Source organism: Rhinolophus hipposideros, assembly GCF_964194185.1.
Source record: "Rhinolophus hipposideros genome assembly, chromosome: 4".
In the NCBI taxonomy this organism is placed as follows: domain Eukaryota; kingdom Metazoa; phylum Chordata; class Mammalia; order Chiroptera; family Rhinolophidae; genus Rhinolophus; species Rhinolophus hipposideros.
The window spans coordinates 4,207,390-4,477,865 of record NC_138050.1 but is presented as its reverse complement, the minus strand read 5'-3'; the positions used below and the strand labels follow the sequence as shown (position 1 = coordinate 4,477,865).

The window sequence follows — 270,476 nt, the reverse complement described above, 5'->3', positions numbered from 1 at the left end:
CTTGCAGCAGTCAGCCTATGGCTGAGTGTCACCCTCTGTCTGGCGGGACACAAAAAAGCATCCTCCTTACAGAGTTGCAGAACAGGTCAGTGACTGCCACTCTAGAGCTAGAAATTCTCCTGTAAGCACAGTGTTGGGATGCATTATTTGACGGATTATTCTCTAAGCACTGCATTAAATTGAGTTATTGTCCCCAGTTCTTCATCTCTCCCTGTAGCCCCTTGGCTGTGTAACTTTGTAGTCCCTCCTACTAAATGTGGAATGTATTTCCCGTCTTTGACTGTGATTGGACATGTGACTTGCTTTAGCCAATGGGGTGTTAGCAGACCTGGCCGGGCTACCCACTGACCCAGAAGGAGAAGGAGACATGTGAGGGACAGCTACTGTGATAATCCAAATGTTCGTGTCCCCTACAATTCACATGTTGACAGCCTCATCCCTGAAGTGATGGTATTAAAAGATGGGGCCTTTGGGAGGTGATTAGGACATGAGAGTGGAGCCCTCATGATTGGAGTTAGTGCCCTTATAAAACAGCCCCCCGCCCCAGAGCTCCCTGATCCCCTCCATCATGTAAGGACACAGAGAAAAATCTATTACCTAGGAAGCTCTCACCAGATATAGACGGAATTTACTGGTGCCATGATCTTGGAATTTCCAGCCTCCAGAACTGTAAGAAATGAATACATGTTGTTTGTAAAATACCCAGTTTATGAAATTTTGTTGTAACAGCCCAAACAAACTAATACAGCTACACCCAGCTGACCTGCTCTAGTGACACAAAAACTGTGATAAATAAATGCTTTCTGTTTCATGCCATTGAGATTAATGTGGCAACAGGTAAGTGACAGAGAGGCACAGTATTTATTTACACGAGACACCTCTGGAAACCTCAAAATAAAGGCTTGGAAAAAGATAAGTCCTTTTACCCATAAAAACCTTTGGGGGAAGGATCATTGACAACCACCAGGGAAGCTGGGAACCTCATAACTCACCTGAACACATCAGAATTACAACTTATTGTAGAGAAGCCATCACTGTGAACCACTTGAAGACTAGCTGGACAGAAATCCTATAAGAACATAAAGAAGACGCTATGTGGAGACAGGCTGATACCATCATGTATTGTTGGGTAGCCTTCACAGGTCTCATATTACTTTGGACAGATGCTTTAGTGTCTCGTGAGTGAGTGGAGTGGTGGGTCAGCCTGTCACACTACTGCCCGTACTCCACAGCTAGAAAACTCACCACCATGTGCTGGGTCCACGGGACATGTCCTTGGTCCCTAAGCTCAAATCAACTCATCGGGACTGATGGACACTGTGTCACCTTTCAGAGGAACATGAGCTCAATGAACGCATTTCTAAAGGGAATGTGTCTTTAACCATAAAGAATGCAGCCCACTCCAATAGTGGCATGTATTGTTGCCATGGGAAGTGCTCAGGGTGGTTTAATGATTTGAAAGTCAACATATTGCTGGAGATAAAGCCAACTCCACCTGTGGTCACCAGTGTTCCAACATCACATCAAGTCTCTACCTCTGCTCCTACAATGCCAGCTCTCACCCTGAACCTCAAGACAGATACTACTTCATCTTCTCCAATGCAGACAGCAGAAACCCAGCCTATCATACCACAGGAAACAATTACAATCAGCTTACCACTGAATCCTTGCCTAACAAATGGGAATGGCATTGTGGCACAGCCCTCAGAAGGCATTTGAGAATACAATGAAACTCACATGTGTCTGGAACAAAAGCTGTGAATAATCTCGAGTGAGGCACTCTACATTAGACTCTCCATTCCCACTGAGCTATTGCTTACTATTTTGCTGCCATTATTACCATAAAATACTTATGCACGAGAAGAAAGGTGTTGCAAATAAGCAAGGTTTCATTGAATGACCCTAAAAATGGAACTTTGGAAAATCTTGCTGCCATGCGCAACCAAGCAGATGAGAATATCTACATTGAGAACAAACTTTACAACATGCATTCAGACACAGTGGCCCACTAAAGCAGAAGACAATGACCATATATCACCATGTCACTGTCCTTTTAAGCTCCAGGATAATTTTTCTGTCAAATTTCCCACAGCATTTCAATATGGCAATGATGTTGAGTAGAATGTCTCTAGCTTATCTGTGTATAGTCTTATTGGTAATATACTCCTAATTTTTAATACTAAAAAAAAAAACCCACAATAATAAGTTCTCCCTCTCAAAGGTTTTAAGTCTGATCACCACCTACAAATATGTAGTGTTTAAAAAGTGGCTAAAGACTCCACCAGAAAGCTATTAGAAACCATAAATGACCACAGTAAAGTTGCCAGCTACAAAATCAATGTACAAAAATCCATTGCATTCCTATATACTAACAATGAAATCTCAGGAAAATAAATCAAAAAAAAATTCCTTTTGTAATTGCAACAAAAAGAATAAAATACCTAGGAATAAACTTAACCAAGGATGTGAAAGACCTATACACTGAAAACTATAAGACATTTTTAAAAGAAATTGAAGAAGACACAAAGAAATGGAAAGACATTCCATGTTCATGAATTGGAAGAATCAACATAGTTAAAATGGCCATATTACCCAAAGCAATAAACAGATTTAATGCAATCCCCATCAAAATCCCAATGACATTTTTTAAAGAAAAAGAACAAAAACATCAGATTTGTTTGGAACCACAAAAGACCCCAAATAGCCAAAGGAATCTTTTAAAAAAAAAGAACAATGCTGGAGGTATCACACTCCCTCACTTTAGCTTGTACTACAGGGCTACAATAATCAAAACAGCATGGTATTGGCAGAAAAACAGACACATAGACCAATGGAATAGAATTGAGAACCCAGAAATAAAACCACATAAATATGGACAGATAATTTTTGACAAAGAAGCAAAAAACATACAATGGAGGAAAGACAGCCTCTTCAATAAATGGTGCTGGGAGAATTGGATAGCCATGTGCAAAAGAATGAAACTGGACTGCTCTCTGTCACCAGGTACCAAAATTAATTCAAAATGGATCAAAGACTTAAGGCCAAGACCAGATACAATAAACTGCATAGAAGGAAACATAGGTACTAAGCTTATGGACCTTGGGTTCAAAGAGGATTTTATGAATTTGACTCTAAAGACAAGGGAAGTAAAAGCTAAAATAAATGAATGGGACTATATCAAACTTAAAAGCTTCTGCACAGCAAAAGAAACCATCAACAAAATAAAGAGGCAAACAACTGAATGGGAGAAGATTTTTACAAACAATGCCTCGGATAAGGGGCTAATATCCAAAATATACAAGGAATTCATACAATTCAACAACAAAAAATCAAACAATCCAATTAAAAAGTGGGCAGTGGACCTGAAGAGACATTTCTCCAAAGAGGTCACACAAATGGCCAATAGACATATGAAAAGATGCTCAACATCACTAATCATCAGAGAAATGTAAATAAAAGAAATGCAAATAATGAGACATCACCTCACACCAGTTAGGTTGGCTATCAACTAGACAAATAGTAACAAGTGCTGGAGAGGCTGTGGAGAAAAAGCAACCCTCATACACTGTTGGTGGGAACGCAGATTTGTGCAGCCACAATGGAAGGTAGTGTGGAGGTTCCTCAAAAAATTAAGAATGGAATTACCATATGACCCAGCAATCCCTCTCCTGAGTATTTACCCAAAAAAATCTGAAAGAATTTATCCGTAAAGATATATGCACTATGATGTTCATTGCATCTTTGTTTACGGTGGCCAAGACATGGAAACAACCAAAGTGTCCTTCAGTAGATGATTGGGTGAAGAAGTTGTGGTATATATACACAATGGAATACTATTCTACTGTAAAAAAAGATGAAATAGTGCCATTTGCGACAACATGGATGGATCCTGAGATTATTCTGCTAAGTGAAATAAGTCAGACAGAAAAAGTCGAGAACCATATGATTTCACTGATATGTGGGATATAAAACTGAAAACAGCAAAGGAATAAGACAAACAAATAAAGAAACAAAAACTCATAGACACAGACAATAGTTTAGTGGTTACCAGAGAGGTGTAGGGGAGAGGGGTGATAGATGAGGGTAAAAGGGATGAAATATATGGTGATGGAAGGAGAACTGACTCTGGGTGGTGAACATTCAATGTGATTCATAGATGATGTAATACAGAATTGTACACCTGAAACCTATGTAACCTTTCTAACCATTGTCACCCCAGTAAACTTTAATTTAAAAAAGTATTCCAATTAAAAAAACATATTTGCATAATAACAATATGTGCCAATATGCTCTATTAAAATTAATCTACTTATGTGATTAGGCTTTTGCAACATGAGACTTAGCTTAGTTTTGCCTTGAGAAAAAGTGCTAATCTCAAATGAACATTATCTTCTTTGCAAAATAAATATTGCCAAAGCTATAAAAAATAAAAAGTGGCTATCCTTTAAATGGCGGAGTGTGGTTGTGGTTCTGTTATATTTTAAAACCTGCCAAATGGTGAAGGCAGCTTAGACTCTGAACTCCTGAGATGTTCTCACGAGGCCAGTAGCCACCCCTGATTTCATTGTGCCAAAGGATGTGAATGACAGCTGCAATATGGTTCCTTCTCAGAGCAGACCACCAAGATCAAATCAATCAATGTGGCATGAGTTAATTATGTAGTGCTAGGGCCTCTATTATTATCATTCAGAGAGCAGCGTTTCAACACAGACAGTGATTCTGAAGTTTTCTCTTGTGGTATCCCCGATGGAGCTTTTCTTACCCTTTCTTCGCTCCTGCAAAACCCACCCTGGCACACAAACCCAACCAAAAAAGTACATCTGGCAGATTTCTATGCTCTTCAGAAACACCTGTCCTATGTATCTAACCTCTTGAAGAAGCTTATATAAATATGCTTAAATTTGTTCTGTTTTGTAAACATGCAATGTGATATATAGATGATGTAATACAGAATTGTACAACTGAAACCTATGTAACTTTACTAACAACTGTCACCCTAGTAAACTTTAATTTAAAAAAATACACAATATCAAGAAAAATTGTTGCTCTATTTTGTTTTTAAAAAATACTTTCATGAATGGGAGAGTAGAACATAGCATCACTTTAAACAGAAGATGGCAATAATTTGTAACAAATAAATAAACCACAATGGATCATATACAGTTGATCCTTGAACAACATGGGATGGTTGGGGATGTTGGGGCCCCAACAACCCACTCAGTTGAAAATCGCATATAACTTAAGTCAGCCCTCCCAACATGTGGATTCCCGAACATGGGTTGACCCTGACCAACGTGGGTTTGAACTGTGAGGATCAATTGAAAACTTCCGTGTATAAGTGGACACAGGCAGTCCAAACCTGGGTTGTTCAAGGGTCAACTGAGTCAGAGCAATGCTTCTCAGCCTTGGTTGCACAATAGAAGGGCCTGGAGAGATTTTAAAATCCTGATGCCTAACCCACTCGCTGGACCAATGATATCAGACATTGTGGAGATGGAACCCAGCAGCAGTCTGTTGTAAAGTTCCATGGCAAATTCCAACGTACAGCAAAGAGGAAGCCCCACTGACCTAGAGGAATGATATAATTAGTAAATTGCACCTGCTAAGGAAGGGTTAAGTTGATGGTTGAGTCACGGTGTAGGCAGCAGACAGAATCCACCCCACTTTTTTCACATGATGGGACATAAGTGAAGCGACTACTTCTGAGGGTGAGGCTTGCAGAGAGCAGCAACAAAAAGGAGTCAGTACCGTGTCCAAGCCTGAATGAACACTGTGACTGGAACCCAGTGAGACCCTGACGTGTGGAGGAGCCACTGCCCCCTGGGAGCTGTAGTCATGTAGGAAAGATTCAGAGACATGAAACAGAGCACGGAAGGATCCCACTCTCGCTTTCTCCCTCTAATACAACCTGACCTCCTGCAATGGCTGTCATTGAACAAACCCAATGGAAGAAAGCCCACCAGAAATCATCAAGGGAGACGCAGCCCAAAGGGTCAGCCTTCAGCGACACAGAGCTGTCCAGAGAAGGGTGGTAAAGGGGATTTGGAGGCCAGAAAATATAACCAACACAGCTGGTTCGGCTTTCCGAACCAAAACCAAAAGCAGAGCGTGTGGCCAACTGCTGAATATGGTTTCTGAACATAATTTTATAAAACGTTTTACAAACTATAAAGTGAAATTATTTATTCATTTAAAGAATCATCTTAATAAGAAATATTCACATTTCATGAGATTTGGATTGTTTTGGAAAATCTAAGGTGTATTATTATGACAATTGAAACTTTATCCTTCATTCAACATTCATTTTAAAATACTTTTTAAAAGTCTTTTGTGGGGGCAGCCGGTTAGCTCAGTTGGTTAGAGCACGGTGCTCTTAAACCTGTTTCCCCAAGCCACAGGTTTGCCAGTTCGATCCCCACATGGGCCACTGTGAGCTGTGCCCTCCACGACTAGATTGAAACAACTACTAGACTTGGAGCTGATGGGTCCTGGAAAAACACACTTAAATAAATAAAAGTTTAAAAAGAAAAAAAAAAGTCTTTTGTGCCAGACACTGTACTGTACTATGTTCAGAAATCAAAGACACAGCATCTATCCTTAAAGACTTAAGAGTGTAGTGGAAAATAAAGGCAAGTTAGCAAATGTGGTATTTTATCAGTCCAGAGCTATGTACCTCATTTTGGGGCATTTCTCACCCCTAACTCCAACCACATGGCTCTGATGTCAATGGGAATGTCACTGTGCCCTCCTCTCTGACCACAGTCGGGGTTCGGGTTTTCCTTAGTGGGAATGCGGGCAGAGTTGTCTTTCCTCTGTGGTTATGAGGCTGTAAGAAGACACGTCCAGAGCGGCCTGCGGTCTCTCTCCCGGCCTCCTGGGAATAACCAACCCAAGAGAATGGAGACTGGAAAGAGGATGCAAGAAAGAGAGGGAGAATGCTGATGGGACTGGAGTGCATCCTTGAGGCCAGCTCCACCCCGCCACACGTACCAATTCATTTCTCCATTTGACTTAAGCTGATTGAGCTGAATTTCTGCCACTGGAAATCAACAGCATTCTAACTAAAACAGAAAGCAATGTCAAGAAGCTCTGAAGAGAGGTCTGCTAGAGCCAGGCGTGGGGTGCTGTGGGATTTCTGAGCAGCCTGCCTAACCCAGCCTAAAGGGTCAGGCCAGGTTACTGGGACAGTGCAGGACCTGGGTCTTTATTGGAGTTAATGGCACTATTTTTATGCTAGAGTCTCAAACTTAAATGACTACAGGAACCTGGCAGGTAAACTGAATGAGGGAAGGGGGTCAGGTGTGAGACCCTAGGGAGTGGTGAGCACCACAGAGAACTGGACAGTGCCTGCCATGTCTAAAGGGGCTGCTGAGGTTCTGTCAGACTATATCAGTTATGCAGCATTTTAGGAAAATATAGGATTTTTAAAAAATTGTATACAATAAAATTCACTCTTTTTGGTAAACAAAGAAATGCATAGAGTACTATTTCCAATGCCACAGTCATGATATAGAAAAGTAACAACCCTGGTTTTCATCACTATGGTTTTGCCTTTTCTCGAATGTCCTATAAAAGGATCATACGATATGTAACCTGTGTCTGGCTTCTCTCATTTACCAAAATGAATTTGAGATTTTTTGTTGTTGTTGTGTAATCTATAATAATTTGTTCCTATGTATTGCTGAGCATGGTTGTACGCTACTTGGAGGACATCTGGATTGTCTCCAGTTTGGGGCGACTTTGAATAAAACCGCCATCCATTCTTCCTTCACCTGCAGTAGGCTCATTTCTAGACTGGAGATTCCGCGGGAAACGAGATAAATTTACATCAGTGCAGCTTATGTTCTGAAAGGAGAAAACTGATAACAAACTAGTAAATAAATAAATGATATAATGATAGTTACAGAAATATAAAGAGAAACACATACCTATAATGCAAATGCATATCTCATATATAATAAACCATGGAAATATATAATCCAATGTTGAATTCAAGAGTAAGAAGAAAAGTACAGGTAAGTGAGGCATGACGGTGGCTCTTTTAGGCAGGTGGTCAGGAGGCCTCTGTCATACGGCACTGAGCTCATTCCTGACAGAAGTGAGGGAGCTGGGGAGATTTGTGAGGGTACTAGGAGCACAAGCCTTCCAGACGGAGGTGACAAGGACAGAGGCCTGTATGCTCCAAGAGAAGGTCTCCGTGGTCCCAGGGAAGCGAGGGGAGATGGATGGGAGGAGGTGAGGTCAGACGGGTAGAAGGCAGGTCGCAGGAGCCATGGTTTGACTTGGAATGAGATGAGAAGCATGGCCGGGTTTTGAATGGGGATTGACATTATCCAACTTCTGTTTTTAAAAGATCACTCTCTCCATAGAATAGATTATAGGGAAGAGGCAGAATGACAACGCGGAGACCAATCGGCAAGCTACTGCCCAAGTCCAGGTGAGAGACGTGGTGGTTCAGACTAGGTGTTGGTGGGAAAGTGAGAGTAGTTGGCTTCTGGGGCTACTTCAAGGGTAGAACTGACAGGAGTTGTTGGGAGACTGAATGTGTGTTTCGGAGAGAAGAAGAAGAGGGAGATGACTCCAAGGGTTTTCCCCAAGCAACTGGAAAAAGGGAGCTGCTATCTGAGATGGGGAAGGTGGAGGAGTGGCGTTAGGGTAATCAGGGTTCAGTCTGAGGTGGTGAATAGCACCCAGATGTGATTATTATTGTTAACTGCACCCTGGCAGGGCGAGATGAGAAGACAGCACTGTTGATCCCAGTTATTCTCCTCTTTGCTCACTGCCAGTCGTCTCCTCTCCACCCTGCCCCCCACTTCGGGTTAGCAGTTGTTACTTTCACAAAAGAGGGGGTTAGAGCCTAGAAGCTGAGAGAGAAGGAGCTCACCAGCATTCCAGTCACAAACCCAGGTCCAACAGAGCTCATCACACTGGCTGCTCCCAGCAAGGAAGCAGCAAGGTTTCTTCCTGTGACAACTCTCTAATCATTAGTAAACGTCCTTGGGGTACAAGGGGACCCCATTCCAATCAGTAAAGGAGCACCCGGTTGGCTGATGGTTTTGCCTGAGACCATGAATCTGAGAGGAAGAAACGCAGATTCTGCTTTGGGAAGGTTAGAAACATCTCACATTAATGGACAAGAAAAAGTTATCTTTATTCCTTGCTTTTTAAAAACATCTTATAGCGTTGTCTAAAATTCTGCTTGGAGTACAGGCTGAGAGCTGTTCACTGTACAAGTGAGTGTTATAGGTAACTGTGGGTGCTGTCAGGGAAGCAGCTTTTGCCCCTCGGGGGAAGGCACAGGGAGGCATGTCCCATTTGCCGCGGGCATGACCACACACTCCCCGCGGCCTGGAGGGGCATCCGCGTGCGGCCGGCCATGGGGCCCATGTGCGTGCCTAGCTGGGGATGCAATGTTGTCCCTGTAATCACAGCCTCTGCCTTAGTAACGTCATTGCACTTAAAAAAAAAAAACCTTGAATTTGAATAAATCCTGAGAATATCACAAGGGCTTTTGATTAATGTAAAATTAAGTCTCTTTCAGAAAGATTCATTGAATAAAAAGAACCCTATTCAAAGAGCTAGCTTTAAGGACGCCCCAAACCATTTAGAGATACAGACTGCAGTCAGTTCCTTAAAATTTGGCTAATTATGGTACTAAGTGTCAGCAAACATTTCGACTTCAGAGTACTTTATTTGCATTTAAGTTTCTATATAATTTTCTTGTTGTCCTGACTATCTAGTTTTTCTTCTCACATTGTCCTATCACGAATCTTTTCTTTTCCATGTTAGCAAGGAAAAAAGCCCTAGGATAATTCCAAGTCAGTCTTTCAACCCATCCTTCTTAGTGGCCAAGTGTTGATGACACGTCACAATTAAAACTGATCCATTTCTTCTGAGATGGCCAATGTAAGACATGCTTTAGCTTGGCAGAAGAATTTGGTGTTTGGCTGTTAAAAGAAATAAACTGTAAGCATAATATTAAATTAGTATTAAGATTGATAGACAAGGCACTTAAAAGATTATGTAATTGCTACTCCCCCAAGTAAGGTGAAAGAAACCGTTAGGTTATGGGCTGAGCGTGACATCTAGGACCTCAGCATGGCTGTGAGTCACCATGCTTTTGTCTTGTGAAATCAGACAGGTACCAGTTAGATGCTTTGCACTATACAGGTCATAAAAAACCCACCACACCTAAACATTAAAAAATTCATCACTTTACATCATAAATTGGTTGGTAGGAAGTTCTCCAAAGTTGGTTAATTCAACAGCTCAAAGGTGTAATTTAAAACAAACATTCTATCTTTGTTGTTTGGGCTTTGGGCCTCTCATTTGTCCTGATTGCAATGTGTTTCAACTCCTCCTTCCAGAGGCCACCTCTGAGGCGGAAGAGGATCTTGGTTTTCTCTTTTTCTTCAGTTTTCAAAAGCATGGAAACCTTTCCCAAAAGCCACCCAATGGACTTACCCTCATGTGTGTCACATGTTCATGACTAAACCCAAACCGGAAGGGAGAACGGGTCACTGTGGTTGTCTTCAACGTGGTTGTCTTCGACCCCACAAGTCACCCCCTGAGACCAGGGAGGAGCCCTACCTCTCATGAAGGGCACGGCCCCCAACACCTGCACAAAGGTAGAGTTCTGTCAGCAAGGGAAGGGTGTGGGGAGATGGCTGCGGGGTAGAAATGCATGGGCATCACCAGTGTTTTCCATGGCACCTGCTCTGGCTTCCTTCCTGTCTTTCTAGTTGCTCCACTGCAGTACCTGGCTCACTCCTCTTCCCCAGTCTGGACCCTAAATATGGGGACCCCTCAGCACTTAGCTGGAGCCCTCTTCTCTTCTCTGTCTGTGGTCTCTGCTCAGTCTTGGAGTTTAAATGCCACCTACATGCTGGCAACCCTCCAAACCAGTATCTTCATCCCAGACCTCTCCTCTAAGCTCCACATCAGGACATCTAACTGCCAAATTGACCATTCTTCTTTCATGTCTCAGAAGTACCGCAAACATGATCTGCCCCAAACGGAACTTTTTATTTCCCCCCAAACCAGCCCCTCCCCAGGCTTTCCCATTTTAGTAAATGGCACTTCCACCTGCCAGGGTTTCAAAACAAATACCGGGAGTCAGTCTTGAGTCACCTTCCCCAACTGACCACGACCACTGTCTTTTATTTAACATGACATAAAGTGTGCCACTTCAAGGGCCAGCCCACAACAAGTGTTCAATAAATACGTGTTGAAAATGATTAAACGTGCTTGTGTGGCAGATACCTTGATTGGAGAGTAGAAACATGGAGGTTTACAAAGAGCTGGAGGGTAATAGTGTGTGGCATTCTGATAAAGGTGTTCATCCTGGGATAAACCGAAGGAAACGATGACAGTGCTTCCTGAGAGGTCTCATGCCACTCCTCTGCCGCAGCCTGAACAGAATCCCAGCACTCTTGACAGGACTTCCAAGAGCACTGGGGGTGGGTAAAGATGGAATCTTACAGTTTTCTTGGAGCTTCTATCAGGTGCACTGGCCTCCCCTTAAGGTTCCTGGTAGCAATATTCGATGGCACCATGAGGGCCCAACATGAATTGAAATTGTCATGTGTGATATGGATTTTCTTTCAATAAGGCTTGTGATGAGAGACCACTGAAATGGAGAGCTGAGGGATGGTGCCCTTTTCTTTTGCATCATCAATGACACTGATTGCTGTGATGTTGAAAAGATGGGGGATTGTAACAGTCAGCGACTGCAGTGTGACAAGCACCTACAAAACCTTGGTGGCAATGAGCATTTCTTTTCCATGCCTCTGCAGTTTGGCTGAAGGGGCTCCTTTAGGCTGGATATTGCTGTTGGTCAGCTGGACGTTTGATGGGCAGGCTTGATGGGCATGATTCTGCTCTATATTCTGGGTCCCACCTGAAGGGGCAGCAGCTACCCAAGGGAAGTTCCTCTCACAGTAATGACACAAAGCCAGTGGCAACATTTGAAGCCTCCTCAAGCCTCAGCTCCGAACTGGCACTTTGGCTGGTGCCAGTTCAAAGCAGCTGCAAGATCAAGCCCCAAACCAAGGGCCGTACATGATGCCTTTTGTGTGAGGATCGACAGAATGAAGGGCAAGGAGCATGGACACCGGGAGGGGTGATGAACTGGGGCAATACTTCAATCTACCCAAGTGCCTACTACACACCGAGGAAGCAGAAGGGAAAGCTTGGGCTCGGCTTGAACTGATCAAGTCCAACGTGGGGCTGCATCTCCCTCTGTTTCTGTCTGCTTCTCACTGTAATTCAAATTGCACTTAATGGTCCCTTAGGAATAGATTCCCCAGGATAAGGTCCATCCCTCCCCAATCCGTCCCATTTGTTATCTGTTCAGTTTTACCCATCCCGGGCTGGTGCCCTAGATGTGGGTTCCTCTAGTATGGTTGTTATGGGAAACATTTCATTTCACATCTGCTGACACAATTTGCTGTCTAAAATTTTTTTTTTTAAAAAGGGGGTTGGGGGGAGAAAGTGAGACTCATACTCTTGATGGTTGTAAAAGATAATGAGTAATTTATTCAGAGCTATGTACAAATCAGGCTATCGTCTTGCAGACAGAATCAATAATATAATTTTAAGCCCACACACATTTACAAATGCTAACACTCCAGCACAGCTGGGTTGCCATGGGCAACCAGGGCGTGCAGCTCATGATCTGAAACCAGCCTGGTGAGCCTTTCTGCAGACAGACTCCAAGGGAGCAGAGGATGGAAGTGTTAGCTCTGATCTGACCGCCACACAAATGCACCCCTGTGAAGGTTTGGATTAGTTCTTGTCGAAACTGTTCAGCTTTTTAAAACCCCTATTTGCACAGGACTTCTTCACTATCCCTTCTGGGTCTCTCTAAGCAGGTTGGGGCCAGAGTGGTGAGGTGTGGGAAGGAGCTGTGTGGAGTACAGTAGGTGACAGGAACCCCAGCCATATCTGCTGATGGTCAGAGACGTGAGGGCCACACTCGGGTCAGAGGCAGGGGGCAGGAGGGCTGGTAAATGGGAAGAGTGGGCCTAAGAGGTCTTCCCGAAAAGAGGACCTGATCAGATGTTGGCAGCTGATGGTTGTTGGTTGGGAAAACAAGAGCAAGAAATAGGAAGGTGTGAAAGAGAAGGAGCCTGTGGTCTAAGCAAATCCACTGGGAGTGGGGTGAGGAGCCGGCAGATCCCATTAAAATGGCTGGGGTGTGGGGGGTGGAGGACAGAGAGTACATGGGAATGAGCCATGATGATTCCATTTAAATGTGTCAATACAAACCTAAGTCATTGTCAAAGGACTCTTGCCTCAGTCAGCTCTGACTGCCGTCCCCACATGTCATAGACTGGGGGCTTAAACAACCAACATTTGTTTCCCACAGTTCTGCAGTCTGGAAAGCCAAGTATCAGGTGCCAGCATGGCGGGCTTCTCGCTGAGGGCTCTCACTCTCGTTAACAGGAAGCCAGTGTCTCTTTGTTGTGTCGCATTATGGAAAGAGAGATCATCTTTTTCGTGTCTCCTCTTATAAGGGCACTAATTCCATTTGCAAAGGCTCCACCCACGTGACCTATTACCTCCCAAAGGTCCCATCTCCAAATACCCATCACGTTGGTAATCGGGGCTTCCACTTACAAATCTGAGGAAGGGACACACATGATGAATTATGGGATGTTCCTGGTGACAGAGCCATGATATTCACAAGAACCATGAAAGCATGAAGTGAGGAAGGAGGTGATGTCTGATGATACTATAATATGACCTGTCTGTCCTCGCTGGCCCCTTTCTTGGACAGATACAGAGAAGAGAAGGCTGTTAGAGAGACCCTGGCGGTACCCCACACCTGGCACTGAGCAGCACATGCCTCGACTTGTGACTGAGGCTTCTACCTCAGTCTACGCACCTGCTGCTACGGGAGGTGACTTGGGTGGGAATGACATGAGCAGAAGGTCTTAGGCGAGACTAGCGCTGTGTGTTCCTAGGTGACAAGGAGACCTGGAAGCCAGAGGGTTTGTGTGAGTTGGGATAGGGAGCCATCAGGAGAGTCTTTTTTCCCCTTCCTTTATGTGTGTGTGTGTGTGTGTGCAAGGGGTGTGAGAACATTTAAGGAGCACTCTCTTAACAAATTTCAATTATACATTTCAATGTTATCAACTATAGTCACCATGTTATAGATTAGATCCCCAGACCTTATTCACCCTGAAAGGTTGGAACCTTTTATCAAGCTCTCCCTACAACCCCCTCCCAACCCCTGGCAACCACCACTCTACTTTCTGTTTCTATGAGTTTGACCTTTTTTTTTAGATTCCATATGTAAGTGACACCATGCAGTATTTGTCTTTCTCTGTCTGGCTTATTTCACTGAGCATAAGGCCTTCAAGTTCCATCTATGTTGCTGCAAATGGCAGGATTTCCTTTTTTAGGCTGAATAACATTCCATTACATATATACATATATATGTGTATATATATATATATATATGTGTATATATATATATATATATATATATATATATATATATATCTCCCACATTTTGTTTATTCATTCATCTGTCCACAGACACAGTTACTTCCATGTCTTAGCTATTGTGAATAATGCTGCTATTAACAGGTAGGGGCTGCACAGATGTCTCTTTGAGATAATGGGTTTGTTTCCTTTGGATAAATCCCCAGAAGTGGGACTGCTGGGTTGCATGGTAGTGCTTTGTAATTCTTTGAGTAATCTCCATACTGTTGTCCATAGTGGCTGCACCAATTTACATTCCCACCAACAGTGTGTGAAGGTTCCCTTTTCTCCACATCCTCGCCAGCACTGGTTGTCTCTCGTCTTTTTGATGACAGCCATCTGACAAGTGTGAGGTGAGGAGAGTGCCACAGAGCAATCCCACAAAGCACCTGGGCAATCACCTAACCACCGCATTTCATAGACAAGAAAATTAAGATCACAGAAGTTAAATGGGTCTCCCAAGGTCAGACAACCAGAGAGTGTCAGGTGTGCACAGACCAGGGGGCAGTGCAAAGTCCCCGGGTGCCAAGTAGAGGTAGCAGGAGGAAAGGAGGCTTCAGAAGAGGTCTTGGGCCCCCCAGGTTGGGGTCACGAGGCCAGAAGACACCAGAAGAAGGCTTGAATTACCTGGCGACTGAGCAGATAAAGGGGATGCAGGGTGAGGAGGAATAAAATAATGATTAAGCTTCAGAGTTTGGGCAGCTGGTCAAACGGTGGTCCTGTTTCCAGGAAAGTGGAGAGTAGAAAGAATCAAAAAGGACTCAGGCTCTGAGGCTGGGTGGCTGGTTCAACTGCGGGGTTACTCCCAGGGAGGTGAGGCTGGAGACTTCTGGCCTGCTGGGACCCAAGGGCCAGCAAGACAGCCATGAGGGGAGATCATGCAGCCAGGGAAGGCTGCCCTGGAGCTTTGGGAACAGTGTGACCCCTACCTCCCCCTCCCAAACCCCATACAAGGGCAAGCATCCATGTTTCGGGCTCCAGAGCGTGCGTTTCGCTCTTAGCTCCCTAGTACTTCAATCCTCTAGCTTCATGTTTCCCAACATCTGCCCCCAGCTCTGATGCTTTTTGATTCACCTGTGTGCACAATCTCCTCTGAATTACTAACCTTGACCGTCACTCCCTGTGCATGTGGTCCTCAGTGACACTGACATTTCTGAGTGAGAACAAGACACTCTCCACACCGCCTTCCCTGAGTCACCTCACTCTACAGTTTCTTTTTACAATGTCTTGCCGAGGTGCTCTCAATTTTCTTAAGAATGAAATCCAAACTCTTAAATATGACATACACATTCCTTCAAGATCCGACCCCCACTCATTTCCTGGCCTTCCTCCTTTCATCTTCCCAGTGCTTACCCACTTGCAGCTCCGTGGTGACACCCAGTATTCAGTCCATCCTTGCCTCTGACTGTTCTATATGCTCTGCCTTTTCCTGAAAGGCACCTCCCTCTAGTCCGCCTAGAAAACTAATACTTCTTTTTCCCTTGTCTTCTCCTTCAGGATGCGCCTCTGCTTGGCAACCTTTCCAGCCTGAGTTAAGAACCTCCTCCCTGTGTGATTACAGACAGCCAAAGGACACCCTTCGAAGTGGCACTTTTCGTGGTGTTAAAATTATAATTATTGGCTCACTTCTCTATTCTCTGCTTTGTCTTCACAGTCCCAGCATCTAGCCCAATGTCCGGTATAAGTCAGATGATTAATAAACGCTGATCAAAGGAAGAGAATGAATGAAAAAATGAAGCAATCATTTCACAGAGCTCTGCCTCCATGCACACCCCCATTCTGAAAGGTCACTGCTTCCAGAACACTGAGTCTGACTCAAGAAAAGACCAGCCTCCTTGGACTAGTGGTAGGTTTGGGGTTACAGATTCTGCTAAGATGGATAATAAGTGAGATAACAACAGTGTTTAGAATCCAAATGGAACCTAGAGAGTCCTTAGTCCACGTTCTCATTTTAAGGACAATGACACATGACTGGATAACGAGAACGCCACTGAACACAAGTCATTAGAGTTCATTGGTCTTTCCCACACAAACTTTCTGCTTGCTAAAAATGGGTAGGCCCATTCTTTTGTTTATAAAGCATGTTTTCACTATAAAACAAGTATTCATTATAGAGTAGTATAAGCTAATAGTATAGGCTCATTGTAAAAAATATAGGATAGAGAGAAAAACAAAGAAAATAGGAGCCATATTTGGATTCTCTATCAGAGACAATTCATTCTTTCAAGTTTTTTGGAGGAACACAAGTCCCCTCAAGGTAGCACAAGCCAAGGATCTTTGTGGTGGGGACCCATGTGGAATAACAACAGAGTTTCACCGAAATCTTGGGACAGGAGCTGTCTCTGAGCTGGGCCTTAATGAGGCTGGACTGGGGACTGGCTGTGGATTCGAAGGATAGCTGGGATCCAATAGCTCAGAATCTCTACTCTAGGGCCTCACTGTTCACATAACTCAGCTCACTCCACTTCGGCTTCTGTCTGTCTTGTCATCATTCCCTGAACACTTTTCAAAAGTCCTAGTTTAAACACTGAAAGAGAGACTCACACTGGCCCAGCTCATGTCTTCAATTGTTCTAGGGTTGATGGATATCTCTTGCACTTCACCCAACCCGCTGTGGGCAAGAGGGTCAAGGGCACTTATCAGCCTCTTATAGGATAGGAGGGTGCAGGGCTGGCCTTAATACAGATGACAGCCACAACAATAACAACAGTGATAACAATAGCTAACATGCATGGATCACCTACTGCGTGCCCCGCACTGTTGTAAAGACTTGACACACATTTTAACATTTGCTTGACTTTTTCCCCTATGATGTAGCCGCTATGATTCCAACCATGCCATAGTTGGGGAGAGGAAATGTGATAAGCCACGTAGCTGCATCTCTGTACTCTACCACCATAGAAAAAAGGCTGTGCGTCTGCAATGCCTCCGTAAATGATGCTCCTCTCCCCCCTTCAGCCCTCTTCCCGCAGAGGCCCAGTGCTCTCATTTTAGCTGCCCAAAGTGCTTCATTTAAACGCCCATGCTCCCAAGTCATTCCTACTCCTCCCCTCCCTCACACATCCAAATCCCGCTTCACTCAGTTCACCTCCAGCTCCCCTCCTCTCCCTTCATCTTAACCCCAGAAAAGCCTAGTATGGCTGTTTGTTGTGTAGGGACTGCCATTATTACAGGGGACGTTCCTCCAGGACAGAGTCTGTTCTTTCGGTCACATGAAGTAAAATTTCAGGGCACCAAGAGTAAGAGACTCTTCAGTTTCTCAGGCTCCCTAGACTCAGTTCCTAAACGCAGCATCCAAGCAGTATCCAGGATGCCCTGAAGGGGGCGCTCTGAATCACCCGACGATCCTGACCCCACTGAGGCCCCACCCCTGGCCGTGTAATCCACCGGGAGTTTGAGTGGGATAACTGGTCTACCTTTGCTTCCTTCTCCCAGAGCCCAGATTATGGGCCCAATAAAATAAAATGAGATTGCAAACTTCTTTTGTTTTATTTGGCAAAGAGATGAGTTTCTCCCTAATCTCTGTATTTCAAAAAGATCCAATAAGTAAGATCTTTTAAACCAAGGAAGTTTCATTCAGCAAGGGACGAGCAAGTGTTACTCTGAGCAGAGATACAAAAGGGCATGGTACTATGAGAAAAGTCTAAAATCTGTTAATGCCTCTGTTTCCTTAACATGGAAACACTTACATAGAAAGCCCAACAATGTCAGACACCTTTAGGGATTTTCCTGAGCAGCCTCCATAACACTGTTGTAAAATTAATGGTAATTAGGATTATTGCTTAAACAACTTGTCACTTATATCTAATTTCCATGCACTAAAAAATGATCACGATAGATTCGCTTTATGGCAGGCTTTATTTAATTACAATCCTTAACTTCCATGGATTTTTGTACTGACAGTTTACTGCTTACTTGTTATATTGTCTGTTCAGAGCTAAAAATATTTAAGAAACTTGTAGTTCTGGGGCAGTATTCAGGTCTCTTTTATCTTCTTTTTTTTAAGCAGAGTGGAAAGGGCTCCACTTGATGTCTTCTAGGGCTCAGCTTGGTCAATTAAGGCAGAGATCCTGCCTCCACACCCCTAAAAGTCTTTTCCTACCCCCACAGGTCCTTTTCTCTTCTTGGAGCCACCCGTGAGAGGGTGGCTGCTGAGGCTCTGCAAAAGGAAATTGCAGGTGGGGTCGTGGAGAGTGGGTGTGACCCAATCTCCTTACCCAGAGCCTAACCGGACTGCATCTAGAGTTGGGGTCTGGGCAGCAGCCTCATGCAGCCGCCATCTTGGGGGAGCTGGTAATGCACTGAACTCAAATTTGCTGCACTGGACCTCGGCCTCCAGGCGATCAGGGGCTGCAGAGAGCGGACTCCACCCCAGGCCTGCCTGCTGTGGGCCTGCCTCACCCGGAAAGGATGCGAGGCCACTCGGTGGGAAAAGAGGACCTGGCCCAGAGGAGGGTACCACCCCACCACGCCCACCTGGCTTGGAGCCTAAGTGCCGAAAAGGTAAGGCGTAGCCAGCTCACTGCACCTGCGTAGACCCTGGGTCTCTCAGGCAGGGTTCTGAGACTGGGCTGGAGTTCTCTGGGGCTCGTGGCCAGGAGGTCAGCCTTCCTGAGCTGGGGCTTGAGTGGGGACTGGCTTAATGTGACCCAGCTTAATGCCAGGGTCCATACTAGGTGGGTTGTGTCCTCCGCCCAGGCAAGGTACTGTCCACGTTTGTGGCTCCTTAACCACCCCTCCCCATTCCCCAGAGCACCACCCCCACCCCACCCTGACTCTGTCTGGTCTCTCTTCTTTCCCTATCAACATTTTCCTTGCTGAGGTCCAACTCCCTTCCAGTCTCATTCTTTGCTTTCCGAGATCACGGTTGTGCCCTGGGATGGATGAGTCAGATTCATGCTTAACACGTCAAGGCTATGAATAAATTCCAGTTTATCCATTTCATTTGATTTCAATTCTACAAACTTTTCTGGAGGCGTGTCATGCGTTGAGTCCTAGAGAAAACTCAAACTTAAATAAAATACAGCCCCTGGAGACTACAACAGCTAGCACAGTTTTTCCTCAAAGGAAATGTTTTAGGTGTCACCATGATGAGATTTAAAAATTGTCAATAATAGTATATTTAGGTTAATGTGCACTAGAAATCTAACAAGTGCATGGTTTCATGATTACTGTTGTTTAGAATAAGCTAAAGAAAGTATAAAGTTGGTGCAAAAGTAATTGCGGTTTAAAAGGTTAAAAATAATTGCAAAAACCGCAATTACTTTTGCACCAACCTAATAGTACATAAAATAAGTCTAATTAAATAGAAATATTAAGTAAATAACGTAAAAATGGCAAAAATTGGTGCAAATGATGGACTCATGGCAAATTTTTAGGAAACAGAAGCTCAGCAAGAGAAGAAGACCTGAATCCAAAAGACACATGCTTCTAGTAGAGAGACAGGGAGAGGAAAATCACTTCCAGTTTGGGGAACAAGGAAGGCTTCATGGAGGAAGTGGCATATGGGCTGGGCATTCAAGGATGGCTGAGTTTTTCCAAGGTTGTGGAAGTAGAGGCCATCTCATATGGGGAAAACAGCACAAGGCAGAACACACAAATAATTGAAGTAAATAGGGCTCGAAGGACAGAAATGAGACAAATGCTGGAAGTAAAGTTGGAAAGGATCATGAGGACTTAAGAATCCAGTTTTCTTCTTTTTGCCAGTCACCGTTGCTGATAATCTATGCAAAGGGGCTTTCTCGGGGCAAAGATCTTCCTTCTGTGGGTGAGATCAATTCATGGGTCAGGAAGTTGATTCACTGGCATATGACTAACATCTAAAAAGATGACAGACAATAGTTAATATTCCATAATAAGCACGAGTTGTGTAGTGTGAAATGTTTGTGTTCTAAGAGTGCATTGATCTCGACATTAAATGGCTACAGTCCAAAATGTCTAGAACCAGTTGCCCCTGTGATGAGACTTCTGGCCACGGGGCAACCTTACAGTCCATCTGTCTTCACCTCTCAAGTCAGCACATCCAGAGTTCACTGTGTGGGTTCTTCTCCAACCTTCGTTTTGCCCATCGAACCCTTTTCAGCCTTCTGGGATTAAGGAGGAAGTTCAGGTCATTGTCAAAGGATGGCACAGGTGCATGGGGCGTTTCCGGGTTGAGAGTGAGCTGTTCACTGGTTGTGGCCAGCCTGGGTTTTGACCTGCTCACTGAGTTAACTGTTTTGGAAACCACATTTGCCCAAACTGTGTTGTTGTGACTGGGCTGTTTGACAGGACACCTCTGAGGCCCGAGACGCCTGGTGGCCCTCTCAGGGCAGTGACAGGAGCTGAGATTCCTGGCGTGAAGTGTATGTGTGTGTGGTGGGGGGGGGAGGGGGCAGTGCAGAATCAAGGCTGTGCAGAAGGACATGGAGTGACACCACATCCAAGTGAAAAGGCTGCCTAGGTGGCACATATTTAAATTAGCTGTGGGAAAACAGGCACCCGGCAGCTAGTGTTAATTTGTGTTAGAAACTACAAGACTCAGGGTTGCTCACAGAGTAGACTACTGACCTGGATATAGAAGCCAAAGGCTTTCTCAGCTCTACTACTCAGTTATTTGCTGAAAGCCATGGGAAAGAGACCAGACAGAGCATAGGCAGCAGGACCAGCGGCCATGAATTGGTTCAAGTTTATCATCATTTGCTCCAGACTGGGGTCATCTTTGTGGGCTCCAGCCTTTTTCCCGCACCACTCTAAGTCAGCTCCTTCATATAACACTCTTTCCTCCCTCTCTCACAGCCTGATCTCAGGAAAAGATCTAGAAGTTTCTTTCTCAGTAGGATGTAAAAGACTGATAATAGATTAAATTTACCTTTGAGGAAAAAGAAGTGCTTCAGCAAGCCTGAGTTCCTTGATGCACAGGAGAAAGCCTTAGCCAGTGAATGCAGCCATCCTCTGTCTTTTGGGGCTGGAGCCTTCTTGACAGGACTGCAGCTCAGAGAGCAGAGAGCTGCTCGTCCCACCTCTGCAAGCTATCAGGTGAAGACATTACAAGTGGTAAGCGAGGCGGTGCCCCCAGGAAAGAGACCAGAAGGGGGTGCAAGACGTGAGTGTAAGGCCCCGGGCTCCTCCTGGTGAGGCAGGACGGGGTGGAGGGCACTTAGGAGAAAGGTTGGGAGGGAATCACTGGAGGTCCTTGATGATAACTGTGCTTTCAACCAACTTGTTCCAGTTCCAATGAGTCCCATTTCTAACGTAGAATGAAGCCAGGCTTCCAGTCTTGACACTAGTTAGCTATGTGACCTTAGGTAAGTTACTTATTTTCTTTGGGCCTCAGTGTCCCCACTGACCCGGAAGGGGGGTGACTATAGGGGTTCTAAGATCACTTGCAGCTCAGCCCTCTTCCATCTCCTTCCCCACTGCCTTGCTCGTGGCACAGATATGTTGATCACGTTCTCACTCCCTGCTCCCAGGCTTGTGGCAGACAGAGCAAATCCATCCTGGCCAGAGTAGCCGTGGCCTCAGAAATCCTTCTCAGCATAATGCTTGGCCACTACAGCTGATCAGTGACACAGCAAGGTCAGCTTCGCTATTTTTATCTGGTGAGGCTGGAGGAAGCATGTCTGTCTATTTCACCCAACTAGGGCTATCCGAGCAGCTGGAAAAGAAGCAATGGATTCATTTTAGATTAATTTTCAGAAGCAAGCTGGGAAATGCTTGGGCTGCTCCTTGCTACAATTTTGGATCCTCTTAAAGGGTTACATAAGCTGTAAAATATCCCAATGGTGAGAATTCTTTCACAGTAACTGAGGAAAGGGAGAGGATTTGACTCATCAAGTGTCACCATTACTTTTAACCAATAAAAAGAAATAACAGAGTAATATACCTCCAAGTATAGGGGAATATGAGGTTGGAACAATTCACTCTGATTTTTAGACTTGGTGGAGAAGAGACATTAGAGATTTTAAAGTCCACACCTCTCCTCAGTCTCCTCAGCTGTCTGTGTTCCCTTAGGAGCAGGCGCTGTCCGGAGACCCCAAGGCAGAAACTGGTCCGCAGAAAATACAGTTGGGCGGTGAGTGACCTGGTCAGAAGCACCGACCGCCTGCCTGCGTGGGGATCCTGGTTCGAGCACTTATGAGTTGTAGGTAGCTGGGCACGTTAATCGCCCTCTCTGTGCCTCAGTTTCCTGATCTGTAAAATGAGGACCATAATAGTATCTCTCTTACAGAGTTGTTACAGACATTAATGCAAACACGCAGCAGACATTAATGCAAACACGCAGCGGCCGGCTCATAAGAAGCTCAATAAAGATTAGCTTGAGTGGCAGTGCTGCCTAAGGTTGCATTCATTGTTTTAAAATTGAAGCCACTTTTTTTTTTCCCAATCCTTCTGCTTCTAACATCCTAACATGGCTAAAAAGACAATCTTTTTTAAATCTTCCGCTTATTGCAGGTTTGAAAGTTCCAGGCAGAATCCCCAGGTATTTTTTTCCTCATCTTCCCTCGGTTGTGCCATAATCTTTTCACACAGGTGTTTTCACAATCTAAGTTCATTAGAGAACTCCCTACAGCACCCCCTTTTCCTCTTTCAGGACAATCTGCCCTGGAATCCCCTAAATTTTAATCCGTGGAACTCCCCAAACCTTTTGGAGCTCCTCTCTTTAAGATCTTAAGACCACAGGGTCATATCTGTCTATTTTCTGAAGCTATAGGGACAGCCGTAGACACTTGAGGAACATTTTCTAAAGGATACTTTATTCAATTAATTAGTCAATTCCCTTGTCGTAGACATGAAATTGCCCCTAAGCCATCCTGACTGAGGAGACTCTGACAGTGAGAAGCAAAGACATGTTGGGTTATAACAATAGGAGAGCTCATTTGCAATGCAAATGAGCAACCAGCAGACAAATGAACCTTTATGGGAAAACCACTCCAATCATAAAAGCTACTTGCTTTGGGGAGACTGCCATGTAGGGACAAGCAGAATCACAGCTCCATGAATTCCCTCACATATAGGATATTAGAGAACTATCCAGGTAGTTTTGTATGAAATTGCATTTGAATAAAGCCAAATGCATTGCTGGGCAGTAGATAATATCTTTAAAAATTGACTCCATGACTTCGTTATGAACTGAATTATTTATGGTTGTCACTATAGCTATGATAGTTTGGAAATGAAATAGTTAGGCTTCTCTCTCTGCTTTTTATTTGTAGAAAAACAAGTCATTCAAGCTTCTTAGTAATACAATGTGACTTGCCGTTGATGGTAGTTACGAATTCTCTAGTCCTGCCAAGTGCACGAGTACCCATAAGGGACATATGTTTTCTCTGTTTTGTGTTCCAAATTTGCCTTAAAAATATGCAATTATGTGAAGGCCTGACTTATATTTTCAAGGAAAAGCACAATAATGGCTCTGTTTTGTAGCTGTGTTTCTCCAAAACAAATTCATAAGGCTGCTTTTTGAGAAGAAGTTGGCTAATGATCACTGGATTTTTCACTTTCCGTCATGACATATGAAAATTTGATGAGGTCTGTGAGATTTAAGAACCGATTTCTTGAGTGCAATGGAAATTTAGTTAACATAGTTTGTACTGCAAGCCTGAAAAATCTTCTCTAGTTAACTTTCACCTATTTCCTTATTTTTGTGGATGATGGGAGGAGGGGAGGCAGGAAGCAAGTGTGTTTGTAGCCAGGAGGCAAAAGTGGAGTAGATGACCAGGATCACTAAGAGCGAACTTTAGAAGGTTCTGGAGGCTGTGGATGTGTCACGAGTATAAGTAGGAAGCAGGGTGGGGTAAGATACTTGTTGGGGATGGCTATGGGGAAAAGAAGCTGTGAAGGGAAGCTCTTTGGTTCCATTTTATGCTTGAATGAAAATGACTGTACAGCCCTTTATACAATCACACTGGCTTTAGATTTCAGCCCTTCAATGATTTCAGCCCTTAATGATGGCTTTCAGTCTACTCAGCAGCATTTTTAGAACATTTATAGAAAGAAGGTGAGTTAGTCTCTTTCTGGATTGGGGAGCCCCCTCCTGTAAGTAGGGCAATATTTTTGTTATTTGTTCCTTTTCAGTAATGGAGGTAGAGAAAGGTGAACGGTCAATTTCACATACTAATAAGATAGTTAGTAGGCAAATAATTATCACAGTATAAAATTTCAGGAAAATTTGAAGCCAGGAGAAAAAGATATTCATGGGTGGTAGGAAGATAGAAGTTTGCAGATAGGATAACATCTGTGTATTAGGTTCTGATTGCTTTGTACAAATCTCAAGTCACTTTGTGAGTTTAGGAATATAAATGTCTTATGTAACATATAAACTCAAAGCATTCATATTGTATATTTAGAATTGTAAAGGCTCAGAAAAATACAATGTGAAAAATGGAAATAATACTTGTCTTGCCCATAATTTTTCAATCTTTTTTTTTCACCCCTTCTTCTGCCTCCCCCCCACCCCACTCGGGTTCCAGCCTTTGTTTCTCAGTCTAGTTGTGAAGGACACAGCTCCCTGGCCCACGCTGGTATTATGAGCCTTGAGTTCCCCCTGACTGAGGCAGTCAGTCGCCAGTCGTCGGTCGGCAGCTCACAGCAGCTCTCGCCAGCTGCCAGCCACTCACTCTGGCCACTGGCCACTCCTGGCAGCACACAGCAGCCCACGGCACCTCACGCCCACGTCTGGCTGCTCATGGCCCCCCAGCTCCAGGGCGAGCTGTTGTTCACAATCTTAGCTGTAGAGGGCGCAGCTCACTGCCCATTTGGGAATCGAATCGGCCACATCAGTGCTCCAACCCCTGAGCCACCAGGCCAGCCCTAATTTTTCAATCTTAAGAGTAGTAATTTTCGGGGCCGGCCCGGTGGCCAGGCGGTTGGAGCTCCGTGCTCCTAACTCTGAAGGCTGCGGGTTCGATTCCCACATGGGCCAGTGGGCTCTCAACCAAAAAAAAAAATAGTAGTAATTTTCAAATCCTTAAAAATTGTTGCACCGTCTGGAATTGGCATCTAGGGTGTAAGATGTCACGTGCTCTTAGAGCCACCATCAGATGCAAGTACTGTTTCTCATATGTGTCGTATGTGAGTCTGATAGGAGCCTACTCTCCTCTCACCTGCTTCTTTGGGTGTTGGCGAAGGTTCAGTCTGAGCAAATGTTGAATTCGTTTCCTTGGTAATGTCTTTGGTCAAGTAATGGGAAAGACCCCTCGGTTTGATGGAATCATCTCTCACACCTGTTTGAATACTATTGCGATCTTTTCCCCAATCAGCTTTTTTAATATCACTGCTTTCCCATTCTAGAGCTAGGTCTTCATCTTGTTCCTTGGTGAAAGCAAGTTAAAAAGTAATTATGGGATCACTCAAGACGCAACTTGAAAAGTGCTTCAGTTTCACAAATTGGTGGACCTTGGTGTCAGTCGGAGTTTTATGGTTAAGGCTACCACCTTGGAGGCTGGCACACAAACATTTCAGAAAGTGATTCTATTGGGGAAATAGCCAATTTGCTTCTTCGCAGTCTTCCTCGGGCCTCCTGAGGGGGTACAAGAACATGGTTCTACCCACTGGAGACAGTTCATTCATTCATTCAGAGGTTAGGGATTTTCATTTCTAAAAGCCAAATTGCTGAGATAATAGCTAAGAGCCTGGAGGTGAGAAGGAGGTGTCCTCTGGTGATCTGTTTATTGAGCTGAGGACAGATGACTAAAAGATAACCAGTTTCCCTAACACCAAGAGTTCCAAGGGCCTCTGGCCATAGCTTCAGAAAATTTACCCCAGAAAAAACGCTGGAAGATTAGTTCTCCCAAGGCGTCCTCCTGGCTCAGCCTGGGGGAAATGGAAACAGGGAGCAGAGAATGTGGCACGAGGCAGTTCTCCTACACAGTACCCCTGACAGGGGAGAGAGTCTTTAGAATACGATGTGACAAATATTTTCAGTCTCCCTTACTCATTTCAATCCAGTTCCTCATTTTTCCTCTCCCAAGGCTACGCTATGGTCTCCTCTCCTCGCACTACCTCGCCACCTCTTCCTTCCAGCCCAGGAGAGCACACTGTACCCCAGAATTTGGGACTGAGGAGTCATCTGAATTAGAGTAGAGACGAGGAAAAAGAAGGGTGGTCATAGTAAGTATTACCTGGAGACTCAGCTGGCTCATTGACCTCATAAAGAATGAAATCAATGGGTTTCCAGAAATTGTACTTTATGGGCATTACTACTAGCATTATATGTTTTTTATTTGTTTTCTTTTTTGTTTTGATGAGATCGAACATCAGGTGACCCATCAGCTTCAGAATGTAAATGCCTTCTTTCAAGTAGGAAGCAACCAGATGAGCTTTCTAAATATCCATCTGGGTAAATTGATTCTATTTTTGATGGTTGATTTGTCAGTGAAAAGAGGAATCCTTTTAATTCCTATAAAATGAAGAATAAATTCTCTTTAATTGTCTCTTCTTAATGGAAGTAAGAAGAAATTGTGACTGCATCAGAAAAATGAATAAAAAGGGATAATGGGTTAGAAGTTGACAGAGTTTAGGTGACAGTCAGGTCTCTGGGCTCTTGCTCCTAAGTGAAACAAAATGCCTAAGTGCCTAACAAAATGCCACTGTGTCCGGAGCTAATTCTTCTTGTCCACCCCTCCCCCCAAGAGTATGGGAAGAGCGGAAGACAGCTGCTGCAGATGGAAACCTACAAATGCATAATGAAGCAGAGTATGGAGTCACATAAAGTAAATGGGTTCGTAAATGTGGGATCATTGAAACCACAGTCACAACTTTAACCATAGGAACCAAATCAGCTTGCTGATATATCTAGAAGGTCACTGTCAGCTCCAAACTGATTTCTGTTAAGAGTCATCTGATTTACTGAACAGTCTACTTGGCACACCATGCCAACAAGGTATTTAGAGACTTTTTTTTGAAGAGAAGAAAAGGGCTCTTATTAGATCAGGGATTGAAATAATATATGAGTTGTTTCCAAAAAGCATGAGTGCTTCTCCCACCCCCACGCTATGGGAATTAAATATTGTAAACATTCTGTCTATTGTCTTGGTAAGCCCAGTTGTTAGCCCAGGATGTGAAATCTTCATGTATGTCTAGTCCATCCAAGCTGCTGTAACAGAATAACATAAACCAGGGGTTTATACACAACAACCACTTATTCCTCACAGTTCTAGAGGCTGGAAACCTGAGGTCAGGGTGCCAGCGTGGTCGGGTGACGGCCCTCTGCCAGGCTGCAGACTTCTCGCTGTGTCCTCACATACGTAGCAGGAATGGGCAAGGAAGCTCTGTGGGGCCTCTTTTATAACAGCACAAATGCCATTCCTGGGGACCCCACCGTCATGACCTAAGCGCCTCCTCAAACCATCACAATGGGCCATAGAATGTCAGCATATGGACTCTGAAGCGACACAAACATCCAGACCACAGCAACCAACAAGGTTGGTTCAGAAGGTACATATTATAAATTATATATTATTTATTATGCATATTATCAAAGGAGAGGCTGTTTAAGCTCCACTTACAAGGTTTCAGTGTTACATCTTCAATTATAAAAAAAGAAAGGTTCAAGGTGGAGCTCTAGGATCTTCGCCCTAGAGTTTGAACAAAAACTCACTGGGGTCAAACTGTAGGCTGATGAGGCTCCCGAATGCCCCTTCTAAGTTACAAAATCCTCAGTGTCAATGGCCATGGGAGGAATTTAGGTGTGGCTAGTTTCATCTGCCATGGAAGAAGTGATCGTGAAATAGCACCTGTTTTGAAAAAGCCTCCCCTCGATCTGTGTAATACTAAACAAAGTGGTCCTGTTGGGAAGAGAGAGGACTGTTTTAAATGGATATATTATTAGGTGTTTTATCAGTATCCCAGACCTTCTTAACCAGAGCATTCTAATTACCTATGATTTTAGAATACCTGTCTGCCTCTTCATCTACGCATTTCCTTGTCCTCTCATTCATTTATTCACTCATTCGATAAATATTTACTGGGGCAGTGTTTATTATAAAGTAAATATTTACCAAGGCTTTATTTTAGTCTTAGTGGCACACAGTTGGTCAGCACATGGTCTCTGCCCTTGGGGAGGTCAGAGCCACCCTAGACTTCAGCCTGGGTGCTATGGAAGCCTGTAAACCAGACCGGGGTGTCAGGGAGGTCTCCTGGAGGAGATGAACCTTGGGCTGAGTTTTGAGGGATGAAGGTATCATGCCATAAAGGAAGCACAGCGAGGCGAGGCGTTCCATATAGAGGGAACAAGTGCAGAAGCACAGAGGCGGGAGCCAGAGTGATGCCTGGTACACTCGAGGAACATGCGTGAAGGAGAGGGGGACGAGAAGAGGGGCATGAGAAGAGACATCCAATTATTTGGGGAAGTTTGCACTAAGCTAAATGGTATCTAGCACATCATGAGGAGGCATGAAACCATTTCTTCCTTCATTATCTATCAAACATATTCTTTTTTGACTATGTGCCCAGACTACCTTAGAATCTCTATATATTTTATTTCCTCAGTCTCCAGATGATCAGAATAGTTCTATTCAGATGGCATTCTTACTCCTGATTCATAGTTGAGAAGACAGAGGGTTAGAGAACCTGAGTAACTTGTCTCCAGTGCCTCAGCTACGAAGGAACAGATTTGGGATTCAAGCTCTGGTCTGGCATGAATGCTCAACACAGCAGTTAGGATTGGGTTCATGTGCCGGGTGACAGAAAACTCTAGACCACCAGACTGAATCGAGATAGAAGCTTTTTTCTCCTTCATGTGAAATGTCAGGGGTCCAGGGGCTTCATGCAATCATCGGAACCAGACTCCTACTTAGCTGCTCTCTCACGCTTGGCATGTGGATTTTTCCTCGTGGTTCAGGTGGCTGCTCAGACTCCAGCTAGTGTGTCCTCATTCCAAGCAGCAGGAAGGGAGAAGTAGCAAGGAAAGATTTAGTCCTTCCCCTGAAGGATAATTCCCAGAAACTGCCCATGACATTTTTAACTTTTTGGTCAGAAATGAATCACATGTCATGTCTAGCTGCAAAGGAGGCAGGTAAATGTAGGTCTTTGTTCTGAGGAAGCATGTGTCCACTTATAAGCTGTGTCCTATTAGTAAGGAAGAATGGCTAAGAGGAACGTCTAAACCCACATGTCCTTTCCATATTCCTAGGATTTCATATGTTGGTACCTGCACATAACCAGAAAGTACCTCCTTTGCTCTTTCTCAGAAATGTTGCCTTAGTCAAAATTCAATTCCCAAAAGGGGACAGAGTGCTAAGATGCAGAAAGAGCACAGCGTACAGGGTATTTCAGACATAGGTGGCATCTAGAGGAACGGGAGCTCAGTTCCCAAGCACACCAAGCCCTGCAGTTTCCTTGGGGAGTAGAGAAGGTGAGGCCCTATTTCCACAACTTTCCATGTGCTATTCCCTTCACCTAGAATGCCCTCCTCCCATTTTTTGCCTGAGTAATGACTTGTTCTGGAGCCTGATTTTTCTTTGCAGTCCCAGAATTTAGCACCCTGCCTGAGCCATACAGATGCCCAATAAGTGTTTGTTGAAGGAATGAATGACTTCAAGGCAGTGCAGCCATCACTGACTCGAAGGAGTCTGTCCCAATGTTCCTAGAAAAGAATTAGATGCTCCTCCTTTCAATCTGATGGTGGTCTGCAGTTCCCTGTAGGGTAGCATTTATCATTTTGCATTACATTGTTGGTTTGCTCATCTGTGACCCTACTGACAGTGAATGCTAGGAGGGCAAGTAAGTCACACGCCCTTCATCTCTGAAGCATCTGCACACGGCTTAGCATACCATTGAGGCTCAATCTGTTTTGCTTCAACGAGTGACTCCGTGTGTGGAGGAAGTAGCTCAGTGTCCCCAATGTCGCACACACTCATGCTGAGAAGGCAGTGCTCCCCCTCAGCTCTGGGCCGGAGGGAGGAAGCTGAGTCTCTCTGGGCAGAGAGACAGTGCAGCAAGTGACAGGGCCCATCTGATGTACCCCAGGGCCTCCAGCCACCATGGCTCACAATGCTGCGTGGCCTTTGTCTGATGCCACCTTGCCCACAGGAGCAAGGTGCACAGGTGTGCCCACAGCTCTCCTAGGCTCTCCTGCAGGAGGACAGGGCAGGGCTGGTTGAGCAGCTTGAGTCCAGGCAGTGGTTGCTCTCATCCTGAGCTCTTCTGTTTCCTGTTCCAACTCCGGTCGCAGGCTCTTCCTGAGGCCAGTGCCCTGGATGTTTTGGTTTATGTGGACATTCATTCCAAAAATATTTGTTACATATTTGTGTGCCTGGTATTGTCTAGTTGCCATGCTGAAGTCTGCGCTGTTAGCCACAGCCGAGAGTGTCAGGGCTCTGCATCTGAGCGTGGCTGACAGGGACCTGGGCTGCGCTTAGCTCCATAGCCAGAGTCTTTCCTACGCTGGCAGTAGGCATGGACTCACCCAGGGGCAATGCTCAGTACATAACTCCTTCAGTGCTCACATTCTCTTCTCTGCTAAGCCATGAGCCAGCATGCTGGAATACCTTCAACAAAAGGGAACTCATTACATTATAAGGTCGCCCATTTCAAGACTGGAGAGCTCTGATCTTAGAAATTTGTTTCCCTTTATGTGTTGAAATTGGCCTTTCTTGACATTCTACCCATCAGCCCAATTTCTATTCTTTTGAGCTACTGTATTTGTTATTCGTTGTACCATAGCAAATTACTACAATCTTAAACTTAAAAACTTAAAATCTTAAAAATGTAGTTTAAAACAATACACATTTATTATCTCACAGTTTTTGCAAGTTAGGAATCCAGCCATGACTGAGCTGGATTCTTTGCTTCAAGGTGTCTTCTGAAGCTGCTTCAAGGTGGTGACGATGGCTGGTCTGTCATCTGAAAGCGTGACTGGAAAAGGACCCTTGTGTAAGCACATGCCACAATTCAGGTCCTTGCTGGCTGCTGGCCAGAGGCCACCCTCAGTTCCTTGTCATGTGGGCCTCTCTGTAGGGCAGCTTACAACCTGGCAGCTGGCTTATCAAAGCCTGCAAAGGAGACAGCCTGCTAGGAAGACAGAAGCTATGATCCCACATCGTCTAATCAGAGAAATGACATGCCCTCAACATTCAATTATTCTATTGGTTATAAGCAACCTACTCAAGGGGAGGGGATTACACAAGCCATGACGACTAAGAGGCAGGAATCATTGGGCCCATATTATAGTCTGCCTGCTACAGCAACACAGAAGAAATTTGCTCTCTCCCCCACGGAATAACCCTTCCAACATGAAAAGAATTTTCATGACTTGCACCTCATTTTGTCACCCAAGTGAGTGTTCTCAGCATCTCAGCCATTGTCTTCAGAACTTGCTTTACTGTTTCTCTCAAGGCGGGACCCCTAAACACAGTCCAGTCTTTTGGGTGGAGCTGACTGAGGTGGAGAAGGACCTGCTGGGAGCGCAAGCACTGGGCACACAACTCCTCCTACTAGTCAGGGCTTCATTTCCAAATAGAAGTTCTAGGCGCCCCCGTCTCCACTGGGGAAGAGTTTTGGTGTCAGTGTGCTGAATTTCAATTAATAGTCTTATTAATGATCGGGACTACACATTCCAGAGATCTCTGAGTATTATGCATTTTTGGTATGAAATGCATAAACTGGAAACATGAAGATTTTCCCTCCTTTTGTACCTCATGCCCCAATAATCTAGTGACTAGTATATTCTTGTGAAATCTATAAGCAAATTTATCTTTTTCTTCTCTACAGTGTTGAACAAACAGAGCAACTTTTCATGAAAATAGACTATGAAGCAGTGGGCAAAATCCATTGGGTAAGTTGGCTTATTCTGTGAATCAAATCTGAGCTTAGTAAGAAACATGTATAAAATGTTTGGCTCTGAGCCTTTTCCTTTCTGGTGTACCCTTTGCCTGGCGGAAACTTTGCAACTTGAGGTTGAACCAAAGGGACGTACATGTTCACAGTTTTCAAATTCTTGTAATGTCACGTGATACTTGGAATAGTTTAACTAAGGATTTCAGTAGCTAAGACAAGTTCTAAGAAATGTATCCTAAAACCAGGAAAGGAAGGTTAATATATCGACCTCCTCATCCAAAAACAAAAGTGAAACACCAGTGAGCAAGAAATCAGTTAATATGTGTAAAGTGTTTAGAACAGAAGCAGTCACAGGGTAAATTCTCAACAAATATTATCATCATCATTATTATTAATATTACCCAGTTTGGGTTGCATAATAATGAAGGGCCAACACATCTACTTTTAACGTTTTCTGCCATTATGTCTGTCAGTGCCCTATTGTTCTAAGGTGAATTAAGTTCTAAAATGACAAATTGAGCCATAGACACCTCTATTCAGTCTTTGGGCCAGTCGCCCAACCAAATCAAATACAAGTTTTTTCATTGTCATCCGATTTGAAAAGGAACAGTCAAGTCTCCATGGAAGATACTAGTGAAATGGTTTCTTGGAGGGAGTGAAGAGACAAAAGAGATGTTCCCAGGCCCTTCCCTCTAACCACAGAGTCCTTTTCCTGAAGCATGATGCTGAGACTCCACATGAGGTGTGTATCCTGGTGGGTAGGGACGGTGCCGTCAGATCAATAGGGACTCAAGTCTCTGGCCAGCCAATTACTATTATAGTTGTTTAATCTTAGGCAAGTTATTTAACCTTTCTAAGCTTGAGTTTCCCAATTTGTAAAATAAGAAGAGTGGTACCTGTCTCATAAAATTAGTGTGAGAATTGAGATGAAGGTGGATCATGTTATGCCCTCCCTCACCACCATTATCACCATCACCATTATCATCACCATTATCTCCATCGTAACTATCATCACCATCACCACCACCATCATCATCACCATCACCATCACCACCACCATTATCACCATCACCATCACCACCACCATCATCACCATCACCATCACCACCATCATCATCACCACCACCATCACCACCACCATCATCATCACCACCACCATCATCACCACCATCATCATCACCACCACCATCACCACCACCATCATCATCACCACCACCATCATCACCATCACCACCACCATCATCATCACCATCACCATCACCACCACCATCATCACCATCACCACCACCACCACCATCATCACCATCACCACCACCATCATCATCACCACCACCATCACCACCACCATCATCATCACCACCACCATCATCACCATCACCACCACCACCATCATCACCATCACCACCACCACCATCATCACCACCACCATCACCACCACCATCATCATCACCATCACCATCATCACCATCACCACCACCATCATCATCACCACCACCATCACCGCCACCATCATCATCACCACCACCATCACCGCCACCATCATCATCACCACCACCATCATCACCATCACCACCACCATCATCATCACCACCACCATCACCACCACCATCATCACCATCACCACACCACCACCATCATCATCACCATCACCATCACCACCACCATCATCACCATCACCATCACGACCACCATCATCACCATCACCACCACCATCATCATCACCGTCACCACCAGCATCACCATCACCACCACCACCACCATCATCTTCATTATTTCATCTTTAGGGAGAGAGATTGGGAGTAGAGATCCCAGCTTCTGGGTAACAAACTCCCATCCCCAAATGAACAGGCATACCCCAGTTATTAGCCCCGGGATTTTGGCAGCCAAGTTCATGCTTATGAATGAGTTCGTGCTAGTAATTATGACCAAGAAAGATCTTACCCATGCATTGGGTAAAGAAAACTTTTGAAAGCCTGAAAGACCATAGCTGTTTAATAAATTTCCTGCTATTCCCCAGGATGGCTTCTGTATGTGTCTGCACCTCGAGTATTTAGAGCAAGCTGATACTTTGTCCCAACAGAATGAGGTTTTCTTCCAGCTGCCTGCTGTGCTGCAGGGACCATCATATAGAGGCCCCATGCTGCATGTTCTCTCTATGCCCGCAGACACCGTAATCACCATCAGAGAAAATAGAGCAATTTATTTCTGGTCCCTGCAGCTGAAGCTGAACAGAAGAAAGTGGGTTTTGTTTGTGATTTTCATTTGATAAGGATGCTGAGTGCTCCAGTTTGCTTTTATTTGCTATTTTAAACTGCTCCTCAAGTGACACAATTACAGAAATTGAATATATTCATGTTGGATTTTGCTAGTCTATGGAATGCAAATAAAATATGATCTCTATATGTAGTATAAGATAATGATTCATTTTACTTCTGAAATCAGATGGAGTGATGAATTACATGTGATTCTACCGTGTAACTTATCATATGTCTTAGTGAATGACAAATGGAAAAGAATTTTCCATTTCTTTCCAGTTAATGGTTATTTCAGTTTAGGTAGCATGCTAGGGTTTCTCTTGAGAGAACTTACTGAATCACAGAATCAGAAATTCAGAAGGCAGAAAAGCATTTGGGAAGTGCACTTAAGATGGGAATAACAATGCCTGATTCAGTCCAGAATATATTCTGTCTTCATAGTCAGTCTTTTATTATCTCATTCAAAAAATAGTTGAGCCCCTGACAGCACAGGCTCTCTGCTGGGGGCTGCAGACACAGAACCCATCTCTGCCCTCCAGAAATCTACCATCCACTAGAAGTTGCAGCTATCCCAAATCCCCAAGGCTCTCGAATAAGCCCACCCTAGAGAGTGGGAATAAAGTTGGCTATTCAGACCTCTGCAGAAAGTTCTTTATCCATGAAGGAGAAGGTCGACGAAAGAAAACTCTGTAATGTTAAGCATGTCTATTATGAACAAGAATGACTTAAGACAACTGCACTTTTCTTATTATTAAAAAGGCATGTTTTTGTTCATTTCTATCCTTTGACCCTTTAAGACAAGTCCATCAGTCAGGAGCCTAGTGGGTGATGGATGTCATCAGCATGCCACAGTAGAACAAACTGATCATAGGGACCAAGTGAGTGCCTGCCACCTGGAAGTGGACAGTCGTGTTATGAAATTGATTTCCATGTGTGAGTATGGACACACACACATTGGTGGTATAAGAATAGTCATGAAGCCCTTTACAAAAATATGTGCCTGTGAAAGCAACTCTACAAAGTTGTCGTTTTGTTGGGCCTCTTGCAGTGATGCCGTCACTACCTCCAACACAGGTGGAGGCCCTCTCTTGGGATACCACCAGAGTGAAGGTTTGGGCCTGGTGAGGAAAAAAACTCGGTCTTGTGGACTTTTAGCACACTTTATTTCAGATTTACAGTAATATTCCTATTTTATTATCCATCAACATTCAGTCCAAAGTGCTTTGGACTGATTTAAAGAATAAAATCCACAGTAAAAAGATGACCACACTCTTTGCTGAAGAGCCTCAGAAGGATGGGTCTCAGGCTGGGAAGGAAGACCCTGGAGATTTCCATCCATGGCAACCCAGCAGGCACAGTGCGTCAAACTCAGCAATGGGCCAGGGCAAAGCGAGTGTGGCTTGGTGGGAAGGAAATTTGGAAAATTTCAAATCAAGGTTGAGGCAAAAGCAAGTTCACCACTGGGGGAGGGTGAACTGATCCAGGGCATCCAGGCTGAGGGGGTAGGCTGCTCAGCGCTGGGCTCTGGGGGCGTGGCTAAGGGAAGGGGCGGAGCTTCAAGGCGTTCCCACAGTCCTGCCTACTGGGACTCCCCTTTTGTATTTTTTAGATTTGTTTTTATTTAAATATAGTTAATATACAACATTTATTAGTTATATTAGTTCCATGTGTGCAATACAATAATTGGACATTTTTATACCTTACAATGTGATCACCTCACTAATTCTAGTAACACCTCACAATATTATTGATATATCCCCCTCCCCCTTTTACCCATCCTCCCCACCCCTTCCCTTTGGTAACCATCACTTTGGTCTCTGTTTCTAAGAGTCTGTTTTTGTTTTGTTTGTTTGTTTTTGTTTATTTTTTAGATTCCACATAAAACCATATAGTGTCCTTCTCTGTCTGACTTATTTCACTTAGCATAATACCCTCTAGCTCCATACACGTTGTTGTAAATGGCAAGATTTTATTCTTTTTTATTGCTGTGTAAGATTCCATGGTGTGTGTGTGTGTGTGTATATATATATATATATATATATATATATATATATATATATACTACCTCTTGTTTATCCAATTGTCTATTGAAGGACGCCTAGATTTTTCCATATCTTGGCCTTGTAAATAATGCTGCAATGAACATAGGGGTGCATATAACTTTTTGAATTAGTGTTTTCATTTTCATTGGATAAATATCCAGAAGTGCAACTGCAGGGTCGTATGATATATCTAGTTTTCATTTTTTGAGAAACCTCCATACTGTTTTCCATAGTGGCTGCACCAATGTACATTCCCACCAACAGTGCATGAGTGTTCCCTTTTCTCCACATCTTCGCCAGCCCTCCTTATCTCTTGTCTTTGATAATAGCCATTCTGACAGGTGTGAGGTGGTATCTCATTGTGGTTTCAATTTACATTTCTCTGATGATCAGTGATATTGAGCATCTTTCCACATGGCTGGTGGCCATCTCTGTGTATCTGCTTTGGAAAAATGTCTTTTCATTTCCTCTGTGGAGCTCCCCCTGGACTTCTCCCCAGCCCAGATCTAAGGGTTTGCTCCTCTTCCTCTGGTCACCAGCAGCCCCGGTTCCCTAATCTTCAACCACTTTAATGAACAACAAATGGTTAAACCAACCTCAAATCACCCAGGCTACTAAACACAATTAAAGTTACTGTGAAGTTTAATAATTAAAATATATTTATTTATATATATGTTAATTTAATATAATTAATACTAACTATTAAAAAGCAACAAATTAGGATTTACAAATCCAGTCCGGTTTGATTTTACAAAGTATGCTCAGTAACTTTAATTATCATGTCTTTTACACATAGAAGTTCAGAATTGAACAGCACCTTAGAGACACTCTACGTCAGGGGTGTCCAAACTTTTTTCAATGTTTTTTACCAAGGGCCATATGCGGTAAAATACACAAACAGCCGGGCCACTCACTCCAGGTGAAGTACGTATTGTCTCACCTGGTTTATTTAAGTAAACTAAATATATTTTTGGAATTTGCTGCGGGCCAATTCACAATGGATTGTGGGCCGCAGTTGGCCCGCGGGCCGCAGTTTGGACACCCCTGCTCCAAGGTGATAAATCAATAGATGAGGCAAGGCATATGACACCTGGAGGCAGGCACCCAACCACTTGAGCCACATGGCAGGTGGAAAGGAGGGGGAGACATTAACTCCCAGGGAAAGGCAGGGCTTTGGAACTCAGAGAGGGACGCCTGTGTGTTCCACGAGAACAGGACAGGTCAAAGCATGAAGTTGTTTTTCCTACACCCACAAGCTTGTCCTCTCAGTCAGCTCCGAGGCAGATAAACTAACCTGGGAGGAAAGGGGTCAAGGGTCCAGGTTAGCAAGGGGGAAATTAGGGGAACACTGAGTTAACCCCTTAGTGACAAAAGGAGGCTTCACGCTCCCCTTTGCAGATCTAATCATCTTTATTGTCAGCGACACACGACAACTGACATTTTGAGCACTTAGCAAGTTCCAGGTGCTGGACTAATCACTTTCTCACACATCCCCTCATTGAATCCTCGTAACTCTCCTATAACATGGGAGCTGACATGATCCCATCTGACAAATGTGGGAACGGAGTGGGGAGCTGGGACATGACACCCCAAACACCGGCATCGATGCTGTGAAAAACAGTGCCAGCCTCCTGCTGGAGAAAGATGGGCCCACGGTCAATGTAGAACCAGGCAGAAACGTCCCCAAATGGAGAAAATGGAGAGGGACACGTCAAGCTCAGCGAAAGGCGGTGCTCACTAGGGCAGGCGTTTCACTGTTCAGGTGTCCATAGAATAGAAAAGTTCTGCAGAAGTCAAGTGGAGCGGTGAATGTTTACTCCAGTGTGCCTGATTTTTGAACAGAAACTGTGAAAGCCAGCTGTACGAACTGTCCAACTTGGAGTCTGTCCTATTATCTGTCTTATTAACTGTCCTATTATCAGGTTGGTGGCCTGGAAACTGTCCCTCTGAAACTCACTGGTAAGAGCCCCTGCAGGCCTGGGCCTCGGGTGGGCACGTCCCCCCTGGGTACCACTCTCCCCTCTCTTCTCCTTGGGCAGTTTGTTCAACTATCCAATCAGTAAGTGTCGGGACTTCCAGGCAGCCTGTCATGACAATGTCACACGTCACAGTAGTGTCCAGAAAGGGGGGGACCCTCCTGAACCCAGCAAGGAAAGGGAAGCCGTGAGAGGCACAGTGATTTTTCATCACGCCATTACAAATGAATCTGTGTTGTGAATGTGGCTGGATTAACTTGCCTGAAACTCAACTCTGACCATGTTACTCTGCTTTTTAATGGTTGCCGAGGCCCTCTGCAGTGACACCCGCACCCTCAAATGGCATCCAAGCCTCCTCCCTCCTTTCCCAGCCTTTGTCCCCACCTGGGGTACCAACTTAAGCCCAGATCCTGGGTTGGGGCCAGGCACTGTGACCTCACGCTGCTCCCGGCACTGTTCTGTTCCCCGATAAATCCAATTTTATTTTGGCTTTTCCTTCCCCTCTTCTTTTTCCTCCTCCTCTTTATGAGATAGAAGTCTTTTTAGCTACTCAACAGTAAAATATACTTTTCATTCAATTCTCTTCTACCAATTATTTTGTATATTGAGAAATTAGAGAAAAGTTGATGGGTTTAGAAGGAAGAGATTGAAAAGCAAGCTTGTCATCATGTGGGTTCTCATAGAACAGAGTGAGCAAAGATAAGCAGTGCCCTCTGGGGCCTGCCAGCCTTGCCTGGACTGCTCTTCCCACCCCTCCCCAGAGGGTAGGGGATGGCTCTGGAGACTTTCCCTGCTTTTAGGGGGTCCAGGTACCCAGCCAGGCCTGGCAAGGGCAGCATGTTATTGAGTTGTGGGGGGGGGGGAGGGTATTGATTGCCTTGTACCCAACATATCTCAGACAGTTTCCTGAAAATGATAGATTTCAAAAAAGGCTACTTTGATAAGAAAAGAAGACACCCCTGGGAGAACTCACGTCTGCTCAGCAAAGCAAGTGCCCTTTGGCCCGTGGTGCTAGCTTCTTACCGCCCCCTGACCCCTACCCCTGATCAGCAGCTGGGGAGCTGGGGTCTTCCTGGGACAGGTCGGGGACCCTGGGGAAGACAGGGCAGACTGGTGGACTTAGATCCCAACCCCTTTCCTCATCTCTGGGGACCTGTCTTCATTCTCAACCTCAGGAGTGTCATCTGGAAAACAGAGCTAATACTGGCCTCCTGGGACTATGGTGAAGATGAAAAGCCATGCCATAGACAGGGGCCAACATAGCAGGGGCTCGGCATACCGAACCCCTTCTCCTTCTAAACCCACCTGTGTGCATGCGTGAACAAGGTTTGACAGCCCGGAGGGCTGTCCCCTCACCATGGCCTCAAAACCCTTCAGACCCCCTCCCACTCCTCTCTCTCCCTGGCTTTCCGGGACCAGCCTCTCTGGCCTCATTCAGCTCCTTACATTTGTCCGACATGTTTCCGTTTCAGGGCCTTTACACATGCTGTTCCCTCTGCCTGAAACACCACCCCCACCTCTACCCCCACCTGTGGTTTCAGGTCTAGTTTAAATCTCACCTCCTCTGACAGTCCTCTCCTAACGGCCTCATCTAACTGTATCACCACTGACCTCGTTCCTCTTCTTTATTGCACATATCACAGGCTATGATTACATGGATTCTTTGTCTATTAACTGTCACCAGACTGGGAGGGCAGGGCCACATCTGTTTTGTCACCCACAGTAAGCCTAGCTCCTGTCACAGGGCATGACACATAATAACTATTCAATACTTTGGGAGAGGGGAAACGGATAAACAAAAAAAACTTAGCCTCTGAAGTCAAATCTCACTAGCATTCCTGGCAAGTTGCCTGAAGTCTTTGTACCTCAGTTTCCTTGCCTGTAAATTGGTAAATAATAGTAGTGTCCACCTCACTGGGTTGTTGAGTGTGTGTTTCATGAGATAATACTTGTCTGGCACACAGAAAGGGCTCTATAAATGACGGCTTCCATTATTATCATGATTAGATGAACTCTTTACAGGCAGGGGGATAAATGGAGAGTACCCCAAGTTAATAAATGTTCTAGGGACACTGTGGCCCCAGGAAGTCAGAAGGACCTTGTTCTGCCATGCCACCCCTGGGCTTGGAGCTGTGTGGGTGAGGGGGTCCTTTATTACGGGCAGGGAATCAGGGGTTGAGCACACAGGACACCTAGCCTCAGGGGGCTCCACCTGGTGAATGTAAATGTGTTAATCTGCTCAGGCACCATCACAAATACCACAGACAGGGGAGTTAAACAACACAGCTTAATTTCCTCGCAGTTCTTGAGACTGAGAAGTCTAAGATCAAGGTGCCAGCCCATTTTATTTCTGGTGAGGTCTGTCTTCCTGGCTTGCAGACAGCCACCTTCTCACTGTGTCCTCACAAGGCCTTTCCTTGGCGCGTGTCCACGGAAAGAGAGCAAGCTCTCTGGTGTCTCTTATAAGGACATTAATTCTGTCCTGAGAGCCTCACCCAATGACCTCATCTAACCCAATCACCTCCCAAGGGACTCATCTCCAAATACCATCCCACTGGGGCTTAGGGGTTCAGTACATGAATTTAGGGGAAACATTTAGTCCACAGCAGTGAGTATTTACTGACTTAGGGGGTGCTCTCTAACCATGTCACCCCTCCCTTGCTGAGGGGTTCCTCTGGGATGGAGCCAATGGTATTGGCCACAAATCAACCAATGCAACTGTTTGTTGATGATAGCATTCTGTGAGGCCCCCTCTTCTGCTGGAGGGCTGTCGCAAGAGAGTAGGAGTGAGGTTCGGGACGCTTTTCTGCTCCTGTGACATGGAAACTGGTTTCTGCTTTCATTCATTCACTCTCTGATGTTTAGCTTCCAGATCTACCCAACAGAAACCCACTTTGAAACAGCACTCATGACCCATTAGAACCCAACAGACTGAGCATATGTGGGGAAGGGGGGGGTGAGGCGGGGATGTCCCCATGTCACCCTAAATCCTCCCTTAATGATTGCTGGCTTGGGTCTTGGCTGAGCAGAGTCTGAACTTCACATTTTCTCTCCATTTCGTCTCAGGCCCTCTCACACTGAGACCTAATCACTTAGAGCAATCTGAGCACCCACATGGCATTTGTCACAATATCCTGGGAGGTGAGCGTTCTGGTAGGTACAAAGGTGGCTAGTCACAGGGACCAAATGCTCCGGGAGTACTTGTCATGGGGGCCGAGTGCATTGTGGGAGCACATTGTAAACTAATTACGATGTTCCGAGCTCACTGTGTCATTACCTGAAAGGTACAATTTCACGTACAGTACAATTTTCGCACGACTGCACACACACTCTGAGGGAGGCCTCAGCCTTAAAAATTTTAAATGTGAAAATAATAGGAAAGCAAGAGAAATATTTTTTATGAAGGATGAATGTGCCTGCCTAAATCAGCCCTTGGATCGTAGAAGACATTCAATAGCCATGTTCTTACTAAGCAAAGAAATACATGAAAAATCAGTGTTTTTTATCCCAGTCTGAGCTAATGCTAATTTGCCTGCTAGCCTAGGTAAGACATTGTCCTCTTTAAATGTAAAATAAACTAACAACATAGAAAACAATTTTTTTTTTAACCAGGGTCTATGATATCAACCTACCCCAGTGGATTTCTTGGAAGAAAAGCTGGAAGTTTTAGAGCCTTCTGTTAAAACACTATGTCAGTAAGCAACCAAATAGAGATCGGCTTTACTTCCTAAACTAGAGACTTTCCTGTTCTGTTATGTGTAAAAATAATGTTTGTGTTTTGTATACCACTTATCCATGAGATAACCTCTAAAATATAGATTCAAATAAAACTACTTTCCCATGATGTTTGCACCCCAGTGGGGGAGGTAGACAAGCCAACCAAACTTTACAACACGAGAAATAAGTACTAGACAGAGATGTGCACTGGATGGGAAGGGAGCCAGGTAGGGGACCCAGGAGGGGCAGAGAGCTGACAGAAAGCCTTCCCAGAAGAGTGACCTTTCAGCTGGAGGACAAGTAGGTGGTGGCACGCCCAAGACAAGGAAGGACATTGCAGTTCCTGAAAGCAAGATGAGCACAGATGGGGAGAAGGAGGAATGGAAGTTACTGAATTCTTTGGAGAAACCTCTGTACTTTGGACTGAAGGATGTCTTTGAGTGAAAGAGAAAAAAAGAGGATCAGGAAAGAAAGAGATTTGCTAATGAGGTGTCATCGATGCCCTGCTGAAGACTTTGTCGTGCATCTTGATTCGATATGGATTTCATTGTAATATCTGACGCCTATTCTGTCTTAGAAAAAGAAATCGAGCATTCCCTTGTCTACTGTACCTGTCATAATAACTAGAAAGAAGAGGATGGCAAAGGGCCCCACTTCAGCTCTAGCTTAGCTGGGCACCTCCTCAGCTCTTGTGTCTGCCTGCCTGTTAGACTTTCCTCTCAGGACCGTTCTTAAGCACCCGCGCCCTCAGTTCCTTTGCTAAGCTCCTTGTGTGCACCAGGCCTTGCCGTAGTAACAGGACGGGTAAGGGAGGGAGGTTAAAGGAAGCGGAGGTGGGATGTGAGACGAAGACAAACTTGAGGTCTTGCCTAGGCCCCCTGCCCCCATCAAAACAGGATGAATTTAACTGGTTCTAGGGCCCTAGATTTGCAGGTCCCCTACCATCAGGGTGGTCCTGCTTCCCCCTGCGTTGCAGCTATAGCCACAGCCCAGGGGGATTGTGCCTGTGCTACACTGTCAGATGACATGGAAATTACGCCTAGCCCAAGTAGGGCCCAGGCACCCTGCAGGTTCAAGGAGTGACCATGGATTTCTCACGGAGGACATGCTCATCCCTCCAATTTTATGAGCAGCTTCCAACTGGAACTAGGTGCATAAAACAGAATCCCTCCACAGCGACTTCCTGAGGAGTGGGGTGTAACCTGAAAGGAGAAACGAGAGAGTTTAAAGTGACCCAGAGAGGAGAGGACAGGAGGGCGACAGGCACGAATCACAAAGAGGAGGGCCAGTTGGCCTAGCTATTCAAAATGGTCTGAAAAGTAGGACAGAATATAAAATATGCACGATTTAAAGTGAGGGAATGGTCTTAAGGAAGCTAGACATTTCAGAAAGAAAGCAAGGTGCTTCGAATGAGAAAACAATTGGATTTCATTCCTGCACTTTGGCCTGTTGGAGGGAAAAGCGTGTGTTAAGAGTAGGCCAGGAAGGAGACTGTCCAAGCATGAGCTGTCAAAATTCAGATTAACATCTCGATCTGCACAAAGGAGGGATGTGTATGTAAAGCTAAGGAAATTGGGCTTTTCGGGAAAACAAGCTGGCAAAAAAAATCTTGCCCCATGGGATTTTAGATGTCCTCTCTAAATCTCATTGATTTGTTTGGGGCCAAATCCAACCTTTTGTTTTCGAACAATACTCTATTCTCAAATTCCTCTGAGGAGAGAAAGAGGAAAAAAGAAAGGAAATGAAGGATAGAGATGGAAGCACAGCTGGAGAAAAACACAGGAGCACATACAGAGCTTACTTTAAATTCATGGTCACAAAGCTAGGGGGCCCTTGAGACCCCAGGCAAGTACGCTCACTCCCGCATCAGTCTGTACAGGCATTCTTCCTCCTCTTTCCTCAAATCCCTAACACCCCACCCCCATCCTCACCTCAGCTATTGGCCTTGTTTGTTACCCTACTGCGAAAATGAAGCTCAGGAAAGGAGGTCCACTGACTTCCATCCCATCACGCCCCCTGCCAGCATCTGGACCATGGCCCCTGCCTTCTCACTTGCCACACAGGTGAGCTAGCAAGGGCTATCTAAAGCAATCTCTCCACTTAGGTACCAGATCTTACCCCTTCTCACCTACTCGAGGATATTCTTCCTACAACTCTCCCTTCCTTGTCCATCAACCTATTATTCTGCATCGGATCCTTCCCATTAGCCAATAAAAACGTCATTTCCCTCTACTAAACAAACAAAATCCTTCTCTATAGCCCACTGGTACTGCTAGCTCATGTCCTGTTTCTTTGCAGCAAAACTTCTTAAAAGAATCAGCCTCCCCTGAGCAGGCTTCTTCCTCTCTCCCAGCCCCGCCAGGCTGTTCCTGAGGTTCCCAGCACCACCCACACTGAGCAGCCTTCTGTCAGCTCACCCTTTAAGCTCCTCGGACGTGATCCATGCCATTTGATCTAGTCAATCCATGTTATACTCTCTTTACTTGCCTTTCTGGACACCACACTTTTGATTTTCTTTCATTTTTTATTTTCTTTTCCATCTCTTTTGCTGGTTCCTCACCTTCTCTCTGACCTTTTGCCTTTGGAGCCTCCCTGGTTTCCAGGCTTGGTCCTCTTCTCTATCTACACTCCTCCCCTTTGGTGATCTCCTCCAGTCTCTCGGCTTTAAATACCACCGGTGTGCTGATGCCTCCCACATTTATATCTCTAGAGTAGAACTATCTCTTGAATTCCAGACGCTTATGTCCAACTACCTAGTCATGTGTCCACCTTGGAATCTGGTAGACATCTGCAAACGCCAGAGCATATGACTTTGGATGTCCCTTGATGACCTGCACTCTACCCCCCCACACCCCCCTCTTTCACATCATGGCCCAGTCTGTTGGGTGGCTTGCTCTTCCCTGCATGTGTGAAGCTGTTTCCTACCCAGGAGTCCATCACAGTCCTTTCCACCCGGACACCCAATCAGCAGTCACTTCTAACAGCAAAAACCCGTTAGTCCCCAAGATGCAACGCAGACATCCCTCCTCACAGAGCTCCTGCCAGTCCTCTGAGCCAGGGTTACTTCCTCCTTTCGGGGCACCCACAGAGCTTTCTTTATGTTTCCATCCTAGACATCAGCACCCTCTGTCTTGTAGGACAGTCAGCGTGTTCACTCACCCCACAAGAACTATAGGCCGACCACTGTGGGCCAGACACTGTTCTGAGTACAAGGGATCCTTCCATGTACAAAATAAATAAGACTTTCTGCCCTCAGGGTCTAGTCATTCGAGTTGGGGGAGATTGGCAATAAATAAGAAATATTATGAATATACAAGTGGTATAGTACATTAGGAGGTATACGTGCTGTAGACAAAAAGAGAAAGTAATACCAAGGGGGTGTGTGTGTGTGTGTTGGTGGGAATGGGGGAAGCGCTGCCCATCGCAGTACTAAGTGAGGTGTTTAGGGTTGGCCTCACTGAGAAGGTGACATTTGACATAAGACATGAAAGAAGCAAGGGAGTGAGCCAAAGAAACCAGAGGGCACCTGGGAGCAAGCAGCCCAGACAGAGGAGCAGCTGGACCAGGCCTGCGGGCTCATGCCCCACACACCCAGGGACTCAGCATCTTGTCCCTCATCCTCTGCCATCTGCCCATGACACCATCACTGCCAGGCTTCCGACCTCACTACCTCTCTCTGGACTTAATGCCATGACCCCCTCAGAGGCAAATCCTTTTCCTCTTCTGAGCTCTGTGACCTGTACCATTGGTCTTGCCTTGACTCTTTCAGTAGCGCCCCCCCCCCCGCCCCCGCTTCTATTCTAACAGCTCCTCCTTCTCCCTTCTTCCTCCTGTCCCATCACGTGCTTCCTTCGGCCCTTCTTGTGCCATGTTCTCTCCTTAACTATTGTCTTCCTTTCTATGGCTCTAGCCAGGACTTCAAATCTACTTCTTGACCCTTGCCCTCTACATACTCAGGTCCCCTTCATGTGGATATCCTACAGGCCTTTCGAGCTTGAAGTGTCAAAATACAACTGCAGTCCCCCCAATTCTGCAGTTTCCTGTGTTTTATTTCTTGATGACAACCTCCATTTCATCATTCAGATGGAAGCCTTGGCCTTTCTCTGGTCAATTCTTCCCCTTCTTGCCTCCTACTTCCAATCACTGACCAGTTCTTGTCCCTTTCTTCCTCGTGTCTGTCATCACTGTGCCAGTGTGAGTCCCACAATTTCTTCCAGGTTTTAGTTGATTGGCTCACTGCCTGCAGTCTCTCCTCTTTGCAACTGGGCCCACAAACTCTAGGCAGAGTTGATTATGCTTGGCTGACAATCTTGAACAAATCTCAATGCTATTTTGACCCAGTGGGTCAAAGCCTTTTTGAACAATGAGGCTTGTCACATGATCTGCACGCACTCCCAGCTTTCTTGAGGCACAAAAGTGATCCACATCACCATTGTTTTCTGGTTTTCATCCCAGTGACATTAGGACATTGGCTGGCTCTCGCAGGAGATGGTTCATCCCACAACGGCAATCCCCGTGATGCCTCCGGTGAGCCTTCTCACATAAGGGACAGAATCCCAGCTTCCCTCCAATGCCTTAGCACAGTTGGTCTCGTTCTGGTCCAGCATGTTCCGAGGGAACCTGATCTTTCCTTAGCTGGGTTATGAGCTGGGAGCTTTGGTGAGCCATTTACTTTATTTCTGGAAAGCTGATGTCTAGAGGAAAAGAATCTAACATCAATAACTAGAGACACATCCAGGGTGATCTATTATCTGACTGGTCTTTCTCTTGTCACCTAAAAGAAAGCACTGATTGGCCCCTTTTGGGCAGTTGTCATCGGTCTGTCTCCCCATCACCTTTCCTAAGTGGGAGTCCATGGTTTTCTTCACTTTGAAGATGGAAAACAAAGAGATTTGTTCTATGCTTTATCCTCCCGCATTTCAGAGAGAGAAAAAAACTGTGGTGATGGTGAAATCACTGGGATTTAGGATACCAAGACTCGTCAGCCATTGACTCACTCATCATAATGCTTTGCAATTTAGAAAAGTTCAAAGGAACAAAATCTGGAGCCAATCTGAACATGGCTGCATAGGTCCAATTTCCTGCCCTCCTGCTCCTTCCAGGGGCATTTGCTGAGTCTGCCCTGGGTCTGGGCACTATATGCTAGCTATATCCTAGCTAACTATATCCTAGCACTGTATGAAAGCGCCAGGTTATGGGATGTGACAAAATCCTCGCATGAGTTTCTCAGCCAAAGCTCGTTGGATAAAACTGCTCTTAGTTACCCTGAACTCCTGAATGAGATGAAAGCCTGGCTCCCTTTGACATTAAAATACAAAGATTAGCTAGAGCAATTTCTGAAGGAGGAAGGAAATTATAGGACCTAATAGGGCCTCTTTGCATTTTAAAAAGAAATCAAAGATCACCTGTTTGAAAAGCTCCATCTTTCTAGATTGTTCTTGCCCCTGTCTATTTCCCAACATTACCGCGGCATGAGGAAATGTCTTAGAGGCTGCAAGTCCCAAGAATCTGGTCTCCTGCCAGAGCTGCAGGGTGACTGAATAATTTCTGGGCTCTGACACTCAGGATCCATGTGTGTATGGGTTTGATTGTTTGTTTGCCAGAAATACCACTGGAGTCTGTGTCTCGTAGAGAAGTCAGTGATGTCACACTCCGAGGCCCCTTTCAGAGTAAGCACAGCAGAGCAGACCTCTCCACTCAAGGCAACTTTACCCATTGTTTGTTGTAAGAAAGATACCCCAATATCCAGGGGCAAACCTAAGCCTGAGACACAACCACAGCTTCTTGCCCTTCTTGTAATGCACTTAGAATAATGGAGCCAGTGAGTCTCTCAGGTCGTAACTTTGCAGGTTAATTCTCCTTCAAGTCTCTCCCCGCCGCCCTCTGCTGGAAGGAGAGTTAGGAGACGTCACTTACCTCAGCTTCCAAGACTGGAGTTCAGTCACTTCAGGGCTCCCCATGACATTGTGCCAGTGTGCGGGGCCCCTTGTGGGAAGCCGGCGCCCAGGGCCTTTCAGGCCCAGCAGCTGTCTCCTACACAAGACTTTGCACAAGGCGCTGGGGCACCGTCTGCCTGGAGCGCCACACGGCCACTTCTGTCACGGCTTCTGGGGACCCAGGGCCCCCTGGCAGTCTTTCTGGGAAGCTGGCTGCGCACCCACTGCTGGGACCCTCAGCCTCTCTTCCTCCCCTCCCTGTGGTTCTCCTCCTCTCCCTGCTCTTTCCCCAGCCTCAGAAGGTTCTGGGGGAAATCCACCTCATCACTTTCTAGCCCTCTATGCCACTCTCTCCGTCTCTCCCTTCGTCACTCAGCTCCGGGCCGCTGGGCTCCTTGCTGTTCTTTGAAGACCCCATACACACCAGCACGTCAGGGCCTTCACACTCACCATGGTCCCCTCCCGGACGGAGTGTCCTTTCTTTCTGAGACCACGTGCCTCATTCCAGTGTCGTCCACTCGGAGAGGCCCGTCTGATGACCCTGCATGAAACTACACTCACCCCACATCACCCCACCCCAGCCTCAGGATTCCTGGCGTGCTTACTCTGCCGTATTTATCTCATATACATACAATACAGTTATTCGGTTATTTACTACCCACATTCCTATTAGAATAGAAGAACCATGCTGGCAAGAACATCATCACCTCCCATCGGCCCAGACAGTGCAGGGACGGGGTTTGTACTCAGTAAGTATCCGAAGAACGGAGGAGTGGATGGGTGGGGACGTGCCTACTCTGTGACAGGCACAGAGCTAAACTCCAGCATTCACTTAACTGGAGACAGAGCCACGGGTGGGCGAGGCGGCTGCCCTGAGTGAGGCTGGGTGGTGGCTGAGGTTCAGGATTCCAGGGGGCCACAGCAGTGGGGAGTAGAAAGTGGGAGCCCTGGGACCGAGAGGGGGGCCCTGTGGCCTCCAAGATGTTGGCTGAGGCTGGTCATGCGTGAGGCTTGGTGGCCGAGCAGCCAAGGGTGGGTGAAGGCAATGGTGAGGGCCTGGTACAGTGTGCAGGCCAGTGTGCCCAGCTAGTGCCGCGGTGTCTTCTGGGCCACGCTCACGAGCGTGCAGCACTGTCCTGTAAATGGATCACAGAGAACGTTGCAATGGGGAATTCCTAAGCAAGTCCCTCCCGCAGTTATTTGGGTGCTAAGAGCATGGCAGTAAAACAAAACAGATGAAAACTACATCCTCAGGGGACTTTCATTCTACTGGAAGGAGCCTGGGCAATATGCAAAATCAGTAGGTTGTGTGTTAGGGAGAAAGGGAGGAGGGGAACAAACACAGCACAGAAGGGACAAGAAAGCATGGGGAAGGGAGGGGGACAGGGCACTGCCGGCCAGGCACTGGGGGAGGGACTTGAAGGGAGAGCCACATGAGCCGCAAAGCTTCCAGGCCAGGCCAGAGGTCAACAACAAGGATCAATGTCACTTATTATGGGCTCGACACTGTTCTGGGCCCTGGGGATAAGTGAATAAAACAGGCAAGGACCGCTGCCCTAGGGGAGACTGGCTTGTGGATGATCAAGTAACGTGTGATTCTGTAGGAAGTAGGAGGTGCTGGGAGGGAAGGAAGAGCAGCTAAGGGCATCGGCAATTTCAGGTGCTCTGTGTGTGTGTTGGGGGAGCCGGTGGCATCAGCATTGGCTCATGAGGCTAATGGACGTGCTCACCGTTAGCACACGTGGGTGTAGCAGGGGTGAGTCCTGGGTACCCAAACCCAGGGACCAGTGTCAAGTGTGGCCGCCAGAGAGACAAGGACCCAGCATTTCCACTGGCTTTAGCTGCATGGAGGTCACTGCAGTTTTGTGCACAGAGGGGTGAAAGCCTGATGGGGATACTTTTAAGTGGGAATAGGAAGAGAGAAATGGAGACGGCAGGATGAACCTCACTCAAGGAACTTTTCTGAAAAGGGAAAGAGAAAATGGGGTACTAGTTGAGTGGGGTAAAGGGATCAAGACAAGTGTTTTGTATTTTCCCCAAAGGGAGAACTAAGAGCATGTGTGTGGGCTCATGGGAGTGCTGTGCAATATTGATGGAGGAGGAGAGACCGGAGAATGGAGAAAGATCGCCCTGGGTAGTCCGAGGGGATGGCATCCGGCTGACAGTGAGGGCTGACCTTAGCGGGGAGCCTGGGTAGTGCGTCAGAGGTCCCAAGGGAAGGCCGAGTGGGTGGCACTGGGTGCAGATGTCAGTGTGCATGCGATGGGATCTGGGGGAGGGTTGGTTCCAAGGGCTTCTGATTTCTTGTGACTTAGGAGCAAGGTCTTGATCTGAGAATGGGAATTGTGAGTGAGTATCAGAGATTTTCAGAGAAAGAGGGAAGTGTGAAATGGTCCCAGAGAGTGGGAGGTGAGGGACGGCTGCCAGAAAGCACTAAGAGCTTTTTTGTGGTTTGTGGTCATGAATTTGAAGTCAGACCACTCAGCACAGTGTGTGGTTTGTGTCCAGCCATTGTCCTGTGGATGCAGGGTGGGGTGGGTGGGCAATCAGATTGAACCAGGGGTGTGCTTTTACCAACAAAGAACAACAATTACAAAAGAGAGAGCTAGAATGTGCATGAGGAAGTGGTTGTAATTGACTGGAATTTAAGCCAGGTAAGAAGGTAACAGGCATGAAAGGGTCAAGGTCAGTGACAATGTATTAGGATCAATGGATTGAAAGTCCAGTGTTAGAGCAGGAGTACACAGCAAATGACCTGGAAAGACTGGAGTTAGAATGTTCGAAATTGAGATTCTGGAGGTGTTCCAGTTATTCCTAACGACAAAATTAAGGGTGTGATCATGGCAGTGAGTGGCTGAAGCCTAGTAGAAGACAAGACCATTGGAAAGTAGGAGGTCAATGAAATGAGAAACCAGTAGACTGGACGGGTTATTTATGATTGATATTCAAATTACCAAGAATTATGAAAAGAGTAGCATTGGGGAGAATGATAGTGTGCATTCTTTTTTAATCTTCTATAAAAATATGAGTTACTGAGAAATATTTATTAGTCCAAATAGGTCTTTTTGATAGCTTAACAGAGAGCTCTTCATTGAGCTCTTCATTGTCTGGAGGGACATGTATGATTTTTTTTTTTTTTGTAATTTACCCAACTGGTCAACCATTCTTAGCCAATATTTCCAACATTGTTCATGGGCTGAATTGCTCTTGCTGGGAAAAGCATGTCAAATCTTTGCAGGTGACATAACAGGAGTGTCTTGGTCATGGGAACTGGAGTGTTTACTATCCCTCTCACTTCCTCTCTGTCTAAGGAAAAAAATGGTAGATAATTGAATATTCTGAGAAATAAACTTAACAAGAAATGTGTGAGGTATATTTGGAGAGAGAACAAATAAACCTTTGTAAAAATGTAAAAGAAAGCAAATAAATGGGAAGCCACTATGTTCCCTGATGGGAAAACTCAATAATGTGAAGATGTCACCTCTCCCAAAACTAAAGATCAAACTCAATGGAATGTCCATCAAAATCTTTATGAGATTGTTTGGGAGTGCAACACGTTGATTCTAAAGTTTATGTGGAAAAGTAAATATGTGAAAATGGCCAAGAAAATGCTGGGAAAGAATAATGAGGAAAAACTTAAGCTATCAGATATCAAAGCATGCTATTAAGCTACAGTAAATGAAAGTGATATGGCCTAGGTGCGCAGATGTGACAAATACCGTGTTTCCCCGAAAATAAGACTCAGCTGGACCATCAGCTCTAAGGCATCTTTTGGAGCAAAGATTAATATAAGACCCAGTCTTTATATTATATTATATTATATTATATTATATTATATTATATTATATTATATTATATTACATTATACCCAGTCTTATATTATAGTAAAATAAGACCAGGTCTTATATTAACTTTTGCTCCAAAAGATGCATTAGAGCTGATGGTCCAGCTAGATCTTATTTTCTGGGAAACACAGACTGATGACAGATCTATGAGGTTTAACAATTAAGTTCTCAAACTTGTTGCAATGATGTTGCTCACCTTTTTCGATATCAGAAGGATTATTCATTGTGAATTTGTACCAACTGGATAAACAGTTAACCAAGTTTACTACTGGGAAGTGCTGAAAATGCTGTGTGAAAAAGTTAGACAAAAATCACATGAACTTGTCACGAACACTTCATGTCTCTTACATCAGGACAATGCACCAGCTCACACGGCACTGTCTGTGAGGGAGTTTGTAGCCAGTAAACAAACAACTGTATTGGAACACCCTCCCTACTCACCTGGTCTGGCCCCCAATGACTTCTTTCTTTACCCGAAGATAAAAGAAATATTGAAAGGAAGACATTTGGATGACATTCAGGACATCAAGGGTAATTTGACGATAGTTCTGATGGCCATTCCAGAAAAAGAGTTCCAAAATTTCTTTGAAGGGTGGACTAGGCGCTGGCATCAGTGCGTAGCTTCCCAAGGGGAGTACTTCGGAGATGACCGTAGTGATATTCAGCAATGAGGTATATAGCACTTTCTCTAGGATGAATTCATGAATTTAATTGTCTGACCTCATATGGAAAGTAATATTTGATAAAAACAAGTGTTTCAAATGAGTTTTTTCAAATAGTGTTATTTCCATATTTAGGGAAAAAAATGAAGTCCTTGTATCACAATGTACTTAAAAATAAATTCCAGATGAAGATCTAAATATCTTTAAGTAGATTCTAGAAGAAAATGTAAGAGAAAATCTTAATGATCGTGATGGGGGTGAAAAAAGTCTTTTGCAAAAGTAGAACTCTAAAGACAGAAGTCAGGGAAAGATTCCACACCAGATTTGACAACAAAACTTGAGTACTCCGTCTGTGCAGTAAAAGATTAAAGTGTGAGAACTTCCAGAATAGGTAAAAATATATTTATTTGTGTTTTTGTTTATTAGTAACCATAGAGGATTTGGGGATGTTGACAGCAATGAATAAAAAAGATAATATACACACAAAAGTATATATGGGAAGATAAAGTCAATAAATAAAATATATTCCATAATACCCTAAACAATTGGTAGAAATGATCAACGTATTTCTCTTTGCGCTTCCTAGAGGCCAGAAAAAAAAAAAGAGAAAACAATATCCATTGGCAGTTTCATGTCGTCTATAAAATGATAACGAAGGTGTTTACGAGACATACAGATTTCTGATAGTGACACAAGCAAGAATGTCTCTAGTAGGTCCTTTCTGTCTTTGGGAATAAAAAAGCAATAAATAAATCCTATTCAAGTTGATGAATTATTTGCCCAGTTTACTGTGGCCACCTCATGTCAAACACGCCTTGTAGTTGTAATGTTAATACTATTTCCCATATATTGGCCAGGCCTCCACCTCTTGCATCCACTCAGCCCTTTCACCGGTTTTGACAAGAAATCCAGCTGCCCCCAGCACTTTGTGATTTTGGTGGACATTACTGACGATTTGAGGAACCACGGGGAATGGTCACTTCTGGGTCTTGTCATTTCCTCCTCCTACCATTTCTGGCTTCTCAGTCCCCTGCCTCTTGTACCACTCCTGCCCACCCACGCATGCCCCTGACTCCCTCCCTCCCGCTGGTTTCCCTCCCTCTGCTCCTGGAACCAGCCAGCAGGCTCCCAGACCCTTGGAGCCAGCCATCTACCCTAAGCATTTATTTCCCCACAGATACTGGGCCTCTCTCTAAGAGGCACATCCTCCCTCTCCATGTCATATACACAGGATTGGGGAGCCAATCGTCCCTTCCCCACCCAGAGAGACCCAGGTCCATGTCAGGGACTGCCCTGTCCCTCCTTCCCCTGGGGCGTGGTTTGAAGTCTACTCCACAGAGGGTACATCAGCGAAGCATATCCTTACAGGCCTCTCTCGGCACCCACACTGGCTTTACAAATAAGTTTCTTATTTTAATTACGAACCTGCATAGTGGAAATAGACGATTAGATGCAGAGAATCTGGAATCACTTCTGATCTGAGCAAAGTAAACAAGTGCCCTTTTCCAGACCGTTCTACAAATAGAACATGGGCAAGACGTGAAGGGCACTGTTCTTGATGCCTGAAGTTTGGGTTTTGTTTTTTACATCCTTTGCTTTAGTTATGAGGATGCTGACAGGTGCCTGTTTCTCTGCAGTGATGATCAGGTAGGTGTAGAAGGTGGAAGGAGAGCAGTAGGCACAGACTCGGGGGGGCAGAAGACCATCTGCCATCCTTTCAGGGAGAAGCGAGGGGAGGGGAGTGGGTGGGAGCATCTGTGTCTCGAGGCTGAAACGAAATGAAAAGGAAAACAGAAGAGGAAATACAGCATTGTGTCCAATAAATAAAATACTAACAGGTAACACGTGTGGAGTGCTGTCTCACCAGCCTGGGGCTGTGCTCAGCACTCTCCATTCAACCCTCCCAACACCATCAGGAGGTGACGTTATTAGTGCCATTTGTGAGGATGGGGAAACTGAGGCACAGAGTCGTCACACAGCTTCCCCGAGGTCACACCTGCTGCTAGGTGACAGAGCTGGGATGTGAACCCACGTAGTTTGATCTGAGTCTGCACTGAACCACTATGCTTTATTGAATTTCCAGTAAAACAAAAGGGACGTTCCCCGGGAAATGGGTGAAGAAACAGGGCTAGAAGTGAGGGGTCTGCGTTTGTCTGGCAATTAAAAATACGGTTCAAAAGCAAAGTCCCGTGGGAGAGGACACAGAGTGACGCAATCACAACGAAAGTTGAATGGTTCGGTATGCTAGAATCTTCCTGAAGAGCAGTTTGAACAGGGCACAGACAGAACTCCAGAAGGGCGCCAGATTCTTGAATCCAGGAGTGAGACAGAGGAAGAATGAATTGAGACACTGAGATGCACTGATCCCAATTCCTAGTTTTGTTCAGGGGTAGCCTTTCTCTCTGCTTTCCTTACAGCCTTTTAAAGCAGAGGATTTTAAAAATGAGGCCCAGAGGAGAGAGCCCCCGGGCCCTTCTGCGGAGACCTGCATCCCAGAGCCCCCACGTGGGGGGAGTCGGAACTGGTCTGCGCACTGCCCGACTCTAGAGGGCGCCCGTCACACAGACGACGACAGGATTGGTGTCCCTGGATTTACGCTGTGCAGCTTCCAGGCCTGGAATTCCGCCCAAATGGACGCAGGAACGGGCATGGGATGAAGGAGGGACCCCCACCTCCCACAGTCAATCGGTGCCCCTCAGGTCACCAGTCCCAAACAGCCGGAAAGTGGGGCCTCTGGCTCTGCCTCTCCATCTTGCTGTAGTCCTGGGGGCCGTCAGCCTGATGACTGTGGCAGCCGTCCAGCAGAAGCCAGGGAAGCAAAGCCAGGGCCTATCAGAATGACACTGCCTTGTTCATTATCATTCAAGTTCATTGGTTGAAAAAAAAAATGCAAATGGTTCATTTCACTTCATCCTCTGACAGACTGCTGGTTGCAGTAACGGGCTTCTCCCTGCACCTGTCATCGCTGCGGCAGCTCTGCTCACTTTGTGCAGAAGGCCTGCCACCCTTCAGGTGTGTGTTTGTAGCAACCTGCATTGACGCGGGCCTGCTGGAAACTCGGTCATTCACTGCTCCCTAGTGGACTAGATGCGAACGAGCCAGTAGGCTGTCTTCCTTTGATTCCAAGGTTCCAAGCAAATCAGAGTCGCATTTTATTTCAGGAATAGTTTGCGTTGTGGGCTGCTCTAATCGTTGTCGCTAGTAGCTGTGGTTCTTAATTAGCAGCACTTAATAAGATAAAATGTCAATCATGGGTGACTCTTTGTGGAACTATCGTTGAATGTTAAAAAGTCATGACATTTTCAGACAATATTTGAGCCCTCATTTGGCGCTCATTTTAAATATCAAATTATCTTTAGGCTAGAAAAAGACTGAAAGTGAATGGAGCATTAAACATCTAGTGCTATCTTCTAGCAAAGCCATGTGGTGTGCCTGAAAGAGAAGCAAGTTCATTTATTTATAAGGCACAAGGCAAGCTCTGCTTGTCTTGTCACCTAATGTCACCTAATCTTCTTTGGTGGCTTTCAAAGTCTTCACAATTTGCATACTTCTTTTTTAAATATATTTTTTTTATTTTTCAATTACAGTTTATACACAATATTATATTAGTTGCAGGTGTACAGCATAGTAATTAGACATTATATATTGTACGAAGTGATTACCCCGATAAATGTAGTACCTATCTGACACCATATGTAGTTATTACAATATTATTGACTATGTTCCTTATGCTATATTTTATATCCCCATGACGACTGTGTAACAACCAATTGATACTTTTTAATCCTTTCCCCTTCTTCACCCCCTCCCAGCCCCTAACCCCTCTTACATCTGGCAGCCATCAAAATGTTCTCTGTATCTATGAGTTTGTTTCTGTTTTGTTATTCATTTATTTTGTTTTTCAGGTTCCATATATAAGTGAACTCATATGGTATTTGTCTTTCTCTGATTTATTTCACTCAGTATAATACCCTCTAGGTCCATCCACATTGTCACAGATGGCAAGATTTCCTTCTTTTTTATGGCTGAGTAATATTCCATTGTACATACTTCTTAATGGTCTCATCTCCCTGGGGTCAGAGACCCAGTCACACTCAGCACAAGGGAGCTACGTTGGCCACATGCTGACACAGGCGAGGAGTCTAGGTTCTTCATCGTCATAGCAAAGCCTGTCTTAACGAGTGACTGTCTTTGGGCTTCCTTACAGTGTTCCTTCTGACCCAACATCGTCCGCTTAAAGATCAGTTGATGATATTCATCAACGTTATGGTCGGCTAAGAAACCTGCTTCTTCAGAAAGTTAATAATCTACTTTTATACCCTTCCTGAGCCACTTCCTCATTGCAAGGACTTGAACAGATTTGTAACTATCTCAGAGTTCAGTGACTTTATGGCTCTGGCCTTTGGCATAGCTATAAGTAGAATAGTCTAGATACTAGAATAACTCCCTTTCTGTCACCTGGGCTCTTGCTATGAAGACCTCCCTAGATGACGTGTAGGCCGACCACGCCCGCGGGCAGCCCTGGGCTATGGATTTGCCTCTCACCTGTGTATCTAGAACAGGGGAGAATTGGAAAAAAACAGTCTCTCATCATTTTCTGTGCTTGGTGATACAGATGAAGAAACTGGGCTCAAATGGTCAGTGACACCTAGGTGAGGCTGGCAAGGGGATAATGCTACACTCCCCTTTAGGACAGCCCTGTTCCTTTCATTCCTTTGTCTCAGGCTGACTGTAGTGTAGATATACCTAGTGCTGTTGACAGGAAACTTCCAAGCGAAAACAATGTTGGTGCGAAAGTTTTGGTGCATGGCACAGAGCAAGACTCAAATTTTTCCACCCTGTGTAGCTCAGAAACCACAGTCGGTGAAGTACTTCGAAGTTCTTCCTAAGCCAACTGTAGTTTTCCCCCAGAAGGTCACAGGAAGTGCTGCTGGTGAGTCAGCAAGTTAAAGTTTTCCTCCTGAGTCAGAAATAAACGGAAACTGCCGTCCTGTGTGGTTCTAAGGGCAGGGCAAGCAGGCTTATTTACTAATTGTTCAGAACATTTCAGCCATGACACTCAGATAGCTGCCGAAGAACACGGTGAGCCCCCCCCCCCCCCGGGGAAACTTTCAACCCAATAATAACAAACAGGCCTGGGGTATAACTTACCAGAGAGAAATAGGTCAGTAGAGCTACAGTTCTGCAGGTCCCCATTCCAGCCCAGTGAGATCCTATGGCTGCCTATTTCATTAAAGTTGGGCAAGATGCCCAATGAGTGATTCCATTTTACCTGACGTGGCTTAAATCATTCAGTCGACATGAGTCACAGACCCAGAGGCCCCAGAACCAAGTGGTCATCTGGTCTACCCACTGGTTGTGTCTTCAAGCTGTCACCTCTAAAGACATACTCAAGCCAGGACTGAATTAAGTGCTAGAGGCAGTGAGAAGAGAAGGCCAAGTGGGGTCATGGGGAAACGCTTAAGAATATTTTTCCATCTGCCTTGGGAATTGTACAGCCTAACAAATTCAAGGCAAAACACACGTGAGATGATTTAGAAGTGCACATAAAGAAAACACATAGGGTACAATAGATATTTCTGCGCTGTAACCTCGCACTGGGGCCTCTTCTTATTAAGCTCACCCATGTCTGTGCACCTGGCAGGTGGGTGAAGGGAGGCAGTAGGCAGCGGGCACAGAGGAGCCCTGTTCCGAGCTGGCCATCATTCCGCTGAGAGGCTGGCCTTCCCTGAGGCTCCACACACGCCATGCTGCTTCCTCTGCAGCTGATGTCTGGCCAGCCTGCCGCGCTGGCAATACTGAGCATGTTTCGTGTCAGGGCCTCGGAGCTGCTGCTGCAGTGGCTATAACCTGCCTTTCGTGTCTCCGTCTAGACAGAACATGATTGAATACAGGACTCGTCCAAGCCCTGTGTCACATTGGCCATCTGGAAAGTAGCCAACCACTCATTTAGCAAATTGCTCTGTTTAAATGCAGCTGCTGTGTCTCAGTGTTTGTGCCACTAAGACGGGTCTCCGGTTGCCTTTGCCTCCATTTATCTAAGCCGTTCCTCTCAGCCCACCCGGGAACTTAAAAAGGCTGTTAATGTATGACAAGGCACTTGACCCACGTGCTTCAAAGTGGAGGGGGAGCATCCATCTTGTACTTTCCGCACAAGCAAGGGCACTGCATGTGCTCCCTGTCCTAATGAAAGCTGCTTTTATTAAGAATCCCATTAAGCGTCAAGTGCCCAGCTACCAGCACTGTAAATATTACCCTTTACAAATGCTCCAGGAGCCCCCAGTGCAGGCAGCTGGCCTGGTCCAAGCGCTGGCGTGACAGTCAGGAGGTGCCCCCGCGCCTCCCATCTCTTGGTTGACAGCTTGGTTTCCCTCTCCATTTGGAAAGATGGATCACAGTCGTTATCAGATACTGTCAACAAAGCCCCTGAGATGATTTGAATAAGTGTTGAAGCAAAATGATTTCAGACTAGCAGTGGGCTCTCAGGTGTTTTACCTTGGTTTTCTTTTTTCCAAAGGAAATGGGAAAAAAGGAGACCACCAAGGTTAAGCAGTTTATGGTCAGAATGTCATTGGTCCCTTTGGCCTGGCACTTATTACAATAGTTCCCCATTTATCCATGGTTTCGCTTTCCTGCTGTCAATGGCAATCTGAAAATATTAAGGGGAAAATTCCAGCAATTAACAATCCATGAGTTTTAAATCGCACGCGGTTCTGAGTAGTGTGATGACATGTCGCACTGTCCTGCTCCATTTCAGCCAGGAGATGAACCGTGCCTTGGCCCCGAGTCTCTGCACGGTAGACGTAGACGCTCTTTACTGTAGCCTGTAGCCACTTAGCAGCGTCTCCGGTATCAGATAGTGACATTGCAGTGTTTGTGATCAAGTCACCCTTATTTTACTTAACAATGGCCCCAAAGTGGAGGAGTAGTGATGCTGCAATTCAGATAGGCCAAAAAGACCCGTGAAGTGCTTCCTTTAAGTGAAAAGGTGAGTACAGTACAATAAGATATTTTAAGAGAGAGACCACTTTCACATAACTTTTATTGCAGAATATTATTATAATTGTTCTATTTTATTATTAGCTATTGTTAATCTCTTATTAGGCCTAATTTATACATTAAACTTTATCATAGATATGTATATATAGGAAAAAACATGGTATATAAAGGATTTGGTAGTGTCCATGGTTTCAGGCATCCACTGGGGCTCTTGGAATGTGTTCCCCATGGATAAGGGGGACACTGTATTAGCTGTTATTAATTAGGCAAATAATCCTGTGTGGCCACTGGTTTCATCAACTGTTTAATTTAATCGGGGTTGCGGGATCATTCACTCGGGAAGCCAGAAGCCAAAATAAGTGAGTGTTTACTAAATATCATGAGCTCAGGCCTTAGCTAGGCCCATTGGAAAAGAAACAAAATAGTACAATAAATGATCTTTGCCATTAAATGCTTTGGGTGACAAAACGAAACAAATACAGGGCAGTTGTGAGTGCCGATGCCATTTCATCGGCAAAACTGGATTGACATCTAGCTCTTGGAGTTACTATGTTTCCCCGAAAATAAGACTGGGTCTTATATTAAGGTTTGCTCCAAAAGACGCATCAGGGCTTATGTTCAGGGGATGTCCTCCTGAAAAATCATGCGAGGGTTTATTTTCCGGTTAGGTCTTATTTGCGGGGAAACACGGTGTTTTTAGGAGAGATTGACTCAAAGCTTATACACTGTAAGAACTCAACGAACTCTACTAATGGTAGTGAAGGGACGCACAATCTTGATGATAAATACTAGAGGACGTCCAAGGAAGTAAAGAATATTTTGGACTGGGGAAAGCAAGTCTGTATGGATCAGCTAGATCCTGAAGGAAACGTAAACTCTGGGCTGGAGGAGGGTGTCTGATGAGAGGAGCCACATGAGCGAGACACAGAGATGGGGGCTGAGCAGGAGGAGGGCAGCCCGGTGGGCCTCAGGGATTAGCTCCCCTCGCCGGGCCTGGGCTGTGCGTAGAGTGAACCAGGGGTCCCGCTGATGAGGAGCTTGACAGTCGAGCTAAAGAGTTTTAACCTAATCTAATTGGTAACAGGGAAGATTTGTGATTGTTTCACAGCAAAGTGGAGGAATGAGAGCCATGGGTTAAAAAGTTAACTGGAGAAAGTCGAGCCTGGGAGGCAGGTGCAGGCCCGAAGGATGAGTGGTTAGGTGTGGGGGCGGGGGCGAGGCAGGATGGAAGGCATGGGATGAGGCTGGTGTTTCCTTCCCCAGTAAAGAGACCCAATGCTGAGTAAACACTGGGTGGCGGGTGAAGGAGGGCGAGGAAGCTGGTTTTCTGTGCCAGGCTTGCTCAAACATTCCTATTTTATCGAGTTCCAAGCAGAGGTCCCTAGCAGGCCCTGGACACTAACGAAGCCACTGAGAGCTGTGTTCTGGCCGGACGGGCTCGTAGGTTTAGTGTTATGTGTATTGTGAGTGACTTTAGAACATTCTCCCAAGTGCAGGGGTCCTGCGGGAAGCTGCAAGTCCCAACTTGGGATTCTGGGTTGAGAAGTAGACATGAGGACGTTGGCTTAAGGAAGATGGCTCAGCTGTCCTACTCAAGGAACATTCGAGAGACAAAGAAAAGAGCAGAGGGCTGAGACTCCAAGCTTAGAGGCACACGGGAGGAGCTGAGACGGGCAGGGAACCAGCAGAAGCCAAGGGCGGTGGGACGCCCAGGGAGAAAGAGCAAATGAGTCGTTGAACATCCAGCAAGCTCGAGGAAGATAAGAGACAGAAAATTCCGTTTGGTTTATTGGAAATGGAACCAGTGGTGAGAAAAATGTCAATGGAGGACCAAGGAGACAAGCCTGCTGGCAGGGCTCTAGGAGGGGGTGTGCATTGGGACAGTGACACGTTCGTTAGGAGGACAGACGCAGGGAAAGGGGAACAGTGCACTGTGACTTCTGGAAATAAAATGAGTTTCTAAACAGTACTGTAATCACATGGAGAAGTGACAGAACCCAATGACACTGATGTAATTGTCATTAATAGATTATGCACTGGGAAAATCTTACATAAGACACATGACACAGAATTTTTGGTGTGTCATATTAAGGTTAAGGAAGAAAGAGAGAGAGAGAGAGAGAGAGAGAGAGAGAGAGAGAGAGAGAAAAGAAAGAAAGAAAGAAGAAACAGCACCCTGAGATTCCTTTTGTATCCAGACTGAGCAAGAAAATCAATGACCTTACCTCCTATGAACCCCACCCGCTGTGAACTCAGCTAAGACCACAGCTCATTCCATTGCTCAGCCACCTCAGCTCAGAAACCCAAGAAATTTTGCAAGGCCGGGCTCTTAGGCCACTTATGACTTCTGACACCTTGGGCACGTCACTCAACCTGTTCCTGTCTCAGTTTCCCCATCAGTAAAATGGAAATAATAAAATTTCCGACCATAGGATTAGGGTGAGGACTTGATGAGAGAATGCATGCAAAGCAGTCAGTGCAGAGCTAGAATTTACTCAAGGAGATAGTCTTCAGTCACGCAGAGACCCAAAACTAGTCCCATCGCCAAACAAGCAGCAGTTATCAAATAGGAGAGACAGCAATTGTGCTGTTATACACGCCTGCTATTATGTCACGGTTTTCTTCCGTGTGCCGTGCTGCTCTGAGGGCAGGTCACTGTGAGGAATGTCCCAGAGTGACCCGGGCCCTCCAAGCACAGTCACACGCGATGGGGAGCCTGCCCACAACCTCGGTCTGGACATCTGGACAATGCCACCCAGCTGCGTTCCAGTCTTGCACAAGGTTACCGGAGCTCCACTTGCTGAAAATGCAAACCTACCTGTGTGGGGAGAAGCACAGGAGCCTGGAGAACTAGCCTGTCCCTTTCAAAGGGAAAAAGATGGCGTGTTGTTTCTGCCGGAAAGCACAAGATTTTTGTGTGTGGAAAATAAGTGGAACGTGTTGGCTTTTTAATTCTGACGAGAATTTATTTTTCTTTTCTTTTTAAAACTGTGTTGCAGGGATGTGTGAACATCCTGCACCTGGCTTCTGTAGGTGAACTGTTTATGAGGGTAAATATTGAAGTTTAAACAATTTCAGAGGAAGGGGAATGCTGCCATAAACAACCCTCGAATTCAGTGGCTTGTCACAATAGGTCGTGAGTTCCAGCCCACGTAACATGCATGCATTTTGTAGGTAGCCTGGCTGGGAGATTTGGGGATCTGGACTCCCCTAGGACCTTGGGTCCAGGCAGCATATTAAGGAAGAGATGGAGCAAGGGGTCGTGCGGGAGGACTTTATGGGCCATGTGAGTCACTTCGGCCCATATTCTGGAAGTCAGTCGCGTGGCTACCCTCATTCCAACGGAAGCTGGAATGGCAAGCATGCAGAGAGGGAAATGTGTCTGGTGATAATGAGCCAGTCTTTGCCACGTAGCCTGAAAAGTACAGACACAACACACCCCATGTCTCCTGTGACATTTCTGCTGGTGGCATGAAACCCTCATCACACCAGGGAATTCTCTCTTCCCATCACCTTGCCCTTTTGCCCCTTCTCTCCATCCCTCTCTGCCACTGTCCAGCCTGCTGGACCCCCCTCCTCACAGGCTCCAGCAGTGGACCATCTCCAGAGCTTGCCTTCCTCTGCATCTCAGCTTACAAACTTCACATTTGGAATGTGTCCTCTCCATCCTGGCTTTTCACACTTCTCTCCCACCTTCAGCGCTGGGATCAAACCCGGTCTCTCCCACAGAGTCCCCCTGATCACTACACACAGCCCTAGTTCCCTAGCGCTGGCTGTCTGCCCCTCACCAGGGCCCGTCTCAGTCACCACCCGCTGCAGATGTCACACATCTGCCTCTCCAATAGAATGAACATATTACAGAGGATAGCCCTGCATCTAATCAGTGCTCAATGGCTGGAGGAAAGGAACTGAGATGATGCCGCCCGAAGCTCGGTCCCTGTCCACGTGTGCCCTGTGGCTTGGCTGCAGTCAGACACTTCCCTCTTCCTCTTTCAGAACCCGAACACAGCATGCCTGTGCCCCATCTCCCAGAGGGGTGTGAGGTTCGAATTCAGCTGTGCACACAAGGCGGACATGGAAGATTAGTCACCAGGCTCCTCTGAGTGAGAGGCGTGAACACGCAAGGGTGTCCTGAGGTGAGCTCAAGAGGTTCCGTGTGTCAGGCAATAATGAGGTGAAGGGGCAGCTACCTGTGGGGCCTCTTGGGAAAAGGAGACATTTTCTCTGAAGTGAATAGGAAGGTAAGTCAAGAGTGAACATCTCGGGCTTCTGGCTTGGAAGTTAGTGAAAGACAACATTTTCCAGGTGGAAGAAATCGCTGGCTAAAATCACTCTGTGGGGGCAACTCACAGCTCCACCTAGAATAGCTTTTCACTCCCCTAAAGACAAGTCCAGATGTGAATAAACCTGTTCACCTGCCACCTGGCCAGCTTTAGGTTTCCCTGGGACCTCTGGGTTCAGTCCCATGATGTCACTCATCCTAACGGGGGTGGCCACAGAAGGACCTGATGAGTCCCCATGCTAGCCGGGCATCTCCGGGATCCTGGGGCAGGGCGGGAACTTCTCATGCTTCATTTTCCCCTTTTGTAAACCTGGGAGCATGTGCTGCCACAGCCCAGGGTGCTGAAAGGCCTCCATTTCAAGGCTGAACACCAACGCTACTCGTTACGTGTAAAGACCATCTGGCCCAGAGTGGCCTCTTGATGAGAAGACCCAAGACTCTGAGAGGACGTGTCATTGGTGGCTCATAAGCTGGATAAAGTGAAAAAGTACCATCTCTGTAGGACATTTCATTCCTCTTACACCGAAGGAAAAATTCCTTTTTGGAGCAAAGTGGATTGAATTCAAGTGTTTCTTTATCTTTTTTATCATTTTTTTTGGAAGCTGACCTGAAAGAAGGGCACTGGACATGCTCCCTGTTCTCTCCCAGTTAGTCCTGGAGATAACAAGCTTGGGCTTTTATCGGCTGGGCCGTCCCTAGGTATGTTGGTAGGTGCCCTAGGATTGGGGGTGTGAACTGCATGGCCCATGTCCACACTCACCCTGCTCCCTCTCAGGAATGAGCTACCACCCACATCACACTGCTTCAGCAAATCACTGTTGGTGACGGGGGGCCCCCCGAGCAGGGAGCTGCCATGACCAGGTCACCGGGCCTGTCACAGTCACACTCTGGGGACAGCAGAGCTCCTCGGCCAGATGAGCAGCTGGTGGATTTTCAGAGGTTGTCACGGTGTCCTGCACTGTGACTGGACAGAGATCACAGGCACCCCCAGATACCCAGCAGGACCTTCACAGACACCCACAGAGACAACCACAGACACCAAAAGGTACCCCTAAAGTATTCCCAAACGCCGATACATGGACACTCCCCAAACGCCCTGTGGGTAACCTCACATACTCCAGAGACACCATCATTCACCCCATAAACACCCTAGTAGCAGTCCCACACCCCACATAGTCCTCTACATACCCCATTACACCCATGCACTTTGGACACCACCAAACATCATCCACAAGCACCCCAAAATATATCCTCAAAACCCTGCAAACACCCCTCCACGTCTGCCGCAAACTCCCTTGCCACGTTCACCCAAATGCAACCTGATTTCCTCCAAACCCCCAAACTCACAATCTGCCCCAAAGTACTCCACTAACCTTCTGAGACAGTCTCACACTCAAATCCTTGTGCACACGCATGGGCTCACACACAGACCCCCGTGCACACGCCCGGGCTCACACGCAGACCCCCGTGCACACACCCGGGCTCACGCGCAAACCCCCGTGCACACGCCCGGGCTCACACACACATCCCCGTGCACACGCCCGGGCTCACGCGCAGACCCCTGTGCACACGCCCGGGCTCGCGCGCAGAGCCCTGTGCACACGCCCGGGCTCGCGCGCAGACCCCTGTGCACACGCCCGGGCTCACGCGCAGACCCCCGTGCACACGCCCGGGCTCACGCGCAGACCCCCGTGCACACGCCCGGGCTCACGCGCAGACCCCTGTGCACACGCCTGGGCTCACACGCAGACCCCTGTGCACACGCCCGGGCTCACACACACATCCCCGTGCACACGCCCGGGCTCACACGCAGACCCCTGTGCACACGCCCGGGCTCACATGCACATCCCTGTGCACACGCAGAAACAGCTACAACTCAGACAGAAGCTCCTCTCCCTGCAGGGGCAGTGCCATCCACATAGGCAGACGCTCACATAGAAACGCATCACCTGCCAAGGTCTCCACCACGACCTCAGAGTAAACATCCCCCCCACACATGTGAACACAGGCAGACCTCACAGGCCTACAAGACGCCGATGGAGACACAGAGTCCATCTTCTGGCTACAATCCTCAAAATCAATCAAAGTCCCTCAAAGGTCATTTAAAAAACAACTGGGAATATGGTGCAACCGTCTCTGGTCATAGGGTGGATGGAACAAAAAAACATGCAAATGAGATCAATGGTGACTCTTGTATCCGCCTGCAGGAAGGGGAAGCCAGGAAGGGACAAGCATCTCCTCACTCTGCCTTCGGAGAATGGTGAGTGCAGCTCAGAGATGGAGCTGCACTATTTGGACACACTGGTCGCATGTCCCCAAAGGCCTTATCAGGGCACCTGGTCTGTTCTGGTCCCTTTCACACAGGAAGGGTCACCATCCTTTGAGGGAGCTTTTCCTCCCACACATCCCTGCAGCTGGTTTTCCTTACAATAGACAAGTATAAAAAAAGAAAAAAAAGAGGTAATGCTCAAAAATCCTCAAATTCTCTTAGAAAATAAATGCTTTCAAATGGTACAGTATGGTGGCTGTTAGAAGGAGGAAGGGAGAGACAGGAAGATCAAAAAGAAAACCAAGAAGACAGAAAAAGGTATGAAAATGCAGGAAACAGCCCAGACCAGCTGGTGGCCATCTGGGAGCTCTGAAGAAGGGAAGGGGAAAGTTGTCGCATTTCTAGCAGCGGATCCAGTTCATCAGAGAGGAGGGGATGGCTTGGAGGAACGGGAGAGAAGCCAGAGCCACGCCAGCCATTAACAAAGAAAAGAATCGAGTGGTTTCCCTCAGGGTTGGGTGGCAGGGAGTGTGTTTTTGTTTGAGGCAAAGCAGTTATGGACATGTCACCTTCGGGAAAGTGGGAGGCATCTGAGGGCGAAGTGAACCAGAGACCTCATCTCTTATGTCAGTATAAACAGACACTGGAGAATGGAAGGTGTTACTTAGTGGCACCTCCTACAGAGGTTGTTTTTGTTTTTGTTGTTTTTGTTTTTGTTTTTGTTTTAGCCTCAAATAAGATCATAAGGAAGGCCGACGACTACAGGATAAACAGTAAATTATTGTGATCAGTTATTTCGATTCTGGTAAAAATTTGAGGGAAATTGTATGTGTTTGCATAGGGGCAGTATATAGAGGGGGCAAGAAATAAATCGTAAAATCAGTATGCAATCCGTAATGTATAGAGAAACTGTGCATCGGCTCACTTGCCCCACAGAGAACCGAAGGGTAGCAGGTCTGAAACTAAGCTCATTCTGCTTGTCGCCCACCAAAAATCAGCACCTGTTCTCTCTCCCTTCCAGCTCTCTGGAGGGCACCACTTTTCCCTAGATGCCCAGGCCAGCCACGTGGCTCCCACATCCAAACAATTGATCACCAAGTCCTGGAAATTCTGTCTCCTTAATAACTGTAACCTGTGCCCTCTGTTCCTGCCCCATGGCCATTTACTCCACTCGACCTGTCCCCATCATCACGGCACAAACTCCTAACTGTCCCCTGGACCCAACATCAACTCCCTGCTCATCATCCTCCAAGTTTTCATTGCGTGGTTTTTGTTAAAAGGCAACTCTAATTTCCCACCATGCCACAGACATTTATTGAGTGCTGGTCTTTGCCCTGGGTGCTTGGGATACCTCAGTGAAGAAAACAAAGGTATGAAGATAAATGATACGAGATCTTGGAAGGTGATAACTGCTGTGGAAAAGAGGGTAAAATAGAGCAGGGTAGAGGGAATCAGGAGTGCTGTGTGTGTGTGTGTGTGTGTGTGTGTGTGTGTAAATAGGGTGCCATCTTCATAAGTTATGTATGTATAAACCACCCCCGACCCAGGAGCAGGAATTGTCAGCCTTACCTATATCGCTGACAGCCATACTTTCCCCTTTTTGGCAGAAAATAACAATTAAATGCCATTGTTATCTTAGGAGAGACAAGATGTAATCTATTAAATAAAAAGATGCCATTACAGAGGAAAATTCAGAGACAAAAAAGAGTACTTGGAAATTGAAATTGTGATAAAAAACTTTTTAACTCCGTAGAACAGCCTCGTGGGACAATGAAGAAAGCCCGCTGGCCTTCAGGTTATACACACCTGGAGGAGAAATAAGAGCACGTACACCAAGCACGTCCATCCAAGTCCAGTGCTGGCCTTGCCTGGAGTCCAGAGAAGGAGCGATCAGATGGTCTAGCGCGTTCAGACAGGCTCCTGTGGAGGGTTGGTTGAGCCTCTGAGAATGAGAAGAATTTAGATGAGCAAAGGAGGGGAGGGAGGCAATTCCTGAACAGGAGGACGATCGGGGAAAAGAGGAATAGGTTGTGATGAACAGGTTGTGGGAAGGACATTCGTTCCGATCCTTTTGAGATTTTTGTGTTTTTCTTCTTAGATCTTGGGATAAGTTGCCCAAAGTTGAGAAGATGCCGAACTTTAGCCCTAATCATACGATGAACTCTCCAAGTGGAAGCTATGTCCATTGGAAGGTACATGGAGACTGGGTTGCTCAGATGGAAAAGAAAAATGCTTAAATAAAAGTAAACTGGAATTTGCCAGCTTGTCCTGTCTTTCTCTAAGGATATCATCCAAGCAGTCAAAATAAATAAATAAATAAATAAATAAATAACAATAACAGTGTATGTTCTTTAATGAGTCATCACTGGTCCTGAGATAACCGTATTAACCTAGCTGAAAACAAATAAAAATAAATGTTACATGAGATACCCAGAATGGCACAAAGGAAGATAAATATCTGCTTTCTAGAAGCTAGTGAAATTAATCAATCTGAACTTCCTGGAATGCTTGTTGGGGAGTCTCCCCACTTTGGGTCTGAAGACTTATGTTCTTTCTTCTTGTGGGAGCGAGAGCCAACTCACATGACCCAAATGTCTTAGGACCAATAATGTCACTATGGACACAGGACATAGTGTCCCGTGGCTCTGAGAAGCTCAGTTTGTGTTTCCCAAGTGATTAAAACAGCAAGACATTGTCCTTTATGTTAAGACAGCCCAGAAACCAAATGCAGAGTGGATTTGCCATCCCAGGGAGCAGGGCGGAGAGCAGGGGTCTCCCAGGATTGACTCAGACACTCCATTCCATTATTATTTTCGGAGAGACAAGATGTAATCTATTAAATAAGAAGATGCCATTACAGAGGGAAATTCAGAGAAAAAACAGAGTGCTTGGAAATTGAAATTGTGATAAAAACTTTTTAACTCAGTAGAACGGCCTCGTGGGACAATGAAGAATGCACAGGAGCACATCTCTCATCTCGCCAACATTCTCATGTCTTTCTAGACATTTCAGGCTCAAACTAGGCAGAGGAGACTTTTAATATTTTAATAAGGAAGACTTACGTAGGAAAAGAAAGGTAGGACATGTTATTGGGGGTAACTTATTTGCTAAGTGAAAAGGAAAATTAAAAGGGAAGAAAGATTGGATGGAGAAAATAGCATTTGTCTAAAAGATTAAGACCTACCAAGTTTCAGATACAAAGAGAAGAAAATAAAACACCAGTCCTACAGTGGAAAGGAAATGTGAATTAAGAAAGCTAGATACAAAAAGGAAACAAGTGACTAAATGAGCACAAGTAACATCACCACGTAATACAATGTTTCTCGAAGGTGATGAGAACAAAGTTCTTTTTCTCTTCAGCTTTTTTGAGGTACAATTTACAGATCATAAAATTCACCCATTTGAAGGGTACAGCGAATGGCGGTAGCCAGCTTAACTGAGTTGTGGGATTGTCACCAAAATCTAGTTTGAGAACATTTTCATCACCCCAAGATCCCTCGTCACCATATACAGATAAACCCCATTCGGACCCCCAGCCCCAGGTAACCACTACCCTACTCTCTGACTGTTTCCCATGACTAGAATCATATAGGCCACTAGAATCATGGTCTTCTGTGCCCGGCTCCTTCCACTTAGCAGAACGGAGCCATGTTCTTTGTAGAGTGTGGACATTGTGTCCCCTGAATTCTTTGCACCCCAAACTGCCCAGTCCTTGGTCTCCAGTCCTGGCTCATTTATTTGAGAGCCCAGCTTTTGATTATCAAAGACAAGGGAGAAGAGTTTTGTATCCTTCCCAGTATGACACTCAGCATAACTTCCAATTTAACTATGATTTACAGTGAAGGAGACACTGCTTTCTCTGTGAAACCCCCGATGGCTATGCAGGCAGCAATTGAGTTTTCTCAGAAATGTCTAAAATAGGGAGTAGAAACTTCACGGTCTGTCAGGCAGGAGAACCAGGAAACGTGAGTGCTGGTATCAGCCTGTAGCGAGTATAAAGGGAAGAGACGCAGACACACACTCCATACCCTGCCAGGCCACCCACACACGAAAATGGTTTTTTAAAGAAAAACGTGCCTATCCCCAGAATAAGTGGTTCCTTTCTCCCTCTTGAAATGTGTATCAAAAGAATGCTTTACATATTGGTGCAATCTCTTACTTGACCGGCTGTGTGATCTTCATACTAATTAGCATTTTCTCTCTCATTGTTTTTATTTCTAGCTGAACTTATTATGATTCTATCAAAGCCATCATTTCAAGCTGCAACCATGAGCCCACTGCTCTAGTAATAGGCACCCTCCTCCCAGGCCTGCCACATTCTCTTTTTGTGGGTCAGACCCTCAAATGTCTCCCACCTTTATAATTTCTGCATTGCAACAGGCATCCCGCTCTGCTGACAATTCTTGGTGCAGCCCAACATGTGACATCATCCACAATTTCGTTTGCCGTTAGGGTTATAAGCCTCACACTCCGCTGTTGGAGAGGCAGAGTGAGGGTGGGCGCCCGTCACAGGGTTTCGCACATCCTGGGAGTGGGATGAATATTTGTTGAGCTGAAATGAGAGCAAAATCTAGTTCAAGCAATCTTGGGCCACATCGTTTGAGCACCCCTCGTGTGCCACGTGATATTAAATAGTAATATCGACATAGGACAGTGGTCTTGGGCCTTCGCATGAAGTGGGATTTGGGGACCTTTACAAGGCATGCTGGCTGTAATAGCTTTCCGTGATGGCAGCAGGAAGGCCCGGAGCCGGGAGACATTTGGATCTTCTGGAAGCTGGACTTTGACCAAGTGAGTTCAGAGAGAGGCCAAGGGAGAACCCAGGTCCGCGTCCATCCCTCAGCCTTACAGCCCCAAAATCACAGCCGGTCTGGGGACACATCTGCCAGGCTGGCCTTGGGTCTCTGGATTAGGGAATGGGGCAGGGCCAGTCTGTGCGAGTCACATGGAGACATTTTGTCTGGATCAGACCGATGACATACATCCTAGCACTGGCTGAACTTCAAGAGATCGGGTTGGTCCAGGTTTGAACCAGGAATGCAATCCCTTTACAATGGGCCGCTGCCTGGGTGATGGCACTGCCGGCCCTGGGACATTCTGACCAGAACATCACTTAGTGTCAGGCACTGTACTGAGCTCCATCCCTATCGTGCACTGTTTTATCTCCATCACACCCTTGGGATTAGATCCCATTAGCCCCCTCTCACAGATGAGCAAACTAAACTAAAGCATGGAATTAACTTCTCAGATGTTCAGGGCATTTATTTTTTTTTTCTGTATTGAAAGAAGCCCAGCTCAAACTGACTGAAGGCAAGAGGAAAATGTTTTGGATGGCTCATTGAACACAAGAAGGGCAGGAAAACCACTCAGGGTTGGGAACTGCTGGGAACAGGGACTCAAGCACTGCTCCAGCTCTCTCCCTCTGTCAGCTTGCATTCGTCTGTGTGTCAGTTCCCTCAGGTGGCAGGAGCCCCTGCCTCCCACGGCTTTGCCACAGAGACCAGCTGACACTCTTGGTCCCCAGTCCAACCACCTGGAAGGCTCTCGTTGGACCCATTTGGCCCACCTCTGGCAGTGCCCATTAGAAGCACGTGATTAGAGTTTGGGAAGGTGTGCTTTCCAGAAGCGGGAGAGGTTTACTGCTACTTACAAACAAGTGAAGAACGGCCACTGCACTGAGCGAAGCAACTCAGGGCTAGAAGGCAGGAGACTGGAACCCAGCTCTGTCTGTCTCCAAAGGCTGGGATTTCAATCCTTGCAGACACGACAATGGACCACCTCGGAGTGTGTTAGAAACACAGTCTCAGGCTCCCCTCAGAACCGCTGAATCAGAGTCTGCACTTGAAAAGCGGCTGCAGGTGCCTTGTGTATACATGCGGCATCGTCCTGCCATGAGTTTTTTCTGTACTATTCTAATGTTCTATAAATGTTTTCTAATAACTTGCCCCTTGAAGATCATTTCCTTAATTCTTCACATTTAATTTGTTAAGCTTCATACTTCTTTTGCGAAGCTCTTGAGAGTATTCTGGGAAGCTACATCCAATTACTCAATGTCACTATCGTCATTTTTAACGTTCTAGTTGATACTGACGACAGTTCCTTACATGTGCTTGGCACTTACTCGCTAAAGAAGAACTTGCATGTGCATAGGTGGTTCTCAGTCTTGGCTGCCCATTGGAGTCACCTGGGGCCTTTATAAAATCCAGTTACCTAGGTCCTTCCTTCAGAGAGTCTGACTTAATTGGTCTGCGATTAAAGTTTAGGCATGAGTACTTTTAAAAGCTCCCCCGTGATTCTAATATGTGGCCAAGAATAAAAGCCACTGTTCAAGGGGGTGGGGTCCAGGCACCTGTAGTTTTTAGACACATCACAGTGACTAATTTGCAGCCAAGGTTGAGAATCACTCACACGCATTATATTTATAATTTGGTAGCCGGGCGAGATATGAATTGTGGGCACTCCCACTTTATAGGTGAGACATGTAAGCCTAGAGGAGTTGCCCATCGGGTCATTTAGCAGGAAGGGGTGGAACTGGGGCTGCACTCCAGTTTCTCTAACCCCAGGGCCAGTGTCCACCTGCCACCCTCTAGACTTGGATCAGTGAAGCCCCAACCCTCAGACTCTGGGCCTTGTTCTGGGACGGCCTTCGTTCAGAGAAAGATTCTGATGCAGGAACAGAGTAAATCTCTGACTGGGGAGAGCAGAAATGCTACGATTCACCCCAGGGTAGTGGGAAAGTTGTAGCCAGTACCAGCTTCCTCCCAACGTCCTTGTGATCTCCAGGTGGGCTCCTCACCTACGTGGGCCGAGAAAGGAGTCAGGGAAGAGCCCAGACGTAGACACTCATGTCCGCTACCCAGCCCAGCCCCCCGAAGCGTTTGTCACCCAGATGATAGTCATGACAAGAGTCTCTGCCTACTTGCGATCTTCTGCAGGTATTTCATTAGCTGGGACTGTCTTCACCGTTTGCTCTTGGCCTTTCTAAACGCCCCTCACCTGCTCTCCCCACTCCTCCCAGCTCCTTCCCTGGCCCAACCCTGGATTTTAAGAGCCTGGTTTACCTCACCAAGCAGTGCTTTTGTAAGAAAGAAAATATTTAACACCACTTTAAGCCACTCAGAAGTCCGCTCCCTACATGTTGAGGACAGCCGTTTATTTCTTTTATGATGCCTTTCAGCCTAGCCCTGATTGTGAGTATTTCTGAGCTTTAGGAAGGCTGGAATCCTGGGGGGGTTTTGTTGTTGTTGTGTTGTTTTGTTTTGTTTTGTTTTATTTCCCTTCTTTCCTTCAGCATGTTGTTCCAGTTGTCACTAAACATCCTGGAAAATCAGTAAGGAGTCATGTTCAAGGTCTCAGACTCCCGTGAAATACCACCTAGCTTCTTTCTTGGCAGGATCTCCCCTGAGGCCCTTCCACCTCCAATTTATAGCCTTCCAGCTCCCATTAGCCTTCAAGGAAAGCCTCCTTTATATGTTTCTGATTCGCTGACATTTAAGTCACCAGAGTGTTAGAGATGTGGTGTGGTTGAAACGTTTCTTGGAAATTTTCTTTAGACTTTCTTAGAACTAGAAAATAATGGTTTTCTAGAACAATCATGGATATGAATCCTAAGAAACTGAAACTCAGCCTTCCTAAACTGAGTCAGTTCAAAATTCAGCGTCTTTGGGGACAGGACAAAAGTAATGAACCCAGACGAGGATCTCTCTGTTCTAGCCTGAGCTCTGCCCCTAGAGGAGCTGTGACCTCAGGCCTCAGTTTCCTCTCCAGCTCAATAAGAAAGTGGGATACGAGCGCTAAGGACCCATCCAGCTCAAATTCACAGATCCCTCGTTCTGCTGTAAGTCTCCTGTCCATCCCTCTTCCTTCTCGCATTGCAGAAGACCGGGGCCACTCAAATTGCTTACAGCTCTAAACCAGTATCTCCAGAGATCCAGGCAACTGTATTGTAGAAAGAATCACACACACCCCCTCAGCGTCACTGCTGTCTCTCTGTGTTGGGTGCATATGATGTGCCAGGCATGACGCTAAGTTGACAATGCTGAGACTCAGATTTTTTGGAGAGGAAGTTCTGGGAAGAGTTGCCATACTTGCCCTTCCAAGGCCTCCCCTCCCAGTCTGTCTAACACCCACTCCAACCTGGCCCTGATCCCTGCCACGCACCACGTCACTCTTGTAGGAGTCACCTGTGACCCTCGTGCTGCTAACTCCAGTGTCCCAGCCTCCGCCCACCGGCTCTCTGAGCGCTTGGAGAAGCAGGCCGCTCCCATTTCCTTCCTGTGTGTCCTCACTTGGCTGCAGGATGCCAGCCCCTCTCGGTCTTCCTTCCGTCCACTTGTTGCTCCTTCTCCGTCTCCCTTACTTTCCCTCCACATCTCCATGATGTAATGTCGGAGCCCAGGGTTCAGTCTTTGGCCTTCTTCTCCTCCATGTCGCATTCCACGTCTTCTCTTCCACCCTGTGACGGCCCCTCCCGCGGTACCACTGCTGTCAGTTCCCAAGTTGAGCTCTCTAGCCGGCCTCTATCTGAACTTTGATCTGGTATTTCCAACTGCCTTGGGCCTCTACAAGACATCTCCACTTGGTTATCTCATGGATGTCAAAACTCAATCCAAACCTGAATCCCACTCTTCTCCCTCATACCATCATCCCCATCTCGGTTGGCCCTAAGTCCATCCTTCCAGTTGCTCTGGCCAACATATTCTAGTCACATTTGGCTCCTCCCTACCACAATCCGCATCCAACCTGCTGGCCGTGCCTTCATAATACAGCCAGAATCTGGCCACTTCACCTGGCCCCACTGGTACCATCTAGTTGGCATTCCTGACTTCTCTTTCTTGGCCCACTTCCTTATTTCCTAACCCTGTCAGAAAAAAAGGGAGAGGGTTCACCCCACTGTACAACTCACTTTGGATTAGTTATAGTCTCCTTTACTGGGACCCCTTCGGGGTCCTCTGTTACATATATATTCCCAAGAAGGCTCACCTTAGAGAAGAGGAAAAACCATAACTGAAGAAACCAATAATTGCACAGAGTGCTGGGCCATGTATGGAGTGTTTTCAAGTACATTTGTAACTTGAGGTAATGGAAGGCAGGATCTCAGGCTTTGTTTTGGTTATTAATGAACACAAAAGGGGGACATATCTTGACCAAGGCCATAGAGATGCCAGAACAGGGTCTTGAATGTCTTCCCTGCTGCAAAGCCGAGCAGGGTTCCATTTCATAGGACTGTGGGCTCCCTCCATCATCAGGAAATTGATGGAGTGGGGAATAAGCTATCAGGAAGGATGGTCAGGAGAGCCCCAAGGTCCACTTCAAAACCACAATGGAAGAAACCAAGAGTAAAAGTCTGAGCTCTGGGGGAACACACCCACCTCGCTGCTGACCCCATGGATGCTCTGAGCCCATGACTGTGGACATGGCCTCTGTGTCAGCCTTGATTCTAGATAGCGGACAGCCTTGCATTCCTACAGTGGACAGTCAGAATGCACCTTCCCCAAGACCCAGCACCCAAAGATCTATCTGCCAGTTAGTGTGCTGGGGATCTGAACCCACCTTGAATCTGCTCTAGGTTTCCATGGTGATTGCTTAAACTTTTATAATCCCTCCTTTAGACCTTGGAGGAGAGCTATGCTGGCTGGTTTCCATGACAACCATTTAAACATGTATTTCTGTCTGGCTCTGTTGGAAAAGAACTGCTAGAGATGATGCAAATGAACTGGCTACTCTCCCTTCACTCAAAAAATAAAAATAAAGTTTAGAAGTTAGAATTTCAGATTTCCGCTCCTAACAGGAAGGGTGAAAGCGTCAAACTGGGTCTGAGGAGACATTTCAAGGGCTCGTCAGATGTACAGGCTCACTCCGCCCCCTAAGTCACTGTGGACACTCAGCACTTAACCTCCCCAACCCTCGGCCTGGCAGATGGAAGAGCCCCAAGTTCAAGTCTGTTTACCTTCCTGCTGCATACCAAAGGGGGGAGAGAAGGACAGAGCCAGGGTGATGAGCTAGCCACCCTTCCCCACCAGACGGTCACCATTGTGGGAGACGCCGTGGAGAGCAGGGTTTTCACCTCAGCTCACTGTCAACATACTGGCCGGGGTGGCCCAGAACACCATTACAGCCCCAACCAATGTGGGAGTCCCATACTTGAGTGGTTCAGAAATGACTCCACTTCTCTGTCAGAATTAATTCGTGAACCAGAGACGCCAAAGAAGAGCTCAGGGGAAGTGGACTCTCCCTGTACACCCCTGTGACATGCCCCTAAACCAGGGCTCCCAGAGACAGTATGGCCAAGCAGCCCCAGAGAGAACTAAAACATGTTTTCAAACTAGGTACCAGCATTTAAAATTCTGGGAGTTTCCAATGAAAATAGAGATGTCCCCCTTCTCTTGAAAAATCAGCAGATCCGCGTCAGTTCTGCTTTACAGGGTCAGCTGGTCGGTGGCAGCATTGCCCTCCGAGAGACGAAGCGTGCACTCGCTTTGGTTGAACTTTTCTGAATAGCAAATTCTGTTCCCTGATTCCTGGAAAATTGTTCAACTTGTAACTTCTGATAACCAAACAAAACCAATTATCCCTCAACTATTTGCTGAAGTCACAAATGATGAAAGAGAATTCTTATTTGGCAGTGGGCAAAAGGGGAGGCTGAAATTAAATATTCTTCATATTCTTCCTCCAAAGTCCTTGCAGTCACTTTGGACAAGGCTGAGGTCGGAGGTCAGGGTACGTGGGATTGGGTGGGTAGAAGATGCACTGGGGAATGAATTGGTGATTTCCTTCACAATCTCCTGGTGAGACCGGTGTCTGAAACCTACAGGAAGGCCCTCGATCGCTCCATCTGATGCTCCTAACAATTCTATTGTTCAGTAGATTCAAAAGCCAAAACGTAATTTAACTAAAAATGTCTGTCCAAATATTTGTAGGATGAAATTGGCTGTTTGGTTAATGAAACTGATAGGTCAACTCAATGAGCCCAATTTAAGAGTCAGACCTCCTGGGTTTGAGGCATGGCCCCACTGTTTTCCTGATGACAAGTAGAGTAGCCTCTCCATGTGTATGTTTTCTTACCTAAGGAGGTGGCAGAGGTGCTTTCCTCACTGAGTTTCTGTGGGGATCAAAGCACATCTGTATGGAGAGGCCCTGATACAATGCCTGGCACTCAGTAGAGATGAAGTAAGTTCACTTCATCAGAACCAAGTGGCTTCTTCATGGTTCCTCATTTCCCCAGCTGACCCTTCCTGCCTCTTTCTAGAGAAGGAGAAGGGAACAGTCTTTCTTTTCTTATACACATCATTTTCATTCTTCAGACTGTCTGTGCTTGAACACCTGGGGATGAAAGAAAAAGGGAACACTAGTCATTGCTGAAAGCAAAACTGGGACCTTTAAAAATCAGTCACTTGTCAGAAAATTGATCCCATGAAGAAACTGCGTTTTGTTTTTCTGTGGATATTTTTAGGGTGCACTGTGGGAGCAACAAGTGTCACGTGAGTGATGAAAGAGATAAGGGATGTGAGAAAAGACGTCAAGGCAAGAAAAGGCCAAGCGTCCCTTGCTTGGCCCCCAAGGTGAGCACAATATGATCAAAAGGTTTTTTGCATCTGTAAAGGAGTCAAGCGTTTTCATTGCTGCTGCTCACCGCTGGCCTGGATGGAATCCTTAGGGTCTGGCATCCTTACCTGCCTTGGTAAATTTTCTTTCTCTGTCCAACCCACAGGGCCACTGGTCTAGGAAGGCACCTGAGAGTAGGACTGCGGAGGGCTAGCTCCCTTTCAGAATAATTTAAGAATCTTGTTGTCTAAAGCTGATCTCCAGTACGCACAGCTTGGGAAACATCTGTCTGTGGCCAGTAAAGGTTCATTCTTGAAGGTTAATAAGCAACTCAGTTAAAAGGTAAATACCCTGCAAAAAGAGACTGTGTGGAATCATCATCCACTCACATTTCCTCTCCTCAGATTGCCACCTTCCCAACAGTGAACCACGGTCTGCTGTGCAGAGTGGTCAGGGATTCCAAGTGTTAACAGGGTACTTTCTGTGTACCTGGCTCAGATGGCCCTATGTTGACGCTGACTTCTCCACTAATTCAGATGGTTTAGCCCCATCTGAATGACTCTACCACACCTGAAGTCATAGCAGAATTGACATAAGAAAACAGAGTTTGTTCTAGAAAGCCTGGAAATGGGGTAGTAAAGGAGCAAACTACACAACCAGGGTGGCAAACTGTCACAGTCACACCCTCCATGTGTCATCAGTATGCCGCTTAGAATCAGGCCCCCACCTTCCACAGCACACCTCTCCAGAACAAGAGCTCGGTAGCACTTTTCTCAATAAAATAGCGACTGTCATTTCATTGAGCACCTACTTTGTACCAGGCTCTGTGCAACACACACATCGTCTCTAATCCTCACATCAACCCCACTTATGTATGAAGAAACTGAAGCTCCGAAGAGTCAAATCACTTTCTAGAAGCAATGGCAGAATCAAGGTTCAAGTGCAGGCAGGTCTGACTTCTTCTAAAAGCCAATGTCATTTTCACTGATAAGAACTGAAGATGGAAGGAGAGTGGGAGATGGGGAGTTGCCGCCCCATGCACTGACAGTGGGGGTTTGTAGGTAATAACAAGTCATCCAGGATGTGCCAGGGTTCCTCTCAGAGCCTCTGTGCCCGGTGTCAATGGAGGACCCGCAGGTGACCGACCCTCCCAGGAGGAACAGGCCAGCCGTAAGCCACTGCCTGGCAGGGCAGCTCGTGGGACCCAGTCCGCCCTGTCACTTGCTAGCCCAGCAATCCTTAACAACTACGGCCTCAGTTTCCTCATTTAAATGGTGATATGCAGGGTACCAATTCTAGAGTAGTAATCAGGGTTACCAATGAGATCACCCAGCCCTATGGCGGGTGCCTAGTAAGGAAGAAAGAAAACGATTTTCCACCCATTTCTTTTACCTCAGGCTCCCCTCTGTCTGTGATTGGGAAGAATTTACTTACTTTGCATTGTGTTCAGCCTTGGCCCTGCCTCCCTTCTCCCTACCCACCCCTGCCCATTCCCTCAGCGCACCGAGTCCCAGAGCGCCTTAAAATAAACGTGCAGTAAAAAGACACCGCCCCCACCCCCCAGGAATGCCACATCAAGTGACGACCTGCAGGGTTTCCATCCGGCTCTACCCTGTGCTCATCCTCCTTTATTCCTTTTATGGTGACATTGTCAGCAGTGCAGAAGCAAAGCCTGCTTTGCCTCACGCTGACTTGTATTGCTGTCACTGGGTGTTATTTCCTCCAGTCCTTTCATCACACAAGACACATACTTGTCTCACTGCTGAGGGAGACGTAACCCTCCTTTGGGCTGAATAGAGCTGCCAGATCCGGGCCAAGCTTCGTCTTGCATTTTTATTTAGAAATAGCAGTTAAAACTGCTAGGTGCTCATCTGTTCCTTTTCTATTCTAGAAAACCAGCAAGGATGCTGAAAAGCCACACAGCTCCAGTGATCTACGTCCGTGTGTCACCGAGGAGGACAAAAAGTTCTCCATGTCCACAGACCACACGTTAAGGTCCTTGTACGTTTGGATGTGTCCCCGCCCGGTTTCAGTCAGAGAAGGGGTTCCTTTCCCGTTTGCTCTGCCCTCTCTGCAGCCTCAGGGGCCTCTGCTCAGCAGATGTGCCAGATGGTACTTACATTGCTGAGTCTGCTTTGGAAAGGGAGCACATGCGGGAGGGTCGCCTCTCAGAGAATTTCGGGCTTGGATGAGCAAACCCTACAAGCTTTAGCCCCTGCTTGCATGTTCTCCGAAAGTTCCCTGCAACGGTGTGCTGGAGGGTGGAGGAGGGGAGCTGGGGCCGCATCACGGACAGAAGGCAGGCAGAAGCCCCTTGCCACTAGCGGTTCTCACCTTATTTTGCTATAACACAGGGTACATGGGCCCTTTCTGAAATGTTGTCCGAAGGTCCTGCCCACCTCTAAAATTCGGTTACCCTGTGATCTTCATAATGCACTATTTTTTATACAAAAAGAGAAATCTAGCTGATTTGTTTCATCCATCATTTCATGTGGGTTTCCAACAAATATGACAGTTTTCGTGATTCATCCACCCTCTTTTCTGGAGTTTAAATCAAAGACGTACTGGAACCTCAGAGGGAGATGAGTGTCACTGCTTTGTACCAGCTCACTGACCACTCACATAACAAATGATTGATGGATGTGATGGAATAAATTGTATACCATTTACATTCACATACTGAAGTCCTAACCCCCAAGACCTCAGTTTCTGACTGTATTTGGAGACAGGGCCTTTAAAGAGGTGATTAAGGTTAAATGAGGTCAGCAGGGTGGGCCCTAACTGAATACGATTGGTGTCCTTACAAGAAGAGGAGATCAGGGCCCCTACTCATAGCCTGGCATGACATGTGAGGACACCTCAAAAAGGCAGTCATCTGCCCTCCAAGGAGAGAGACCCCAGAAGAAATGAAACCTCGCCACACCTTGATCTTGGACTTCCATCCTCTACCTCACACCATATACAAAAGCTAACTCCAAATGTGAGATGAGTGACAACTACAAAACTGTTAGGAGAAAACAGGAGTAAATCTTCATGACCTTGTCTAGGCAATGGGTTCTTAGATATGACATCAAAATATAAGAGACAAAATTTAAAAAATAGATAAGTTGGACTTTATCAAAATGAGAAACTTGTGTTGCAAAGGGCACCACGAAGAAAGTGACTAGGCAACCCACAGAATGAGAGAAAATATTTGTAAATCATTTATCTGATAAGACACTTGCATCTAGAATATAAAGAACTCAATGCTCAGCGATAAAAGCACAAATAGCCCAATTTAAAAAATGAGCAAAGCACTTGAATGTTAATTTCTTCAAAGACAATATTTAAATGGCCAGTAGACACAGGGGAAAATGCTTAATATCATTAGTCAGCCTGGAAATGCAAACCAAAACCACAAAACCCCCACTTCATGCCCATCAGGATGCTAAAGATAAGTGGTAACAAGTGTTGCCAAAGGTGTGGAGAAATTGGAACCCTCATACGTCGCTGAGGGGAATGAAAAATGGTGCAGCCACTTTGGGAAAAATCTTGGCAGCTCCTCAAATGTTAATAAGCATAGAGTTACCATATGACCCAGAAATTCCACTTCTAGTTCTATACCCAAGAAAAATGAAAACATATTCACACAAACACTTGCATATGAATATTCATGACAGCATTATTCATATTAGCCAAAAAGTGGAAATAACCCAAATATCCATGCACTGATACATGGATAAACAAAATGTGGTACATCCATTCAGTGAAATATTATTCAGCAACGGAAAAGAACTGAAGTGCTAATACATGTACCAACATGGACAGATGTTGAGAACCTTATGTTAAGTGAAAGCCAGTCACAAAAGGAGACATATTATATGATTCCATTTACAGGAAATGTCCAGAATAGGCAAATCCAGAGACAGAAACTCATTTAAGAGTTGAGAGGGGGTGGGATGAGGTGGGACTAGAGAGTGACAGGTAATGAGGATGGGGTTTCTCTTTGTAGTAATGAAAATGCTTGGAAACTAGATAGTGGTGAGGTTTACATAACTGTGAATATGCTAAAAACCACTGAATTGTACACATTAAAAATGCGGACTTTGTGGTGTGTGAATTATATCTCGATAAAGCCATTGTTTTTTAAAGGTGGGTGAAGGGAGGGAGAGAGAACTCGAGGATGACACTGAGGTTTTGTGCCCGAGCTGAAACCTGGGGGAGGGAGGAGGGTGGGAGAGGAGCATGAGGTCAACGTGGGTGTCTGGAAGGGGTCACCCTGCGTGGAGGAGAGACGAGGGCTGGAGATGTAAGTCTGAAGGCGCTTGAGGGAGGCAGCTCTCACAGGGAGTGCGATTAGGCGCAGGACAGGAGACACTCAGAGACTGAGCACCGAGGCTGCGATCTGTGTGCTGGGGTGTTACTGGGCGGGGAGGGAGGGGACAACGCGGTCCCACAGAGTGAGCTCAGAGCCCATCCCATTCCAGGGCAGTGACGAAGACATTTTATATAAAATTTTATATAAAAGTGGGTGTTGAAGTCACGGTCAGTGATACAACCAGGACCCAAACTCAGTTCAGGCCTCCGAGCAAATTTGATTAAAATGGTAAGATTTGGGGACTTGCATGTTTTACTTATTTTGAAAGTCAAAGTCATTCAAAGGCATCCTCCAAAAGCAGAAAGTTGGAGACTTCATATTTTTAATGAACATTTTTTTGAAAACTTGCTGCCATCAGATAATCATAATCCTGTATGTGAGGGCGTGTCTTCTACCCTATTTTCTTTTCCTGGTGCCTCTCCATTTTCTAATCTGAACTCATGATTACAAGATTAGCATCTTGCCTATGATGATTCAAGCATATTGAATCACTTCCAAAGTGCGTTTAAAATACATTGAAACCCTATCTTGGAAATATGGCATGCCATTCATTTAAGAATATATTATTCCTATCAAATAAAAACTAATCAACTAGGAACCAAAGAACTAAATTCCTGGCATGTCTGATATTGATTTTTCAGCCCCAATAGTTCACTTCTTTAAATCTTAGGGACACACCAAACGTTTCAGGAGTGTGCTGGTATCTGGCATTCTCAAAAAGAAAGGAAACTGACAGATTCAAATTTCCATGTCCAGCTGTGATTTTTTGTGAATTTAGTATTGCACACCACATAGAGGGCTGTTTTGTGTCAACAGGAGCTAAGATGGAAAGAAGGATAGTTCTTAGAAGGAAACAGCATGGTGTGTTCCTTAAAAGTAGGCTTGCCACTGTAACAGATCAACCCTGTATTTTCCATAGATTGAAACAATAAAGTTTATTTCTGTCTATTATAACAATCCAACACCAGTGGTCCTGGGAAGGGACACTTTTCTCCCATCCAACAACCAGGCTGTCCCCATCTGGGGTCCCACCCTGCCTGGGTTCTCAGAGTCCTCTTCATCCAGGCACAAAGGGTGTGGGAATAAGAATAGCAGCTGCCTCTTAAAATTCCTAGTCATAAATGACACGTCACTCTCTCACACATTGTACTGCTCAGTGCACATGCTGGCGAGTGCCTTAGTGTGGTCGCCACCCCTTAGCAACAGCTTTACACAGACATGTGTGGATTTGGGGGACAGCACTCTCTGGAGACCTACAGACTTGAGTTTACATTCGGAAACTACCTGAAACTAGGTGATCTTGGGTGTAATAATCAATCCTTCTGAACTAAGTCACTTAATTCTTTTGGCCGTCTGTTTACTCTTCCACAAAATGGGGGAAAGACCCACCTTGTAGGTTAGTTAAGCTCATTAGAGATAATGTGTGAACTGTGCTTACCATGCAGTAGTTTTACCAGGAAAGATTCTTTTGAGCCTCAGAGACGAAAGAAAGAAAGAAAGAGAGAGAGAGAGAGAGAGAGAGAGAGAGAGAGAGAGAGAGAGAGAGAGAGAAAGAAAGAAAGAAAGAAAGAAAGAAAGAAAGAAAGAAAGAAAGAAAGAAAGAAAGAAAGAAAGAAAGAAAGAAAGAAAGAAAGAAAGAAAGAAAGAAAGAAAATCTAACTCAAATAGTTTAAGATAAAAAGGGAAGATGTGTTGTTCATTGCAACCAGGTCGGTAGGTAGACGGCCTTGCCGGGCAGCTGGGATCAGCTGTGGCACTGCCGTTCCCCTGCGCTCTGCCTCCCCTTCTCGTCTCTGCTCCTGGGTGCCCACTGGCCTCACCCACCCCTACTGCACAAAGGCTTTCTTCCCCCAAATAGCAGGGACCCCACAAGCTTTGAACTCATCCCAATTCCAGCTTCGCCACCAGCTCCAGCCAGAAAAATCCAAGGAAGGACACAGATGGACCAGGCTTGGGTCCTGTGTCTAGGCTTGCAGCCAGAGAGGCACATCTCTTAGCAGAAGGCAGGAGGGTACTGCACAGACGATGGGTAAGTCGGCAGTGCTGAATTTGTTGTAGCTGTCTTTATTCAGGGCATTCAATGCCAATTTGCCAAGTCAGGGTCAATTTTAGTGGGAAGAGCCCCTCCCCAGCTTTCCCTTGCTCAGAACTCACAGGGTCCCTCTATAGCATCCCACCTGAGGTCACTCTTCCCAGGCTCCAGAATCAACTCTGTCCTCCCCTCATTAAAACCTTCTTTCTCTCAGGAACATTGCCTCGTGAAGTGAGAAGTGAACAGACAGATGGACTCCCACTGTGCTACCAATGACTGACAGTACAGTATGTGTTACCTTTCTGTCCGGGAAAATGAGCATCTTCAAACCAATCGATACTCCAGAAGGGAGGCGGCTGCCCTTTGACAAGCAGCCCAGGGTCACCTTTTCCATGGATGATTTCCACAGTCACCTCCATACTGACCTTCCAGGATGCACTGCTCTTTCTTTTGAGGCCATGAACCAAGAGCACGAATAAAAGGGCTGGAACTTTCAAAATAAGTTTGCTAACTGCTGGGGAGAACTAGAGCAAAATAAACACAGTTACATCAAATAAGAGTCTGTCCTAAGCGGTAAAGGCTTCACATTTCATGATAGCTCGTTTGCTTCCTGGACTCTCAACTGAGGGGAAAGTTCCATCCAAGCACATCCCACCTACTTTAATTCTTAGAGTCCCCTGTGCAGCTCTGAAGGGCAAGGGGCCTGCGACTGACTCCTGGCTTAGCTACTTACTCGCTCTGTGCGTCACGTCACCGCGCTGGAACCTGATGGAGGGTGCCTACCCCCAAAACCTGATCTAAGCATGTATTAGTTTGCTAGAGCTGCTGTAACAAAGAACTGTAATCTCCCTGTGTGCATACCAATCTCTAAGTTTCCCCTTCTTATAAGGACATCAGTCACATTAGATTCAGGGCCCAAACTACACCAGCAAGACCTCATCTTAACTAAATACACCTACAACAACCTTATTTCCAAATAAGGTTCCATTCTGAAGTACTGGGGGTTAATTCAACATGCAAATGTGTGGGGACATAATTTAACTCATAACAAAGAATACATAAAACCATACACGTAAAGCATTAAACAAAATGCCTGGTGCATGTGGGCTCACTACACAGCGGCTGCCTTCGTGAACCATGAGCTTCCCAGTTTTACACGTGGCCCATCCGCTACACCCTGGGATGTGGCCGTCCCATGCAGCTCTTACCAGGTCACAGTACCTCAAGGTAACATGAGAGCTGTGGCCTGACTTCTGTACTCATCATGCTATCAATAATAACAGTGTCATTCTCATCATATTATACCATTATGCCATGTTCCAGCCACTGTCCTAAACACTCAATTTCTTATTAATCTTTTTTTTCTGATTTAGTCAATCATTTATTCATTCATCAACCATTTGTTAAGTGCTTCTCTACATTTTGTTTTTAGTTTCAGATGCACAAGACAAAGTAATAAACATTGTGTGAAACTCCTCCCCCCATCTACTACCCCTCTGACATCGCACACAGCCATTACATTTCCACTGTCTCTATTCCTAATGCTGTACTCCGCTTCTTGTAAGTACATACATATACACATATATACATATACATATATATGTATATACATATATATACATACACATACATACAAACTTGTAGTTGGCATTCATTATTGTTCAGTTTCAGGTGTACGGTGCAGTGATCAGGCATCTACATCATCCCTGAGGTGGTCTTCCAAATGGGACACGTGTCCATCGGATACCCTACAAAATCTTTACAACATTATTGATTACATTGCCCAAATCAATTTTCAGAATGCCGTGGCCATCTTGTGGTTACCGACTGTTTTCTAATCCCCTCACCTTCCCCCTTATCCCCACCCCCCCGCCCACCTAGCAACCCTCAGTTTTTCCTCTTTGTCTCCAAAACAGTTTCTGATTAGTTCATTCACTTATTCTCTTCTTTAGATTCCGCATATAAGTGAGATCATATGGTACTTGTCTTTCTCTGTCTGACTTATTTCACTTAACATAATGTTCTCTAGGTCCGTCCATGTTGTTGCAAATGGTAAGATTTCTTTTTTCTTTATGGCTGCGTAATACTCCATTGTATAAATGTACCACAGTTTCTTAAAACATTCATCTACCAGTGGGCATTTCGGTTGTTTCCATGTCTTGGCTATTGTGTAAAGTGCTGCAATAAACATACGAGTGCATAAAGTTTTTTGAATTAGAGTTTTGGATTTCTCCGGATAGATACCTAGGAGTGGAATTGCTGGATCATAAGGTAGTTCCATTTTCAGATTTTTGAGATACCTCCGTACTGTTTTCCAAAGTGGCTGCACCAATCTGCACTCCTACCAACAGTGCACAAGCGTTCCCTTTTCTCCACATCCACGCCAACACTTGTTTGTTGATTTATTGATGATAGCCATTTTGACTGGGATGAGGTGGTATCTCATTGTGGTTTTTATTTGCATTTCTCTAATGATTAGTGAGTTTGAGCATTTTTTCATATGTCTGTTTGCCATCTGTATGTTCTTTTTAGAAAAATGTCTGTCCATGTCCTCTGCCCATTTTTTAACTGGGTTGTTTGTTTTTTTGGAGTTGAGTTGAGTGAGTTTTTTTTTATAAATTTGCAATATTAACCCCTTATCAGATATATCATTGGCAAATATCTTTTCTCATTCAGTAGGTTCCCTTTTTGTTTTATTGATGGTTTCCTTTGCTGTGAAAAAACTTTTTAGTTTGATGTAATCCCACATGTTTATTTTTTCTCTTATTTCCCTTGCACGAGTTGATGTATCAGTAAAAATCTTACTCCAGGTAATGTCTGTGAAGTTTCGTCCTATATTTTCTTCTAGGAATTTTATGGTTTCAGATCTTACATTTAAGTCTTTAACCCATTTTGAATTTATTTTTGTACATGGTGTAAGGAGCTGGTCCAGCTTCATTTTTTTTGCATGTGTCTGTCCAGGTTTCCCAGCACCATTTATTGAATAGACTGTCTTTACCCCATCGTACATTCTTGCTTCCATTGTCATAGATTAAATGGCCATATAGGCATGGATTTATTTCTGGACTCTCTATTCTGTTCCATTGATCTATGTGTCTGTTTTTATGCCAGTACCATGCTGTTTTGATTACTGTAGCTTTGTAGTATAATTTGATGTCAGGTATTGTTATACCTCCTTTGTTCTTATTTCTCAAGATTGCTGATGCTGTCCGGGGTCTTTTATGGTCCCATATAAATTTTAGGATTATGTGTTCTATTTCTGTGAAAAACGTCCTTGGTAGTTTGATAGGAATTGCGTTGAATATGTATATTGCCTTAGGCAGTATGGACATTTTAACTATATTAACTCTTCCTATCCATAAACATGGTATGTGTTTCCATCTATTTGTATCTACTTTCATTTCTTTCTTCAGTGTCTTATAATTTTCTGAGTACAGATCTTTTACTTCTCTGGTTAAATTTATTCCCAGGTATTTTATAGTCTTTGAAGCAATTGTAAATGGGATGTTTTTTTTTTAATTTCTCCTTCTGATGTTTTATTATTGGTATATACAAATGCAACTGATTTCTGAATATTAGTTTTGTATCCTGCTACTTTACTAAATTCATCTATCAGCTCTAACAGTTTCTTGGTGGAGTCTTTAGGGTTTTATATATATAGTATCATGTTATCTGCATATAATGACAATTTTACTTCGTCCTTACCGATTTGGATGCCTTTTATTTCTTTTTCTTGTCTGATTGCTGTGGCTAGAACTTCCAGCAATATGTTGAATAGAGGTTGAGAAAGTGGGCAACCTTGCCTTGTTCCTGATCTTAGGGGGAATGGTTTTAGCTTTTCCCCATTGAGTATGATGTTAGCTGTGGGTGTATTATATATGGCCTTTATTATGTTGAGATATGATCCCTCTATTCCCACTTTCTTAAGGGTTTTTATCATAAATGGCTGCTGGATTTTATCAAATGCTTTTTCTGCATCTATTGATATGATCATGTGCTTTTTATTTTTCATTTTGTTAATGTGATGTATCACATTAATTGATTTGTGGATGTTGAGCCACCCTTGTATACCAGGGATGAATCCCACTTGATCATGGTGTATGATCTTTTTAATGTATTGCTGAATTCTGTTCGCTAATATTTTGTTGAGGATTTTTGCATCTATGTTCATTAGAGATATCTGCCTGTAGTTTTCTTTTTTTGTGGTGTCTTTGTCTGATTTGGGGATCAGGGTGATAGTGGCTTCATAAAAAGTGTTTGGGAGTCTTCCCACCTTCTGGATTTTTTGGAAGAGCTTGAGGAGAATAGGTGATAACTCTTTTTTGAACGTTTTGTAAAATTCACCTGTAAAACCATCTGGTCCAGGGCTTTTGTTTGTTGGGAGATTGTTGATTACTGATTCAATTTCCGTGGTGGTAATCAGTCTATTCAGTTTTTCTGTTTCTTCTTGAGTTAGGCTTGGAAGGTTGTACACCTCTAGAAAATTGTCCATTTCTTCCAGATTGTCAAATTTGTTGGCATATAGTTGCTCATAGGAGTTTCTTAAAAAATTTTTTATTTCTGTGGTGTCTGTTGTCACTTCTCCTCTTTCATTTCGGATTTTATTAATTTGGGTCCTCTCTCTCTCTCTTTTTTTAATGAGTCTGGCTAAAGGTTTGTCGATTTTGTTTATCTTCTCTAAGAACCAACTCTTGGATTCATTGATCTTTTGTATTGTTTTTCTGGTTTCTATTTCATTTATTTCCACTCTGATCTTTATTATCTCCTTCCTTGTACTCCCTTTGGGCTTATTTTGCTGTTCTTTTTCCAGCTCCCTTAAGTGTGAAGATAAACTGTTGATTAGTGATTTTTCATGTTTCTTTAGGTAGGCCTGCAATGCTATGAATTTCCCTCTTAGGACTGCTTTCGCAGCATCCCATAGATTTTTGGTCGTCGTGTTTTTATTTTCATTTGTCTTGAGATATCTTTTGATTTCTTCCTTGAACTCCTGGTTTACCCATTCATTATTTAGTAACATGTTATTCAGCCTCCATGAATGGGCGTGTCTTCCAGGTTTTTTTTTTTCTGTAGTTCATTTCTAATTTCATAGCACTGTGGTCAGAGAAGACAATTGGTATGATTTCAATTTTCTTAAATTTATCAAGACTTGTTTTGTGGCCTAACATATGGTCTATCTTGGAAAACGTTCCATGTGCGCTTGAGAAGAACGTGTATTCTGTAGCATTGGGGTGAATTGCTCTGAAACTATTCATTAAATCCAAGTGATCCAATGTGTCATTTAAGGACATTGTTTCCATATTGATTTTCTGTCTGGAAGACCTGTCCCTTGTTGTCAGAGGTGTGTTGAAGTCCCTACTATGATAGTGTTACTGTTGATCTCTGTCTTTATGTCAGTCAGTACCTGTTTTATATATTTAGGTGCTCCTATGTTGGGTGCATATATGTTTACTAGGGTTATGTCCTCTTGTCGGATCCATCCCTTTATTATTATATAGTGCCCATTTTTGTCTTTTAATATTTTCTTCATTTTAAAGTCTATTTTGTCAAATATAAGTATTGCAACTCCAGGTTTTTTCTCATTTCCATTTGCATGAAATATCTTACTCCAACCCTTCACTTTCAGCCTGTGTGTGTCTTTTGATCTGAGGTGAGTCTCTTGTATACAGCATATACAAGGGTCTTGCTTTCTTATCCACTCAGCCACCCTATATCTCTTGATTGGAGCATTTAATCCATTTACATTTAAAGTGATTATTGATAGGTACATAGTTATTGCCATTTTAAAATTTGTGGTTAGATTGTTTTCATCTTTCTTCTATTTACAGAAGTCCTTTTAGTATTTCTTGCAATGATGGCTTGGTGGTAATAAATTCCTTTAGCTTATTCTTTTCTGGGAAGCTCTTTATCTCTCCATCAACTTTAAATGATAGCTTTGCTGGATAAAGCAATCTAGGTTGTAGGCCTTGGTTTTCCATCACTTTGAGTATCTCCTGCCACTCCCTCCTGGCCTTCAATGTTTCTGTAGAAAAGTCATTTGATAGTCTTATGGGAGTTTTCTTTTATGTAACCCTCTGTCTTTCTCTTCCTGCTTTTAGGATTCTCTCTTTGTCTTTAAGCTTTGCCATTTTCACTATAATGTGCCTTGGTGTGGACCTGGGTGTTTGGGTTTATCCTGGTTGGAACTCTCTGCACTTCCTGGGCTTGTATGTTGGTTTCCTTCACCAGGTTAGGGAAGTTTTCGGACATTATTACTTCAAATATGTTCTCAATCCCTTGCTTCCTCTCTTCACCTTCTGGTATTCCTATGATGTGCATTTTGTTGCTCTTGATGTTATCCCAGAGGTCTCTTAAACCATCTTCATTGTTTTTTATTCTTTTTTCTTTCTGTTGTTCTGTTTGGGTGATCTCTGCTAACTTGTCTTCTAAGTTGCTGATTCGATCCTCTGCTTCATCTAACCTGCTGTTATTTCCTTCAAATGAGTTCTTTATTTCAGTAAGTGTGTTCTTTATTTCTAACTGGTTGTTCATTATGATTTCTCTATCCTTCTTTATGTCGTCTCTAAGCTCCTTAAACATTCTTATCATCAGTGTTCTGAACTCTGTGTCTGATAGGTTGGTTACTTCTGTTTCATTTGGTTCCATTTCTGGAGTTTTCTTCTTTTATTTGGGACATGTTTCTTTGTTTCCCCATTCTGGCTGACTCTGTGTTTGCTTCGATGTATTAGGTAGATCCCCTAGAGTTCTTAGTTCTTGCTGGGTTATCTTATGTAGTATGTGTCCTTTATGTTTGACTTGCACTACTTCGTTCTTCTCCTCTGCGTGTGCTCCAAAGGTGACTCTTGTGTTGTGTATATTGTCCTGTTAAAGAAGATCTTTAATTGCTTTTCGCTTATGAGTAGGTGGGGTTAACTCCTAGGCTGACTAGTTGTGAGACTTGGCTCTGCCCACTGCAGGGTGTTCTGTTGCATGAGGGTTGACCACTTAAATGTGTTTTGGCCTCTATGGCCTCTTGTGCCTGTAGAAAATTCCCTCTGGGTACATCACTTGTAGGTCAAACCCGGTAGTACTCTGGTTTGGTCTGGAATTGGCCTCTGGGCATGATGAATCTTGTGCCTCTTAAGCTGGGCCCTGGTAGGGCAATTTCAGAACAAAGCAAATCACCAAGCATAACAACAACAACAACAACAACAAAGAAAAAATCAAATACCTTCACATGTAAAAACAACCGACAACCCACACTCAACACAGGCAAAGGTATCAAAGATATAAAGACAAAAGAAAACAAAAAACAAACAAACAAACAAACAAAAAGCAGCACCAGTCTTGGCTTAAGCCCACCAAGTAATCTCCAGGTTGTCCTCTGCTGTACCAAAGAGTCCTTTGTGTATTGTGCAGGCAGAGCCCGTCACCTGGTGCCCAGAGTGACGTTGGGACTGCAGGTTTAGATGCGTGGGGCTGAGGGGTCTGGATGATAGTTTCTACAAAGTCAGTGCAGTTTCTGCCCTTGCCTGCACATATGCACACTGAGAGTAGAAACACCAGCCCTGTGTCCAGTTCTCCTGAGTCTTAGGGCACTTCTTCCATGTGTGTGTGTGTGTGTGTGTGTGTGTGTGTGTGTGTGTGTGTGTGGCGGGTGAGAGATTTCTGAGCTGTTGAAAGCCCAGAGCCGCATCAGTCGCTTACTGCTGATCCCTGGGAGTGCCTCCACAGTTGTACTTGCCCTGCCCTAGGCAGGCCAGAAAGGGTGGGGCTGGGGATGGAGGGGTCTTCTCTCTCCTAGCCCAGCCGAGTCACACTCTTCCCGCAGGCCAGAAAAGGCAGTGGCTGGGGATGGAGGAGTCTCTTCTCTCCTAGCCCAGCAAAAATCACACTCTTCCCATCTTCTTCCCTGGGTCAGAGCTGCCTGCCAGTCTTCCCAGAGCCTGAGCACTATGGCTCCTCTGTAATCTGACACTACTCCTCAGTTCAGGGGCCAGTTTAAGTCTCTGGAAGGGTGGGGGTAGGATTGGAAGAGCAGGGGGAGGCGCCCAGGTATGGAGTTTGTGTCTTTTTTCCGACCTAGGGCCCAACTGTCTGGCCCCTCGGCAGGAGAGATCAGCTGTGGGACGCAGGGAAAGAGCCCACCTCCTGGCTTTTGTGTTCTCTGTTCCGTCCTGGGATCCCCTGTGTCTCTGCAGCTGCGGGTGCCAGCTGTGTCCCTACAGCCGCAGATGTGGGCCACGTCTCCACTCCGCTTCCTTCCCTCTTCCCCTGCTCTCCCAATTTGCCCACCTTCAAGTAATCCTTGCACGAGTCTTTTAGCTGTTCTGCATGATGAGCAGAGAGTCCTTTGATGAGTTATAGATGTCCCATTTGTGATAAGATCTGGAGGAGAACTCAAAAAGTGCGCCACACTGCCGCCATTCCTATGATGTCACCTCTTATTAATTTTTTAATTCCTTAAAAAAACTCTATAAGGTAGGTACTATTATCATTCTCCTGCATATTACAGATGAAGAAACTAAGAGTGTAGTAATTAGCCCAACACCACACAACCATAGGTGGTAGAGCTGGGAGTCCGCCCCAGGCAGGGTTGTGGCCCTCCCCTCCATGACCTCCGCTAATAGCCACCCTGAGGGTTGCTCCCTTGTCCTCCAGCTGTCTCTCCCGTGGTCCATTTTGGGGACCTGTGTTAAGAAATGGGAACATGTGTAGAGGACAGGGGCCCATGCCACACGTCAGACCCACCACGTCAACCTCAGCCGGGACAGCCGGGACCGTGGGCAGGGAAGCCACCCGTCTTCTCCTTGTAGGGGGAGAAAGCTCAGCTCCAGAGGGGCTTGGCCACAGGTATCCTGGTTACTGAGCAGTGTCAGCATGACGAGGGTCCTCAGGAACATAGGCCACTTTCAAACAACAGAGAAGGAACCCCCTTTAACATTGGAAGCCCTTCAGTGAGGTGGGAATATGGCAGTGCCAAACCAGACCCCACAGCAGGTGACAGCTGGGGAGACACAGCAAAGCGGACTGTTCAGCACTCCCCACTGCTTGTCCCGCTTCCTCCTCAGGTCTGGGATCTGGAGGCTGCCTGTGGCCTGTCCTCCAAAGCCAACGGTATTGGGGGGAACCAGTGGCCTGCTTCTACCTGCCCCGCCCAAGAGCCCAGTGGCCACAGATGCCCTTGTGGTCCTCACCTGAGACTGAGGTATGAGGTCCCCTCTTGGCCCCACGTGGTCAGCTGTCTGGGGTTGCTGCTGAGCCCAGTGCCACTCTTGCAAATTTCCACCTAATGTGCCACACAGTCAAGGTCTCTGTGCCAGCTTCCAAGCTCAGTGCCATGTCCTTAGCTGGCAATATGCATTTGGTGAGCTCTGTTTGACACGTCCCAGTCATTACTTCAGTACCACTTCCCTGTATTGTCCCAAAGCCTGGAATCTCTCCCTGAGCCCTAGTCTCCCCCTCTTGTGAACCATCCAGGAAGCCCAGGTGGCTGATTCAGACCCCACTGCAATCCCGTTGCCACAGCAATGCTGCACATCCAAGACCCTGTCCCTAAAGCGCAGCGGACTTACAAGGACAGCGTGCGTCCAGGTGCAAAGGCAGGTCCCTGGGGAGGGCTCCCTCATGGGCTCCCCAGTCCGGGGCCTGAGTGTCTGGGAGCTTGAATGCCATGAAGACCCTAGTATCCCTTCCTGGGTTCCTTGGCACACCTTTGCCACATTGCCATCACCTCCATGGCAAGGAAAATAGGTGCCTACCTGCCTGACCTGTGCACACCCAGAGAGGTCGCTGAGAGGCTCCTCCCGTGCACTGAATGTCCACTCCAGAGGCCTGACTGGCCTGACTGTACTTTGGAGCCAACAGGCCCTCTGACTCTGAAAGTGGGAATGAGACGGAAGTCCTGGTCCACACAGGCCCACTCTCAACAGCCCTGCCCTACCCCCGCTGCTCTGTCACATTCCTCATGCCCTCAGGATCTGCAGCGTCTAGAGAAGGCAACTAAAGGCAGGCAGTCGTCTAGAGAAGTAAGCAAAAGACACAGGAAAACTTTTCCACTGCATATTGTAATTTTCAGATTTCCATCCCTACCTATATGATAATGGCAACTGGATTTCCTGAGCTGAAAATGATGGTATGTGGTCTTGAAAAATGGTTTTGTTTTCTCTTGTTTTAATTTGTGAACATATGTGTTTATTGTATTTGGTGATTAAATCACACATCAAGAACTGACCTTATGAGAGAGTGACCAGATTTCGCAGCATTGGAGCTATACCGAAACACCCAGAATGTATGGCTGCTGCCTGGTGTATGCCCCTTCCTTGTGTGTCCCCTGAGGCCATGGGAAAGGCTCTCTGGTTGCTGCAGCCAGGCCTGGAAGCTGTGGCTTGTCACTCAAGATGCCAAAGCCACCAGCTGAAACCTGGGCGTGGGTCAATCAGCTGCTGTTTGTCCTACACAATGTCACTGTGCAGAATAAACAGCCTGCTTGATTGGGGTTTGTTCAGAGCAAGTGTCTGAAATTCCACCACATGGCAGAAACAGTCTTTGTCTCCAGCGCCGACACTGCGGTGCCAGGTGACGGCTGCCTGATCTTGGGAGCTTTGCGATCTTGGTCAAGTTCCCAGCCCTTCTCAGCCTTCTGGTGGTTTCCTCATCTGCGAAGTGAGGAGACTCAGCTCCTTCCCCTCAGACAAGGTCTCCAAAGAGGACACAGAGATGGCCAACAGACACATGAAAAAATGCTCAACATCAGAGACATGCAAATAAAAACCACAATGAAATGTCACCTCACCCCAGTCAGAATGGCTATCATCAACAAGACAAACAGTCACAAGTGTTGGAGAGGCTGTGGAGAAAAAGGAACCCTCATACACTGTTGGTGGGAATGCAGACTGGTGCAGCCGCTGTGGAAGGCAGTGTGGAGGTTCCTCAAAAAATTACGAATAGAATTACCATTTAACCCAGCAATCCCTCTCCCAAAAAATGTGAAAACATTTATTCATAAAGACACATGTGCTCCAATGTTCATTGCAGCTTTGTTTACGGTGGCCAAGACATGGAAACAACCAAAATGTCCTTCGATAGATGATTGGATAAAGAAGTAGTGGGATATATACACAATGGAATACTATTCGGCGGTAAGAAAAGATGATATAGGACCACTTGTGACAACATGGATGGATCTTGAGAGTATAATGCTAAGCAAAATAAGTCAGACAGAAAAAGCAGAGAACCCTATGATTTCACTGATATGTGGTATATAAACCAAAAACACAAAAGAACAAGACAAACAAATGAGAAACAAAAACTCATAGACACAGACAATAGTTTAGTGGTTACCAGAGGGTAAGGAGGGTGGGGGGAGGGAGATGAGGGTAAGGGGGATCAAATATATGGTGATGGAAGGAGAACTGACTCTGGGTGGTGAACACACAATGGGATTTATGGATGATGTATTACAGAATTGTACACCTGAAATCTATGTAACTTTACTAACAATTGTCACCCCAATAAACTTCAATTAAAATAAAGAAATAAGTCAGACAGAAAAAGCCGAGAACCACGTGACCCCACTGATACATGGTATATAAAACTGAAAACAACAAAGGAATAAGACAAGCAAATGAAGAAACAAAAGCTCATAGACACAGACAATAGTTTAGTGGTACTAGAGCGTAATGGGTGTGGGGGATAGTAAAAGAGGGAAATGGGGTCTAATATATGGCGATGGAAAGAAAACTGACTCTGGGTGGTGAACACACAATGTGATATATAGATGATGTAATACAGAATTGTACACCTGAAATCTATGTAACTTTTACTAACCATTGTCACCCCAATAAACTTTAAGAAAAAAAAGAAAGGAAGGAAGGAAGGGAGGGAGGGAGGGAGGGAGGGAGGGAGGGAGGGAGGGAGGGAGGGAGGGAGGGAGAGAGAGAAAGAAAGAAAGATGAGGGAGAATATGTACGCATTACCGAGCTGCAGGCCTAGGACTTTCTCTGTGGGATGCTGTTCCCAGACTCCACCTCCGCATCCTGAAGCCCAGGGACCATCATGGGGAAGTTCCAATCATTCTTATGCCAAATCCTGTTCTTCTTCTTTTGTAATCAAATTTGTTTGGTGTAGCATTGGTTAATAATATATGAATTCAGGTCCTTGGGTTGGCAGGGGGGCCATACCCCAAGAGCACTCATGATGTTGACATGTTCTGAAATCTCCTAATGTTAGTTTGGTCATTTTCTGAATCACTGGCCTAGGCTCCAGCATTACAAGCGAGTGGCCGGGGCCACTTTTCCTTCTTCCTGCCACAGCCTAGGAATTACAGCCCCAGGGGTGTCACAGCCTGTCACCTCCTCTTCATGCTCACACTCACTCTTCACATACTTTCTTGCCTGCTTTCCGCTCCACAGATTAGCAACAACTGTGGTGTTAAGTAATAAAGGAAGTAGATGGAGTCATCGGTGGGTCAAATATTTTTTGTGATGACCCAGTCTCAAATCTGCTCAAAAAAGGTGGGTTTCTGCATAGTTTGAGCTCACCCTTGTAAAGAAGCATGTAAATCTGGAAGGTTCCAGAATCACCCAGGACTCCCAAGAAGCCAACCTCCTTACCTTCTCACTCTTCTGCACATCCCTGCCTCGGGCTCTGCCTTTTCCCTGTCCCCAACCTGGAATGTCCTGCCTTTTCCCTGTTCCCTACACTCACCTTCGCAATCCTTCAAGGTCCAGCTCTGACCTGCATGTATTTTTTTTGTTTGTTCTCTCTCAGCAAATGTGGGGTGCTGCATGGAGTCCTGTGAGGAGAAGGGGAGCTTATGCTGATTCAAGATTAATAAAGAAACACGTTTAATATAATGTTGACAAAGCTGTCTTTCTAGATGGAAAGCAAAGAGAAGTCTGCTTGTGCCTGCTTGGAAGTAAACCATAATAAGTAAGTTTATTCAGTTTGCACATAAGAGGGGTCATGTTGGATACTTAGTGGGCACCCTTATGGATACAAAGTTGGTCCTAGAGGAGGACACCAAGACAATGCAAGGTTTTCCAGAAGGAATGCGTCAAAGAACTCCCAAGGATCTTGGCTGCTCCCAGGTGATAGTTTAGGCAGCTAGGCTCTTCCAGAATCTTGGAAGTCATTCTCTGGCTGTTTAGAGGTAGAGACCAGGAACAGCACTGTATCTCTCCACCAAACGCGTTATGAAGGAATAAATCAGAGACTAGAGTAATTAAATACGGCAGCGTAAGGCGAGTAAAAAAACCCAGGAAGTTCCCTCCTGAGCACTAAAAGGGTAGAAACAATTCTTGCTCAGTTTCTGTTGGTGCCTTGCCGCCCTGGGACCCTTTGGGGTACGGGGCCCCAGGAAGGCCGCTGCTCAGGGAGTGGCATCTGTGGGCCCTGGGAACCACGGGGTGTCTGTTTCTGATCCTATAAGCACCTGTTAAAATACTGACCTTAATTTATCACATCACATTTTATCTTGTTCTTCATAAAAACAGAAGAGGTTATGTGCTTGCTCTCTTTCTTGATCACATGGACAGGCAAAATTGATTCTATGTGAAAGGGAAACATGATAAGTTAAAGCATCAAAATGTCATAGTCTGTTATTTTTCTAGGTGTATCATAGCTGTTGGATGGGATAGGAGAATAAACATGTATTTTATAAGTGAAATGTATAAAATTATGACATTTCAAAACCCTGCTTCAGATTTATCTCCTCTCTCTCTCTCTCTCTCTCTCTCTCTCTCTCTCTCTCTCTCTCTCTCTCTCTCTTCCCCCCACTTTGCTTCTCCCCCTCTGCTACCTGGTACAAGTCAAGCTGTGATGCTGACAAAGGAGTGCCTCCCTCCCTTCCTTTTTTCATCCCATCTTTCCTACCTCCTTCCCTTTAGAAAACCTCTTACCATGTTGGCTTCAGTTTCTTTCCTATACTTCTCTTCTACAGGAAGAAGTCTAAGGACTCTGCTCCCCATTCTTTGTTGGGGCACGGTGGGGGTGTTTCCCACACCAAGAAGCAAATCTCCCACACCAGCTGGGTGTCCTTATCGTTCAGCTCGGTTCTGACACTTTCTACCCAGAGGTAGCGTCAGACCCTCAGGTCCTGCAGGACGCCGTCCTCACCTCAGATGCCGGGAGCAAGCCCAGGTTGTCACCTGTGCTTCTGAGCAGCTGGCTGTAGATCGGAGTTTCCAACAACCTGCTCCTTGGATTCCATTCATTTTCTGGAGCAGCTCACAGAACTCAGAGAAACAGTTTAACTTTCTAGATTGCAAATTTATTATGAAAAGATCTCACTTGGGAGCAGCCTGACGGAGGAGCTGCAGAGGGCAAGCTATGTGGGAAGTGGTGTGGGGTTTCCACGCTCTCATCATGTGGGGGATTCCAAAGGGTTTTAGGAGCTCTGTGCCAGAAATGGGGACAGAGCATGTACTTTTTATTATAAATCACGATATCACAAAGTGCTAGCTTTGTGATATCATGATTTATAAGAAATATATGTTCTGTCTAGAAAAGCTACCAGGGGCAGAGAGGGCCTTCCCTATGAATCCAAAGCGCGTGTGCCTTCTCCTACAGTTCTCCAAACCTTGCCTGGTTTTCTGACGCGTCACACAGGCTGGCCGTGTCCCCTCCTCCCCTCGTGCAGGGGCTCCCAGTCCTGTTCTATCCTGAACTGAAGGTTACCATTCTGTCAATTGCCCAGCCTTTTAGTGTTTTCCTTCTTCCTTCTGCCTTGTCTTGATGCTCTAGTCCCTCTCGAAATGGAAAGAGAAGATAAAATGCCGTCCATCAGCATCCCTACGGAAAGAAAATCCCTTTTGGATGGCTTAGAGATGGGGAAGAGGATGAAGAGACAGGGAGTTGAAAGTGCTGACTACAACCAAGGTTTGGATCTATCTGTGCTATCTTGTTTCCCCTGCTTGCTCTGCGGAATGGTCACGGATTTCCAAAAGTCTTTAAACATCGCAAGTTCTTTATTCATCTGATGCACAGCCTAAGGCTGGCATCCTCAGGTGGTCTGAGAGCTGATGGAGACGTCTTGGCGCTGAATTTGTCCTTTGGCATTACAGGTTCTGGGACTGATGGCTTTTGTTTTGCACATGCACCCGCTGTGAGTGTTACTGTGGAGGCAGAGCTGTGCCCACCATCCGACCATCCGCGGAGAGCTTGTCAGTTGACATATGATTTGCTGCAGTGCAATCACCCGGACGTTGGAAGTGGATTGCATTTTATTCCCACTGGCACCAGGGGAATTTGCTTTGACATTTTGAAAATCTACATCACTGCTGGGGTGAGGGGCAGGGTTATGCAATGTGCCAACGCCTTCTCTCAGAAGTTGCAAATGTGTTGGCAGCTCATTTCACTGCTTGTGCGGCTTTGGGACAGGACGCACCACGTGACTTTCATCACTTCTGGAAGCCGCAGCTACACTGGCAGGATGACCTGGTGAGTCCTGGTGCCCTGTCTGGCTCTCAACCCAAACAATGGCACATGATGAGGGTCACTTTCACTCAAGAGTGCACCCTGATTCTCCTGGTCCTGCCTGCGGAGTCACAGTATCTCAAAAGCCTCTGCTGTGGCAGGACTCACGACTGAGGTCCAGGTGGAGCCAGGAGCATTGAGCTCCAGGAAGAATGATGGCCCCGTGTTCAGGCTGCGCTGTGAGGTCATAGGAGCAAATCCATGCTGCAATCCATGAATCCAGCCGGGAGTTCTGTGGTGCAGGAAAGGCAGCCCAGGATGGGGAGGGCGTGGCTTTCCTCAAAGAAGCCTCCACTTCCTGCCTCTGCCTGGCGTGCAATACTGTGCCATCCCTGGGGAGCCAGGGAGCCTCGGAGATGGCACTCCTGCTGCTCTGTGGTTAGTTAGGGGCCCATAATCAGGGGGCTTCTTGTGATTCTCATCAGCATTCAAAATGCCCCCAACTTTCTATGGCTTCCCAGGATTGAATGACCTCCCTCAAAATTGTCTGGATGCGAGCCAATAAAATAAGGGTTAAGAAAGAAAGGTCACTGTACCATCTGCAAATGTCCCACCACCCTATCTTATGCTCCCTGTAAATATTGCAAAGGCACAAATCAATAGAATACAAACCCAATAAAGTTATTCCCAAGACCCAGCCCAGTGCCTGGGTTATAGCAGCTGCCCGATACATATGTTCGCATTCAACCAGAATCTGTCAAATTCTTACTGTGTGCCAAGTGTGTGTTGTTCTGTACAGATGCAGTGCAAAAGGTCATCACGTGGTCCCTGCCTTCATGGAGCTGGCAGGTTAGTGAATGATTAGCAAAAAAACCAAGTCATGCACAAAATACCCCTGGGAAGCACTGCCATTGCAAGAGCCGAAGTTATGCAAGCGTCAGGACGTGTTAGCTCATCCAAATATTTATTCATTCAACTATCAATTTGTTCAACACTTATTTTTCAAACACTTTCATCGTGCTGTGCTTAGTGGATAAGCACAGAAGATACACAGGGGAATAAAATGTGGTTCCCGGCCGAGAATCCCACAGTCTGTGAGAAGATAAACTAAGGAAATAATAATCATACAATGTGACAGATGATATAATAATGTATAAACTGCAGAGAAGCTCAGAGGTGGAAAGTACTAACTTAGCTCTAACGTCATAAGGGATATTTTGTATCACTAGGGTTTTTCCAGGAGGTCAGGGTAGGGAAAGGCATTAGATGAGGGGGAAGGAAAGTTCGAGCCAGGTCTGGAAGCAGGAGAAGCATGTTGTTGGGAAGGCCTGTGGGAAGTCTGAGGGGCTGGACCTCAGGTATAGAGGAAATAAGGTTGGAAAGTTAAATTGGAGCGTGAAAGTCATACTAAGGTGTGTCCATCTCATTCAGGCAGTGATGGGTGGGGCACAGGAGGAGCCTAGATATCGGTGCTCACAGACCGTGAAGGTTGTGGGAAGGACAGAGCCACTGACCTTCTCTTACAACAGTCGTCCAGTGCCGCCTTCCCAGCTGCCTTCAAGAAGAAGGGGCATCTTATGTGATCATGGAGAGGTCCTCGAGGACGCTGTGATGTCTAGGGAGAAAAAATACCTGCCCAGTGCCAAGACAAGCCAATTCTCTTCACATAGAAACTGCACCCAGTGAGAAAGGTGAAAGGGACACTTTCATCTCTGCAGCACCCGTCTCAAAAGGAAAAAACATTTTGGTTTCTTGGCTTTCTGAAGGGTCCATATCTGAAAATCCTTTGGAGGAGAGTAAGTGGTTTTAGTTCCTAAGGGCACATGGAAGCCACAGTGGGGCAGATGGGTGCCCTGTGGGAAAGGAGTTGGGGGGCAGCAGCTCTGGAATTTAGACTTGGGGCTGCTGGGACACCAAATCACCTTGGCCAGTGCTTGGGTTCTGTTGTCCCATTTCCATCAACATTCAGACCCAAAGAGGCCTTTTTGCAAATCATGTTCTTGCCAGCAATGTGGGGAGGTAAGGAGGCTGCTAGGAGTAGCACATCCCTGGGGCAGGTGGTAAAACTGACCTGAAGAGATGTGGCAGCCCTCTGGCTGACCTGCATGGACACGTCCCCAATCCTTGGCCTGAGCCACGGGGGTCCAGGGGAGTCCTTGGTGTGGACAGCACAGAAGGAGGGACCCCTCTGCTTCCTCCTTCTTAGGGGTGACAGGAAGGGAAGTTAGCTGTGGCTGGCTGGGGATTCAATTTCTTGCTCTGTGCCTCTCTGTCTCTCTCTGAGAACCACGGGCACCAGGACGACACACTCTGTGTAGCTCAGTGCCCACCTTTTCTTCTTGTCACCTCCAGCTACAATGGGGAGATGATCATGTAGAAGGTCCTCTCAGGCCACATGTACTGCGAGCTGGGACCCCCAGCCCCTCTGATGGTGCAGATGGTGGAGACGTCGGCGAGGGGCGGGCTCCCGGCCACTGTGCCGACCCCAGCAGGCTTGGTGTCCTGCCAGTTGTCTGAGACGTGTCCGTTCTGGACTGCTTCCCAGGGATGGGGGCTGGCCTGGCTTCAGGTTTAACTTGAAGGATGGCAATTCCCAAAGCTGGGAGGGAGCTTAGGAGTTCAACTAGCTCAGTCCACATCCCCGGCACCCTTCCATCAAAGCCCGTCTCACGGGGAGCCGCCATCTTCAGGGAGCCCTTTTCTCCCCCACTGCCCTCTGTCCTCTGCCGAGGTGCTCGGGCTTTGTCCGGACAAAGCTCTCGCCTAACTGCTTCTTTCACCCGCTAGCAAGTCTGCTCCCCCAGCCCAGATCAGACTTCGTCTCCTGCTGTGTCCCTCCTCTGTGTGCCTTCACAGAGCTCTATGCCACCCTCATCACCAGCCTCCCCTGATGGCTCCTGGCTGCAGGGTCCTCCCATCGCCCAAATCCTCCTATTGCCTCCCACCTGGGTCTTACTACTTGTATATTCGATGGCAAAACCTTTCCCCACCCACCCTTCACACCATTCTCCCTGAGTTTTCTGCCCTTGTCCCATTTTTTCAAGGACCTCTCTCTCTGCTCATGTGATCATGGGTCCACACATTCACTTATTCATTCAAAAAACAAGTGATGACCTCCGCCTCCGTGCCAGGCTCAGAGTTAAAGCCGCTAATCGCACCCCTCTCCCTCCAAGTCGTAAGCCATCTGAAAAATACACGTGGGAGACAAACGGAGGCTCCACTTATCCATCAGTTTCATTGCTGGCTGTGCTGGATTGGAAAACTGGCAGAACCACAGCCCAGCAGCTTCGTCTCCCTACCTCCAGAGTCCAGGCTCATCGACCCCGAGGGGCAGTCTGCAGACACTCACCTGCCATCAGCCAGGGAGTCCACTGCCTCACCACCATGGAGCCGGACAGGACAGACACAGGGCATTGGGCATTTTTGCATAAAATTGGGGAATTCTTACATCTCCTGAGGCCCAACCAGCAGATGCTTAGAGAGCCACGAGCCCCAGATTACAGTCTCCTGTTTTAGGCATTTGATAACTTACCAGCCAAGGAATAGCTCTAATGACTCATTTGATCAGAAAATATCTTTAAGCTTCTCCCGTGGGCACAACTCTGGGGCACGTGGGTGGAGAAGATCAGCAGAGATGTAACACCTGGTGCTGCCCTTAAGGGACCCCGTGTAAAGTCAGAGACAAGACGTGCACACCCGACACAAGCAAAACAATGATACAGCAACGTGATCTGCCTCCCCTCACCTGAGACACCCTGCAGGGCAACGGTGAGAACTTGGAACCACTGGACACCGGGGGGTTAGAAAGAGATTTTTACTTGCAGATTTAGTATCCTATCTATTCTGAGCCCCCTTTACTATATATGAAAAGATTCTTCTATGAAGCTCTTTCTGAGAGAGCCTTAGCATTTTAAAAATCTTTGGGGAAAAGTGGTGGCATTTCCTTCTAAAGGTTTATTTTCATTGCCATTAAAATGAAAATAAAGTCACCAGCCAAGAATGCAGTGCTGACCTTTCAGCCAGCAGTTCTAATTTAAAACCCTGTTTGCAGCCGCATTTATTACTTACGGTTACGTGACTGCTGGTTCTGAGAAACTCCTTTTCTGCTCCTAAAATGCTAAACCAGCCATAGCTACCAAGAATTCATACTATGTCTGCATTGCAAAAATTGCAAAAATGAGATGGAAATATGTGCAAATTCCTCATTCTTCCAAAAAAGAGCAGCACTGTCTGTTCTTGAAGGTCAGTCCAGAACATGGCGGTCTCTTCACATGGGGTTGGCTAAGAGGTCATCGTCTTATTCGGAAAACCATCTGGATAGTTATTCTGAAGTCTGAAGTCATCTTAGTAGAGAGGGGAGCTGAGAAAGGCAGTTGAGCAAGCAAAGATGGATGAGCTGAAAACAGGTTCTTCCTGCCGACTTTTCACCGTTTTAGCTTTCCTCTTCCTTATATCGGGGGTTTAACTTCTTCCCCCACATCAAAGAGGAAGAATTCAAGAGTGAAAGAGAGAGACCAAGAGACTTCATCCAGGCTAGAACCCAGGAAATCAGTGAGCCCCCTCCTCACTAAAGCTTTTTCTTTTCTTCTTCTTTTTTTATTGTGGTAAAATACACACCACGTGAAATTTACCATCTTAATTATTTTTAAGTGTACAGTTCAGTGGAATTAAATGTATCCACACAGTTGTGCAGCCATCACCACCATCCATCCCCATAACTCTTTGCATGTTGTAAAACTGAAACTCTGTACTTGGTAAACAGTAATCCCCCTCCCCCCAGTCCCTGGCACTCACCATTACATTTTCTGTCTCTATGAATTTGACTACGCCAGGTCCCTCATATAAGTGGATTCATATAGCATTTGTCCTTTTGTGACTGGCTTCTTTTACTCAGCCTAATATCCTCAAGATTCATCCAGCTGGTAGCGTATTACAGAATTGCCTTCCTTTTTAAGACTGAATAATATTCCATCGTGTGTATAAACCACCGTTTGCTTATCCATTCATCAGTTGGCGGACACTTGGGTTGCTTCCACATTTTAGCTATTGTGAATAATGCTGCTATGAATATGGGTGTGCAAGTATATCTCTGAGACCCTGCTTTTGAATCTTTGCTTGGGTATCTAGGCACAAGTGGAATTTGCTGGATCATATCTTAATTCTCTTTTTAAATTTTTGAGGAAATGCCATACCGTTTTCCACAGGGACTATACTGATTTACATCCCCACCAGCAGTGTCCAAGGGCTCTTATTTCTCCAGATCATCGCAATGTATGTTATATTCTGTATTTTCTTGTCTGTTTTATAATACCATCCTAATGGCTTCAAGTGGCTTGATTGATTTGCATTTCCTTAATGATTAGTGAAGTGGAGCATTTTTTCATATACTTATTGGCCATTGGTATGTCTTCTTTGGAGAAATGGCCTTTGCACATTTTTGAATAGAGCTGTGTGTGTGTGTGTGTGTGTGTGTTTGTATTGAGTGTTAGAAGTTCTCTATTCTTTACTCTGTGGGTAGTCTTTTGAAGCACAAAATTTAAAAATTTTTATGAAGTCCGATTTTTATTTATTTAGTTAGTTAATTAGTTAGTTACGCCTTTGGTGTTGCTATCCTAGAAATCACTACCAAATCCAGCATTGTAAATTTTGTCCTATGTTTTCTTCTAAGAATGTTATTGTGTTGGGTCTTATATTAAGGTCCTTGGTCCATTTTGAGTTAATTTTTACATATGCTGTCAGGTAAGGATCCAACTTCACTCTCTTGCATGTGGGAATCCAGTTTTTCCAGCACCATTTGTTGAAGAGATGGTCCTGTCCATGGTCTTGGCACCCTCGCCAAAAATCATTTGACCATAGATATATGGGATTTACTTCTGGGCTCTCTATTCTATTCCATTGGTCTATACGTCTGTCTTTATGCCAACACCACACCGTTTGGGTTATTATAGCTTTATAGTGAGTTTTGAAATCTAGAAGTGTGAGTCCTCTAGTTTTGTTCTTTGTTTTCAAGTTGTTTTGGCTACCTGGGCCTCCCTGAAATTCCATGTGAATTTTAGGATGGATTTTTCTGGTTCTGCAAAAAATGTTATTAAACTTTTGATAGAGATTTCATTGAATCTGTAGATCACTTTGGGTAGTATTAACATTTTAACAGTATGAATTCTTCCAATCTTTGCAAATGGGATATGTTTCCACTTATTTCTATCTTTAATTTCTTTCAGCAGTGTTTTGTTGTTTTCATTGTACAAGTTTTTCACCTCTTTGGTTAAGGTATTTTATTCTTAGTGAAGGGAATTTATGTTGTCTGTGCCTCCCCTCTCTCAACTCCCCTGCCCCTGCCCCCTACATTACCTCCAAGGCCCGATAACCTGAGAGTAAGGTAACACTTCGCCCAAATCCCTAGCCATACATCCAGATACGAGGGAGAACACTGGGACTGAGGACCCAGGCAAGAGACACAGCATGTGGGTGACCCTCCATCCTGCCTCTGAGACCCCTCAGTCCCCCAAAGACAACTGCAAAGCCCAAAATGAAGGGCATGGGCTTCGGAGGCAAACAGACCTGGGTGTGAATGTCAGCCCCTCCACATACTAGATGTAGGACTTTGCAATGTGGTTCTTTCTAAACCACAGTCTCGGGGTCACAGTCTGTAGAACTGGGAGCATAATGTCTACCTGGGATTGTTGTGATCGCTGAGTATGGTCATGTTGAGAAAATGCTTAGCTCAGGGCTTGCACATGGAAAGTGTCCATTAAGCAGACAACCCTGGCTCTAATCATGGTCCACGTGAGGGCAGGGCCTGAGTCTGCTGTGTCCACTGTGATTTTAAGGGTACAGCACAGCGCCAGGCACAGAATCAGGCCAGAAAGAAGTTGTTGAACGATTGACAGCCTGAGTCACAGGGGACGCCATGGTGGAGACACATGGGAGCAGCACGAACACCATTATTTCCACAGCTCCTATTTACACAAGACCATTGGCCTCACCCCCAGCCTGGGCGATATACCGTGGAGCCTGCAGACTCAAGGTCAAGAGAGGTTGTTGCCACACTCCCAATAGCCAAGTAGCAACGTTCTCTGTGGCTCTTGAGGTTTGTGTCTAAGTAGGTTTGTAGGATTTTTATTCAATAGCAAATATTGCAGTTCTTTGTACTAAGCATGGTTGGCAGATTCGAGCTAAGTGGGGACAAAAGACAGCCCCTGTGTGGATGGTGCTTGAGGTCCAGCAGGAGGAAAGGAAGCCCAGGAGGTGGGGAGCTGTGTTGGGAGTTCTTCCAACCCTTAGCTGTGTTGTGAAGATCATGGTTTGACATCAACTCTGCCTAGAGTGGCCCCTCTCCCCAGTGCCCACCCCACTTCAAGATTCCAGGTCCAACAGACCTGGAGCTTCCTTCCGGTGAGAAGCCTTCTCTGACCCCATCCTTCTCCACATACTACAAAGCCCCCACCCCAGACGTGGATCAACAGTTCTCTGCTTCCCCTTCTTCCCACACCATTCAGCACGATGCCTAGTTCCTACTAGAGATTTACCAGATGCTAATAAAAAACAAGGGAATGAAAGAATGAGCATCTTCAAGGCCTTGAGTCAAGCTTTCATTTTTCTAAGTCTTCGTTTTCTCATCTGACCATTGGATTAATAATCCAATACCATGTGATATGACATGGTTTTATGTGTTGGTAAATGTTAAAGGTGATATAAAGGTTCCCTGGTTTTATTCCAATTCAGGAATTCCTAGGGAGTGGGGACCTCTTAGGAGGTGCCTGTAGGGTCCCAGGCTAAGCCCCCAAATGCCCCACCTGCTTGGGTTTCTCAGCTCTCCCAGCCCCTCCCTCCAGCCGACACCAAGTTCTTAATCCCTCTCTCTCCAAAAGTCCTAAATCCTAGGGCAATGTCGGGGTGCCCTGGGCCACCAGGGGCCTAGAGCCATCACATCTGCCTTAATGCCACCAACAGGCTGGGCTGGTTCTTGACCAGGGAGGCCACCAGCTCTGCTGTGTGAATGGCGCCTGCTGCAGGCCCAGGACAGCTCTGTGACTTGGGCAGCTGGAGCAGAGGGCGAGAGTAAGCTGTGAGCTGTGCGGGGAAAGCAACAAAACACTCCTTCTTCCCCAGGCCCAGAACAAAGTGTTTCCTGCCTTGGCTCCTGAAGACTCACGAGGCCAAGCTGGAATCAGCCGCTGCTTCCCTGATGGCCAGCAGCCCCCACCCCCCAGGTGAGAGTGAGGCCCACCCATGGTGCTGCTCTTTCTCAGACAGGCGGCTCCAGGCCGGGCTTGCCCAGGAGGGGTCCCTCAGCATTCCCCGCTCTCTCCCTCAGTCTGCTATTTCCCTCTGGCTGTCCATTCTTTCTCCTGTCCATTCTAACCCCCAGGAGCTCAGCCCTTGGGCAAAGCGTCAACACAACAATCCCTCCCTTTGCCTCCCCTGCCAGGTTCTGTCACCTGGAGTCTGTTGGGTGGGGCTGGTCCCATTGCAAACTTTGCTCCTGTAGGTTGGGCAGTGGATTGGAAATAACTTCCATGCTTCTGTTTGTTTTACTTTTTTGACACCATGCTGGATATGTGACCTGGGGACTCTGCTGGGCTCCAAGCCCTCAGCTTTATTTATCTGCACAGCATGTCTATTCACTGTAGATTAATACAGGCAGAGAGCCTGGTTCTTACTATAAATAGGATACAGCATTTCACATGTTGTCTGACAGGTAAGCTTCATCTGTAATGGGTGGCGTGTGTGTGTCTGTGATAAACTGTGTGTGTGTGTGTCTGCCTGTTTGTCTGTCTGTGATGGACATTCTGTGTGTGTGAGTGTCTGTCTGTCTGTCTGTGATGGACCATGTCTGTCTCTCTGTCTGTCTGTCTGTCTGACTGCCTGCCTGTCTGTCTGTCTGTGATGGGCGTGTGTCTTTCAGTCTAGAGACAAAGCCCAAGTAAACAGCATGGAGGTGACAGCAGGGGACGCCCTCGCCAGCGTGGCTGACCGGGAAAGTTTTTCTGTGTCCCCAACATCAGGGAGTATGGCCTGTGGGGACCTGAGTGCAGCCTCCCAAGAGCTAGCAATGAGCTCTTCAGGTTAAATACAGTTCTAGTTTAATATTCTGGTTGGTAAAATTAAATTGTGCCAGTGAGGAGGGGGTCTCTTAACCTTTTAAGGATGGATTTAGAGAAAAATATTTTCATGAAAATACTCAATGTTGGCAAGGACACAGGAAAATGGACACTCACACGCTCTTGGACAGCGGGAACTGGTGCACACTATCAAAAGGGCAAGCTGACAATAAGTATCTAATTGAACCGCAATCCTACTTCTGAGGATTTGGATGAAAGTAAGAATAAGAGATGTGCACAAAGATTTAGTTGTGAATCAACATATTGTTTATAAGAGAGAGAGAGAAGATAGAGAAAAGCTAGATGACCACCATAAGGGGAATTGATTAAATACATGTTGTTATAATACATTGAAATATCATTGAGTCATTAAACATGATGCCATATATAAAAATGTATTCAGAGAAAAATATTCATGATGAAGTTGTTAAATGGAAAACATCAGATTGCAAAACATTTTTATAGTGTGAGTCTATCTTTGTTAAAACACAGAAGTATATGAAAGTCTGGAAAGATATTCGCCAAGGTTTTAACAAACGTTCTCTCTGTAGATGAGGTTATAGATATGTTTCATTTTCTTCTTTTTTGGAAATCTATCTTTTCTAATTTTTCTGGACACATAATTCTTTAATAATAACAAAACATGTTTAAAATTTTAAAACCCTTCATATATTGTGAAAGTGCTCATTTTAGGGGGGAAAAATCAATCAGCATGTAAGGATGGAAAATTAAAAATAGTATTTGTTTCTCTGACCTCATCTATCACCTAAACTGTCATTTCTGCTTCCTAGTAACACTGTTCATGAATTTGAATTTCCATCCAGAAAGTTTCTGTGCATATATATGTGTATGTGTATCTACAGGGACACACACACACACACACACACACACACACACTCATACACAGACGCACAACAGCCATAATTTTCAGGACTTGTTTTTTTCTTTGTATCGCTTAAACAACTTTTCAAATAAACATATTTAGGTCTATTTAGCATACTTAACATTTAGCATACTTAAATAGCTATATAATATTCCATTAAACACATTTCTGTAAAGCCAATTTAGAGGTAAATATTCACATACTTCTCTTATGACTAAACATTTCCTGTCCCACCACAGGACAAGTGTAAAGGCTGAAGTAGGAGTAATTGTAATTTAGAAATAGGAGTGGTCTGCCTTGCGTTGGTCTTTACTCCAGGCACTGGGAGCGTAGCTTTTACCAGGCTATTTGAAAAATTATTTTGATTACTTGCCCACTCCTGCATGCTTGGCAAACCATAGTGAAAGCATGGGTCCTATTTGATACATCTTTGGACCTGGCATGGGGTCTTGCAGATAGTAGGTCCTCAATGAACACTTTTTAATGCATCAAGACCAGTACCTCGCTCACCAGCACGCCAATACCTCTCTCCCTGCTGGACATTCACCAGACCTGACCCCACCAGGTACGGACTGTTACACAGCAACCAGCATCATGGTGCTTAACTGCCCACCATACTCAGGTGTGTTCTTTCCTTTGATTTAGATGTGACATTCTGGTGGGCCCATGTCAGCATGGTGACATCGTGAGGACGATACATTTTAGAGTTAAAATACTTTTCACAGCTGTGATCGAATGGATCCTCTCTAAGCCCTCTGACTTCCAATAAGAAGGCTGTGTTACAATTCTGCTGTGGATGAAAACAAGATGTATATGTTGCCTGCACAGAGGAAAGGAAGAGATTGGAAATTTTACAATTTTTTGTAAACAGATGATTGTTTTCCTGGAATGAATCTGGTATATTAGTGTAAGTTTAGAAGCTTAGTACCTGTAAGACTTTTTTCACTGAAGTTGAAAGGAGTCAGGGCTAAGGATGTGAATTCTGGCCAGAAGGTTCTTACCCCCACACCCATCATCCATCAAATAGTTTGACTTATTGGGGCTGCAGCTGGGGGGTGTGGAGGAGGTGTGGTGTGGTAGGAGGCAGGGAGAGAATGGTGCCAAGAATAATTCAAAGGATTAACCTGGCTTTAATATTCCAACTTTAATTAATGGAGTACTGACTCATGGATCCAATGGACCTTCCATTATGGGGCAGCCTTGGGGCATCTCTTCTCCCCTTTTGTCTCAGTAGTTTGTAGCTGATAGAATAAGACGGAGTCTCCCTTGACCACACTGTGCACAAGTGGAACGTGCTCCTGGCCATCACCTCAATGCCAGGTCAGGGCCTCAGATGAAGCCTACACTGAGTCGTGAAGTCTCTGAGGTCAAGTGTGTTGGTCTGCTCCCACTGCCATAACAAAATACCAGACTAGGCAGCTTAAAGGACAGGACTTCATATCTGACATGTGAGCAGTTTGGGAGACTGGAAGTCTGAGATCAGGGTGCCAGCGCAGTCAGGCTCTGGTGAGGGCTCTCTTCCTGGAGTGCAGACTACCGCCTTCCTGCTGTATTCTCTTATGGCAGGGAGAGAGCTCTTTGATGTCTCTTCTTATCTGGACACCAATTCTATCAGCTCAGACCCCACCTTTTGCCCTCATTCCACCTCGATTATTTCCTTAAAGGTCCTATCTCCAAATACAATCTCATTGGGGGTTAGGAATTCAACATATGAATTTGGAGTAGGGGAGACATAATCCATCCCATCCCATAAAATCAGCTTAATTTCACAAATATCAGCAGAATCCAAGACATTTAAACTTAGAGGACTCAGCTGGACTGAAGGCAATGAGTCTGGTAAGGAAACATGTCATCCCACAGTCCTCTATTGGTGGGAACAGCTCAGGACTGGGGGTACCGTGCGGTGGGAAAGACCTAGGCTGAGGGGGCTCCTGGCTTTTCTCAGAGAGGCTATGTACCTGTCTCAGCAGGTTATCTGGTTTCCCTGGTTCATGTTTTTTAAAGCAGGTGCTAGTACTATTTTTAACCTATGCTGCGTGTTCTTAGTGCCCATTGAGTAATTTATTCACCAGGGGATGCATTTTGTCAAAGGCGTTCCCGGCTCGATTCTCCTGGATCAGTTGCCCTCGAATGATTTCTTAATGATCTGTGTAAACAGAACTGAGTTTGGTAAAGTTGACCGAAAAAGGATGAAGAAGACCTAGCAAATCTTTGCTTTAATTAGAAGACAGGTTACCTTCCCTCCTATGCTTACTACTTATTAATGTGTCTATTGTCTCAGGGACTTTGGGCAGAGTGGCCCCTGGGATATTTTCACTCCTGCCTCCTGGAGCCACCCCAGGGTGCCCTATGAGATTCTGACACACCCCCAGAGCATGCCTGCTTCCCCAGTGCGGGACAAGGCACCCCTGCTAGACACACAGGAGAGCAGGAGCCAGACAGCATGGTGGAGGAAAAGGCCAGTCCAAACTTGGTCCTGGCATACCCGAGGCCCTGTGTTTACTGTGTCACTTGCAGGCAGATCAGCATGGAATCCACACCACAGCCTGAAAGAGTCAGGGCAGGACCCACAATAAATGTCTCAAGATGCCAGGAGGGATGGGCTGGCTACAGGGGTGTGGGAGCTCATCTCCGAGTGTCCTGACTTTGTCCTCCTTTTGGCCAACAGAAAGGGTGCTTGTTGTCCATAGCCGTGGAACACGAGCCCCAGCACCACGTGCAACCCAACTGCCACATCCGAGAGACAGACACTGAAATTTCAGCCTACACACCATTAGGAAGTACATTTAAAAGCTGGGCTTCCTAACGAGTGAAAGGAGAAACGATGGCGTTAGTGCCCAAGTCTATGAAAATCAAAATCGGAGCGAGAGGTTTTGAGGGGGCCTGGAAGATGGAGACTTGATTTAGAGCTCAGGGAAATATATGGATTTCCAAGAAACTCATGCCCTTTAACAAATGGAAAAGAAGGGCATTTCATGAGCTATTGCTTGCTGGTTATGTTACAGCTCATAGCAGGACACCTGCTCTGCCAGCAAAATAATGTCCCTTAGGTTTTCCTTGGCAGCCGCCTAGAATACTGATCACACAGCATAACCTAACCACTGACTTCTGCCTAGAGACCCAAACATGTTCAAAATCGGGAATAAAGCGACCAGGCAAACATAGATCAAGGAAACCTTCTGTCTTGTCAGAGGTCTCTCACGTTTGCACGATCAAGCTCTCATAAGCGTCCCCAAGATTATAAAGAGGTGCTTTGGCAGCTCTCAGGAGCCTCGGATGTGACTACCCGGCACTATCGGCCCATTTAGAAATACAGTCATTTCCGTGTGTATTTGATACAGAGAAAATAAATGAGTTCATTAATTTTGATAGGCTCACAATTTTGGAAACAGAAGCACAGGGGCAGGGAGGTGGGAAGAGCGGAAGGAAGGGAGCATGCTGACCTACACAAAAACCTGGGCTGGATGCTATTCCACAGGGACTGAGAATCAGACTCCACGTACAGATGTGGGGAGGGAGGAGTGAGGGAAGGGGGGGAGGGGAGTGAGGGGAAATGGAGGGGGAGGGGTGGGAAGGAAGGAGAAGGGGGAGGGGAAGGGGAGCAAAGGAAGAAGGAGAAGGGGACGAAGAGGGAAAGGGGAGGTGAGGGGAGGAAGGATACTCAACAAAATCAAAACATATAACTTCCATGGTGTTTGCTCTCCAAGGGTGAGCGAGGGTGAGACAATAGACCTCACGAGTGACCTTGAGCTCCTGTAAGAAAACCATTAGGTGCTTTGATGTTTATTATTCTGTTCCATTTGATTGCAAGTACTCCAGGAAACAATCTGTAAATTCCTTCAAAGAAAAATGCGCAGAAAAAAAAGACCTGAGCCCTTAGATAGTGTCCCTGGGCCCGTTGATGGGAATCCAAACTGTGAAATTACACAACAAGGTGTTTGCAGCCCTGGTTGTGTCAGGCTCACCCAGGTTCTTTTACCTTACTAAATGTCCGGCTGCACAAGCCATGAAAGCCAAAACTCAAGAGGCGAGGTTGGTGGAAAGAAAAGTAGGTTTATACAAAATGCCAGAATTCTGGGAGGATGGAAGACTTCTATCCAAAGGCCATTCCCCACCTTCCCTGCATGGCCAGAAGGTTTTATAGGCAGATCGGGAGAGGCAGAACAAAGGAAAGGAGAAGTTGGTTAGGCAAGTCCTGGAAAAAGGCGCTTCCCAGAGGTCCAGCCTCTCTGTACCTCCTGCAGGAGCCCTGTGCAGCCACTCTGACCTCCTGCAGGCCAGGCCCTGGACTCCCAAAGCTGGGAAAACAAGGGCGGGGAGGGGGGGGGCACCACAATGCCCTGTGTGCCCTCCAGTGTCCCTGCCCTGGGGCGTGGCTGGCTCACAGAGAGGTGGGTAAGTGAATGCACGCCTCTCCCCACTGTGTGAGGAGCAGCTGTTCCCAAGGCCCCACACTGGGCTTCTTGGGTCCCCTCACCAAGCTCAGGAGGTGGTAGTGGAGATGGTTGCACAGCATTGTGAATGTAATACCACAGAACTGACACTTTAAAGTAGTTAATCATGAGGCAAAAAAGGAGTTAATAAAAGCGAGCCCAAAGGGGACTACCCAGACCTGCATCCTCTCTCCAAGAACCAGCCAGGCTCATCCCCTACAAATAAATCTACGATTTCCAAACACTTCTAAAAAGAGGAGAAAAGACCTGATTGGTTCCTCACACATGCGCAAACTGTTAAAACCTGTCCATTACTTGAACTCTAGCTCTATTATAACACAATTGAAATAAAATGAACCTTAAGCCTTGCCCCCCGATGGGCTTTTCTGTATGCATTCTGGGTAAGACCATGCCCAGAAAGAGACTGGTTATGTAAACAACATACGCCAATTCAAGGACCTCAGAGGGACAGCACATCTCCTGCTGTAAGAAAAGTTACCTACCCATTTCTATATAAGAAAAAGTTAGCCTAGAGTATGGGGCAGCGTCTCCCTGAGCCACTGTCATTAGTTTCCTACCTCTTGACTTTAATAAAAATGTCTCATCTTTTCACTTTTCTGTGCCTCTTGAATTCCTTCACACTTTGCGAACAACCAGGGGTATCAAAAGACAATACAGTTAAGATGGTAAATTTTATGTTGTGTATCTTACCACAACTAAAAATTAAAGAGAGAGAGCGACCATGAGGCAAGGCCCTTAGGCCAGAGAGACGGGAAGTTGAGTCCAGTGGCTGGCACAGTTAGGGGGAGGGTGACAGGACAAGGACAGGACTATGACAGGGGTTTGAGGGGTGGACCTAAATGGCTTTCTTTCCAAGGTGTTTAGAAATGAACAGGAGGGAGGGTAGGAAAGAGTGGGTGACAGAGGATCAAGTAGAGAGTGACAGAGGGTCAACATGCATGCGTTTTTGCCAGTGGAAACCTGCTACATTGGCAGGTAGGGCCATGCCTAGCTGGGGGCTTACATTTCAGTAGGGGGCAGCATGGAGCCCCCAAGTGTGGCTCAACACTTCCTGGTCCTTTCCCACTAGGCTGCTGCCTTCCTGGAAAACACCCGAGCTGGGAACCTTCCAGTGCCACCAGGTCACCTGTGTGTCAGCTCTGGGGGAGAAGCCAGATTTGTCTATCATTGGCTCGGATTGGCTTAATTCAAATTTTTTTTTAAACAGGAGAAAGAGAGGAGGGAAGCTGCTGGACAGGGAAGTGACAAGACAGCAGTTTCTTGCCTGAGTCCTAAAGCCCCCAGGCTGTTGTATCCTTTTCTCAGCCAGTCCTACTTCCTGGGTGACTGGAGCGCTCTGAGTAAGATTCGGCTTTACCCAACAGGCCAGAGGACAGGAAGGATTGCAGACAACACTCTTGGGCTTCTTCCCAGAGCAATTAGAGCTTGGATTTAAGCGAATAAGTTGTATTTGAGTGTTCTCTTCCATGGGAACCATTATTTTATTGAGAGGGGACAGCACAGAGCTGACGGGCTGCAGCAACCGTCACGGGTGGGCCGAGCACAGCCGAGAGTAAAGGGGCTGCTGGCAAAAACACAGCTGAGTTTTGAAAGTTGACTTTGTGCCAGGCAAGCCTTGGGTAGGAGCTTAGCTGTATTATGTCACTTATGCCTAATACCCCTATGGAGAGATGCTGTTTTTACCCCATTTCACCAGCAGGGAAACTAAGGCTCAGGCAGTTAAGTGGCCAATGGTTAATGGGCAAGTCGATGGCCCAAAAAAACCCAGGGACATTTAAAACTCTCTGTCACCTCAGATCCCAGCTTTTATAGAAGAAACATGGAGTCTACAACCACAATAAAATCTTTGGGGTGACAACCCCGGATGTGGTAAGAGCCAACACTTTTGTTGCAGAACTGAAGGGTTTGGATCCAGCTCGAGTCAACGGGCCTGCCGTTGGTGGCCATGCCAGGAAGACCATCATCCCCCTGCTCCATCAGTGCAGGCCCAAGGGGGGCTTTCCCCAGGAGCAGCTGACAGCCCTCACCGGCGCGTCTAGGAGGCCGGCACGGAGGTGGTTGCGGCTAAGGCTGGAGCAGGCCCTGCCACCCTGTCTGTCCATGGCGAACGCTGGAACCTTTCCCTAGTGGATGCAATCAACGGAAAGGAAGGAGTTGTCGAATGTTCCTTTGTGAAGTCACAAAAAATGGACTGTCCCTATTTCTCCACACCATCGCAGCTGGGGGAAAAGGGCATGGAAAAGAACCTAGGCATCGGCAAAATCTCCCCTTTCGAAGAGAAGATGGAAGCTGAGGCCATTCCTGAGCTGAAGGCCTCAATCAACAAAGGCGAGGAGTTTGTAAACAACATGAGATTAGAGCAGTCAGTGAGCGGTCCGTTTCCATGACTTACTAAGGCACCACGTCACTGTAAAGCCATTTCAGATACCTTTGTGTTTCTATTTGCTTTAATGATAAGTAGTATATTAATGTTGTCATGCCTCCCCAATTGCTGTCAGTCTACTGGTGGGTCAATACAAGTAGGCTTTGATTTTTCTTTTTCAAAATCTTTTCCATAAATACAGTGATTTCTTCCCCCATTAAAACTGAAAAACAAAACAAAACAAAACAAAAAACCACAACGTGTCACAGTTGCCAGGCACAGAGCACAGACTGCACTCATCTCATCATGGGCATCACTCATTCTTGAAGCAGCCTAAGGAGGGTCCACAGGTGAGAAACACCCGCAGAGAGATTACGTATTTTGCCCAAAGCCACAGAGCCAAAAATTCAAAACTGAAACCTTAGTTGTCCCCACACACAGGGCTGTAAGTGTCCAGGACTCATCCGCCGTCATTTTGCAAACAAAGCCCTTGAGGTACAGAGCCCACAGCTGCAAGACCCGTGAGCCCAGCCCCTTCCAGCATCCGCTTACCCACAACAGTAGCCTTCTTAGTCCTGGGCCAGAGCCCTGTGACCAGGCAGCTAACACTCGCAGGACCTTCCTGCATCTCTGCCCTCTCTCTCTCCACAGACCAGTTCTCTCCACATTGCAGGAAACATGGCCAAACCGTCTCCAGGTTGTCGTGCAGCTGGAGCTCAACAGACACACTAACTCATGGGTTTCAAGTCCCAAGTCCCTAGCAAAGGGACTTGCTGCCTTATTCTGGGTCAGTACTTATTTCGGCCCCAAGGAGGGCAGGAAAAGGAACCTTCTTATCTTAAAAGCATCTTTTCTTGCTTTGTACCTTGTACCTGCCAGCTTGTATTTGCCTTAGGCCTGGAGAAGCCGCCTGGAATGTAGAAACCATCTTATGCTATCTTGCTTTGTACTTTGTCTCCTAGGGGCTTGTGATCAGCAGGCCTGGGCAGTCCCAAGGAGGCCTGGGGGCCAGGGTGTGGAGCAGGAGGGTTTAGTCATGCCCCCAAACCCTTGGTTGCTAGAGACAATGCAGCGAAAACCCCCTGGAGCATTGAGGAGGAACAACCTCGTTTACCCCCTCCTACAAAACCCCTTTTTGCTCAGGGAGGTTACGGTCTTTTCTAGCGTGACCTCCTGCAGCTCAAACACGCCAAATAAATTCTAATAGACAAATTTTGATCTCCCACGGCTCATTCCTCCGGCGACTCATTCTTCCAGCCGGGCCTAACACTGGGGACTGGTGCCTTTAACAATGTCTACTTCTCCTAGAGTCATGAGAACCTACTGGCCCTGCCATCACCAGGACGAGAGGAGGGTGCTGGGTACACGGACAAACCCCTACATGTCTCCTAAGGCCGGGAGTGGACTCCTATGGCCTCATACTGTCAGACTGTTCCTTCCTTCCTCCCTTCCTCCCTTCCTTCCTACCTGCCTTCCTGCCTTTGAGCCTTTTTGCCTTCTTCCCTTCCTCTCTTCCTTTCTTCCTCCCTTCCTTCCTACCTTCCTGCCTTTCTGCCTTCTCCCCTTCTTTCCTGCCTTCCTCCTTCCCTTCCTTCCTTTCCTGACTTTGAATCCTGAGTTTTCTGCTTCCCACTGAATCCGGGCTCCAGAGGCACCAGAGGTCCCAGTCCCAGCTCTGCCACCAACCTGCCGAGAGCCCAGAGCAGCTTTAGCCCTGAGCCTTACTTTCCTGAGCTGTTAAAAGAGGAGGGGAGAGCCATGTGCCCCCCAAACAGCCCTCTGTCTCTGAATCTCTGAAACTCCTAAGTAATCAGCCTAACTTGTTCAGACCCCTTCTCCCTACCCTGCTGTTTATAAACCATTCAACAATGGATTTTTCTCTATTTTAATGAAGTATTCATTTTTAATCCTTGATTATTGGATCATAACCTGTACAGTTTAAATCTGGGGTCCTGGCCTGCCTACTTGGTAATATTTTCAATTGAGGGCTCTGCATCAACGCTGCTTTCCTGACGCCAGTGCCCTCACCATTAACTAATCCCTTGAGGAGACAGTGACACAGGTTAGTTAGCATGTTGTTAGGTAGACGGGGAGGTCCCTGGTGGAATAAACAAACATAGCCATATCCTGAGACTCCAGGTTCTGAAATGGCTCATTCACTCCAGGACAAATATATAATGTTGCCTTGAGGTTAGTAAATTATCTCATAAATCCCTTTTGGCCAGACAAAAGGAACAGATCTGATAGATAGGGATGGGTTTGTTAATCCCTTTATGGTGGGCAAACGGCACAAACCTGATAGACAAATTCCATTAGAAGGCGTCAGCTCCCTTCTCCTAGCAGACAAGGGAAGATATAAAAATAAGAGCTTTTGCCTCAGTCACTGGGCACCCAGTCGGGACCCCCTCCCACTCAGGAGCTGTAACCCTTTGCTTTTAATAAGTTATCCTCTTTTACAACTCCTCACCTCTCCTTGGTCCAGCTTCCATTCTTTGGTCTCGCGAGACATGATCCTGGCACTCAAGGAAATTTCCTAAACCAATAATGCCATTACCGGAAGTCAGTGCTTTCAAAACAAAACCCATCTTGTAAATCACACCATGCAGAGCTCCGGCTACCCCCAGGTGCAGCCTCCTGTTGGCCTGGCCTTGAAAATGGGGCAAAGCAGTGAAACCCAGACTTGTTTCTCACCCAGCTCCTCTTTCTGCCCGCTTCCCCACCTTCCCACCTCTGCAGCTGGAATCCTGCTCCCCTTCTCTCCTGTCCATCAAAACAGGAGCAGTGACAGGTCCAAGCATTACCCTTAGTGCCCTGACGTAGAAAGTCTGGAAGTGCTAGATAAAAGATCATTAGACAGGCCTGTTCACTTCAGGGCACCTCGGAGACCTTAATTTTCTCAAGTGCCCATGAAACCCCAGGAGAGGACTACTTTTCCAAACGTGCTTGCCCAGGGAACCCCTTCTCACGCTGCATCTGGAGGAACACACTGTGGGAAACGCTGTTTGAACTCCACCCCTGACTAAGGTATACTCCATTCAGTCCTATGTGGGAATCTTTTCTATCTAATGGTCAGCTTCTTTGGTCTTAAAGTTTAAAGAGCTTCCGTATCTCTCTGCTTTCAGTTCTCCCTCCCAACAACCCTCTGACACAAACACTGTTTCCACAATTTTCAGATGAGGAAACTGAGCTCAGGAGGCTCTTGGTCCCACATCTCACCTCTGGGGTGCCTAGGCTCTGGCTGGTGAACATACAGGGAAACTGAGGCACAGGGAGTATGTCAGCTCGGCTACTATAACAAAATGCCATAGACTGGGTCGTGTAAGCAACAGACAGACATGTGTTTCTCACAGTTCTAGGGGTTGTAAATCTGAGGCCGGCCAAGTGCTGGTGATTTGGTTCTTGGCGAGGGCTGCTTCCCGGCTTGCAGACAGCCGCCCTCTTGCTGTGTCCTCGCATGGCAGAGAAAGGAGGTTCTAGTCCCTTTCTCTTCTTATAAGGGCCCTTAATCCCATCATGTGGGCCCCTTCCCCGTGACCTCATCTAAACCTAATCACTTCCCAAGGTTTATCTCCAGCGCCATCCCATTGAGTTTAGGGCTTCAACACATGAGTTTGGGTAGGACACCAACATCCAGTACATAACAGATGTAACTTGTTCAAGTTCATCAGAAAGAAGGTGGCAAGGCCAGGTTTGGGACCGATGTCTCTGGGTTCCTCCATCTGTCCTCTTTCCCTTTGTACGAGGACAGCATGAGGCCCCATCAGCCATCGGGTGGGGAGAATGTGGCGGTCTGCTGGCAGGAAGGGATGCTGTCAAGAGGGCACCAGGTAGCCCCTCCCCGCCCCCACCCCCAAATGTCAGTGGTGCCGAGACTGAGAAACCGGTCGCAGGGGAGTCCACATCAGCGATTCAGCCAAGGTCATGTTACGTAGACTTGGGTGAGGAAAAGGAGAATCAGACAAGTCGGGTGATCTGCCTACAAACCATACTGGTTGTGGCGGAGACAGCAGTGTGTGCCCTTGAATGTGAAACCAAATCCTTTCCTACCCAAAAAGGTGCTCTTTCCACTACACCCTACTGCCACCTGTCCTTCGGTAGGATAAGAATTAGGAGGCCCACGGTATACTGCAGCAATTCTGAGAAAATAAAACCACTAGTGACTGGAAAAGCTAATTATCCCAGAGTTTTCAAATATGTCACACGTGCTTATTTGATTTACAAACCACATGCAAATAGACTCAGGAGCAACTAATATTGACTGGTTGTCTTTTAGGAAGTGCCCTGGTCTAGCAAAGCTCGGTCCCTGAGAAAACCATAGCGCCTCTGCTACAGCCAGCAGCAACCCCGGGGAGCCTGCCCACCAGACTCTTCCACACTTTGGACAAAGAGCAGCTCTCTCCCAATGTTAAAAATATTAAGACTCAACCTCCCATTTCAAATATGACATAATTGTTGTGTGCTGATTAAGAAAGTGAGGTATTCCTCCACAGTAAGTATCACTGCGAGACAAGTCTGGATATGAGCTGACAAGTGGTAATTTCGAAAAACGATCATGAATGTTGCTGCTGAAGGCAAACCACTGACAACAGTTGCTAAAGTTTATTCTCTGGTCCCTTGGAAGGGAACTCTCAGTCGCCTATTTTGTAGAGAGGTAGGCATGGCACTTCTTTTTCATGAGCAATCAAAGACAATAAAAGTCAAGGAAGCATCAGGGATTTTACCCAAGAACAGTTTCAGACATAACCAACATCCATGAACTAGACTCAAGGTTCAATCCTGTTCATTATTGATTACTAAAGTGACTAGACTTTTTTAGAAGTATTGTCATAAAGTGACAATTTATGTGAAAATTAAACATGAAATGCAATCCTTGCTTAAAAGAGCATTTATCCAAATTGGTCCATATATATCTTCACAATTGTGTAAGCCAATGATGTATGTATTGTAAAATAGTCAATGTGACATTTTCTTCCTATATCCAAAAAATGCAGTCGTGAGTCCACAGACTATAGCCGCCACTGTTTGAAATATCGCTTTCTATTTACAGAAAAGTGAGGCTGCCGAAAATTTCTACCCTTTAATAAAAACTGGCTTAGGCCAGACTGATACTACCCCAACCCCCATCATCAGATACCATTTAGGGGGAGAAAACTGTTTTCCCTTTCATATTTTAAAAATCTTTGTCTTTTGTTTATAATGAGCTTCCCAATTGTATAGAGGCCTCCCTATTTTCACCTCTCAAAGGGTACCTTGAGTATAAGTATTACACCCATTGAGTGTATATATTAGGGTGCATTAGAGCCTAAGAAAAACCATGAGGCAGATTACATAAAAATCCAAGGCTTCTAAATGGTAAAACAGTTAAATTACAAAGTAGGAAAATGTTTGAATATTGATAAACGGTTAAGAACCTTAATAAGAACATATTATATAAAATCGACATTCAACTTTACAAATTGAGAATAAAATATACATGAAATACAAATAGGTGAATTTAATATATATGTAACATATAAATGAAGATGTCCCTTAGGGCCGAATGGCTGTGTGGATTCTGGGCTTTAACATTTGAGAAATGGGAGTGCCCAGATTTGCTTCCAACTGTGATGCTTCCTGTGTGATCTTGTAAACTTCTTAACTTCTTGGGTGAAGCATTCAACTATGTGAGATACCTGGTCCATAGTAGCTAAACAGGTATAATAGACTGCCAAGTTAAAAGACGAAATCACCCCTTGGTAAGGGCAACTCCAGGGAAGATGTTGAAGAAAATTTGCCTTCATTGGTTGATGTGAGCTTTTGTCTATTAGCTTTTATCTGTTCCTGTGTGAGGTGATTTCTGTGCTGTGATCAGGGGTTGAGTAAATTCCCCCTTTGGTCTCGTTCTCCCGAGCAGGGGAGACATGGGATGAGGTTTTCTGTTTGGTCTCATTCTCTCGAGTAGGGGAGATATGAGATGATGCTGCTTGTTCTGTCCGTGTTGTGAGGTGATGGTTAGCTTAGGGTTAAAGAAATTCTTGATCAGGGGTTGAGAGAATTCCCTCTTTGTTCTGTTTTGCCCACATCAGCAGATGAAGTGAAGAAGTAGCTAAGTTATATCAGGACGACGTGACAGGCACGTTGCCAGGCTTTGGAAGACCTTGGGCTGATGGTCCCAAGCAAGAACAGCAGATATTGCTTATCCGGATGAATTGGCCCTTCAGCTGGATGAGCAGCATTCATATCAGTAACTGCCAGACCCTCCCGGAACCGGCCATTCCCGAAAGGGGAGGCAGGAACAAGAAACTTAGCTCTAAGGTACATCTGAGAAAGTATGTAACAGACCTGAGTTGGCAGTGTTAATTTATTATTTCATCATTTGGTCATTTGTCATTGGTGATTTCTCATCATTCTAACATTCTGAAGACTTCCAGCAACGTGCAGCTTACGAAACCAGGGGATGTCCTTTCAGCAGCAAACATGGTGAGGGCTGGCTGGTTCCCGGCCTCTCCAGTGTTCCCCAAGGTTAGCCTTCTTGAGAACTTGTTAACATCTAGAAAACGTATGTGCAGCATACAGCTTGTATCAGATGTCCTAACTTCTAACAATAGCAACATTCTTCAGATTCCTAACACCTTGAAAACCTATGTGCAGTTTGCAGCTTATAGCATCAGAAGACGCCTTGACTTCTAACAACAAAGACCACCACAGCAGCATTCTTGGGAACTAACAGGCCGCAGTCTGGGAGACGCCTGAGTTTCTCTCAGCTGCAGACTGGTAAGGTTTGGATTTATGACTTTTCCAGTGCTGTTCTCCCCGTAATAGTTACTATCCTATAGAGTTTATTACTGCTTTTGGATACTCCTTACTGATGTTACTTGTGTATTTAGCCTAGTGAATTTTGATCAACAGTAAACATGCGTTTGGTTCTCTGTAACTTGTAATGTGTACTCCTTTGACGTGACATTGGTATCAATGTGTATAATCTTAACCACCTTTGCTTTCTGTCATTAACACACTATTAATTGCCTTTGTGTTTTGCTATTGCATATCACTAAATAAAGTGATTAGTCCCACTCCAGCCTGCCCCTCCTTCTTCTCCCCGCCCTCATTACAGCAAACTGGCTGGTTGAAGGTGCTCAGACTTGCACCTCAGCAGGCAGTGTGGCTTCCTGTTACCTACCCTAAGTGTGTATGCCTTCTCACCCCATCCCAACACTATCATTTCATTCTTGGAAAATTACCCGAGAAGACTCATCGCAGCATTATGTAGAAGAGCAAAAACTCAAGAAACACCTACTAAATCCAATACTAGGAATGGTCAAAAATATTTTTATGTATGTCTTTAATGGAACTCAGCACAGCAGTAAAGTTGTAACACCTGATTAAATTTACTTATTTCCCTGGTATAGTTTTAAAAAGAGGCCTACACACTGTAATATAATACCCATACACACACACACACACACACACACACACTGTACACTTTCATTAGGAAAAGGCTTGAAGGATATGCAATACGACAATGCTTTTTTCCTGGGTATTGGATTATAAGTTACATTCAAATTTATATATTTTGAATTTTAAATGTAGTAAACATATGCTACCTTTGTGTCAGGAGAAAGTTATTGTCATTTAGAGACAACATATGTAAGGAGCAGCAAAAAAAAGGAACACTAGTTTTCACATAAGTGACTTCATTTCTGCTACAATGGTTTACACCACTCTCCCCACCCCATTTTTAAGTCAGTGACAAAACCTTTTAGAAATGACACCGTAAGATGAACTTTATTTTAAAGCTCATAAAAGGCTTCACAATACCAATTACAAACAGAATCCACATTTCTTCCATTTTACACCTTCACATGACGATGCACTGTGTAACGAGATATTTTAAAGTTTTTGTTCTGCATGCTAACACATTTCACTAGTGTCTGCATTACTCAATACATTTTTAATATCAAAGCAAAAAGTCATATTCTATTGGACAGAATTTTAGAAAGCCCTTCTGAAATCACACTGTCTTGTTTATCAACATCCACACACATGCTGAAACGGAGAGCAAAATGCAAGAAAACTACCTTGGCGGAACAATCGATTTTACCCACAGCCCCGGGACAAGCAGTACAGCTGTTTCAGTTTCTCCAAAAGACAAAAGTCAATTTCATCCTCAGTGATGCAAATGGTAACACTGCACAGAAGCTTAGTATGAATTCACAATTCCACAGGAATCTGAAAGTTACCAAGGCAATTTTCCCTTTTAGGATCATAAAGACTACAGACGTAAGCTTTTTCTTTCTCCATATAATACACAGAATTTCTAGACATCCTTAAAAAAGAAAATAGTCTCAGTATGTGATGTAGAATCACATACTGCAGCAAAAATATTTTATTACTGGAAGGATGAAGCCAATTTCATGTTATCTAGTCCAAGTCCATGTGGACGGAACTCTTCTCGTTAGGGTGGCAGTCACCATTCTGCTGTGGAGGTTCAGCACTGAAACTGTTTTTGCCTTCATCTAAATCGTCTTCCTTTTTATCAGTATTTGGGCCATTCGGAGTTCTTTCCAGTTTGGGCGATTCGATTTTTGGTTTGGGCTGTGTTACCACAGGTTCACAAGTGTTATTCAACTCCTAAAAAGGAAAACAAAGCCAGTAATCACATTGACTCCATGCATCCAGCTCATCTCCGAATGCTTTCCTATACACCTGAACCAATACTGTCCCTAGAACTCCATCATACATCTCAAAGGATTCCATCTACTCATCACACTTGCTCAAAACTACAGCTTAAAGCATGATCGAAGAGAAATGACACGTTGGGGACTTGCTAAGTACATATTACCTCATTTAATCCTCGCACCAATATTAAAAGGTAGGAATTATGATCCCCACCTACGGAAGAGGAAAATGGTTCAAAGGTTAAGTAACTTAACCTCAAGATCAGAAGAACTAGCAAGCACAGAGCTGGGCCTTGTCACAGACCACGTCCCTGGAACTTCCACTGTGTCTCAGGATCTTCCAGACAGAGAGCAGTTCCTTCCTTGGTTTTCTTCCCAGCTTCCTTCAAGTCCAACACCCCAAGGCCTCCCCTGATCAAAGGCCAACCTGGGTCCTCTCCATTACCCAGAATTTCCTAAGCCCTCTGACGCTGTTTCTACCACCAGCACTGAACACCATCTGAGGTACTGCCAAAATACAGGTCTTCTGTATTTTGTGATATCAATAATAATAAACTAGGAAATCTGGTCGCAATCAGGATGAGGTGAAAGATTTACAGAAAAATGGTCCTTCAAATGATTGCAACTTGAGCCCCTGACACAGCGTTGAACAGTCTGTTAACACTCACCTTTATTTTTGCTTTAATCTCCTGCGCACGTACAACTGGCTCCTGATCGAGACTCTTTCTGGCCTGAGCATTCATGACGTTATTCATCCACTCCATCATTTCATTCACGCATTTCTCGACCTTTTTCATTTCAGACTCATCAATATGGTTATACTTCTCATCCTGAATGGAAAAAGCATAGCCATTCAGTAGGATTTAGCTTTTAACAGTAATAATTTGACCCAATTTTCCATGAAGTTCAAAATCTACCTCTGGTCTTAAACATCAAAAACAAACTTTTCATTTAAGAACATCTGTTCACAACAAAGGTTCTTCAACTTAAATATTAGCTTATCAAAACCTGGGGTAGCTTGGTGCTCTGGTCGATGGCAGAGCAGGTAACCGCTGCACCTGCCTCCTCCCATGACTACATCAGAATTACAACTGAGCTACCGAACAGCCATCACTGAGGACCGCCTGAAGCCTAGCCGAACCAGCCCTACAACGAAGGACCTACAGAAGCAGCCACCTCAAGGCTGGTAGGAGGGGCGGAGACTCCAAACGGGTTGGTCCCACACCCACGTGTGGTGGATAGAAATCGGGGGGGAAATCTCAGCTATAGAGCCCCCCCAGTCCAGAGGAGCAAGGGGTCCCACATCCACACCAGGCTCCCCAGCCCAGGGTTCCAGTACCAGGGAGAGAAGTCCCCACAACTTCTAGCTGAGTGACATGAGGGTGGCTGGAGTACAGGTGTTTCTCTTAAAGGGCCCACAGTCGAATTTACTTGCTGACAGACTCTTGCTCCAGCACTGGGGCAGCAGCTTGAATGGGGAGGAACTGAACTGTGTCTACCTTCAGGGCTTGGGCTGGAGGGGCCGTTTCCTCCCTGAGGGAGGAGTTGGTGGAAGCCATTGTTCCTTTGTTGAGCCCTCACACTCCCTGCGAGGAGACACAGCCGCCATGAGTCTCCATCCACCTGGCTAACACCCCTTGTCTGCCTGGTGATTCCCTGAGACCCTGCCCTAGCCAAATTGCACAGGCCCACCCAAGCCTCTTCCAGCGGCTTCTCCATATAAACGGCCTGTCTTGGCTCATTCTGAGGACTTTCCTAAAATCTCTCAAAGGTTCACAAAGCCCACACAAGTAGCTGCTGACCTCAGCACTAGCAGCAGGCCTCGTTTCACCGCTTAGCCTCTCCCAGGCACCTCCAAGCCTCGCACAAGTGGCAGCCATCTGCAGATCACTTTGTATAGCTCATATCAAGTGGCCCCGGGCAGGGCACAGGCAGTGGCTGACCCTGGCCTGCACCAGAACCAAGAGGACCCAGAACCAACACATCTGGTAGCCAGCTTGAGACCACACCAGAGCACCACCCACCACTTCCACAAATGACACACCCGAGGGGCAGACTGGGCAGGGACCAGAGCCCTGCTAAAGCAAACCCTGCTCCGTATGGTCAGCCCTGCACAACAGCTCCTCCGCTATAGTCACGGCCAGTCCTCAACCAGTCAGCCTGACGGTCAATCCCTCCCACTGACAGACCAACAGCAATTAAGGCTCAACTGTAAGGGCACACACAAGGGACTCACCTGGAGCACCTGGCTCAGGTGACCAGGGAGACTTTGTCACTCAGCCCCTCACGACACCTATTACATAAGTCCACTAAGACTGGGAGACATAGCAGCCTTATCTAATACATAGAAATAAACACAAGGAAGCAGCCAAAATGAGGAGACAAAGAAACATGTCCCAAATGAAAGAACAGAACAGAGCTCCAGAAAAAGAACTAAACAAAATGCAGACAAGCAATCTACCAGACGCAGAGTTCCAAACATTGGTTATGAGGATGCTCAATGATCTCAGGAACAACTTCAACAAAGAGATAGGAAACATAAAAATGGAGATAAAAAATAAAAAAATGGAGACAGTCAGAAAGGAAGACTACAATAAACTGAAATGGAGAATACATTAGAGGTAATCAACAATAGTAGATGAAGCAAATAATCAAATCAACGATTTGGAAGACAAGGTAGCAGAAAACACCCAATCAGAATAGCAAAAAACAAACAAAATCCCCCAAAAAGTGACGATAGTTTCAGAGGCCTCAGGGACATCAAGCGTACCAACAGTCACATCACATAAGGGTACCAGAAAGAGAACAAGAATTGAAAACCCATTTGAAGAAATAATGACAGAAAACTTCTCTAACCTGGCAAAGGAAAGAGACATACAAGTCCAACAAGCACAGAGGATCCCAAACGAGATGAACCCAAAGAGGCCAACACCAAGACACATAATTAAAATGCCAAAGTTTAAAGAAAAAGAGAAGTTCTCAAAAGCAGTAAGATAAAAGCAGTTAGTTCCCTACAAGGAAGCCCCCATAAGACTGCAGCTTATTTCTCAATAAAAACTTTGCAGGCCAAAAAGAGATTGGCAGGAAATATTCAAAGTGATGAAAAACAAGGACCTACAACCAAGATTACTCCACCCAACAAGGCTATCATTTAGAAGGGAAGGACAGATGAGGAGCTTCCCAGACAAGAAAAAGCTAAACGAGTTCCTCACCACCAAACCAGTATTACAAGGAATCTTAGAGGGACTTAAGACGGAAAAAGGTAAAATATGAATAATAAAATGGCAACAACTACATATCTATCAACAATTACCTTAAATGTAAATGGATTAAATGCCCCAATCAAAAGACATAGGGTGGATGAATGGATATGAAAGGAAGACCCATGCATATGCTGTCTACAAGAGACTCACTTCAAATCGAAAGACACACAGACTGAAAGTCAAGGGATGAAAAAAAGATACTTCGTAAAAATAGAAATGAGGGGGAAAAAAAAAGCTGGGGTAGCAAAACTTATACTAGACAAAATAGACTTGAAAACAAAAGACAAAGAAGGAACAGTAATTTACTTCTGGGTATTTATCCAAGAAACCCAGGAGACTAATTTGAAAAGACACGTCCATCCATATGTTAACTGTCGCATTATTTACAGTAGCCAAGATATGGATGCGACCTAAGTGTCCATCAATAGATGACTGGATAAAGCAGTGGTACATATGCACAATGGAATATTACTCAGCCATAAAAAAGAATGAAATCTTGTCATCTGCAACAACATGGATGGACCCAGAGGGTATCGGGCCAAATGAAGTCAGAGAAAGACAAATACCATTTGATTTTGCTTATATGTGGAATCTAAAAAAACAAAATAAACAAACAAAACAGAAATAAACTCACAGGTACACAAAAGAAACTGATGGTTGCCAAATGGGAGGGGAACTGGGGGATGGGTAAAAAAAGGGAAGGGATTAAGACAAATTCATAGTTACAAAGTAGTAAAGGGAATGTAAAGTACAGCATAAAAAATATAGTCAATAATACTGTGATAACTATATGTGGTGTCGGATACTAGATTTATTGGGGTGATCACTTCATATATCTAATCACTGTGCTGTGCACCTATAACTAACATATTGTTGTATGTCAGCTGTAATTGAAAAATAATTACAAAAATAAAGTAAAACCCAGGCTAACTTCCTCACGATGTACAAGCAGCCTTACGTTACTTCTGAAGTCGGCTGCCATCTTGGCATAGTGCTGCAGCCTCTGTCCTAGTTCTGCAAACATCTTTGGCCGTTCCTCAGCTTCTTGAAACCGAACTTTAATCGGAGTGCCAATTTTCTAAAACAAAATAATATATTTTGTTATTAATTAAATAAAATAACGTATTTTAAAAGCCTCTAGTCTAAAAAATAGGCACTGCTTTCCGGGAGGAGAAGATGGCTTACCATTAATTCTTCCAACTTGTCCACATATGCCTGTTTGGCTTGGTCCTCTCCTTCCTCATAGAGCCAGTCCTCAGTCTCTGTGAGCAACCTCAAAAAATTCTGATGATCCTGTAGATGAAACACGAGAGCCAACAATACAGAGAGCCATCGTCAAAAGTGTTAACCACCGAGCAGCTGACTTTATTTCTAGGAAGGCCTTCGGATGACCTGGATTCTCTTCACTGAAAAGTGTCAAGGAGCAACACACACGGTGCTTCACAGGAGAGAGCGCCAGTTATTCTTTGGCTTCTCTGTCTTTCACATGGGGACATTTGAGAATTTTTGGGAAATGATTCTTACTGACTTAAAATATTGTTATCTTAGGAGTTCAATTTTGAACAGTCTACACACTGAAATGTTGATATGGAAGAACAATCATTTTCCTACTCTTCAAAGCATTAGGTCTTACCTTAACTTTCTATTCACTTCCACAACTATCAAATACTTAAAGGGAAACTAGACAGGTTGACAATTAAATTAGTGAACACATGAAAAACCCATTCCTACCCAATTCACATAAAGCATGCATTTCTACTCCAGCCTCAGGAGGTCCAGCCTTGTTTGGGTTCTCTCTACCTCAGAACCCCAACTGCAGCAAATTCAGGAATTAGGACAGCCAAGAACTGAAATATATTACACAGCAGCCCAAGGATTTTACAGATAAAATAGAGTTCTAAGTTTGAATTGCTTTAACTTCCGAATTAATCCCTCAACCATCCCAGATTGCTATCCAGCCAATTTTTTCCCAAGTCCCACCCTTCACAGTTGTGCTTCTGGGATTTACTCAGAGTCACATTGACTTTGTGAGCTCAGACAGGAACTAAGGGGAATCCTGGTGACTGATAAGCTTTGGAATGACGGGCTGAACCTGTCTTAGGGGATAAAACAATGACAGAACAACTAAGGGGCCAGTCATTAAAAAAAATTCCTGGGGTCTCCGAAAGCAAGGATTTTCTCTTACTTATCTTTCTATTCCCATTACTGTGGATGTCACAGACTCTGAATAAATGTTTGATAGACTTTCTCCTGGATGGTAAAAACTACAGTCACTGGAGTAAATCAGGATAGAACAAACCCACACATTCATAGTGAGCTTCTCTCCAGGACTTTGTTTATACAGTTTCTATTTCAAGTTGTTTTGTTTCCAAAAAGCTCGTTACGTAATCTGGTAAAGGTTAAATGCCAAGTTTGATATTAAACACTTCATCTGAAATTATCTGAACAAAAAGATAGTTCTAAACATACCTGTTCACATATAAATTTCTCATATGGCCCGCACAGCTTGTCCCTGAACTCGTACACGTACTCCTCCACTGCATTTTTAGCATCATTTCTTTCCTTCTCCAGTTTATCCTGCATTATCATCTTACCCTGTCAGGAAACAGAAAGAACTAAGAACTTACACTCTGATGTCAACAAAATAAAAAATTAGATTAGACCAAAAAAATTAGTGTTAACAGTTCTAATTTATACATCATAAAACTTTTCCAAAAAAACCCTAAAAAGTTATTTTCTAAATAGACATAAATAGGTTGTGGTTGTTTTTTTTAACATTACATAAAAAATTACATAGTTTTCACATTTCAGATTTAATACTAAAAAAATAATCTATGGCTTTTACATAATTTTTTTTCTCTCTCTTTTTTTAAAGATTTTATTGGGGAAGGGAAACAGGACATCATTGGGGAACAGTGTGTACTTCCAGGACTTTTTTCCAAGTCAAGTTGTTGTCCTTTCAATCTTAGTTGTGGAAGGTGCTGTTCAGCTTCAAGTTGTTGTCCTTTCAGTCTTAGTTGTGGAGGGCGCAGCTCAGCTCCAGGTCCAGTTGCTGTTGTTAGTTGCAGGGGGCGCAGCCCACCATTCCTTGCGGGAATTGAACCAGCAACCTTGTGGTTGAAAGGACGCACTCCAACCAACTGAGCCATCCGGAAGCAGCTCAGCTCAAGGTGCCGTGTTCAATCTTTAGTTGCAGGGGACACAGCCCACCATCCCTTGTGGGACTTGAGGAATCGAACTGGCAACCCTGTGGTTGAGAGCTCACTGGCCCATGTGGGAATCGAACCAGCAGTCTTGGGAGTTGGAGCTCCAACTGCCTGAGCCACCGGGCCACCCAATTTTGTTTTCTTTTATGCAGTTATACAGTAGTCTTATACTGGGAATAATATTGGCCAATGGATCAGACCACTTGGCCACCATTTTAAAATCGAGGATAAATGACTTCAGAGTCCATTTACTTATATTTATTGTTAAATGAATTTCTAAGCACCACGTTCTCATCTGAGTCAAGGTAATCAATCTCAATTATTTCATATCTTCTAGACTGCAGAGCACAGTGTGTTTTAAAGAAATCCTCAGTGTGGCCTGAAATGCCAACTGTACTGTGTTCAGGACATACTAGCACCCAGTTTATTCACAAGAACCCAGGCAATCGATTTTATACCCAGCAGAATGGTACAGATCTCTTTAATAAGGATGCAAACATACAAACAAAACATTTAAATATTAAACTGAAAAACCACTGTTTTTGACTTTTCCCAATCTCTACAAGTGTATAAAACTTGCGGTATGGAAATTAGTCAATTATCTGTTATAAACATGGGCAACAGGTCCAAACCAGAAACAGCCCAAGACAAAAGCACTGAACTCAGGTCCTCACCTCGGTCTCAATGTACATGTTAAGCAGGTCTTTCCCCAACTGCCAAACCAAGTTGGCTTCAATGGGCAGCTCCACATTCACCACCTTTATTTTGGGTTTTTTAGCTTCTGGAGGCTGGTCAACTTTCTTTTCATTTGCCTTGGGAAAGTTTAAAAAAAAAAAGAGAGAAAAGTTCTTAAATAATCCTTAAAAAAGAGAGAAAACTCACCATATTTGCTGATGACCTAGACAAAACCAAAAGCCCTACAACTATGAAGCTGGAAGTTATAAACCTGATTCCCGCCTACCCACTTTAAATCAGGACTGCAATCACACTCAAGCAAGCCACTCATTCCCCTTCGAAAATTCACCAGGACATTTTTCTCTTTTCATATTAAAATTAAGCTCTCCTGCTAAAGCTTTGCTTCATAGGTTTTTACGTTCTAATCCCTTTAAGTAATGTTTGTGACTCTGAAGTCAAACACATTAAATTGCCACATCCTTATAGTCTAGAATCTGACCGTGACCAAGGACAGGCTGACCAATGCTACACGTCAGATGAACACTACCGCTGTAACACCGTCCCGAGTCCCTACATCCCAGAATTATACCTGCCTTAATTACAACCAGCACCACACTGACGAGTGCTTTTTAAAATTTCCTACTCAATTTGGAGATTACACACACACTTGTGTGTGTATACCAGGGGTGCCAAAAGAATGTGTACAAATGGCCACTCTGGTCAGCGTTGCTCAAGCAGCAGTTCGCCGTCATCAGAAGTGTCTGGACGCTGATGGTGACCACTTTGAGCACCACTTGTAACTGCAGAAGTCACATGTGACTTGTATTTATCTTTTGTTACCGGTTTATATTGTTACGATTTCAAGTTTTCCTTTCTTCACTGTGCATACATTGTTTTGGCACCCTGTGTATGTATGTCCTCATTCCTAATACGTGTCTTTGAGTCGTTATCACTTCTCATAAGCAGCTCTGCAATACCAGAAGACTAAGTCTTAAAATAGCAAATGGGGTGATGCAGAGAAAGCTAACAGTTTATTTTAGGTTTTTCAAAAGATATAAATACAGGGCTAAAGAAGTAAGCATCTCCTACGGCCTCTAATTTTCCAAGCCTGTTCTATGAACTTCTGTTTCTGCAGGATTCCACTTGCACAAGTGACAAAGAACACAATGTAGGAAACAGATTAGAGAACAAGTGGGGTTGTACCACAGGCACGCTAGTTGGCTGGGATTCTCAAAAAGGAAGAGGCTGGCCTATGGGTCACTGCATCGCAGCCACTTTGGGGAGCCATGAAGTATGTTAGAATTCTAGACCCTTTACAGAATAAAGTGGGCCTTGAAAGAGTGTCAGCAGCTTGCCTAAAATCACAAAGACAGACATGGGTTGGGGACTTGTTTCCCGGACCTCAGCTTCAGTGTTCCTTAGCAGTCCCTAGCTGCAAAGTGTTGGCCGCTGTGTCCCTGGCAATGGCCCAGTTGACCAGCCTCCGGTCCCTGTGCCTTCCTCCCACTAGGGCACAGGAGAAGCCCCCAATATACTGACGTTCTGGGGACATGAGCCACAGGAATGATAAAAGGATCAGATGATACCTACATTCAGCAGAATGCAACAGATATTTGGGAAACAAATGGATGGCAGTTCACATGTGGCAGTTAGGATAAGACTACCCGGCAGTACAACCAACTACCAACTACCGACAAAACCAACGTGTCACAAAATGACATTTGCCGTGGCACGCATGAGGAAGCCTCTGAGGGGTTGTGTGAGAATGTTCCCCAGGGCCTGACACTGGTGCCCCCACCTACAGCTATGAGCATGAGATGCTACCAATGGCATGTTGTAGACAGAGACTATGAGCACACGCCAGTTACTGCTCCAGGCTGAGTGATGACAGAGCTGTTACGATGGACAGGGCAGTGCTGCCCCACCAGCACCATGGGACAGGAAGCTGACAGAAACCAGGATCAGCACCCCGCAGGATCGGTCAGGACATGGGGACATTACACGCTGGGAACTTCTACCAGGCGTAAAACGTATTTTGACCCCAGCAAACAATGTCCATAATTCGTCTGAGGGTAAAGAACTCTATCAGAATGCGAGAGTAACCAAACCACTCATGAAAGGTTAACCATTTACATGCAACTTGCACAAAGAATGAAGTTCTGCAAATCAGAGTGATCTGGAGAAACAAAGGAAACCTCCCAACATCCAGCTGACCATGAATTTTAAAGTTTAATTAGGAACCAACCTTTTTAAAGAGACACAACTCTTTAATTTAGCTTCAGTACATACCGGGGAAGCAGGGCAAAGAATAATTACTTTGAAACGCAATCTGGTTATTTCCAGATCATCCTAATTAGTTTATTTAAATCTGACAGGTGATGTGAGAGAAGAGTTTCCTAGACTCCTGTAGCCCATGCATTTATCATCAGACTAGCCCGAGTGGAAACCAATTGCCCGGCACAGGGAGCTATGTGTTTCTGCTCCTTGCACTGGCAGGACCTCTGGCATAGCCAACAAGCAATGCTAAGCGTTCGTGTTTTGGAGTGGCAGTTAATCAAGAGAAAATCTCAGGTCTAAAGCAGAATATTCAATTCCCTTAGCTGAGCTTGAGTCCCTGAGTCCCTGCAACTGGTTTTAGTTGAAACACACATGGAAAATTAACAAAAAAAATCCTACATAGAATAAATAACCTGGTGCTTGCTCTTCAAACTGCAGATTTAATGATATGATTAATGATCACGTTGCAACATTGTCCAATGGAACGAACTAGAAGAAGCACTCACTTTGTCAGCATCTGGGGTTTTGTTTTCTTCTGAGGTAAGTTCAGGTGAAGGGGGAGACTGTGAGGTCTGTTGACCATCAGTTTGTACCTGGGGCTGTGTTCCAGCTTCACTGCTGTCTTGCTGGATACTTTTCTGAAATGAAAGCCCAGGCACAAAGGATGTAGAAAGCAGGTGTACTTGGGTAAATGTAAAAATTATAGGGCACCAGAGACAGTATGTTCAATTTCTGAAATTTTAACAGGTGGGGGAAAAGATACTGGATAAAGCAAAATGAACACAAAATACCTGAAAACTTCTTAGAAATTTTAAACCTGTAAAAAGGTACGTGAATGACTGTAGTTGACATAATTAATTAGTGGGCATGTTGATTAATGTGATGACAACCAAGGACTCTCGGCTGAGTACTTCCACCTAGCCTTGTAGATACTGACTCTCAGAACCAAAGGTAATAGGTTGACTCCAGGCCTGTCCCCAAAAACAGGCTCCGAAACTGTTTCACTGGGAGCCAGCCTGCACCGGGCCGTGTCTCCGTCTCAGCGAACTGAGCAGTTATGTGACACATCCACCTTCAGTTCTTTGGGCGCGCATCAGGACAGCTCAGACACACAAGACCCCACGTCCCCACTGTTTGTGATCCAGCTAGTTACAGCCGAAAGAGCTCAGCATAAAGAATCTATGCTATGTGGCAGTACCCTCAATCCTCGCTGCCCACCCTGAAGGCTCTCATCTTTTTCTGTCAGAGCTTGGAGATTGTAAGCAGGCATTGAAGTGTTCAGAAGCCAGGCACGCCTGATATAGAGAGGGTACCAAAGAAATGTATACACGTTTTAAAAAAGGAAAAAACTGTACTAAATTTGTCATACTCAATACATACTGCCAACAAAAGATGAACACAAGTCATGTGTATACTTTTTTTTGATACCCCCGGTATATCCAGAAGGTACTGAGACACTGACACAACAGGCATTAGGAGGGTGTCCGAGCCAAATGAGAAAGTACATGGCACTGGTCATCTAACTCATTCCACTGCAGCTTTTCTAAATGAGAACACTACTGAGGCTCAGATGTTGATGTTCCTTTCGTGTTCTAGAAATTAAATAACAGAGGTCTCTGATCATAGGATACCACACTTTCTCCCTCTTTAACTAAAACACTATATTGCCTGCCTCTTCATTTAAGCTATTTCTGATTATTACCCAGAAATAAATTGCAACAGCGGATCTATTTCAAAGTTTCTTGAAGTTCTTTTGTTGACTGTAAAATTAGCACTTAGGCAAAAGGAAGTCTAAGTTAAGAACACAATCAGTAACTTTCTGTACAAAGACACATCTCCTCCTTCCTCCAACAGTATAATGAAACATGTAAATAAAAGCAATTAAGTTTGGAAACACCAAAGCCTATTTGGCCATGTAACTTTTTAAAAGAAAAGAAGGCTTTAATATTTGGTATATATTTCACCAAATCGTTTTTGCAAGTCTTTTTTATTAATCACCAGTCAAATTTGACTTCTCAAAACGTGGTCTTTAAATCGTAATTCAAAGAAACTTTACCTACTCCAATTAAATTGTCACAAGCCAGTTCGAATGAAGCTAGAAAATTTAATCACAATTCCCCTCGTTCCAGGCTGTGTAGCTGTATACTACCATCATATAGCAATTGCTATTATCGTTACCCAAAATTCTAATCAAAATGAAGAAAAACCTGTTTTAACTTTTCCTTCCAGCTTAGAACTAAATCAACTACCTATTCAAACTCCAGGCCCCCCCACCCCCAGACTTACATCAGAGTCTGGGTTTTCGGGCGGCCTCTGACACTCCATGTCTGCGCCAACAGAAGGCAGCTCGGTCTCCTCGCTGGGGACTTTCTCCACCATAGATGCCGTAGAGATGGTGAAAATGCCATGGCTATTGACCCGTACTTTCACTTTCACTCTCGATTTCTCTCCATCTTTCTGTGCAGAAACATTCTGAACTATGAAGCGGCCTGCACAAAAGGAAACCAACAATTTTAGAACTGAATCTGCATCTGTAAAGACGACAGGGGCTAAGAAAGCTCAAAGTATTATTCTGCCAAAATCTCCCCATTTTCTCTACCAGCTGAATTAGATTTTGTTTTGAATTAGATTTAATGTACACTATAAACATAACCTAACAAAATAGACTTAGGAGTCTCTAGTATGTTTACAATACTTGGGATTTGTCTCCATCTGCCATGAAACCTCCACTACTTGGCGCTTCTGACCTGGACACTGTGTAGTGATGACTGGCAGTCACTGCGTCCTCTCATCCTACTTCTCCAGACGAGTGAGCAGGAACTCGATGTGACAAACCGTCAGCAACTAAAAGCAGACGGTATGGTATGGGGACGTGCTGCATTCTAATCCTGCAGGGTCCTTCAGGAGCATGGTTTGTTCTGACTGAACAATCCAATTTCCTATGTTTTCAATAGCAAAGGGGAGCTCAAAACCTCTATCAAAGCCCGAAATTATTATGCAGGACGTAGTAGTTCTGGAGCATTCCTGAGCAGGAGTGAACAGTGCTGATTCAGACCCCAACGATCTGAGCTCTGATCGCGGCTGTGTGGCCTGCCCGTGCTTCAGTGGACTGAGCTGGTGTTCAATGGGAGCACGTAAAACCATGGGACCAACATGTCCACCAACCACACGTGGCCCCAGAGACCACGAAACCAAAACGAAGTTTTCTGGACTTATTGTGTGCAAAGCACCATCCAACAGCCTTGTATTTAAGGCGCTGGCTACACCCACACACAGAAGTTACAGACTTAACTACTAGGACATCAGCAGATATTGAAATCCACCTTCATTAATAATCATATCACTAGTTCGGGAACTAAGTGCCCTAAGGCCCACTTAAAGAAAAGGCATTTACTGTGGGGTATCCAAGAAGGCTCATAGGAGACAGGTTTCTGGAAGTATGTGCAGGTTTTGTCAGTTGTGATAAATGAAAAATCTAGTGCTAGAGCTTGGATTTTACCCTTAGCACAACAGCGACAGAATGCATAGAACCCAACCTGTTAAAATTTTAATCTATATTCAATAATTTCTCAAACTAATTTCTTCCCAATAATTCTGCAAAAACTTAAAAAAAAATTCCTTTGGGTGGCCGGTTAGCTCAGTTGGTTAGAGTGTGATGCTCATTAATACCAGGGTTGTCAGTTCAATTCCCACATGGGCCAGTGTGAGATGCAACTTCCACAACTAGACTGAAACTACTTGACTTGGAGCTGATGGGTCCTGGAAAAACACACTTTAAAAAAAAAAATTCCTTTGAGTCAGAATACTTTTAGTCTTTAGTAAGAAAAACACACAACTGGCCAGAAGCATCTTAGGCTCCTTCCAACACTTTCATTATGAAAAGCTGTGGGCAAGAGTGAGTCCTGGAAAGATCTAGCAACATCGGGAAATTTTACCCACACCTTGGGAGATATGGCCTCTTAAGAAGATGCCTGCAGCTCTCCCAGATTTCCAGAGCTACTGTGGGTCAAACTAAATGAAAACAGTGTTAAGCCTCTCAAAGAAAAAATGTACCAAAAAAGATGCACTTTTAAAAATACAAAGGTACATTTAAAAAGTAGTTTCAATGGTTTCTGAGACAGGCTTTAGACTGGAAGTAACTTTCTGCAAGGAACATTTCACCTGGAGGAAAATCCAATATTAAAAGTAAGTTGTAAGCCTCTAAATGTAGTTGACATCAGAACAGGAAAAAAATCCCTAAATAGAGATCCTCAGAAGTGACAGAGCACTAGCAAGTCACTTCATTTCTGTAGGCCAGTTCAATCATCAACAAAAGAGATTTCTCCATCACCATTATCTAAATTGAAAACGTCTTCACACAGAATTATGTTCCACTCAACACTGCCAAGAATAAGAAAGTTTCAAGTTTGTACACTAACTTAACCCTTTAAAAGAGTAAATACACACGATGAATTGCTTACCTATTTTTGCTTCTGGATAAGGAACTCCTTGAGGATCAGAATAGAAAGCTTCCAGCTCAAAAGGCCCACTTCTCAAGAAGGTGAGAACTTTGGAGAAGGGAGCAGCATGGTTCCGACTGAACACCTCATGAACACTAGAGGAAGCAAAGGCAGGCAGTGTGTCAAGTACTTACGCTCACTGTGCACCATAAACAGAACAGACACATTCCAAAATTGCCATCAAGTTTATCTCACCATTTACATCACCATTTATCACATCAAGAAGCGACTTTGGTAAGTTTAGTTCTTGAAAGACTGCAATTAACCACTGCTGTCAAAGTCATTTGTGAACTTTTCTTCTTTACACTAAAATACATAATTTGAAAGTTAATCTCTGCTACTTACCCTTCAGTATCTTCTGAGTCGTGGGTCCAGACCAGAGATATTGGAAAAGGAACTGCATCTGTGACGGAAAACTCTCTCACTTTAAATGCTGGCGACAGGATTGCACACTTTAAGAAAGGAAGGAAAGATTAGTATGAGCACATGAATAATTTCACTCACCTTTTAAAATAAAAATTCAAATGGGATGGGGTAGGTTTAAAGTCAAATTCAAAATTACTTAGTATAAATCTTTAGCATAAATGATTTATCATCTGAATCGTATGCCAATGAGTAACTGTAACAACACATAATATAATGATTCTTAGGATGGCAACTGTTAATTATCAGTAAGTTTCACGGGGGCTTGGGAAAGAACACCGGTCTTTCTAGACATGCCCTGCTGACAGCAGTTTCAAAGACAAGTGACATCATGTTTGAATACGTATACATATATACAGAGCTCTGTCCGCATCGCCTTTCAAAAGTGAAAAAAACAAGGAAGTTGGTAAAACCCAAAATGTTCATAACTTTCAAGTAATTTTATAAATGAAGGAAGCAACGGTAAATTCAAATTTGGGGTAGACAACACCCGAAAGACAGGTGGGTTTAGACTGGTCACATAAAAATGACTACACAAATGAAATAAAAGTCAATTAACTTTTGATTAGCATAGGATCCTTCAAAAGAGACCAAAAGAAGCTACACTTATAAAGAAACTATAAACTCCAATATTTCTTGGAATTACTTAAGGAGGCATACTCCATTATCAAGGAAAAAGCAAAAACAAAACCATCACGATGGGTAATGATGTTACAACAGATTAGCAAGTAGTACTCAGTATCTACATATTCTTTTTTAAGTTTTGAAGGGTAGTCTAATTACCTTTGTCTACAGAATCTCTTGCTTTATATTAAAAAACTGCTAACCAGATCACAACTCAAGCATGTTAACTTGAAGCTTTAGTTTAAATTACTTATTTCACTACAATATCCTAAACATAAACTAGCATAATTTTATCAGTAACTGCTAGATTTGGTGCTCTTGCTTTGCCAAACAAACTTCATGCCTCTGAGCTGCTGTCTTACTTTGTAAGGTTAAAATCAGTCTGGAGGGGGAACAATTACTTCCTAACACCACCTCTTAATACCTTTCACCCTGCAAAGATCCCCTCATCAACTCATTAGACCACATTGCCATTTGAATCCCCTCCTACGTGCTCTTTAACTGTCCCTGCCACACAGCTAATTGGAACGTCCCATTACTGCTGCTTTCTGTGAGCCTCAGAGTCATGCCCACTCCCAATTCCCACCAGCTGCATAGCTCTTTGGCGTCTCCTGGATCGCCCATACTTTAAGATCGTCTCCCCACAGCCTTACGGATTTATTTCAATAGTAACTCCCTTGTGGTATGTTTTAGGCACGGGGCTGCTTACTGTATGACCCCTCAGATGAAATGAAGTGGAGATGTCTCGGGCATGGCCCAGAAGGCCGTACCTGCAAGGCACACCCTCTGGCTACCGCTTCGTCTGCATTCAGTGTTGTGCTGACATCTTTTCCAAAGAATTTGGCAATTTTTTCTTTCACGGCTGGAATTCGTGTTGCACCTCCAACTATCTCAACAGCACTCACGTCTTCAATTCTGAGCTGAGTCTGTTCCATCAGTGAATAAAGGGGAACTTCTATCCTTTGCAGAAGTTCAGCACAAAGTTCTTCGAATTGTGCCCTTGGCAGGTAAGAGAACACTTTATAAATCTTTAGAAAAGTTACCCAAAGGCCAGTATCCTCTCCTATTGTTTTTAAACAATCTATCAACTCAATGAATTTCACTTTTTTTATCAGGCACACTGGATTCCACATGGACCAAGTGTAACTTTTCTTAAAAAATAAATATACAAAACAAGTGCAGAAAGGAGATGGGGAAGAAATCAGTTCTACTGGTAATCACTGAAAGAATCATTTTCATATTAAGATTTCCATTTTACTCCTAAACTTTTTATGTGATCCAACTCTCATTACTTTGAATATTTATTTCCATTCACTTCAAAGTGTTTCCGTGAAATAGTTCGTGAAACCATTATTCAATTATTGGCCCAAAAATACTAAAAAGTAGACTACCAAAGAGACTTCAGTGAGGGACCTTGGCAAAGCTCTCTAAAATCCCTTTGCAGAAGTGCTCCCGGCTCTGACGGCATTACCGCTCTTCCCAGCGTGCAGCACACAACCTTGGAATGCCGACCCAGGCACATAGCACCACAGCTAGAACCAACCCTCTGATTCAGTAAGAAGCGCTTTCTACTTAAATCTAGCAGAATTCGAGACACACCTGTTCATCTTTCCTGAGACATCCTTGTCATTCATAAAGCACTCAATATTCAGTGGTAGGTCTGTACTGTTGGAGCTCATCAGCTTTTTCAATTTTTCACACTCCTGATACAGACGAAGCAGGGCTCGAATTTTGGATTTTGTATCCAACTTGTACTTAGTTTTAAATTCTGCACAAAAATGTTCCACTAACTTTTCATCAAGATTTTTTCCTCCTAAGAAAGGATCAAAAGCTGTTCCCAGTACCTAATGTAGTTAAAACAAATAATGTTATTTTTGATATTTTTAACTAGAATCTTAAATACTGCTACTCAATTAACAAACAATAGGCTCAAATTTAAATTAGAACATGAAATCCAAGCCAGTTAGGAGAAACAGATCCACAAATTATAACTGCAATACTGAATCTCTAAGATACTTTTGACTTTTAATGATTATATAGAGATGATCTTAAAAAGCTTCTCTTTCCTAAGCAAGAATATTAAAGTGAGCCAAGACATCATCTTTATCAAGATCAACCTTATTGACAGTTCCTCGTTGATATCAAGACCAGAGTCAGGCAGCTCAGCACCTCAAAGTAAGGGCAAGTTTAACACATTTAGGACATATGATCGCTTAGTCCCAATGTCTGACTTTACCTTCAATTTTCCCTTGTTAAAGGCACAGGCAGACACTTGAAAAGCAGAATGTCCCATATCAACAAAAACCACTATCCGAGGTTTCTCATCCAGGCCTGGGAGATCCTGCTTATAAATTCCGTAATTCAAAGCCACTACAAAAAAAACAAAAAAAAAACAAAAAAACAAAACAAAACTATGTTTCAATTCTTTGGTTCACATTTTCTTAGGAATTTCATTGTTACCAATATAATTACACATGCAGGAAACCTGACTATCCTTCCAACAATTAAAGCTAAACACATTCTTTTTATACCTGACTCGGTAAGATTTTCTTGAAATCAATCACTTTTCCCTTTTCTGATTTTTGAACAACGCTCTATCACTTTTCAACACGTGAAGAGACATGATGGAGAAGACACACAGGGGGCGATTACAATGACATGTAACCACAAACAATATCAGACTCATTATACAATACTTACATTTTAATCACAAACTGCCAGGAGACTGCTCATCCAAAAAAATTAGAAATTTAATATACAACGACAGCAACTGCAGTTCCTACCAATTATTTTTAGATTTGAGGCAAATAACTGACCTGACCTCCCTTAGAGATTCTATGTTAGCTTTTTCTGAACTTTTATTTCTAAACATGTATACCTAAGAACATACCTTTATTGAAAATTTAAGACTTTAAAAAAATCTACTAGAAATATGCTGGACAAAAAGTCTTATTTGCTTTGCCTGATTACACTGAACTGTACCTGACTTTTGTTCACCTGTAATCCTAATAAACCGAAAGGCTCCAGGAGACACCAGTGACCACTTTGCTCCCCACTATTTCCATCTCTGACCCCATGCCTGGCCAAAGGACAGCTGAAGTGAATACCTGACAGAAGTGCATCGTTAACTACACAAATCTAGGAAATATATGAAGAAAAATGTTTAACTAAATTAATCATTGTAAGCAAGGAAGTCGTGAAACCCAGAATCATAAGGTTTGGGGAAAACTTTTTTCTTAACTATAAAACCAATGTAAGATATATACAGAAAAAGTGTTTTTTAAATAAAAAACAGATTCATAAAGCTGACAAAGTGCCAATTTCTCCTTAAACACAGCCATCTAAAAAAATGCCATTTTTGCTTTCGAACCTAACATGTTTTTGAATAGACTGTTCTACACCTACATGAAAAAGTGTTTAGCAGTAGTACCTGTCTTAACTTAGCGTGTCTTAACTCTAGTTTTGATAGCATACTCACTCCAGTGTTTCCTTACCAGCTGTCATGTCATTCATAAGTCTTAAGCAGTTAAGACCAACAATTTGTGCAGCATCTAACACAGAGCGCCTCTCGGCATCTGTGAAGAAAGAGGGGACCTACAAACAAGGAAAGAAGATTAATTGAGCTAGAACACAAAAATGTGTACAAATTTCTCAAAATCACTTTTAACAAACTCAAAATAGTCCAGCTAAATAGGTGCATAGCCAAGTCATAAAACAGAAATAGAGCTCTAGTTTCTAGCAAGTACCTTAACCTTCAAAACAGTAACTACTTTTGAAAAAATTGCCCTAAAATTACAGTAGCAAAGTAATCTTTATTATAACCAAATTTTAACCTGAAATTTAAAAGCCAGGAGTATTCATAAGACATTGGCAGTTACATAAATCTAATAGAAAACTTTACAATTATGTGGATGAAATACCATTTGTATAGTCTTAAATTTCAACTGACATTTGGAAATGCTAATGCTGTCAACATTTAATGTGAAATATAATCAACCATAGGTAACATGTTCAGAAACTTGAAGACAATACAGAGCTAATACTAGCACGTGCCATTGCCCTTTAGTTTTGCTCTTCATTGAGTTCAAGCATTAATAGAGGAAGGGGTACCTTCGAATTCAGTAGACCTGTTATGACGACATTTTTTTGGCAAAGCCTGTTGATTGCCTAAGAGAAAACCTAATACTGTGACTTTCACGTTTTCCCCAAAGTATGTGTAGATGCTTCAGAAATAGAGATAGGAGCACCTTTCAAATCAGCTGCTTTTATCAGTTTTTTCATCAGGTCATTTGAAGAAAAGAAAGGACCACTGATTTATAACTTAATTACTTAATTTTACCAGAGATTAATGCAATTTCTCCAAGCATATCCCTTTAGTAGACCACCTTCTGTCGTACAAGGGAAAGAGGAGGACTTTTAGCTCATCAGCCTGTTCTTCCCCATCCGAAGCCACACTGCCATAAAGGCTCTCTGCTGAGCGAGCCTCTGCTCCAGCCTCTGCTGCAGCGCAAAGGCCATGCTGCCGGTCAGTCCATTACGACAATTCTGGGGCAAAGCAGATGAGCAAGTAGCCCTAGACATTTGGGAGAGCAGCATTTACAACTACCTTTCTGGTGTTCAAATAAAAGATGGCTTTTGGCCACAACCTATCAATTAATTGTCCATTGAAGGTAGTGAACTTACCAGTGATGAAAATCTAGGTTTTATGAAAATCTAGGTTTTATCACTATCGGTAGGTTACGTTTTAAAGCTTATAATGGTTCTCTCAACTGGAGGGAATTTGGAGAAGCTCCCAAGTAAGTATACAAGCGGTCTGACAGTACATTAAGTATCAGACTATCACCTGATACAGCCAGTCTGTATTTCCAAAATGTTCCACAGGATAGATTCAGACTTGCATTTCCAGTCAAGAAGCTTTGCAACTTCTGGCTAAAAATACCACTGGGACCTACTCTGAAAAGCTCCTGACCTCTGTGTGAACATAGTCCTGTAGAATTTTCATCTCTAGCAACAGAACGGCTTCCACACACTGGATACTTAAGAATAACACAAAGCAGGGAAATTAAAACAAAATGCATGGCCTTGCTGAATTCTACTTACTGAAATAACACAATCTGTTACTGGCTTCTTGAGGTTGCTTTCAGCAGTTTCCTTTAACTTCGTCAGCAGCATGGCTGTTATCTGTTCCACACTAAATAGATGCTCTTCATCCATGTACATCACCTGTGTGGGGGAACCGAGATGTTTTAAACACAGTGGTACTTAAGGCGACATGGAATTCTAACTTCCATTATTATATATCCTTTTCCAGAAAATCTTTATTGTTATAGTTGTTTAGGGAAGAAGGAGAAAAGGAAAGGAAAAAGGGAAAGGCCAGCAAAGAAAAGGAAGCAAGAACTTCCCCCAGAAATGAAGAGAAAAAAAACTCTAGAGCGTATTTTCCTCTATTCAAAATACTAATCAAAACATTATAAAAGGTAGTAAATTTCCACTCTAACTAAAGAGATGAATCACTGTGAGAAATATTATTTTGTGTAGATCACTGGATAGGAATGTCTCTGCTAGTTTAAAAAAAGATTTCTGGTTGTATTACAAGATTGCTCTCCCAACAACTGGAACTGGGCCGCACTGGAAAGGACTTGTTTGAGATGACAACACAATTTAGATCTTTTTAAACACCACTAAGTAAACCTAAAGTTATACAATTGCCAAGAAGTTACAAGAAACACACATTAAATTATATCATTATATACCATTTGAACAAATTTCAAAGACTGATGAAAGATACCTACAGTTTAAAAGAAACTAGATTAAAAAAACAAAAAGATCATACTGTCCAATTAAGAAATTTGTGTTAAATTTCCATTAAGAATTAAGTTATTCCTCTACAGATAAAGTTGTTTCCCATTAAGGAAATCTAAGGTTGCTCAATTTTATTACCTTTATTCCAACCCCACCATTTTTCATTGGGACCAAATCATAACTTAAGTTTTCCTTTTCCTTTTGAATGAAGGGATCATTGAATGCTCGGCCATGGAACCTCTTGAAGTTAGACACGGTATTGTTTGCATGAGTGATTTGCTACAAAAGAAATCAAGATATTTTAAATTATTTTCTAATTTCAACACCTATCAGTACTTACAGCAATTTTAAAAGAACTCACTTATACAACTCAAAACCCTAGCGACATAAATAACTTTCCCTGGAGCCCAGTTCTCTTCTCTCTTTTGCTTTTTTCCTCTTTTGTCTTGTTTCTCTTCCAACGAGCCATAATATAGTACTCCAGGGTTTGTTTGTTTTTTCAGCAGTACTATTGTCTATTTAAAACAATATTTTCAGTCTCTTTCTTAAAGCCTCTCAAAAGAGATTTCATATATCTTTTTACTTCTTCCCCACCCCCAAATGTAGAGCCCTAAATGGGAGCTACATATGTAAATTTTCTAGTCACATTAAGTAGCAACAACAGGTGAAATTAATTTCAATAGCTTAGTCTAATATACATAAAGTATTATTTCAACATGTACTCAATATAAAACACTGATGAGAGTTTATTTCATTGTAAATGTTCAAAATCTCAAATATGTTATACTTTTTGATTCAGACAAGGCACATTTCACATGCTCGACAGCCACAAGTAGCCAACGGCTACCATATAAGACAGCACAGGTTGAGACAAAACGTTCTCCCAGTCCCACCTTAATTACAAAGTAACTTGAAAACACTTTTATTTTTATTTTGTTTTTTAAATCACTCTTTTCAGTATTGTTAAACACATGCAGTTGTGTAACCACTAACCAATTAAGGTTTTTTTTGTTTTTTGTTTTTAAGGAGGGTGCAGCTCACAGTGCTCCATTTGGGGATCGAACCAGCGTGTTATTAGCACCACGCTATAACCAACTGAGCTAACCAATCACCCCTGAAAACACCTTTAGGCACAAGACTTCTAGAATCTTTAACTCTTAAATGAGTGTCATGAGAAAATCCACATAAATTACATAAATTAGAAGACAGAGAAATTACTAAAAATTAAGATTGTCAGATTAGAAAGTTAAAGTAGACCTTATTCAATAAAACAAGAGGAAGGGAACAGAAGGAAAAAAAGAACTACCTAAGGGCTCATAAAGAATACTTGCATTACATTCCTAAATCTCACAAATGGATGATAGGCTTAGATATTTCATACTCTTGTACGTCCTTGAGATTTTACTTTTAAAACATCCCCCTTAAGAACAGGCCAGAATTCTCCTAAACATACCTGATTTTTGGCTGCAACTCCAATTGTTCTGTTTTTTGGTCCAAATGATATGACTGATCTGTAAGGTATACAAAACTCGTTTCAAAAAAGTAAAAAAGCATAAATGTGGACATTTTTAAGAAGAGAAAAAATTTACATGGTTTGGGGCAAGGAGGGCCACTAACTAGCGCAGTACAATTTTGGAGTCAAAAAGCTTTGCTCAAATACTCAGAGGGGGGTCCACTTAACTGCTACTCTGAGAATCCAATCTGGAGGGCAGTCCTACACTCCCCCCACACGTGGCTCAGGGGACATTTTCCAATACGTCTAGTACCAATACAATTCTCCAGGTCCCCAATTATTAGGAGGTGGACATTAACTCGGAAAGTGCTTTGAACAGTTAAAGGGTATTATTAATTTGGTCCTAGACACGATTAACAAAAAGTATGGGGTCCCTCTTCTTCTCAGTCCCGGTTCTACAAACCTAAACACCATTTAATTCTTACTGCTGCCTTATATACCATCTGCCTCTTTAGGATCAAAAGTTTTTCTGTAAATCTACTCAAGTGAGCCTAAGTTTGCTTCAGGAATTTAAAAGCCTAAACTTAGAAAGAGGGTCCCTACATAGATCTTACTTTGGAAAGCCAAGTAAGAATGATGCAGAGAGCACCGCAGCAGAACTGAGGACAAACGCAGAGGGAAAGGAGTGAATAATCAGTTACATTAAGTCAACTCTGAAGGGACAAAAAGTGACTTGTAACTGTAAGACAGCCTTCCAGTGATAGAAATGGAGCATAGCACAGACGAGCACAGAAAAGTCAGGAAGAGGTAGGTGGCTTGGGTTTTAGATTGGAGGGCAGGTAGGAGTAGTGATAAATAAGATGAACAAAATGGGAACATATCGAGGGCATGAAGTACCAGGCTGAATCAAGTTTAAATTTGCTCTAATAGAGACATCCTAGTCCTAGATTATCTGAGCAGGTGCCAAATAGCATCCCAAAAGCCAGAGAAGTGTGCAAGCAAAGGCTAAACAGGTATCTTCCGAAAAGAAGAGTATCATTCTGAGCCTAGAGTAATTACACACTTGTAGAATTTACTCATTTTCCAAGGGGACTCAAATTAATTAAACAAATTAACAGTACCCAGTACAATTCAGGCAAATATCTATTTTATAAAAATATTAAAAGGAACTCCAACCCTGCCCTATTTACACTTTTTAGGGGTGTACCTGTTGTCTTTATTTGCACACGGTCACTATAGCCACATACACAATTTTTCTTACCCTTGAGCAAAGCAGCTAACTTTTCCTTTATTGGATCAAAGAGAACAAAGATACAAAGTTCACTTAAGCATGGAAGCCTGAGGTGCCGTCTTCTTTCTTACTAGACTCCAATTACAGAACCCTCTGCACAACTAAAAACAGACTGCAGATTTGAAACAGGTAGAATCATGGGATGCTCTGGGAACAACAGTCTCCCCAATGCTACTAGTTTGTCAAGTGCCTAATTTCTAATCTTCCCCTCACTTTCATAAATGTTCATCTGCACTCAAATTGTGACACAAGCCCAGTCATTTTACCTTTGGGCTCATTCTGTCATTCTATACTCTTTATCTTGAGTTTAAGGCAGTGAAAAATAAACAGCTACATTCATTTCCCTAAGTGAGGAGGTGTTTTTACCAACGCCCATGCAGGCATGTTCATATACATATTATCCTTAGAAAATATGCCTGCGGAAAAGGTTGTTTTTTTGAGATGTTACCCTTTGCCCACCCCACGCTGGTGTCGAATATAACATTTAATTCCGTGACAACCTCCATCCTCTCAAGGAGCTCTAGTACCGAAGTAGGTTAATTTTTATTTTCTCTCCTCTATGTAAATTGTGCAAAATTAATAAAGGAATTAGAACACGGTTTAGGATTCCTCTAGAATAGCTCTCATAAGTGAGCAAACAGGCCGTTTCCATCTTTCATAATGATCCCAGGAACCGAGCACACGACGTTCGTAACCAAGGTACGTTCCTGCAGCAAACGACTCTGGTCGCTAACAACAGTCGGCGTGCTCGGGGGACAGCAGCGGCAGACGAGCTCTGGAAGCTTCCAGTTCATCTCGAGATGCACAACGCGGAAGCAGCCCGGCGGCCGGGCCCGGGGGCGCGCACGGGGCCGGGGAGAAGGGGCCGGCTGGGGCGGCCCCGAGCAGCCGGCCGAGCAGAGCCGGCGGCGGGCTGGGCCGCAGCGCCGACCCCGGGCGACCCAGCTCGCAGGCGTCTCGTGGCCGCACGGACCCCGGGGACAGCGCTCCCGGCTCGCGGCAAGCGTCCTGCCCGCCGCCCCGCGCCCCGCGCCGCCCTCCGCTCGCCCGGCGTCCGGGCGGCCCAGCGGTCAGGGTCGGCCCGCGCCGCCGCCCCGCCGGGCTTCTCCTCCCGCCGGGCCTCCCCGCCGCCCCACGGGTCCCACTTACGGGGTGCACCGGTCGCTGAATTCGTTGGCGATGGTCTCGATGCCCCCGGCCCGGGCCACCGCGATGTAGCAGCTCTGCGAGCCCACGTCCAGCCCCACCACCGACATGGCCGGCTCGCGCGCGGTCCGCGTCCTCCGCCGCTGCTTTCCGCCCCTGCCGCGCGGTGCCGCGGGGTCCGGCCGCTCCCGTGTCCCTCGGGCGCCCCGGCTTCCAGGGCACAGCGGCGGTGTGCAGAGAAGCCAGCCGGGGCGGGCGGCGCCGAGTCTCCGCGGGTCGCTCCGCAGCGCCGGGGCCGCCTGGACGCGCAGCCGCCTCCCCACGCTCGGCGCCCGGCTACCGACCCAAAAGGGGAGGTCCCACGTCCTCAGCCTTATGTACCGCACTGATCAGAACTTTCCAGAATCTGCGGCATTTACTCCCCGGCGCCTCCGCCGGCCCCTCCACGTGCCACTTCCGCTTCCTTCTTCTAGAGCCTTCTCTACCCAATGGGGGCCTGGTCCCTGAGGGGACAGCCGCCGTTGCCATGGTGGCAGGAGCGCCGCTCCGGCGCTATTGGCTCAGCCGGCCAGGCCACGCGCCCACGCCCGCCCGCCCTAGCCCCAGGCTCTTGGCTCTCCTAGTCCCACGGCAATGGAGAATGAGAAAATCGTCATCCTCGTGATTTGCTCATGGGTGATGCTGTCCCATCCCTAGACTCTAACGGGAGACTGAGCGGGCGGAAAAACCGCCGACGCCGAGCAGCTGTGAGGAGGCCGAGCAGCTGCGAGGGGAGCATGTCGGGAACCGTGGCCCAGGAGGCGGTGGTGGGCGCCTCGCTTGCTGGGAAACGTAGTCCCGCCGCAGTGTGTGCCGGGAGCCGGCTTTGTCTTGGGGTACTCTCGCGAGAGGCCGGCTTCTCTCAAGTGTTTTTGCGCGCGTCGTCCCGCAGCCACGTCGTTTTGTGTGCTCGTTTGTTTTGTGTCCATGTGTGTTATTGTCTAGGTTACTCCCCAAGCGGTGGATTGTGAATTAGGAGGATTTCCGCTTAAACCGCGAATCACAAACACGGGGCTTGTGTTCAATGTTCTTGTGTTTATCAGCCGGCAGAATCTTCTTTTGTGAGATAAAATGTCAGCGTTTTTTGTTTGAAGAAAGCGGTTTGGGACGCGCTGTAATTTGGCAGTGACCTGCGGTGTCACTTGCGCCTGTTTGATCTCGGTGCCTGAGCAGCCCGTGCTCCTCCCTGCGCCCCAGCTTAGGCTGTAGGTACGACCGGAAAGCGAGGTCCCTCACTTGTCGCTGCAGAGGGAAGCGCGGACAGGTGGGCCGTGCCGCCCCGGCTCGTGCCGTCGGCGTCGGCGTGCTGTCGTCGCCCTGGCGGCTCCCTCCCGCCCCCGGCACACGCGGGGCGCGCAGTCCGAGTGCGCGGAGCTGGGTTCAGCGAGGGCTGTTCCCCAGTCCCAGAAACCTGGTCCTGCAAAGTGTGGCCGTTAGGCCGGGACAAATCAGAGACGGGTGCCGGGGTTCTGTGACAGGTCAGGCGCATCGTGCGCGCTTTTTAAAAAAATACTTTACTGGGGAAGGGGAGCAGGACTTATTGGGGAACAGCGTGTACTTCCGGGACTTTTCCAAGTCAAGTTGTTGTCCTTTCAGTCTTAGTTGTGGCGGGCGCAGCTCAGCTCCAGGTCCAGTTGCCGTTGCTAGTTGCAGGGGGCGCAGCCCACCATCCCTTGCAGGACTCGAGGAGTCGAACCGGCAGCCTTGTGGTCGAGAGCCCACTGGCCCAGGTGGGAATGAACAGGCAGCCTCTGAGTCAGGAGCACGGAGCTGCAACCGCCTGAGCCACCGGCCGGCCCTGTGCGTGCTTTTTGATACTTGTCCTGGCACTTACACAAGCAGCTTACCATTTAAATGCTGCCTTTAATTTGCCTTTAAATTGGGACAACCATTGTCACATTCTAAAAGTGATTCTATTAAATTGCAAAAGACACTTAGCTATCGTGTGTGTGTGTGTGTGTGTGTGTGTGTCTTACAAAAATGACTCCCCTCCTGACTATTTTTGCGTATCAAACTCTTTTATTAACATCAATAGATTCACAGCATTTTTGAACCGATACAGAACTTGGGAAATTTTTTTTTTGGTCTGCTTTTATATGAGGAAATTTTTGCAGAAAAGGGAAAGGAACACTTGTTGGTCTTCAAAGCCAGACAGACCTGGATTAAGTCCAAATCCTGGGGCAATACTAATATACACTTTGTCCACAGCTCGTGAGAGCACCAGAACCTCCTGGAATTAGATTTCATGGGCTTGAATCTTGGCCATATATACTTATTAATTTGCTAGCTGTGTGGCCTTGAGATCACTACTAAACCTTCCTATGTTCCACCCCATAGGATGCATGTAATGATTGAAAATGTTTCCGTGAGCCTCAGTTTCCTCATCTGTAAAATGGAGATAATACGCATCTCGCTGGGAATTTGGGAAAATTAGATATAAATAAAACATCTAGTATGGTGTTTAATAAATTCTATATAATTCAATAAATTATAGTAATAGTAATCATATTACTCACAAAAAGCCAGTACTGTACCAGACCTAACAGTAATAGTGATAATAATATTATTCAAGAAAAGCCAGTACTGTACCACAGCTATCTCAACTCGTAATGCAGTGGCTGCTGCGTTGTACATTTTTGTGGCCTCCCTCCACCCTCCTTTATTAATCAGTCCACCTTTATTTATTTTTTGGGACAGGTGACTTTGTAGGGACCATCGTCATGAGGCACCTACCACCTTCCTAAGAAGAAGCTGGCATTCAGAGTTGGATAGAAGCTGGAGCCCACGTCTGGATTCCAGTTATGTGAACCATACATTCCTTATTGTTTAAGCCAAACCGAGTTGGGGGTTTCTGTTATCTGCTACCAAGAACATTCCAATTCCCTCAGGAAGGTAACTCATCTTTGACTATATTATCTAAAGCAGCTCCCATTTACTCTCCGTTGTGATTCACTTACTTCCATGTCAACATACACCACAATCTGCAATTATCTTGCTTATTTACTTATTTATTTCCTTTCTTTGAATTGCATGGCTCAGGAAGGCAGCGAGCTTGTGTTTCTTCTTCCTAGTACCGTCTAGATACTCAATAAATATTTGGTACGTGCTCGAATGGTGATGCTATATCTGAATTTATTGGGGAAAAGAGACAGTTTCCAGCTTTCCTTTAATACGGGGTTTCACAGCCTTGACACTGTTGACCTATTAGGCCGGGTAATTCTTTGAAGGGGCATTGTCCTGGGCATTGTAGGGTGTTCACCATCATCCCAGCCCCTTACCCACTAGATGCCAGTAGCAGGGAAAAAAGTCCCTGATTGAGAACCATTGTTGTAATATCTATGAGATTTTCGTTAAGCTTAACTGGCACAAAAAGGGCATCATCTTAGGACAGGTTTTTGAGGTAAAATAGAGTAATATTTGCTATTTGAACTACAGATGATGTAGCTATGAATGAGTCAGATAACTCTGGCCAGTGTTCCATCCGACAGCTGAGGAGGGTGCTATGTCTCCCACTTAGGTACAGGACCTGCTTGTGTTGTGGTGATGTGCCCCGCCCGTCCCGACCAGTTAATTTTGACGGTGGTTGAGAGTGTTTTTATGATTATAAATGATTTCCTACAGGAGAGTGTATATAACTGGCCACTTTTCTTTGCCTTAGTTTCCCTACTTATGAACTAATAATTAGAAAGCTTGCACAGTTACTGAAAATTATTAAGTAATTCTTACATTTGTGGTTTCCTTACCAGTTCTATGATAGTAGAGAAAATAAAGAAAGATTCAGTATTTGGATAACCAGGATCATTGTTGCCCTACATAAGATTTTCACTCTGAAAACTAACTCCATAGGCCAGAAATAGATTTCTCTTGTCTTTGTTTCTTCAACACATATCAGAAAAAGGAAAGGGAGGAAATGTTACTGTCCTGTGTCTTCTCTGTTCTGAACTGTAATGGGGTAAGTTAAAGTCCTTATACAGAACGATGAGTCATTTCAGGGCAGACAGTTTGGATTTGCCCTCTTGAAAGAAGCACCTTCATTTTAGTGGGGGAACAACCACCAAAGTGTTGGTGTACTTTTTTTTCTAATGTCAGATAGACTCTAAAACCAGAATGTGTCTGAGCTCCAGAGGTGTTAGCATTATTATGGATGCCTTTGTCGGCTGGCATATTAGGTTCTTGGAGTCCAAAGGAATTAATAGTCCACTGTGTGGGGTGGGCACGGCAGAATAAATATCATTTTCAGGATTGGTTGTCATTGGGCAAGTTGGACTGACCTTACCTCAGGTGTGCCAGGAGAGATGAGGCCCCTCCTTCTGGATACTTCAGGTGTCTACCTGCTTGCAAAGTCAGCTCTTGGCAAACAAAGGGACAGTTGTCAGTGGTGGACCACTAGAGTGAGGTGGAAAAGAGCGCGATGTGAGGACTGAGTCCTGCAAATTAATGTTGCTTGTTTTAATTCCCCAACATAAAGGAGAACTAGCAACAAGCGTATTTTTTGCCAGTTCTGAATGAGGAGGCACTCCAAAATAATTGCCCGTGCCTCCCATCTGCTGTCTACATCCGCAGACAGAAGGTGGAGGCTGTTAGGAGAATGAGTACAGCTTTGGAGTAGATGTACCCTTCAACTCCGAGAGGGAAAAGCACAGTGACCGTTAGGAAGCTGATATTGCAGACTAAGGACCCCAAAACCAACTATTTAAGTTGTGAAATGTCTGTTTTTCCTGAGGAAGTTTGTAAATTATTACTTTTCATTTAAAAGCAGCAGGCTCCACAAATATGTGACTTTGTGCTTGCGAAGGCTCTCTTTCGAGGAGTGGACCGTTTATCAACCCTTGTTACTTTTTGACAGTAGTATAAATTATTCTCCTTTTTCTGTGCCGGGAGGGGACAGGGTCAGCCCAGGAGGAAGAGTCAGGAAAGTCTGTCTTTAGCTCCTGACCCTGCATTTCTACACCTGTCTCCAGCCTCCTCATTTACTGTTGGGTGTGTCTCCTTGAAGTCCCAGAATGCAAATCCAGGGCTCCCTGTGCCTAGTGCTAAGCAGTTCTTGCAGGTTCGTTCCATCCGGTTTCTCTTTGGCCTCCCCCAGGCTGAGAGGCCTACCCAGCCGAAAACAGCCCCAGCTGCGAGGCAGTGGAAAGGTGCCTGTCTTTCTTAGAACAAACTACGACAGAGACCTTATTCCCCAGCCTTGCACTGTTCTTCCAATGGTGAGGCAGCCTCGGAGGACGGAGGAAATGATAAAGCAAAGTACAGGAAGCCCGCTTTTACTGTGACTTCTGTGTCCCTGGGGATCTCTTTTGTCCCAGAACAGAATCACAACTCTCCTGAGGCAGAGTCCAGTGTGTCTGTGAGTGAGGGGATGGGGGCAGGGGGCTGCAGAGTGAGGAGCCCTGGGCTGTTTCCTGGAGGGCTTCAGAGATCTTGGGAACTGTCTTCAATAGCAGTGGATCTCCTGGAAATTCATCGTAATAAAATAAAGCCAATATGGCCAAACCGTTGTGCTGTTAAAGTGTCCTTACAGATTGCATAAGGAAAATGGCCATTAGCTTTCAGCTTGAGATGTTTGCCTAACCGGCCCACTGTCCGCTTCACTCCTGCAGAGGAGCCTGGCTTTGCCTGTGATGATGAGAACCCCAGGCTGCCCTGGGAAAGTGATGACGGGCGTGGCAAGGCTCAGGGCTTGCTAGGGCTGTTCGTTCTGTGGTAACACTTACAAGACAATAGGTGGACTCTGTCTGGAGTCAGATGGATCTGGGTGTAAATTCTGGCACCTGCAGCCTCTCTGGGACAATGACCTAACCTCTCTGAAATCCTATCTGTAAAATGTGCATAGGGAATTCTACTGCATCATGGTAGCATGGGGACCAATTAAACAATGTAACACAAGCAAAGTACCTGCCACAGAAGGGAGCACGTAGACGGCAGCTATGGCGGTTATTGCCGTGATTAATTTCCTGGTCACATAAGACGCCTCTAATTGGCTCCACTCTCATTCTAGTCCTCTCCCAGTAAGACACCACCAACCTGTTTACGTGTCCTCACCTGTCAGTGTGCTTGCTGCTCACAGCGCATGACTGCTCAGGTAATCTACAGTCGATAGATTTCAAAAACTCAGTCCAATCTGTGTTAGTATCTTCCCAGATGACCCAAAATCGGAGATTCCAGTTTTAGCAGGGAGGTTAAAATGTCACCTTCCTGTGGTGAGAGAATCTTAATAATACTCCACAGATTTTAACTTTGTCACTGTCCTGGAGAGATAAACTTTATTTTCGGTACTTTATTTCTGTTACATTGTTCTTACAAAGCCCTTTCTCCAATGTTACTTTATAACGTTAGGTTTCTGCTTAGTGAATAGCTATAGTGATATTAGTACATTTCCTAAAGGAATAATATCCTTTGATGCACTAAACAGACTAGTCAGCCACCTTTATTCAGCACTGGAAGTTTCCACAAGCCCAGTCAGTCATCCATTCATCCAACAAATATTTGTGGAATTCCTCCCATGGACAGCCATTATGTAAAAGTATTACCATTGATTCAAAGATCATTATCAACAACAACAAAACATGTTTGCCTATTTGAGGGTGAGGGCTAGCGCAAGGTGCAAGCCAGAGACCACAGCCAGGTCCAGGTGAAGCCAAGAGCTTAGCAGCCAGAGAGAGCCATGCTCACATCTCAGCTCTCTCAGTGTCACTGTGGGACCCTGGGAGGCAGCTTATACTTTGTGAGCTGCAGCATTTTCACCTGCAGAATGTGGTTCCACCATCATTCAGTCAACAAAAAACACGTCCATGCTTTGCTAGGTATGTCCCCAGGTCATTTACCTGTGCGCTTAGTAAATTCTCACCACAGTGCGGCAATAAGGCATCCAGGCAACAAATGCTATTTTCTCTCTCCTGTCCTCCTAATTCATATATCCATTTAATAAACTTTGGGCCGAGCCCTGTGCTAGGAAGCACTTGGTTTAAAGAAAAACGAGATGAAGACCACACCTCAAAGTTCTCAATCTAGTTGGGGACACCACCCATAAACAGATAACAATTCAATGTAATCATTGGAATGCCAACACAGTACATAGAACCTATTGGAAGCGGAAGCAGGGACGCATAGCCCAGCCTCGGCCAGGGTGTGGGATGGGGGGACAAGGTGACTGACAGCTGAGCGGAGGTGCGGAGGTTGGAGGAAGGGTACTGCACTCCCTGCCAGAGGCTGCAGGCACACAACAGAGGGACCGTACCTATAGGATGGGCAGCTTAGTGTTCCTGAAAGCAAGGCTCCGAGGAAGGAATGAGCACGACAGACAGGGACATGCCCAAGATGTGTTTCCAGACTGTCTCTGAGTTCTAAAGGGTTGGTAAGGTCTTCAAGGACCTTGTTGACTTTTTGCAACAGCAATGACTCTCCAGAAAATGGATCATGATAAAATAAAAGCAATAAGGCCAAACCTTTGTGTTTTCAAATATACCCTGACAAATTTCACCATGAAAATGCATACTGGCTTGAATTTTTGTTCTATTCTGGACTTTCCTCATTCAGAGTGACCTGGAGGAGCCCAGTTCACGGGGCCAAGGCTTTTAAAAGCATGATGGAGTCTGTCTGTGCTGGTTTGAATGGTTGGCTGGCAAAACCTAAGAATAATTGCAAAATGGTGCTTTGCGTCCTGGGCGCTTCTAAAGAAGGGTGACCCACTGCCCCCCTGGCTTTGGGCGCTCACTATACCACTGACACAAACCCCGTGGCCACCCCAAAGAGGACCGGTAAGGGGATTCGACTGGCCCATTGCACACATGGCACCATCACAGCCAGGCGAGCAGGCAGACAACGCAAAAGGAATCTCTGTCCAAGCATGTGTGGGCTAAGAGCAAAGCCAAGTAATCTGAGACAGGAGGAGTCGAAGTGTCAGTGAAGTGTAGAAATGAGAGTGCTCGTGCAGAGAAGTAGGATTCTAGAAACATGAACTTACTCTCCTTGCCAGCCAGGGGAGCCAGACACTCAGGAAAATCTTACACAGAGCCGCCAAAGTGGAGAGCTGGGGCACAGGACAAGCAGTGTTTTAGTTTGGGCTTTGGCATTCACAGGCAACAAAAAACCCAAACAACCAAGAAACAAACAAAAGGGAATGCATCAATTCACATGACTTGGAAGTTTTGGGGTGCTTCCGGTTTAGGCTCAGCCATATCCAGGGGCTCCCGTGGCCTCATCAGGACTTGCTGTCTGTCTGTCCACCTCAGCTGAGCGCTTTCTTTCTGGCGTGGGCCTTCCTGGCGTGGGCAGTGTCAGGCCCTGTAGCTCTAAGTGGACACAGTACTCAACCACCGGAAAGAGGAGAGTGAGTGGGCAGCAGCATGCTTTCCAGGAAAGGCCCTCAAGGTCCCTCTGAGGTAGGGGTCTTCTATGTCTTCCTCATTTTACAAGTGGGAGGAAAGCTCAGCTGGATGCAAGAATTCTCTGAGGACACTGGTAAAGGGTGCAGCCAGGTGTGAAATTCCAAAGTCCTGGCCTTGGTCACAGGGCTGCGAGGGGAAGGGCAGGGGCAGTGGCTGGGAGTGGCAGAGGTAATGGGTGTGGGTGGGTGCTGGAGACCGAACAAAGTGCTTTTAAGTAGCTCCTTCCCTTTCTTCAAGCACAGCCTGAGCCACAAATCCCTAATGAGTAAGTCCCAAAGAACAGAACAGAATTTTCGGTCTACTGGAGGCACTGGTTAGCATCTGGTGCTGGCCAGTCCTGGTGAGGCTTCAGGACTGGAGGTGGCGACAGTCCCCGTCTCACCTCGCAGAGAGCAGGTCCTAACCCTCCGCTGGGGAAGGGGCAAGACGGGCAGGCTGCTCTCAGAGGGCCAGACTGAGTTCCAAGGGGCTCCCCTATGGGGTGGCCCAGAGGGGCCTTCAGACTGCAGGTATTGTGTTTCCCTGTTGGTGGAGCCCAAGCTGCTGAATCTTCCCACAGTGGCATTCTTAAGTCCATTGTGTGTGTGTGTGGGGGGGAGCGGGGGGGGGGTGCGGGGGCACAGCCCACAGAGATGGAGCTGCCTGGAAGACATAGGGCTGCATTAGAGTGACTATAAGCTGTGAGCTAGATGTCTCCAGAAATTGAGGGTTTGTATAGGAAAAGCTGACATTCCACTTTCTCCTTGCATTGAGGAGACTGTTCAGGATCAAGCTGGGTAACCGGAGATGAGGTAACGTCCAGCGCACACGTGACATGGGGACAGATGGAAGCTGGAGCCAGAGGAAGCCAGGCCTTGCCCCTGAAATTTTAATCAACTCATGATGTCACTCTAGTCATTGTGGGATCACAGCCCAAGCCTGACAGTGACTGGTTTCATGCTATTTGCGTTTCGTAGCTTGCTTTTGATTTTACCTAAGAATTTAAAAATACTGTATTCTGTTTTAGTCATGCTAACAAGGAAGGAAGGAAGGGAGGGAAGAAAGAAGGAAGAACACACACACACACACACACACACACACAGATTTCTGTGAGCTGTTAAGGTTGATAATATTTGATGACACCCACGTCCCCAGGTCCTGTCCTGCCCTAGCTACCTCCTTGAATATCTATAGAGAGCAAAGCAGGTAAAGAGACTCCATTACTATGAAGCTCTGCTTCAAACCCCAGTGTAGAAGTCCATTGGTGGTAGAGGAGATCCTTTTACTTAGGCTAGCAGCCAATCTGAAGGCCATCTGGGCTTTTCCCTCCTGGATCCACACACATTTACTGCTCTGACCTTCATTCATTCGACAAACGCTCACTAAGTGTCTACAGCATGCCAGGCACTAGTCTCAGCCTTTGGTCTTCGGCAGTGAACAACACACACAAATCCTTGCCCTTATGAGGCTTACATTCTAATAGAGGGAGACTGAATTCCTCCCTCCCACCAAAATAAATAAATAAAACTGACAGCTTCTGGTAAGAATTATGAAGAAAACTAAAGCAGAGTAAGGAAAAGGTGGCACAGGATAGTGTGTGTGTGTGTGTGTGTGTGTGTGTGTGTGCACTCCTACTTTAAGGTGGTAAGACACGAGCAGACCTGCAGGAAGTGAGAGATGACACACATATCCTGTGGACAGAGTCTCAGTCGAGGGAAAAAGACATGCAAGGCCCTGGGGTAGAAGCGTGGTTGGCATGTGCAGCGAGTAGCAAGGAGGCCAGTGAACAAAGGCAGGGGTGGCAGAGGAGGGTCAGAGCAGTCGCTGGGATTGTCTATGACCAGCGAAGGCCCTGCAGGTCACAGTGAGAGCTTTCATTTGCCTCTGAGAGAGTGTAAAGTCACTGGAGTTTTGACTAAAGGAGTGACTTGACATTCATGATGCTCAGAGGTTCACTCCAGGTGCTGTATAGGGTCCAGTACAGATGGAAGGTGAGCCACAAATGTGAGTCGTATCTGTAACCTAAAAACATGTTCCACGTTAAAAAGTAAAATAAAACAGGTGCAAATAATTTTAATCTCTTTAATTTAACCTAATACACTTAAACTCTTAATAGTACAATATATAATCAATATAAAAATTACTATTGAGGTAGTTTATACATCTTGTTTTATACTAAATCTTTGAAATCTGGTGTCTATTTGACAGCTCCTCTTTATATGAAATAGTCACATTGCAAGCGCTTAACAGCCTTATGTGGCCTGTGGTCACCACATTGGGTGGTACAGCGTACGCCATGGGGGCGAGGGTGGGAACGGGGTCAACAGCTGGGCCGTTGTTGCAGTGGTACCGCTGAGAGAGAATGGTGAGAAGAGAATGGACTGAGGCCCAGAGCACACCAAGGACGAGCCATCTGAGAAGTGACAACTTCTCCTTAAAGCATATGGCAGACTGCTTGCGGAACCACCACCCTGGCTCCTTGTGGGGAGAAGGCAGAGCCACTGGGAACAGCTGATAAACAGCAACTACACTGGGAGAGAGGAATCCATAGTCAGTCACATTCACCACCAATGTGGCCTCAGCCACACGCTCCCAGCTTCACGACAGCCCTGCAATGGGGGTGATTGTTCAGGCAGTGCCGGGGCTACAGTCCTCAGTGTAGGACATTGTGGAATAAACCCCCAGGGGAAAGGATGAACGGGGGGGGGGTCTGTTACCCCAGACCCAACGCAAACCCTACATAGCTCCTTTCACAGCACACAGCCTGCCATCAATTTCCTTATCATAGGATGCCCCCCTCCAAAACGAGCAGCGTTCTAGCAGCTCACCTGTACTATTGTGGCCACGTGGTTCCCATCAGGCAGGTGCACGAGGCCCTCTTCACAGAACTCCCACACTTCATCATAACATGTTCGCATGTCGTCGGAATAGAATTTTCAGAAATGGGAATTGTGGCCGTTTAAAGTGTATTCCTATTGTTTTTATCTCTGATTCAAGACTTGAGCGAATCACTGGATTTTGGGCTTCTTTGCGGTGACATGAATGACCCAGTCCTAGCTGAGATGGAGATGTCCAAACGCTTTGTATCAAAAACCAGCCCAGAGCTGGGATTTTTATCAGCCCCAAGTCTGGAATTCGATTGTCATTCATTTGTGCCCTACGGCATAAATCTAGGACTGACAGAAGGGAAAACCTAACTGAGACAAGTGTCAGGACAGTTTAAATGAAAATGTAATTCACTGGCCTTTTAAATAGTGTTGTTCAGATAAGTGAGTCAATACACCAATTGCTACCATCTGTCATTACTGAGGATTTATGGGAACTTGAAACTATAGAAAACAATTTCTAATATTACGTAAGTTAATTCAACAGATATTTATAAGGACCTACTTTTTGTCAGGCACTGTGTGAATGGATAGAAAGGCAAAGCAGACTAGGTATAGAAACAGAATGATAACAGAATGTGATGGATGCAATGAACACCGGTAGAATTACGTGCAAGGATTGTGCATGCTGGGCTGGGATGGGGCTAGGGACAAGAAAAAATATTAGAACTTGTCTTTATATTTTTTTTACCTCATACTTTAAAGTTTTCTATTTTTGTGTGTTTGTTTTCAGATACGCCTAATTGGTACTGTGACACACATATCATTTATAAATGATACAGGGAGCTGTGGTGCATAACCAGTCGTTGAGAGCGCACGGCTAAAGGAGAACAGATGCAGGAGTCATGTGATCTGGGCTGTGGAGGACTCAGGACAACTTGCCAGAATAAGCAGCATTCGTCCCGAGTCTTACCTGTGATCTCGCCCGACAGAAGAGCGGGGAACCACGCCAGTCAGAAGGAAGAGATGGCAGCGTTTTCTCACAGGTGTGAAAGAATATGACACTTCTACACAAGGGGTGCCGAAAGAGTCCTGTACCCAGGTGGGCCATGGGGAAGGGAGAGGTGGCACTGATGGGACTTAGTGTGCCAAGTTCATGAGCCTGTTTTACCCCATATGAAGGAGAGGAGGGGGCGAAGAGACTCAGTGGTCTTCTGGACAATTGGACCTTCCCCCTGCCCTCTGGGTCGATCTGTGGGAATCTTCCTATTTATGGTGCTGAGAGTGGTGGAATAACCTTCTTCTGTTGGGGGAAGAAGGAATGAGAATCAAAAACTCACCTGTGTCACTTATAAAATGTAGCCCTGAGCAAGAGATGACCTCAGATTTTTACCAACTGGACTATGAGTCCTCCGGCAATCTACAGCCAAATCCCTATTGTTGGTGAGCACAGTATTGGTCTCAGGCACGTGGTCAGGTCAGCATTATTTTTGAACTCTCTCTCTTCCACTCCTAATGACATTTTATGCCCCTTATTAGCCATTTGTCTAAAACCACGAATAACAAAGTCATGAAATCCATTGCCCTTTCGATCAACCTGCAGGGTCTGACATCGTTCGCACCCTTTCTGTACTCGTCAAGGATCTTCTTAGTTGCAAGCAACAGAAATCACTCTGAATGATTTAAGGAGAAAAGAACAGAAATAATCTGGGGTGCAGGGACTGAGAAGTGGACATGGGGGAGGGGCAGGGAACCAGGCCTGGAGTTCAGTTCCTTGTGTCTGTCTGTACTGAACATTTCTGTTTAGGTGGGTCACCCTCCCATCAGATGCAATTTGTTTAGCAGAGAACACCGAAATCTGTTTGTTTGTTTTTCTTAAATATTTATTGGGGAAGGGGCAACAGCACTTTATTGGGGAACAGAGTGTACTTCCAGGACTTTTCCAAGTCAAGTTGTTGTCCTTTCAATTTTTAGTTGCGGAGGGCGCAACTCAGCTCCAGGTCCAGTTTCGGTTGTTAGTTGCAGGGGGCGGAGCCCACCATCCCTTGCGGGAGTCGAGTTGTGGAACTGCTGGCAATCTTGTGGTTGAGAGCCCGCGTTCCAACCAACTGAGCCATCTGGCCACCTGGGAGCTGAGCTGAGGCTCACTGACTTCAATCTAGTTGCGGAGGGTGCAGCTCGCTGGCCCATGTGGGAATCCAACCTGCAGCCCCGTTGCTCAGAGTTTGCGCTCTAACCAACTGAACCACCCTTCCGCCCCCAAAATCTTTTAAACCAACGTTCGTTCACGCACTTCTCTAAGCACGGTTGTCAGCCACCCAGACTCCAGAACAGTGCTACTTCCTTCTGGTTAATCCTAAATCATCTTGATTGTGTCCCTCATGATAACTCTCGCATTCACTGTCTTTTCTAATTCTGCAGCCCAGGTTCTCAGCCTCTTACTGCCTGGACTATTGTGACAGGCTCCAAACTGCCTCATGTTCTCAGTGCATCCTGGGCTCTGCCCCAGTCTTCTTGAGCCACTTTGATGAGTGTCGGCCTCTCAACGACATGGTAGGTCCCCACTGACTATTGGAAGAGCCTGGTATTTAAGGCCTCAGTTGTCTCGCCCCAGCTTCCTGACTCTGTTCTAGCATTATGTAGTCTAGGGTTTAACCTCAGACATTTCAACAGACTAAGGGAGGGATACAATCCTGTAGGGGTCATAGAAAGGAGAATATGTTGGTTCTAATCACCCAGAGGTCCTATAAATGCTATGCCTGCAATGTTTCTCTCTCCCGTTACCACCACTGCCCACTTTCATTTCTCCTCATTCTCAACCAAGCCCTGGGCTTCTCTGTGAGCCGTGGCTGCTTCCCGGAGCACAGGCAAAACATGCGTCTCAAGGTTTGGGGTTTCCTTCTTTCTTCTCTTTTATCTCCTGCTCCTCCTAAAGTCGATGTCAGTGTACAAAGCAGGGGAGCACAAAAACAGGACTTGTCTTCTCTCTCAAGCCAAAGAACTTGGCAGTTGAATGTAAGCAAGGTAACTCCAACACCCTCTTGACTTAAAGCTTGGAAAATGATATTTCTGAAACTTGTATTTTTATTTGTGCAAGACATGATCACGCCACAGCTGTTTTATAGATGTTGAAGTTGGAAATACATTCTTATTTTTTTCTTAGGAAAAAGAGAGGCATAAATCATATAGCTTCTTCAATTAAAATAAATGATGTCTGTATTCTGAAGCCTACCAGTTGTTTTGTGGATGAATGAGAAGTCCTCAGGGTCCCGTGGCCTCCTTTCCTGGGGACCTGGTCCGCTGTGTCCTCTACTCCCACAGGCCCTCACCCTCACGAGGGCCAGCGCCCACTCCTGGGCTGGCTCCTCTCCTCCCCAGACAGCTTTCCTGCCTTCTCACCCTGATGTTACCTTGTGTGCTATCCAATACCTTTTCTGCAGCCATAGTGGTCTATCCATCGTCTGCAAATCTCTCTCTTACCTCACTGACTTTGTCTTTATATACATTTTTCCATTTCTACCAGTTTGGGTCCTTCCCCCATTTCAAGACCTCTGTTCTGATCCACACCTTCTCCCTGAAACCATCTTCGATTACCCAAGCCATGGTTTTCTTTCTCCCAAGAACCCTCAAAGCTATTTGATTCATCTGGACTTCTCCTCTAGGGAACTTGTTTAAGAATTATTTGTGTAGTACTTAGAAAAGAGTAGAGCTGTACAAAGGTGATGTGATGTCACTTGCAGTTTTATCTTTTCTTTCTAGATAATTTGTGAGTCCTTGAAGGGCCGAGGCTAGCTTCTCAACCCTGTGCATGCCTCCTGGCATCTGGCAGCTTTTTGGAGGATGATGGGGTATTACAGGATGGGGGCACAGAGAAAAGATATCCACTCTCCTCTCTTGGCTGTGCAGGACTGCCGTTCCCCATCCTGCACTGAAACCCCAGCAGAGGTAACAGTGTCATTGTCGCTGGAAGCTGGAAGCCGTTAACTGCTGGTGCTTGGCTCTCTGGCGTGCCCCTCCCCTGCGGTAATGAGGTGGAGAACTTGAGTGGAGGTGGCAGGCAGCCTGGAGGCCACTGATAATGCACCATAGCTGGCCTGGAGTTTTGCCAGAGCCAGGAGCAGGCTCGGCTGGACCACGAAAGTCTTCGTCATCTAAAGCAACTGAAAATTTCAGGTTGTATGTTACTGCAGCCTAACTTCGCCCACCTCACTGACACATTATTTTAAATCCCCGATGATTAGGGGTTTCATTAGGTGACTGAGACCCTAAACAGGGTTCTTGGAAATTTAGCACCTGAAAAATAACTCTAAAACGAAACAGGAAGCAAGTCAGGGTAAGAGTGAAGGCATTCGATCAGAGTTGGAACACCAGTTCCTACAAGTTGCAAGTTCTAGGTCCTGCACTGGCAGTTTTTAAATCCTTTGGTCTCAAGACCCCTTTATACTCTTAAAAATTATTGAGGACCCCAAAGAACTTTTGTATAGTCGGTCATATCTAGGAATATTTGCTGTATTATAAATAAGACCAAGATATTGAAACATGTTTATTTATTCATTTAACACAATAATAATTAACTTATCACATGTTAGTATACTATATTTTTCATACGAAAAATTAGTAAGAAGCTGTCATTATTTTACATTTTTGTAAATTTTTTTATCTGCTTTAATGGAAGATGGGTAGATTCGCATATTTCCTTCATTGTGTCTATTGGGATATGTTGTTTTAGATGAAGTAAATAAAGAAAATCAAGTTCCACACAGATGGGGGCATATTGTAATAATCTTTTCCCATAATTGTGGACATTCTTTGATACTCCACCAAAACACGAGACAATTGCGAGTTTCTTTTCTTTTTTTAAAATTAAAGTTTTTTTGGTGACAATGGTTAGCAAAGTTACACAGGTTTCAAGTGTACAATTCAGTGATACATCATCTATAAATCCCATTGTGTGTTCACCATCCAGAGTCAGTTCTCTTTCCATCACCATAGATTTGATCCCGTTTACCATCATGTACCACCCACCTGCCCTCAATTGGGAGTTTCTTAAAGGTTAGTAGTAATGTGGAATGTGAAGTCATGTCAGCGAACTTTTGTACTGTGTCAACGTTAAAATCCATTGGTCTTTCACTTTGAATGGAATTTTTTTTAATCCATTCACGGTTTTGTAATGTCATACATAGGCCATTTGGAAAATATTGTTTCACAAAAGTACACAGTTCTTCCAAATCTGGACTCATTTCATTACAGAAGATCAAAAAAATCACATGTGTTAACACACCATGATCTCATCAAGAAGTTTTTAAAAGGGTTGGGAGGCTACTGAGCTCACGGTGGCAGATACAGATTTTCCAAAATTCAAATTTCGTGTGAAAGCTTGAATTTTATTGTTAGCAACACATAACATCAGTTGCTTCCCTTGAAGAGACAGGTTTACTTTGTTTATTTCGGAGAAAATATTTGTCCAGACTTAATGCTGAATAAGCAGTTTATCTGCCAGGGTTCCTATCACCCGAAAAATGGGGTTCTGTGAAAAAACCCAGCTAGTTCACCTCGTAACTCAAGCAGTCACACCACTGCTGTTCCTTGAGACATCATGGTTTGATAAACAGTGCAAGAACTTTTATGCGACACCTCAGTTTGCCACACACAATTTCTAAAAGATGTGTGCTCAAGGGTGTCATTTAATAAAAGTTAGTAATTTGTGCTGCTTCATCAGACTCCCCGTAAGTGAACTTCACTCGGTTGTTGCCACCGCACAGTCTGCTGCCACTGCCTGGATTAGTGCAAAGGCAACACCACTCTTACCCACGCTGCTTCTGTTCCATTGGTGGAAATTCAACACAGAGGCAAAAAGCAAATAACGTTTCAGTGTTGTTTTAAAAAGTTTTAACCTTGCGAACATGGGCACCGGAAAGAGTCTCAGGAACCCCTAAGAGGATGGTGAACCCCACTGTGAGATTCACTGAGCTCAGACACGCTCCTAAACCAAAGGTGGGAATAAAGCAGTTTTAAGAATTAAATGAAATATTATTTAACAAGAAACAATGCATGCAAAGTACATAGTAGCATGCCTAGGATATAGCAAGTGTTTATGAAATGTTAGCTATTTATCTATCGCTATTGTGAGGGTAGAACTATCATTTATAACAGCAGTAATGACAATCTTTCGTTTTTCTCCCGAACCCATTCCTCCGGTACGTCTCCATTTCCGTTAACTGCTCCGTCAGTCTCCTGCAGCCTTTCTGTGCTCCAGCCAATTTCTATTCCTGATGCTGTGGCTTGGCTTTGTGGAAAGAAACTGCTGTGAAAGGCAATTCTGGCTATTGCTATTTGACCTGTTTGAGACTCAGTTTACTAATCTGTAAGTGGGATTAATAGTCTACACACACACACTCACACACACACACACACACACACAGAGTCTGACAATTAAATTTGCGAACTTGTTGCAACAATGTTGCTAACTTTTTGTGATATTAGAGGGATTGTTCATTATGAATTTGTACCCACTGGACAAACACAGGTAACCAAGTTTATTATTTGGAAGTGCTGAAAAGGCTACATGGAAAAGTTAGACGACCTGAACTTTTCGCCAACAATTCCTGGCTCTTGCATCATGACAATGCACCAGCTCACACGGCATTGTCTGGGAGGGAGTTTTTAGCCAGTAAACAAATAACTGTATTGGAACACCCTCCCTACTCACCTGATCTGGCCCCCAATGACTTCTTTCTTTACCTGAAGATAAAGGAAATATTGAAAGGAAGACATTTTGATGACATTCAGGACATCGATGGTAATAGGACGACAGCTCTGATGGCCGTTCCAGAAAAAGAGTTCCAAAATAGCTTTGAAGGGTGGACCAGGCGCTGGCGTCGGTGCAGAGCTTCCCAAGGGGAGTACTTCGAGGTGACCAGAGTGATATTCAGCAATGAGGTATTAGCATTTTTTCCAGGATGAGTTCACAAATTTAACTGTCAGATCTTGTGTGTGTGTGTGTGTGTGTGTGTGTGTGTACACATGTGTGTTTGTGTATACAAAGGGTGCCAAAAAAATATACACATTTTAAGAAAGAAAAAACCTATTAAAATTAAAATTGTAATACTCAATAACAAACGATGAATACAAGTCACGTTTGACTTCTGTAATTATAAGAGGTGCTTAAAGTGGTTACGATTAGTGTCCAGACACTTCTGATTATGGTGAACTACTGCTTGAGCAACACTGACCGAAGTGTCCACTTGTATATATTTTTTGGCACCTCCGGTATAAATTACACACACATACACACACACACACGTATTTTTTGAGGTTAAATGAAATATATTTGAAAGTAACTGGCAGAGTGCCTAGTTATATCATGTTTAGCACTTCTTTCCCTTTCTCCTTTTCTCATAGTTTTCCTTTTTTTTCTTTTTTTAAGTCTTTCTTCTTTTCTTTGCCCTCCCTAATCTAGCTAGAACAGTACCAAGGAATTATTTTTCTCACAGCCTAGCTGGTTCATTAACTCAGTGCCCTGCACCCAGGAACGGCTGGCTATTCATTACGCACTGGCCTCTCTGAGGGGGCTGCAGACTTAGGACGCAGACAGCTCTGTAGGGGAGACTTGTCCTCAGCTGCCGACACGTCTCCCATCTGTCCACTGTCCTTACTGCCACAGTCAACGGAGGGTCAGTCTCCTGTGGGTGGCACTCAAGGTCCTCCTTGGAGCGGCCCGGACTGGGCCAAACTGCACCCATCAGTCTGTGAAGTCACAGCACCCCCAGCTTACTTCCATGTCACTGCTACCTGTTCCCTCTGTGGTGTGAGTGCACTCCCCACTCCTCCGCTCTTCTTTCTGCCCACTGCCTGTCTGTTCCTTCACCCCCAGTTCAACTGGCTCGTGTGGGAGGCCTTCTGCAGTCCCCTAGGGGATGTGCTGCAGTTCTCTCACACTTCCTTCAGGTGCTTCTTAGGGGACCCGGCGTGTTCTACAGGATCTCATGGCTAGTTCGGTACATCCGGGTTCTCTCAACTACTCTGATCTCCCCAGGAAAATGCATTTCTCTTCCCAACCTCTGCAGGTCATGTGAGGGCCTCCCACCTGCAGTGACTTTCTGACATGTTTGTTGATGGATCAATGAAAAACGTTTACTCATTTTGTTGAGCTTGTGAACCAGGAGCCTACATCTGAGAGCAACTGTTGTAAAACGAGCAACTACTTACTAGCACCAGCACCAGAAGGACCAACACATTTCTGTAGGCTGCCGAACGGCCAGGGCCCACACCTTCTGCCCTTAGTAACAGTCCAGGGAAGACACTTTCTGTTGCTCCTGTTGATACGCCTGTTAGAAGCGATTCTAACAGGAATCTACTGAGAATAGGAGGATATGTGATTCTAGAAAAAACAGCCAAGTGGATAATCTACTTCTGATCAGAAGATTCTAGAAGATAGCTCATTTTTGTAGTGAAGCCGCTGTACCACACGCGTCTTCCAAAGAACAGAAAGTTGCATGGCAACAGCTTTGCATTTTTGGGCTTAGCCTGGGGGCTGGCCTCTGTTGTATTTCCTGGATCTTGGTTCAGGGCTGTGTCTGTACAAATCCTGGGGTGAAGCTTCTTTGGATAAAATCTTGGTGGAAAGTCTGGCTGGACAGAATGGGTCTCACCTATAATTTGTGAATAGCTCTGGAAGCAGAGACAAGCCCCTCTAGGGCATTAAAGAGACTACCATATTTCTGTCATCAGAGCTCTTCTCGAGCCCTGCTGCAGGTGGAGGCTGCGGCCACTGATGAAGGTGTTTGCTGGGTCTGTTTTCTTCCTGCCTCACTCTTCTCCCCTAGTGGGAAAAGGTTCTCTTGCTTCCCTAAAGGTTAGAGCATCAGGTGCAGTGACTGGCTGCTGTCCCATGGCCAGGTGTGCACTGATTCTGGGGGTGTGGGGCACAGTTAGCAGTAGGTTAAATGTGGGCCTGATGATCCCAGTGACCTTTGTCCTAGAGACCCAGTTTTAGACATTCCAGTTCACTGTCAGACCATAGGCCTGATTCTAGGTTTGGAAAGTAATTGCTAAGGACACTCATAATTCACAAGGACACACTTGTGTGCCAAAGGCGCCCTGAAGCCCTGTGAGGGATCCTGAGGGAATGGGGAGTTGGAACCTGTCCCTTGGTCTTTGCTGGTACAGGACTCGATGCCCAGGAGGTTTCTCACGAGGCACAGGAGAGGCAGCAGGCTGGGAAGGGTAGGCGGGGTGAACAGCCGCTGGGGCCACCACATTGCACTCCCCACCCCCACCCTCCTTGGGGCTGATGGCTTTGTGTGTGCAGTACCTCTGCCTGGGGTGCCTTACCTCTTTTTCTCAGCCCAGGACCCTCCTAGTTCTCCCTAAGACTCTGCACAAAAGCCCTGTTCTGCCTTTCTGACAGATTCCCATGGCCATAATAGATTTTCTCTTTCCCTCTGTAAGGTCCAAATTGCTTCCACCTACCTGTGCTGTAGCATTTATCACGTAGCAGTAAAATTACTTATGGACATCATTGCCTCCTTAACGGGACTGTGAGTCCTCCCGCCCAGTGCTCCGTTTTATGCTTCTTTGCATCTGCCCCTGAGCCTACAAGGGGCAGGCCAGGCATGTGTTAGGCATGTGTTAGCGTCCTCACAAGCACCTTCCATTCCAGGAAACTCTCGATTTGCGGTAGGGAGTGAGAACTCCCAGCAAGTCCATTTATCATAGGACTGGAGTAAGTGAAAGGTAATCCTTTTTAAAATGTGAGTTATGGAGCTTTGTAACGTGCCATTTGTCTATGTCTGTGTGGAGAGGAAGACGCCAGGGCAAGTTTATTACTTACGCAGAGTGCACTGGGTGTTGTCTTTAAGGCCCCATTCCCCAGCCCCTGTATAGCACACAGTCATACTCTGACCCGATGAATTTTGATGAAAACATTGATTAAGCACCCAGAGTTGCTTGTTACCAAACGTGGAAGAGGTATTTGAACACATACTTGGCAAGCAAGCTGTTTAATTATTAGGCTTCTGTGTCTCTTTATATCCACCTTGCTTTAATGCTTAATATCTAATATATGTGAGGCATATTTTCTTGGAAGAAAGCTAAACAGCTTTCGGAAATCGGAAATCTAAAACAAGCATGTAAGTTTTAGAAGGGTAAAAGGGATCAATGCAGTCAAACCACAAATTTGAAAAGCCTCACCAAAAAAATGAAAGGAAGGATTCTTACATTTCGTTTCCCTCTCCTACAAATGGTATTGACATGTAGCCACAGACCTTGGCTGAACGGGACAAATGGCACGATTTGCATTCACGCAAAATGGATAACACACACCTTATTTTGTTCCCAGTTTTAAGAAGTCAATATAAACCAGAGAGAGAAAACCCATTGTCTCCATCTTCCTCTTTTTAAAACACTTGCAGCAGCTGCTGTAAGGACAAACCTGTCCTAGTGTGTCTGAGGTGACACCCCCTAATGGCATTCATGTTTATAACGCTCAAGACAACAAACGTTGTTTAGTACCTGCTTCTCTAGCTCCCGGAGCCTCACTTGCATTCCCAGGGCACTGGTCCTTTGGTGTTTAGCGAGTGGGCGGGTGAAAGCTGCAAGTCCAGGTGGCAGACACCGGTATTCACAGAGTGCTTAGCGCAGTCCCAGGCACATAGTAGGCATCTAAAAAATATGACCAAGTATTAAAAGAAAACATGGACAGGACCTCAGGAGGTCGTGGTCTAAACACAGGTAGGCGATGGGGCTGTTGGTCCGTCTACTTCCCAAGACAGAAATGAGTCAAGGCTTGGGGGAGACACAGGGAGTGTGGACCCATTAGAGAGCTTGTCGTCCTGCCTTTGTAATTGCTTTCCCCTTCAATCCACTACACAACCTAAGGGGGCCAGTCCTGGGCCAGGGACACCACTCTTTCTGGAGGGAGGGAGCCCCTGGCAGGTCCCACGGTTTCCGCATGTCACTTCCCCTGCATTCCGGTTTAATTAATTTTTATAAGTAGCTTTGAACGACACCCTTCCTCTTGCATTATGGTGAACGCCTAAAATTACATTTATAGGGAATTACATTCACTCAAACTTCTATTAAAAGCCAAATTCCAGGCTGAAGCTATTGGCCAAATGCCATTAAAAATGTATGTTAAATAAATTAGCTGATTCAAAACAGCTTCATCAAAGTAGAACACTGGTACCAACAGTATTAAGAGTTGAATTACTGATTTATTTTTAATAGCAGGTGGTACAATAACAGGGAGGAAAAGTGACTTCCTTTCCCTTCTCCTGTCCTCCCATCACTTTGGGGGTCAGAGGGGGACTAGTGACCCAGTGCTGGAGGTCCAGGAAAGAGAGGTGACGGCATCGGGGTGGAGGGTGGGGCGTAGGTGAGGAGGGGGAGATGCGGGGACGAGCGGCCGGAGGGAGCAGAGGTCAGCCGCCTGCCCAGTCCTCGCGGCGAAGCGGCCACCTCTCGGCTCCCCGCGGGCCGACGGGCGCTGCCGCTGCCGGCCGCCAGGGGGCGCGGGCGCAGCCGGCGGAGGGCGGAGGGAAACGCGGAGAGGGGTCAGCCGGGCGGCAGGGGCGGCGGCGGCGGCGGCGCAGCTCGGCTCCCCGCGCGTCTCCGTCCGCGTCCGGGCAGGGCGCTAGCCCCGCCGCCGGCATGCAGCCGCCCGCCCGCCGCCGCGCGCTGCCGGCACTGCTCCCGCTGCTCACCTGCTCGCTGGGTAAGTAGCCGCGGCCGGCGCGCCTCGGCGGGGCGCGGGCGATGAGCCCGCCCCGGCCCCGGCCCGCAGCAGCGCCCCCTCGCGGCGCCCGCGGGGCCCGGCTCCTCGGCCCGGGACGCGCCGCCCCGCCCCGCTCGGCCCCGGGTCCCCGCCGCCGCCCGCCCGCCCGCCCGCCTTCCCGCCGCCTTCCGCCCGCGCTGGCCGTGGGCCGGGCGGCGAGCCCGCGGCGTCACCCCCCGCAGGGAGCGCGAGGGAACGTGCGACTGCGAGAAACTTTGGCGCGAGGGACGCGGGCCCGCCCCCGCCGTCGCCCGCGCGCCCCGCTGCGCCCGCGGGTCCGGGAGGGCGCCCGGCTGCGCTGGTCCCGGGCTCCCCGCGGGGCCGAGACGGGCCGCGTGGCGCCCGCGCCCCACTGCGGGCTCCGCGCGGGGAGGGCGGAGCGGCGGCCGGAGCCCGGCGTGCGCGGCCCTGCGGGAGCCCCGCTTCCCCGGGCCGGGCTCGGGGCCCTGCCCTGCCCTGCCGCCCCCGCGTTCTCCTTCCGTTCTCATCGGAGCGTCGCTCCCGTCTCTCAGGAAATGTGATAAAAGTTTTTTAAATCGTTGTAATTAACTTTCGCACGGGATTTGTTCAAGTTAGAAAGCTCAGGTCCGAGTGCCTCCCTTTTCGGTGCCCTCAGGCTTCCTGCCGTCCCACCTGGACCCGCGCGTTTCCCGCCCGAGGCAGGCGCGTCAGGTTTTCGGGGGCGGCAGGACGGTGCGGCTTCGGGACACGCGTGCCGTGCTCGCGCGTCCTGCGTGGGGCCGCCGGGACCTGGGCTGCCCGTTTGCGTTTGGATTGCAGCTCGCCTAACAAGGACCTCGTTTGCGAGCCCCTGGTGTTCCTATAGGTGCTCAAGGGTGGGAAAATCAAGTGAGATTAATTGGTGATTAATTGTTCAGACGCATGATTAAGGAAGCAGCAATGTAATTAAAAGTGTGCGGGCGTCTGGGGCAGAGAAGGCTGTAAGGGACGGTGGGGAGCCACCGAATTTGGCGGGGATCTGTCTTACTGGGGGGAAGTGCCCTGCTTGGGGGCAGTCCTGGGAGAAGGGGTGGGGTGGGGGCCATGGACTAGGTGACCCTACCTGCGTCTGTTGGCTTGTGCCTGGAAGTTTTGTACCTCCCCAAACCCGGTGGCTGGTGGCTGAAATTGGCATTCTATTTATAGCCCTGCACTTTATAATGCTGTCCTGGGGATGCAATGTTTGTACATAATGTAGTCAACATATGGGCTGAAAGGCCCGTTTGTATATTGCTCTGTGTACCTGTCTTTTACCGCCCTTGAGGGAATATCTGCATTGTCCAAACTTGGTAATATATTAAAGGGACACTCAGAATGAACTAAAATGTCAACACATTTTTAGAGATGTCGCTCAGCATTGTGAAGTCAGATAAGCACAATAAAATAAGACATAAAACCTATGAAAAGTTCCCTGAGATATGTGACTTCATGAAATGGCTTTCGTGGGTTAGTACAGGTAGGAAGTTGTATTCTTCAAGGTTTGAAATACATCATGAGTTCATTTTATTGAACTCTGCTTTCATATGGGGGCGGAGCACCAGGATGTAAAAAGGTGGGGTACCCACTCTACAAATCTTGAAATCAAGATTCTTGGAATCTAGCTGAAACATGGAATATGATAGGAGTTCTGAGGCATGTGGACACTCCTGATAGTTTAAATATACCTTAAATATTCCCTTATAAGTTTAGTTGGCCTGGCTGTGGGTATTTTATTGTACCCATACAAACTATAGCGTATTCAGTAGAGAAAAGTCAATATAGAAAATTTATTTTAAAGCCATATGATTAAGCAGATAAAATTCACTGCAATCTCAGTTCTAAAGTCCGGTGCCAGTTCTAGAGTCAGAAGATGTATTCACGCTTCTAGGCCAGCCACTGTGCGGTTTCTAGTTGTTTCTCATATAAAATGAGAGGCATAGACTAGATCAAATATTGGAATTTAGCCATTGCTTAGTTTTAACTACTGATTCTATTGTAGCAGAGACTGCTATCTGCCTACACGATAACCCTTAGTTCCTTCTTTTCCTGACTAGAAAGCCTCTTAGATAATCAGGACTGTTACTGACTGAAATTGGTACATTGAAGTCTTAAGTCTCCAATATGACAGTATTTGGAGATGGGCCTGTAGGCAGGTAATTAAGGTTACAAGGTTGTAAGGGTGGGGCCCTAATCCATTAGGACTCCTGTCCTTATAGGAAGAGACCCCAGGGGTGCATGTAGGCAGACCACAGGCCATGTGAGGCACAGTGAGCGTGTTGTCACCGCAGCCAAGCAGAGGTCTCAGCAGAGGCCTTTGTTGGCACCTTGATCTTGGACTTCCAGCCTCTAGAACTGAGAGATACATTTCTGTTGTTTACACCGTCCAGTCTATGATTTCTGTTACGGCCGCTCTAGCAGACTAATAATAGAGGGGCTGAGTGGAAGGGTGGAGGAATGGTAGTGGTGGTGGCAGTGTGTCCAGTGACAAAACATTTCTTAGTGTCCCTTGCAAGACAGTGAGCTCTCCGTAGAGATTTTGGGGGGGTCTTCTTAAAGCTTCTTAAAGGTGGCTGACCCAAATAGGCTGCAGACCTTTGTTTGGCCTTCATTTCATCCTTCTTTCCATCGCCAATTATGCAGATCTGATGGCTGTAGCCATGGTGGCCATCTTGTGACCATGAGGTGACTTTGAAGACGGAGGCCAGCAGAAAGGATAGCAACCACCAGTGGGTCGGTGCCGGGTGGATAGGAGAACTCCGCTAGCCCAGGACCGCCTATTTCCAGACGTGTATTGCCGAATTAGAAATTAACCTATGCCTTGTTTAAGTCAGTTGTTTGGGTTTTCTATTAACATAGCCAAACCTAATCCTACTTGATACATTTGTGAAGTTTATTTGAACCAATGGTGAAATAACAGATACTAACTTTTACTTATCCCCGCTTTTGCTGTGTATGGGTCAAAGTTGTATGCCGTAGCACCCGCCAAAATGAAGGACAGTTTTCATTCTGAGCCAGCTCTTGCTCAGATGTGTTTTGCTGTAATGAACCAGACATTTCAGGATACCAAGAGTCAGGCCTAACTCCAGGTTTTTTGGTGTTTTTTAAATTTTTGATTTTTAGACCCTCCTTTTACTGCTTAGACAGTACTCATATTACTGGCATAGATTTTAACCATCTGGGTGGACTCTTTGCCATCCAGGACCCCCAGGTTGGCTTGGCTCCCTTGGTCATGGACTTGACCCAAGGGGGTTTGCCAAGCCAGTGGTCCATACCCTGTTTCAGAGCTCTGTTCGCCAAGCCACTCCCAAAGAAACCCTACTCAGTGTAGGTGCTGATTTGAACTACTAGTAAAGGTTAACAGTTTAAAAATGCTTAAAAGTTTCTTTCATTTATTTAAAAAGTGTTGACTATCTGCTGTGTGTCAGGCATTGGGATATTGCAGGAAGAGACTGATCTGGTTCCCCTCCAGCCTGTGGAGCTTGCCATCGGGAAGGGAAGGTGACAGTAAGCACACAGGACACCGGAAACTATATGCAGCTGTGCTGGTGCTGTGGCAAGAGTGCACGGTACTGTGAGAGAGAACGCGCGACAGGGAGATGTGTGGCTTTGGCCTGGAGTCTGGAGCAGCGGTTCTTAACAGGCGGCGATCTTGCCCTCTGGGGAATGTTTGTCCTTGTCTAGAGACATTTTGGGTGTCATAGCAGGTGGTTTGGCAGGGGTAGTGCTGAACATTCTGCAATGCAGGTTACCCCTTCCTTCCAAGAATCAATGACCTGGTCCAAAGTGTCTCATGTGCCACTGAGAAACCTTGGATTGGGAAAGCTTCCTAGAGGAAGTGACATCAAAGATCAGACCTGGAGGGGAAACAGAAGTCAGTTAAGTGCCTTGTGGGGGCGTGGGGAGGGGAAGCTTGGTGCTGGAGGAGTGGAGTGAGTAGGGACAGGACTGGAGAGATTGAGAGGGGGCTGTCAGGACCAGTAGGGAACCCGTGATGCAGGGTCCTGGAGACCAGGGTGAGGGTTTTGACTTTGTTCTTAGAGCAGAGGGAAGCTGTTGAAGGACTCTTATAGGAAAGTGACACGATTTGGCTTCCCTTGTAAGAAGCTCGCTCTGGCTGCCCTAGTAGAATTAGAAGATTAGAGGGGGCCAGTGTGGAGGCTGCTAGAGTCACTAAGTGAGAGACGATGAAGAGTCTCTGACATGGTGGCTGATTGGTACAATGGTACAGGGGCACCCACCTAGAGAAAGGGTGGGATCAAGGAGGAGTCAGAGGCTTCTGTCCTGAGCTGTGGTGCACCCTGTTGCTGTTTACTGGTATAGGCACTAATGGGGAAAAACAGGATGTAAACCAGAAATAAAATGTATTAGAGTTAAATATATATAACGTAAAATTTATCACTGTGATCATTTTTAAGTGGCTAGTTCTGTGGCATGAAGCACCCAGATGTTTTTCTAAAATGTACTTTAATTTTACAGGGGAGGTGAGGATGATGAGCTCAATTTGGACAAGTTAAGATGGGGGCGCATGTCAGGTGTCCAGGTGCCATACCAGGTGGGCAGTGAGACCTGTGGGTCTCGAGCTCAGAGAAGAGGTCAGCTTGAGAGAGACTTGGGGACATTTTGAGTAGGTGTTTTTCCTTTAGAGAGCCTTGATAGAATAAAGTCATTTAAGTCTTTATTCAAAATGTATGTGTCACAAAGATTTGGTAGAGGTTGGGGAAGAAAATCTTTAACTGTACGATATAAAGCTGCAGGTTTAGGGAAAAAATGCGTGAAAGTATATCAAATAAGATCTGAATGTATCTCAAATGGTAGCAATGCCGTTTTCTCCTTGGGCTGTGACTGATTTTCTCTCCTAAAAGAATATTTTATGATCTGTAAAGGTGATATGTTTTCGTTTACATCATTGCTTCCTGTGAGAAGCTCAAGGTTCTTTATACATCACGCTGAATTTATCTTCTCCAGGTCCTTGAGGGTAGAGATGCAGGAGCTTGCTTGTTGTTTATGAGATGCAGGGAGGAAAGGAAGGTAATAAACGGCTACAGCTACGTCTGTTGTGACAGTAGCCCCATTCAGTTCCCTTGAGGGCCTGTCCTTCTGTGCCTGCCAGTGTGCTTTGGCCTTTGCATATGTGGGCATCACCTCAGTGTCTTCAAGAGGCCCCTGGAAGGTCCCCCCTTTAAAATGCAGATTCCTGGATTCCAGCTCTAGATTTTTCTGATTCGGAAGGTCCCAGATAAGGCCTGTTGGTTTGCATTTGTAATCAGGCCCGGGTGAATTGTGTGTGTCGGCAGGCCACCCAGGCCCCTGTATAAACCAGGACTATTACTGGATGACTTTCATGCACATCTGTAGAATGGAAAGAAAAGATTGCCGGTGGCTTTGTCTAGAAAATGATGTTAGGGCTGTTCTGGAGAGAGCAGAGTGTGGAATTGAGGCCTCGTGGTCAGCCGTCAGCTGTTTTTTCTCCTTGGGAAAGGAAGCAGGAACCCCAGAATTCAAACGAAGGAGTCTTCCTCTGGTTTCAGCATCATCTGACAGGTTTTCATATGCTGCCAGAGAGGGACTGTGTGTGGGGCATGGGTCTCAGAAACTGGGCAGCGGGTTGTGAGAGCAAAGGTTTTTGGACAGTAAAGTTCCTACAGGCGTTAGAATGTGGCAGACTGGGCGCCACGGACCCAGCAGCACTGGCAGGGGTGCATTTCAGACCCACGTTTTGTATTTCACAAATAAGACACCTGAAAGTGAAGCATACATTTTATTTCTCCAAGTTAGCCTGACAGCTAACGGTGCAGTGGTACTCCTGCAACGCGAAGGAACTGACAAGTTGCTGAATTCCTCGTTTCCATGTTTGCGCTCCAGGACCTATGCGGTGTGTTCCGGAGGAGGCTGTGTCCCGGGGCTCTGTGTCCCGTACCTGTGACTCAGTGTGTGGGACATGCTTACCAGGGTGCTGTTTTGAACCTTTGCCCCCAAACTCTGAGTTGTAAGTTTCTTCTTTTCATAGCCTGAGGGGTATGGGGTTCTCACATCACTTGTTTAAATGAGATATGACTCAAAGAAGCAAATGATCTTTTCCTTCCTAAAATATATGGTTATTTTGGTTATGTGCTATTTGTATCCCCTCCCCCCTCCAATTTACTGTCCCTGTAAATATATAAACATGGCACATACAATATATTGGTCCTGGCAAACTTGGTTACCAAGTGAAGACGTATCTTATGCCAAACTCCAATTCCCATTGACTTCTTTGATAAAACAGGAGATATGTTTCAGATGGAGCAAGGTCACGTCTGGGTAGGTAGTAGGTTCAAACCAGGAGGCACGTTACATGTGTATGCTCACTGCCCTACTTGCGTGGGAGGCCAGGCCTCCTTTCATTCCTTCTCTCAGCCAGCGGAATCACGTTGTAAGTGTGGCAGAACCTATGGAGCGGGGATGGGGGTCCCTCATTTAACCAGCTCTCTAACTGCCCTGGTAGCAGAATTGTGATGGCATTTTCCCTGGTGCAGCATGTCCCCTTCCTAAGAGATTGCTGTTGGCACATGAGTGAAAGGCTCTGTGGCGTTTCCTGTAGGCCAGACCCTGTCTCAGCCTGCACATGTATTGCCTTATTTGATTCCTGTTTGATTCCCCCCATTACAGGGAGAGAGGCGGAGGTTCCTGAAGGCCAAGTCACTGGCCCCACATTGCTTAGCCCCTAAGCAGCTGGGCCTGCACTGCCTCCCTCCCACATGGTGTGAGTCTGTACTCTGAGCTGTGAGCTCGTCAGACAGGCCTGGGGCCCAGTCACTGTGGTGTGGTGTCTTCCCACTGCACTGTGAGCTTTAGGAGAGTGTTCCCTAAAGCAGTACCCCGCTGCAGACCAGGCTGCTGCTGGATATTTCACACGAATGTCCTGAAGCATCTCAAGGTGTTGGAAACCAAACTGAGTTTTCCCACACACCTGCTCATCCGGCTTTATTCTCTACTTTGTGATGGCAGCCCACCTGAACCCGGAACCATGGAACCACCTGCACCGCTCTCACTCACGAACCATCTGGCCTCTCCCTTCCCCGCCCCGCAGATGTCTCAAAGCCCGTCCATTCTGCCTCTAGTATCTATAAGACAAGCTCCTGCTCAGGACCCTGCTGTGCCCAGGCAGGGCCTCACTTTAATTGCTTCCCATATCTCTCATTGCCTGGCTCCGAACTCCCTGAGCTTCCTACATGGCTTGTTTGTGCCTTTTTCTGTCCCCGCACACTCCACCCTACTTGCTGTCTCTAGAAACCTCTATAAAGCACACATTCAACATGGCACTCCCCTTCTTAAATGCTGTAAAAAGCTTTCACGGCACTCAGAATAAAACCATCTCCCTAACACCAAACCCTTTCGTGACATGGCCCCTGCCAACTCTAGCCTCATGTCTACCTCCAGTACTCCTCCCTCAGGTGCACAGGCCCCAGTCACTCCCCTTCCGCAGGTGAGCAGGCCCTAGTCACTCCAGCCTCAAGTGCTCAAGCCCCAGTCACTCCTCCCTCAGGTGCTCAAGCCCCAGTCACTCCCCTCCCTCAGGTGCTCAATCCCCAGTCACTCCCCTCCCTCAGGTGCTCACGCCCCAGTCACTCCTCCCTCAGGTGCTCAAGCCCCAGTCACTCCTCCCTCAGGTGCTCAATCCCCAGTCACTCCTCCCTCAGGTGCTCAATCCCCAGTCACTCCCCTCCCTCAAGTGCTCACTCCCCAGTCACTCCCCTCCCTCAGGTGCTCAAGCCCCAGTCACTCCCCTCCCTCAGGTGCTCAAGCCCCAGTCACTCCTCCCTCAGGTGCTCAAGCCCCAGTCACTCCCCTCCCTCAGGTGCTCAAGCCCCAGTCACTCCTCCCTCAGGTGCTCAATCCCCAGTCACTCCTCCCTCAGGTGCTCAATCCCCAGTCACTCCCCTCCCTCAGGTGCTCAAGCCCCAGTCACTCCTCCCTCAGGTGCTCACGCCCCAGTCACTCCCCTCCCTCAGGTGCTCAAGCCCCAGTCACTCCTCCCTCAGGTGCTCAATCCCCAGTCACTCCTCCCTCAGGTGCTCAATCCCCAGTCACTCCCCTCCCTCAGGTGCTCACGCCCCAGTCACTCCTCCCTCAGGTGCTCAAGCCCCAGTCACTCCTCCCTCAGGTGCTCAATCCCCAGTCACTCCCCTCCCTCAGGTGCTCACGCCCCAGTCACTCCCCTCTCTCAGGTGCTCAAGCCCCAGTCACTCCTCCCTCAGGTGCTCAATCCCCAGTCACTCCCCTCCCTCAGGTGCTCAAGCCCCAGTCACTCCCCTCCCTCAGGTGCTCAAGCCCCAGTCACTCCTCCCTCAGGTGCTCAATCCCCAGTCACTCCCCTCCCTCAGGTGCTCACGCCCCAGTCACTCCCCTCCCTCAGGTGCTCAAGGCCCAGTCACTCCATTCCCTCAAGTGCTCAAGCCCCAGTCACTCCCCTCCCTCAGGTGCTCACGCCCCAGTCACTCCTCCCTCAGGTGCTCAATCCCCAGTCACTCCCCTCCCTCAGGTGCTCAAGCCCCAGTCACTCCCCTCCCTCAGGTGCTCACGCCCCAGTCACTCCTCCCTCAGGTGCTCAATCCCCAGTCACTCCCCTCCCTCAGGTGCTCAATCCCCAGTCACTCCATTCCCTCAGGTGCTCAATCCTCAGTCACTCCTCCCTCAGGTGCTCAAGCCCCAGTCACTCCCCTCCCTCAGATGCTCAATCCCCAGTCACTCCATTCCCTCAGGTGCTCAATCCTCAGTCACTCCTCCCTCAGGTGCTCAAGCCCCAGTCACTCCCCGCCCTCAGGTGGCCTTATTCAGGGCACATTGGACGTCTGTGGTGTTGGCATGCAGAAGTCTGGGCATAAGCCAGTTTCCCGGCCTCCTTGGTCTTGTACTTGGAGTCTCTGCTGCCTGGAATTGACTTCTTGCAGCTTCCTGCTGCCCTGTCTGGAAGCCTCCCCTTCCCTCTCATGCCCTACCTGGGTGAGGTGCACTGTGCCCTCCCCAGGGGCTCCCTTAGTGACTGGCGTCAGGACTCACATCAGAGCAGGCACGTCTAAGCTGGGTGCTGACTGGGGGACTTGTGTGGGACATCCCGGGGGAGCAGCTCATCCAGTCCGTTCCTGGCTCCCAGCACCATGCGGGGTTCAGGTGCACAGGGCCCCTCAGAGTTTCTGTTGAACAAGTGAAACTGAATTCATAATGAAATGAGAATCGCTGCTGACCTCGAGAGCACTTAGGGAGTGCCAGGCTTTGTCCAGGGTCAGCACACATGCTAAGCCATTCCATCCTCAGCCAAGGACTGTGCTGTTCTGTCCCCAGCGCAGGGCAGGTTACAGGGCCCCCCATCCTGTTGCCGGGGCGATGGAGCTGCTCTCCAGCGTGCTCTCCCCTTGGGGCTGGTGGGTGTGAGGACAGGCTCCCTCAGTCCTTGTTTGTGCTCCCCCGCCCATGGATTGTCTGCAAAGCAGGTACCTGGAACCAAACCAATGGCCTGGGCCGTGCATCCTGGAGCGGAAGGCCCCCTCCAGAGGGCCTGGAATGACACCTGGGACACTCCAGGGAGCCCATCCATGGGTGGAGTTGTGCTGGGTGACATGTTTTATAAGTAGGTCACAGGAAAGGAAGTCAAGTCCCAAAGGCTCCTCCCTCCCACTGTGTGTCAGAGGAAAGAGTATGTGGCCCTGAGCCCTGGGGGGCACCAACTGCCACATCTGGGGGTGCGCTGTGAGCCTGTCCTGATGGCAGAGCTGGGCATGGGGTTTTGTCCCCCCCCCTCCCCCCCCCCGCCCCCGCGGGTCGTGGGTCGGGCACACCAGCAAGGCTGCAGCCATCTAAGGTCTTGTCCTACCCGCCCAGCCCTGCAATACCCCTTATGCTTATCTCACTAACCTTGCGACACCCATAAGGTCTTGGTGGTTTTCTTACTTTTTTTTGTGTGTGTGTTTCATGTGGTTTGTGTGATAAGACATGACTGGGAGAGTTTGGGAGGACAGATTAGGGAACAGGAAGAGGATAGAGCGAGGAGTTCTGAGGCGCAGGCCTCTCCTGCGTGGGCATGGGGTCCTGAGACTCCCCTGGGACCAAAGGCGGGTGATGGGTGACTGGGGTACATGCAGTGAACTGAGTCCTATCCTGCACGCTGGGCCAGGCGAACCTATAAACCCTGGTCCCAGGTCCCTGGTCAAGTCCGGACTGATTTCTCAGGATGGGTTTGCTGACACATTAGTTGGCTTACATTATTTTACGTTGTCATGAAAAAGGTCTTACTTCTATTGCCTGCCCTAGTTCCCTGTTGCAAGTCACAGGAATTCATGTCGAAAATAGAACAGGGAAAATTACTTTTAAACAGTAGTTTGGTGTGTACCTTGCAGTATTTCTCCTGCTGCACATTGAGGCTGAGCTTTTGAGAATATTTTTCCCCACGGAGTCTGGAAATCCCTGGGAAGACAAACTTCCTATCTGGAGCCCCAGGGGTCCCCTCCATTTGCTGGAATGGGGGCACTTTCCTCCCCCGTACCCTCACCGCAGGCAGGGTTGTTACACTGCCACCCTGTGCTCTCCTCTTAGAATTTTCAGAGGTTGACGGGTCATTTATTACCTCCCGTGCTACTTTTTCTCACTTCCCTCCTCTATTTGCACTGTTTCCCCTTCATTTCCTCCAACTGTAGATTTCGTTGGTAGGAATTCTGCATATGATTCATCATCTTAAGATAGGGTTTATGAGTGGTATAGTGTGTTCTGTGTCTTCAAAATGCATTTGGTTCCTTGATGCATTCTTTTGTTTTATTTAGATTATGGAAATAGGAAGATAAAACCAACTAGTATTTTTTTTTCATAGTCATCCAATGAGGTGATCTTGCCGTATGACTTGGTTTTACGCCTGAAAGCAACTCTGATGCATTTCTTATGATATTGCTTTAGATATTGTAAAATTTATTTTTGGCAGGGGAGAAGGAGTTCTTAATTTCACAGCAGAGTAATGGGGAGGAATGACAGTTTTTCTTTTTTAAGGATATGTAACTGTAGGCCTGTGCCTTTTTGGAGAGACGGCAATGTAGTTTGCCCTCTCCTCAGTTAAGCTGTGTCTGGATAAAGGCACAGGGGCCTGAGTGTGACAAGCTGGGTATATGGGAGTCACTTGGTTTATTGGGAGCGTCTTCCCTCTAATTCCTATTTTAAACAGTAACATGGCCAAATAATATTAGCTGCTTATTTATGAAAGGGACGCGTTAGTCGTTTTCAGAAGTACTACCCAGTAAAGACGCTTTATCTTCAGTGTATTTCTCAGGGGCCGGGGCTTCTGTTTTGACATACATTTCTTTTTCAGTTAGCCACCCAGCCTTGCAAAAAAGTGACAGAAGACTACCTGCTGGTTGTCAGATGACGAGTCACTGAACACGTTAAATAGAGAAGGTTCTTTTTCTGAACGGGAGAGTGAGCTCCAACCCAGAGAGCTCTGACTGTCCGTGCTTGGTGTTAGAACTGACGGGCTTGGTGGAGGGGGACTTGGGCATCTAAGTCGGGCATTAAACAGACCACAGTTTTTAGAGCCCTCATGTTGTCAGATGTGCCGTTTTCTGGGATCCTGTGGTGCTGAATGACGTTAACATGTTGTGCCCTCCCTGTATGATGTGTGTTGGTTCTATTTGTAATATCTTCTTCACGGTTGTAAATGTGCATACTAAGTCGGAGGTAAATAAAATAAAAAAAAAATGACCCCAAATTAAGTACCCAGAAGCAGAATTTAAATGGCTAAATGGTGTTTGATGTTAAATCTCTCATTTCTTCTTAGAACCTAATGAGTGATTTGGGCTTTGTGTTTGCTCTGTGTGTGTGTGTGTGTGTGTGTGTGTGTGTGTGTGTGTGTAAAAAGTGAGAACTTAGGTCAGATCCTAGTAAATAGAAATGAAGGTGGGGGCACTTCATTCTTATGGGTTGACGCTGCCTAGTGTAAGGAGTAGACAGCCCTTCAATGATGCGACCCATCATGAAGACTTGCATTCATTCATTCATTCACTCTGTAAATATTTATTCACCTTCCTCTGTGTGCTGGCTTTGTTCAAGTTTCCGTGGCAAACAGTAAATAAAACCACATTCCTTCCTTCATGGAGCTTACAATAAACTAATACATAAGACAAGCAGTAAACAAATAATATATGTTATGTCAGTGGTAGCACATGCTCTGTAGAAAAGCCCAGCGGGGGTGGGGTGAGGAGGGGGTCGAGTGGGGGATTTACTGTTTAGATGAGGTGGCCTCGGGGAGGCCTCCTGTAATACCTGCTGTATCTAAATTCCGCCCCTAGAGGTTCATTTGGCTTCTAATTCAATTTCATTCTGCCTTTTGAAATGTCATCCTGGAAATGGAAATGATTAAACCGCCTTAGTCATTGTCTTCTTAGTGTGAATATGTTTTAGATTATTTCCCTTGAGCAGATGTTAGTGGAGACAGAATGGGAGGCAGTGGAGGCTGGGATGGGCCGGTGGCATCCCCTTGGGATGGTCGCTCCTGCTGCTGTCACCCAGGCACTGCCGGTGCTCGCGATTGCTCCGTGGAATTGCCTATCCCACACTCAGTACATGCTTGCCCGACGGCATGGCCTGTTTTTCCTGGGAATGCTAATTGGGGAAAGCAAACTCTGAAATGCTTTTGAGAAATGCACTGTACAATTAAGGTATTAAGCTTTGTCTGGTTCACCTTCCTGACTGGTTTCTCATTTTGCTTTATATTTTCAAAGTGTTATTATCTTATTATTTTTTAAATGTGGAGTCTAGATGTGTCCCTAGGGATGTATCTGTTTATTTAGGGGCTCCAACTCAGAGTATTAGATCATTCTGAATGGAGAGTGAATTTAATTCCTCTCACGCTCCTGGCCCCATGGCTTCAGAAGGGTTCGCTACTCTCTGCATGCAGGTAGCAATGTGTACGCCACACTTTTAACCCACAACCCCAACACGGAAAGCTTGCTGTAGGTTCAGCTCTGTGGCTCCAGGCTCTCACAGTGATTTGTGGGCGTGGGGTTGTGTATCTTCCCTCCAGGTTCTGAGGAATTCCCCTTTGCTTAATTAAGAAGTAACCAAATAAATAAATAAATAAATAAACAAACAACCTGAGATGTCCCAAATTAAATTACAGCCTCTGGAGAGTGAGAGAGACAAGAATAGTTAATTAATTAATAGCTGGGGGCCAACTAACAGTAGACTGCTCACAATTCCTGGATGTCTTGTTGGAGCTTTGAGTCACCTTCCAGGTATCTATTAGAGACCTCCAGAGGCCACCACATTCCGCTTGTACATGAACTTGCAGGGCCGTTGCCTGTACCCAGTCAAAAGTAGTAAACACAGAGGTGCCAAAAAAATGTATACACATTTTAAGGAAGGAAAAAACGATTAAAATTACGCTGATGGTAACCACTTGACTTGTATTTATCTTTTGTTATCCGTATATATCGAGTATTACAATTTTAATACAGTTTTTTCCTTTCTTAAAATGCGTATACTTTTTTTTGGCACCCTCTGTATTTCTCCCTTACAGACCATGCCCTTAGTTTAGAACTGCCCCGCCTCACCTTCTCCCACCCCCTTTATCCATAGCCGGTGTCAATCCCAGAACTGGCCCCGCCTCACCTTCTCCCACCCCCTTTATCCATAGCCGGTGTCAATCCCAGAACTGGCCCCGCCTCACCTTCTCCCACCCCCTTTATCCATAGCCAATGACAATCCCAGAACTGGCCCCGCCTCACCTTCTCCCACCCCCTTTATCCATAGCCGGTGTCAATCCCAGAACTGGCCCCGCCTCACCTTCTCCCACCCCCTTTATCCATAGCCGGTGTCAATCCCAGAACTGGCCCCGCCTCACCTTCTCCCACCCCCTTTATCCATAGCCAATGACAATCCCAGAACTGGCCCCGCCTCACCTTCTCCCACCCCCTTTATCCATAGCCAGTGTCAATCCCAGAACTGGCCCCGCCTCACCTTCTCCCACCCCCTTTATCCATAGCCAGTGTCAATCCCAGAACTAGCCCCGCCTCACCTTCTCCCACCCCCTTTATCCATAGCCAGTGTCAATCCCAGAACTGGCCCCGCCTCACCTTCTCCCACCCCCTTTATCCATAGCCAATGACAATCCCAGAACTAGCCCCGCCTTACCTTCTCCCACCCCCTTTATCCGTAGCCAATGACAATCCCAGAACTGGCCCCGCCTCCCCTTCTCCCACCCCCTTTATCCATAGCCAATGACAATCCCAGAACTGGCCCCGCCTCACCTTCTCCCACCCCCTTTATCCATAGCCAGTGTCAATCCCAGAACTAGCCCCGCCTCACCTTCTCCCACCCCCTTTATCCATAGCCAGTGTCAATCCCAGAACTGGCCCCGCCTCACCTTCTCCCACCCCCTTTATCCATAGCCAATGACAATCCCAGAACTAGCCCCGCCTTACCTTCTCCCACCCCCTTTATCCGTAGCCAATGACAATCCCAGAACTGGCCCCGCCTCCCCTTCTCCCACCCCCTTTATCCATAGCCAATGACAATCCCAGAACTGGCCCCGCCTCACCTTCTCCCACCCCCTTTATCCATAGCCAATGACAATCACAGAACTGGCCCCGCCTCACCTTCTCCCACCCCCTTTATCCATAGCCAATGACAATCACAGAACTGGCCCCGCCTCACCTTCTCCCACCCCCTTTATCCGTAGCCAATGACAATCCCAGAACTGGCCCCGCCTCCCCTTCTCCCACCCCCTTTATCCATAGCCAATGACAATCCCAGAACTGGCCCCGCCTCACCTTCTCCCACCCCCTTTATCCATAGCCAATGACAATCACAGAACTGGCCCCGCCTCACCTTCTCCCACCCCCTTTATCCATAGCCAATGACAATCACAGAACTGGCCCCGCCTCCCCTTCTCCCACCCCCTTTATCCATAGCCAATGTCAATCCCAGAACTAGCCCCGCCTCACCTCCCACCCCCTTTATCCATAGCCAGTGTCAATCCCAGAACTGGCCCCGCCTTACCTTCTCCCACCCCTTTATCCATAGCCAATGACAATCCCAGAACTGTCCCCGCCTCACCTCCCACCCCCTTTATCCATAGCCAATGTCAATTCTTTCAAAACAACATTTTTCTTCCCCACACTGTTGGCATAAAAGAGCCCCATCCATCCCAGGGACATGTCTGTCCACCCAGCCCTGCGGCTGCTGGCTTAGACTGCACACCCCAGGACCCGGCCTTTCTGGCTAGCATGTGGCTCCATAAACTCTTTCAGAAAAGTTTTTGGCTGTGAAAGTTTTTTTGTTTGTTTAACATACCGCACTGGAATCGAGGTTTCTAAGACGTTGTATTCTGTGTGCATCTATTTTGTGGTTTATTCCTGCGGGCACCAATGGTATAAACAGATTCTAACTTCTTTGATGTAGTGTTTCTCTAGCTTGTTGGCCTCTCCCTGATAAATAATTTTAGGTCCAGAGATGAAGGCAGTGAGTGGCGCTGTTTTGTGGCAATGTAGCTGCTTTTAAAAATGAGCGAAATACATCTTGTTAAAGTATCATTTTTTTTTAAGCAAAACTGTTCAATGTCAGAATGAATCTTAATTGCTAATTTTAATATGAAAATGTGTCATTTTTTCCAGCTTTGGCTTTGGCTTCTGAAGATGTAAAGAAAGAGATCACACGGTCTAAGGTACTGATTCTAATGATCAAATCTGTTCTTCCGATCTGACATTCGTTTGTGTTTTCTTTAATGGGAGATGTAATGATTTTATCTGTCAGTAGTTACCAAGTTTCTGTCTTTATTTTTTATTTTTTTTATGAATTAATGAAATGTTGGTCAACATAGATTTTGAATCCGTAGCAGCAACCTATATACGGTCTGGCTTTTAAAAAAATCCTTCATAGTTAAAGCAGATCCACTACATTTCAAATTTCATTTTAAGAAAAAAGGTGTTTTAATGTGGAGTTAGACACCTGAGCAGTCTTGCTTGGATACGATGGTTTCCTCCAGTCTTACCACATGTTAACCTTGGGCTTAATTTTCTGTCTGTGAAAGGATTATGCTGTTTCCAAGGTCACACGTGCAGGAGTGTCCCTCACCTTGAAGGTGGCAGGCACTGTGAGAGGGCATCCTGGGGACTGGCTGCGAGACCCAGGCTCCTCGCACAGTCGGAACCAGACACTGAGACCTGGGGGCCGATGGAGAGGGGCGGGCACTCACCCAAACGGCGGGGCGCTTTCCTTTCCAGCATTTCAGCATTGGTTGCATTCTCCAACCTCATCAATTGTACCATTGGGGCTTCACGCGACACCTGTGAGGAGAAACAATATTTTAAAATATGAGTTGTTTTCTGTTGTATTAATTAAGGCTCAGTTGACTATTTTTTTTTACCACAGGATTAGTGCAAAAGCATTTTTTAATAGAATGTTTCTTTTATCAATAGAGTATTATCTGTGCTAACTGTACTGTGGGATTTCTACACAGGGGAAATAATACTACTAATTCCTTATGGTTTTCAGATCCTGTATGGTTAATTAAGCATTTTTAGACATTTCATTTAATTTGATCTTCTCAGTGAGCCTGTTACTGCATAGCAAACCAGACGTTCGATGCCAAACTGAGAAAATTTACCCTCAGAGAAGTTAGTGGTTTGAATGACTATTAAAAGGTGAAGTCAGAATTCAAATTTTCTGCGTCCTTGCATTTTTCATACTGTAATTTTATATTACACAGTCATGTGCCTTATAACGTGTGTGTTTTTGCCACTAATGAGGCTCGTTTAGAATGAATTTAAAGTGCTACCCAAGGGTTATTGAAATGGAAATAAAATGTTGAGTAATGAATTTAGAAATTATAGCACATACTTTTGAATACAGATTTTAACTAATCTTTTCAAATGAGGAAATAATTCTCCTTTGCTTTAAATACATATATAGAGAGATAAGGTGAGTCCTATATCTTAGTGTCATTTGTCATGCAAAGGTATGAAAGCCCTTGAAAAATTTCATTTACCCTATCTGTGCTTAGGCCACAGAGCCAAAAAAGCCATTAATCATACGAGGAGAGGCAGGGATAAAACATCTTCTGTAGATCATACCCGAGACGGGCAGATGGAAAAGAGTCAGTTTGTCCAAGGTCGTCCAAAGTCTGTAGGTGACCTGAAGACAGGAGTTACAGCTCTTAGCAATAACCACGTTAACCTGGGGTTCTCAGTAGTTTATCATTCTCAGAAGACGTGACTAGGATCTGCCTGCCCCATCATTGCTGCTCAGAAATGGCCCCCTGTGTCCCCATCACCCCACTGCAGGCTCAGTCACACGCCCCAGGAAGGGCTGGGGGCATCCCCAAACAAGGCTCAGGTTCACTGGCTGGCGTCAGGTGACTTCACATCAAAATTGTGAGTGCTGTCAGTGCTCTGTGGTCCTGCTGGGACCTGGCCTCTAGGCCCAGCCTCTCTTCAGGGCTCTGGTCCCTGTACTGTCCTGGGTTGTGACCTGCCCCAGCTTTCAGGGGAGTCTGCCCACCCAGGCTTCTGCTCCAGGCCCTGGGAACAGCCACGGCCATGTGCCTGTTCAACCTGTAGTTTCGCTCAACTTTATGTCCTGTGGTGGCTTGTGACATTGTGTCCTGTATGACGGGGTTAGAGCTGGACACTGGGGCTAAACTGCTGCGAATCACATCCCTTCTCCAACACTGACCTGCTGTAGACCTTACTGGACCCCTCTGCCTCAGCTTCCTCAGTTAGACGGGATAAGAAGACCTGTTGTGAAGAGATAGATAGATGATAGACAGATAGATGATAGATAGATAGATAGATAGATAGATAGATAGATAGATAGATTAGACAAGATAGACAGACAGACAGACAGACAGATAGATGGATAGAACGTGTCTGTGCGTGTGCACGTGTGTCCACCATGTACCAGGCACTGTTTAAATGTTTATGTGACCACAGCAAGAAATGTGTTACGCAGCCTTTCAAAAGGAAGCTAAACAAATCAAAGTACAAAAAAGACCACAGACCTTCCTGCTTTTATTGGTTCACTTCCCTTAATGTTGGCATTTGACTTCATATGAAGTAGATGATGATGATGGGGAATACTGAGTATTTGCTTTGGGCAGACACTACTCAGCCTTATATGCTCTAATTAAACTCTCACCGCATCCCTGTGAAGTAGGTCTTGTAATTATGTTTCCTGTTTGACAGAGGAGAATCGGAGGTCGGGGCTAGTAAGGGGTGGAGGCGGGAAGAACTCAGACCCAATGTATGGCTGAGCACCTAGCTGAAGGCAGGCATGCGGATTAATTCGTTTTACTCGGAGTCTGGGGTCTGGGGGTGGTGGGGGCTGCTTGTGACGGGCAAGAAGAGGCCATTTTATCTCTTCTTAAAAGGTTTCATATCACATTCTTTTGAGGATGTCTACTTTTCTTTTAAAGGATTTATAAAGGAAGGCTTACATAGATGGATTGCAGTTGTTCAAATCTGTTGCACCTTAAAAAATAAAACTGGACCAAGGGTGACTTGGATTAGTCCTTTCCCGGTGATGGGGAACGCCGTCTATGGGGCAGATGCATTGGTAAAAAACCTTCTGGTCTGAATAGCAGCTCAGTTGACTTATGAAATGTTGACAGCAAGCACGTGTTGACTGATATTGATAGTCAGTGGAAGAAACATATGGCAACAGAGATAATAAAACAAATCGTGTTTATTTCTTTGGAAGAACTAAGCCTTTTCATGACGGAAGCTAGAGACAGAATTTTAAATGTTCTGTCAATTCATTCATTTAGTCTAATTTTCTTTCTCAAAGGGAAAATTACTCAAGACCATTCTGGTTCGGTTTCAATTCACGTAGTCCAACTGTTTCTTGGATATTTTATTTTTACTGTTTACAAATTGAGCCATTTGAAGTGGCTAATCACTTCCTAGCTATTGTGCCATCCAGTCGGAGGGGCAGTGCTATACAAAGAGAAAGAGGTATAATTGTGGTTGCTTTTCTTTGGTTTCACAAAGATCTCTGATGGAAAGCCCAGAGGTGTTCCAGCTTGTTTCAGTTACAAGGCTGGAAACACTGAATTCAGGATATTTTTATCTTTCAACTTGTTGATAAGGTGACTGCTGTCATAGGTATTATTTTTAGCTTATTCTCAAAATTTGTTTATATCTAATGATGCACATTTTCTGAAGACCACCTCTGGAGGAAGACTGGACATGCATTTTCATGGGGGGTATAAGAAAAGGAACATTGAGAAGGAGTCAAAAAATTTCAGTTTTAATCATAGTTCTGTGGCTGGAATGACTTGGATATTAGGAAAATCGTTTATCTTTTCTCAGCCTCTGTTGTCTCATTTGTAAAAGGAGGTTGTTTGATTGGATCATCTTCAATGCTGTTTTTATTAAATTGTGATACAATACACACAACATAAAGTTTAACCACTTTGAAGTGTGCAGTCCGGTAGTGTTAAGTACAGTATTGTGTGGCCAGTCTCCAGAATTCTTGTCATCCCACAAAACGGAAACTCTGTCCCCATTAAACAACTGCCCCTTCCCCACCCCAGCCCCTGGCCACCACCCTCTACTTCCCGTCTCTATGAATTTGACCCCTCTAGGAACCTCCTGTAAGTGGAGTCGCACAGCATTTGTCCTTTGGTGACTGGCTGATTGATATGTTAACCTAAAAATAGGCAAAGTGAAGAGGCTACGTGCATTTATTTGAGATCATTAAGAACAGCTAAGCCCAAATAGTGTTCCGATTCGGAGGGAAGGCAAGGGGTATGGGAAGGGGAAGGAGAACGATTAACAGAAGGAAGGCATTGTTGTTGGTGCAGAGAAGGTAACGAAGTGATGCTAATCTACAGACTTGTTTTTACTTTTCAGTCCAGTAGTCCTATTGTCAGCTTTCTTGTTATTTTTGCAAACAGTTGTTTGGCATACAATGTTGCCGTAGGCCCAGTGCAAAGGTTATTTTGCTCTGTTTTAACATCCAAAGGTTTGAGACCTAAGACGTGCCAGGTGGTTCCTCTGCGGTGGCAGGTCCTGCTCTGTTTATATTATTTTTTACATCACTTCACATAATGTCGTCAAGGTTCAGCCACATTGTAGCATGTGTCAGAAATTCTTTTTTAAGACTGAATAGTATTCCATTGTATGTACATACTATATTTCCTTTATTCATTCCAATGCTATTTTGAGAGCTAAAATTTCCTGTTTTCCATGAGCCCCAAGCAGAAGACAGCAGATGAATGGTGGGAGCTGAGAGACCCCTCTGGATCCCAGGCCAGCACTCCTTCCTCGGGAGCAGGATGTTCTCTGGGCCACGAGTGGCATTTATAGTATGGGAGACGCAAGGAGTCCACACATGCTGCCTTAGGATGGTCCTGCCTTTGATACCACATTTACACAAGTGGGTTGAGCTTTCCAGTCTTTTTTTTTTTTTCCTCTTCCAAAAAGTATGTGTTTTATCAGGAGTAAGTAACGTGTCAGTTGATCCAGTGGGGTGAGCCAAACGAGGATGTAGCTATGGGGTTCTTTTCTTCACAACTCAGTGGTATTTCTGTTCTTGAGACAAAAATCATTTCAGAAAATGCTACCAAAGGCAGACACACTGCTGTGTTTCACTGTCTGCCCCGTCTATTGTCACTGTCCCTTTAACATTCTAAGAGACTGCATCTGTGTGTGGCTGTCTTGGCGTTTAGGTTGCTCCCGGTTTGTTGGTGAGGGCTCAGCATCGTACTTCTCATTGCAGCCTGTGAAGAAAAGGGAAGGATATTTGCCACTGTCCAGCAGTCATAATTATAGCATGTGGCAATTGAAAGCAGGAAAGGGCAATGAGAGAGAAAATGACTTCCTTGTCTGCCGGAGAAAACAATGGAAATGGCAGTTAGCTGCGGCCACTTGGCACTTTGTCAGAGAACCTTCACACTTCTCCCTGATTTCCCTTGAATCAGGACCAGGTGTTTCTGTGCCCACATCCAGATTCTGTGTGTGCAGCGCTGCAGCCCTAAGACACCCAGTCTGGACCTGTGGCGACTGTCTCCAGGGCCCCTGTGCAGCTCCTCAGGTGGGAGAGAACACCGCGCTGCCGGTCCTGCTGGTACTGCTCCGCCTAAAAGATGAGAAGAACAGTCATTAGCAGGGCTCATCTTCACAAGGGCACATTACCAGAACTGATACTATCTCTGCTATGTTTGCAATACTTTAGAGTTTACAAGGGTTAAAAATGAAAAAAAATAAAAATAAAAAAACCCCAAAAAACGGAGCCACTGAAAAGTGGAGCTGGAGCTGTCGTGCTGTAAGAACGGCCTTGCAGGTCTTAGGCCCCAAACCTTGGATGTTAAAACTGGGCAAAGTGACTTTAGGCCTGGGCCTAAGGCAGCATGCATGTGTCCCAAAGAACTGTTTGCAACGGTAACAAGAAACCAGATATTATGACTGCGGGGCTGCAAGGTGAAAACATTGTTTAGAGTTAACATCACTGTGTCACGTTATCTGCACCAATAGCAGTGCCTCCCTTCTGTTGATGTCACTGTCCCTGTTCCCTTTGCATAAATACCAATGCCTTTGTCTCCTCGGAACACTACTTGGCTTCTGCCTGAATCAGTGCGTCCCAGTAGCTATTCTTTTGGATCTCAAATAAATGCTGTTGCCTTTAACTTTGAAAGGCTTTTTACTATATTTTGAAGTTAAAATGAGGTTTCTAAATTAATCTCCCGAGAACACTGTGAACCAATTAAGCGTTAGCTCCATGTCACAAAGAAGGAAATTGCCTCAGCTCAATTAAGTGATGGCCAGGATCACAGAAGGAAGGGACAGCCCCTGGGAGGTGTGTGTCACAGTACGGAAGCACATCACTGCTGCTTTTCCCCCTTAATTTTGGTCTGTGTTTTTAGGCAAACATTGCTAAGCTCTTATCTTCCATTTCTTCCCTTAATGTGTACCATACATATTTACTCGGTGTATTGTTTGTGACGTGATGAGATTTATCTTTTTCTCTTTTGTTTAAAATGCAGAATTTGGAGAAAAGTGGAATATCAAGGAACAATGACATAGGTAAGTAATGATTTTGTTTTTAACAAGTGTATTTCTTGTAAATTATGTTTCAGTGAAGTGCGTTTTTCTTTCTGATTTTATTTATGGTATAAATATTATTGTCCGAATACGCTGTCTTTGGCTCAGCCTAGCATTTGCCTTCATGAAGACACAGAACACTTCTCACATTGACATTCACATGTGGTATGTATTGAATTAACATCTTGTGTGCTGGATTTAGGTCCCTCTGTCATCGGTTATTGAGTTTCCAATAAGGGCAGATTAGCTGTCAGGTGGGCACTCTGAGGAAGACAGGTGAGTCAGACATGGTCCCTGTGACTGGGGCCCACACCAGCAGGAGGAAAGGACATGCTGGGGCATGCTTGTGCCCTTCTCTGCCTGGAGCCCGGCTCCCTACCGTGGACATGCAGATACTATGGGCGGTGCGGTCAGCCCTCCCACACGTCTTCTGTGCGGTTCCTGATCCCAGGTGCAGACGCGACTGCTCACTCCTTTGCAGACACTTCACATTCCTGTCACCGTCCATCTACACTCTTATTTGCAACCTCTTTTAAACATCTCTCTCTCCACCAGTATATTGTGTCTTCAGGGATGTAAGCCAAGAATTAGTCTTTTTTGTATTCTGTGGGAAACATGCCCCAGTGTGTGGATGAGGGAGGCCACACCTCTCCCCAGAGGGTGAGAACTTTGTTACCATCAGTCGTCGCAGGGTAGGCATGGGGACCTGGAAGCTGATCCTGGACAGGAGGAAAAGATATGCCTTCCTTTCTAGGCCTTACTTCCTGGGCCTGGTGGATTCTAAGGAGTCGGGAAGGCAGTAGAGGCCCCTGGTGGTAGGGGAGGATGGGGTAGTTATCTCTGAGGCCTGGCACATGGGGGAGCACAGGGCCATGGGTGGGGGTCTGTGGGCTCTGAGAGCAGCATTATGTGAGGGAACACATTGCATCATTCTTTTTCTTCTGTCTGTGAAAACATTCTGCATGGTTCAGCCACTCCTTCCCAAGTGGAGATTTTCTCTCTGCTGCTAACCCTGTGGGTTTGGACATTTATCTGTATATTTATTTTATGGGAGCTGATGGTTCTCCCCATAATAAAATGGTTAATAACTAGAGTAATGACCATCGTTGGGAACACGGGCTTGAAAGGGAAGTTACCTGGGCCAGAAATCTGCATTCTTGGAATTGCGAATGGCCAATCTGGTGACACTTAATGTGGTGTCAGTTCATGTAAAAAAGACCCTAGGGCTTATTCGTTTCAATTCTTATGAGTCTACAGGACCGGGGGCTACTAAGGCAGCTGCCAGTGGAGTCCGAGTGTTCAGATCATGTCTCAGTACTCAGGGCCGGGTGACAGCCTTCCAGGGCGGGAGTCTTGTCTTCTGGCTCACCGCCTAATCCATACATTCACTAGTAACATTGTCACCAAGTGACACATAATTGGAGAGACTCTTCGTGTGTGTGCCTGTATGTATATTTGTCCCTTAAATCGTGAGGCTGCTTGTTATTCAGCATTTATCCAAAGGATGCCGCATTGGTGTTCATCAGAAGAACACCAGCCCGATGAGATCCGTGTTTCCAGATAATTTCTCACCAGGAGAGACCAGCGCTTTCAGACTGCATGGCATGCGAAGGTGCTCAGCCCTGCAGGAAGAGCGGGCCTTTGATTTCTTCACCTCTGGGGAAGAATCTCTTCTCCCGCAGGCCGCCTTTCTAACGTTCCCGGTTCTGAAGCCTTCACTTAATGCTCTTGGCACCTCAGCACTGGCTTCGGTCCCTTCCTTATCCTTGACTGATTTCTTTATCCTTCCTGTCACACTCATCATTATTGTCAGGCACTTAGTGTACGACTCATTTGTCGCACTTTCCTGGAGGAGAAACAGTGACAATCTGTCTTGACTTGTGACAGTGTTTGGTGGAAGCAAATTGCACTGAGTTTAGGGACGTGCAAGCACAGTGACAGGAGGTAGTGGGACTGTCTTAGTAGGTCCCGAGATGGGGCAGTGGGAGGTGTCAGCAGAGAAGACAGCTACCCAGGTGAGCTGGGTCTAGACGCCCCCAGGAGAGGGAGGACTTAGAGTGCGGGTCAGAAAGTATTTCTCGGTGCTGATTCAGAACGGCAGCAGTTTATGCACACACGCTCTTTTCGGCACTAAGTGCTACCAGCCTGGGTCTCCTCTGAAAGGGACTAGGGCTGAACAGCACAGAGATGATTTTCTGTCATTCCTTATAATCAGGGTTTTGGGAAACGGATGCGCCCTTCCTCCTTCGCCTCACGACCGGCAACTCCCCTGTCAGCATCCTGTCCCTTAGCCATACCTAACAGTTCCGATTCTCAGGGCTCTGAGTTCCACTCGTTGTCCCTGACCTTTGCTGCTCTCTCTGTGGGGAAGGTCCTCCCCTGTCTTCTCGAGGTGTCCCCAGGACTGTATCCTCATCTCTTCCTCTAGGAAGGCTCCACCGTCTGGGGCCCAGATGGCTCCTGAGCCCTTCTCCATTTGAAAGTGATTAGTCTGGAGCCCCAGCCTCTGAGCGTGGCGTCAGAACCCTTCATGATCTGGTCTGGCTGACCCAACCTCCGTCTCTAACATTATGGCTGACCGTTCCCTATGCCCTGTTCTCAGCAATGCCCGACACACTTCCTGCTCACCACTCAGGGATGCTGCCGAGATAAGGCCGGCTGTGGGCTCGCTGATAACCCCACTTCCGTCTGCCGCTGACCCTCTGAGCCAGAGCCTGCACAAACAGCTGCTTTTCAAAGGAAACTCTGCTAACACCCCAGAAGCTCTTCTTGCACTACTGCCCCCCTCCTCTGTGTCCCCAGGGTTCCCCAGGCGGGCTCTGGCTTTGCATTCTCCCCTTTGTGTTATGGTGGCCTATCTTCTTTTTAAAATTTTTTTTTAAGTTTTACCTTTTTAACTGGAGTATAGATGGTATACAATATATAAGTTATATTTATTTCAGGTGTACAATATAGTGATTCCACTTTTTTTTTCCTTACAATGTGATCGCCTCACTAATTCTAGTAATCATCTATCACCGTGCAAACTTATCACAGTATTATTGATATATTCCCCTTCCCCTTTTCACCCTTCCGCCACCCTTTCCCTGTAGTAACCATCTTTTTGGTCCCTGTCTCTATGAGTCTGTTTGTTTGTTTGTTTTGTTTTTTTTTTGAGATTCCACATAAAAGTGAAACCATACAGTATTTGTATGAGTTATATCACTTAGCATAACACCCTCTAGGTCCATCCATGTTGTTGTAAATGGTAAGATTTCTTTCTTTTTTATCACTCAATGATATTGCATTGTACGTATATATCACCTCTTCTTTATCCAGTTGTCTATTGCCAGACACTTAGGTTGCTTCCATTTCTTGGGTATTGAATTCTGCAATGAACATAGGGGTGCATTGTCTTTTCAAATTAGTGTTTTTGTTTTCATTGAATAGATACCTAGAGTGGAATTGCTGGGTCATAAGGTAGTTCTATTTTCAAGTTTTTGAGGAACCTTCACACCGTTTTCCATAGTGGCTGCACCAATCTGCACCCCCCTCCAACAGTGCATTAGACTCACGTGCTGATGTGCAGGGACTATGTTTGGTCACCTTTGTGTCCCAGAGTCTTGCACTTAGTAGAGTGTCAGACAGAGATGTTTGCTGAATGAATGCACAGAGCATGTGGGACCGAGGCCCCTGGGAAAGGAAGGGGACGATTTCTCAGTAATGGAAGAAACACGTACAACTCACAGCCCATGACCCAGGTGTGTGTAAAGTGGGGCAATTTGCTTTTTCTTTTCTTGTAAAGCCTCTTTCCTGCATTGCACGAGCTGGGGACAGTGGGAGCTTGGCTGTGCTGGCAGGAGTGGCAGGAGCTGGTTTCTGTGCTGGGTGCTGGAGTGACCTTTGACAGATGGATCTGCCTTGTTAGAAATTGCATTATGAATTATTCTGAACATACAAAGCTACAAAGAGTAATGTAATGGACCTACCTACCACCTCGCTTAACAAATTTAACGTTGCTAACAGCTGGAGCCCTTCAGCCACGACCTGGATGTTGTGTATGAGTCTCGTTAGTCCTGTACTCTCACGTCGTGTGTACACACACATATAGAAGCGTACGCATGGAGCACACGCCCACTTTATGCATGTTTGTGTTCATCTTTGTACACCAGTGACTTATATCATTGATCCGTGGCAGCTTGCTTTTCTGAGCCTTCTGTCTGTACGATTCGTCTCCAGTACCACCTGGGCTGATGTCTGTAGTGCTGCTTAATTTTTGTGACTGCAGAGTATTCCGGTCAGTGTCTCTCGTTAGTGGGTATTTGAGTTGCTTCCAGTGTTTTCCTTTTACACAGTACTGCTGGAAGCGTGCTTGTTATAAATCCTCTTACATGCGTGGGGGTTTCTCAAGGATGGTTCATAGCACTGGGGTTTCTGGGGCACTGGGAATGTATCTCAACTTCGTTACAGTTTGCAAAATTATTCGCTGACATTTTACTTCATTCTTAACAAAAGTAGATCTTTATAACTTGCACGTGTCAGTTTATGTTAATATTTCAGGCATAGTGGATGGAAGATCACAGTTTAGCTGAACTAGAAGACACCATTTACGCCTTATTGGGGGGTCCAATTTACAGAGCCAAGAGCTGATGTAAAGTGGGGTAGATGCGTGCAGTCTTCATACTTACATAAACCCCTCCCGAGGAGCACTGAGGTCCTATTCAGTTGGTTGTGCAGCAGTTCCTCTGACATTTTTTATGCAGTTTTAACCAAAGAGCATTTTGGATTATTTTTAGATCTAGATGGCTCACTGTGGAACGATTTGTTGTATGAATATTTGAGAGAGTGAATACATGAATGAAACTGTAGAACTGAACATAAGAGCAATAAAATATAGTAGAATAAAATGAAGACCAAGTTAGTGTTCCGGAGTTGAGGTGTTACAGGGAAAGACTATGGTGGGGGAAGGTCCCCGCATTCATTTCCTGTAAACCTGGCTGGAGGCTGCAATCAACGTGACACCTGCCTTCTGCCGATGCCCCTGTCTGGTGGCAGGGTGCGGACACACGGCTGTTTCTATTTCTCTATCACAAGCTCCAAGCCAGGGGAGGCCTGATGTGCTTCTCCATGCTGGAACCTGAGCAGCCATGTCCCTCAGGACAACCTCCGATAATGCTCCTGGTCAGGTGGGTGTGACATACCAGTGCCAGTCATAGACTCTGCTTGCTAAAGCCTGGCTGCTGTGGAATTAAGACTGATTTCCTAAACAGAACACTCAGTTCTGGCTGGGTGCCTTGTGAGGGCGGGCCGGGAAGGACCTGAGTTACGTATTCGCAAGCTCTTGTAAACACGTGGGACATAAGCAGTCACTGTTGAATGTCACCTTGAGGGACCATCCAGAACATTCTGGAGGTAGCATGTTAATTTGCTAGGGCTACAGAAACGAAGTACCACAAATTGTGTGGCTCAAAAACAGAACTTTGTCTAATGGCTCTGAAGGCTGGAAGTCTAAGATCAAGGTGTCTTCTAAGGCTTCTATCCTTGGTTTGTAGACGGCCGTCTTCTCCGTGTGTCTTCACTTCAGTTCACATGTCCTCTGTTTATAAGGACAGCAAATACATTGGATCAGGGCCCACACTAACGACTTCACTTTAAGTTGATCACCTCTGTAAAGACCCAGGTCCAAACACGGTCACGTTCTCAGTTCCTGGGGCTCGGACGTCAACATAAGTTTGGGGGACACAAGTCAACTCCTAACAGGTAGGGGAGCAATGTAGGATTGTGTGTGCATTGTTAAAAGGCTACTTGTGAACAAGATTTTCAGCTGTTGGGGGGTCAGTGTTCTAGACATCGTCATACTTTCCCAGGTTCGCAGTTGCTCCTTTTCACAGGTGCAAGAGCAAATTCAGTGCGACCACAGGTGTGCTCTAGTATGGGGAGCTGGTTTGCTGGCTGACTTCTAGGTAGGAAGTTTCGGAGATCAGTTTAAAAACAGATTTTATCGTTGTAATTCCGTATACATTGATTTTTTCTCCCTAAGAGTTTTATTGTCTGAAGCCTTGCCTTATAGCTGTCTTGTTTTTAAACTTGTTTTCAAGTTTCAGTTGTTAAAATACAAATACCTTTGGTGAACACACAATGTGATATATAGATAATATATTACAGAATTGTACACCTGAAATCTATGTAACTTTACTAACAATTGTCGCCCCAATAAACTTTAAAGAAAAGTAAAATATAAATACCTGAAAATATTTTTCTTTTTTGGGTCTAGATCTGAAAGGAATTGTATTTGTCATCCAGAGTCAAAGTAATTCTTTTCATGCAAAGAGAGCAGAAGAGTTAAAAAGAAGCATCTTAAAGCAAGCTGCAGATCTTACCCAGGTATGTGGAGATGGTTTGGGATGACCACTAATATTTATTGATACATTTATGTTCTCCAGAGCACTTGGTCTGTAGGGAATCAATTTTATTTAGATGAGAATAACTCTTCTGACTTGTTTTGCTTATTTATATTGACTGTTTATGGTTTAAAATGCACTAGTTAATTTTTAATGCTCAAAACATCACATTCTAAATTATTATATATATTTTTCAATTTAGGAGAATTACATAATTATATAAGACTGTCATGGTTTTGTCATAAAGTATGATAAAAGAAGTGGAAGAAATAACTTTTTGAAAGCGGGGCTTAAAATAGCAGAGATAATTAACGTTCAAAATTTTGGTAACAAGTTCTAAGGCAATTTTCATGTTGAAATACCATTTTGATTAACCTTAGTGTGATGTTTCCTCTGTGAGTCTCTTAGTCTGTTTTTTAATTGGATATCATTAAATGAACTTTTGATTTGATTTATAATGTATTATCTTAGAAGGATCACGGAGAGAAAGATCGACATGTACAGTTCCATTTTAGTAAAGTTTAAAAGAGTTCAAAAGTTTAAATGCTGGAGGTTTGGGGCAAAAGGAGCTGCACCTTGAATTGCCATTTTGAGGCTTTCTTCTGTAGCCAAGCGACAAAAATTCCTCAGGCTGCTGCAACACTCTGCTGTGGCCTCCGGACGGAAGTGTGTGTGTGTGTGTGTGTGTGTGTGTGTGTGTGTGTGTGTGTGTGTATGCATGCCAGCCCTGGTCGTCTCGGCAGGCACCCTGATGGGAGGCGTGTGTGCATGATGGATTGCTGTCTTTCCGTTGGTGGGGGCTGGGAAACAGGGTTAGACGTGTCAAAGGAAAAGTGAGCCGCCTTACTGATACTGAAGGCTGAGACGCTGCTGGGATTAAGGCTCGTTGTTCATCCCCAAATGCTTTATGTACAAGATTCATCCAGTCTCCCCGTGTCCCTGGGAGGACAGGGCCCTGGCTCCCTTGCTTGCAGCATCACGCCTTCTCAGGGGGAGGAAGAATTGCCTGCTATAGGCAGATGGCTTTTTTTGGTGGAGATTGGAGCAGCTGGATGAGTCTGGAATTCTTCTCTGTGTGGATACCCAGCTTTTAGAGAGTTTCTTCTATAAACCTTTCCTGATTTCCTCAGAGAGGCAGACATGCCGCCACCTTGACTGGCTGGGCTTCTTCCGTTTGCTCCGCAGAAGCAGAATCCCCAGTGGAGTGGACACGGGAAGCTGTGGCGGAGCGGGGGGCAGCCGGTAGCCCACACCGTTCCTCAGGTGGTCCCAGCAAGCACTGATGGAATGGAGGTCCATTGGGCCTTGGCACTACCCCACTGTGTGCTCAGCGATGACGTCAGGACAATTATGTGTCACTCACTCCTCCGTGAATCATCCTCCATGGTCTGTGCTTCCCGTGTACCCGTGTGTGTCCTTGCTCGCAGAAGTATCTTCTGCTTTGGACAGGCAGGTGTCTCAGATTGTATACCCTCCCCACTGAATCCATACTAATCGTCCTTGGCACTCAGGCAGAAATGGCAGCCTTTGCCAGCAAAGACCAGGCGACGGAGAGTGCCCCATATATCCTCTACAGGTGGTCCCCTCTTTTATGTTTTGGACTTTTTTGTGCCAAGGGGTACTAACCACTGGCTTTCTGCCTGCCTTGCCCCCGCTCTCTTTTGGGAAGCATGGCTTCCAGGGACCTCGAGGCCGGCCGTACGTACTCCCAGGACTTGGCTCAAGTTGGGAATAAGGCATGTGGAGCATGGGCATTACAACATGTTCCTCCTTTTCGTCCCCTTAGGGAAAGTGAGACTTGGGAGGGCGCTGCTTCTTTGGGAGGCTCGGGACCTCCACAGAGGGTAGGGCCCAGGTACAAGATTCCTGGATGTTTAGGGCTGGCTTTAGGCTTGGGGGCAGGGTGATGGTCACAGGTCCCATCTAAGCCGTAGTCACAGGTCCCCATCTAAGCTGAGCTTGTCAGTCGTGGTTAGGAGCGGAGGACAGGTGTTAGCTAGAGCTTCTCCGTGTCTCAGGAGTGGAGGCAGGGAGGCCGGCCACGGAGGGTGTGGATCCACAGAGCGCTGAGGACCGTGAGGACCGGCAGGCTTGCCGTCTGTCGCCAGGACAGCACACCAGAGCTTGTGAACCAAAGTCCCTGTCTCTGGGTCACCTGGCACTTTACTTGCCAGTCATTTAAACTTGTGACTGTTCCCGGGATCGCCTTGTTGTGCCGGCCTCTGTGGCTTTGGCAGATTGTACACTTAAAATTTGTTAAGAAGATAGAGTTCATGTTAAATGTTCTTACCACAATACAAGAAAAAAAATTCAATAAAGATTCAGTACTAGCTAGGTTGGGGGGTGGGAGGGAATAGGAGAGGGCTTTCTGGATGGGTAGCCAGGTAAAGGCGGCCAGGTGAGAAGCAGGAGCACGGTGTGTGTGGGCACTGCCTGTTGTCCCGGGGTGGGGTCAGGTGGGAGGTGGCAATGAGGGCGGCCAGCCTGGACGGTTAGGCCGGGACCTGACCACAGAGGAGCTGGCTGTCCTCTTGAGGACCCAGGCCTTTCCCAGGGGCATTTCTGGTATTTTGAAAGAAATGTCTTTGATGTCCAAGACACTGAGTATGCCTGGCTCCTGGCAGTATGCATGGGAGTGACCCCCAGTCCTGTTACTAAAAGTGCTTCCTGTGAGAATTACTGCTGGGGAGAGCGGTAGGGCTGCAACCTTACATTTGCAGTTTAAAACAGGCACTCTGGTGGCTGTGAGGCGGGCAGCTTTAAGAGAGCCAGGGGAAGGGGGCCTAATTCTCAGGTGGTGGTGGTGGGTGACGTGGGGCCAGAGCTGGGGGACATCCGGCCCGTGTGGGGCTGAAGGAGAAGTCAGGACATCCAGCGAGGACTGAGGGAGGGTGGGGCCAGCCACCATCTGAGGTTGCAGGTGACGGGCTCTCAGGGTGACAGGGTGCCGATGACTCAGGTGTTTGTAGGTGAAATCTGAGGTGGAGGGTCAGTGGTGGGGGCTGCATGTCTGAAGCTCAGGAGAAAGGTTCGGCTAGAAGATGGCGGGTCTGGGAGTCGGCTGAGAGCTTGTAGGTGCTGATTCCAGGGGAGCAGTGGGACCCTGGGGACCCGCATCTGGGGGCTGGGCAGAGCAGGCGCAGCCCACCCAGGACACAGAGGACAGAGAGCAGGGGCCTTGTGGGATGGCACGCAGTGATCAGTCCTTTTCCCCTGAGGACTCAGGAGGGGCTCAAACTGTCCATGTCACTGGATAGTCTGTGTGGACTCCAGCCTGTACCCTCACCTCAGCAGGGGGACGCCATTGCCACTGTGGTGATTATTTTTAATTGTGGTAAAAAGCGTACAACATAAAATTTGCCATTTTAACCATTTTTAAGTGTAGTTTTGTTCTATAAGGTGCATTTACATTGTGCAACCCGTTTCCAGACTTTTTCATTTTTCCAACTGAAACTCTGTCCCCACTAAATAATTACTCCCCATTTCCCCTCAGCTAGGCCCTGGGGACCCCCATTGTCTTGTCTGTCTCTATGGATTTGAAGACTCCAGGGGCCTCATGTAAGTGGAATAACACAGGATTTGTCTTTCTGTGACTGGCTCTTTTCACTGAGGACGATGTCCTCCAGGTTCCTCACCCGCAAAGCTGTACCATCTGGCTGCATTTATCGTTAGTGTTACTTTGACAGACTCTCCTCCAGCTCCTGCTGTCCTGCTGGTGATATCCATCCTCATTTGGGGCCCCACGTGGGTGCCCCGTGTGCCCTTTGTTCTTTAGGGCGTCCGTCCCCTTGGACCCGCTCTGTACTCCTCTCCTCCCCTGTCCCCCAGGGCACCTACTCGTACAATGTCAAACACACTACATCAAACAACAGGATCTTTGCTGGTGCTTTAATTCTCGGCTTTGAAAACTTAGAGAACAGCTCTGTGCATCTGAAGTACTTAACTTTTCTTGCACTTCGTTCTATGCTACTTAGTTTCAGTGTGCTTATACTTAACTTTTATTGTCCTTGACATTTATAATTTTTATTTGGCAATCTGTTTTGTAGGTGACTCACGTTGCCACTAGGTGGCAATATTGGTTTTGCATTTCAAGACTCGTAATTAAGCACTGTCATTAAGCAAACCCCTCTCCCCCAGCATTTAATTTCTGTGATAATAAGAGGAATATGGACTAAAGTAGTAAGGAAACCGCTGTTTAATGATAAGATAGTCTGTTTTCCCTATTCTGAAATTCTTTCCGGGACAGAAGCTAACTGAGTACTCAAGTACTGTAAGTCCTCACTTAACATCGTCCATAGGTTCTTGGAAACTGTGACTTGAAGTGAAAGTACGTACAAGGAAGCCAGTTTTACCCTAGGCTGATTGATAGAAACAAGAGTTAAGTCCCCATGGCATATTTCTGGTCACAAAAACATCACCAAACTTCTAAATAAAGGTCCAAAACCCTTCTCATATTAAACACTGAAACCAACATGAACTCTGCATCCATTTAAGAAAGATAAACACAAGTCAGATAATGATTTTCCAGCCCACTATTCCAGTTCAGAGTTACAGTGAATGGAGCCCATCACAGCAGCTCAGGGCGCCAGGCGGGACCCACCTTGGACAGGACGCCCTCCCGTCACAGGGCCTCACACCCACTCACACAGGAACAGTGGGATGTGGGGGGTGGGGAACCAGAGTTCCTGGAGAAAACCCTGCACACAGACAGAGGCCCTGGCAGGGAACCGATATTCGGTTCTCATCAATATTGTAACAAAACATTGAACAGACGGCATTATTCGAGGACCTGCTGTGGTTTGGAGGAAACGTCATCCCTCAGGTTCAGTTCATGCAGTAGATTCAGAGTGTCCTGTTATGACTTAGAGCATATATGTTTGGATTAACAGGTCTTTGGGTAATTGAAGTAGCCCGAAAGATTTTAGAGCAGGCAGCTGTATTTGGTACTGGTTCCTTTCTTTCTCTTTATAGAGTTCTTTATCCTACATGTGTGCTTAAAAGTTGAATTGATCCCACAAATAGCATGTTAGAGGCCCAAAGGTTGTTGACAGCTAACACAGGGGCTGCAGACAATACTTGGGGCAATGACGAGGTACCCTGACCTAGAGCTACATGCAAGTAGAGAAGTGAGATTCATTTCCGAGACGCACAGACCAGAAGGAGACACGGTCACTCTAAGAGGCAGGGATGGCTCCTTAGTTAAAACTCAACTGGAACTTGTTTTAAGAAATTGACATAGTCTGGAGGAAGAATGGACAGCTCGGTCATCAGCCATGGAAGCTTTGAGACTTGGAGGCGGAAGATGGCAGGACATCCCCAGCACCATGGTGGGGAGTGCTGGCTTCTTCGAGGAGGGGACGGTCCCATGGTTTGGCAGGTGTGCACTGGACTCTAATAAGCAGGCTGGGTGGGGCCAGAAAGTCTGAACCGGGAAGCCTTCAGGTGGCAGTTTTGGGTTTCTCCATCAATTTGTCCACCATGGGCATTCACAAAAGTGGCTCAGTGGGGGACACGGGGGTGCAACAGCAGTCAGTTTGATCGTTTGAATATTTATCTGATAGCCCAAAATATCTGTTCCTCCCACACTACCAGATGCTTGGAACTGTTGTTTGTTTATTCATTACTGTGGTCAGGTTGTGCTTGACTACAAAGTCTGCCCCAAAAATGAAAGTGCAAAAATGTAATGATTTCTGTGATTATTCATCTGCTTCTAGCTGGTCTCTTTGCTTCGTCAAGTAATTAATGTAATGATTTCTGTGATTATTCATCTGCTTCTAGCTGGTCTCTTTGCTTCGTCAAGTAATTACCTGTGCCCGTTTGGCCTCAAGGCACCAGAATACGGTCTTACTAAAAACACAAACATTTTTCATCCTTATAATGAGTAAATATACAACTTTCTATGTGAAATTTAATCCTGTACTTGGAGTTGTTTCTAGAGTGGTGAAAGCGTTTTCGTTTTCTGAGATAATTGGGGTCATGGTAAGTTGTTATTCTTATCACCAGCTTTCAAACTAGAGTTTATAATGGCTTTGAAGTTGATAATGATATGTTTCTTCCAATCAATAAGCCAGCAGACTTCACCAAGTGTACTTTTGTATGTGGAGTACCATTTTGGATTGCAGTGGAGAAAGGGTTAGAAAGGAATTAGAAAAGATTCCAATTCTTTGAATTATTGATAAGGTAGATGGTAACTGTTTCACAATAGAAAGGACTATGTCACTGAGTAGAAATTAGAAGTCCAAAATAAGTAGTATGGGAAAATATTTATTCATCCAATATTCTTTGGACATCTATGGTGACACTAGGTACTTTTGAAAGTGAAAGGGCATCTCTAGATAACTCATGGGGCCCTCGAGAAAGACAGTGCCTATTGGAAGCTGTTTAAGAAGCAGAGCGATACGTAAAAAGCACAAATTAATATAGTGCGACTGTGTGTAAAACCCAAGAGGATACAGAAGGAGGACTTGTCAAATCAGGTGGGAAAGACAGCGGACATGAGCTGCAGGTGTTGGTTTAGAGCATGGACCCGGGACTGCATGACGGGGATGTGGGTTGTCAGGAGTTTACTTTTGGGGTGCCAGGTGGAACTGGTATTTGAGGAGGCACAGTGTGGGGACAAGTACAGCGCATGTTAGCAGTGGAATGGCAATTTTTTTAGATTGGAACAGAAGGAAAACAAAGTGGGTGAGACGGGGAGATGTGGGGGAGGAATATGGGGTTCTTAAGTGCACATCTGTAGATGTAAGGATACAGAGTTTGAAGAAATGCTATTTTTTTTCTGAGCTTATCTCCCTGCATGACAGGTGGAAGGGCCATGTGATGTTACAAAGATTGACTAAAGGTGCATGGACACAAAGCCACACAGATGCAGGGGTCACAGAAGTCTGTAAGAGAGTTCCTGTGAAGACCTCTGAATTAATCAGGCACTTAGTGCATTTCATTTCAAATGCCTCCTATGTGCATATAGCATCTGGGTGTCTGTTATGATTTGACTTCTGTTTTCTGAACTTAAAAAAAATCCTTTCCTGAGTAGATGTTTGTGTGAAAAATCGTCTGTTTTGTATGTTACACGAAGTGGGAGAAGACAGCCCAGAATCTGGCAAGCACTCCAGCACAGTGTCTTACGACGATGGGGTGGAGAGGTTGTCACAGGGTCTCTTTTACCTTCTGGATCTTGGGGTCCAGTAACCAAGGGGATCCTACACTGAGATAATTTTGACTGAAGCTTCAGAAGTTTGTCAACACTTGCCTAACATTAAGGAAACCATTATTGTTCTCCAAAGGAGTTTCAAAATATGATGAAATCGGAAACAATAAAGGAAAGAAGATGAAACATCATTTTGTGTGTGCATTTTTTTTAGTAGGTCCTAATAAAATAAGGATTTGTGCACCATTTTGAAGACCCTGAAATGTGACCTTTAACCTTCGCACAGGGCAAGGGTCATGCTAGGTTGGGAAATCACTTTGTTGGGGAACAGGGACGTGAGAGCTGGCAGAGGGAAGGATGGAGTCTGGAATGACGCAGGACCTGGGATAGGCCAGAACCACAGGTAAATTATGGCTTCATTTTTAAGGCAACCTGCAAATACAGAAAAACAAATTCAGAAGTGGGATATACTTATAAGATTTTAATTCTGGAGGTTGGTACAGCTGTAAATTACATTTTATGGTAGGTGTTGGAGTACATTTTTCGCTTTAGGCCAAATGGAGCCCGGCTAGCTGCTGCTTAGAAATCTTCCCACTCTCTCACCACCCCCGACTAGAGAGCTTTTGATGGGAACACACACTTCTAATTTTACTGCCTTTTTCTGTGGTATGAACTTTATTTAAAACCTGGCAGACTCTTAACCTTACAAATAAATGATTCTTTTTGCTTGCTCACAGAGAGTTTTGGAAATCACTATTTTCTTGAGAAGAGTTAGTCAGGCCTTGACTTGTTAGTTTAAAAAAAAAACCCCTCATTTCCATGAAATAAACCAGGAAAGGGAGAGCAAAACCTTTATAGCTCATAGAGCAAAGAAGCTTGAGAAAGATGGCCTTGTGTCTTCTGTTTTTAGGGATTTCTTAATTGGCAAGGAGACAGCGTGAGGTACTCCCTTAGGAGGTTGGCTTTCAGAGTTGTGTCATTCTCACTAAACTTTTCTTTTTAGGTGAGAGTAATTAGCTACCTAATCACTTACTAAAAGTTTGTTTTTGTACTGATAGTGAAGTAATCACATTAAGTTATTTGTTAAATTGGAGATTTGATGATGTTGCCGTTGACTAAGAATGGTCATCTATCCATTTAATAAATCTTTATCGGGTATTTACTTTATGCAGAGGCTTGGGAAAGCTGCCCCCAGAGGCAGAGCAGTGAGACCACTCCTGGGAGCAGGAGTCGCTCAGCAATAATGATGATCTGCACTGTGTGGAAGGCCGTTCCATGAGTGTCCGTCTTTTCGTCTGCCCATCATTTGAACCCCTCTCTGGACCTGAGAACCCGGCCCCGTGTGTTCTGGTGGGGGCTGGGGCTCGGCCCACTAAGAATGTCAGAGGCCAGACACTGGTCTCCCCGGCCTCGGGAGGGGGCCTGTGATGGAGTGCGTCCAGGTAGACATTATTGCCACCCAGGATTCTGAGTCTGGAGCCAGGGACCCAAAGAAGCTGGTCGCTTTAGAACTCACTGTAGTGTCAGCTTGGTTCGGACATTTGAACTGAGCCTGGAAGAAATAGTAAGAGTTTGCTAGACTCCTGCCAGGGGCACCTGTGCGGACTGCCTGGATGGAGGCTGTCCCTCGTGGGTCTCACCGCTGTCAGCGAACGGTGCCTGCCAGGAAAGTGAACTGCTGTGTGAGCCGACATGATGGTTCACGTTGGGAAGGTGGCCTCGGAGGGATGAGTGAGATGTCTCGTGTGTGGGGCCCGGGCCTGGAGTAGAGACAGAGACTTGGAGCCACAGGGTAATCCCGGCTGGCTGTCACTGCATGCATGTCCCCATTTTAATTTTATTTGGTGCTCACAGCCGCACAGTGCTGAGCTGTTTTCAAGCGTCAGCGCATGTAAGTCCGTGAAGGACTTACTGTTATCCTCCCCATTTGCAGAGAGGAAGCTGAGGCTCCGACTGAGTGACACACCCATGGTCACATCACTAGTGAACAGTGCAACGGGCCTGTGTGCCCTTTTCGAGTGGCCCCAAAGCCCCTTCTGTCTATGTGGCTGCCTCCTGACACACACCTGGGGCTCTCGTCACTGGCCGGGCCGGAGATCAGTGCAGCGGGCGTGTGCAAAGAACTCCACGCTGGTTAGGTGACAGTGTCCTGTTCACGCCACCCCTTTACCTGGCTTTATTTTTCTTATGCCATTTATCCCTGATATTATCTTTTAGATTTATTTGCTTATTGCTTGTCTCCTTCATTAGAACATGAGCTCCAAGAAGGCAGGCACTTGGTCCTGTCTTTTCACAGCTGTTTACTGTGTTCCTAGAACAGTGCCTGGCACACAGTAGTTGCTCCACAAAATAGTGTCAAATCCATAATAATAACAACCGTCACATGCATAGCATGTGCCAAGTGGAGGCATGTGTTAGCTCGCTGTTGTTATTCCTATGGTAGATGACATGAGATGAGATGACATGGTAGAAACTTGCTCAAGGTTGCACAGCTCAGAAGAGATGGATTGAGGATTCTGATTAAGTACTTTGGCTCCAGAAATCAGGTCCTTAAATACTAGGCTTTACTCCCTTTCATGAATGAATGGATGGTTAGTTAAAACAGATTTATAGGAGCTATAAAAATGTACGTAGTACTGCGTTTCAAAGTAAATATGTGGTTTATAAAAATAAATTTTATAAATAATGAGGTCATATTTTTCTCTTGTTAAGAAAGGACAGTTAATGACTAAGGTCTGTCTCTGGAAAAATTTTTTTTTTATAAAGATAGGCTCAGATTCCTGGAAGATATGTTATTATAGCATCATATGTAATCTCCTGGTCCATAAGTAATACTGGGTTTTTAAAGGGTAGTAAATCTGTCTGATCCATTCTTCAAACAGCACGCTCCACCTCTCTGCTATCATCCTCGTAAGACACACCAACTTCTTAGGGAAGAAATGGTAACAGCAAACAGATGTTAATTTTCATTCTAATTTATTTGTTGGTCTAAAAGCTCAGTTCAGCGCCTGAGAAGTATATCATAGCTGGGATTTAGAAATGCAGTTGAACTGGAATCGGTCTTTAAACTGAAGAAATATCTTGACGTGTGCTTTCTAATTGAGTGCTTGGTCTGAATGAGCCTGAATTAGACCATAAGCTCATGTACTGCTAAGCTTATATTTCAAATTAAGGTTTGGACAATTTATAAACATTGGGAAACAGTCTGTGAATAGGGGAAAGGCCAGATAATGGAGTTAAATGAGTTGAATTCTTTCCAGACACAGGCAGAAAAACTAAAGTGGTTCAGAACCAAACTTGCCCAATAAGGAAAGTTACTTGTGATATTTTCGATGGTACTCTATTTTCATCCACGTCCAAATGCTGCCTTTTTTATTCACACTATTTATATTTCTAGCTATACATTCTCATGGTCTTTTCTCCTCATGAAGAACAAGGCGCTGAGCATTTTTAGAATGCTCGGTGATGGAGTCAAACCTGTTTCTCTAATGAGATGGTGAATACGTGTAAGAACCAGGTACTGGGTTAGTGTTGGTTTTCAGTCTGCTTGTCTGCGGTAATTAGCAGCTTTAAATGTGAATATGTGCCTCGATAACAACTAGGTTCAAAGGAAGTCCTGACTGGAAGTCCAGTGGGCTTTCTGAGTTCAAAGCTTGTCAGGACACAGGTTGAAGCTGTCGATGGAAATAAAGGTAGACTTTAGTTCAACGGGACAGGTAGAGATGCCATAAGAAGTTCAGATCACTGTAAGCAAGTTTTCCTTGTTTTTTGCCTTTTCTGTCATTTACCACATGTGGTCATTCGCATTTTTATAGCTCCTTTATGCTTACCTCTGCTATGGCGTTACCTCCTTGTTGAAAGGATTTTTCCTTACCTTTCAGATTAGAAACAGTTAAGTGGCCTGGTTCTGTTGAACAGGCATCGTTGATAAGACAGGGCTGCATGCCTGACTGTCCAAATCTCCTACACCCTTGATTTTTCATTTGAAAACTTTCTCAGTCATTCTAGATAAAAATGCTTCACCTCTAAAAATGCCTTAAGGGGGTGATACAGCGCCTTTACAGAGGTCTGAATCCTGTCGTGGTGTTAGGACAGATGGAAGGAACATAAATTATGACCATTCTAAGCGGTAAGAACTGGGATAAGATCATTTGATGGAAAATTTCACTGTGACCTTTTAAATTATTTTGTCTTAGAAGTGCTAATATATGAGCGTGTCTGTAAGAATTTGAGTCTTCTGTATTCACAGAATTTACTCACACACACACACACACACACACACACACACACACACACACACACCAAACGAATAAAAGCTCGTGGGGCTTTTTGAGGCTTAGTAGACAAAAATCTATGATTAAAGTGACTGTGGCTTCATCAAGAGTTGATGAAGACCAGATTCTGTGTCAAGGAAGAGCTTACTCTGTACTTCTGAGACACAGGTGTTCACACCCCTGTGGACACAGCTATGAACACAGTACACTAGTTCTTGAAGTGTTTCTATTTAGCGATAGAGGTACATAAAGCTCGATTGCCATTTCTGTGTTTACCAACTGAAGCAAATATGAAATCCAGACATATATGGTTTAGTGAACAGAAAGTAATGGAGATAGGAATGGCCATAATCCACTAGTAATCCACAGACTGTATTTTAGCTTAGAATTCAACTCGCCCTTGGTGCTGACTAAACCTTTGCTGCTACATTTCCGTGGTGACAGAAGTTATTCTTAGACCATCTTTGTGCCTCTGCCTTTGTGCCCTCAGGACCTTTTTGCTGATGTTACCTGTTTAGGAGTGATACTTGTTTAGTTATGGTACCTATTTAGGTGTGATACCTGTTTGGGTGTGATACCTGTTGACATCACTTACATATTTCCTCTAACTAGGAAGGCTATAGTACTTGTTTGGGAGAAAAATTTTGAGGTGCATTTATTGTTCTTCAAAACATTTTTAAAACTAAACCATGATTTAACTACATTAAAGGATTTTTAAAGCTTATATGTAATAACTTTTGTCATCTTGACACAAATATTTTAATTTTCTGGCTCCTTTCCAGTCTCTTCATATATGAATTTGTTTTACATTAGTTAGAATCGTGTCTGTTCCCATTTAACATAAAGATATTTCCGTGATTATAAAGTCTTCATTATATTTCAATTGCTACATAATAGCCCATTTGCTACTTATTTTCTTATAAAACTCTTTTAGTATTTACTATGTTTCTTTCCTAGCTAGTTCATATTAGCATGCTCCCATAATTATTTGAAGTTTTATGCAAATGCTAACATTATTAGTTTTCTTCACATGATTTTGTTATTATATAATCCCTCATGAATATATCTATATATCCATCTATATATCTATATCGTATATGTATATATATATCTATATGTATATATATATCTATATGTATATCTATATCGTATATGTATATGTATTTATATATGTATATATATCTATATCGTATATGTATACGATATATATCGATACATATATAGCAAGTTTTTAAAAACAATGAAAATTGCCGCATAATCCAATCAACAGTAGGAAAACCCTGGATAACATTGGGTAATTGCTAATTCAGCTTTAGGTTTACTTTTTCTCTCTCATATGCCATGTTGTCAGCCTGATGTCTCCTTTGATTACTGTTTTGCATTTCATATTTGTACATGGAAGTTAAAATACAAAATAAAGAAATGAGGCTTGTTTGATATCCAACTCCAAAGATTTATATTAAAAACTATTTTCTTTTTAAACATAAACTTATATGAACTTTAAGACTATTGTGGAATCTGTATTAGTGCAGTAATATTTCAAATAGATAGACATTTGTTCTTAAAGTCTTTTGACTTTAACATAGTTACCAGGAAATAGTATAAAATACAGAGTATACAAGTGTTTGTTGGGGGAGGTGTTCAAGCTTATTAGATATCTGAGTCTTGGCTGGTAACAACTTGAAATATATTGACCAGTGTTTTAGTTCAACGCTAATGTTCATAGCCTTGAAATTATGAATCTCTTTTTATGTATGTGTATGCATGTTTATTTAACCACAGTTGTGTCTCATTGCTGAATATGAGTTCCTCTTATATTTATAAATTTTGAAATTCTATCATTGTGCTATAACTATTGTTGCATGAATACTTAAGGATTATATTTCTCATATTTATACCCCAAACTCTTTATGATGGTGTTTTAGTGCTTTTATGGCCCTTTAAAAATGTTTTTTTCCACATGAGGTAAATTGGATGTTATATCCTCTGATTTAGCCAAAGTGTTTCATTCTCCATTTGCTACCTGTGCTGTGTATCTGGTAGAAACGTTTTACGCCTCTGAGTTTTCTCTGACTACTTCCCCTGGGCTCCTCCCTTCCTGTCACCTTTGCAAATACACAAATTTCAGGTCAGCTGCAGGATCACTGAAGACCCTCCCTGGTAGTCGCCACACTACTGGGTGTCTGGGAGTTGGAGCGGTAGCGTGGATTCATTTCTAGTAGCTCCAGAAGAGAGAAAGAAGAGAGTAGTATGAAGCGTAAACTGTCAGGTCTCTAAAAATTCCTGCCTTTTAAAATTGTCTTTTATTCTTTTTTAAATTGGAGTGATCATGTTGTATTTTTATTTATTTACCTTCTTTGATAATATTTCTTTAGGAACTCCCCAGCGTCCTTCTTCTCCATGAGCTGTCTAAGCAGGAAGGTGCCTGGACCATACTTCCGCTGTTACCACAGTACGTTTACCTCAAAATGTGTCAGGTCTCGACACTTGTACGATCCCTAGTTTTCTTATCAAGAAGATATGTTGTGTTTTCAGAGCCAGTCAGTGAGGTAAACTTGAACTCCACTTTTTATGATTACTACATGAGCCAAATTTCTTGGTGACAGACTCCTAATTATGAGTGGCTTTTATTTTTAAATACATCCTTATTAAAAGATAAAATGTCTATATATTTGATATTTATATTTGAAAATAATCTAACTTTAAGAACTCTAGCTGTTGTAAAACCATTAGTATGTGGCTTTCTTATAATCTGAAACTATTTTTTTTTTTAAAGATTTTATTGGGGAAGCGGAACAGGACTTTATTGGGGAAGAGTGTGTACTTCCAGGACTTTTTTCCAAGTCAAGTTGTTGTCCTTTCAATCTTAGTTGTGAAGGGTACCATTCAGCTTCAAGTTGTTGTCCTTTCAGTCTTAGTTGTGGAGGGCGCAGCTCAGCTCCAGGTCCAGTTGCCGTTGCTAGTTGCAGGGGGCACAGCCCACCATCCTTGCGGGACTCGAGGAATTGAACTGGCAACCTTGTGGTTGAGAGCCCACTGGCCCACGTGGGAATGGAACCGGCAGCCTTCGGAGTTAGGAGCATGGAGCTCTAACCGCCTGAGCCACCGGGCCAGCGCCTCCTGAAACTATTAACTGAAGAAAAATATAGGGAAAAAGTGTAGATTTCTTGCCATTTTATATGTCCTTCATACATTTCCTGCCTGTTAGTTTTAAACCTTATAATGATCTCCCTTTATAAAGTGATTAGTGTCATCTATTTCCTTTTGTCAGCTTTTCTGTAACATATAGCAGAAATTCATCATGGATTTTCTTCTGTGAAGAAGAGACAAGAATACAAGTTCCAGAACTCTTAGAAGTGCTCAGAAGATATGAGCCATCAAAGGTGAGTACAATTTCAATACCAGTATTTATCTTTTGGAGAAATGCTTAAAAGAAGATTTAATTTTCATTATGAGATTTTTCAGCCTAATGAAAACACTTAATTTTAAAGGAAAAAGAATGGAATAATAGTTGACTATCTGGAAGCAATGTTCAATAATTCTCTAAATTTTGTAGCTTTTAGAAGGATGGAACTTACAATGAACTATTTTTAAATGAAAAAAATATCTATCTGTGCTAGCAATTTCATAGAATTTAGAAACTATAACCCAGTTTAAAGGGGTCATTTCTCTTTATGAACAATGACCACATATCATTTTAGATAAGAGATATGTTTTGCTTGCCAGCTGTGTACCACGTAGTATGATAGCAGCGTCTAGGACACACAAACCTGCCCACCTGGATGCAGAGGGTGCAGGAGAGGATGGCCCATTAAAGCAGCAGTTACAGGTAAAAGTGAGACATCTTGTAAGAAGGAAAAAGAGGGTGCTGTTAGAAGCACATAGCCAGGCCGCACATTTAAGTTGGGAGGGTCACAAACGAAAGTGACATTTCATCTGAGTCCTGTGGAACGAGTAGGGGTTAACAGGAGAGAAAGAGTGTTCTGAACAGAGGGAACACTATTTGAGAAGGTCTGGAGAAGGGATGCATCTTGCATTAGAAATGCCCAGCTCCTTTCATATTTTCAAATTTTATTTTGTGCATACATGACATTGTGCAGATAAGACATTGGGTCTTGTTTACCTCTGAATCCCTAGCACTGATCAGAGTGTTGAACACTTAGTAGCTGGTTGATAAATTTGAACACTTAGTAGGTGGTCCATAAATATTGGTGAAAACTGTACACCTCTGTAATGTCAGCTTTCCTGTGGGGCTGTGATCAGCGCCTCAGGAGCTTCAGGAGGTTTCGAGGGCTGCTTTGGAGATATGTCGGGTGGAAACCCAGCTTTTCCATTCTCTTGGAGAAGCCCAGGTCACTTTTTAGAGTTCTTTCAATTTGGAATAAGCCGAATGGGTCCTTTCTGGTATTGCTGGGCCAGCTGTCCTACCCAAGTTCTGATGACCATTCAGAGCTGGACCAGGTTTGATGAGGATTTGGGGAAGAAAGGTGGCCTCTGGGTACCTGTCTGGAGTGTTGATGTGGACGCCCAACGTTGGGCGACAGCGAGCACCAAATTGCTTTCTCAAACTCTGCAAGTGTGTTGTTGTCATCAAAGCACCACTTTCGATGTTAAATGCTTAAAGGATGGATGTATTACGATTTCTCTTCATGCCTGTGCCTTCTGGGAATATAACAGATATCATTCAATGAGAAAGTTGTTAGGTTAAAAAAATTATTCCTTCAAAGGATAGAAAATTACGACCATGTCTCATCCCGTCTTCTCAGATGATGCTAACCAGCATCTATGCACTTTTGGCCATGTTTTATGTAAAACATTTGTTAGACTTTTATGTTTTCTTTTGACTTGGGAAAAACTCCCAAATTTTTTTGAGGATGTAGGAGTTTTAATCTCCTCCTAGTGTTCATTTCACCTGCAGATTATTTTTCCATTATCCAAAGCTCTAATTCTGTACAGTGACTCACTGTGCTTTTTAATGAAAATTGGAATGATAAATTCAAAAGTTCAAAGCAAGTTCAGAGGCAAATGAGATGTTCCCCCCCCCTTTTCTGAACTCTCCCATGTGAAAAAAAAAAAAACCTAGGATGCTTTATTTCTTTTGAAACTAGTATTTGGGAATAAAAATTACATAATGTTGAAATTCACTTAAACTAGTGTGGATTTTTCCCTTACCATTTGAAATTTTAGAAAAGGAAGTATAAAGCAAACCTGGCTTTGATATTGACAGAAATAAACTACATAAAAATAATACTATGTAGTATGTTAGAGTATCAGTTATTTTGTTTGAATCTGACATTTTTTTCCCTTCAATATCTTTCTGTCATTCTTACTAATGCAAGTTTATGCTTTTATACACTATTTTAAATGGAAAAATGTAATCTTTATTAACAGTAATTAATCTTTGTTAAATTGCCTTTCTAGGTGATTTCTATAAATTTCTATATCTTGATGAAGTCTTTCTTCCTCCTCACCCCCACTCTGCTTTCAATATAAGTGTGTATTTACTCACATGTCTTGACTTTTTTGTTATTAGTAGAGGTGAAACACAGATACTGGTAAAGTAATTCTATGGTACTAAGAGAACATTGTCTGAGTTATTTTATTACAGTTTATCTTGATAATAATTGTCTTTGTTATGAAGTTATTAAGAAAATCATTAAGAAAGATGATTATATATCAATCTCTCCCTTAATATAGTTTATAATATAGTCCCCAACAAAAATGTTAAAAACATCTTTTATACTAAACAATAGCTGAAAACTGCCATTAGCAGTTAAAACATAAAAACATGTTCTGCATACAATTATGTTTGGAACAGGAGATGATAACAGTGAAAGATTAATGAGAAAGGTGCTAAAATACACTGATGTGTTTTTTTTCTTTAGATAAGCTATATTGACATGGTATGTTAAATGTGATGATTTTCGTACTGGTTAATGTTTAGTAGTTTGACAAAGTGCTATGTTATTGATTTAGAAAAACGATGTTGAATTGTCCATCTCAAGCCAGGGCCATTTGCCTGGTAACTATCCCTCTTGCCTAGTGAGGCCTTGATATAGTTATAGCTAAAGAATGAAGAAGAAAACCATCAGGTGGAACTGTGAACTGAAATGTACAGGTTGTGTCAATGGCTTTCCCGCCTCTTCACTCAAGACCTACTGCTGAATTGACCAAAACTAAGACTCTGGAAGGTATTGGGGACACAACCCCAAGCAGAAGGGGGCTCTTAAGAAATAGGACTGTATCCCTCCTGCTCTCATTTTCTGATGAGGAATAGGGAGTGAGGTGGTGATGGTTGGGTAAGAGAGAAAATTTAGAACTTAGGGTACTTGGTTTAAATTATAGGCTTTAGTTTCCTTCATTGGGGTGGTTGCCCTTTTATTGTTTTCAAGTGTGTTTTTCCAGGACCCATCAGCTCCAAGTCAAGAAGTTGTTTCAGTCTAGTTGTGGAGGATGCAGCTCACTGGCCCGCGTGGGTATGGAACTGGTAACCTTGGTGTTATGAGCACCGTGCTCTAACCAACTGAGATAACCGGCCGCCCATGGGGTGGTTGCTTTTTAAAGCTTTCCTGGGCTTGCTCCATTCGTTTCCAAAAACCAGTGAGCATCTGGGTATTGTTAGCTATTCTGGGGATACAGCAGTGAGCACAGCGGACAACGTTCCTGCCCACAGCAGGGGATATTCTTGTTGCAGGGGAGATAAGCAATAAGCAAAAGTGCAAACAATGTGTCAGATGGTCACAAGGGCTGTGGAGAAAATATAGCGGAGTAAGAGGGATAACGGACAGACTGGGGTGGGCTTACTGTTCCATAGGGTGTCAGGGAGCAGCTCCTGGATCAAGTCACATCGCAGCAGAGTGTGAAGGAATGAGAGGGAGGGAGCCTTGTGCTTCGTAGTCCTCCACCAAACTGCCTTCTTCATGCCTCCACCTCTGTCTAACAGGAGCCTCAAACTCAGCGTGTTCAAAACTGAACTCTTACCCTTTAAACTCCTTCCATCTTCAGTCTTCTTCATCTCAGAAATGGCATCACCATCTATCCAGTTGCTCATCTGAAAAACGTAGGACTCATGACTGACTCTTCTTTTTCCATCAGTCTCCTGTTGGCATATCCAGCTGAGTCTATCTCCAAAACACACTTCTCATTCATCTGCTTTCCGTATTCAACACAACTCAGTTCCAGGCTACCATCATCTCTTCCCTCGAGCATTATTAGCTGGTTTCCGGGTTTCCACTCTTGCCCTCCTAATAATCTAGGCTCTCTATAATTCAGATGATAATCATTCACCTGTCCAAAAAGTTCCAGGATTTGCCATCCCACCTGAGATAGTTTCGCTAGATATAGCATTTTCGGTTGGCAGACATTGTCTTCTATCACTGCAGAGGTGTTGTGCTACTGTCTTTCATATTCTGTTGTTTCTCTTGAAAAGTCAACTGTATGTCATTTTTTGCTCCTTTGAACGAAATGTGATACTGCACCCCAGACTGCTTTTTCGATTTTCCCTACATGGTTTTTCAACCAACATGTACCTATGTGTAATTTTCTTTGTACTTGTTTCGATTGGAGTTTATAGAGCTTCTTGAATCTATAGCTCAATGACTTCTGTCAGTTTTAGAAGATTCTAAGCCTGTTTTTCTTCAGGTATTGATTCAGCTCTGGTCTCCTCCTCCTCCTTCTGTTCTGCGCTTCCAATTTAGACTTTTTCACTGCATCTCACATTGCTTTTATGCTCATTTCTGTATTTTCCTCCTGTTGTTTTCTTTTTTGTATAGCAATGTGGATATTTTTTTTATTGACTTGCCTTCCAGGTCACTAATCCTCTTTTGCGTCTAATATCCTTTTGAATTCCATACTTTAGTTACTGCATTATTCAGTTTTAGAATTTCCATGTAACTCTTATTTATATATTCTAGTTCTTTGGTAAAATTCTTCATCTTTCATTTATTTTCTTAAACACGTGAATCATAGTTATGTTTCTGATAACTACAAAGTCTGATTTATCTGTGTGTCTTTCAATTTTTCATTTTCTCTTTGTTTTCACTTTGGTCTTGTTTCTTGGCATGCCTGGTCATTTTCTACTAAATGTCAGATACTTCACGTAAAACATTGAAGAGGCTGTGGATGTTATCCCTTCCCACAGGAGGATTTCTGTCTGTGCCCTCACTTGTAGCCCCCCCGTACTCCACCCTTGGGCTCCCCAGCATACCTGCTGACATCTTTGCTCAGCTCTTTAGCCTTTACACTGCTGCTTTCCACTTGGTTCTTGGCTTTCCCCCGGCTTTTGTACAGCCTAGGAGTTGAAGGGAAATCACATGTAGAATTTTGGACTCACTTTTCTGAAATCCTCTTAAATCTCTACCTTTCTGGCAGTCTCCAGCTCCAACCTGTCCAGGGAGGTGGCAGAGTCCCTAGCTACTGCTTCCTGTGGTGTGCTCTGCTCTGCTCTGTGAACCAGCCAATTCCTGAGGGTAAAAGGAGGTGAATATGGGGTTCCCAGGGACGGGTGCCCCTTTTCTCTGGGATGTTAGCCCTTACTTTCTATCTGTCTTGTTTTCTGCCGCCCTCAATCATTTGCTTTAAGTAATTCTCCTGCTTTTGTACTTGTTCTTGGTGGAGTAGTAGGTCTGATCCAGGCTGTTCTTTTGTGGCCAGAAGTGGAAGTCTGCCACTTCACTTAGAATACAAGGTCTACGTTGCTTTCTATTGGTGTCTGAAACCCACTCTGGTCTGTCTCCTGCTGCTGCTCTTTCGTTCCGTGTCTCCTCATACCCACGCAAGTCTAGCCACACTGGATTATTTTTTCCGTCTAATATATCAAGCTTTTTCCCACCTCAGGGCATTTGTATTAACTGCCTTTACTGCTCCAGCTGCCCCTGGATGTTATTTCCTCCTCAGCTGTTACCTCTTTCCAGGGCCGCCTCCCATTCGCCTGTTTTGTTTTCATCATAGCAGTTCTATCTGGACTCACTTTATTTGTTTGCTTGTTTCATGTTTCCCCACTGTTGTGTAAGCTGTGTTTCTGCCTGGTGTGGGATCTTTGTTAGATGCTGATTGATAACAATAATAAATTTTAATTGAATGAATGAATGAGTGAATAAAATAGGCACTGCTTCTGAAAGGAATTTTTCAAATTCTTCTTTGTAAACCTCAGTGGGGCACAAAGGAAACTGTTTTCTTTGCCTTCATAGTATTTTGATATGGAATATTGTATAAAATACCACTTTTATATATTTATGTTATAAGAATGACTAACATTTTATTCATCCTGATGATAATTAAATTACTCTCTTTATATAAAAAGATTATGTTCTGTTCATTAGCATATGAGTATCAATTTTATTTTTGTTGAAAGTTTTAAAAATATATAATCTAATTTTTTTTATCACCTAGCATATGTAATTAACTAAAATTAATGATATGACTTTGTTTTGGTCTTACACGAAGTGGCTTTTTAAGGAAATGACGTTTCATATCTTTATTTAACAGGAATGGTTTTTAGGAAAAGCATTACATGATGAGGAATCTACAATCATTCACCATTACGCCTTTTCTGAAAATCCTACAGTTTTTAAATATCCAGACTTTGCTGCTGGCTGGGCCATTAGTATTCCACTTGTAAACAAGTAAGAATTTATTTGATTTTTTTTTTTTGATGTGTGGATCAACGTCTATTTCTCTGTGTATTGTAACTGATGGATGTGAGATGAGTTTTCAGCCAGAGCCGTGTGTGCTCGAGCAGGAGCGGCCCCTGAGGGTTCCCGCTTCTGCTCCGACACCTGCCAGTCCCATCAGACTCACCCCGCCACCTGGCTGTGCTGCCTCTCACTCACCTGCAGAAGAAGGTGAATAGCAAACTGTGACTCTGAGGGAGGGCACACAGGTGGTGTGAGAGCTCTACACCCAGGAGTGTTGTTACTCTTGTTCGTGGACTAGTTAGCAACAGGTATGACTTTGATGGTCAATAACGATGAAAAATGAACCTGACACATGCGTGGGGCTGGGAGTTGACGCCAGTGTGTGCGTGGGTGTTCACGTTTCAGCACAGGCCAGGAGGGAGGGACGGCGCCCAGGAGGCACCGGCTCTTGGTGTGTAGAATTGCAGTCATGCTTTTTTAGATGTAAAAGGTGAACATAATTAAGCTGTACTGCAGGAGAAATGGTGTTGACAGGCCCTGTCAATCTGAATACGTCAGGTTAATTATTACGCATTTTTGTTCTGTAGGGAATGGAAAGTTGATAAAGCACTTGTGGCCTTTATGTCTTCAAAGGTGAAAAGGTTTCAATTATTTCTTACATGATGTGTGCTGTTTCCAGGGTTTGGAATCGTGATAACTTTTTAGCTCATTGTAGGTGCACGAAGTAGTAGACCCCTTGTCATCCGCGGCTGGCCGCATGGCTGGATGACTTCCTTGACATTTGAAAGGTCCTTACAATGTAATCCCCTCCTTTCCACTCAGCACCCCCGTGTTGTGCAGGCTTCCTTACCACCAGGGGACAGCCTTGTGAGGCAGGTTCCAGTAGGGAGATGTGCCCTGGAAAATCCATTTGGCTTCAGAGAGCACAACAGAGGAGGGGTCATTTGGGGGGCTGGCAGCTGAGACAGTGGCTTCCTGAGGATGGCGGAGATCACAGCTCCTTGCCACCCACTTCTGTGGTATGAATATGGGGATTGTTTTTACAGTCTCAGTCTACTGTCTCTTTCCAGTAATTCTGTGAGCCATCTATATGCCTTAATAAATGCATTTTGTGCTTAAACTGGTCAGAGTGGACGCTCCATCTGAAGACTTTGGCCCGTGTGCCCCGTCCTGAGACAGCCGGGCAGGGCTGTCCTGCTCCCAGCCTGTACCAGACTTGTCCAGGAAGGTGCTACAGTGTCCTGCCTCATTCTCAGGAGGGCTGGGCCGGGGAGGGACCGAGGAGAGAGCTCTCATTCTCTCTCAGCCTCTGCTGATGCGCCTGGCCCTGCTCTGGCAGAGCGAGGGGAATAGGTGGTGTCCGCAGACCAGGGTCATGGTTATTCTCAAATTAATTAAATTTGTGCTTGCTGGCACTCGAAGGTCAGGTGCTACCAGTACTCTCTTCCCATTGTGTCCAGCGGTCTGGTGTCAGGGGCCAGTTCCGCGCCCTTGTTTGGCCTGAACCCTTCAGAAGCTGTGAGCATCATGTCCCACGCCGGGCTTGTATCTTGTCCCTTCAGGATCCCAGAAGCAGCAGCAGCAGCAGCAGCAGGCTTTCTCTAGTCTCTTTTCGCTTCGCTTCGTAGTGTGGATTATGTGGGCTGCCTTCTCTGCAGAAGTCCCGGTGGCCGTGGCTTCTGTGAAGCTCTTCTTCACTCCTTTTCCTGGAGAGCCAACTGAGTCCCCTGAGAGAGGGACAAGTCCAGCTATAGCCTTCCCCTGATGTTCAATGAGCGTAGACAGCGCCTTCTCTCCCAGGGCTAAAGAGGAAACCAGCAGACCCACGGAGACCTCAGACAGCAGGCCCCGGAATACAGCCAGGTGTCTGAGCCAGCGCGAGCGCCTTCTCCATCCCTCCCTCTGGTCCAGGAGGCCTCTCATCCTGAGGCAAACCCTGGCGGTCTCAACTCTCACCTTTCTGCTTCCATCCAAGTTTCCCCATCTGGCAAGGACCTTAGAGACCTCTTGATGCTGAACGCAGTTCACCTTTTATTGAGCTAAGTGTGAGAAATAACGAGAGCTCTGGCTTCCCTTTGGACTTATTTTTAAACCATGTGGATGGGAATGATGTGTCTTGAACACGCCTTTGTCACCCAGGATCCTCGTACAGGACAGCTGTGTCCAATCCTGCTGCTTGTCATGCTGGCATGGAAGCATCACCTATCCTAGGAAACCTCTTGGGTCTGTGACTGCCTTCTGGGTGCAACGCTCATAGGTATAGAGGCCACCAGGTCCCGGCAGGTGCCATGGCTCTGGCTTATGCTCACCTCATAACTACCTTGTGCTTACCATGTGAGAGCTGCCAGGGGCTACACGTCCTGCACCAGCCGAGATATTTGTCTTGTTAAGGGGACACTTTATGTTGTGGATTGCCTGGCATTCTCTAGAGATAGTCCCATGGGCACATCATTCTCTTTCTTGTCGTGTTTATGAGGTCATTGAAAACATCTGTTGACAAGTGCCGACTCACTCCCTTTCTGGTCAAGCTTACCAATATTTTCCTACAGAGATATGAGAAAAGACGGGGGGCCTCACATCACTGCAGTAGGGTGTGTAAGGAGCCATAGCCAAGGGAGTTGGGGCCAAAAGACTCATCTTTTGCACGAGTTCACAGAATTCCAGCACTTCTCCCACAACTGCTGCATGATGGAAGAATGAGGCACCAGTTAACGTTTGCATTGCGCACCATCCGCTTTCACGGCACTGAATAACTACCAACAAACCGTAGAATATTTGCATGTAATTACTATCCATGCTCTTCTCTGCCTGCCATCCCTTTCCCTTGCCAGCAAAAACAAAACAAAAATGCAGACTCTACCATAGGACCAAATTAAAACTTCTGCTTTCCTTAGACCGTTTCCTTTTTCTCATGATATAGACAGGTAATCAAACAAAAAAAATGATATAACCCATCTAGAATAGCAGCTGTCTGTGGCCAAAATATTATACAGCTAATAGGAGATTCTTACTTATTCTTTAAGAAATTGGTATTATACTTTGAAAGTAAAGGAGGTGTAAGTACCAGGTAGCCCCACCAACTGTAAAGCTGGGTCTTCCCCTTTGGTCTCTCTGCGTTCCAAAGCGGATGTGCTGACTCAGTTTCCTCTCGTTATTGGGAAATCTGTCAGTCTGAACACTGAATTAAGGACATACTATTCCTGTACTTGGAAAGTGAGGTCTGTGGTTTGGTTGTTGCAGAAATCTAACACTGTTACTCTCTGTCTCCTGCTTCAGACGCAGCGTCAGTTCATCCTAAATCTGGTTCCCTTTGTGGTTTCAAGGCAGTAAGGGTGACATGTGTTTATTTATGTCCAGCAGTTGAGAACCTCTCTAGCCATGGAAGGTAAATGCTTATCTTCAGTCTCTAGTTGGATCTTGTCCAGTTGAAGTTGGTTGGATCAACTTCAGGTGTGTACCAACCCCTGGACCATTAACAGTTGCCAGGGAATGCCATTATTTTGGTTGGGATCAAACTAATTTGGATTCTGGAGCCGTTTATTGGGCTCAAGAATTAATCAAAACTGGACTTCTCTTGGGAAGAAGGAAGGGGAAGGAAGTATTGTTTAGGCAACTCATAGCGCCTTCTAGAGGAATGCCGAGTCTCCTTGTCACCATTTCTAGACTTTCTGAACTACTTAGTAGGTAAGACAATTTACTGTATAACTTTACAATTTAAGTTATACTTATGAAGGTATTTATCCTGCTCAAGTAACCAGAAAAACTGGTTAAAGACCTTTCATGACACACTCTTTCTTATACTGTTTCCCATCAAAAATTTTATTGGCCCCGGCAGTCACCCATCCATGAGTTTTGAATTAATACTGCTCAACATTTCCTGGTGATTCATCTGTGTCTTCGAACACTAGCATCAGTAAAAACATGCTTGTATCTTTGGAAAGACCGTCTTTAATTTCCAATAAGGTGATTTCTTTAAATAGGTGTTATAACAGAACACTGTTACTGGTTTGTCTTTGTTTTTGTTTTTATACCAGCAAAACTTATTTAAATTTCCCTCAATATCCCACTCGGTTGACTGGCTCACAAGTGGACTAGAAGTCACCTAGGAAGATTTCCTGGTAGGGAGTTGGAGGGGCCCTATGTTATATGCTGTTTCCCCGAAAAGAAGACTTAGCCAGACCATCAGCTCTAATGCGTCTTGGAGCAAAAATTAATATAAGACCAGATCATATATATATATATATATATATATATATATATATATATATATATATGTGTATAATATAATACATTATATATAAGACCTGATCTTATAGTGTAATAAGACTGGGTCTTATATTAATTATTGCTCCAAGAGACACATTAGAGCTGATGGCCTGGCTAGGTCTTACTTTGGGGAAACGCGGTAGTTTCCATTCTAGCCCGTTGTGTCATTTACAACTGTGTTATTAGGACATGACATACTTCTTCTAAAAACAGGTAAGTTGAGTATCAAATGTCATATTTGCTAGGAACTGAATATTTAGTGAGGAAATATTTTATCTAAGCAATTGAAAATTATGGCATTAATTGTTTTTTTTGGCAGTTACTGGTTACTGAAATTAGCATTTAAAAAACCCTTGTGCCATCTTGCTTGGTGCATAGAACAGTGAAACCTAGTTCCCACTGCTAGGACTAGCCCTTTAAGTTAGGACAGTGCTCTGCACACTTTGAGAACTTGAACTCATTTGCACGGTGACTGCCTTCGGCTTGGGATGTCACGTGGTCACATGAGGCGACCCACCAACGTGAAGTTCATGATGCTGAGGTAACCCTCACTCCATGGGTGCTAGACATCACCACTTAAGAATGTCAGTGTGTGCATTTGTTTGTCTTCAAATCAGTCATTATCCACCTGAAAGGGCCTCTACCCATGGTCTTCACTGTTCCCCTCTCTGAAGTTTTCCCCAAAGGAAAAGTTTCAAGAATTGAATGAGAAAGAAGCTTAAAGACAAAGAGCAGACAGCACACTTTGGCTAACAATTCAGAGGTGTGTCTGTTGTATATTGAGAAGGGGCATGGGAAGCGTGGCCATTCCCTGTGGATGTCACATGCGATTGGGTTCTGATCACAACTTTATGTCCCTTGCCTGTGACTGTCGCCCAGGTGTGACCTTTTCTGTTTTTGGAGTCGGAATGTGGTCTGTTCGGATCTTGGAGGCACTTAGCATGAGTCCACATTCCAAATTTAATATAAGACCAGTTTGTTTATACAAACTGGCTCCGAATGAGCAGAACTTGAACTGGTCAAGACCCCACTCCAGGGCCGAGTTCTGTCTTACCATATGTCGGAATGCGTCTAGGAATTGGTGTCTTCGTGAACCCTCACACTCCGACTCACAAATCTGTAGGCAGACACCTAGCAAGGTGACAGATCCCACAGGCTTCTTTTGGAGCTAGCTACCTGTCACCAAGCTACATTAATATCAACCAGAAGACAAATGCTTTAAACCAAACATCAATTATAACCCGAGTCCTCCTTCTTTCTCTTCCCTCTAATAAGGAGTAAATTATTAAAGAAACCTTTGTGGCTCAACCAGGCTAAAAACTCAGCACAGATGTTTGATACTTACTACTACTTTTTTAAAGTCACTATTATTTCTTTATAGTGAAAAAATGTAGTAGGAGGTTTGTAACTGAAACTGATAGCCTCACCTCTAGCCCTGTAATGAATATAGGCCCTATGATACGCCAGCGACCTTGGTAAGTATGTAACCCTACCTCGCTTGGCTTGGAATCAGAATACATGGCCCCTCTAATCGGGTTGCTCACTGAGCGCTTGTTTTGGCGGGGTGGGCGGCCCTGGCAACACAGATTATAATGCATGTAACACAGCTGACGGGGCTGTGCTTCCTCTGGGAGCAAAGGAACTTTCCGTTTCTTCTGATGGGCAAGTCTGGAAAGGTTTCACAGAGAAGGTGCCCTTGAGTCTGGTCTGGAAGAAAGTTTGCAAGCTAAAGGTTGGGTGCAGGGGTATTGGGTCCAGGGCCTGACAGCTTTGTTCTGCATTGCAGGAGCCACTGAGGATTTTTCAAGCAAGAAAATGATGTGAAATGAAACTTAGTTATTCTTCCCCGAAACCACATGTTCTCTCCCCCTAAAAACTCCACACACCAATTTAATTCATTTGGATGATTAAAAGTAGGAGCGTGGAAAGTAGCAACTTTGGGTTCTCTGTCATACAAGTTTTTTGCTTTTTCTTTCTCTGCGTTATTTAGTGTAAGGAGTCGACAAACTTAGTGATTTTTTGTAAAGGCACTTAATGTGTTGTATTGTTTTATATTGCATTTGATGTTAATAGCCAGATGTTATCATAATGAATGTTACATTTGCAGCAAGACTTGCCATCATTTCCCGGCCAACATGTAATTGCATTTTCACAGCCCTCTGCCTCTAGGAAATTAAACTGTTATTTTTTATCTGAGAATTTGTATTTTTGCCTGTTTTCAGATATTAGAAAGTCTCAAGAAAGTGTTATTCTTGTTTAACCCTTCTTCTGGTTTCAGAAAAACCCTCAAATTGTCTCTCTTTTTTAGGCTTACCAAGAGGTTAAAGAGTGAGCCCTTGAAGTCCGACTTTACAATAGATTTAAAACATGAGGTATGTTGTGGTTTGTTTGGTTAAAAGTCTTACTAATCAGGAATTCATATCTTCTGATATAGCAGGTGTCCTGTATTCCCTAACATGGCCCCGCTCCCCCACCCCCAGGCATCTCGTCCCAAAGGTTGTTCCACTCCCCAGAATCAGGTCCTTCTCTGTTAAGCTCTTTTTAGTCACACGGGTGGAGAAGGATCAGTGAAAAAGACTGCATCTTGTGATTCTTGATTCTTAGTTTTAAAGCCAGGTGGATGGGTCCAGCCGTGGATTTCTAAAAACATGCAAAAGTATCATTAAAAGTACCTGTGGTCTTATTTGGAGCATTGGTTGTACATGAGGCCTCCGTCTCATCCCTGTGCTGCATCTTCCGGGGCAGAGCTGAGCCAGTTGGTCCCAAGCAGGAGCCGTGCCACGCCAGTCTGGGCCCTCAGCACCCCTGGCATCTACTGGGTATCTGTGGCCTATCGGCCTGGAGGCAGGTTGCAGGTGTCCCATCATTGATCATTAAGGTCTCTGTGCATTTCATTGATGGGCATGTCTGACTGCCTAAAACAGACTGCCTTTCCCTCTGCAGGAATCTGTGTCTTAGGACCCTGGGGTCCATCTTGACACGTAATAAGTCCAGCCATGTTTACAGCCTGCCAGGAGCAAAACGGGAGCTGAGGTATACATCCTAGGTTCTGGAACCTGTTAAAGATTGAATGCATACAATCGAGCATTTCTAACGTATGTGAAAGGGATAAGGGTTGGGCAGAATGTCTGTGTGGTCCCAGGTTCCTGAACCTGGGTCTGTACCACAGCTGACTTTCGTTACAAATACCTCGGCAGGCCCTGGCTTCCCACTAGTCATTCTTTCCTTTTTGTGGAAGAGAAGGATGATTTTTCATACGTGTATTTCTCATCAAATGAGTTATTTCCTCATGTAGAAACAGCCAAGGAGTGAACGTCTTGCATGTGCTCTTTTGCTAGCACAATCGTTGCTTCTGTGAGCATTTTGATGTGTGGAATGTGGATCGTCCGCAAGGCTTTCTCCAGGGCAGAGGCTTTTAAACTGTTATTTTGACTGTGACCCCCTTTAAAAAAATACATTTTTAATTGTGACCCAGTATATTTGTGTGTTGTACTGTGTTGTGTTACTGATTTCTAACTTAGACTTATTGTGGTCTATGTAACAGTAGTTTGAAATATTTTTAGGCTTTATGGCTTAGTTCGTGTTCATGTTTCATAAATGGAGAAAAGGATGTGTATGCTCTAATTTGGGGGGTATAATATTTTTACATCTATTAGATTAAAGAAAAATGTATTTAATCTAATAAATTAACCTGTTGATGCACAATTAATATTGTGCTTTGTAGATACCCTTCCTCCCTCACCCCCTCTGCACCCTTCCTTCCTCCTTCGCTCCCTCCCTTCTTCCCCTTTTTGTCTGTCTGCTGGATGTATCATTTCCTGAGGGAGGAATGGGAAAATCTCTCATCATAATGGTGGATTTGACACCGTCTCCTTGTGGAACTGAACACTCTTACTTCTTATGCTCTAACACTATGTTAGTTATATGCATACAAGTTCAGAATCATTACCTCTTAGTGAATTATCTTTATCTCTAGTAATGCTCTCTTTCTTAACGTTTATTTTGCTGATATGAATATGTCTATACTAGCTTTCTTTCGATGTTTGTTTCATAACTGTTTTTCATCTTCTCCTTTCAACCCTTTTGTGTCCTCATCTTTTAGGTGTGTCTCACTTAAAGAGGACACTGTTGTTGTTGTTGTTGTTTTTAAAAAATTTAATTTAATTTTTAAATAGTTTCAGGTGAACAAAACAAAGTAATAGTTAGATGTTTATCATTTATATCCGTCACACTGTGTCAACGCCCTTACCCCCACCCACTACCCCTCTGACATCGCACAGAGCCATTACATTTCCACTGTCTCTATTCCTAATGCTGTACTCCGCTTCTTGTAAGTATATACATATACATATATATATATACATATACATATAAGCTTGTAGTTGACATTCGTTATTGTTCAGCTTCAGGTGTACAGTGCAGTGGTCAGGCATCTACACCATCCCTGAGGTGGTCTCCCTAATGAGATAAGTGTCCATCGGATACCCTACAAAATATTTACAACATTATTGATTACATTCCCCAAATTAATTTTCAAAACCCCGTGGCCATCTTGTGGTTACTGACTGTGCTTTCTAATCCCCTCACCTTCCCCCTTATCCCCACGCCCCCTCTCATCTAGCAACCCTCAGTTTTTCAAGAGGACATTGTTTTTTAACTCCTGCTTGGACAATGGTTATCTTCAAACCAGTTGCAAATTTACAGTTATATTGATCATGATTACTAATATATTTGAATAAAGCACTTTGTTTTACCCCTTTTCCCCCATTTTTTCTTTTTCTTTTTAAAGCTTCCTTGCTTTCTTTAGATTTTTTTTTTCTTTTTTCCTCCTCTGCTGTGTTGGAGGTCAATATTTATGCCTGTACTTACTGGTTATTTTAAATATTTTAACATGCATTCTTAACTAATGATGGCTAATTAATCTGTCCCGAAAATTCAAGGGCCTTAAATAATTTAACCCTGATTACCCCATTCCTAATTTATGTATCTAGTTGTCTAATGTTTTTGTTGTATTTTTTAAAACCCAGCAACTTAAACATTATCATTACTTTATGGTTAACATTTGTATTAGCTTAACCATGTATCTGCCAGTATCTTTGCTCACTACTCTTTCTTGCTTCTAAACCTTTCAACTGGGATCATATTTATTTTTCCTGGAGTACATCCTTCAGAATTTTCTCTAGTGAGGTGGTTAATTCTCAGTTTTGTTTTCTTTAAAAATGTTTATTTCTACTTTTTCTGGAAAACGTTACACTGTGTATACGGTTGTAGGTGTCACCAGCATGGTGTTACTCCACTGTGTTGGCTGCTGCTGTTGCAGTAGAGTTAGGAAGTTAGCATGGTGTAATGTGGTTCCTTTGTACATAACGTGTCCTTCCTTTCGGCCTATTTTTACAATTGTCTTTGGTGTTCGCTGTTTCCCTATGAGATGTCTAGGCATAGACTCTTTCCTCTAATACTGCCTAGGATTCTTTGGCCCTTTCTGTAATAGGGTATTTATGCCATTTTTGGAAATTTTCAGCCATTGTCTTTTTCACTATTTTCTCATTCCTGTTCTCTCTTGTTATCTCCTTCTGGAATTTGGATGCTGCTAGCAGTCTGAACTTCTCTTTCACATTTTCCATCTTGTCATGCTACATTTCAGATAACTTGGGGGCTTTGTCTTTTAGTTACTTGATTTGTTTTTCAGCTGTGTCTAATACATGGTTCATCCTGACCATTAAGTTTTTCATTTTAATAATTATTATTTTTCATTTCTGGAAGTTCTAGTCATTTCTTTTTCAAGTTTGCTTTCCTGTTTTGTATAATATTTTAAAAATTTGGTCAGGTTTTAAAGTTTTTTGTTTCTTTGTAAAAACACATTAAACGTGGTAATTTTATAATCTGTGTTCGGTAATTCCAGGACCTAAAGTTTTTGGGTCGGATTAAGTTGTGTTTGCTGGTGCTTGCTTTTTGGCTCATTTCTTTGTGCTTCTCTGACTGCTGCTCCTGTGCCTTTGGAGTCTTAGCTGCAATCCTCTGAGTCCTGCACTGAGGTCCTTGCTCCTTCGTGAGGACTCGCACTTGCTTTTGCTCCCAAGGGTTGTACTAACATGGAGCCGCTTTAAATCCCTCTGTTTGAGGGGCTCAGACCACATAGGTGGCACAAGTGGGGAGGCCTGGCTTTGGTTACAGAGTCCCAGAGGAGGTTTGGAGATGATTTTCCCTGCCATCGAGCTCCGGAGGCCCAGCTTCTTGTGGGGATTGCTGTTAGATGCCCCACTTTGCTCCCTAACACCTGTCAGAAACTCGGCATCCCCAGAGCTCAGCTGATGCTGACTGAGGAAAGCTGCCTCTGGTGCCTTCTTCCCAGGTTCTCACTCTTGCATGTTTGCTGTCAAAAGTGCCACACTTTTGTGCCAATTTAGCCATTCATTTAAAATGATTTTAAAGATATTTTGTCCAACATTTTCGATGTTTCCAGCAAGTCAGTTAGTCAGGATATGTCCTTTCCATACTGCAGGAGACCAGGGCAGTGATAACATTTTATTTCATCTTTCTCTGTGATGTTTGAGAATTCCTAACACAGCTTCCCCACAATGGCTTATGACAACTTTGGAATGTTTTGGAGGTTGAAATATTGATTCTTAGTTAATTGTTTGTTGTTAGTAAAAGGTAGATTGATTGACATGGGATTATTTTTGTAGGTAAAGAAAACCTGTTGAATGTTGACAAATTAACATGGCTGTGTGTAATGCTCTGTATAGACGGTGTGGCCACTTCTCCTTGAGATGTTTCGTATCTTCTCATAGGTGGGGTGTCGGTTACATTCTTTTGCTCACTGTCCCCTGTACCCTGACAGGTTGCCCTCTACATCTGGGACAAAGGTGATGGCCCCCCCCTTACTCCAGTGCCTGAGCTGTGTACAGATGGTGTGGACACCCACTGTGCTACCACATTCCACTCTTTCCTACCCCTTTGTGTAAGTAATTGGAGAAAAACTCCCTTGCACCTCAAAGGACAGTGTACCTGCTGTGTATACCAGCACTTTACACACTGAAAAAAACTAACGTTTGCCCTGTGCCAGGTAATAACCATATATCACATTTTTATGAATGAGAGCCCTGTAAGGTAAGCACCACTGTCACCCCATTGTACGTAGGTCACGAGACAGACACTCAGGTCACACAGATTACACAGCGAGTGGGCCGGAAGGGAGCATGTGACCAGTGCACTGTCCCTCCATGGCCTTTGTGCAAGACCTCCTGCCAAGCTCTCAGGACGCCCGGAGTCATTTCTGTTGTTGATGATGTGGTATGTGTGTGTATGGGAATATAAGTTCTATCTCCGAACGTTTCCCATGATACCCAGGACTCTCCTCAAGCCCATTTTGTTACCCTCTCAGCTGGTGACCTTGCTTCCATCTCACCTGAGGCTTTCCAGAACTTGCAGAATGCACTACTCTTTATGGCAGACCCTTGGTCCAGTCCCCACGATGAGCCCGAAGACCCCAGAAAATCACTAGGTTGTTACCAGTTCTTTTTCATCAGGGAAAATTTACTCACCACCCTCAGATGGTGTCTGTTATTCTCAAGTCAGTCACACAGAAGCCTCGTGTGTTGCATTTTCACAGACACACACACACACACACACACACACACACACCCCACAACAACGGGGAGAATCTGTAATGTTTGCTCACTTCCTGAAGGAACACCTGCCTTTCTAGGCGTTATGCCTGCTTGCTCCTTAATGCTTCTCTAGGGAATCTGGGGGTGGGGTAGGGAGGTAGCCTCCTAATGTCGTGAGTGACATGATCAAGCTGTGGTTAGATGTCACTATAAACCATCCCCAGGTGATGTAGGAGTCAGGACTGAATTTTATTAAAGGCCTGAGACAGGTGATGAAGGGCTCATAACACCACATGCCAGTCCATGGCCTTGAGTGTGGGCTGCCCACAGATCCCTCTAGAGGTGTGCCTGCTTTTATCTGAGTGATCAGCTTGCATTGGAGCTGGCTCAGGGCTCCAGGACCCCCACGCCCACCCCATCCCTGCCCCAGTGTTTGGAGTAATCCCGCCACTATAGCCTAGACTTGGGGAGACAATACAGGGACCATGACAATACTTTAGACATCAAGGTAAGGCCAGGCCCACAAAAGGGAGTCATCTGTCATTTTACACTGCAACACTCCCTCAGTTCTCTCTCCCTTTGTCAAAATCTTCACCAGCTGGAAAAAGGAAAGGGAAGTTTCCTAAGAGTTATTGGGCACCTATGACACTCTTAATAAATAGTTGTGATAAAAGTAGCTTCACTGGTGGTTATTCTTCTCGCCTTCTAAATGGCAGACTGCAGGTCAGAGAGTGAAGGGACTCGTTCACATGACACGGTGTGAATGGCAGAGCTGGGATCAGACCCGTCCGTCCGCCCGCCTGGCAGCAAAGGCTTTGTTGTCAGCTGGATGACAGTTGCTTTTTCCCCTAACATTTTATCCTGGAAACAGGCTTGATGGCCATGAGGTGCATTTGATTTCTAGCGCATGTGATTTAACGTGGGTATGGAGTTAAGATAACATGGACTCATGTGCATATATTTTTCCTTGTTTTTTAGGGAAGTCCAGTGAAGAAGGAGGATATTTTTGTTGCAGTGAAAACGTGCAAGAAATTTCATGGTGATAGAAGTATGTTTTGGGTTATTCATTTTTATAGAACTTTAAAAATCCATACTGCCTTTTCAAAAAAGTATAAACGCAAGAAAGGGATGATGACACATATACAGTTGAAGTGAAAGCAGTTATTATTGAATCAGTATTCCTTGTCATCCTACTTCAATCACCAAGATCAGTTAGAAAGAACAGTTTTGTACTGAAACGTGGGTGGTCATAGCCCTTCAAATACTGTTTAAAGCAGTGTTTTAAATGAGAAATGGAAAAGCTCAGCTGTTGCAATCTTGGAGACAATATGTGAATAACAGTCCATTTTGCAAAACAACTTCCCATTAGGTCACTGTATAGTCTCTGAACTGCATGAGAATGTTAGGGGGGATTTCAAGGTGACAAAATGCCAAGGAAATGTTTTTTGAAGACTGTTCTTTGTTTTTATATTTATTTCAAATACACACATTGGAACTCTTAAATAAAGATTTGTATTTGCTCATGAGTAGATACATAAAAGGAAAAAGGTGCCTTATATGCAGTGGTCGCTTTTTAATGAAATTCTGGCTTTCAAATGGATGTTGTTTTTACTCAGGTTTTTGGTATCATTATAGAATTTTACTAAGTTATGGTAAAATGTGAAAAAAAGCCCATTCTAAATACTATATATAGACAATTTCTCTCTCCTTTCACCTTATTTCAAGCAGCACTTTTCTGAAGTTGAAAATTAGACAGTCTCCCGCATTTGCTAATTTTAGCACATATTTAAATCTTTTTCCATGAAAAGACTGTCGATTTCACCAAGAGTGTGATATTTATATAGGAGAGATTTCTAACTAGTCTCATTTTTGTGGGATTGGAGTTATGGGGGAAATTCATGTATATAATTTATGTGAAAACATGATACTTACAAATTGTATTTTAAAAGGGAACATATTTTCCAAATAAAGGAGTATTATAATTTGGGATTAAAGTATTGTCTGAGACACGGGCATCAGTTAAAATCTGGTTATAATCAACAATATCTTAAAAGTACATTAACTATAAGCCTTTAAGTTTATCAAAAATAGTCATGTTAAGTTCCCAGTCCAATTAAATCTGCCTGTATAAATATATGCATTCATTATAGCATGAGTCCTAAAATACTATTAAAAATCAACATAGCAGTTAAAATAAAAATTTTCATTTATCACAAATTTAACCTAGATTTAATATCCTTTTGCTTTTTTAAAAAATCTGGAAGCTTTGTGGGACAATTTTTGGCAAGTATCTTTTACAAAAAAGTATCAAGGGAAATTAACTGGCTGCTTTTTTTATTAACAGCAAGCAGAAGTGTTTGAATTGATTTCCTTGATCTTGAAGCTGCACTTGGAGTAGTGAGTGCTTTCATAATATTGATGTTAATGGTGGTGGTATTTTCTCTTTTGAAACACATATTTCAAGTGACAAAAAAGCAGTAAAATTAGGGACTGTCCTGTCATATTTTTTATATTCTACAGAAATGAGAAAAAATGTTGCTGATTTTAAATTAGTAATTTCAAAGTTTATTGTTTTCTTATTTGCAGAAGGTTGAGGTCAGTTTTCAGATGTCTGTGGAATGCATTTATATTTTAATTTTGAGTCAAAGCTCTTTAAAATGACAAAATCTTAAAAGCTTTTTAAGAGCATTAACCCCACCCCCCAAGCCAGCTGGGTTGATCTGCTGCTATTAATTTGGATCTGCTGCTATTAATTAGGTCATTGAAGCCTGAGACTTAAAAGATTTTCAGAGGCTTTCACAGTTGGCTTTCTGTGGCAGGCCATCTTGAAACTCAGATGTTTGTTCGAAAAGATAGTGTAAGCAGAGGGTTTCTGGGCTTTGATGTCCATTTGGCTGGACAGAAGTAAAGCCTTCCAGGCCCCTGGGCTCTGCCTTCCTTTTGGAAGTCTAGTCCAAAGCCACCAGCGGGTACAAAGCATTACCCAGTAACCATGTTAGTTATAGTGACAACGCACGGTAACTGCTCTAACTGTTGTCTTACTTTTTCTGGTGTGCTTCTCATGTACATTCATACAGACGTGTACATGTAGCTTCGTGTTGACAGCTCCTCGCGGTGATCGCTAGTGTTACTCACGTGATACTGCAGAGAAGGCCGAGCTGGGCGGGACACAGCTGCCCAACTTCCTGTGGATGCGGAGCCGGGCAGCTGTGTGACCACAGAACAAGCGTTCTTGGTAAACGGCAAAGGAAGGAATTTGGGGACTCACTGAGTAAGCCACTCAAACAAAGCCAGGCAAGCAGTGGGTTTATTAAGAGAAAAGAAACAGTACAGTACACTCTCAAGATGGTGTGACAGCAGGCAGGTCCAGAAGAGAAACTGCCCAAGAACACAGACATTTAGTATTATATTCAAATGAGGATGCAAAATATTTGGGGGTGGCATTACACAGGTGTTCCCAGGGCGAGTCTTTGCTGACCACTCCTTCCCATCGGGAGGAAGGATTTTGTCCTTACTTGGCCCTTGTGGGAACTGTGTGCTGACACAGGGAATGGCGATTTTTCTTGGCTGCCATGCTAATACTAGAATCCATTATAGTTAGCTCAAGTTCACCTTGAGGGGCAAGATGGCGTCCTGGATCTGCTCTCGGCCGCCGGAATCCAGTTCTGGCCTGTCTGGTAGCTGTACCTTTTCCTAAGGATGGTCTCATCTCCTTCCTGTGTCGCCCTCACATCCTTCTTCCTCTCCTCCCCTCTCTCTCTCCGAGGCCCTGTTCTTTCTGCCCATGGTAATGGCTGGAGCTCGGGTTTCCTGGCTCCACACCCCATGTTCTTTCTGCCATGGCACAGCTATATTGTGATCTTGGATGTGTTACAAACCCAAGACTTGATAAATAGTATTTGATATTGGTGTTGACGTTCTGCTCAAGGTCACTTTTGACTTGGCCGTGGAAGTAGGCTTTTCATTTTCAGCAGCGATGGGGATAGGCAGGAATTGAAATCCTCAGATGGTCTCAATTGTGGATCAAGCTGGCAGTTTAGACTGCCACCCCTGCCCAAGCCCATCACTGCTGTAGTTGAGAATACCTGGACTGGTGTTTTTTTTCGTTCTTTTTTTTTTCCCTTTTCTCTTTTCCTGTGCACTCCTTAGTAGAAACACTTGAAGTTACAGAGGTCAAATGACAATGAAGTGAAAAAAACACACAAAGAGAAGACTGTATGTATCTTTACAAAATTTGGAGTGGCATACTGTGAGTGGCAGGTTGTCACCTTGGGTGTGCTGAGCACTAGGTACTGAGCACAAGGTGACACGAGCGACGGCCTCCACTCCTGGCTGCTTACAGTGTTGGCCAGCTCCAGGGAGGAGGCTGAGGGAACGGACATTGTGTCCAAGGCTCTAGTCAGGGCAAGGGGAAATATATGTTGAAGTCATTGTTTTATACTCTCATGGAAGAATTGAGAATAAAGCCAAGTTCCAAAATGAAAAAAAAAAAGATTATTTTACCCCTTGTACTTTTTTTTTTTTTTGCCTTACAAGTGAAACAAATATTTATGTAACTGCTTTTGGCTAGGTTCTGATTTAAATGGAAAAAAGAAACAAACTGTGTTCTTAGGACACAGTCAGCCAAAGTATTTTCTGTCTTCTAGCTTAAGGAAGAAATACATCATGACACCATCAAAACAGCAACACTCTTCTGAGATGCAAGCATGTAGTAGGGTTTTAAAGAAACTTTACAAGTATTATATAAAGCAAAGAATTGAGCTGAGCATGTCAGATTATATTGAAGCAAGGTTGTCTCTGGAGTTTAATATTGAGCTTGATCACTTCCTGTTGGGTTCTGTGTTTTTCACTGTGTGATGTAGGCTGTCAGGAAATGTGAAGATGTCTCTTTGTACCATTTTGCCGTGCAGCTTTCGTGCCTGTTTTAAGTATCCTGGGGCAGCCGCTGTTTCTGCTCATCACATGGTGAGCTGTGAGAAGCCCTCTTCCTGCCATCTCCCTCTAAAGAGGTTAAATTGCTATTTTCTCAGCCTTAGTTCCTTTTCACAGCTTCCTAAGCTCCTAAAAATAGACACTTTATTCCTTTTACAGTAAAAAGACACCTGTTTGATATATTTACTGCAGTGATCTTGTCTAGAAGAGGCATATCTGAGCGGACTTCTTAGGAGTGTGTAGTAGCTGTGTTCTCTTTGATGAGAGGGGCTTACAATCTGCTTATTTAGTATGAGGCTTGGGTGAAAATGCAGCCCCAGGGGAAGTCTCCCCGTGTGTTAAATGGAGTGATTAGATCAATTAGTAAAGGCAGGAGGGAGTCGGGTGTTGCCTCGGTCAGTTTCCCCTGACTGTGGAACAGATGAACATGTCCCAGATTCCCTGAAATGTTTCAGATTGGCCGTGAGGGGTGCTTTTCAGTCTTAGGTACAACTCCTCTTTAAAATCAGGAGTTACCGCACACTCTAGGCAGCTGTGTCTCTAACCCTCTCCTGAGAAGAGACGAGAAACCAGCGTTTTATTTTGTGGTCACTGACTACCATACAGCAGGTCCATTTGTCAAAAATAGCAGAGTCCTTAAAATCACGAGTCATTCATATTTGATTGTGTGGGGTTTTTGTACAGTGTTCAAGTGTCAAGTTCATGAACATTTGTAATCAGTTTCACAGGTAGATTCACCGGGGGGTAAAATGTGTGTTCTGTGCCTCATAACAAGACTCAGCTCCTCCTGCTTCGAGTCTGTACAGCCACGTGGAAGATTTATACCTTCTGAGTGTGGGGCTCTTTTTATAGTCCAATTTTTACTTTGCTCAAATTTTAAATGGTTTTGCAACAAACCTTCTTGAAAGAGGCATTCACTATTTTATTATGTGGTAGAAAGTGTGCTTCTCTTTATCGAAATTGAAATACTGGATCATGTAACTATTTTGAAATATTTTCTCAAAGTTTAATGTCATTACGGGTGCAGTCCCTCAATATAATAATAATATAAAATATTTTATAAATAACAATGAATTCCATTTAGAATTCAAAATGCTGATGAAACAGGCCAATCATTTAACAGTGTTAAGTAATTTAGAATCAACCCTGGTTGAAAATAAAGCCTTCACCTGCTGGTATAGAGAATAAGCCTTAACTTGACATTCTTTATAGGTGGTAGAGAGGACACGTGCACAAGACTCATCGTGACACATGACACAAACTGTTGCATGCTTTTGGTATTATAGTACCATAACACCTCACTCTATTAAAATGGTTAGTCTCGTTTTAAATGATGGGTGATGGTGGCACACTCTTGTGCCAAAGGATGCATTGCTGGTATGAATAAAACCTTCCTTTCATCGAATTCCAAAGCTGGCCCCAGGCCTCTGGTTGGAATTCCTAGGAGATTCAGTCCTCATCCACGTATTTATTGAGCATCTACTACGGTGTGCCAGGCACTGTGCTAGGTGTCGGGGAACCAGTCATACAGTAATTCTTACCTTTCCTGAAATTTCAGTGTCGACTGTTTCTAAGGAAAACTGGAAACATGTAGTTAGGTATATCAAAGACCTAACTCACACTTGATTTTGACTGTAATCTCATGAAGTCAGCTAACTGAGAAGACACACTTGTGCTATTTAATAAAGCCATTAGAACCAACAGGAGCTGACAGCTAAGGGCTGAGGAAAGTGGAAACAGAATTTGTAAGGCTTATGGCCAAGTAATATTCCATTGTGTATATATACCACATCTTCTTTATCCAGTCACCTATCAAAGGACACTTTTGTTATTTCTATGTCTTGGCCACCATAAATAATGCTGCAGTGAACATCGGGGTACATATATTTTTGTGGATAAATGTTTTCAATTTTTCCGATAGATACCCAGCAGAGGAATTGCTGGGTCATATGGTAATTCTAGTCTTAATTTTTTGAGGAACCTCCACACTGCCTTCCATAGCGGGTGCACCAGTCTGCATTCCCACCAACAGTGTATGAGGGTTCCCTTTTCTCCACAGCCTCTCCAACACTTGTTATTATTTGTCTCGTTGATGAAATACTGCCATTTGTGACAACATGATGGATCTTGAGATTATGCTAAATGAAATAAGTCAGACAGAAAAAGTCAAGAACTATGATTTCACTCATATGTGGGATGTAAAAGTGAAGGCAACAAAGGAACAAGACAAACAAATAAACAAAAACTCAATAGACACAGATAACAGTTTAGTGGTTACCAGAGGGTAAGGGGGGAGGGAGGATGGTAGATGAGGGTAAAGGGGGTGAAATATATGGTGATGGAAGGAGAACTGACTCTGGGTGGTGAACACATAATGCAATATATAGATGATGTAATACAGAATTGTACACTTGAAACCTATGTAGTTTTGTTGACCATTGTCAAACCCCAATACATTTTAATAAAAAAAAAAGAATTTACAAGGCTTGCAGGACCCAGGGCTGGGGACGCAGGAGAATTCTCGGCATATGCAATGGAGCACATTTTACCCGAGTGTGAACATTTAGTGGCTGCGAGCTGTAGTGAGCCTTTTCTGGGGTAAGTCCTCCTGCTCAGTATGTGCCACGTCGCCTGCCACCATAGCTGGAATGTGGGAGTGGAACAAGGGAGGACTTCCCCCACTAGCAGCCTTACCATTATTTCCTGAATGTGTGTCTGTTTTGACATGTGATATCTCTATCTGCCTTTTTTATGATTGCAGAAAAATTATATTGTATAAAAATAACATTTAGAGAGTTAAAATAGGCAATTTGGAGGTTGTCATAGCCAATGTCCAGAATTCATAGGTCTTTTTGTTTCTTAAAAGCTGGTAAATAATGTACTATAAAATGGTGCACTTTTATATTTTATATACAAGGACTGTCAGTTTGACTCACATGCTAAACACTTAAATTTGGCATTGCATGGGCAGTTTTTACATATAATTTATTTTTATTTGGGCTGCGAAAAAGGAAAAGATAAATGATCTGATCGAGTCTCAAAATACTGGCCTAAAGATTTAGTTCATCAGAGTTGAGATTCTTAAATTAACAGGGTATAAAATCTAGATAGGGTGATCTTTTCTACGAAAACAACAACAGAAACCTTTTCTTTTTAAAACTTAGAGATGCACAGACAGTAACTTTAAAAAAAAAGGTATACAAGAAAATAATTATTCAGATCACTGCTTAAGTGAATGAATATCAAATAGTGATCAGGCAGAATTCCACGTCAGGTGTGGGTACAGAGATGTCTTTTTTTTTTTAAATTGGGGAATATTGGGGGACAGTGTGTTTCTCCAGGGCCCATCAGCTCCAAGTCGTTGTCCTTCAATCTAGCTGTGGAGGGCGCAGCTCAGCTCCAAGTCCAGTTGTTGTTTTCAATCTTTAGTTGCAGGAGGCTCAGCCCACAATCCCATGTGGGAATTGAACCGGCAACCTTGTTGAGAGTTCCTGCTCTAACCAACTGAACCATCCGCCACCCGCCCCAGAGCTGTCTTTGAACCTCTCACCTGAAAACATAGAAAACCAGGAAGGTTTTCCATTGTTTGTGTTTATTGTATTAAAACAATTTATCTGTTAATGATAGAGGTTTACAATCTGCAATGCTTTCCAAGTTCTTATTTCCTCCACCTTTTCCCAAAGTGCAGCACAGTAATGCCAGTCCTGGTGTGCGGTGAATGTCAGGGATGGGGTCATGCCCTTTCTAGGGTGGGTGTCCTGTTGGAATCCGCGGGTGGGGACTGTAGAGTTTGTAAAGGTAACCCCCTCCTCATGCCCTGGCCCATTGTAAGAGAGACAATTTGCATCTCAGAACCACAGAGAATATTCCACTCCTTGGAAGTAATTCTATTCCCCATCCTCCTAAAAAGCATTTGAAAATTCCAGTTGTGAATTTTAAATGAAGCTTGTTGGGAAAAGAGAAATATTAGTTAAAACTAATTTAAATGTAACAGTAGAGGCAGACTGTTGATTATATACTGATTAAACACAATCAGTATAATCAGAAAATTTATGATATGGAAGCAAGTGTATTTGTCACCAGGAATGGAAAGTACTTGGCTCTAGAGTAAATTGAAAATGGCTTAGGAAGAGGGTTTTATTCATGTGCGTCTGACATTTCTCAGGTAGAAAAGGGAGCTCAGAGGCTTCGAACACCTGAGGAAGAACAAGTCACGGTTCCCTTTCTTTACAGGTGCTGGCCCTTTGAGATTCCAAGCTTCTCTTTATAACTGTGCCAGTGACTGTCATCTGTCTCATTTTTTCAGTCCCCATTGTAAAGCAGACATGGGCCAGTCAGGCAAGTCGCATTGAATACTACAGTGATTATGCAGAAAGTTCCATTCCTACAGTGGACCTGGGAATTCCTAATACAGACAGAGGTGAGTCCTTCATTCTTAACTCCTCTTATTCAAATGTGCATCCTGTAAAATACAGTCCATTCAATTAGGATAGAAATAAATTTGTATAAATACTTGAATTTTTGCCTTCCTCCCTCAACATCTTTACCCATGGATAGGGACCGATTTTTTTCAGATTAAGAGCTGTGTTCTAAGTTTTAGTAGCCATGTAGATGACTGAGCACATTACAATTACAACAGAGTTCTGAAGCACATCATACCTTCAGAATTCATCATGGCTCGAATGACGTGCTCAAAGTTAATCATCTCTTCACACAAAGCTTCTCATTTAATTTTAGCTATTTAACCAGCCAGGATGTTGTCTGACTGCTGTGTGCCAGCTACTGTTGGACACTGGGGGAAGTAGGAGTGAAGCTGACAGTTTCTATCCTCAGGAAGCTGATGGTCTAGCTCTCATTTTGTGTGTACCTCTGAATGACAATCACATTCCACACTGGGTATATGTGATAATAAGCGCGCGCGCTCTCTCTCTCCATATATATATTAAAATACTAAATATAATAAAAATACTCCCATGTATATATGGGAGTATTTTTATTATATATATATATATCTCTCCCATATATGGGAGTATTTTAATATCATTGTTGGAAGTACACCAGCTTTTTTCTTCAGATTGCAGGCTTTCTAATCGAAAACATTTTTGTATTTCACAAAATGGATGTAGAAATTTGGCCAGTTCACCCACAGATGCTCTTTGTTCATCTTAATTTTCATCCAGTGTTTCTGCCACATTTTTTCTTTAGTTTTCTGGATCCCCAGAAACTTTTAAGATCATGAAACCCGTTAATGAATAAAAAACATAAAAGTAGTAAGTTGATTGTCTAGTTCGATAGTCATTTGTCATGATGAGTTTATGGGAATGTCACTCCTAATACCTTAATTGGTTAAATACATATAGACTCAGATATACCATCCCCGTGGCTCTTCGTTCTTTTGACAAAGTTGAATATATTACTGAGTCTGTTGCTGTCCGGTTTGGAAAAATGATTTTAGATGAATTTTCTTTTTGGTTAATCTTGCTTTTTAGACTTTAATGTTAATTTCTTGATTCATGCTTTCCTTATTGACGTCTTTATTTTTAGCCCGACCTTATTATTGCTCATATTTATATTCTACTTTAGTCCAAGAGGAATTTGAGATGCCTTTCAAAAATATATACAATATGGTTAAAAATACAGAAAGAGATCAAGAATAACAAAAATAAAGGTGAAATTGAGTGGCTTAATATTAATTAGTATTGTTTGTTCTCCGTTGTGTCACCAAATACTTTGTTGAGATGAGGGGCATCTTTCTATTGATCGACTTGAGTTCTCTTCCCTAGCGTTTTATTCCTATCTTGGCCCCAGCATTTTCCATTAAGGCAGCGATTTTATCTGATGTCCCCTGAAGGTCTGTGACTGTCTTAGCACTGTGTCTTTAGTGCATAGCCTAGAAACTACCACAGTACCTGGCATATGAAAACTTAACAGCAAATATTTACAAAATGAATGAATGAAGGTATAGTATTGCACTTTTGCACCATTGTTTCCCTATGAGTGCAATCCTTGGCGATCCTTACTCTGACAGTTCCTTCAGAATAAGTATATCTAATGGAAGATGCCAGACTTGTAATTTCTCTGAGGCTTACAATGTTCCTGTTTGTCTGGTGTGAAGATAAGTCTCGTCTCTGCCTCAGATTAGCTACATGACCTTGTAATTCCCCTCATTTCTCTAGTCTCCCATTTTCTTGTGTGTAAAATGAATGGCTTAGACTTCATGATCTCTAAAGTTGCCCGTGGTTCTCTATGTCTATGAAAATTAGAAAAGTCTAATTTTTAAAATTTCAAATTATTAAGGTACATGCCAGCATTTAAGCTTTTACTTTTAAAACTTTAGAACTAGCAAACATATATTTTTAAATGAGTTACGTATATTTTAAAGAAAATAATACATTGTAAGTTTTCCTCTCCCCTTTCCTAGGTCATTGTGGAAAGACATTTGCCATTTTGGAAAGATTTCTGAATCACAGCCATGACAAAATAGCATGGTTAGTCATTGTGGATGATGATACCTTAATAAGGTAAGAAGTCATTCTCATCCTAGGGTGACTTGAAATTCTCCATATATTCGTATTTTGAAACTGTCATGGGTACTTCTGCTTCTGGCTAAGATGGGATAAGGCCTGGATTTACTCTCACATCTGAAACATCCCTTCAAAAGGATAAAATATATGAAATGAAGGTTTTTAAGATCCTGAATATGGGCATCAAAGGACAGTGATTTATGAGACACACGCAGCAAGTGAGGTGAGTCCTACAACTGCCCCCGCTAACTGCCCTAAGAAGGTGCCCAAGTCACTGCTCAGGGAGGGGAACCCAGAGGAACCTGGCCAGTTCCTTGAGTTGAAGAGATGAAGCTGAGGGTCTGGGAGACCGAGGCCGTTGGAGTTTGCAGGACAGAGCAGGGGAGAGGACAGAGCTGCACAGGAGAGTGCGGGAGAGCTGTGCAGGCGCCCCTTAAGTACTGATCATACGTGTGTACGAGGAAGCTGCTGGAGGCTGGGGAAAGAACCAACAGAAATGATGAGAAGGAAGGGGCCCAACATCACACAGGGCTGAGCACAGTCCCTCTTCACAGCAGCCAGCCTGGAACAGCCTTGATTCACAGGTGGGGAATCGAATGGTGGGGAACGGCTGATCCTGCACTAAGCCCTGCTCTGATCCTGCCAGACAAATCTTAAGAGAAGGATCATGAAAGACCAAACTGTTCCCAAGTAACATGCCCACATCCGAAAAAAAAAAAAAGCTTGAGAGCATTTATAGAAGTGTCAAAATATCATCCAACTCTCTACAAGGTAAGGTTCACAATGCCTGAAATCCAGTCAAAAGTTACCAGGCACACAATGCAGCAGGGAAAATTCACCCAACAACCAAGAGAAAACTCAGTTAATTGAAATTGTCCCAGAAATGATGCAATGTTAGAATTTGTGGTTATTAAGCTGTTACTAATAAATAGTTAATTCTAACTCCATTCCTTATGTTCCAAAAAGAGATGTGGAAGGTATACGTGAGACAGATCAAACTTCTAGAGATGAAAACTACGTTGTCTGAGGTGAAAAATCCACTGGATGGGATCAACAGCAAATTAGATGTTGCAGAAGAAAATATCACTGACCTTGGACACTGCAACAGTTGACTACCCAAATGAAACACAACAATAAAAAATAATTCTGAACAAATGAACAGAGCATCCCTGAGCTGTGGGACAATTCCAGGTGGCCTTGTATAGACGCAATTGGAGTCTCCCACAGAGAAAGGGCACATGACAAATATTTAAAGAACTATTTTCCAAATTTGATGAGAACCCACAGGTCCAAGAAGCTTGGTGAACCCCAAGCACAACTGTGAGCATCAGAGCAGCGCATGACACCTCCGAGGATGGCGTCCTCGCTGATGGAGTCTCGTGCGTCTGTAACCGCATTACTTGTGCCGTCAGTCTTCACCTTACTCCACTTGGAAATTTTTGCCAGATGTTCGTTTAGTTTTCTTATTTTTTGTTTTTTCCTTTTTATTAGCAATACTTCTAACTGCTTAGTGATGTCCTAAATATGTTTTTGAGTTTGAACCTTGTCCCCTTTTCCTTTTAAGACTGACGTCATTCTTGATTGCCACGAACACCCTAACTTTTCTGAAATCACAAGGCTGAATAATTGCAAGTCCACTCGGATAGAATTGGAGATTTGCCGGTTTCAGCCACATTTCCTCCAACTTTTAGCAAATATGAAGCATGTGATAGTTTTCACACTCAGTTTATGTTTCTTCAGCTTTAAAATAATATTGTGAATATGAAAATGGTTAATGTCATCGGGAGAAGAAATCCAGAGGAGATGCTAAATCTCTTATTTTGACGTTAGAAATTGAAGGTTGAGGGTTGAATTGATAATTCTACAATATGCAGGAGGAAGAGTAATACTTTTCATTTCTTCTCTGGTCAAGAAGTAGGCATAAATTGGCTCCAGCGGGTTTGAAGTTTTGCAGAGCCTTTTACCAACCAAAGGCTGCAATTTCCGTGGGGACCTTTAAGAGTCCGTTCTCTGTAACTGAGTGGTGTTTTACAAGTATCCACACACTTACTGGCCTTCCGCCGCGGAGCTATTTGTTAGACGACTTCTTCAAGATTGATTCCCAATTAGGTGCCTAGAATGTTTAATGTATGTGCCCAAAACAGGATCGTTCCCAAAGATAACACTTTCTGGTCATTCAGAAACTGTCAGCATCAGTGACCTTGACCTGCAGACAGCTGTCAACCCGATTTGTACACTTGTAGACTGTTTCAGCACCACACTCATAAAGGACTTTTTCCATAGAGTTAATTTTTCTTCACTTTCATCCTTAGCCTTATGAGCTGGGATAGTTTTGTAAGCTGCACGAGCATGGATGGAAAAGATCTCCTTTTATACATCTCTACTTTGTTTTCTTAAAAAGAGGGAAAATGTGATGCTAAATCGCTAGGTTCTAGGTGTTAATATTGCTCTGTGAGAAAAGAATTCATGATTAATAATTTAGAGAAATGTTTGCTGTCGTATCTCCCTCATGGAAATGGCATGATGCTCGTGAATCACAGGCTTGAGAAAGATTTATTTAGCCAGTTACGAAAATGTAATGCAAAGTTATTGACCGTGTGAAAGCTTTTTTCAAGGAACGCTGATTAATATCATGAGGGAACCTAGGATGGGGTGGTGTGTGCCCTGGAAAGCCCTAGTTTAGATGAAATAGTGGAAGGACTTTGTAAGGCATTTGTAAGTGGGGTAGGCTCTTAACACACGGGAAAACGAGGCTTTCTTAACATCAGCATTTCGGTTGCCTTTAAAAAGTTACTTCTAGATTTTATTTTCCCATGAAATTTTTTCATCCTTAAAGCAGCTCTAGTTGTAGACATTTTTCCGAGCAGCCCTCAAATGTACTCATTTTGCTTTGTAAGCTGTCATTGTTGACACATGACGAAGAAGAATTGGGGCCAGAAGGTATAGACAGACAGACATATAAAGACCATGGATCAGGATGGCCTTACTCTAGGGAACCTCAGCAAGGCTGTGTATCACAAAGGGAAGGTCACTGGAACAGCACCGCCCAAATTTCCTTCCTCACCTGTCAGCCACATCCTCACATGGACCTCATTTATACCTCAGAAGTTCCCTTATTAGCCATCAAAAATTAAACAAACAAAGAAACAAACAAGTACATCTGAGGAAATGTGATGATTAGTTCACACTCCCTGGGGAACAGTAGAAGTGAGTTATCTGGTACACCTGCCATCTTTACTGCCACCCAAACTGGGCAGCCACGTGCTGTTAAAACGGGACGAAGCCCCTTGTTTCTCAATTTCTCTCCTGTTTTCAGAAATGCATAGTGTTGATCAATTCTTTTTTTTCTTAAAACAATCCATTTCTTCTGTGAATCACTCGAATGTCATCGCCAAGTGTTCAGTATGGTATTGTACAATAGAAGCAGTGGGGTGTGAGGACCATAAACTAGTTCCTGAATTAGAGTCGTTGCTTCTGTCCCCTCTGGGATTGCAGCATCTCCAGGCTGCGGCGCTTGCTCAGCTGCTACGACTCGGGCGACCCGGTGTTCCTGGGAGAGCGCTACGGCTACGGCCTGGGCACCGGGGGCTACAGCTACGTCACCGGAGGCGGAGGGTAAGTGTGGGCTGTGGGCGCGGCCGCCCTGCTCCCCAGTGGCCTCCGCTTCTGGGCGCCACGCGGGGCCTGGCGGTGGGCGGTGGACGGAGCTGCGGCCGAGTGCTCTGTGAGTGGCAGCCGGCCCTGCCGTGGGAAGGTGAACACCACGTTTGTAAAGATCACAGGAACCCCGTGGAGAATATTTTACCCTTGAAGAGACGATATAAAAATGTATGTCAGGTACTCGGTGGAAATGTCCCTACAGCAGTGATTGCTTCTGGGTAGCCAATTAGTTTTGATGAAAAAAAAAATTGGATGTGGATTTTATTTTCAGAAAGTAAGTCATTAGACTTAAATTATCCGGTGCTTACAAATCACATTTGGGAAAAGAGTAGTGTAGGAGTTTAGACTCAAGCAATTAAGTGATATTTGTGTAGGATTTATAGGTTTCAAGTAACAGTTAAAAATCAAATGTTTTTAAATGAAACATCTGCCACACCTCTTATGGGGAAGGATGTTAAATTGATTTATACAGGTAAATCCACCCAGCAGTTGTTTCTGCAGTCTTTGCTATTGAGGTAATTTAGGGAGGCTCTTCACTTAGTTAACTGTAGCAATTTAAATCCATCCAAGCGGAGGTTGTTGAATGTCCACTCTGTGCTGGGCATAGTGGGCTATAAACTTGTAAAGGGCTAGGACTTTCTGTTTTTACTTTGTAGTCCCCTAGATTAGAACGGTTCCTATCGAAGGGTCTCAAGAATCACATTCTGGGTGTTCCAGGTTGGTCTAGCCAATTCAGTGGCCTGTGTAGCACGGTCATGGACGTGGCTCTTTCACGGTGGTAACCAGGTGGGGGTGGGTGCACTGACCTTTGCTGACCAGTGGCATTCGTCCACCTGAGGTCATAGTAATAGGACATGGGCGTCCATCAGGCCTTTGACAGGATTGTAAAGGGTGAGGCCAAGGAGTACTGACCTCTTCCGTAGAAAAAGCTTCAAGTTGTTCGCAGCTTAGGTCACCAACATCTCCTGCATGGTGGCTGCCTGCCACAGCCTGGCCCCCTGCGTCCCATGCTGCTGTCTGCATAGTTGTCAGACCTTTCTCCAAGCACATCTGATCCTCCCCCTCTTGCTCAGAGGCCATCACTGGCTTCCCATTTTCCCCCAGCATGTGAACACTTTCCTACTTTGGGCCTTGAAGACTAGGAGCTAACCATTCGGACTTTAACAAGCGCCGAGCTGAGCAGCGATAACTCTTCATTTTAGTCACCTCAAGTTGGTCTAACCACAGTCTCCCACCTGTGAAGGCCTCTCACTAGGAATTAGTTCATCTAGGTTTCCTAATCAACAAAAATGTGATTTTTCCTGTTACCACAGGAGAGTAAGTCTTTGCATTCTTTTATAACTTCCCGTTGCTTTTAGGATAAAGTCCACGCTCATCCAGGCTCCCAGGCCTCTCTTGGCAGAGGCTGTGTACCCTTCTAGCCTCGTTCATCTGTACCCTCAGCTTAAACAGTCCATGCTGAATTTATTTCAGCTGCTCAGAGGCACTGTTTTTTCCTGTTCTCCAAGATACGGCATCTGCTGGCCTCGACACAGCATTGTTCCCCCACCCCAACCGTCTGCCTCTGTCACCTGGCTAATCCTTTTCATTGGATTCCATACAGCTGTCATTTATTTGTTCCTGGAAGCCTTCAGCCTGGTGTATCCTCTCAAATCTGGGTTGATGCCTTTCTAATGTGCTTTCATGGCATATTATGCAAACCACTATCATTTAATTGCCTATTTACTTTACTGTTTTCCACCTAAATTATGAATTATTTGAAGGAAGCCCTGTGTCTCATTTCTCATGATATCCTCACTTCCTAGCATAAGGACTCAGTTTTTTCTTACAAGGTACAATGAATAAACAAATAAAGATCACTGGGCATTGTTCCACAACTAACATTGGCCAGTGTAATATCTGTTTTTTAATAACACATTTACAAAGATACAGAAACATTCTTCATGAGATTGTCTTATATCAAAGTTCGAAAAGCTGCAGACGCAATGTTAAATAGTTTTTCTAGTATTACAGTAGGTGTTTCTGATGGTCTAGTTGAAGACCAATATGTCTGCAAGTCAGGATCCATAATGGTTGTAAAGCCAATGAAAGGATCATAACCATCACCTTAAAATAATGTAATATAGAACGGAATAGAACGAACTAGTACTCGTGTGATACATGTAGTTAAGGGCAAGTGTTGTTTTGTGAACTTTCTGTTTCAGTTTTACACACACACCACACATAAATGGTTGCAATAGGAAATGTGTTCCTTGTTTCCTCACCGTGGTTTATAGTCAAGCAAGTTTCTAAAAACCATTGCCTTAAACCATCCCTCTGAGCCCCTCTGGTTTGAGCTAAGTCGGGAATGTGGATTCCAGTGATTTACATGTAGATTCTCTGTATTGTTTGGAAAATGAAACCTTGCACTATTTAAATCCATGTGTCTTGTTTTTCACTTCATGCTTACTCCTTGAAAGTTTGGGCATTTGGGGACAACCGGTTCAATAACTGTTTTCTTTTTTGAAAATACTTATTTACACATGTTTGGGTAGGAAACTGGTCAGTATGTCATGATTCTCCTGGGCAGCCTCTTGGAAGGGGCTGGGGGCAGGTTTACCCAGAAGGGCCATGACCACGACCTTTCACCTGCTGGAGGACAGCAGGGGCACACGGTTCTGAGGCGCTTTATCTTCTGCAAGTGTTCTTGACTCGATGGTACAGCCTCACACAAGCCCCTGTCTCCCAGCTCGGGTTTTTCTTAGTTTTAAAATTAGTGTTTTACATATGAAAGGAAACCACGTTATTAATTTTAGAGCCTTTCAACATCTTTTTAATATTTAAAAGTTGGCGGACAGAGCAGACATACCCTGATATAACTGGCAATTTTCCCATTTTGGGGGCCAACTTCATCCTGAAAGAATCCATTCGCATATTAATAAAGCAGTGATATTAAAGGCCCGTATGCTCCGAGTTTACGTGAATAATGAATGTAAGAGTGCTCTGTGTGAGTAGGCACAGTAAAAATACTTACCAATAAATATTTCACGCTTACATTTTATCTTTCTATAAAGTTAATTTTCTAGAAAGTGGGCCAAAATAAAAGGCCTTCCTTTTCTTTCATGTCCTACTAGATGCTGGCAAATGAAATAAAGTATTTTTATTTAAATTGGGTTGCCAATGACCGAGATTACAGTTCTGATTGGAGTACAATGAGTAGCATAATGAAATTTTCCTTGAAGTGGCATCAGATAGGTGCCATTTAAGGGGACTGTGTTTGTAGTCGATGCATGTCCCCTCACACAGACCCTTTTCCTGGGGTCAGTTACATGAGCTGGAGTTTGACTGGGCCACGTAGGTGTAATGCCCAGGGTCGCGGGTGGACACTCGACCTTCTAAGAGAAAGACAATTTATGGTGAGTTTTACACCTGCAGCTTTGCTCTTTGTAGAGTTCATCTGGTATAGCCACATTTTCTCATATGATCTTAAAGAGTTTCTTCTGCCTGGTCATATTTTATGTCATTGTATCTTCTGACATCTTAGGGAGAGTGTCTTTGTGTTGCTGTGTTGCTAGCGATTGGTTACTTCTGTGAGTTAAACTGCTTGCTCTGACCTGAGCCTGGAATCAACATTTTTGCCTCAACGATTGTGTCCAAGCTCTTTGTCCTTTCTCCTTGGCTGCTGAATCATGGAACTCTTCCTCCCTCGGAAGAAGGTCTTTGCAAAGGCAGCTTCCTTCTCACTTACTTGATGCATCAAAACTTTGAGTGCTTACTATGTGTGAGGCCTTGTATTTGGCTGTGGGAAGATATGGATACATTTTAGACAGTTTTGTCTTTGAGACAGTTATTGCTTATTGGAAATGAACTTGTGAACGAATCATACTTGTTTCATCAGCCCTGTCAGCTAGTGAGTTATTGATAATATGAGAAGATCCATTACTACCTTAGGACTAGAGTGGAAACCAGAAACCAATCTGTATGTTAAAAAGGGGAGAGTTGATTGCAAGAACATGGTACAAAAGGATTGGAAAGCGCCAGAGGAATGAAAGGGAGAGGTGGCTTTACTTAGAACTCGGTGACCATAGAAAGCTGCTACTGCCCCTAACGCTGGAGGAAGTGCTGTTTTCTGGAGCCCGTCCGTGTGAGTGCTGTGGCTGCTGCTGTCGGTCATAATGCTGCATGTGGGCAGACCAGGACTGGCCCGTCACTCCTGCTGTGGGACCAGGACTGGCCCGTCACTCCTGCTGTGGGACCGCCACTGACGCTCGGTCACCCCTGTGGGCTCTGCTGCAGCCTGTGGCTGCCCGCCATCCCCTGTCCCCGCTCCAGAGACCACCAGAGCCAGAGGTGCATGGCCTCCCCCAGTGTTGTGCGAAGGAAGCCAGGACTGGCTGGAAAGGCAGGAATGGGCTAGAGTTCCACCAGGAAGTACCCTACACATCAGGGCAAGTGCCGGCAGAGCACCACTTGAGGCAAACCAATCTCCCTCCTTTTTTTTCCCCTCCCCTCACCTCCTCTCTTCCCTCTCTCTCCTCTTTCTCAAAATCACCTCATGGAAGCTCTGTAGACTGGCATCACTTGGACACTACATGGCTTTTCAATTCGATTTGATCTCATTGTGGGTCATTACCTGTGTGAGTGAGGTACCTAGTATTTCTGGGCCCTTCTACCTGCTGGGACTGTGGCAGATTTTGTTGTCGCTCTGACAGAGTGTTGAAAGTAAAGAATGGTTTCAATCCATTGACATCTCAGAAAAAGACCATGGTGTCGTAGTATTAGAAAGAGATATGTAAAGAAGCAGAACTACCTATTAGGTAGGTAAACATCTCTTAAGTGATTTTCCTTTCAGACAATGCACACAAACATTTTCCCCAGAATTTATATTGAAATATAAACGCTACTGATGTCAGTGTCTCTGCTCTTTATCAGAAAGGTGGCCTCTGAACACTGTTTCTTCACTCAGATGGCTGGAGTCCAGGAACGGCTCTAACCCCTTGTCTGCTCTGACTTCCCGCTAGAATGGTCTTCAGCAGAGAAGCCATCAGGAGACTGCTCGCCAGTAAGTGTCGCTGCTACAGCAATGACGCCCCCGATGACATGGTGCTAGGAATGTGCTTCAGTGGGCTGGGAATCCCCGTGACGCACAGCCCCCTCTTCCATCAGGTGAGGAGATGGTTGTCATTTCTGTCTCGGGGGAAGGCTCACTTCTTTTCATGTCAGGATCCTGCATCTTGCCCTTCACATATTCTCCTGGAAACAATCCTAAGAACTGGGTGGACAGGCCTTGCAGCTGTCCTTACAGACCGCTTGTCCAGAGGTTGATGTTGTACCATGGACTGCATGAAGATGGAAGGCAGAAACATCTGGAAAACGAAACGGTGTTTGACCAGCATCCTGGCGTGTAGGACCGGGAAAGCCTGTTGTTTTTCTCCCTTTATTTTGAGTTAAAGAAGTGATGATGTTTTAAAATTATTAAACACTATCTAGAAATATACAGAACTGACCCAATACTGCCCTGCGGGCCACCAGATGTATGTAATTCTACACTGTCCTCCATTTTCACACTGTCCATTGGCTGCCTTTTTATTGGGCTTTCCCCGCTTTGATGCTATTAAGCTGAGTGACTAAACTTTATTAAATTCCAACATAGTATCTCAATAAGCGTATATTCTGGGGTCATAGAAGGGGAGAGATGATGTTTACCAGGGCTGGTTGGTGCTAATAGCTTCACCATTCTGCAGTTTGGGGTAGAGAAGAACTTTTTTCTGTGTGATTTTTAGTTGCTTTTTAAGAATCAGGTCAGTGAATGTCTGACATTGTAAGAATAAAAGTAGACATACAAGGTGTGACAATTAAGTTCGCGAACTCGTTGCAATGATGTTGCTAACCTTTTTTTGATATCAGAGGGATTATTCATTATGAATTTGTACCCACTGGACAAACAGGTAACCGAGTTTACTATTTGGAAGTCCTGAAAAGGCTGCATGAAAAAATCAGACGACCTGAACTTTTCACCAACAATTCATGGCTCTTGCATCACGACAATGCACCAGCTCACACGGCACTGTCTGTGAGGGAGTTTTTAGCCAGTAAACAAATAACTGTATTGGAACACCCTCCCTTCTCACCTGATCTGGCCCCCAGTGACTTCTTTCTTTCCGAAGATAAAGGAAATATTGAAAGGAAGACATTTTGATGACAGTTAGGACATCGTAATAGGACGACATCTCTGATGGCCATTCCAGAAAAAGAGTTCCAACATTGCTTTGAAGGGTGGACTAGGCACTGGCGTCAGTGCATAGCTTCCCAAGAGGAGTACTTCCTAGGTGACCATACTGATATTCAGCAATGAGGTGTGTAGCACTTTTTCTAGGATGAGTTCGTGAACTTAATTGTCCGACCTCCTACTAAAAATAAATATAGCCCTCACCCATTCAATACCTTCCTTCAAGCAATTCAAAGCTTTTTGAAATGTATGAATGCGTGTATAAATGCTCTCCCTGCTATTGAAAATACTATGGTTTTCATGCTTTAGTTAGTAACCAGCAGCAAATGCTGTCAGAGCAATATAGAAAATTAAGCGTGACAGAAATAGCTCTATAGAAAATAACGTGAAAAAGGTGAAGATGGCATTTGCATCATCAAGAAAGGCAGAATCCATTTCTGTATTCTACAGGACCGCAAAGGGGAATAAAAACAAACCTTTAGTAATACGGAATGTATGAGAAGCCTCCTTCCTGGTACGAGGCAGAAGGTGCTTATCCATCTTTTAATACTTTGAGAGTTCTAACCCATATTGAGCCTGTGTGTTGTATTATGAAGACTTGCAAAGGCAAGTTATTCCCTCTTGCTCTCTCTCCCTTGTTGTGTCTCGTAATGTTTCATAGAGAAGGAAGGGTGCCTAGGACTGTTGGTGTATAAGGGAAATAATTTATCATTGTTACTATGACAGCCGTTGGTTTTTATGGCAGCCTTTTTCACTTAGGGAAAGAATACATTGATAAATAAAATGATAAGGAGAAAAGAAGGAAGATAATCCTTAAGCAAAAATGCTTTCAAGATAATTTTTTTTAAAGTTGTTTTCCACACTGTAAAACTCTTGATTTCTCTAATCCACATAATAAATTTTAAACTTTTCCAAAATTGTAAAACTTGCTTCAGCTCTTCCAGCAGGCACTGTGGTGTCTTTCCATTCTCAAGCCCCTTTTACAGAGTTTGCTGTGATTTGGATATTACTTTCTATTTGTAAGGTATGAACCCTGATCCAAACAGTGTATTTGTTCATACTGGGAAAGAGAGATGAGGCAAAGAAAATGTAGGATTCCTGAGGAGTTAGAGTAGGCATTTGGAAGCCGTCACAGAGGCAAAGTTGCCTGGGCCACTGTGCTTCTTTCATCAGTCAGGGAAGGTTATGGTGAAATTTTAGGATTATTTCAAGGGGGGCTTCAAGGAGTGTCTGTCCTAGTATATCCCTTTGTTAAAAACCAAGTATCCAGAGCACATGGTTTTCTGTTCTTCCAAAGTTCGTTGCCACTAAGGGTATGGCAGTGTGCATTGGCCAGTGAACCCTCTGCACAAAATTGTCAAAATAACCATTTCCCGACTCTGGAAAAAGCACTGAGAAGCATTTATCCCTGAAAAACTGCTACAGTTTTGGGTAAGAAGCCCAGTGTCGGAGGCCTTCTGAGGCTTTCCTGCCTAAAGTCTTCCCCCACCCCCCAGCTTGATCCGAGTGAAAAGCAGCAGTTTCCCCAGCGTGGACCTGGCAGCAAAAAGCAACAGCTGTGCTGTCAGAGGGGCTGGGCTCGATTTGGGGAGGGGAAGATGAAACCCACGGATATGTCAACTAAAGTGATCAAATTTGGTAGGAAACAAATGAAAACGTGCACCTTTACTGGCCTAACTTTTTTTTTTTTTTTTTACTGGCCTAACTTTTAAGTCTCAGATACAGTGAAAGGTTTATCAGCCAAAGCTGTAATAGCTAATACCCTGGAAATAAAAGCAATAGTGGGCCTCGGAAAGCTCTCCACAACTCTGTGGCCCACTAGGAAACTGTGCATGCACATGGGGTAGTGGATGGGTCTGGCAGAAAATAAGAGCCAAAACAGATTTAAAACCCCCTGAAGCTTTGAAGGTACTTTCCAACCCACACACAGGAAGAAGTCTTATGGGATCGAGGTGTTTGAGTGCAACTTCTGCCATTATCCTAAGTTGACTACTAAGCTATTCAGACGCAGGAGTGACTTCTAGAAAGCCAGGCTAAAAAATAGAAATAAGAACTAAACTCGAGTGGATCTATCAGCAGTCACACACTGCAGAGAGAAAACATTCTACAGTGTAAGTCCAGCAAGTTACTTTAAAAAAAGTAGTAAAAGTGAACTGCTTTGTGAATTGCTGTAATATGTTATGTAAAATAACTAATTTCCAACAGATTCTCATGAGACAGGCAGAGACATGCTCAGGGGAAAATGTAGTCAGTAGAAACTGACTCTCAATGGGACCAGATGTTGGAGTTGATAGACCAAGACTTCAAAACAGCTACTACAACTATAGTCACAGAATTAAAGCAAACGGTGGTCATAGGAGGAAAGGAAAACATGATGACAATGACTAAACAAATAGCAAGTCTTAATAGAAAAATGGAAACAATTATAAAAAACCAAATGAAAATTCTGGAGTTGTAACACCCAGTAACTGAAATGGGAAATTGTCTAAATGGACTTAACAGTAGGTTTGAAATGGCAGGAGAAACAGTGAGTGAGTTTGAAGGCAGATTAATAGAAATTACCTAATTCAAAGAACAGAGAGAAAAAAGACTGAAGGAAAATGAACAGAGCCTCCTCAGAGATGGGGTACACCATAAAGTTTATCAATGTTTTTTGAAGAAATAAGGGTTGAAACTTCCCAACTCTGATGAAAAACAATCTATAGATCTAAGAAGCTCAACAAAGCACAAGTAGGATAATCCTGAAAGACTCACGCATAGACATAAGTATAGTTGCAAGGCAATGAAAAAGTGAAAATCTTAAAAGCAACAAAAATCCTAATGAAAAGGGAAACAAAAAATGAGATTATTGGTTGATTTTTCATTAAATAGAGACCTGAAGGCAGAAAGAAAAAAAGAAACTTGATGATGGTATATCAAGGAAAACTATCCTTCCAAAATTGAAGTGGAATAAAGACATTCCCGAATAAACAAAAAGTGAGTGAATCCTTTGTTAGCAGACATTCCCTATAAGACAAACTAAAGGAAATCCTTTGAGCTGACAGGAAATGACAGCATGGTAACTGGAATATATAGGAAAGAATGAAGAGTACTGGAAAGCGTTAATAGGGAAAATGTAAAAAGAGTGTGTGTTTGTGTGTATATATGAGTATATGTATGTATATATGTGCATATATATATATATATATATATATATATATGTAACTAGGAGAAGAAAAAATGTGTGTATGTATAAACATCATCCCTGATGAATTTTAAATACTCTAATTTTATTCATTCATTTTATTCTTTTAAAATGAACGTTATTTGTTATATTCTGAATGCCCACATGAAATATTCTGGATCAGAGACAGATTTGTAAGTTAATACCTCACAGTAAATAGTAAGCACATTTTGCCCCATCCCTTCTGCCACTGTCCCTCTGTCCTTGGGCAATATGATTAGAACCAGGTCAGTTGTCCTGTATAAGTGGCTAGATACCCAAAGCCAAGGGACACGGAAAGGTTATTTTCTCTGCTTATAAATGTGAAGGAGGCAGCTGTTCCTTCCCTTTCCTTACTCCAGCCCTTTGGAAGGCAAATGAAATCTCTCTAGCCACCTCCTTCCTTCTTGAAGTGTAGTTGTGTCCCAGGGTCTTCCTGGCACCTTGAGGCTTAACCTAGGGACCTAGTTCAGGCAGGTGACCATTGGCCTTCTCCAAGAGATGAGGCAAGTTTTTCTCTTATTTTGGATCAGAGCAATTAACTGACAAATGGCTACGAATCTGATTCTCAAGGCTTTTTTTTTTAATATATGAAACAGAAATTTTTTCTACTGAAACAGTTTTAAAACAGAAATTCAGGGATGTTTTCTTTGCCCACACTCCCCAAATTGGTCTATACATTCAGTGCAAATGCATATCAAGAACATAGCAGGCTTCTTTATAAAAACTGACAAGCTGATCCTAAAATGTACATGGAAATACAAAACAATTTTTAGAAAGGAAATCAAAATTGGAGGATTTACACTTACGTGATTTTGAAACTTACTATAAAGCTACAATAAATAAGACAATGTGAAATCACTATAAGGATAAACATATGTATCGATGGAACAGGATGGAGATTCTAGAAAGAAACCCTCCTGTTTATGGTAAGATGCCAGGGTGCTCAGTGCTGGAACGGTTCTATATATATCCACACAGAAAAAGTGCAGTTAGAAACCCACACCACATACAAAAATTACATGGATCATAGTGCAAAGCAGCAGAGTCAAAGCCATAAACTTCTAGAAGTAAACAGGATAATTTTTTGTGACCTTAGTTTATGCGAAGAGTTCTTATGGCATGAAAAGTATGATCCATAAAAGGAAAAATTCATTAATTGAACTTCATAAAAATCAAAAAACCTTTATTCGTCAAAAGGTATCATTAAGAAAGTGAAAATTAAAAAATCCAAGTCGTAGACTAGGAGAAATATTTGCAAATCATATATCTGATAAAGGACTTGGGTCCAGAATATGTAACAATCTTTTACAACTCAGTAAGAAAACAGACCACTCAGTTTAAAATAGGCAAAAGATGTGAAGAGACATTTCACTGAAGATGCTATGTGAACAGCTCCTGAGCATGGGAAAAGGTGCTCAGCGTTCTTGGTCGTCAGGGAACTGGTGAGTAATATCGCTGTGAGGAGCCACTACGTCTGCTAGAATGGCTCAAAGCAAAATGACAGACGTGCCAAGTGTGGACAAGGGTTGGAGGACGCGCGCTCATCTGTTGCTAGTGGGAAAGTGACCATCACACGGAAAATTTCTGACTGTTTCTTAAAAGTTAAATATACGCATGGTAGGCAGTCTGTGACGTGGCTCATGGCCGTGTGTGGTCCTTCCCCCTGGAGTGTGGGTCAGGGTAGTGTGGCGATGGAGATGGGACATCTCCTCTGTCATTAGGTTACAAAGGCTGTGACTTCCATCTTCCTCGCAGACTCCCCCAGGGCCGCCGTGGCCACACTCGGTGAAGCAAGCTGCCATAGGGGCAAGGAAGTGAGGCCCTCAGTCCACCAGCCCGCAGGGGACTTCATGTCCCCAGAGCCACCCAGTGAGGAAAAGAACACTGTTCTTTTCCTAGTTGAACCTTCAGATGAGACCGCAGAGCCTTGGATGACATCTCGATAGCCACCTCGTGAGAGACTGAGGCAGAGGTCACAGCTGAGTGGTTCCCAGATTCCTGACCCATGAAAGCTGCCATCAAAAGAGTGTTGTTTGCATGGTGTCCATATAGTATGGTACTGCTCAGCGGTAAGAGGGATGAACCACGGACACACACAGCCAGGCTAAAGGAAGGAAGCCAGGTATAAAATAGTGATACCATATGATGCCATTACGAAGAAATTCCGGAACAGTCAATACTATAGAGAAAAAGCAAATCAGATTTCCTGGGTCCGCCAGTGGAGACGGGGACTGACTACAAATGCTTGCGAGGGAATTCTGGGGTTAATTACAGAGTTCTAAACCTGGATTTTTGTAGTTCCTTACTCTGGATAGTTACTAAAAAATTTTCAACTACCATTCCTCTGCATGGATTGTATGTATGTGTGCGTAAATCATACCTCAGTACAGCTGTAAAACGTGTGTATCCAAGGAAATACAGTTCTAATCTCCGTTTGTTGTGCTGTTCAGTGTGCTGTCATCTTTCCCGATACAAAGGTTTCCATTTTGCCAGTGTCCTTCTCGTGCAGTTTGAGCCATCTCTTCCTGCACGTCTGTCTCAGGTCCTCCTCCCTCCGCACCCTGCCCGTTAGTGTTTCCTTTTGGCCCCTTGGGCCCAGCGACGTGCCCACTAGAGGTGTACAGACTTCTCGGTGTTTCGGATCCGTGCTGGGGCGCATTCCACTTGCCTGCTTCGTCTGCGTCTTTTCCACGACCTCATGTGTCAGAGACGGTGAGCGCCTTCTAATGCGCAACGAGCCCGCTCTTCACTTGCATACATGGCTCCTGAGAGGCAGTCAGTCCCTTCTGGAATGTACATTAATAGAGGGAAAGATGTGATTTATTTTTTTCCTGTTAGGTGTATTTGTATCTGCACCCTTTCTTTTTTAAATGTGGAAAACAAGCAAAGATTTGTTTCCATTGCTTTCCTTCCTTCCTTCCTTCCTTCCTTCCTTCCTTCCTTCCTTCCTTCCTTCCTTCCTTCCTTCCTTCCTTCCTTCCTTCCTTCCTTCCTTCCTTCCTTCCTTTCCTCCCTCCCTCCCTCCCTCCCTCCCTCCCTCCCTCCCTCCCTCCTTCTCTCCTTCCCTCCCTCCCCGTTATGGAATTATCTGAGGACTGAGAGTATGTTTCTCCTGGGTTTTCGTCCCTGACAGTAAACTCTCAGAGAGTCTTGCCAAGAAAATATCGCGTAAGATATGAATTCCCTCAGCTAATATTCAGAACGTTCCCAATTCAGTTAGAGTTTATTTCAGTGTGCATTTTTACTCTGTCTCACTGTATGGCCTTTAAAATTTCCTTCTTTAATTTTTAACTCCACGAGCGCTTAGAATTTTTAAAGGGCAATAAAATGGCCAGTGTGAAAATTTCCCCCTACGTTATTTTGAAGTCTTTCTCACAGATGTTATTGTTATTATAAGTGTGCCACCAGTGGAATAAAGGAGGCCAGGGTGACTGAAGCAAGGTCATGTGCCGAGCCTGTGCCCTGAGGACCCGCTGCAGGTGCCTTGATGGGACATGAGACCAGCAACGGGGCACCTGCTGTCCCCGTTCCAGCACATGCTAGTCATGTCACCCCAGGGAGTCAGAACTGCCGTGAGCTTCGGCTTCCTCATCTAAAAACGAACTCTCTTATAGGGTTGTTTCAAGGACTGGATGAAATAAAATTGAACGAAGGTATTCAGTGAACCACTCATGAGAGTTTGTTTAAATATTCATATCAAAAATTTAAGCAGAATGTAATAAAATAGTAACCTTGAGAAGACTTGTTTTTTAAAGTGTATCCTATCTACTTTTAACTAAAGTCGAGACTATTTTAGAATTGATCACCCCGTGAGTTACTGTACAACACAGATGGGCTGTGTATGTTTATAAACAAGATCAGCACTGCGAGAAGGTGGACGCTTTGTTCAGAGCAAACCAAGTAGGATCTAGTGACAAGTTTCCTTCCAAACCTGCAGGTCACTTCTTCAGTCTCGTCGATCCAGACTATGTCTGATTCTGTTTACAGTTCGTTTCTTAAGTTTAGAGAATTTTGAAATGATGATAATGCAGAAATCTTCCGTCCCCCTTGCAGACTGTTCTGCTTACTAAGAATGCCCGTTCGTGCGTCTGGGCCGAGCTGAGAAATGTAGGCAGGAGGAGAGAGAAGTCGCTTGACTCTTCTCCCTGCTGAGCCCCACATTTTTTCCTCTGAAAGACATACTCCTAATGACATGTGAGCAGTGGACAGACGGAGGGGCCCCGAGAACGGCCTTCCCACCCCACGCAGCCCAGTATGGCCAGAGTTCTTTTGACAGACTGGGAAGTGATGATTCTGTGTGCCTTTTAGCAGAAGTCACAACAGGAACTTCAGTGACTTACCACGGAAGGTCTTATGTTTATGGCCCGTGGTTGAGGTGTCCCCCGTAGCTGTGACTATGCAACACAGAAGCCAAAAGCGATGCATTTGGGAAATTAAAGTAACTGAGGTGTAACAGCCAGAGGCCTGCAGTGAGAAGGGAGGTTTTAGTGGAAAACATTTTCCTTCTTGCTTGTAGGTTTCCATAACCACTATCAAATACTGGGCATGCAATTGCATCGTACCTTCAAATGCTGTTCTGGGCAAGACTTCCTTGATGAAGCAGCGTAACTCTTCTCCCTGCAGGCCCGGCCCGTGGACTATCCCAGCGACTACCTTGCCCACCATGTCCCCGTGTCGTTCCACAAGCACTGGAACATCAACCCAGTGGAGGTGTATGCCACGTGGTTGGCACCCCGCGTGGAGGACAAAGCCAGACCCATGACACAAAAAGGCTTTAAGGACGAGTTATGAAGCCTGGTCCTGGATACGCAGTCTGGGCAGGACACGGAAGTGGAGACGGTTTTCTCAACCTGCGATGCCATCGTGCCACTGTGTACCACGCGGCTTCGGGACCTTCCTGACTTTTGGTGGAAATGGTACATGGTAGTTTTTGAGGGGGGAGGAAAAGCAGTCATGGGGGCAACAGATTTTTCCCCCCAGGAAAAATCACTTGCTTCTTTGTATTATGCATTATTGTATTACACAGTGGTTCCTGTGTGGTTCTCCAGCTGTGACACAGCAGATTTATTACGATCATGGGAAAATAAATGGCACCAGAAGTCCCCTTCCTGTTCCTTCTCTTCATTGTAGTGAAAGTTTCAGGTGAGCACGAGACTGGAGAGCTGCACCTGTCTCATTCTTTGTGTAGAGAGAGAGCAGAGGGAATGCCGAGTGATGTGGGTGTCACAATGGGGTGAACTTTTTGGCCATATTGATGATGAAAATGGCATTCTGGTGACTCAGTAGGAATAATGCTGTGCTGAGGATTCATAAAACATCATCAAAGTCTAGCTATGAAATCCCCTGTAGTCTGTAGTCGGGGTTAGGTTTTATCTATTTTTTCTGTTTATGCCTCATAAAAAGAGAAGAAGTCTTCTGCAGGAGCGTTCCACCTTGTTAGAGGTTCATCTGTGCTCTGTTTCTCCCTGACGTCCTATCTTTTTTTCACCTACTTAGAACAGGAAAGTGGACTGGATGTACTGGATGCTGCCAGAAAAGACTGTCCTCGATATTTAAAAACAAAATTGTCATGTTTTATTCAAGTCTTAGTGAGCTCTATGTAAGTCTCAGGAAGTGAGTTAAATTAATTTGTACCTGGTGTTTTGCTCTTGTTTTTTTCTGAATGTTATTGAATGACTCTCCTGCTCAGAATAGATCCCCCCAGGGTACCATCAAACCCTAGTGGCAGGAAAGTGGTGATCTGGCAATTTTCCTGGGTTCTTAAAGAATGAAATTGGAACATAGTATTTTGAAACGGCTCTAATTTTCAAATCATATCTTTAATATACAGTAATTTAACACATTCATTTGTAAAAAGTGCTCTATTAATGTTGCAGTTATATAATTCAGTTTTCTAAAGGTATTTGCATAAAAATTGATTTTGATGTCAAACTAATTATGGTATAGTAAAATGCTTTCCTCTCTTCTTTCTTTTCTGAAAATAAAAATTGCTGTTCATTAACTTTGCTTGTAGTGCTTTTATAGCCAAGCACGGGTTTTAAAGCCATACCACCAAAAAGTACCCAGGTGTGTGCTTGTTGACAGTATATTTTTCTTGTAGCTTAGAATTTGACTCATTTCCCAAATGATATGATAGCGTTTACCATTTTTCCAAATGTGCAAATACCAGGACTGCTGTGTTTTCAGTGAGTCCTGAATGCACTGCATTCCTTTTTCTGGGAGTGGATTTTGTGGCCTGTCCAAGTGATGGATCAGGGACCGTCTGCTGTGTGAGAAGCATCCTAGGGGTTTATAGCTCCTGTCAGGCTGTTGCTGATGACATCAGCATTGTTTCACAGCTGGATTGTCATAGCTACCTGTTATCGTTACTGTCACCTTCGTCATCTCTAATAATACTCCTGGAGGGCCTGGCTACCTAACCTAGTGGAGAACAGTCTTCAGTTCTTCCTGTACCTGCCACCAATCATCGCACTCAGAAAACAGCATATTCATTTGACGGGATCAAACTGGTATCTGTGTATGAAGACACACGTCCATCTTTTCTGTTACAATCAGTGCCTTCCGTGGGTACTTTTAAGCGTTTTGTGTATTATATTTACTTTTTGGAGCTATGTAAGCCTAACGACAAATAAAAGATCTTTGCCTAAGGTTCTGATTCCTTATACGTATTCATTAGTCTAACCGAGAGTGGGAGTGTGGAGGGGCCTGGAGAAAAGGAATTAGTGAAATCAGAGAAAAAAGTTGGCAGCTCAGCAAACAGGTTTCAGAGAGAAAAATTAATGAAAAGCTATCCTGTTAAGAGGAAACCATCAGACATTGCAGATATAGTTATACAAGGTCTATAAAACCATGATCCTTATTATTATATAACGAATTGGTGATGCTATCTTGGAACTGGTTGCCATACATTTCATATCTTAAGAATTAAGTTTTGAATTTGAACTTCCCAGGATAGATACTGTCCTATTTGTATTCCCTTTGCCTTTTGAATAGGAATTTACAAATGGCTGTTTTTATCCTAGGGATGTTAACATTCAAGGAGTTGTATGTGGAATACACTGAGTGTGTAGGATTTTTTTTACATCCTGCAGCTAAGTCAGAAATCCGGACAAACAGCCTTCAGAGACTGGGAGTGTGAAACAACAGGAAGCCAGCCTGCAAGTGGAGCTGTCGCAGGTGTGTAACTACCAGTGCTCCCCGAACGTCCTGATTTGCTGAACACCTTTAGTGCCTCCACATCCGTACCCATTACAACGGTGTATGTATTTTCTGCAAAAACTAACAATAGAATAGACCTTTGTGAGAATGCTTCTCTTGCCTTCCATTCATAAGCAGAGATGTAACTGCTGTGAGCTAAAATGAATAGATTCATTCAGCAATTGTTTAATATTAAACATCCTCTATATGCCAGACTTCCCAGGATGCCGTCATCTGTACCGTTCACCACTCTATCCCTGGCATCTCTGAATGCCTGGCACACAGTAGGGGCTGTTGTTTTATGTTCCTAAGCATTCTACAAACATGTCACCTGCAAAACATAGTTTCCTATGTAGACAGCAAAGGCTTTGTTTCTGGCATTGTCTTGGTGCACGTTTTCACTTTAAAGGTACTTAAATTCCCAGAGGAAGAAGAGGTAGGTACAAGAAGAAGGGACATAAAATAAACCAGTAAACAAGTTAATGAACAAGATGACTGCTACTAATGGTAAATGCTCTGAAGGCAGTGAGCCTGCCTGGGGGTCGAGGACTTTGGATGGCATGGTCCGAGGGGGTCTCTCTGAGAAGGTGATGATGGAGTGAGGACCCAGCTGAATAGAAAAGAGTCAGGAGTGCAGAGATTATGTGCTGGGTGTTCCAGGCAGAGGGAACAGCAGAAGTGAAGGCTCTGAGGCGGGTACAAGTTTGGCAGGTCAGAAAAGCAGGCAAGCCTGTGTGACATCGCTTAGCTGTCATCGTTATTATCGGACATCCAGGGATTGTTAAATAAACAGCTGATATGGAAGTCTGGAACTCAATGGAGAAGTCAGGGCTGAACACACAAGTCTGGAACTCCTCAGCATTTCGAAGGTTTGAAAACCACAAGACTGCACGAGATCGAGTAGGGAGAGAAGAGCACAGCCAGACAGATAGTCAGTGAGGAGAGAGGGACACCGGCAGAGTGGTGTGAAACAGGAGCCGAGGAGACAGTGTGTGTCGCGAAGCAAACAGTCAAGTGTGTCCCATGTTGCCAAGAGGGCCATTAAGAGAGGACAGAGAAGTGACCGTGTGATTCAGCAGCAGGGAAGTGACCTTGACAAGACCGCTCCCAGTGAATGGGGCAAAATGGGGGAAGAATGGGTGGTTGAAATTGCAGAGCAATTCGAAACAAGGTTTTTTGGGTCTACAGTTTTTTTATGGTTATTTTCAAGACAGGGAAGGTAGCTCAAGAGGAACGTGGGGCCTTAGGGAGTTTGTGTTTTAAGATGGAAGATTCGAGGGAATGTCGGTTTGTGATGAGAACAGTAAGTAGAGAGGAAGGGTGATGGATGATGACACTGGCAGTCCGGATGAAATGAGGTGGGGTCCAGCGCTTAGTGGAAGCCCCTCCTTTGGCAGGCTGACCCACTGCCCAATGGGGGCGAGTGTAGGCACAGAGAAGGATGTCAGGTTTGCTGACAGGAAGGTGGGGGTGTTTGCATCTGATCACGTCTGGTAAGGGCGAGGCAGTGTTCTCTGCTGAGAGCGTCTGAACAATGCTCGCTCCCATGGAGAACTGCGGCAGGGATGCTGACAGCCTTTTCTGTGATGCTCACTGCCTGGCACTGTTCCATGCTTCACACAGTAATCAGTCCTCATGACATCCCTCTGAAGCGAGTGCTGCTGTTTCGCCACTGTACACTGGGGATTACTGAGGCACAGAGAGATTAAGTAACCAACTCCAGGTCACACAGATGGTAAGTGGCAGAGCTGGGTTTTGAACCCAGACATTTTGGCTGTGGAGTTTATTCATTTAATCCCTGTGCCCTTTCATCTATCAAGAAGAACGTGGAGTCCACTCGTTCATCGGACAAATATATTTTGGGAAACTACATTGTGCCAGGCGTTGTGCTAACCTTGGGCACTCAATGATGCCACCCACCTAGGTCATCCACATCAAGACACACAGCCACACCCACACACATTCTCCATGACAGTGATTCTTTAGGCAGAGAGGTCAGGTGACAGACCCGCCTTGTGTTATTCTGGGCTTTTCTCCACACCAGCCTACTGGATGTTTTCAGACATTTCTAAGTCTAGAATGTCTTTCCAGTATTTCCCTGCCTGTTTTATTCCTCTTACAAGTTACTACCGGTTTCACAGCTGGGACTGGGTGTGTTCTGCTCCTTTATGCTGAGGTGAGAGGCATGCGCTTTGTCTCAAGAGCCCTGCTGCAGGCTTCGCTGTGCAGTCCCGGGTGGCTCGCTTGGTGTCTCTGGGCTTCAACTCTGAGGAAATGAAGCACCTTGAACTTCAGAATGTTACGGTTCTATGGTCTCATAGGGTGTGCACATAGCTGACTATTCCATTAGTGACTATCTGTACCCCACCACGAAAAGACCTTAAGTTCAAGACCTTGAGGTTCTCTATGAATTATCTGCTCTATCAATCTGGAAAATTCTGTCATATTGAGTTTAATCAATTTGAAATATATTTGATTTTCATTCGTGGGCTTAGCAACACAGGAAAACTCTGTAATAAAGCTTTAAGATGATCTTTCTTTATGGATGCAATGCGTAACTTTGGCTCATGCAATAAATACTAAGTCTTTTGTTATGCTCCAGGTTCTGGAGATGCAATGGTGAGCAAAAGCAGACAATTCTTTGTCCTTGTAGAATTTATAATCTAGGGCATGGATAGTAATCAAAAACTATTACCATTACTACTAGTAATATGTAGAATTATAAACTTCAATAAGTACAAGAAGGGAGTTGAGTTTTGATGTGACATAGAAAAATAAGCAGGTAACCAAGAAGAGGGGTCAGAAGATGAGCAGTTTAGGAAGAAGGAGCATATGCAAAGGTACTGTGGTAGAGGGATTATGGCTTCTCCAGAAAACTGAAGAAAGCCGGTGAGCTGGAGTGCTCTAGGATACATTTTGCATACCCCTTTGTAACTGGCTCTCTGCACTTACTATATCATGGACCTCTTACATGCTATTTAATATTCTGTAACAAAATCTCCACGTAGTATTCACTGTATGTTTACACCACAATTTAAGGAATTCTCTGTTAGTGGTTATTTTGGTTATTTGCATTTCACACTTTTTTACAGTCTCACCAGTATGCCATTTTTACACTTTTAGTTAATTGTTATAAGAGATTAAATTAAAGCAAGAGAAGTAAAATGACTTAGCTAAGATTAGACAGTAAGGCTACGATCTTGAATTGCTTATATCGGTCACATCAATAGGTGGGCTGAAGAACTTTCACTTGCTTTTATTATTAAAGGTGTTACTTTGAAGACAGTGAAAAGAAAACAATTGCCATCTCTAGTGCAACTCCCAACTCTCTTCCTATGCCTTCCTCTCCCACTTTCTCTTCTTTCCTTCCTCTCTCCCACCTTTCCCCCCTCACTGCTTCTCTCCCTCCATCCCTTCATTTTCCTTTCTCTGTTTTTGTGAGCCCTTTTGATCAAAGTCTTGAGGTTATTCACAACATTTTCTACCGTAAACTTATGTGAAGAAGAATCTTAGGCAGCAGGGTTACAGAAGTCATAATGTAGATAGAATCAAAATACGAGGTCTGACAATTAAGTTTGTGAACTTGTTGCAACGATGTTGTTAACCATTTTTTTTTTATATCAGAGGGATTGTTCATTATGAATTTGTGCCAACTGGACAGTTAACCAAGCTTACTATTTGAAAGTGCTGAAAAGACTGCGTGAAAAAGTTAGACGACCTGAACTTTTCACCAATTCATGGCTCTGGCATCACGACAATGCACCAGCTCACAGGGCACTGTCTGTGAGGGAGTTTTTAGCCAGTAAACAAATAACTGTATTGGAACACCCTCCCTACTCACCTTATCTGGCCCCCAGTGACCTCTTTTTTTCCCGAATATAAAGGAAATATTGAAAGGAAGACATTTTGATGACATTCAGGACATCAAGGGTAATAGGACGACAGCTCTGATGGCCATTCCAGAAAAAGAGTTCCAAAATTGCTTTGAAGGGTGGACTAGGCACTGGCGTCGGTGCATAGCTTCCCAAGGGGAGGACTTCAAAGGTGACCATAGTGATATTCAGCAATGAGGTATGTAGCTCTTTTTAGGATGAGTTCGCCAACTTAATTGTTAGACCTCGTAAGAGAGAGGCAGGAGGGTCAGAGGGAGAGAAAGGTCTGAAGATATTAGGCTGCTGTCTTTGTTGATGGAAGGAGCCAAGAGTCAAGGAATGCAGGTCACCTCCAGAAGCTGCAAGGCAATTGATTCCTTGTTTAAAGGGAAGGAAACATGCTCCCTTAGAGGCTCCAGAAGGCAGGCAGCCCTGACAACACATGAATTGCCAGTCTAGTGAGAGCTCCCGCAGACTTGCAACCTCCAGAACTATAAGATATTAAGTTTATGTTGTGTTAAGTCACTAAGTTGTGGTAATTGGCTATAGCAGCATAGGAAAGTAACACAGACAGCACCTGGGAATCCCTGGCTAGGTGGAAAGTTTTCATGTTCTGTCGCATGTTCTTCCCAACCGGAAATTGAAACTTTGGGTATATACTTTAGAGATAAATGGGCCCCAACAGTCTGACTAAGGGTGTTCAGAGAGCTTTATGATTCTGTTGCCTAATGTGAAAAGGAAATTGAAATTCTCATTTAGTCCTTTGGGTCATTGGAAAAGTCAGTTAAACAATGCCTGGTACACCTCTTCTACAGCAAAGGAACATGCAATTCTATAAGCAAATAATTTGCATCTTT

At 44.8% G+C, this 270,476-nt stretch overlaps 2 protein-coding genes, 1 long non-coding RNA gene and 2 pseudogenes across 7 annotated transcripts; 3 read left to right on the top strand and 2 right to left on the bottom strand.

The window, feature by feature from the left end:
* Nucleotides 1–93,109: 93,109 nt before the first annotated feature.
* LOC308496610 lies at nt 93,110–112,093 on the top strand (annotated as a pseudogene). The gene is made up of 8 exons: nt 93,110–93,139; nt 93,211–93,347; nt 93,620–93,723; nt 97,753–97,798; nt 99,521–99,580; nt 101,841–102,048; nt 111,825–111,945; nt 112,061–112,093. The product of its transcript is annotated as an uncharacterized misc_RNA (transcript).
* Nucleotides 112,094–114,931: 2,838 nt separating this feature from the next.
* Nucleotides 114,932–116,384, top strand: LOC308496609 (malate dehydrogenase, mitochondrial-like; annotated as a pseudogene). Its single transcript has 3 exons — nt 114,932–114,972; nt 115,067–115,118; nt 115,810–116,384. The product of its transcript is annotated as a malate dehydrogenase, mitochondrial-like (transcript).
* Nucleotides 116,385–123,645: 7,261 nt separating this feature from the next.
* HSPH1 (heat shock protein family H (Hsp110) member 1) lies at nt 123,646–150,162 on the bottom strand. 2 transcript variants are annotated; one of them, XM_081046433.1, is made up of 18 exons: nt 149,679–150,162; nt 147,239–147,296; nt 145,924–146,064; nt 145,084–145,206; nt 143,478–143,577; nt 142,220–142,353; nt 141,583–141,827; nt 140,754–140,982; nt 139,282–139,388; nt 138,898–139,031; nt 136,724–136,926; nt 134,944–135,075; nt 132,160–132,297; nt 130,749–130,874; nt 129,465–129,572; nt 129,238–129,357; nt 125,685–125,846; nt 123,646–124,969 (listed from the first exon to the last, which is right to left on the bottom strand). In XM_081046433.1, the coding sequence occupies exons 1-18, from the start codon at nt 149,783–149,785 to the stop codon at nt 124,760–124,762; spliced, it is 2,577 nt and encodes an 858-aa protein (XP_080902559.1). In that variant the 5' UTR covers nt 149,786–150,162; the 3' UTR covers nt 123,646–124,759. The 2 variants fall into 2 exon arrangements, with proteins under 2 accessions (XP_080902559.1, XP_080902560.1); XM_081046434.1 differs by lacking the exon at nt 134,944–135,075.
* Nucleotides 150,163–165,438: 15,276 nt separating this feature from the next.
* Nucleotides 165,439–172,683, bottom strand: LOC308496572. The gene is made up of 3 exons (XR_013993203.1): nt 172,608–172,683; nt 171,418–171,567; nt 165,439–167,191 (listed from the first exon to the last, which is right to left on the bottom strand). It is a non-coding gene; the product is annotated as an uncharacterized lncRNA (long non-coding RNA).
* Nucleotides 172,434–265,196, top strand: B3GLCT (beta 3-glucosyltransferase). 2 transcript variants are annotated; one of them, XM_081046107.1, is made up of 16 exons: nt 172,434–172,618; nt 188,284–188,333; nt 194,652–194,691; nt 200,963–201,072; nt 202,275–202,538; nt 214,886–214,962; nt 215,782–215,893; nt 221,997–222,133; nt 228,720–228,783; nt 233,253–233,372; nt 235,000–235,069; nt 243,260–243,373; nt 245,375–245,474; nt 248,973–249,092; nt 254,138–254,282; nt 263,174–265,196. In XM_081046107.1, exons 1-16 carry the CDS (start codon nt 172,555–172,557, stop codon nt 263,339–263,341), a joined length of 1,755 nt encoding a protein of 584 aa, XP_080902233.1. In that variant the 5' UTR covers nt 172,434–172,554; the 3' UTR covers nt 263,342–265,196. The 2 variants fall into 2 exon arrangements, with proteins under 2 accessions (XP_080902233.1, XP_080902234.1); XM_081046108.1 differs by lacking the exon at nt 202,275–202,538 and having other exon boundaries at nt 172,444–172,618.
* Nucleotides 265,197–270,476: the final 5,280 nt, after the last annotated feature.

Excerpts from the sequence above, each read along its gene's own strand:
- HSPH1 (XM_081046433.1), bottom strand. The coding sequence starts at position 149,785 with ATGTCGGTGGTGGGGCTGGACGTGGGCTCGCAGAGCTGCTACATCGCG. Across the intron at positions 142,354-143,477 it reads TATGAATGACATGACAGCTG|TGGCTTTGAATTACGGAATT; the intron begins GTAAGGAAACAC and ends TTTTTTTTGTAG. Across the intron at positions 141,828-142,219 it reads TTAACAAGGGAAAATTGAAG|GTACTGGGAACAGCTTTTGA; the intron begins GTAAAGTCAGAC and ends TAACTACATTAG.
- B3GLCT (XM_081046107.1), top strand. The coding sequence starts at position 172,555 with ATGCAGCCGCCCGCCCGCCGCCGCGCGCTGCCGGCACTGCTCCCGCTG. Across the intron at positions 194,692-200,962 it reads ATCAAGGAACAATGACATAG|ATCTGAAAGGAATTGTATTT; the intron begins GTAAGTAATGAT and ends TTTTGGGTCTAG. Across the intron at positions 222,134-228,719 it reads AGTATTCCACTTGTAAACAA|GCTTACCAAGAGGTTAAAGA; the intron begins GTAAGAATTTAT and ends TCTCTTTTTTAG.